Here is a 239,237-nt window from a genome sequence, read left to right on the forward strand (position 1 = left end):
GTGTCCGTTTATCAACTTGAATATCCCCTAAGACACATAACGAAAGCCAAGTAGAGGTTTCCATTGATCAACTTTAATGTCCCCTAAGACACGTAATGAAAGCCAACTAAGAACTGTAATAAAAGCCAAGCAGAGGTTTCCATTGATCAACTTTAATGTCCCCTAAGACACATAATGAAAGCCAACTAAGAACTGTAATAAAAGCCAAGCAGAGGTTTCCATTGATCAACTTGAATGTCCCCTAAGACACAAAACGAAAGCCAAGTAGAGATGTCCGTTTATCGACCTGAATGTCCCCTAAGACACCTTATGAAAGCCAACTAAGAACTGTAATAAAAGCCAAGCAGAGGTTTCCATTGATCAACTTTAATGTCCCCTAAGACACGTAATGAAAGCCAACTAAGAACTGTAATAAAAGCCAAGCAGAGGTTTCCATTGATCAACTTTAATGTCCCCTAAGACACATAATGAAAGCCAACTAAGAACTGTAATAAAAGCCAAGCAGAGGTTTCCATTGATCAACTTTAATGTCCCCTAAGAAGGAAAAGGTAAGAAGGGGAAGAACCCTCCTTTGGGCAAGAAGTACAGTTCCTGACTCCCTTCTCCCCTCATTGGTCCCTTCAGATGCGGTGTTTGTTTGGTAGTAGTGTAGTCCTCTCGTCTGAGATTCTGGGTCCACCTCTCACAGGATTAGGATTTGGCTTGGCAGACGAATCTCTTGCATGGCAAGGGTTCAATCTGCCTCGGCCAGATTTTCCTGAAGAGGGTAGTTTATCCACTTTCATCCCAGGGTTGAGGTAAATCACGGAAGACGCTTGGGTTCCAGGGGATCCAGGAAAGGCTTTGGCTCTCCAGGAGGAAGAAAGGACCATGCTTTCCAAGGGCGGTCGAGGAGGTTCCCTTGGTGGACTGCACCCCCTGCTTCTATTCCAGAATGTTTCTTGTACGGAAGAATTCCAGAGCGTGGCGTCCATAGTGGTGTGTTCTGTGACAATTTGACAGGGATGTAAATATAGACATTACGGTACCCTATAGTGGTGTGGTCTGTGACAATTTGACAGGGATGTAAATATAGACGCTACTGTACCCTATAGTGGTGTGTTCTGTGACAATTTGACAGGGATGTAAATATAGATGTTACGGTACCCTATAGTGGTGTGTTCTGTGACAATTTGACAGGGATGTAAATATAGACGTTACGGTACCCTAGAGTGGTGTGGTCTGTGACAATTTGACAGGGATGTAAATATAGATGTTACGGTACCCTATAGTGGTGTGGTCTGTGACAATTTGACAGGGATGTAAATATAGACGTCAAGGTACCCTATGGTGGTGTGGTCTGTGACAATTTGACAGGGATGTAAATATAGATGTTACTGTACCTTATAGTGGTGTGGTCCGTGACAATTTGACAGGGATGTAAATATAGACGTTACGGTACCCTAGAGTGGTGTGGTCTGTGACAATTTGACAGGGATGTAAATATAGACGTTAGGGTACCCTATAGGTGTGGTCTGTGACAATTTTACAGTGATGTAAATAAAGATGTTAGGGTACCCTATAGTGGTGTGTTATGTGTACAGACATTAAAAGAAGAACACAAGAAAAATCTGACTGTAAACACATTTGTTTACTTCACAAATTATGACAAGAATTTTTACATTATAATTAAACAAGAGACATAGCATTGTATATAAAACGTAGCACTACTTCCAACGAAGGCTTATAATATATACTTCAAACATGAATTTGCAGGAACATCTTAAAACAAAGTGGTAAAAAATGCAAATTTGTTGTTTTGAATTGGTTGTGACCTTTTCGCTTAGTGATAATGTCTTTAGTTATGTATATATATATAATTTCGTCATGACTTTGAGGTGTAAATGCTACAATAATGATTTCTAACTTTATGCTTAAGAAAACTGGGTGAGTGAAGTCAGCAGATTTTGAAATGGACCTGATGAGTATTCCAATATAAAAAGGCAATAAATAACTGACTTTGTCTTTAAATAGCTGGATCTTATATCAATGTCTATGAGTATGGAAGATTGAAAATTTTCTGACTTAACAACCAAACACAATGGAATTGTAATAAATTTTGCAGTATGGAATGAAATTAATATCTAAATTTGATTTAAATGATTCAGAATAAAATGATGAATGATCAATACATGTTCAGGATTTATGGATCTTCAAAATGCTGACTTTCTTTTTTTTACTGGCAGATGCTAACAAGAGCGTTGACGATTTGTGTTTTATTATAGAGGTAAGTAAAATGTATATGTGTTGTCAAAACTTCACTCTGGTGAAGAACTTCAAAAATTTTAGCAAAAGATTTTGCGTATGGCAAATTGTTGAATAGTTAAATACATTTCTGATGCTTATTGATTTTTCAAGTAACATGTTATAATGTAAATGTTGTCGATTGGAAATCAGAACATTTTGGCTGGTATTTTTCCCCCTTGAAATTTAACAAGAAGAATGTGATTTTGATACATGAATTGTCCATATAAATCATCATAATTAATACTTTCATGTCACTCACTATCTTTGTGATCAATGCAATTACAACAATCTTTACAAAATAAAAAAAAAATAAAATAAAAAAAAAATAAAAACACTATTCTCAATACACTTAATATACAAAAAGCAATTTTCTTCAAAATCAAACCAACTTCAGTTTCTGAGGGAAAAACCCATTACATTACCAAGTGAACCAAAAGATGTTTGGCCAGATTACAACATGGACAATGTAAAGCAAACTATTAGAAAAAAATTGCTAATTGATTTCATCGGGCACATGACAATTAACAGACAAAAAGCTAAGGGAAAGTTTGGCTGGTAATTATACACTCAAGGTCTGTAATAAGACATTGTCATATTTCACTGTCAGGCACACGTGTAAATTTCAAAACACTGAAGTGAAAAAGAAAGAATTATTTAAATATTGCTACTTTTATTTGAATTAAGTGGGAAAATACACTTTTAACTAATTACATGTAATAAAATATTATTGTGACACAGACTTGACTGTTATAAAAGTCAAATACTACATCACAAAACAATCTGGTCCAAATTTAAATGCTATCTGAAAGTTTAAAATTGCAACATAACCTGACGTCACATCCGTGTGGGTGAATATATTATAGATACATATTATTGTGTTTCAAGAGGAATATTCAAAGTCCCCAGCGCCATTTTCTGAATCTGAAGCATTGGTTGTTTTTTTTAAAAATTGATTAAAGTTCTGCATCTAAATTAAAGACATTTTGCAAGCTTGGTAAAATTTTCATTAGACAATAAGATTCAATTTCTGAATTGGAAACATTTTATTAAAGTCTGAGGCAAAGTCTGACCCAAGGTAAAGATTTTGCATTCCGTGGTTGATATCAATAAAATATTAGGAATTTATTGTACATGAACGTATGAAAATTCCATTTCATTATCTACTTTCAAAGTGTTCCAAAAGACTTTAAAAATCAATTTAACAATGTAGAAAGATTCTATGTACATGTATTTTGAATAAAACATCATGTACATGACAATAATTAAAAAAAAAAAAGATCTAAAGAAAAAACTTTTGAATTGATACTTCTACCAGAAACTGTTAATACTAAGTTATAAAAAGTCAAACTGAAAAAAAATCAAAAATACCTACTGAAATTGTTCCCAACACAGATGCAACACTTTATGAACAATCAAAAATGTATTGTCTTTCAAAAAATTGTCCAAGTGCTATCAAATACATTCTCTGATACAACTGCCAACCTTCCCTATCATGGAGGGAGACTCACAAATTTGGACCCTATATATTTTTTTTAATATTCCAATTAATCAAACAAAAACAGTGATTTATAATATATTGTTTTAAGGTATTGTCAAGATATTGTCAAGAAGAGGTAAATGGATGTCCTTTTATGGGGTTTGAATTTTTGAACACACACATTCCAAGAGGTTGGCAAGTATATTGTTATTATAAAATACTCTACGTATTTAATACTTTATCTGGCTGTTCACTGATTTGGCCTATTTTAGCCTTTTTCATCTTTTGATTTTCTTCCTTTCAAATATATAAATGTTTAATTTTTAACATTTCAAAATATCAGCTGAATTTCATGTTGTAAATGATTTCAATTTACTCCAAACATGGTAAACTTTTTACCCTGGTAATCAACATGTTATTAATTAGTTAATGAGATCATTTTATATATTTTGACTGAATATTTTTTGTTTTTATTTTTGTTACTTGGCGAATCAATATGTATCTTTAGTTGAATTCAAAGCTTCGATCATATTGTTAGTTAATGCATTGCTTTTATCATGAATATCTTGTAATGGTAAAAACATTTTGGCTCAAAATCAGTTAAAACTTATTTTATACACTGAATTGATTTAAGGAGGATAAATATTTCCTCTGACTGAAGTTTAAAAGAGAACACATTGATTGAGCTGTTTTAGCTCCAAATTGATGGCTTCACAAAAAAAAAATCTTGGTTGTAATGAAAAATATGCTGGAAAATAATTGAATAATTCTTGATCTACTCAAAAGATTCAAATTATATGAAAAATATTACTTTTTACATCAAATACAAAATTTCAAAATTTAACCTTTAATAGCAATGTAAAGAATTAAATTTTGCCAAAATTTCTTAGCATTTTTCAATAAAAATTAAATTTCAAAATCTTCAACCCTCAATAACAAAGTGGGCTGTTGAAAAACTTGATAACCCTAACAGATCATTTTAGGTTAGGCCTTTGGGCCTATACTATAATGACATTAGGGTGTGTCTGTTGAAATCATTTGACCATTGGTCAACAATGAACATAATACCACTCAATCAAAATGTTGTCACCAGTTACTATGGTAACCCAAACAATTCTACAAAATACAATGTTTAACAATCAATAGACAAATTACTATATTTCAATTTGCAAATATATATATATTTATATATGTATAATATTTATATGTAAAATGTTTTGTTTTCATAATTAAAAATGTCAAAAAATTCTTAAAGATTGTTTTCATTGTAAGATCAAAATATGACTTGATGAGTCCAAAGCTTAAAACACCACAATTAGAATGAAAAAGGCATCGGTGAATTTGTGACTTGTGAAAAATCCAGACAAACAATATTTAGCCTATATGGGTATCTTACCCATAGACAAAGTCTTCTCATTCAATATATACAGAAATGATTCAAAAAGAATAATCATAATTTTGATGATCTATTACCACAACATCAAAACAATTTTTTTCAAATATTTCTTTAACCATAACTATAGTCTGAATCTATTTAAAAAATGAAATGTCAAAATCGAGTCCAAGAAAAAAAAATTCTTTTAAAATTTGAAATCTAACAACACTATAGAATAAATTCAAATATTAATTATATATCACTATTTCAATACTGTACAAGACATTATCAAGAAATTCAACATACAGCTTTGAAAACAAATGTCACTGGACAACACTCAATGTAAAGATGAATATTTTATACCGTAAAGACACCAACAGGGATATATGACTGTAACAGTCCTGTTCAGATCTCTTGTACAATATGTAACCAACACAACAATCAAATCTTTTTATATATATCCATTGCAAAAGTCTCAAAACTTGTTACAACGGATATGAACATATCTGCCTTCATGCTCCAGATCTCCTAAATCTAATGATACTAGAACATCTACTAATAAAAAGACAAGATTCAGTCACATGGCATTGTGAAAGAATCAAGCAAAATAAATTCTCTCATCATTGTGACCGAGTATATCAGTGAGTCAAAAAATAACAATGTCATTTTGACACCGTAATCATATCAACCAATCAAAATAAACATTCTAAATGTCAGGTGACAGTGATTAACCAATCAAATACAATGTAACATGAAGGGATGTGTAACTACTTAATAACATGCTATCACAGACACAAATTGCACCAGAACTCTCCTGAGTACAGGCGTGTCTCCTCCTGCTGGTCGACCAACAGCCAATTCTCAGGAGGCTTCACTGTACAGGTTAGTCGGCCACTGTTCTTCTGTACAAATACACCGGTCATTTTTTAACAAGTTACACCTTTAACAGAGTAATATTACAATACAAGTAATGCACTGTCATGTAACACACAGTTGTACAACGAACAAAAATCCTTTGTGTGCTTTCTAATGTCATACAACATACACCTAAACAGGTTGTGTAGTTTATCTCTCTTAAACAAAGCATGGGAGAGGAGAGACAACTCTACACAAAAAACCATCACGTCAGGGGAGATAACTCCACGGGGGTTGCCACAACTTTGCTATGAAATCCACCATGTGGATTCTAAGGCTACAACATTGACAAAAATTGCCTCTTGACTTGTCGAGTGTAACAAAGCACCACCAGGGGGCGTAACCACCACTGTCACAAAGCACTACCATCATGCTACAAAACGCCGACCTGCAGCTCATTGTAGCAAGTGACTGTCCACTTCATGACAGGTCGTCAAGAAGGTCGTCAAGGCAACACAACAACCAATGGTATTGGACCAGTATCAGGATCACATGATAAATCGTTAGGATTGCTCCTCCTCCATTGGTTCCGACTCCTGTTCCACAGAATCACTGACAAAAAAAGAACAATCATGAATAACTCAATTACAATCACAATTAAAGAAACTTTCTGGCAAATTTTAATCTTGTTCAAAACTATAATGAACAAAGGAAAAAGAATTGTTTACTTATATAGTTCATCATTATTTTTTACTTATTATTGCCCTCTAAATCCATACAATTACGAAGATGACATCATAAAAATTCACAAAAATAAAATTCTCATTTCTTTAAAACAAATACATTATTTAAGCTCTATGCCGATCTTTATGGTAAGAATTTTCATAAAATTATTCTTCAGCGGTTTCGAAATTAGCAGGAATTCTATTAAAAGCGAGAATTACCTCCTCTTTCCTGCAACCATTGACAATGACGCCAGCGCTGTGACTGTGTCTGCCTCTTCTACATCCTGCTTCTGTGCTTCGACCAGCGAACATCTCACTGTGGCCAGGTGTCGCTCTACACACATCCAATGTTTAGCTGCAAAGGATTGTAGAATGATACAAACGAATGAAGGAGAGGTTGATCTTCTAGAGATAATTAATACCAATACTTATAGCTTTCGGGAAGAAAACAACCAGAATAATATAATAGAAATTGTTCTTCACTCAGGAATTTTAATTGAAGTTACTGTATTTGCTAATGCTTAAGATTTTTATAAATGTGTTATATACATGTACTAAGGCTGAAATGGTCCTAGGAGAAACTCAGGATGATTCTTTTTGTGGTCTGAAATTTTAACCAAACATAAAGCAATATTAATGTGCATTTAACTCATTGATGTTTTTACTCCTGCTGTGTTAAAATGTAAATTGTTGACCTTCCGATCAAGTATCACTTATGACTATTTACTGCTGTTTAATTGTTGATCTGTTGATCAAGCTTCACTTATGCCTATTTACTACTGTATGAATTGTTGACCTTCCGATCAAGTATCACTTATGACTATTTATTGGTTTGAATTGTTGACCTTCCGATCAAGTATCACTTATGACTATTTACTGCTGTTTGAATTGTTGACCTTCCGATCAAGCTTCACTTAGGACTATTTACTGCTGTTTGAATTGTTGACCTGTCGATCAAGTATCATTTAGGACTATTTACTGCTGTTTGAATTGTTGACCTGTCGATCAAGTATCATTTAGGACTATTTACTACTGTTTGAATTGTTGACCTTCCGATCAAGCTTCACTTAGGACTATTTACTGCTGTTTGAATTGTTGACCTTCCGATCAAGCTTCACTTAGGACTATTTACTGCTGTTTGAATTGTTGACCTGTCGATCAAGTATCATTTAGGACTATTTACTGCTGTTTGAATTGTTGACCTGTCGATCAAGTATCATTTAGGACTATTTACTGCTGTTTGAATTGTTGACCTTCCGATCAAATATCACTTAGGACTATTTACTACTGTGTGAATTGTTGACCTGTCGATCAAGCTTCACTTAGGACTGTTTACTACTGTGTTATTTCGTTGACCTGTCGATCAAATATCACTTAGGACTGTCTACCATTGTGTGAATTGTTGACCTGTTGATCAAGTATCACTAAGGATTATTTACTTCTGTGTGAATTTTATACCCCGTGAACATATCCATGAAATCTTTTGATATGTCAAATCATAAAACAATTGATTTACACCAGGTGACAGAAATGTCTATATCTAGTCAGTACCTACCTTGTATCTTGATAACTTCCTCTATTGTTTCAAGAGCCGACTGGCATGGTGACCTGCATAGCTCTTCCTCTTTCAACGGAGGCAGCTGTCAATCAGATATAAATTATACATTAACCCCTACATCAACTCAAACTCTCTTCTATCTAGGGGTATTCAGATTTTCATGTTCCTGAATTTTTGTGCAATTTTTGAATTATTGTCACAAGAAGCAGCGATGGATTGGGCTTTCCACAAAGTACAATAATAATTAAATCGTGGAAAAACACTAGCAAGAGAAATATATATTTTTTAAAGTTCAGTAATATATCAACTCAGTTTCCTATTCAAAATATAACCTACAGGAACAAGGAATTTTACCCACCTCGTCTCCCAAAAGGGCCTTCACACACATCTCTGTACAATCACAAATGGCGGTTAGTTCATATCCTCCCTCTAGGGCCAGGATAATCTTGCCATCCGCCAACCCCATCAACTCTCGAGTCATGTGACCAAAACCTGAAACAGAAGGTTTTGAGATCAACAATAATTCCTTTCTGAATGAAGTACATTTGTATAACTGAATTCATCTAATTCTGATTTTTTAGAATTGGTTGATGAAGTAATGATGTTAAGGATCTATATTACACTAAATCTTGAATTATTTGTGTTAAAGTTGTCTCCCTTATAATTATTTCTTTGCTCTGATTTTATTTTTAAGAATGTTACCTGGCAATCCTCACAGTAGATGCTTTAAAATATTGAATAAACTTGGTCTATTTCATCATTCATTTACATCCTACAGGCTAACAATTATAGAACTCTTTTGAAAAATGAGATGATTTCATAGAAAAGTAGCTTACACCCTTAATATCCTCGGATAAAGAAGAGAATAATTGTATACATACATGCAGCCGAGACTTCATATCCCCCAAGAGGAGCCGCGTGACCCACAGCTGCATCAAATCCCGAAGACACCAACACCATTTCAGGGCGGAATTCCTTGGCTATTGGCATCACTAACGTTCTAAAGGAGAAAGTTACATCTATCATTCAAACATGCAGAAATATATACAAAATTATAATAACAATGGAATCTATATATACATATACTCTATGACAACACACTGTCACCGTACGTCACAGCTAGCAATATCAGTTTTCCTATAAATGATTTCATCTAAACAAAAAGTGTCTCATAAATGATTTAATTTAACATGACTCCTTTTCAAGACATTTTAAATCTAGATTTCAAATAATTTAAAGTAATAACAGTTACTTTCTTTCCTTGAAAAACTGAAAAATATCAAATTAGATTTTCAGAAATCAGTTTCTGTGTAACTTATTTCCTTGTTTAGTAAAAGGCGGCAGTGGTTTACCTAAATGCTGCCAGATATTCCGCATCCTTTAATGGTGGGTTCAGACCACCTCCAAAGGCAATATTGACATTGAATCCAAGTCCCTTTCCCTCCCCGCATTCTCCCGGAGAGCCAGTGCCTGGGAAAAAGTTGCCATTGTCGTGACGATGCATTGAAATATACAACACGTTGGGGTCGCTATAAAACATCTGCTGTGTGGAGTTTCCATGGTGAACATCCTGTAAGATAAAGAGAAATGCCAATCAAAAGTTCTTGTTTCCTGGTGGTGAGCCTCGTCACATATTTAGTGTCAGAAATTCAATCTTCACTCAGAAGTTATCTAAAAAAAATCCTAATGAAATCACAAAAAGGTGACCTGACCCTCATTATCAGTAAATGGTGTAATACAAGCTTATAGTTCTAGCGATAAAGAGTGACCTTTGATCTTTGAACTTTGACCGCCAATGACCACATAGATGTTATTTTTCTGAATTAATTACTGTAAACAACTAAACCAGAGACTTAATAAAATGTATTAGATGAACTAATTTAGTTGTAGTTACGACAGTGTTAGAAAAGTGACATCCCTTGTATCGACATTTCTCTCCATGATGACATAAGAGTTACTTCCCTTTAATTGATATATTCACAAACTTACTTTGTATTTATCCTATATGATCTACAATATTTCATCATAAAAACGTTGTCAGTTTTAATTGATATAACTGGATAATGTGTATTGAAAACAAGAGATCCCAGAGGGATCTTGGCACCCACCACTGAATGATCTCTATTGGTTCTATGTCAAACTGATCATCTCTCTACTTTTTCCTCTAAATAGCCTGATAACAGGAATAAGTGGAAGCTACATGTGAAGTTTGAGAAACATTCCTCCAGTCTTTTTCAAGAAATAGCGATAACAACCTTCAATTCTCAAAATCTGAGATGACCACCTGTCGTCCATTAAAAATCTAAATTCAATCGCCACAACCATGGACCAAGGGGAACCTACACATGAAGTTAAAGGAATATCCCTCCAGTACTTTTTTAAGAAATAGCAATAACAAGGATGACAGATTATGATGGAGGCAGGGCGATTTGTGAACCTTAATTTCTTTTATGGAAAATCAGTAATTTATATCAGTATGATGATCAATATCACATTCTAATCTACTCCAACAATGTTAGAGGTTCAACACGGCGAGAAACTTTTGACAGGCGTCGCAGATTCGCCAATGCAATCAGGCGGACTAAGACCTCTTATACGTATAGGAGTACAAATGTAATTCTAATCAAGACCATGAGAGCAAAAAAATGCCTGGTATTTTTTGAATTTATTTATTCAACCTGAGACTTGTTTCCAAGAAAACTGGACTTTTCATGTTAATATTGTAGACTTTAATTTCTTCGTTTTTTTTTGTTTTTTTTTACAGCTCACATACGGTAAACGGACGCTAACAGCCATACAAGCGTGATCAACTTACCCAGTCGACAATTAGAACTCTTTCTTGTTTACATTTTTCCCTCAACTGTTTGGCAGCTATAGCTATCGAGTTGAAGTAGCAGAAGCCCCTGGAACAAAAAAAACATCAATGTAATAGAAGATGCAGATTGTTTACAATTAAATGTGGCATTTCTTAGTGAGTGTAAAAAAATGGCTACTGATAAACTGTTGTATCCTTGACTGATTTACAAAGTAAATGAGAGTTTGAAAGCAAATAACTCATAACATGTTTCAAAAACAGACTTCTTGAAGAGAGGTTTTAAAATGCTCAAAGAATTGTATAGAGGGGCTAAAAAGGAACAATTTAAGACAAAGTTAAGAAAAAAACAACAACATATAACATTTGTAAGCATCAGGGATTTTATGGATAAAGTTAAACATTAAAACGTTTAAATAATTAGGTTCTGATGCTAGACTTCTTTCAGAGTTATCAGAAATTATTCAGAAACATATATATATATTGTATATCTATGAAATTTTAGCACAAAAGATTCTAGATTTTGTTACTTACATAGCTTGGTGAGATTCTGCATGGTGTCCAGGTGGCCGTACAATGGCAAAACCATTCTGAGTGAAACAATAGTGTTATCATTACGAAGTTGAATTAAAACACAAATAAAATTCACCCAAATATAAAGAATATATGTTTTCTTCTGTTTTGAATTTGCTGAAGTGAATTTTGGACGAAGAAAATGTACAAACAACTGTATGTGATGATTGAGTAATGAAATATGCCAAATATATAATGTTATTTGTCATGATAATGCAAGAAAAGATTGTGTAAGGTAGCATTGCCTTAAAATGTATCACGTATACATCATGTACTTTAGAAATAAACAATGTACATTGTTATAACTTGCCATGAACTCTACAGCAGCAACTCTGACATGATGTACTTTAGAAATACAATGTATATAATGTAGATTGCTATTTAACTTACCTTCAACTCTCCGGCGGCAACTCTGGTAGCTAATTCTGTTACACAGCCCGCAGCCTGGAAATCAAAGGAAATATTTTATGCCAGTACATGTAGATAAATAAGTACAAAAGCAACAAAAAGTGAATATTAAACATTGTCTCCTAATGTAGCCTAAATATTCATGGACCTTCTCAATATATACCTCATCTACATCCTGGGAGGCCAGAGAATGCTTTCTATACCTATTTAAAAAAAGTTTTTGTAAGATTTTAACATTCCTTTGGAATTGTCTGTATCACATAAGCGTAATTAGGATGAAAACCTGTGTTAGGATCACTCTTTCTATACGTGAATCATATTGTTGTTTTAGTGCATGTCAGTAATCTATCATATGGTTCCATTTTGTAGTATGGCTGTGTCACTGTAAGACATGTGTGATGTCAAATGATTTATGACATCAAAACAATGTAAGATAGGATGTCATAAGTCTGTCCCTGTAGAGGAAAACATTATACTGTCCAAATCACCTGTCTTATAGAAATAATTTGAAAGTCTTTACACATATTCTCATAATTATGAGTTATGTGATAAAGAGAATCTTACACTGATGACTGTGTCACGTTGATTTTGAAACTCATTCAATAATAAGATATAATTCTCCTTAAAACTACAGGATTGTGGAATATAAAATGATAAGAACTCCTGTTGGATAAATTCCATATGTTATAGCCATGCAATCATGTAAGATCCTCTATTTTCATTATTAATGCTATTTTTAAAGGAATCTAATGCTATTATTGCAAAAAAAAAAAATGTTCTTGTGAATATATTTTTAGATTTGAGTTGCTGTGTTAGACTTAACCTATATATAATATGTGTTCAATATGACCGGGTCTGGTGTGTTTCTGGAACAGCTCTTAATGATTTTGGTTGTTTTGGAACAATCAATGAAATCCATGATATATATCAGAGAACTGGACAACAGATGCTAATCTATCACCCAGAAAAAAAAACCCATCAAATTGTAAAAAGGACTCCTGGACATTCAATAACTGTCCATTACCAAATCTATGGGGCCCTACACCCAACCCTAGTATAGGATTTTCAAAACTAATTTTTTTCTTTTTCAAAAACAATAGGGCATTGTTAAAAATGTTACAGTTTTATGGCTAAGCAAACTTTAACAATAGCCATTTGTCAATATTAATTCACTTTTTCTCAGAACTAATTAGTATCGGAAGCAATCAATATTAATACTCATGGTCACGCACGGTTAGAAAACAATAGACAGATTTCACTGCCAGGGACATGTGATGTTGTGTAAATCAGGTTCATATAGATAGATAATCTACCCGAATATATAAAAATTGGATGAATGGTGTGTCGAAGTCCGATGTGTGTGGGTACCCAATATAAAACCTGACCAGTTAAACATATGTATTAATCCACCAAGATGTGTAAATTCTCATTATCACCAACGAATATATAGTTTATATCTGGTAGGGACAGATATATACACAGTGACCTATGGTAATTAAATGAGAATCAATACCGTACCCTTTAGTGATAATGAGATTTCTCACTCAAGTAAAATTGTATTGGATAAGCTAGGATCTGTTGAAGATATGTTTCCATCAGAATGTCCTCACAGTAGGATGTGGGGGAGGATGGTTGTAATACTAATCAATACAAACAGGACTGCTATTTCCTCACACAAAATGTTTATATGAAGACGAGTGTGTGTGTTGAGAGAAATCAAATACCCACGCACCTTATCCAATAACCATCTCTGACGAAGGTGAATCTAACAGAGTGTTTGGACAAAAAAAGCATCCTGACATGGCTTCCCTTTATGAGTGACTGATACGTCCAGGAAAATTAACATTTTTAACAGAAAATTGTTTATGATTTGAAACATAACTGCTAATTAAACAACCACACACAAAATCCCACACAGTCACTGGATGGGTCATACAATGCTGATAATATACTTCAATGTAAAAAAAACTTAAAGAAGACTTAAATTTAAAAACAAATTACATATGACATTAATACTTTTATAAACAGGTCACTTCATTTTCAGAAGAATAGCATATTTATTGTGGTAGAAACCGGTCACTTCATTCTCTGAGGAATATAACATATCTATTGTGGTAGAAACCGGTCACTTCATTCTCTGAGGAATAACATATTTATTGTGGTAGAAACCGGTCACCTCATTCTCTGAGGAATAACATATTTATTGTGGTAGAAACCGGTCACTTCATTTTCTGAGGAATAGCATATTTATTGTGGTAGAAACCGGTCACCTCATTCTCTGAGGAATAACATATTTATTGTGGTAGAAACTGGTCACTTCATTTTCTGAGGAATAACATATTTATTGTGGTAGAAACCGGTCACTTCATTCTCTGAGGAATAACATATTTATTGATAACAAGTAAACCAATTTTACTAATCAAAATCAAGATTGTAAAGATAACACCCTAACACCCTTTGAAACATAACCCAATCGTAATATTTGTTGAAATTTAAAGTCATCCAATCTAATGTCTAGTGAGACAAAGATGTACCGTCACATGACCTGCACAGCTATAAATAGTAACAGAAATCTACACGGGAGATGACCATGTCTCACAAATCAATAACAATCCGAGGTGGTTACACCTGAACAACAGCTTTATAGGCTCTTTTGCCAGGCGAGAATCAATAAAATAAAAGAAGATAAAAACCTCTGACAGCTCAAGAGTACAAACATTTAACAATAAAGCCATATTATATCCAAATTTTCTATCTTTCCTAAAACTCCAATGTTTTAATGAAACTGAATTTAAGCCCAACCCACATATTTGTTGTGGAGCACTAAAGAACAGATTGTTGATAACTTAATCATTTCCTGTTGCAGTCTGCTAGGAAATGGTATTAATTATCTTTTTGCAGCAATAATCCTGCAGTCTTCTATAATGCGGTATTAATTATATTTTATGCAGCAATGATCCTGTATGCTTTTGTTCTACAAGTTTCCATGCACACATTTTGCACTCATTTGCTTGGAAAAATTACTGAAAATCTATTTGCACTAGAATTGGTATAATTCAAATCATGAATTTTCTACTTCTGAGATTTCTATAATTTGAGGTATGTGACATACACATACTTTTTACATTTAAATGATACCTATACATGTATGTAATCTACTTATTACTTCTGGAACTGTATACCTTACATTATGTACTTTAAAAACAAAATTTATCTAGAAAAGTCGCATGCACTTTCACGACTATTTCTGACATATATCAGATAGTTTTGATAATATCTTTTTAAAGAGAAATGAGGAAGGATGGAGGAGTAATTGAATATAAACTACACCCAAGTTACAGAAGATCATTACCAACATTCGGCATAATGTGTCTAAATACAACGATAATAACTCCCTTTACCAAGATAAGCATTCCCTGACGGACATAATTCCTCTTCGTTAATCACTATAAATAATACTTTTTTATCCCTGTAACCTCATCATTCACATTTATCACCTAATATACATGCAAGACTACAAGATATTTCACCAAAGTTAATAATTACAAAATTTACGAACTCTTCTGACAATCACCAGCTTTCTCTAGGATATCTTAATTTGTTCTTGTTAAAAAACAAACATACCATTGCATATAGAAAATAAAATAATTATTTCTTTTAACAAAATTTTCGTTTTAAATTTATTTTCAAATATTGGTTTTCTATTTGGTAGTTCTATGGTAGTGACAGAGCAGACACATGGAGTTTACAGAGTTGCCTGCTCCTGTTTTACAACAACATGGCAATCGTGACAAAGCTATAACGCATGAAAACTTCGGGTAAAAACAAGCATGATTTATGTGTTTACTACAGTAATTAGAATTATCAGATTTTACTATGCTACAAATCATAAATAATTTACATTGTTGTTTATATACAAGCATTGTCACACCAGTAAACCATAATGTACGATTCACGGTCTGGCCCAGTACAGAGGCTAGTGACCCTCTCGGAGCGTATAATTACTGCTGACCTTAAAACATATTGGTATGAGACAACCATCCCTTACTCTGACATAAAATCAATAAAACAATGGTGAAAAATTGTAATAAAAGGCATCACCATGTAACTAGATATTGACTTTTATCGCTTTGGTCCACTATTTAAACCTGACCGACGTAGTAAATAGCTCTTATTTTATGGTGCCACTTTTTTTTGTAAATGTTTTTGATCGATATATCATTCTAGTACCTTAAGCACACAAAAATCACTTTAATGTTTAAAAGTGAGATTATAATACCAAATTGCTAATTCGATTACAAATTAATTATATTAGAAAACTGCACCCGTGAAGATTTTGAATTTATTTTTCCAAATATTTCAGATAAGATCAGATTTCTAGAATGAAGAAACATAATTTTCAATGAAAAAAAAATGGACTTAAAAAAGTCTATTGTTTAACAATTATCAAAATGAAAAGGTGATTTTCCCATATTTTGTCTCTACTCAGGTAAAAGGTGAAGAGATCTGTGTATTCACATGGTCTCATAAACAAAGGTGCAAAAAACAGTTATGCATAGCAGTTTGTTATGCTTTGAGCGACATCAGCTTCTCTGCTGAAGTAAATTAGGCTATAACGATCTGATCAATATAGCAGTCGACTACTTCCCAGCCTTATACCGATCTGTAATCAAACATTGCAGCTGAGAGGATTTAGCGTGTTTCCACACAGACAAAATGGGTGAAAACACTTTAACATTTGTGGGAAATTTTAATTTGACTAAATTGAGTTCAATTGGTCCATATGGATGGAGTCTTGGTTAATGACATTCAACTGAATCGAGATAGAGATTATACTCACTGTTCGAGCGGCAATGTATGTATTTAGTTCATTCCATACAGTGTCTGAGTCTACTCCTACACCTCCGCATGGTAACAAACAAAAACGTGAATTTTCTACAACAGAAAGAAATATCTTAATTCATTAAAAATCCCTATGGTAGAGTATTATTATCACACACATGACTGATCTGCATGGCAGATTCTAAAATTGTACCAAGCTTACAAATCTATCACGATAATGATAATACTATCTCATACCCTCTCTTGTGACTCATTTTTTGCATGCAGTGTATAATTTTAGCAACACAAAAAAAAAATCTATAAATAACTCAAGATTGAATTCAAAAGTCACAAAAAATTTCACACAAATTAAGTTTCTGTACAGAGCATGATAATCATTTTCTAATATTTTTGTTTGTAAATAATCATCAATATGTTAATTTTTTCTTCCAATAAGGTATACATACCAAACAAGCGAGGATCAAGCCTTTGTCTGTTTAGGGGATTTGTACCATATAGTAATGTGTGGGCCTCTGTATGACAACTTTTTAATTCCTCCATCGTAGCTTTTCGACTTTTAATTCTCTGTGGATCAAAAACAAAATCAGGATAATTTCATTTTTTATATTTAGGTCACTATAAAACATTCAAAATTTTTATTGTTTTTTTATCCCAACAACTTTTTCTTTAAGAAATGAAAACAATGAAATTACACCTCGGTACTATCTTAATTTGATCTGAAAATCTAGTGTATGTACCTCACAGCGAGTGTTGAGACCACGTTCCTGGAGACGAGACCAGATGCTCTGTAAACGACCAGCATGCTCTGGGTGATTGGCATTGTTACCACACGTACACTCATGCTTCTGCATGATCGAGTCATAAGCTAACCCTGTCAGAAAAACATAAAATACATTATTAATATTTCATTCTGATCTGCTACGTTTTCTTTTCGAAGACAATTCATGAAAATAAAGTATTTTTGTCTATGTTGTTTCCACCACCAGTCCAACCTAGAAACAGGGGAGATAAATAATAAGGGAGGTAACTTGATATGCACAATTGTAGATGTAGATGCTACAAGTGAGGTAATTGTAAGGGAGATAACTTGATGTGTGGGATACAATAAGGGAGGTAACTTGATGTGTGGGATACAATAAGGGAGGTAACTTGATGTGTGGGATACAATAAGGGAGGTAACTTGATGTGTAGGATACAATAAGGGAGGTAACTTGATGTGTAGGATACAATAAGGGAGGTAACTTGATGTGTGGGATACAATAAGGGAGGTAACTTGATGTGTGGGATACAATAAGGGAGGTAACTTGATGTGTGGGATACAATAAGGGAGGTAACTTGATGTGTAAGATACAATAAGGGAGGTAACTTGATGTGTAGGATACAATAAGGGAGGTAACTTGATGTGTGGGATACAATAAGGGAGGTAACTTGATGTGTAGGAACTTGATGTGACACTGTGTAGGATACAATAAGGGGGGTACAATAAGAAGGATACAATAAGGAATTTTATCAGGACATATACATAACTGTCTATAAATATAACAAGGGACATAACTCTGGGGAGTGAAAACTGAACATGGTACATGTAGATACACTAAAGAGGAAATAATAGGAGAGATAACTAATATCAATACACATGGATACAACAAGAGGGTAGCCTGGAAATAACACAAACTATGGTTTTGTGCTTGTATAGATAGACAATGACAATGACCACAGAGACTTTACCATACATACCTGTTGTAAAAGTGTATCTAACTGGGCTGGACTCCGAGGGCTGCTGAGGGGGCATTGAAAAAGTGACGAGTGGGCTAGACTGTGTGCGTGCGAGTGGGCGGTGGTGGGAAGGTCCTTTGTGTCGCGGTCGGACAGCCTCACGATGGTGGGCAGGGAATGTTTCTCGATCTGGTGTCTTCTCCATACTTGACGAGTCATCCATTTTGTTATCTTTGATGACAATACATTCATTTTGTTCCCTTGTTTCTCGCATTTCCTTAAAACCATAAGAAAATAAATATTGTAATTAAATTACACCACAATATCACTGCGTGTCCAAACTTATCAAAACTATTTAGATATCATATTGAAAAAGAAACAGGAAGAATCTTTTGAATGTACGGTTGTCATATACGTAATAAATTAATGATGATTTAAACCTACCTGCTGTAGTTTGGCCTCCGTTTCCTCATCCACATTTTCCATGTGTGTCTTGCTGTTGGCCCGCTGTAATACTGCCTGGCGTATGTGTTGCTTTACGAACATCTTCTCCTTCATTTTCTTCTCCTGCTGTTGTTGTTGTTGCTGCTGCTGTTGTTGTTGTTGTTGTTGCTGTTGCTGCTGTTGTTGTTGCAGGATGTGCTGCTGTAGGTATGGGTGGCCTAGGGGTAACGGTGCTGACTGTGTTCGCCCTAATTTTTTGTGCCTAAAACATGAGGGAAGAGAAATGTGAGAACTTGCTATGAGATCTTGCTATAACAAGGGTATCAGCTAAGCTAAGAAAACTTTCCTCCCTATTGTTAATTTGTTATTTGTGGCCTTGACATGGTATGCATTAATTATCTACCAAAGTATTGATGATAGTCCTGATTATGTCTACAGATCTGAAATGTAATGGTACCGTTACTGTATGTATTGGATGTAACTAGGAATATCAATGGAGGCCCTGATTATGTATGTATTGGATGTAACTAGGAATATCAATGGAGGCCCTGATTATGTATGTATTGGCTGTAACTAGGAATATCAATGGAGGCCCTGATTATGTATGTATTGGCTGTAACTAGGAACATCAATGGTGGCCCTGATTATGTATGTATTGGTTGTAACTAGGAACATCAATGGTGGCCCTGATTATGTATGTATCGGTTGTTGGTGGAAATATCAATGGTGGCCCTGATTATGTATGTATTGGCTGTAACTAGGAACATCAATGGTGGCCCTGATTATGTAGGTTATGGTTGTTGGTGGAAATATCAATGGTGGCCCTGATTATGTATGTATTGGTTGTTGGTGGGAGTATCAATGGTGGCCCTGATTATGTTTTGTATGGGTTGTTAGTGGGAGTATCAATGGTGGCCCTGATGATGTATATATTGGTTGTTAGTGGAATTATCAATCATGGCCCTGATTATGTATGTATTGGTTGTTAGTGGGAGTAACAATCAGGTGGCCCTGATTATGTATGTATTGGTTGTTAGTGGGAGTATCAATGGTGGCCCTGATTATGTATATACGTACCTATGAATTTGTGCCTGGTGAGCCTCAGAAGCGGCACTACCAGGTGGGACAGCTGCCCCAGGAATGGCAGTGTAGGGGCTGGCCCCCATTGGCATCTGTTGCAGTTTACCCTGACTTTGGCTGCGTGCTTCCTCTAATGCTTTTACATGTGCAGATATGTATGTTGGATTTGTTTGAGGATTAAATTCTCCGTCTATAGCTATAATGAAAATAAAAATTACAATCTTTTAAAATTTCCTTCATTAAATTTTTGATACATTTCTAAACTGGAGTGATAGACTATTTATAACACAGGAAAAAATGTTTGAAATTTTTAGTAGTGAGATACAGTGTGCATTTGAAACTTTTAAATTCAATTTTCCACGAAACATGAGATTTATACTAATATTTTAACTCATCAGATGGCAACTTTTCAAGAAACCTAAAGCTTGAACCAATCAGAATGCTCTTACCTGGTAAAGATGGGTAAAATGGAAGTGCTCCATGCATGTGGTGGCCAGAGAGAGGAATCGCATGTCGGGCTGCTTCCATGGCCCTTAGATCTGACTCTGATGGCCCTGATGAACTGTTACTATTTGATCCCTGCTGCAATAATACAAAACCATGATGATATGCTTCTTCTCCTCAATAAATCAACAGTAACTGTTACCTCCACTTAATGTCACAATAGTAACTGTTACCTCCCCTTAATGTCACAATAGTAACTGTTATTTCTCTTAATGTCACAACAGTAACTGTTACCTCCCCTTTATGTCACAACAGTAACTGTTACTTCCCCTTAATGTCACACTTCCCCTTAATGTCACAATAGTAAGTGTTACCTCCCCTTAATGTCACAATAGTAACTGTTACCTCCCCTTAATGTCACAACAGTAACTGTTACCTCTTAATGTCACAATAGTAACTGTTACTTCCCCTTAATGTCACACTTCCCCTTAATGTCACAACAGTAACTGTTACCTCCCCTTAATGTCACAACAGTAACTGTTACCTCTTAATGTCACAATAGTAACTGTTACCCCCCTTAATGTCACAACAGTAACTGTTACCTCTTAATGACACAATAGTAACTGTTACTTCCCCTTAATGTCACACTTCCCCTTAATGTCACAACAGTAACTGTTACCTCCCCGTTATGTCACAATAGTAACTGTTACTTCCCCTTAATGTCACACTTCCCCTTAATGTCACAACAGTAACTGTTACCTCCCCTTAATGTCACAATAGTAACTGTTACTTCCCCTTAATGTCACAATAGTGTTACCTCCCCTTAATGTCACAACAGTAACTGTTACCTCTTAATGTCACAATAGTAACTGTTACTTCCCCTTAATGTCACACTTCCCCTTAATGTCACAACAGTAACTGTTACCTCCCCTTAATGTCACAATAGTAACTGTTACTTCCCCTTAATGTCACAATAGTGTTACCTCCCCTTAATGTCACAACAGTAACTGTTACCTCTTAATGTCACAATAGTAACTGTTACTTCCCCTTAATGTAACACTTCCCCTTAATGTCACAACAGTAACTGTTACCTCCCCTTTATGTCACAACAGTAACTGTTACTTCCCCTTAATGTCACACTTCCCCTTAATGTCACAACAGTAACTGTTACCTCCCCTTAATGTCACAACAGTAACTGTTACCTCCCCTTAATGTCACAATAGTAACTGTTACTTCCTCTTAATGGTACTATCTGTTTATATCATGTTTTTGATAATAGCATGTTGCAGGTATTTCATATATTTCATGGTTTCAAAATTCAACCTATGTAATAGCTAGTCTAAGAGAAAAAAAATTCATACATGTGATCTCTATATTTAGGTATGATATGTTAGAATATTTACTGATGAGGAGGGTGGGGGGACTAACAACAAACCTACAATTATACTTACTGATGAGGAGGGTGGGGGACTGACTACAAACCTACAAGTATACTTACTGATGATGAGGGTGGGGACTGACTACAAACTTACTGATGATGAGGGTGGGGGACTGACTACACCCCTACAAGTATACTTACTGATGATGAGGGTGGGGGACTGACTACACCCCTACAAGTATACTTACTGATGATGAGGGTGGGGGGACTAACAACAAACCTACAATTATACTTACTGATGAGGAGGGTGGGGGGACTAACAACAAACCTACAATTATACTTACTGATGATGAGGGTGGGGGACTGACTACAAACCTACAAGTATACTTACTGATGATGAGGGTGGGGGACTGACTACAAACCTACAAGTATACTTACTGATGATGAGGGTGGGGACTGACTACAAACTTACTGATGATGAGGGTGGGGGACTGACTACAAACTTACTGATGATGAGGGTGGGGGACTGACTACACCCCTACAAGTATACTTACTGATGATGAGGGTGGGCGACCTAATGATATGTTAGGCATGGATGGTGATGGGTAGAGATCGTTTGTACCATGGTATCCCATGGATCTGTAGACTGACAAGAATGGGTAAGCTCCGTTCTCCTGGAAAGACAGAAACACAAGAAAACTATTACTTTATCTATCATGATAAAGATTTTATATATAGCCCAATTAAATACATGTAATTTGCAATGAGAGTAGAAAACGAGATTTTAACAATAATATTATGTTTCATTTCAATGCCCCCTAATTAAAAACATCAAATGCAGAGGCGGAAATTTGTTTATGTGTGACGTTTACATAATTTCCCCGTCACTTGCCTGGTAATGCATTAATAATTGATAAATAGATATTTTATAGAGTTAAATAAACAACATCATCCATTCATGCTGTTCATCAAAGCGAAACATGACTAATTAAAACAATTTTTACTCAGATATTTTATTTGACTTTGTGCATACACAATTAACTAAATCCTCTAAAGCCCTGTCAGTTTACAATCAAAACTATGTCCCTTTAGCCCTGTCAGTATACAATCAAAACTAACTCCCTATAGCCACGTCAGTATACAATCAAAACTAACTCCCTATAGCCACGTCAGTATACAATCAAAACTAACTCCCTATAGCCATGTCAGTATACAATCAAAACTAACTCTATAGCCATGTCAGTATACAATCAAAACTAACTCCCTATAGCCCTGTCAGTATACAATCAAAACTAACTCCCTATAGCCCTGTCAGTATACAATCAAAACTAACTCCCTATAGCCATGTCAGTATACAATCAAAACTAACTCCCTATAGCCCTGTCAGTATACAATCAAAACTAACTCCCTATAGCCACGTCAGTATACAATCAAAACTAACTCCCTATAGCCATGTCAGTATACAATCAAAACTAACTCCCTATAGCCATGTCAGTATACAATCAAAACTAACTCCTTATAGCCACGTCAGTATACAATCAAAACTAACTCCCTATAGCCACGTCAGTATACAATCAAAACTAACTCCCTATAGCCACGTCAGTATACAATCAAAACTAACTCCCTATAGCCACGTCAGTATACAATCAAAACTAACTCCCTATAGCCATGTCAGTATACAATCAAAACTAACTCTATAGCCACGTCAGTATACAATCAAAACTAACTCCCTATAGCCACGTCAGTATATATATACCATCAAAAACTTAAAGCACAAACAAAATAATTCGAAGAGCTATTCAGCTGGAATAATTTAAAGTTTTTTAAAGATTTTTATCAAATATTTTGCCATTCTAATTAAACTCTGAAGCCAATACATTTTGCAGCTGATACATTTTTCATATGAAATACAACACCAAGTGCAGTTCCCAACACATGTCCAGATCGTTTCAAATATCACCACTCTTATAAATGATAATAACTTCATCAATAGATTTTGACATGCATGTATTTGGTGTTTCAAATTTGATGTAAAAAAAGATTTTAACAAATAGTTTTACCAGTACAATGTGTATTTCACAGATCCCCTAGAGGTGTCTAGAGGACAAACATTACCGCTGACGGTTAGAGGGTATGGCTGAAATTTATATCAAAATCTCTTTATCAGCTCCATACAAATTTCACACTGCATCGACTTTTGATGAATATTATTATAGAATTGAAATGATAATTCTAACATTCCACTTTGACATATCGTGTGTCATTGAGAATACATATATAGGTTTACTGAGGACATCTAGGTTAACCGTATTCTTCATGAAACTGATCTGTGTTGTATTGCATAAAACGCATTAAAATGGCGATACTAAATATGGACTTTAAATCACAGATCAATCAAGTATTTCTGAACGCTAGGTCAATATCTTGTTCCCAATAATTTTGTATTTATTTCTCAATAATATCTGAATGAGAAATTTTGGTTTCTAATATCTTGGTTTGTCGGAGGGTGTATGAAGACCTTTGATGATGTGGCCAGCCCACACAAGGGACAATTTATAGTGCTATCACAATGAAATGCCATATCAAGACACCCTACCCAGTCACATTAAATTGACAACTTGTAAGAGTTTCATAGGGACATCTGCTAAAAGAATATGAGCACAATTACACAATTCATCCACAATGATTTTAATTTAAACTGAACAGTAAATAATGTACACACTTGTACCTCTTATTTACCTTCTTTTACAAAAGAGTTCCATTGCCAGGAATCGGTGAAATATTTTGTATGAATGGTACAAATGGTTGATAAGTTAAAGGTCCTACTGACATTTGTAACCTAAACCTGATATCACTATACTGTTAAGGGAAATAACCTGATATCACTATACTGTTAAGGGAGATAACCTGATATCACTATACTGTTAAGGGAGATAACCTGATATCACTATACTGTTAAGGGAGATAACCTGATATCACTATACTGTTAAGGGAGATAGCCCGATATCACTATACTGTTAAGGGAGATAACCTGATATCACTATACTGTTAAGGGAGATAACCTGATATCACTATACTGTTAAGGAAGATAACCCGATATCACTATACTGTTAAGGGAGATAACCCGATATCACTATACTGTTAAGGGAGATAACCTGATATCACTATACTGTTAAGGGAGATAACCTGATATCACTATACTGTTAAGGGAGATAACCTGATATCACTATACTGTTAAGGGAGATAACCTGATATCACTTCTGTTAAGGGAGATAACCTGATATCACTATACTGTTTAGGGAGATAACCTGATATCACTACTGTTAAGGGAGATAACCTGATATCACTATACTGTTAAGGGAGATAACTTGATATCACTATACTGTTAAGGGAGATAACCTGATATCACTATACTGTTAAGGGAGATAACCTGATATCACTTTACTGTTAAGGGAGATAACCAGATATCACTTTACTGTTAAGGGAAATAACCTGATATCACTTTACTGTTAAGGGAGATAACCTGATATCACTATTCTTTTAGGGGAGATAACCTGAACACAAAAGTCAGGTATAAGATATTGTTAAGGGCATCAAACAAATATCAAATATCAGCGGAAAATTTAAAAAAAAAATTTCTGACTATTTACATCAAAGTTAATGCGAGATATTTTTCAATACTTCCAAATTCTGAAGCCTGGAGCTAATTATCCTAGCATTAGGGAACTGTAAAAGTTCTCTAATTCTTAGTATTACACTTGAAAGATATCAGGATTTAGTAGGATTTACTTCCCTGCAGGACTGGTACCTATTTGTTCAGCTTTGTAAGCTGGATTACTATAGTAATCAAAATGGAATTCCAAATTAGTCTGTTGTACAGTAATCAGAGATGGGGGCATATGGTATATGGTTTGGGTCTTTGTCACGTCTATGTCTGGGGTAATAGTCTAAATATAGGCAGGGATTCAATACGACAACAATTTCTTCATCTGCCAGACTTGTTTGGTAACCCAAGTTATAGATATATACAACAACTACCACTTATGCCATAAATGGAAACAGTACCTAGGAATTGATTACACTACAGAAGATTTTGTCTGGGAAGAGCTTTTTGCTCGACCTGGTATGTTTGGAAAATCTATAAATGTCGCACGGTAAATAAAGGCTTAAACTAAATATAGTAACGGTGATCGGAATTGATTGAAAACAGGGCCGATCTTGTCTGGATGCTGTTTACTTCAACACTGACTGTTTATCGTACTGTTACAGTTCCTTTTGAAATAAATAAAGCTTTCTGTTGTAAATGGCTCAGTGATTTGGCTTCTATCGAAATGAGTTAACAAGATTTTTACATCAGTCAAATGATTTTGTTTCTGTTTTTACTGTTTTTATGACTACCCCGACCTACAGCGACTCATGACTCTTAATCATGAGTCCCTAGTCAGTAACACACTATAGTCAATGACTACCCCGACCTACAGCGACTCACGACCCGTAGTCATGAGACCCTATAACACACTAAAGTCAATGACTACCCCGACCTACAGCGACTCACGACCCGTAGTCATGAGACCCTATAACACACTATAGTCAATGACTACCCCGACCTACAGCGACTCACGACCCGTAGTCATGAGTCCCTAGTCAGTAACACACTATAGTCAATGACTACCCCGACCTACAGCGACTCACGACCCGTAGTCATGAGACCCTATAACACACTGTAGTCAATGACTACCCCGACCTACAGCGACTCACGACCCTTAGTCATGAGACCCTAATCTATAACACATTGTAGTCAATGACTACCCCGACCTACAGCGACTCACGACCCTTAGTCATGAGACCCTAGTCTATAACACACTATAGTCAATGACTACCCCGACCTACAGCGACTCACGACCCGTAGTCATGAGACCCTAGTCTATAACACACTATAGTCAATGACTACCCCAACCTACAGCGACTCACGACCCTTAGTCATGAGACCCTAGTCTATAACACATTGTAGTCAATGACTACCCCGACCTACAGCGACTCACGACCCGTAGTCATGAGACCCTATAACACACTATAGTCAATGACTACCCCGACCTACAGCGACTTACGACCCGTAGTCATGAGAACTTAGTCAGTAACACACTATAGTCAATGACTAGCCCGACCTACAGTGACTTATGACCCGTAGTCATGAGACCCTATAACACACTATAGTCAATGACTACCCCGACCTACAGCGACTTACGACCCGTAGTCATGAGAACTTAGTCAGTAACACACTATAGTCAATGACTAGCCCGACCTACAGTGACTTATGACCCGTAGTCATGAGACCCTATAACACACTATAGTCAATGACTACCCCGACCTACAGCGACTTACGACCCGTAGACATGAGAACTTAGTCAGTAACACACTATAGTCAATGACTAGCCCGACCTACAGTGACTTATGACCCGTAGTCATGAGTCCCTAGTCTATAACACACTATAGTCAATGACTACCCCGACCTACAGCGACTCACGACCCGTAGTCATGAGACCCTATAACACATTATAGTCAATGACTACCCCGACCTATAGCGACTCACGAACCGTAGTCATGAGACCCTAGTCTATAACCCACTGTAGTCAATGACTACCCCGACCTACAGCGACTCACGACCCGTAGTCATGAGACCCCAGTCAGTAACACACTATAGTCAATGACTACCCCGACCTACAGTGACTTACGACCCGTAGTCATGAGACCCTAGTATAACACACTATAGTCAATGACTACCCCGACCTATAGCGACTTACGACCCGTAGTCATGAGACCCTAGTCTATAACACACTATAGTCAATGACTACCCCGACCTATAGCGACTTACGACCCGTAGTCATGAGACCCTAGTCTATAACACACTGTAGTCAATGACTACCCCGACCTACAGCGACTCACGACCCGTAGTCATGAGACCCTAGTCTATAACACACTATAGTCAATGACTACCCCGACCTACAGCGACTCACGACCCGTAGTCATGAGACCCTATAACACACTGTAGTCAATGACTACCCCGACCTACAGCGACTCACGACCCGTAGTCATGAGACCCTATAACACACTGTAGTCAATGACTACCCCGACCTACAGCGACTCACGACCCGTAGTCATGAGACCCTAGTCAGTAACATACTGTAGTCAATGACTACCCCGACCTACAGCGACTCACGACCCGTAGTCATGAGACCCTAGTCAGTAACATACTGTAGTCAATGACTACCCCGACCTACAGCGACTTATGACCCGTAGTCATGAGACCCTATAACACACTTTAGTCAATGACTACCCCGACCTACAGCGACTCACGACCCGTAGTCATGAGACCCTAGTCTATAACACACTGTAGTCAATGACTACCCCGACCTATAGCGACTTATGTCCCTTAGTTTTGATCATAAAAACTAATCATTGAAACGTTTGTATCAAATAAAACTATTATGAAGCTTCAAACTGACCTAGGTAATAACAACACAAGTACATGACACATGTTTTGTGAAGGTAAGATCTATTTTTGTCATACATTCACCTACATCTTCAATAAACAAGTGTCCTCACTTCAAAACCATCAAAAATACTAATTTCTCTTAAAAATATAATATAGTGAAAGGAAACCTGAAATTTGACAAGGATACTGAATATATACATGGATGAAATTTTCCCTGTCTTTCGATCAAACCATTATTACATTCTATAACGTCTTTCAATTTCCTGTTTCTTTTTCTTTAAATTATAGTTTTCATAAAATCATTTGTAACCTATAAAGAAGTTTCTTTACAAGGAACTTCTACTGACTATCATCCACCAAAACTTGTTTTGTTTCTCTGAGTTTCCAGTCAGAAAACCAGTTCTCCTCCACATATAAATGAAACTTCAATAAAAAGGATTCCTTTGTTTACAGCATCCGGTATTTTTAGAGTTGGTTAATAACGTGCCAAATATATTTGTAAATCTTTTAGACCTGTTTGTCTGAGATGAGAAAAGCTAAATGACCTCTGTGGTAAAAGAGAAAACAGGTTTTGGCATAGGCTCACATTTTTCTATTTCAGTACTCCTAAGTATCTCTCTGTGGTGCAGTTAAGTATTATAAGCTTTGAATCATTCCAAGAACATTCTGTAAACAAATATTTTCCTGAATAATATTTCTTCATGTTTGAATATTTGATAAAACTCATTTCCAGCTAAAACATTACATATTTTCTTGATACAGAATGCTCTAACATTAAGAAAAAAATTGACATATCTTATACACTAAATCTACATTCACGTAGTGTTAAATGGTTTACAAGGCTTTGAACTCGGTGGGCAAAGATAAACAAATACTTATCAAACTCCATGGATTCCTTACAAATACCGCAAATTCCTGGACGAGGTGAGTGTTTATGCAGTTACTCTAGTTTATTTTGGTGCACACAGGTAATAACAGCAGGAAGGAATCTCGTTAAGACATCCTTCAGGTGTAAACCCACTTATCAGCGGATTAACATAATGTGTTAATCTTGATAGGAGAAATGAGTTATAATCTTTGCAACATAAATGTAAAACTTTCAGAATTTGAATTCAAAATTAAATATTTTAGTCGTACAGTTCTTCACACTTTTGACAAGACTGAAACCAAGTGGCCGGTATTCTGGCATAGAGCAGTGTTCAACACTGACTATCAGGAATTACCACAACTGAAGTCAAAAGTTTTACTAATTAAAAAAAAAGAAAATTTGAGTTTGCTTAGATATTATGAAATTCTTATCTAAAACAAGATTATTCAAAATTAAGTGTAAACATTTTCTTATCTAGTGGAGTATTTATACAATGAGTCACCAGTATTATATATATCCCAGAACAGTTTTTGATAAAATACACACTTCTGTACACAGAACGACAAAATGCTTGATATCATTCTTGATAAACTTCTGAAATACTCACTTGTTATACAAATTTGATCAGTAATATCGAAGAAATAAATAAATAGAGTCATATTACCATGTCATGACAAAACTTATTATTGAAATGATTTTACTACTGGCATGTGTGAAAACAACTCTAAAAGCAGGGTAATTGAAAATTGAAGTGAAATGAAAATGTCATGACTGTTGGTGTGGGGGAGTGAAAAAGATGAATAAGGCAGAGCTGGTGAGAGATTCATTGAGAATTGGTGTTTTCCTTGATTTGCTGGTGATAGACCACATCGCGTAGACCACATCGTGTAGACCACAGCATGTTCGGTATATTATCTAGTTACAACAGTCTTCCTCACATCTCCCTTCTCTGCTACAACTTGCGTCATTCAAGACATTAGAGCTACCCTGACCTTTGATAAAACGGTGACCTTTGACCTTTCCTAGATTAGGATGGAAAAGCGATGGTTTTACCAATATACCTAGTCATTACTTGTAGTCCTGTGTTGATCCTAGTAACTGACATTTCCTTGTTGCTCTTAACATAAACATAAACCTTAAAAGAAATTCAATATCAGTTTTGTTTCATAGTGAAAGCTCAAAATAGTTTGCTATTAAGAACAGTGTATCACTTAATATTTTCATTTTTTCACTGACATTTTTAAAAGCTTTTAAAAAATGAATGACGCAAGTTTCGTAATCTTCTGATAACCGGGCTGAGACCAAACTCTGGCAATGTTTCATAAATCATTCCTCTTCAAGAATCAAGAAACATCTGTAAGTTCTTCCAAAACATTAAGTCCATTTGGTTTTCTGTTTTCACCTGATTCAATGTATTACTATTCATAATATTATATATACCGTACATGTATATTATACATAAAAATAATTACAACATCTATGATAAGAAACTGAAGGACAAAAGATTCTAAAGGTAGGAGATTAAAAACAAGGCCTTCTCAACAGTTGAAAGATTTTCTTGTCATGTTTTTTTTTTATTTGCAAATTTAGCAAAAAAATTATTTTTACAAATATATTGTCAGTGTAATTAATATTTGTGACAGTGAAAGCCCAGATAAGTTCTGTCGCATTACTTTTGTAGTAATCCCCTATATATCTCTCGATGTCTATACGAGCACACCGATTCCTGATCAATAACAAGAAAAAGATACAAAACATCAAAAGCAAAGCCGTCTCCACCATTGCCCACCTACACACACCGAAATAGACGATTAGAAACAAACATCATTTTTCTCTATGCTAACACAACCAATTCTTCTTCAGCCAGATCCGATTACTTTCGTGTGACTCATAAATTATTCAGATGGGGTTTTTTTTTCACTTTTGTTCCTGGGAAAATGGAAACATTTCATTGCAAAAAAGAATGAATAAATGTGCGATTTCATGCAATATAATCTAATTATTTTCCACAGAAATTTTGTTCTTATTTAATTATTCATTGAACATCTTTTCAAATTCTCGACTGCCAAATATATATACACACATATTAGATGAGAACTGTATCCTTTAGAGTTGGCACAGAATATGACGAACTCATCAAAATACAGTTGCTGTGGCGTTTCAAAATGCAATAAACTGCCAGCACACTTCATACAGAAATAACATCCAGTTCCGATGTCATTTACACTAATCAATTTCATTCTCATAGAAAAATAAGCTGTTCATTTCATATTTGCATACACAAACTTAACATCACGTTTAATAGAACTAAATCGACAGGCTGCATTATTCAGCTAGATTGTCCGACATAAATATCTCACAAGTAATTTAGGTAGAATTTTCATTCTTTTGTAAAAATTTCTCTCTGATCGAGCCTTGTACAAACATGTATGTTACTTTAACTTTAAAACTTGGAATACAGTTAGCTGTCAATAAGTAAAGGGCTGAAATTTCAAGAACATCCTGTTGAAGACCAGGCAGAGATTATGATATAAATAACCAATCTCATGCACAATGTCTTTAACTGCACAAATCAGCACATGTCTGGGTCAGGATGATGTTTGTTGTCTGGGTCAGGATGATGTTTGTTGTTTGACTTAGGATGCTATTTGTAGTCTTGGTCTGGAAGGTGTTTGTTGTCTGGGTCAGGATAATGTTTGTTGTGGTCAGCAGGATGCTATCTATTGTCTGGGTCAGGATGATGTTTGTTGTTTGACTTAGGATGCTATTTGTAGTCTTGGTCTGGAAGGTGTTTGTTGTTTGGGTCAGGGTGATGTTTGTTGTGGTCAGCAGGATGCTATCTATTGTCTGGGTCAGGGTGATGTTTGTTATCTGGGTTAGGATGCTATTTGTAGTCTTGGTCTGAAAGGTGTTTCTTGTCCGAGTCAGGATGACGTTTGTTGTTTAGGTCAGGATGTATCTATTGTCTGGGTCAAGATGCCGCTTGTTGTATGAGTCAGGATGATGTTTGTTGCTTGGGTCAGAGTGATATTTATTTGTCCGAGTGACAGTGATGTTTGTTTTGTCATGTTTTGTTGTCTCTGAAGTGACACCATTAGACTGGCCCCTGAAGTGACACCATTAGACTTGCCCATGAAGTGACACCATTAGACTGGCCCCTATCTCTGAAGTGATACCATTAGACTGGCCCCTATCACTGAAGTGATACCATTAGACTGGCCCATATCCCTGTAGTGACACCATTAGACTGGCCCCTATCACTGAAGTGATACCATTAGACTGGCCCATATCCCTGAAGTGACACCATTAGACTGGCCCCTATCCCTGAAGTGACACCATTAGACTGGCCCATATCCCTGTAGTGACACCATTAGACTGGCCCCTATCACTGAAGTGACACCATTAGACTGGCCCATATCCCTGTAGTGACACCATTAGACTGGCCCCTATCCCTGAAGTGACACCATTAGACTAGCCCCTATCCCTGAAGTGATACCATTAGACTAGCCCCTATCACTGAAGTGATACCATTAGACTGGCCCCTGTCTCTGAAGTGACACTATTAGACTGGCCCCTATCTCTGAAATGACACCATTAGACTCGCCCCTATCTCTGAAGTGACACCATTAGACTGGCCCATATCCCTGTAGTGACACCATTAGACTGGCCCCTATCCCTGAAGTGACACTATTAGACTGGCCCCTATCTCTGAAGTGATACCATTAGACTGGCCCCTATCTCTGTAGTGACACCATTAGACTGGCCCCTATCTCTGAAGTGATACCATTAGACTGGCCCCTATCTCTGTAGTGACACCATTAGACTGGCCCCTGAAGTGACACCATTAGACTGGCCCCTATCTCTGAAGTGTCACCATTAGACTGGCCCCTGTCTCTGAAGTGACACCATTAGACTGGCCCATATCCCTGTAGTGACACCATTAGACTGGCCCCTATCTCTGTAGTGACACCATTAGACTGGCCCCTATCTCTGAAGTGATACCATTAGACTGGCCCCTATCTCTGTAGTGACACCATTAGACTGGCCCCTGAAGTGACACCATTAGACTGGCCCCTATCTCTGAAGTGTCACCATTAGACTGGCCCCTGTCTCTGAAGTGACACCATTAGACTGGCCCCTATCCCTGAAGTGACACCATTAGACTGGCCCATGAAGTGACACCATTAGACTGGCCCCTATCCCTGTAGTGACACCATTAGACTGGCCCCTATCTCTGTAGTGACACCATTAGATTGGCCCCTATCTCTGTAGTGACACCATTAGACTGGCTCCTATCTCTGAAGTGACACCATTAGACTGGCCCCTATCTCTGAAGTGATACCATTAGACTGGCTCCTATCTCTGAAGTGACACCATTAGACTGGCCCCTATCCCTGAAGTGACACCATTAGACTGGCCCATGAAGTGACACCATTAGACTGGCCCCTATCCCTGAAGTGACACCATTAGACTGGCCCATGAAGTGACACCATTAGACTGGCCCCTGTCCCTGAAGTGACACCATTAGACTGGCTCCTATCTCTGAAGTGACACCATTAGACTGGCCCCTATCTCTGAAGTGACACCATTAGACTGGCTCCTATCCCTGTAGTGACACCATTAGACTGGCCCCTATCTCTGAAGTGACACTATTAGACTGGCCCCTGTCCCTGAAGTGACACCATTAGACTGGCCCCTATCTCTGAAGTGACACCATTAGACTGGCCCCTATCTCTGAAGTGACACCATTAGACTGGCCCCTATCCCTGAAGTGACACCATTAGACTGGCCCCTATCCCTGAAGTGACACCATTAGACTGGCCCCTATCCCTGAAGTGACACCATTAGACTGGCCCCTATCTCTGAAGTGACACCATTAGACTGGCCCCTGTCTCTGAAGTGACACCATTAGACTGGCCCCTGTCCCTGAAGTGACACCATTAGACTGGCCCCTAGCTGTCCCTGAAGTGACACCATTAGACTGGCCCCTAGCTGTCCCTGAAGTGACACCATTAGACTGGCCCCTAGCTGTCCCTGAAGTGACACCATTAGACTGGCCCCTAGCTGTCCCTGAAGTGACACCATTAGACTGGCCCCTGTCCCTGAGGTGACACCATTAGACTGGCCCCTGTCTCTGAAGTGACACCATTAGACTGGCCCCTGTCCCTGAAGTGACACCATTAGACTGGCCCCTGTAGTGACACCATTAGACTGGCCCCTATCACTGAAGTGACACCATTAGACTGGCCCCTATCTCTGAAGTGACACCATTAGACTGGCTCCTATCTCTGTAGTGACACCATTAGACTAGCCCCTATCTCTGAAGTGACACCATTAGACTGGCCCACGAAGTGACACCATTAGACTGGCCCCTATCCCTGAAGTGACACCATTAGACTGGCCCCTATCTCTGAAGTGACACCATTAGACTGGCCCATATCCCTGTAGTGACACCATTAGACTGGCCCCTGTCCCTGAAGTGACACCATTAGACTGGCCCCTGTTTCTAGGATATGCCTGATTCTGGGCTTCAAACTAGGGGGAGATAATCTAGTATTAATTAATCAGCTTAGCAATTACAATCAGCAGATTTTAAAATCCAAATACTTTTCAAAGAGCTTGATAATTTTCTATTTTTGATCAAATAATCTGTTTCTTTACATTAATAATTTAACATAAAACATGATAATTCTATTAATCAATATCGAATGTTTGACATCAGGAAGAACAAGAGACATTGTAACAGAATCACACATGTAATTAACATCTGACTGGTCGACTATTTTCCTGCCTTAGAACACCAAATCCTACAAGCTGGAAACATTTTGATTTAATTAATTAGTTCTGATGAAACCAAAAAAAACTTCAATTTTGTTTCCATTCATACCACCACAGGAGCTATATATACATACATCTGAGAAGAGAGGCTGTGACCTCATAAAATATAACATTCCAAGTATGTAGTCTTTTAACCAGATTATATATCAGTTCCACATCCATGCCAGAGTAGATTAAGATAATCAAAATTTTTAGAATATCCAATTTATAAAAAAAAAAAATAAACATCAATAATTCATATTCATGAAAACTGTATCTTTATAGCATTTATCCATCATGCTGTACAAGATTATCATATACCTTACAAACTCGGTAAATAGACATATTTTTTATATAATTTGTTATGTTGGGTTATAAACCTATAACCAATATGCCGACCATGTCTGCAGTTACCTCATACAACAACAGCTGGAAATAGGAGTGGTGGACCGACTTGGAACTCAACCAAATTACGGTACAGCTAACTACTGTTTTAGGCAGGTTTGGGAAGGGAAGAACAGCGGAGGGGGGTATTGGATGGATAGAGTGAGAAAAGAGGAAGAAACCATGAATGTTAGAGGAGAGAGTAGGGAATTGAGAGACAACAGGGAGGTTGACAGATGAAAGGTGAACAGAGGAGGGGGGTATTGAATAGATAGAGTGAGAAAAGAGGAAGAAACCATGAATGTTAGAGGAGAGAATAGGGAAATGAGAGACAATAGGGAGGTTGACAGAGGAAAGGCAGGGAAATACAGGGTATCCAAAATGGTGGCAAAAGATAGGATGACAGAAGAGGAGAGAGTGGTGGTAGTGATGGCAGGATGGCAGGATGGCAGGAGGGAGGAGGAAGGGGACAATAAATGAGTGATAAGGAACGAAAAAGACCAGTCATGATGATGAGGTTGGGGGGTAGGAGGAAGGGCCGATATTTGTTCTTACTGATGTGGGTTGGGCTGGGTTGAGTTGGCCTGGGATGGGAGGGATGGGAGGGATGGGCAATATTTGCTAAGATTGTGCAAAATATATCTTTAACTATATAAAATATATTTCTGTTGAAATCTATGTGTGAGTGAGAACAAGAAAAGATAATTAAGGGAGCACTTACAAAACGATACTCAGGATCAGACATCAAAGAGAATGATGGGAAAGTCAGAGAAGTAAAGAGGGGGATAGGCAAACCAAATAGACAGAGTATATCTACAAGAATAGTCTAGGTGTATAAATATAGTTCTTTGATGCAGGTACAATGGGTTTATACTTAAGACTCTAAAAATAGACCACTTCCAGTGAGATAAGTAATCCTGACAGCGATGGATAGAACAAAGCTGAATACCTTATATACCTGACTGAGCTCGTTAAAGGTGATATGATTAAAGTCGCATAACAGTATGGTGCTCAAAAAAGCTAAAATAAGATCTGAAAGCCTTACTACAAATCTTGCAAGTTATTTTTATTCCTGATTTTAATTTTATTTTCTGATAAGACAGTTACACAATAATCAAACTCTCATTATGAAGTTTTACAAATTATATACTATACAAGTGTTCTTTTTAGCTATACAACTGGCCATTTTAAGTTAACAAAACTTGGGTCATGGAGACCTCCAAGATGGTTTTATCATTGTCAGATTTAAGACACAGCACAAACAAAAGCTCGCAGACAATCGTAATGTAGAAGTGGTGTAACTACGTATGTTTGGGCATGTAACTACAAAATTACACAACTAATGCTATCACCGATTTTCTTTCCATGTTATAGAACTCTTCACACTGAACATAAAGTCAGCTACAAAGTACCTCTTTATCTGCATTTAATAAAGATATTTTTATTTAAATCATCATTCCACTTTATTTATGTGGAAAATCACAAATATAAGTGCAAGCCTCATAACTCGATCAGTGTGTCCTGCCACACAAAAATAGATACAGTTAGTCTGTAGAAATTTATGTATAAAATGTCTTCAATTACTGAAGTCAGGAAAAATTATTAAGTAGCAGACCTGAAATTGAATTACTTCTGTACTTTTACAACAACACCCCAGTATAACTGTGGTCTGAGGCCAATGGTCTATTTCACAGTGACCAATTATTATCATTTAAGTCCCAAACCCGGAGATACATGTGTCTATAGTAATCACTCTGTCACTGAGGTCAAATATCAAGATCAAAGGTCAAGGTTATTGGTTTCAAAGTTCTCAGTCAAATTTTGTATCTTTTCATTATGCATATTTTGTTATGACATAGAGAAAGTTGGTCAGAATAAAACAAAAAGTCAACTGGTCAAAGATCAAGGTCACTGGGTTAAAGGTCAAAGTTATCTGGGTCCAAAGGTTAAGGAAAAAAAGAATCAGTCTGCATGACTAAAAGGGTTGAAACAAGAGGTCCAGTGGGTCTGTATGGTTCACATGGCTATTTCAGTAATAATGGCAAAATACTCTATTTAATTAAGCTGTGTCTAATTAAAGATGTTGTTTCCCTCTAAACTACATTCCATCCCTTAAGGGGTCACCCCACTAGTACTGATTTTCTGTATACCGTATTTATCCTATCATAAGCCATAAGGTTATAGGGCCAACACATAAACTATATGTCTCAAAGTCATGGGTTGGCTTATTGTAGAACAATCGTGTTTACTTAACTCTGATATACTATAATTTTTTCATACCTCTTCATTTCCCCCTTTGTTCTCTATTTGATAATGGCATGACATCAGCAGAAATAGTTGCCAAGGAAACTACTGATAAACTTGGCGCAATACAATTATCAATGCGACCATTATCATTAAGTCTATTCCAAAATATCCTATATGTTTTTATCAATTCTGATCATTTTTAAATATAGACATTCCCTTTGTTATTTCCAAATAACTGCATACACATTATATCTTGTATAATAGCATCATGTTACCATGGTGATGATGGAGGTATTCATCGTGAGGTGTAAAAGTTACTCCAGTGTTATAATTGTTACAGGTTATGAGGTTCCAGTTACAGATCAATCATACATATTAATACATGTAAGGAAATAATCACTATAGTTACCATGGAAACCATTCTATACATGGTGAGTGTTATCATGCACATATGAGTCGTCATCAGATTGTGCCAAATTTACTGGGGGTTTTACAACACTCACATAAACAACGATAATTATTAACTCAGAGATATCCAAATGTACATGGGTTTTAGTTTTATTTATTTTTACCCCAAATAACAACAATATTAAGAAATACTGCCAGAATAAGGAAAACATTCTCAAAATTAAAAAAAAATCAAATCCTATTAAGGGTTTCAACAGATTTTTATTCAATTATCTTAAAATTGATTTTAAGTCATGTTTTTATATCCTTAAGAATCAAGCGTTAAAAGATAACAAGAAATACTGATAAAGAGATCTTCCAAGCTCAGATTAACCTGGAACTTAATTTTTTTATGAATTTTGTGTCAAGGATTTTTTGTTTATCTTTGTACTAACCATGTGCAGTGACATCAGAATTTTCCTAATTTTACTTATATCAGTTTATATCCCATGTTAAAGATGCACTGTTAACAGTACTGTGAAGGAGGAAGTGGTATCTCACATCATCGGCCTTTGTCTACTTTAAGAACCAGCTGTATGATATCTATTAAACATTTTCAAACTTTTAACGACTCATTAAGTAATTTTATAACACTGTCACCTGAGCTGGATACTAATGTACAGGTGAAATGCTGAGACATAAGATTTTGTTTCCATTCTTAATTGTCATGTTTACAGATGGTTCTAGTATATCCATCACTGACATATCATGCCAATCACACAGGTAGGGGATACCTTAGTGGGCGGTCTTTATAGACAGGTTTGACTGTAGATATGACCATCTACCAGCTTCATCTTAAACTTCCTCTGACCTTCAAACTCACAACCTTGACAGAAATCTCAGTAAATGAGCAGGTCAGTCACAGGATACCATCTGAATAATTCAGTAAAGTGGATTTAAAACACCCAACAAAATTTGGCTTAACTACAAGATACCACAACAAGGATGTTAGTAAAGAGGAATACTGATTGAAAAATACAGGCAATAATGGATGTCGACGCATTCATCAGAAATCGTAAATACATCAAAAAGACAGAACTGTTAAAAACAAGAGTAAGACATCTTAATAAACTACACCTGTGCCCTATAGTACAGCACAAAAATCCCCACAATATATTCTAAAACTAAAGGAAAGGCCAGTCACTCAGAAAAGGTGGACAATTCACTCAGAAAAGGTGGACAATGTCAAAATTGTTTCTGATGCAGTTATACAGCATCCGATCCAAAAAGCCATTCAGTTAAAATATTACATTGTTTGTTGAACCTGAAAAGTCATCTTGTTCTATGATATCTTTGTGTATTTCAGAACTGTAACATGGTTTAGTTGACTATTTGTTTGAATAAAAGAATATACCTGAATCAAAATCTGGACCAATTTACTAATTGCTAAATTAGCTTAATTAAGACAGTGAAATTTAAAGCTAGAAACAAATATGTATGATGATTTGCAGTTAACATCGAAAGAAAAAATGCAATTATTTACTTAAACTTTCATCTATTTCTCAAAAATATATTTTAGAGAAATTTTCTTTAACAAACATATAGATTCTTCCTGTAGCCTTGACTTAAATGATTTAAAGTACATCTGCTACATGAAAATGTACAGAAGTGAAGAAAAGCTGTGATATTTATTGTATCAATTGAGGATCATATATATATGCACAAAAAAGCTGTGAAATTACCGGTATGTAAAATTCAGGAAAAATCAAATCTATGACGTAAAGATGCAAGACATAAAATATTACGCCACAAATTCTTGCATAATGCATAGTAAATCCATGTGGCTCAGTGTCAATTTTACATAAAATTTGATGATGTACAAAGTGCAAGGAAATTGGAAGATGCTAGACTTGAAAAACTTCAAAGGTAAAGCAAAGAATTAATGAATGCTTTTATCTCTGATTGATGCCGACTTTATATGACACAATAGTTAACAAATGACAAATTACCCCCTATCCTCTCTCATATTCTAATTGAATGAATTGTTAAATGAAATTAAGATACATAACCCCTTCTACCTACATGTATATGCCATGGGAGAAGCAGGTGATGGATTACCAAATTTTTAATTTTATAAATTGGTGCTACATTTCATGGACGATGATTTCTCATATCCTCCGTCGCTACTTATCTAGATAACTTTATGGTCCAGAGCCGATGTGAAACCCTACAAAACACATTGATAACTCTCTCCTCTTTTAACAGAAATATGAGAACATGATTCCTGATATGGCGTCACTACCCATCTAAATAACTTCTAATATATGACTAAAGCAGAAATGAAAAACAAGTTAAACGACAATCATATGTGTGGCATGGGAAATCCTTACAGTTACATATTTGTACTGCATTGTAACTTTTTCCGTAAAATGTACTTGTCTTATCGAAGCAAAATGGTAAAAAAATAACCCTAAAGATATTGATAATTATAACTGTGAATTCCTATAATACGAACTGAACTTTAACACACGTCAGCGTAGATTAACATAACGTCAAAACGTTCAGTAACAGCCTCCCTTATTTCATGTGTTTCCATTTCCTGAAAACGTAAGTTGGTATATACAACTTATGTTTTGGAACCAGGTCTACATTTGGCAATAAGCCCTCTCCCTTCAAAATCGGCTTATTGTGGTCAAGTACAGTACATTGTCTGCAGCTTTCAATAAAACTAAAATTAGAAGCATATGGAATATTCACAACACAAATATAAAGTAAAAACACTTTTTTTCCGTACGACTCTTACCTCCTTGGAGTGAAGAGGTGCAAGACTTCCATTTGGCATGTTCCCGTGGGGACCGCTGGAGGGGGAGTTAGGGCCCGAATCAGAATTACTGCTACAGTCGACTGGAAGAATAAACAAAATATAGGTCATTATCATTGTAGTCTCAACACACAACAACCTTAATTGATCCGTTAATTCTTAATTACTAGCAAATCTTAATTACAGGTAAAAAAACAACAGAATTCCTTCCTTTCTTAAAACTAGCAAATATTTCAAGCTATTGACAAGAAATCATTTACTTAATTAAATCAAAAAAATGAATCTATATTATTTATAATTATCTGATTTAAAAATACTTTAAAGAAAACAGAAACGATGCTTCTCAAACGAATATCAAATATGGTACCTATTGGCTAGCTTTTAATGTTGTTATGGTTATCAGAAGGATGTATATCATTTTATCTTCAGATGTTTTTTTATGAATTTGTGATGTCTACAGATATATGGTCACAAAGTTTGAACACGTATAATGTACATGCTTCAGAGAAATGTAAAGGAATTATTTAACACGTAGGAAGGTAGCATACTTGATGTATCTTATAACATAGTGGAATCTGATTAGAAATGTTCCAATCTGAGGCGGTACAAAAATCTCCATACTACCATAATTGTCCCGGCCAATAATTCTATATATCAAACTATACACTGTAGACTCAGTTAGAACAATACAATCTGTATTTTTGTTTCTGCAAGTGAAACAAGAAGCAATTAAAAACAACGCTGGCTCAATCCTTTGTACAGGATATTGTAATTTCTAATACATATTCTATGACATCTATCTCTACAAGAAAAGACTCTGTAAAATTGGATTTGGTGACACAATTAGGCTATTTTGTCAGTTTTCTCCTGCAGTGTAAACATGTTTGTGCCCTTGCCATTCCTAGTTCAATTTTAAGTGATCTAAATATAGAACTTTAATGTCAGTAATATTTGGACATTTCCTTTTTCATCTCGTGCCTTTGTCACATCACTCTATGTTGCCGTGGAAACATCAAACCAAATGTAGGCAGCATTAAGGATTGAAAAGCTTCTATAAAAATTGTGTCTATATTTAGCGCAAGTGGTCACGACATGAAACAACAATATTGATTGGCTGATGACAGTAGGCCTAGCTCAGCAGCCAGGAGACGGCCACATTCAAGAGTTACATCCAATCATCTTGGTGATACTGTATTTGGAAAATCATTTCACCGAAACTATTCCGAAGCAATATTTCAGTAAACAACCTCAGGATGTCAAACTGGTGCATTCTACCTAGGTAGCCTAAAGCAGTTTAAACATGTGTAGTTAATTTTTTCAATTTTTCAATTTTTCAAATTGTTTTTTTTTTTTTAAATCATTCTTAATTAATGGAAAAACAATTCTAGTACTCAAAGTTTAACAATCTTTTCAGAATACGATCCAAAATTTATTTACTGGAGGTAATGATAATCATGTTTGAAATATCTAGGTGGATTTTATTAAGGTGTACATGTATTTTTTTATCTTTGACATATACAATAAATGAAGCATTGTGTAAAAGACATCTTTTACTGATACTGAAGAAACTTAAATTTTGTCTCAATAAAAAAAAAAGATTTCTTAATTAATATGCCAATGAATGCTGTGAATTAAATTGAAGTGTTTTTTTTTTCTTTCAAAGAGAAGTATTTTTATTCAGTTAAAGCTGTTGAGAAATTTATCAAGGCTGACGAAACAGACTTTAAAAAATTAAAATTAACTTTAATCTAATTATAGATTCATAATTAGTGAATTGTAACTGGCTGTCAAATGATACATCAAAAGGCGACATTCTTTTCTCACAGCTTGATCCTTGAAGTCTTGCTTGTAATACATGTAAACACCACTTTTATACACATATTGATAACAAATTTCGGTTTGACATGCAATATCAAAAGTCATGCGAGATCGGCTAGAATAGGCAGATACCATCCATCATAAATTGCTTTGATGCCTCCAATGTATATATACATATATGTCTATAATATGTAAGTGATATCAGTGAAATGTGTTAAAAATTAAAGATGTATTCACATCCACATGAACACATCAAACACTGTCAGACAGGCAACATGAGCTGTTATGAATCACAGTTGTAATGAATTGGTTATCACAGGAGCACGTTAGTTTAAATAACATACTGTTAATAGGCTTTTCTTGTTAGTATTAACTCGGAGCTCTTCAAAACTGGTAAAACTTTTGCATATTTTCTTTCCAAATAAGTTTTATTTAATTTCTTTAATAATAGTTAAAGAACAATTTTTTTTAGAATTGTTCTAAAATAGTCCATCAATACATTTGGTCCCAGTATTGAAAAGCTCCATTAAAATCAAACACAAATCCCACAATGCAATTCTAGACAGCCACTGAGCATTAAAATAGCTATGCAAGACCATACAGTTCTATAATGAATATATCAGTTTTAATGAATTTGTTTGGTTTTTAAGAGGACCCTTTCCCTCTATAGACAGATAAAAATTCCCCAAAACACAACCATAACAGCAATGGAAGGAAACGGCGAGGGCAGTCTCAAGTTTATAGAAAAGCATCTCCCTAAGAAACCATTTTTTCGCAGTTTTTTCCAAAAAACACTCCAATTTAAATCAAACTTAATATGGAAACAACGAAGAATTAACTTGTTAACACTAACTAAGAGGACCATTACTTAAATATCAAATTCCAAAACAAATAAACATTCAATAGATAAATCATAACATTTCTATACCTAGGGACAATTATTATTTGATATCAATATGCAATAAAATTTGTGAACTCTCGATTTTAACTTTTCCAGACAATTGATGTCCCACTTTTGAAAATGATTGATGAATTTTTCATATAGAAATACAGAAAAAGTTAAATACCTATCTTATTTATGTAACCAATGAAGATTAAGTGGATGTCATCATCAAAATACTGACTCCAAGCTATAAATGGTTATGACTCATATTTCTTTGTCTCAAATATTTCATATATATCTGTGACATGCAAGGGTACTGTTCTCATAGCAATTCTATACAAAACTGCATCAAAAAATGCTCCTAAGAGGCCTGTTGGGGTCTTTGCTGATTAGTTCACATTTCAACTGTATAAAGATATATTTCCATATATATCATCAGGCAACCAGTAATAAATTGAAAAGTGGAAATGTAACATTAACATAAAGGTTAAAAGGTTCAGGGTTTCGTTTCCGATATATATACCATAAAATGCTTTGCTTCTTCTATATTTGAGGTTGTTTGTTGTGTTTGTATCTGAAAGATGTAACGATGGATTTGATTGGTGATTGGATGAAGGCAGGAATTAAGGAAGTGGGGAGACGGGCATACATACTTGATAACGGAGTTTTACGTTTGAGATAAGCTTGTCCCAGCTTTTCCTTCCTTCGGAGAATCGGGCTGTGAGTAATTCTCCGTTGGCTTTCCAATTTCTGCTTCAGAGCAGAGCGCACTTTAAGATTGGGTTCTGAGGCTGAAAACAAGAATACATTAGGGTAAAACCTGTTTATTGTGTAACCTGTTTATCCCGACATCTCTCTGATCCAAAACTAGTTTATGATGTAAACTGGTTTGAACGGAGTCCTGATGGCCCTGTATAAAGTACATCTCCAGTATCTAAGTATTGAGGTAGATTGTTTTAGTGGTTTAATGTTTTTCTATTAAAATAAGGTTTTAATTTCATTGTTTGGAAAGCTAAACTTACGTTTTTATTCTAGGAAACACATACCCATGCTTTTGGGTTTTTTAATATTGCTTGTTACTATATAATTATCAACATTCCATAATAAGAATTAAGCTGAAGCCTTTAAATTAAAGCCTACCAGGTATCCCACTTTTTCCGATTTTCTTTCTACATCTGTGTGAAAAGTTTTATTACTTAATCTCATGAGAGCTGCGCCCTGAATCTCCTAATATACTACTCGAATAATTCTGAAATGATCGAGTTTTGCTAATTTTACATTTCACAAAATGATTTTAAATAAAAATTCAGGCCATAACAAGAGTAAACAGGTTTTACGTCAATATCATGAACAGATCTTGAGTTGGCTCATACATAGCACCTATAAAATTGCCTATTCTGGCCAATTGTTTATAAAAAGATCTGAAATGAAATTCATGGCTCACAGCACCATATCTGCTATTCCGCTCTGATAAATCATTCTCTAATAATTGGTTCTGTTATTTATACCATGTTAAAACTGAAAAATTTCGAGGAAAGGAAGTTTTTTTTTTATCTCATTCACACAGACATACAGTCATGGGAATAATGACGGGTCAATCATTTTCAAAATGTAGTATGTTTCAACATATCATGGTTCACTTTCAGATAATCTCAAATAAAATCATTCAGTGTTCAATTGACATAAAAAATTATGCTGTAAATTATACCTGATAATAAAAGTTTATTTTAAGGGCGTGGCTTAAAATCCTCTACTTTTGACCAATGGTTACTCTCTGTTTCCAACTTTATCTAAATTTCTTTCCAATTATCCAGCCGAAGTCATTAAGAAATGAAATCACCCAAAGCATTTCTGGAGCTATATCAGCTGTGGTCATTTACAAAGTGACCAGCTCTCTTGACCCATATACATTCTCCTTAATGGTGAAGAGATTAGGCTGGTCACTGAAAGATTTGTAGACAACACTACAAATATAGCTCAGGATAATTGGGCTTCCCACCTCTACAACTCACTAAAACCAATCTGGACATCCTAAGATTTAATGAAATGGACCAAAAATATCCCAGCTTAGCTGGAAAATTCTCCTTTTATATTATGTACATCCTCTAAAATAAATGTTGCGAGAATTATATTATCGTTCAAATTTCAAACACAATATTTTCATCATTTTTTGCTCTTTCATTCATTCAAAAAAATAAATAAGGCCATTTTACTTTTATGATTTGAGAAAACATACAAGTATCTTCTGTGACATCATTCAAGCACTCTGCCTACTTTCACATCACAGAACTGAACAAATGAATTCAAAAATTATTTTAATGAGAGAAAATTGAAATGTAACCATTCACCCCTTATCCATCAAAACATCATTTAATTCTATCTGATTATCAATCAATTTTTAAATGATTAATAAATTCTAATAATAGCTATGAGGTATAAACTATTGTTCTATGGAGCATTCTTAATGCATCTAATGACAGGTTTCTGAAAAGAAAGCTAAATGTTTTTATATATATCTGTTTCCTAGTGTAAATGCAGAAAATTAAAGAAAATGTTTAAAACGGAGAAAAAAAATATATAAATGAAAGAAATGAAATTTAGGCCAAGAAAACATTCCTACATGGGGAGTTGCTTGCTGCATGTATAATGTGTGCAACAAAAAAAATTCAGATGCAGATGACGGCTTGGTTTGGAAAAACCAAAACACAACACAAAAACAACAACAACAGTATAACGTTTTACAAGGACAAGGATTCGACTCCTACGCTTTCGTGCTGATAATGCCGGCCTAATATCATGCGAGGTCTGTCTAATACAGCATTACAGTGTGTCCCTGTGCCTCAGCATCATTCCAGTACTGATGAATGCTGTCGAAGACGATGGAATGCTACACTCTCTTATATTCTATTCTATTTTTAGAAAACTGATCCTATATTAAGAACATCCATTACAATCATTGTGTGTTGATACAGTAGTTTTGACAGGAATTTCGGCATTATATCATAGGTGTTTTTTTCTGTTTTCATTCTACACTGATAACATCCCTATACAATTTCAGAAAATCAAATGACTTTGGAAAATGAAGAAAGGAAAAAATATATATAGGAAATGCCACAAGATTTAAAAAAAAAAAAAAAAAAACCCAACAAAACAATCAAATTATATTTTTAGGCGTAGGAAATGAAATATCTGGGAAAGAACTGCATCCCTAGAGATCGAAAGCAGCTTCTGCCTGTTTTTAATTGAAGATTATATTCCCATCGTGTTAGATAAACGAATTATGAACATAAACTTAAGGGAATATGCCACACAGTTTAATTAGAAAGGGAAGATAATTATGATTGCAGCCTACCTGAATATTAAGAACCTACATATTTTTACCTATATTTATATAGTGTTATCAAAATGTCAAACATCCAAGATTTATTTTTGGAGCCGTTTCTATAATGTTCAACAATAAAACCCACATTAGCATTTTATTCTACCAAGATAGTTTCTAGAAAGCCATTGAGAATGCTATTTTTAACATTATTAATGAATCATTTACGTCATTAAATATGAAGAAAGCAACACATAAACAAGAGAACAGACATTGGTACAAAACCCCTTTATCCCTCATACTTGTTAGTGTAAAATTGATCAAATTAACATCTTATCAATTATGAAGAATACTGTTTTTCAAAAATACTAATACTCTATATACATATACAAACCCTCGTAATCTGACTACCTCGCATAAAATGACTCTGCGTTACCTATAAGCCTAGTGATGCCCCACTCCTTATAATGAGATTCAGTTCTAAGTAAGTGTTATGTAGGTATAATCAATTTCAACATATGTCTAGTTCTTCTATGCCAAGTAAAGTTTACCGGTTCCTCAGCCATAACACAGAGTAATTGGTGGAATTGTTTCTTATCAATTAATTTCTTGTTAATTACCAGAATAACGAGTTTTATTGTTTTGTGCTATAGATAGAGGGTTCATTGTTTTAGGCCAGTAATATCATATAGCACACTGTATAGACGTAAATAAAGCAAAAAATGGACAAAATCAGAATAGCACTGGCAGATTTAAAAAGGTCTTGCCACAAAGGTGTTGGAATTTCTCCGCTGGTTATTGAATTAATTTTAATAAAGAAAAGACTCAAATCTAGATCTAGAGTTGACAGAAGCAAACACAATCAGTCATTTCGAAAACAAAAGAAAAGGTTTTATAAGTAAAAACTTTCTCACAAACTCAAGCAACGCTAACACGATGCTTAAACACAAGAAAATAACAGCAAGCAAATGTACATACCTGTTTTCCGTAACGGAAAGTCATCTTCATATTTTCCTAATAAATGTGGCCCGTAAGGGGGAGACAACCCTGTCTGTGGTGGTGAACTTTGATCAGCCCTGCAAAGAAAATAATCCAAGAAAAACATATAAATATTTAAGCTTTTAAATTTGTTGGGATTTATTTGCAATTTGAACACATCATTGAACTGATCCATGCCTTTCTCTCTCTCCCCCCCCCCCCCCCCCCCCCCCTCTCCCCTACTTAGTCATTGTCCAGAAACCAATGACTTTTTTATAGCGAGCTGATGACCTTGAACTTTAACATTTGGACTCAAGAAATGCTTAGGAATCAATTTTGATGAGAGGCAATGTGTGAAGTTTGAGTATGATTGGTCAAAAACATTGATGAATGATTATCTGCTTGTGATTATTGGAAACATGATCTGAAAGTGACGTTAAAAAAACGGAGAGCAGGTGATGAATGATTGATTGAAATAGACCAGAAAAATTGACACCTTCAGTCATTCTATGAAAGAGATATGAAATTACAATACAGTTCATTCACACGTTATCGGAAAGCACTAATCAATGGCATGTGTGCTATTTTTAGCTAACACCTGTTTATTTAGTAATACCAAACAAACATGAAATTAAATATCAGTTTCTCTAAGTCTCTTCTGATAAGACCAAACAAATAGTATGTGTTAGTTTCTTATGTTTTATAAACTGATACAACTAAAAAATATACATCAAATTTCTTCCAGTTTTTTATGCCAAGCTTACATACATATATTTTTGTTTAGTTCTTTAGTTAAAATAAAGCATTATCATACATTTGCCTTTGTCAAATCTTTTAACATGAAATTAAACATGAAAAGTCACTCAAACTTTCGCGGACATTTTTTATTGTAATGTCTTGGCCTTGACCTTAATCACTCTGATTTAGATCTATACATACCAATGCCGATATTGTGGTGGAGAGTTCCGTGCTGCAGCTTCTCTTTGTTTCTTCGTCAAAACAAATTCTTGGAGTCTTTGTTTTACCTCTGAAGATGCTATGGCACCTAAAACAGCAACCAGTCAGTGTTAACTTAGAAATCGGTGTGCTCCTAATATCACTTTGATGGAACTCAGAGACTTCACCCAAAATTGAATAAAAGTTTTAAACATATTACAAGAGACTCATGTCACCTTCTAATAATGCACCGATAGATAATTTTTGCTTTTAAGTTAAGATTTTATACATTTGACCCCTGTGACCTTGAGAGTAGACAAAGGTAATTCATTTTAATAAATGTGTAGTCCTTCATCCCAGCATGCTACTGGCCCAGTATCATTACCCGAGACCTAAACTACAAAGGGACGTAACTATTACGATCAGATTGGTCCAAATCAGGGAATTATTCAAGATCCGATTTGATATCTAGCTGCAGGCTCACAGCATACCAAAGGATTTCATCAAAATCCAATTCACATCTAATCTAATTAGCATGTTAACAAGGCCCAATGGTTATAAAACTACAAGGGCCCATAACTCTATAAGTTCCACCTGAATCGGCCCAAATGACAAACTCGTCTGTTGTATAAGTTGGCATACCAAGTTTCATGAAGTTGTGTTCACTTGGTCCAGTGGAAGTAGAACTACAAGGGGCCACAACCCTGTAAGTTACAATTGAATTGACCCGATTGTAGAACTTGTTTGGGATCTTACTGGTATATGGCAGTATAATAAGTTTCATGGAAAACTTTCTACTGAAGTTATTGTATTCACAAGGAAAAGTTAACACTGACGGATGGCACATGATGACGGACAAAAGGCCATTGCAAGAGGTCACCAAGAGTCTTTGGGTCAGGTGACCTAAAAAAGCATTTTTTTATATATTGATGCAGATTTAAAGCTCAATAATGGAGTGAATGGTGAACCCTGCCTCAAGTCTTCATGTAAGAGATAATGAAATCACAAATCACTTGCCCAAATGACATTCTTCAAGATTTCTTTTATCACAAGTGTCACCGACATCAATGAAATAAATATCCCAAACGGGTTAACTTACTCTCTTCATTCTTATTTTTATTCTTTATCTGTTCTAGTCTTTCCTTTTCCAATAGTTCCTTTTCAAGTCTATGTTGCTCTTCTAACTTCTTCTGTTGTTCAATAAACTCCTGCTGTTTTTGGAGTAGAACCAGATGCTGAAAAGTGAGAAACAAAAAATCTACATTCAGATAAAATGAAATGTCAATCACTCTTACTTATGTATAGTTACTTTCATTATTCAAAAGCTGACATTTTTTGATAATTTCATTTCTAAATCAGCTAAAGTGATTTCACAATATTATTCGACTTCCATACTTTCATTACTTCATTTATCCCACAATAAACTCAGACTGCCTTCCTATAATCTATAATGTTCTCTACATTATGCCAAAATACATAAAGCCTTTCTGGACAAGTAGTCTTTTTAACGAAAAGTTGATATAATTGGCATCAATGGCCCTAAATCCGGTAGAAATTGACGGAACTTAATGGCTTCCAGGGAGATACAAGAATATGTCATGAATAAATGTGTAAAGTTTCGTTGAAATTCATGAATAATTCTGTAAGGAGTATGTGGTATATAAATGTGTCTACAAATGGAGGATGGACATTAAGACACCCTGATTCCATAAACCACCCCCCTAACTTTTCTGTGGGGGCTAAAACAACAAAATGATAATTATATTTTCACAAATATCCATGACAGACAGTCACAAGCTTCATTCCTCAAGATTCAAACAACTTTGCTTAGATCATTTAAGGAAAAGGTTTTTATATTTATGGATATGAATTTGCTGTCATTAATTTGGATTATCTTTCCATAGGCAGTAGTGGTCAAAAACGTTTCAACCTTAAGTCTGAAATAGCAAAATATCTTAACCCTGTGCCATAGATATCAAGAGAAAGAAATTGTACAACAGTAATGGAATAACTATTTAACCCATAAGGCATTAAGTATATTCTATTTTCCTGTTTTCCACAACTTAGCTTCTACATTTTTGCAGTTAATTATTACAAAATTGGATTCATTATATTATACTAAGAAGATTCCAGTGTTGTTCTGAACTTGATATAATGATATAGGAGAATAAAAGGTAATAATTCCCTTTTATAAGAAAAATATATTTGAAAATGTTCATGACCATGCCACATACCAGTATAACAAGTACCTTAATAAATTAGGAAATCAAACATATAGAGATCTCAAATGGCTTTTTTTTTTTTTTTATATCACAAGTAGCATTATTTTTTTTTATCACAAATGGCATTGTTATTTTTATCACAAATGGCATTTTTTTTTTATCACAAATGGCATTATTTTTTTACTCATCTCAAATGGCATTGTTTTTATCACAAATTTATTTATCAAGATTTTGAAGTTGTCTAATTAAAAAGACAATTTTTTTTCAATTCATCAGTATTTATTTATAAATGTCAAATTGAATATCAGAACATACAAAATCAATTATATCTGCAGTCAGTTATAAATATCCTAGTGTTTGATCCCCCTTAACGATACCAGTACAAGACAACTTAGCCAAAAATATCTTCTGGTCATAAAGCACTCATGATCTAGCAGCCACATTCAATTACATCAACAACAGTGGCCTTGCATCTATCAAAGCTAATGAGAGATTCAGCTAAACATCTTCTAAAAATCAATTTTATCTTGTATTTACATCAAATCCTGATATTCTAAATGTGGCTGTGTATTGCTAAAAATGGATTCCGCACTCGGCTTCGTACTCTTGTAAATAATAAGCCAAGAGCTGATCAACCAATGAGAATCATGATAATTTAAGCCCACACAATTTATATTTAGCAGCTAAGTAAAGATATTGAAATCCCTGAAAAACACTGTCATTCAAACAGTCTTTACAGAGCCTGATTTCAGTGTTGTTTTGATCTTTGACTTGTGATACTCCAGGAGAGAAAATTATAACAGCTTTTGTTATAGGACATTACAACATATCTTATTTACTCACTTAGAACAAACTTGCTTTAGACATGATAATTTCATCTGTCATTAGATATCTTCTTTCCTATACATTTAACAAAGGTCAAGCGGTCTTTCAGCAAATGTGACTTGTTACAAAAGTCAAAGGCCAAGCGGTCTCCCAGCAAACTTTGTGACTATAAAGGTCAAAGGCCAAGTGGTGTTTCAGCAAAGGTGACTACAAAGGTCAAAGGCCAAGTGGTCTCTCAGCAAAGGTGAATACAAAGGTCAAATGCCAAGTGTTCTCTCAGCAAAGTTGAGATATCAAAGGCAAAGATCAAGTGGTCTCTCAACAAAGGTGACTACAAAGGTCAAAGGCCAAGTGTTCTCTCAACAAAGGTGATTGCAAATGAAAAAGGTCTCAACACAAGGGATTGTAAAAGCTAAAGGTCATGTTGGTCCCTCTTAACTTTGGTGACTATGAAGATCAAAGGTCAATTGTTTTATCAAAACACCTGTGATTACAAAGGTCAAGTATTCTCTGACCTCATCTCTTTACTCTTTTACCCTACCTGTGGATGATAAAGTACTTCACACCCTTGACGAATGTTGATTGTATTGAATGTACCAACACAAACAGTAATTCGCATGCCACTTGTGTTACGGTGGTGGTGATTGGTTGTAATTAAGGACAATGTAGGCGGAGATTGTATTAAAATGTTGACAACACCAGAAAATGAAACATAAATTTGGCACATAATTTTGTATTCATACATATTCTCATTGATCAAAATAATGACAGATATAGGGATTAGGAATATCCAGTGGGATAATAATATCAAAAGTGTATCCTGTTTGTCGTTTAGCTGATCATTAAGTTCAGATTGCAGGTAGAATGGTCGGTACCCCCAACGTGTTTGTGTACCGCCATGACCAGGCCCTCTATTAGAACTGATGCAAATAAATCTACGATCTTCAATAAATCTACGATCTTCATGGCGTCGGTTGCAGTTAATCTCACAGATAGGGCTGATATGTGTTTATGTAATTTCAATTAATAATCATATCCATAGGGCAAAAATTGACAACAATTGCCCTTGTAATGCAATAACACTGTTTCAGGTTGAATATACATTAAAATAGAAGTATGATATTATGCTGGCTTCTTTGGAAAGTAATCAAAATGTGCTAACACGCATTGTTCAGTTGTCTACAATCCAGTGAGAATTGTAGGACAATAGCTTTGAAAGAAGATAGTTTTATGATTAAATATATTTCACGATCTGAATTTACTCCTAATGAGAAAATCATCCTGATGTGTTGGGATAATCGGTCCACATGTTTATCAATAACCTGTGTTTATACAACCAAGTGACATTCTACCTTAACGGTGGAATCTGAAGATTTTCTCTACGCCCACAGTTATACCTGGTAACATCAACCTAGACTATTTATAACAATGAAGTGTGACTTACTCGAGAAGCACAAACTCTATTGTTCTGGGACAGGTGAACATTTCAGGAAATGAAGTGTTTGTTTTCACGTTACCTGCTGTTGTTTACTACATTTCAATAGTAAGTAAAAGGTTGCCCAGTACACTCCAGTACACCCAAGTACACCCCAGTACACTCCAGTTCACTCCAGTTCACTCCAGTATTACACTCTAGTACACTCCACAATAACAGGTTTACACGTAGTACACTCCACAGTTACATGTGTACACCTAGTACACTCCACAGTTACAGGTGTACACCAATTACACTCCAACAGTTACAGATGTACACCTAATACACTCCAACAGTTACAGATGTACACCTAATACACTCCAACAGTTACAGATGTACACCTAATACACTCCAACAGTTACAGATGTACACCTAATACACTCCAGTTACAGGTGTACACCTAATACACTCCACAATTATAGGTGTACACCATCAGTACACTCCACAGTTAAAGGTGTACACCTATTACACTCCACAGTTACAGGTGTACACCTAGTACACTCCACAGTTACAGGTGTAAACAATCAGTACACTCCAACAGTTACAGGTGTACACCTAATACACTCCAACAGTTACAGATGTACACCTAATACACTCCAACAGTTACAGATGTATACCTAGTACACTCTACAGTTACAGATGTACACCTAGTACACTCTACAGTTACAGATGTACACCTAATACACTCCAACAGTTACAGATGTACACCTAATACACTCCACATTTACATGTGTACACCAAGTACACTCCACAGTTACAGGTGTACACCATCAGATCAACCACACTGATCTTGACCTTGAGTTACAAATTGTACATATCGTGTTGACCTTGTCCTCTAACACTGACCTTGAGGAAAACATTGTACATTCCATGTTAATACTGACCTCAAGATATATACATTGTACACATCATATTAACCTTGACCCTTTACATTTCCCTTGAAATATACATTGTTCATACAATATTGACACTGATCCTTTACATTGACCTTGAGAAACACATTGAATATATCATGTTGACCTTGACCCTATACATTGACCTTGGGATAAACATTGTTAAAAACCATGTTGACCTTGACCCTATACATTGACCTTGAAATATACATTGTACATACCATGTTGACCTTGACCCTATACATTGACCTTGACCTGATACATTGTACATACCATGTTGACCTTGACCTTATACATTGACCTTGAAATATACATTGCACCTACCATGTTGACCTTGACCCTATACATTGACCTTGAAATATACATTGTACATACCATGTTGACCTTGATGTGTTCCTGAAGCTGCTGTTCATGTTCCTGTGCTAACTGTTGCTGCTGTTGCTGGAACTGTTGTAGTAAAAGTTGTTGCTGCAAATCCTGCTGTTGTTTCAATGATGCAATCTGTTGCTGTAGCTGATGGTCTGGGAAGTAATTACTCTGTGGTGGGCGGCGACTTAACACCGGGGAGGCGAGTGGAGATGGAGTAATTTCTGAAATTATTTATATAAGCATATCAAATATCTTTTTTCCTTTCAGCAACATTAAAGTTATATACAAGTACCAATGTATATCCTATAGTTAAAATTAAAACGGTATAAAAGTACATCTTTTATTTCAGAGTGGAAAGGAATATTGGATTTGACACTATCACAATGGTGAGGAATATTGGTATTGACACTATCACAATGGTGAGGAATATTGGTATTGACACTATCACAATGGTGAGGAATATTGGTATTGACACTTCATGACAATGGTGAGGAATATTGGTATTGACACTATCACAATGGTGAGGAATATTGGTATTGACACTTCATCACAATGGTGAGGAATATTGGTATTGACACTATCACAATGGTGAGGAATATTGGTATTGACACTATCACAATGGTGAGGAATATTGGTATTGACACTATCACAATGGTGAGGAATATTGGTATTGACACTATCACAATGGTGAGGAATATTGGTATTGACACTATCACAATGGTGAGGAATATTGGTATTGACACTATCACAATGGTGAGGAATATTGGTATTGACACTATCTCAATGGTGAGGAATATTGGTATTGACACTATCACAATGGTGAGGAATATTGGTATTGACATTATATCTCACAATGGTGAGGAATATTGGTATTGACACTATCACAATGGTGAGGAATATTGGTATTGACACTATCACAATGGTGAGGAATATTGGTATTGACACCATCTCACAATGGTGAGGAATATTGGTATTGATACAATATATTGTTTTCTGTTGACAGTATATAGCTGAGAAAATAAACACTGATATTGTACTGTACTTTTTCGTTGGCAGTAGAGCTGAGAAAATGAACATTGGCATTGTAAGATACCAGTCATAATTTGTAAACTGAACTATTCCAGACATAAGATACAGTACCACTTCCATGTGTTATAAATTAGACTAAATAAAGTGAGGTAATCACACTTCATCACCTCAAATCATTAGTCATTCATTGTACATGGCATTACTTGTATATTGCACAAAAAATGGAGACACCCAATGAAGAATTTTGGCACTAAAAGTTTCTTTTTTGTTCCTGCACATCACCAAGACTTATCAATATACCAGTATATACATTAATTCACATAGATTTAGTCTCCCCTCCTTTAAATAAACAAACCAAACTTACATACGGACAAAAACCACAGAGTAACCATATCCTGGTAGTACAAGGCACAACAGTAGGTTTAAATAATCAAAGTACTGAAGTACTGAATTAGGCATTAATCAGAAAGCAATGACACAGCTGTAATATAGATGTCGACATGATTGTTGATTTACATTAAACAATGAGTGCTTATTTTCAAATTTATGACTAAAGCCATTAGTGTTTCCCGCACTTATCAAACACTGGAACTTGAGATTGTTTTTACCTAGAACTGTCTCCAAGATGTGCCAAATAAAAACCCCAGAAATTGGTCTGGTTCCCATTCTACTCCAACCACTAGTTAATGTATATAATCAAAGTACTAGCTGAGCTGATATTCATAGGAAATAACAAGTTGATTCTAATTTACAAATAATGGCTGGTTTATTGGTGTACAGTGGAACCTCTATAAACTGAACATACATGGGCACATGGATATTTGTTCGGTTTACAGAAGGTTCGGTTTTGGAGAAGTTGATTGAAAGAACCTGTCGAATTCCGGATATTATTATTTTTTTTTTATTCAAATTTTTTCCACATAATCACATACATCTATACATCGCATATGTAATTGGAAATTCTGGATATTATTGGTCGGACAATGTTTTGTTAGATTGTACCCGATTACAAACCGGGACTAGGCTTACAATTTGGTTTGTCTGAAAAATGCATATATTGCAGATTATATAAGAAATGCAAATGACTATAACTGTAGTTTTATACAGTATTTGTACATGTACAACTGCTCTTTATGATCGACCTACATTCTGTTACATCCGGTGAAGCTTTGCCATGTGGATGGGGCCGATACGGAATATTTTACACATCGTATGAAAGGGTATGAAGATGTGTTGTTTCAACATTGATTACAATTGACCAGTTTATACTGGTCGTATACCTGACATCGGTATTGTCTTCACACAAAAAACATCGGACACTGGCTTTGTTTCAGATTGTATATTTTTACGACCCTGTAAAAAAACAAGCCCCTTTGGGCCTCATTTAAATTAGATGCGAAACTCACGCTTTCTAGCTCTATTTGTATTGAGAAGATAAACAAACCGACGCGCTTCAATGAAGTGTGTCATTGATTCATAATTATCTTATTGATTAAACACTACCGTTATAATGTCTCTCAGGGTATATACCGGATACCTGTACAAATCATCTACATGTATACGTAGGTCCCGAGACACAATTAGGCTTCACACAATACCCGTCACAGGTATTGTTTCACGGTTGACTGGCCTGACCTCGTGTCATGATCACTCAGGTAAGGCCGGTTTTCAGAAGCAATTTTGGGTATATTTTAACAGGAACCGGACACAAAATTGGTCTGGTGATCGGAATTCAGAGGGATCAGTATTTGGAAGTTTTTTAATACAATAATAAAAGAGGACCAATTCCGTAAATTGACAATTCCTTCGGGTCTTCAGGGGCCGATTCGTTTAACTTAAAAATTGAACATACCAACAGCCAAATATCATGACCAATGTATTTGAAGATTTGAAGTTTTGAAGAAATATGAAGAAGTATGAAAAAATATGAAGAAGTAAGAAGAAGTATGAAGAAATATGAAGAAGTGAATGTTAGGTTGAGAACAATGTGTGTAAACTGACAGGTATAGAGGTTTATATAATCCTGTTTATTGTTATTCATTCCTATTGTGTTAAAAAACAATTGTTTTTAACAGTGCACACTAGTACTATTTACAGACTATCATTATCATTATCAGAATCGAAAGTCAGAAGGCAAAGTATAACTCTGACAATCAAATCCAAGTTTATGTCAAAGGTCTTATTGTCAGGGCCAATCAAAATCATTCTATTTTTATTCCCTAATATAATGTAGTTATCTCCCCTTACAACGATAACTAGTTTATTGTGATGAATATATAGGTTGTTCAGAGCCTGATATTTCCAATCTTCAAAGATAATCCCTATTCTTTTTGTTATTGAAAATGAAATCACAATATTATCAGGATGAAGTTTTATTTCTTACATTTGCTATATGCTACATGTTCTACAAAAGTTGTCCCAGAGGTTACCACTAGGATTACAAATTTGGTACTTCCAAAGGACAGAAAATGATTTTTTTTTTTTTGTATATTATCCTGGTTATTTTTAAAGCCTTAATATTTTTGCATGAATACAAATAGTTCAACTAGCATAAATAGATACATAGTTCAACTAGCATAAATACATACACAGTTCAACTACATCATCAGTGAATCCACAGAAAGTGCAATATGAACTTGGAAAGAAAATAAATTGGAAATGAAAGTGACAGGTTGTGACATCACATCCGATACGCAATTCCAACATGACAGGCATAAACGTCTCCATAAAAACTCGTTCATATGTTGTACACATGTCCATTTCGTCATTTCAGTGTCAGTAACAAATAAAACTAATTTTAATTCAAGATACAATATGTACCAATGCTTAGGTGTGTGTTTCTTGTTCTACACAGAAAATCAGGGGGGTTGTATAGTTTTTATTGCCTACATATAGTCTCTGAAATCTTGAGCTGATAAACCAATCGACACAATGACTTAAAGAAGTAGAACTTTAACTGTAGAACAATGCATTTCTTCAGCAACTTATTTACTGAACTACAGAACTGGGTGGGCTTATTGCCAGACATGGGACTAAGCTGATGTCAGATGAATACGTTATGTCAATATATGGTTTACAATCATCTTAATTCCACCATACGGTGCATGAAACTTGTCCAATCTGATAGGATACAATATATTGGTCAGTTAAGATTGGATAAATGTCATTTTATGACTTTTATAAGTGATAACATACTTTAGTCAGCAGAAACTTTTAAGATGATTTTACCTTAAAGTATCAGTAATAATTTTGTTGTACATTGTAGAAAGTTTGTTGATTAAACAGAACTTATTCAGTAAACTTCTGTAAATTTTGTTTAAGAATCGGATATCATTGGCAATCAAAATTTCAACAATTTTCATTTTTTCCTTGCGATATTTCCAGATCAAATTCAACCTTCGTACTGTATAAATGTGATGACGGAGAATTTTACAGATACGTAGTAGTTTTGCTGATTCCGTTTGATCAGGATCATACTTACTTTTGCTATGAAAGCCATGCATTGGGCATCCGGGGAACCTAGATTTTCTCCTGTGGTACATCTTACCACTACGAAATCGAATCACGTCCATCTCAACAGGACACTGTGGTTATATATCACCGAAACCTTATCCACTTTTCACAAATACTACAATCGTAATATAATTCGTAAACTATTTTTCAATTATATATATTTTTTGCATTAAAAGATACTACATTATAAGATGCACAACAAATGATGTAAATCCAGAATAATTGTCGTCACTCCTGAACAAGAGAAAAACATATCATTGCTCATCAAATTACACTGCCACCAATGCACAACACTTCACCATCCATCATGCATGAAATTCGACCGACATTCTGATACTTTTGTCATGAACCTTGCCGGAGAAATCCAACCAGTAATATATTTCTGTATTGACGATCGAATATTTCCTGAATCAGTCTGCCCTTACATATACTATATATGTAACTGACAATCCCTGCGTACGTATGTCAGCTGAATGGTGTTGGGATTATTCACAAAAGTAGGTGGCAAACGTGACGTTCATGCCTAGCTGACTTATATATAATATCCTGGGGCTAGAGGATTTACCTATCACATGTAATACACACTAGCTTTTCTACACTACCTGTACAGGTGCATTTAGGACTGGAAATATCCTCATATTCTTTCACCGAATCTTTAACGATGAAATGAATTAAGTGACAGCTACAATTTAAACTTACCTTCAGAGACATGCATGAATATAATGAAGAATTGTGATGCAAATCTTCACTAATTAGCGGGATTTTTCACGGTCTGTTATTTCAATGTATATGAAATGTCTATGCATGTTACTGAATAATTCCATTTAATTTCAGAAGTAATATAATTCTGATTTCTCCAGACTAGCCCAGCTGTATAATTAGGAACTTATATGCATGGAAGTATTCCCTTGAAGGACTGGTGTCCTGTTCATTACTGGTTATTTCATCATCAGAACAGCTATGGTACTGATAATTAACAACCCATTGTCTAACAATTATATGAAGTTAATTGTCATCTCACTGGAATTTTACAAAAGCACTGTATTAATTAAATGCCTCATACCACAAATGAAAAATTAATAGTCTGGATATTTCTGTTTCCAATAAAAAATTTGAAAAACACTCCACATCACAGAGTAACGTCATATGGAATACCAAATTGTATTCATACGAGTGTAAAAACATAAGGCCGGTAAAAATACCTATTGTATCCCTTAATCTAACCATACATTTTAATGTCAATTGCGTCTAGAGAGTTGATACGTGATCACATATCTTATATCTGTAGGAAAGGCCTATACCCAGACATACGCTCTGGACGGTAAAAATTGCTATACACATCCATTCAGTATGTCAATGAAACTCAGAAGTGCTCGAGTACCATCCACTTCGGGAGTATTTTTGGCCGTGATCGTTGAATCTCTGCCAATTTTTCATGGTTGTTTTCATGATATGTATTTGTCATGTATTTATGCTTTGGAAATAGTTTTGAATAACCTGTTTTGATCAGAAATAAGTGACGTCTTTAAATTTACATGTTAATAGGAGTTATCAAAACAAAGAATATTGTCTTACTAAGCTGCAAGGACATAACTATCCCTTCAATGCTCAAAATTTTGGCATGTTTTTTTTTTTAAATAGTTAATCAAAATAATAGCTAATCACAGGAAGCAGATATGTGCGAAATTCACAAATTTTGTTTTGTGTTGTAAAATTATACCTAGGCTCTGGTGTCTAACAATTTCTAAATAAAACAAGATAAAAAAACATTTAATGATTCGTCACCTGAACATTTCTATTCTCAGTCAGAACAGAGAATGCATCAGTATTTTAAAGCGTAACCTTTTAGAACTTCTACACTACCATAGGGAGGCCTTTATTGTTGGTACTGAATTTGTCTTTTTAAATGTCCACCTAATGCTAAATGAGTTTCTGTGAGATCAATCTGTTCCCCGCCCCTTACGTCTGACTACCACATAAAAACAACACAATTATATGTTACTGAAGCATCTAAAATTTAAATTTGTGTAGAAGCCATTTGATTACTTAAATGTCTAGTGGTCCTAAATGTTTATTTTACAATTGTCAGACAAAATACAATCAGCACAAATTGATTCAAACTGTGTAACTGAAACTTTAATGTTAAACTTGTGGACTATAACTGCATAAAGAATAATCGAGAGTAAAATAAGTTTATATAGTTATCTAAACTAACTCTGTTGTAAGTAATAATAAATATATATAGATACCTACAACTAACTTGGTTGTAAGGAATAATAATAATATATAGATACCTGCAACTAACTTGGTTGTAAGTAATAATAATAATATATAGATACCTACAACTAACTTGGTTGTAAGTAATAATAAGTATATATAGATACCTACAACTAACTCTGTTGTAAGTAATAATAAGTATATATAGATACCTACAACTAACTCTGTTGTAAGCAATAATAATAATATATAGATATCTACAATGATATACTGGGTAAAACTGAAAAAAAGAAAACAACTTTTAGAAGTGAAGAAAATTTGAACAAAATGTCACATCAACATAATTCAAAATGTAAGCTTACCAGGATTAAATCTCCCTTGTGACATGAAAGCAAACATCTTGAGATATTTTTCTTTACTCCAAACACTGAGACAGTGCACTTCTGTGCATGTCTTAAAGATAACAGACTGGCTGAAAAACGTGTGCAAACACTGCTAGTCCTCTGGTGTGTCAGAACTGCACTAAGCGTAAAACAGCTTTTTATGTCAGATAAACAAGCGAAACTCTACGCTGACGAATAGGATATCACTACTTGAAAAAGCTTGTCAGAATCACCAATCTGTGACGTAAATGGCTTTATTTACTAGAGCCATACAAAGCCTGAAGCTGCATGTTATAAACACCACAGGTCTCTTGGTCATGTGATGTGAAAATGTATTTGGCAGAACAAGCAACTGCTTATAAATGCAGAGTAATATATATATATACATATATAACAATACACAAAGTGTGTATATATATATATGTTGTGTGTGGATATACATTGGACCTTTAAATACCTTCAGCTGTTGGGCTACGCATATTATATACCTCATTTACTGGTGCTTTTGTTTCCCTTAAAAATGCATTATAGAGGCTAGAAAATAAATGCCATTTTTTCTCCATTCACTACATAGGTGATTGTTATAGTTCTTGTCAATAACGTACCTGGGTGTTGTTTAATATTGGTGTGGATCAATGATGATATCTAATTATACTACGTCATTCAACCATGCCGAGTACCTATTATCGGAGTACCAATTATCGGAGTACCTATTATCGTATGGTGTGTGTCAATGACTCTCTCTCTCATTCATAGCAGTAAATATTTGATAGCTGACCACATTACACGGCTGTGTACGAGTTGAAAACAGGTATATAATGTACTTGATTATCATCGAGATAAATAAAACAAATCTACATTGAACTAAGATAGGTATAGGTCATGTGTAACATCATTTACATGAATATAACGTACATCTTACTAAAGCTGTTGTCTAACTTGATAGAAGATTTTCTTCAATGAATTATTACCTAGTAAGAATTATTTCACTTAATCCTCAGTTAATATGAAACTTACTTTAATCATACGTGTATTTGAAAAGGAGATGTGTTTTTAACTAACTGAAGATACAAACCCAGTAAACTGATGTCGTTCGCTGACTATGTGTTAAAGAGTTTTCTCGTTAAGTCACACTGGGGTAGTAGGTTCAGTCTGAACTTAATATTTAATGTCAAATTAAAAACACTTGGTAAAAATCCCTTTACGTAACTTCATTGAAATGTAATAATTTTGACTTTTTGCATACCTGTTATATCATCTACCTTGATTAACGACCCAAAAGTAAAGGGATGACAGGGCCCTGCAGTTGTTCCAAAGGCACTTCGGCTAATCACAATTTGAAAATCCTGATAAAATGATTTCTAGAGAAACTCTATAGAACTCTTTAGTTTTTCCCTACCTGACTTTTCTAAGGATATACATATATAGGTTTTCATGTAAAGGGAAAATAAAATTTATAGTAATCAATTAATTAAGCTAATCACCTTTTGAACAACTGGGGGGGGGGGGGGGGGGCAGGTTGCAGGGAGAAGATTCTTAAGTTGCCTATCACCAGACTGGCTGAGTGTTTGGCAGCTAAAGTATCTTTCCTTGAGGGTTGAGAATTTGAGGTCCCTGTGTCAATCCCAAGGGGGTGAATAATCATTTGTCTCTTACACTCTTTACTTTCTATGTATCTATAATATTGACATTCTCTTGATGTCATTAAATTGTCCTAATGATGTCATCGTACTGTATTGTTGCCATAATGTCATACAGTTATTGAGAACATGTAAAGGTCATATGTAGCTTGTCTCCAGAGTGAGAATCTCACACCAGTAAAATTGTGGCTATTCCTGCCCAAGGTGAGAGATGAATAAAATCTTATAGAAGTCTGTTCTGTTGACAGGAATATCTCAAACCCAATTTCTTACACACTACCGTTGAGATATAGAACAAACCCACGTTTATTATTTTTCTCATCGCATACTTACAAATAAACAAATTCCAGTCAGACAAAACATCAATCCAATCTGTTGGTCAAAAAGCCCTGAAGTTGAGGCAATTAGGGATTTTTTATTTACAACAATTATATGACCTTATGGAAACAATAAAATGACATCACATGGAACGGAGAGGAAGATCGGCCTTCAGTTCAAAGTGCCTTTTGTTCTGAAACTGTCATGATCAATAAACAATAGGATATATACATGTGATAACTTTACCTCACACCATATGATAACTTTACCTCACACCATGATAACTTTACCACACACCATATGATAACTTTACCTCACACCATATGATAACTTTACCACACACCATATGATAACTTTACCTCACACCATATGATAACTTTACCACACACCATATGATAACTTTACCTCACACCATATGATAACTTTACCACACACCATATGATAACTTTACCTCACACCATATGATAACTTTACCTCACACCATATAACTTTACCACACACCATATGATAACTTTACCACACACCATATAACTTTACCACACACCATATAACTTTACCTCACACCATATAACTTTACCACACACCATATGATAACTTTACCTCACACCATATAACTTTACCACACACCATATGATAACTTTACCACACACCATATGATAACTTTACCACACACCATATGATAACTTTACCTCACACTATATGATAACTTTACCTCACACCATATGATAACTTTACCTCACACCATATGATAACTTTACCACACACCATATGATAACTTTACCACACACCATATGATAACTTTACACACACCATATGATAACTTTACCACACACCATATGATAACTTTACCACACACCATATGATAACTTTACCACACACCATATGATAACTTTACACACACCATATGATAACTTTACCACACACCATATGATAACTTTACCTCACACCATATGATAACTTTACCTCACACCATATGATAACTTTACCACACACCATATGCTAACTTTACCTCACACTATATGATAACTTTACCTCACACTATATGATAACTTTACCTCACACTATATGATAACTTTACCACACACCATATGATAACTTTACCACACACTATATGATAACTTTACCTCACACCATGTGATAACTTTACTACACACTATATGATAACTTTACCTCACACCATGATAACTTTACCACACACCATATGATAACTTTACACACACCATATGATAACTTTACCTCACACCATATGATAACTTTACCACACACCATATGATAACTTTACCACACACCATATGATAACTTTACCACACACCATATGATAACTTTACCACACACCATATGATAACTTTACCACACCATATGATAACTTTACCTCACACCATGATAACTTTACCTCACACCATATGATAACTTTACCTCACACCATATGATAACTTTACCACACACCATATGATAACTTTACCTCACACCATATGATAACTTTACCACACACCATATGATAACTTTACCTCACACCATATGATAACTTTACCTCACACCATGATAACTTTACCACACACCATATGATAACTTTACCTCACACCATGATAACTTTACCTCACACCATATGATAACTTTACCTCACACCATGATAACTTTACCTCACACCATATGATAACTTTACCACACACCATATGATAACTTTACCTCACACCATATGATAACTTTACCTCACACCATATGATAACTTTACCTCACACCATGATAACTTTACCACACCATATGATAACTTTACCTCACACCATGATAACTTTACCTCACACCATATGATAACTTTACCGCACACCATATGACGTACTACTATGTGTATAGGATTGTTTATCTATAGGTTCTATTATTTCACTTCTAACAAATTATTCTTAAAAATATATACACTGTACATTCAACTTCTGAAGAAATATGACAGTTTTTGTATTGTTATCAATGCTGTTAACATGTTTATTTGATAGACACATTCAGGCTGGAGTATCTAATTTCATTAAAAACCATATAAAGAACAAAAAGAGACTATAAAGTTTTCAAAACAGATCTTTTTTTAAACAACTATCTATGAACATAGACAATTAATCCCCATAACTGTATATCATCCTTTCTAGTGTTTTAATGGCGGTAAATAATCTTGTTTGATACAAAATACAACTCATGCGTAGAGATAATAGCCTCAATTATACCCTCATTGCTTATCTTAAAAAACCACTTCCAATTGATAATTGTCACAAAGTGTCTGTTTTCTGTTAAATCACTTTCTCTTTGTTACACCAACAGTATAAAGTTATCAATTTTTATTACACATAATTTTTTGCTTGCACATTATAATTGTAGAATACTGTTCACATTATTTTCAAATGAAAAACCAATTTACATTTTCTCTGCTTAGATTCTGACCTTTTATCTTACAAAAAAATATTTACATACAATACTTTATTGAATTTCTCAGTTATAACTTTTTTTGAGATATTGCATACATTGCATAACTGCTGTCTAACATAGACAGTTTCTATAGCACACTTACACATCAAGACTATTAATAGACCAATTATGCATGAATTGATACACAATTTGTGTCGATAACATCAAATTATACATACTTTTTGAAACCCAACAGGATAATTTCATCAACACAATAATGCCAATTATTTTTTATCTTTCAACTAAAAAGAAGAATATACCAAACAGTTTTCAAGATAATAGTGTATTTGCATGCAAAACGGTATCCAATATCTCCTCAATTTTTAATACAATTGGAAATTTCACCTTACATGTTGCAAGAAATATGATCAGTTTTCACAATAAATCAGTTTATCTATTCACTAGATACATCTCACTTAATAAATATGACCACAATCTGCATCCTCATTTATTTCATTTTATGTATATTAAAGTAAAGATAGGAGAAATTTGCTGAATTAAATACCAATTTCCTAACAAAGTATTATACATGTATATATATATTCAGCAATGCAACATTAACTGGCCACTATATATGGTAAACTCTCAATCTGATGCAGACCGTGCATACATATAAAATAAGTTCAGAAGTTCATATGTTTTATCTTCCTAAGGATACATGCTACGTGTACTTTCCAGTCATGTCTACCTGTGATTCTTTCATGGAGTTATCTCCCTTAGACAAGTTTGGTTTCTTACATTAAAACATATTTTGCATTACCTTGTTTCCTTAACTATCAACTTGAAGGCATTGTGTTATGTCTGTGTAACTGTATAGTTACCACACAACACATTATACTTGCAGTAATTATGAAAGAGTTAAGGGTATATGCTACCAAGTTACACATTGTACAAGTACTTTTTGATTGAGTTAAACTTTTGGTTTGGTTTGTTTTTGTTTAACATCCTATTAACAGCCAGGGTCATTTAAGGACGTGCCAGGTTTTGGAGGTGGAGGAAAGCCGGAGTACCCGGAGAAAAACCACCGGCCTACGGTCAGTACCTGGCAACTGCCCCACGTAGGTTTCGAACTCGCAACCCAGAGGTGGAGGGCTAGTGTTAAAGTGTCGGGACACCTTAACCACTCGGCAACCACGCCCTGATATATTAGACTATCCTGATATATTAGACTATCCTGGTATATTAGACTATCCTGGTATATTAGACTATCCTGGTATATTAGACTATCCTGGTATATAAGACTATCCTAATTTATGGGTTTGATCATTTTACAAATTATCTATTTTGAGAATGTGCTATAATAAAATTTGCCAAAGTGTATGTAACAAAACCTGGTCAGGGCCATTTGTCTTCAATACAGTTCAGGGGGAAAACAAAACAACTATTAATTTGACACAAATTGGTTACTATTTTTACATCTATGAGGAAAACAAAAATATAATGAGATAGTATACAATGCTTGGTTATACACAAGAATGGCTAATGACTCTCTATAACTTCTTTGATGAAAATCAGATACCAAATACGCTACCTTGTCAGATTGTCAATTATACCTGTTTGTTGTAATGAGTTTGATATATAGAGGATACAAGTCAGTCTAAGTGTGGTCCTTAGTAGTCAGAACATATTGATTTAATGCTGTATCTTTTATTACTGGTCCATCTATCATAAAAGTTCAAACTAAGTCTTAATATATTAAATGTTCTAGAATTTCTAGCAATTCCTTTCAAATTTACATCAAGTGTATTATATTTTATCAATTAAAAATACTTTGCCCATCTGTTTTCTGCTGATACACATTTAATGTCCAGAAATGGATGTCCTTTTTAATAAACCAGAAACACCTTCATCTCAAATGTATAAAACACGAAAATTAAATGGACTGTCTGTTTAACAAAATGTCCATTCTAACCAATTTTAAAAGGGCTCAATTGATTTTAATGGAAAAGCTGACTTTTGTAAACATAAGATAAAAGTTCTGCTATCTGTGTCACAATGACGTTACATCACGTTAATCAAGACTCACTCCAATGATCCTAGTTACCAGCTTTTGAATAATTGCACAACTTCAAATTGTATCAGAATCTGTAAATAAGGCCTTGACCACAAATAAAAGCCACACCACAAATATAAAACACACTCCCAACAAATAAAACCCATACAAAAATGAGCCCCTGCCCACAAAAGAATTATACCAAAAATAAGCCCCTGCAACCCACAAATAAGTCCCTGTCCATATAAATAAAACCCTGGGCCCTGCCAACAAAAAAGCTTGGGCCAACAAATAAGCCCCGGCCTGCCCACAAAAAAAATCATACTAAAAATAAGCATCTACCCACAAATAAAACTCCTGCCCACAAATAAGCCCAAACAATAGAAAAACCCACAAATAAAACTGACACCATAAATAAACCCCTGTCCGCAAATAAAACCATTTCCCGAAATAAGCTCCTGCTCACAAATAAGCCCTTGTCCACATATAAGCCCCTGTCAACACATAAACTCTGTCCACAAATAAGCCCCTGTCCAAAAATAAGCCACTTTAAAAAACAAAGCCCACACCACAAATAACCCCCTGCCAACAATGCATTTAAGGCCACTTCTTTATTTTTCCAGAATCATCGAAACACTGCCCCCCCCCCTCCCCACAAACTTTAATACTGCACTGTTAACTAGGAGGATGTGGCTTATCTGAGTATAAATACTGTATACATAGATAATTGGTAATATTGGCAAGGGAAACTTATCATAACCAAATTTATTCACCTTTAATGAAAGACTGTATATGGTAAAGCACTATATCCATTCTATATGAAGCTGCCATCAAAATGTTTTTACACACAATATATACCCAGACTTTACCAATGAAGAGTAATAAGCCAAAGGTTCAAACGGCTAAACAATAGCCACCGATAGACTATCGACAGAATTGTTACAGAGGACCAGAGCTATATACAATAACAAAGGTCGGCCATTTACGCTGCAATCTTCTCTTCAAATGGAACAGGAAGACAATTACCGTGAGAAGTACCATACCCCCTGCTGTGAGGAAGGTTATTATACCTATCTCTTGTATAATACATCCAGGTACAATGGATATATATAGTACAACAGATCGTTAACAGGTGTCATCCAGCTTTCAAATTTGTTTTCCTACCTTACATATAAATGCACAGCCAATTATAGCAAAGAATCTACTTCAACTTTAACTGTAAACCAATTGAGGACGTTAGATATCAACATACACACCTGTATTGTATAGGTAATTTCAGTAAATATCAACATACACACCTGTATTGTATAGGTAATTTCAGTAAATATCAACATACACACCTGTATTGTATAGGTAATTTCAGCAGTCTGTTTAGTGAATTCCATTTCTTTATTACATAGAATGATATGATATAAGAATTATTATGTCAGTTTTTTCATGAGTTTAATTTCATCTGTATAAATGAAATTAAAGACAAGAGGCTAAGAGGACCTGTATTGCCGACCTGGATACCTGGATATTGCAAAACACTCCCATTTAAGTAACAAATACTTTCCCAGAAGGACTAGAGAAGAAGATTTTTAAAGACAACCCCATTTTAAGCTATTTGGACATGTCCCATAAATTTCAAATCCAGATCCCTGTGTTCTAGTGATGTTCCATGTCAAGTTTAGTCAAAATTGGCCCAGTACTTTTGAAGGAGAAGATTTAAAATATATAAATACATAATTACATAACAAGTATACATATGCAATACTGAACCTATCATACCACTTTGACTCCTTGATCTCAGGTCCATAAATTTCATAAAAAAAGAGAAGAGAAGATGACCCCATGTTTTACCTATTTGGCCCCACCCATCATTCCCCTCAAGGCACAGTCCCTATATATAAATTCCATGTGGACTTTAAAACACAGATTAAAGATCCATGCAGCACTTTAGTAGAAATAGCGGTAAGAAGAATTGTTATGGATGACGGATGATGGTTCATCTGATGAGGTTGGGCTAAAAACCGGACAGATGAATTCAAGTTCATCTGATGATGCTGGGCTAAAAGGTCGACAGATGAGGTTCATCTGATGATTTTGGGTTAAAAGCCGGACAGATAAAGTTAATCTGATGATTTTGGGTTAAAGCTACCGGCTCCACACAACTTGAACGTTCTAACATCGAGTAACAAATGCTTTCATAGGAAAATCAGCAAATTACAGTGCAACAGATATCCTGATAGATGGATGTTTTATTACAATAGTTGTCTGTGATCAGTTTGAAAGTGAAACGAGAATTATATTGAGGCCTATAATATCATGGTAAATATGAAGATAAAATATGACATATCATTAATGTAGGTAATAAATTGTTGCCATACATTTTTCATTTCAACCGTTACACAAAATATTTGTGCATTAAATTTGGTATTTGTTTTTTTTCCATCCTCCAGGGTATTTGTACACTAAGTCAAACCATTGGTCTAGGGTTTTAAGTTCCAGTTTATAAAGGGCATATATATATATATATTGCTATTTTTGTTCATATCATAATGCTTTTATAAAACATTTTTCTCTGGAAAACAGAATACCATAACTATCTAGATCCATTTTATCTAGGTATTAATGAGATTTTATTAGACATCCAACATCCAAAACACTCCTGTTGAAATTGATTCCAAATGCAACTATAACAATTTTACATTATGGACTTAGAAGTCTTTCAAAAACTTAATTACCCTAAAAGTTAAAAAGTTTTGGGGCATAACACCAATGGCGACACTGGCCAGCAGGATGCCAGGGGACAACATTAGTTCTTATTTACTATTACTCTGTTGAGCTAAAAAAAACACAGCTGTGGATTATAAGCAAAGAAAATATTCAAAACCGGTTTTGAAGTATCTTACCTGTCTTCCGACTGACCGGAGAAAAGTGATTGTTTATTTCCATGGTAGAATCATGTGGACCAATAGGATCTGGAAAATACAAGACATGACATTAGAATCTATCGTCAATTTTAATGACAAAATCCCAGAGCATTAACATATTCTGCATCAAATTGAAAACTATACACATCAAAAGGAAAAAGATATGATATTATGGAGATGTCAGCCAATCAGATTTATTTAATTCCATCTAGACCATGACCTTAAACAGATGACGACAAGCTAAGAGATCCCAGAGAAATCTATGATGGTTAGGTAAGTATAAAATCCTATATCACCAAATTACAAGAAACCATTTACTGTGAATGACATCATGATTATAATGTACCAAATGACCATTTTTCTGAAAGTAGATAGTTTGCAGGTCACCTTTGGACATTACAAGACATATTGGAGGAAAATCATCAGATTTAGTAATAGCTTAGTAGCTTTGCTGTATATAGTGTCAGTATTACAGCTTTGCTGTACAGTGTCAGTATTACAGCTTTGCTGTACAGTGTCAGTATTACAGCTTTGCTGTACAGTGTCAGTATTACAGCTTTGCTGTACAGTGTCAGTATTACAGCTTTGCTGTATAGTGTCATTATTACAGCTTTGCTGTACAGTGTCAGTATTACAGCTTTGCTGTACAGTGTCAGTATTACAGCTTTGCTGTATAGTGTCAGTATTACAGCTTTGCTGTTTAGTGTCGGTATTACAGCTTTCCTGTACAGTGTCAGTATTACAGCTTTGCTGTTTAGTGTCAGTATTACAGCTTTGCTGTACAGTGTCAGTATTACAGCTTTGCTGTTTAGTGTCCGTATTACAGCTTTGCTGTATAGTGTCGGCATTACAGCTTTGCTGTATAGTGTTAGTATTACAGCTTTGCTGTACAGTGTCAGTATTACAGCTTTGCCGTATAGGGTCAGTATTACAGCTTTGCCGTATAGTGTCATTATTACAGCTTTGCTGTACAGTGTCGGTATTACAGCTTTGCTGTATAGTGTCAGTATTACATCTTTGCTGTATAGTGTCAGTATTACAGCTTTGCTGTACAGTGTCAGTATTACAGCTTTGCTGTATAGTGTCAGTATTACAGCTTTGCTGTATAGTGTCAGTATTACAGCTTTACCGTATAGTGTCAGTATTACAGCTTTGCTGTATAGTGTCAGTATTACAGCTTTGCTGTATAGTGTCAGTATTACAGCTTTGCCGTATAGTGTCAGTATTACAGCTTTGCTGTACAGTGTCAGTATTACAGCTTTGCTGTACAGTGTCAGTATTACAGCTTTTCTGTACAGTGTCAGTATTACAGCTTTGCTGTACAGTGTCGGTATTACAGCTTTGCCGTATAGTGTCAGTATTACAGCTTTGCTGTACAGTGTCAGTATTACAGCTTTGCTGTACAGTGTCAGTATTACAGCTTTGCTGTACAGTGTCAGTATTACAGCTTTGCCGTATAGTGTCAGTATTACAGCTTTGCTGTACAGTGTCATTATTACAGCTTTGCTGTACAGTGTCGGTATTACAGCTTTGCCGTATAGTGTCGGTATTACAGCTTTGCTGTACAGTGTCGGTATTACAGCTTTGCCGTATAGTGTCAGTATTACAGCTTTGCTGTACAGTGTCAGTATTACAGCTTTTCTGTACAGTGTCAGTATTACAGCTTTGCTGTACAGTGTCAGTATTACAGCTTTGCTGTATAGTGTCGGTATTACAGCTTTGCTGTACAGTGTCAGTATTACAGCTTTTCTGTACAGTGTCAGTATTACAGCTTTGCTGTACAGTGTCAGTATTACAGCTTTGCCGTATAGTGTCGGTATTACAGCTTTGCTGTACAGTGTCAGTATTACAGCTTTGCTGTACAGTGTCAGTATTACAGCTTTTCTGTACAGTGTCAGTATTACAGCTTTGCTGTACAGTGTCAGTATTACAGCTTTGCTGTACAGTGTCGGTATTACAGCTTTGCTGTACAGTGTCGGTATTAGTGCCGGTATTACAGCTTTGCTGTACAGTGTCGGTATTACAGCTTTGCTGTACAGTGTCAGTATTACAGCTTTGCTGTACAGTGTCAGTATTACAGCTTTGCTGTACAGTGTCGGTATTACAGCTTTGCTGTACAGTGTCAGTATTACAGCTTTGCTGTACAGTGTCAGTATTACAGCTTTGCCGTATAGTGTCGGTATTACAGCTTTGCTGTACAGTGTCAGTAGTACAGCTTTGCCGTACAGTGTCAGTATTACAGCTTTGCCGTACAGTGTCAGTATTACAGCTTTGCTGTACAGTGTCGGTATTACAGCTTTGCCGTATAGTGTCAGTATTACAGCTTTGCTGTACAGTGTCATTATTACAGCTTTGTTGTATAGTGTCAGTATTACAGCTTTGCTGTACAGTGTCAGTATTACAGCTTTGCTGTACAGTGTCAGTATTACAGCTTTGCTGTACAGTGTCGGTATTAGTGCCGGTATTACAGCTTTGCTGTACAGTGTCGGTATTACAGCTTTGCTGTACAGTGTCAGTATTACAGCTTTGCTGTACAGTGTCAGTATTACAGCTTTGCTGTACAGTGTCGGTATTACAGCTTTGCTGTACAGTGTCAGTATTACAGCTTTGCCGTATAGTGTCGGTATTACAGCTTTGCTGTACAGTGTCAGTATTACAGCTTTGCCGTATAGTGTCGGTATTACAGCTTTGCTGTACAGTGTCAGTATTACAGCTTTGCCGTATAGTGTCGGTATTACAGCTTTGCTGTATAGTGTCGGTATTACAGCTTTAATTTTGCTGTATAGTGTCATTATTACAGCTTTGCTGTATAGTGTCATTATTACAGCTTTGCTGGACAGTGTCAGTATTACAGCTTTGCTGTACAGTGTCAGTATTACAGCTTTTCTGTACGGTGTCAGTATTACAGCTTTGCTGTATAGTGTCGGTATTACAGCTTTGCTGTACAGTGTCAGTATTACAGCTTTGCCGTATAGTGTCGGTATTACAGCTTTGCTGTATAGTGTCGGTATTACAGCTTTAATTTTGCTGTATAGTGTCATTATTACAGCTTTGCTGTATAGTGTCAGTAGTACAGCTTTGCCGTATAGTGTCAGTATTACAGCTTTGCCGTATAGTGTCATTATTACAGCTTTGCCGTATAGTGTTGGTATTACAGCTTTGCTGTATAGTGTCAGTATTACAGCTTTGCCGTATAGTGTCGGTATTACAGCTTTGCTGTACAGTGTCAGTATTACAGCTTTGCTGTACAGTGTCGGTATTACAGCTTTGCTGTACAGTGTTGGTATTACAGCTTTGCTGTATAGTGTCAGTATTACAGCTTTTCTGTACAGTGTCGGTATTACAGCTTTGCTGTACAGTGCCAGTATTACAGCTTTGCTGTATAGTGTCAGTATTACAGCTTTTCTGTACAGTGTCAGTATTACAGCTTTGCCGTATAGTGTCATTATTACAGCTTTGCTGTATAGTGTCAGTATTACAGCTTTGCTGTATATTGTCATTATTACAGCTTTGCTGTATAGTGTCAGTATTACAGCTTTGCTGTATAGTGTCAGTATTACAGTTTTGCTGTACAGTGTCAGTATTACAGCTTTGAACTATAGTTTCAGTATTACAGCTTTGCTGTATATAGTTTCAGTATTACAGCTTTGCTGTATAGTGTCAGTATTACAGCTTTGCTGTACAGTGTCGGTATTACAGCTTTGCTGTATAGTTTCAGTATTACAGCTTTGCTGTATATAGTTTCAGTATTACAGCAATTTTGGTAGAGATTTGCCACAGTATGTTATCAATATTGTAAATAATGTTACTTCCATTTCATATTTTTTTAATTTAAAATCCCACTAAATCTATCACCCATATATCTTTAGCAGGTGATCTGTTCAAATTGAATTTTAGAGTATTAAAAATCTATTAAAGTGAAATAATACATCATCATTATTGATGTCAATTTACCACTTTAGAATTTAAATTCAATTCCTGTGTTTTAATTTCGGCACTTTAAAATCAAATACATATTCAATGTAATGATTTCTGTCAAAAATGTCATACTTACCAACCCCTTAATCACTCATAAACCACAAACAAGTACTTTTAATTATCAATCAATCAAACATGAAAATGATTCTTAATCTAATTTGAATTAATTCAATTGATCTTTAGATTAAACATTCACAACTTTCCATCTCATTTTTTTGTTTTTTAATTTACCAGAAAGAAACTGTGAAACTGCATATTCAGGTAGAGAAACTGATGACTTTTAGGTAATATTGATGATACAGGCAGCTACTTGGATTTCTCACATCAGTCGGATGTTAACAGTATTAATGCTGAACGATGAATATAAAATCACATTGACCAGCTGATTTGTTCGACTAGAATGTCAGTGATGCTTATATGGACAAAAAACATGGAAACTTGCCTAAACAATTAAATATATAGAAGGGTAGAATCATAATTAGATCATTGTACATGGAAACCTTGTATTGTTTCTGATCAGGTATACAGCCTTGAAACTTAACTATGCCAAGATAATGATGAGTTACTCCATTATATTGTGTGTTGATACCACAGAAGTATTTTGTCATCTACTGATATGTTAATTTAATTACACCCCCCCCCCCCCCCCCCCATCTACCTATACTACCCATCACTTGTAACCCTCCCCCCCCCCATCTACCTATACTACACATCACTTGTAACCCTCCCCCCCCCCCCCCCCCCCCCATCTACCTATACTACCCATCACTTGGAAGCCCCCACCCCCACCTCTACTTTAGTATACAATTAATCCATTTTCCTTACTTTATCATTATTTTTATGTCTTAAATCAGTGAATATTCATTACTTCATCTATCATAAGCTTGACATCAACATAAATGTCAAGCATTCACATGAATTTGGAATTTAACCCGTCATTCAAGTCCAATTAAGACACAAATACATAGACATGTAGCCTTTGACCTGTGACCTTTGCCTTGTACTTTCCATCTGAGTTTGTACTACTACACATCATTTACCTTTGTTTTAGAAACCCATTATAATGATCTTATATGTATTTCTATAAGAGATGATAAACTCAGCCATCAGTCAACAAATCTCATATCTCAGTGATACACACCTATCTCAAACACATTTCTGAACATGAAGCACTTTTATAAGAAATGCTCAGTACCTCCACAACAAAGATTATCCGAAGGCAAATTTTTGTCTAAAAATGGTATTTTCGATTCAATACAATCTCCTTAACAGGAAATACCTTAAGAAAATTAAGCATCACAATCACATTGATGAAAGCAATACAAGCATCTTAATGACAAAGTTCAAACCAACCAAAGCACATCCATAATAGAGATTAACTTCAACTATAAGCACCTACATGATACTGATCATCGCAAAACAAAGCTTTTCACAGATACAGATTAAAGTATTATACATGTACATCGATCATTCATTTGGCAATAACCCTGTCCCTTGTATCTATATACGTAATATTAATGCCACCAATTGCTATTCAATGATTCTGCAGTAGAGTCAAAGATTATGTATGTGTTGGTCCCTGGTCTCATTACAGGAAAAATTATGTAACTAATTATACATAATCTCATGTACCTCACATCAAAACGACACATTAACACAGATCTAGTGATTCAGACCGATTTAAATTATAATGACATTAGATAGTTCAAGCGTCTCAACAAAACTGTGAACATCAATCCAAGCATCTTAATCACCTTGATTACAATGTCAAGCATTACATATACTCTGTCATATATTTTTATATAAGAATTTGTTGTTGTTTTCCCTATTGTGTTGATCATACAAAATTACTTAGAATAAATAAAATATTTCATATGAATGATTTTTGTTTTTTTAGTAACATTCAGTGTTTTTTAAAATCTTTTCCGTAATGGAATTATATACGAAGACCTCGATAAACTTGACTAAAATACAAACCTTCGGAACTGAACTTAATTTGCTCACAATTAAAGCTACAGAATAAACCGCACAGGATTTGATCGACAGAGAAATATCTAAATATAGCACACAATTATTACACAGCTCATAATTACCTTTAGAGATAAGATGTCTTATTACATGGTATATATGATCTTGTGTATACATAAACATACAGGTATATATACACATACCTAGCTTGAATTGGCCCGGCGAGTCATCAACAATGACATGGTAGGTTACATTCTCATACAAGTTTGCTATACATATATACCCTTTGACCCACAAATATAGGTCACAACCAGCACTAGTTGCTATCTGTGCTTCTTAAGGGGCAACCTTCATTTAAATTTTTATGGCAGGTATGTTAATTAAATGTGTAATTAATGCAGAAAATTAAAAAGTTAGTTTTTTCTGTCAGCGAAATCGTTACAATGACGTCATCAACATCACCAAAATATATATACCCCTCCGTAGAATGCTATTGGCATTCATGGCTGTGTGAAGAGAGTTGGCATGTATGTAGTTAGTTTGACAATTTAAATTATAAAAGTATGTAAACTAAGCAGCACTTGGTAACAGAGGAGGGAAGAAGGAATTAACGTCCCTTTCTCAAAACCGTCATATAAAATCTGATTATACAGTTAAATATATCTATATTTTTTGTGTTTTGTTGTTGTTGTTTTTTAAATCAATTTCATACCTTTTAGAGAAAACAGATCATGTCTATGATTATCAAGGCTTATATATATAGTCATGCAAATACACATTATTCAGGGGATTTCTGTTTTTTGAACATAAAACTTCAATCTCAGTAATTAACTCTCTAAAAAGGAGATAATAATAAGCAGCATATCTAATTTCAACTGATAGACAACCTTGTGTTGATTTAAATGGACCCATTTATAATTAACTACTAGATTATATTTAAATGTTGCCATTGTTTAAATGTTTTCTAGGTAAAACCTATTAACTAAAATATACTCACATGCAGAAATTGTTCAGAAATTGTTCAACAGTTAGTTTTTAACTACAGAATTAAAATCATATCAAAGCTTTAAATGGAAGCTGTCAAAATAATTTGTAAATATGTCGACTCAATCTTAGTGACTTAATTTATGTTACAGTAGTATCTATAATTTTTTTCTATTACTTCATAGGTAATTAACACATCATTTTTTCTAGTGCATGTTTTGCTAGTGATTTCTAAAGCATTGCATATATATATATAGAACTACATTAGTAGGTCACCACTATCTATAAATAGTGAAAACTAGATCAGTAGGTCACCAATATCTATAAATAGTGAAAACTGGATCAGTACTAGGTTACCAATATCTATAAATAGTGAAAACTAGATCAGTAGGTTACCAACATTAACTGTTAAGCCTTCCCTAAATTTATCACCAGAAATTGGGTATACAATCATGACACAACCTAAGTAATATCAGCATGTTGTCCGATAATTACTCTTCTATATTATATATATAATTAATTTCCATATATTGACCAGGTTTTGACCTGTCCAGACTGCAACAGCTAGCTGACCAAAGACTATTTATGGAAATATTTACATGTTTGTGTGAAATACACAAAGCTGTATGTTTCAGTCAAATTAAAAAGTAGATTTCCTGATCATGACCACACTTGGCCTCAACAAGTGTTAACTATATATAAATTGGAAGCATGGAGTGTAAATTAACAGAACTGTGTTATCAGTATCACCACCAACATGACTGTCACTGCTGTGTCCATACTTTGTTTGACACAATATTATATATTTACTCCCTGAAAGTGCTTTTTCATCCATCAATCATTAAATTAGTCAACATTGGCAGCATATTGAATGCAGTATGGACCTAAAGTTTATTTAAGGACCATCTGTGTGAACCATACACATATATCCTTCTGTCTCCAAGCTCTTAAATTTGTATTCAGGAGCTAGTGAGTAGCAATATTAACAAATTTTGAATAATAACGGCCATTTAAAAAATAAATGAGACTGCAGACAACATTTTGACTGAACGTCACTCAGGACCATCGCTGGACCATACATATAACATGACATTTTGTCTGAACGTCACTCAGGACCATCGCTGGATCATACAGAATCAATGACATTTTGTCTGTATGTCACTCAGGACCATCGCTGGATCATACAGAATCAATGACATTTTGTCTGTATGTCACTCAGGACCATCGCTGGATCATACAGAATTAATGACATTTTGTCTGTATGTCACTCAGGACCATCGCTGGATCATACAGAATCAATGACATTTTGTCTGAACGTCACACATGACCATCGCTGGATCGTACAGAATCAATGACATTTTGTCTGAACGTCACTCAGGACCATCGCTGGATCATACAGAATCAATGACATTTTGTCTGTATGTCACTCTGGACCATCGCTGGATCATACAGAATCAATGACATTTTGTCTGTATGTCACTCTGGACCATCGCTGGATCATACAGAATCAATGACATTTTGTCTGTATGTCACTCAGGACCATCGCTGGACCATACAGATGACATGACATTTTGTCTGAACGTCACTCAGGACCATCGCTGGATCATACAGAATCAATAACATTTTGTCTGAACGTCACTCAGGACTATCGCTGGATCATACAGAATCAATGACATTTTGTCTGAACCGTCAGAACGTCACTCAGGACCATCGCTGGACCATACAGAATCAATGACATTTTGTCTGAACGTCACTCAGGACCATCGCTGGACCATACAGATGACATGACATTTTGTCTGAACGTCACTCAGGACCATCGCTGGACCATACAGAATCAATAACATTTTGTCTGAACGTCACTCAGGACTATCGCTGGATCATACAGAATCAATAACATTTTGTCTGTATGTCACTCAGGACCATCGCTGGATCATACAGAATACATGACATTTTGTCTGAACGTCACTCAGGACCATCGCTGGATCATACAGAATCAATGACATTTTGTCTGAACGTCACTCAGGACCATCGCTGGACCATACAGAATCAATAACATTTTGTCTGTATGTCACTCAGGACCATCGCTGGATCATACAGAATCAATGACATTTTGTCTGAATGTCACTCAGGACCATCGCTGGATCATACAGAATACATGACATTTTGTCTGAACGTCACTCAGGACCATCACTGGATCATACAGAATACATGACATTTTGTCTGAACATCACACATGACCATCGCTGGACCATACAGATGACATGACATTTTGTCTGAACGTCACTCAGGACCATCCCTGGACCATACAGATGACATGACATTTTGTCTGAACGTCACTCAGGACCATCGCTGGACCATACAGAATCAATAACATTTTGTCTGAACGTCACTCAGGACTATCGCTGGATCATACAGAATCAATAACATTTTGTCTGACTATCGCTGGATCATACAGAATCAATAACATTTTGTCTGTATGTCACTCAGGACTATCGCTGGATCATACAGAATCAATAACATTTTGTCTGACTATCGCTGGATCATACAGAATCAATAACATTTTGTCTGACTATCGCTGGATCATACAGAATCAATAACATTTTGTCTGTATGTCACTCAGGACCATCGCTGGATCATACAGAATACACATTTAGCTGTTCTGTTCTCCATTCTTCGACAATTAGGGCTAAATATCCCTACCTCATTACGCTGTGTTATCTCAATAACATATCCTTCCACTTTAACAACCAAATCAATGTGCCAAGGCCACTTAGAGGAGCTCTGTCATATATATGTGCAGAAAGGGTTGAAATAATGGAGTAAAGTAAGTAGTATATAAATACAAAATAGCAGGGAAAAGGACAAAATTTTTATTTTTTTAAGATTGATGGTTACTGATGACAACCATGTTAGTGACTTTGTTATATTTATGAACATTGTTCGTTTCTTGTGTTAAATTCTGAGACTGGCTGTGTTTTAAATGTCAGCCACGTTTCTTATCAACCACATCAAAATAATTTCCCAGAAACATTCTTGTCATCTCAATGATTTTCCCATATATTTTAGTTTCTACACTTTTAAGTTGTTCAATCCCAGCCCATACCGCCAATCTACAACACAGCTCCAATATTCTTTTTCCACTCCTAACCCCAACCATCTATCTACACCCACCTCCAATATTCTTTTTCCACTCTCAACCCCTACCATCTATCTATGTATACACCCACCTCCAATATTCTTTCCCCACTCTCAACCCCAACCATCTATCTACACTCACCTCCAATCTTCTTTCCCCACTCTCAACCCCTACCATCTATCTACACTCACCTCCAATCTTCTTACCCCACTCTCAACCCCAACCATCTATCTACACTCACCTCCAATCTTCTTACCCCACTCTCAACCCCTACCATCTATCTACACTCACCTCCAATCTTCTTTCCTCACTCTCAACCCCTACCATCTATCTACACTCACCTCCAATATTCTTACCCCACTCTCAACCCTACCATCTATCTACACCCACCTCCAATATTCTTTTCCACTCTCAACCCCTACCAATCTATCTTACACCACCTCCAATATTCTTTCCTCACTCTCAACCCCTAACCATCTATCTCCACCCACCTCCAATATTCTTTTCTCACTCTCAACCCCTACCATCTATCACACTCACCCACCTCCAATCTTCTTTCCTCACGCTCAACCCCTACCATCTATCTACACTCCACCTCCATCTTCTTTCCCACTCCTAACCCCTACCATCTATCTACACCCACCTCCAATCTTCTTTCCCCACTCTCAACCCCGACCATCTATCTACACTCACCTCCAATCTTCTTTCTCACTCTCAACCCCCTACCATCTATCTACACCCACCTCCAATCTTCTTTCCCCACTCTCAACCCCTACCATCTATCTACACCCACCTCCAATCTTCTTTCCCCACTCTCAACCCCTACCATCTATCTACACCCACCTCCAATCTTCTTTCCTCACTCTCAACCCCTACCATCTATCTACACCCACCTCCAATATTCTTTCCTCACTCTCAACCCCTACCATCTATCTACACCCACCTCCAATCTTCTTTCCCCACTCTCAACCCCAACCATCTATCTACACTCACCTCCAATATTCTTTCCTCACTCTCAACCCCTACCATCTATCTTCACCTCACCTCCAATATTCTTTTCCACTCTCAACCCTACCCTACATCTATCTACACTCACCTCCAATATTCTTTCCTCACTCTCAACCCCTACCATCTATCTACACCCACCTCCAATATTCTTTTTCCACTCTCAACCCCTACCATCTATCTATGTATACACCCACCTCCAATATTCTTTCCTCACTCTCAACCCCAACCATCTATCTACACTCACCTCCAATATTCTTACCCTCACTCTCAACCCCAACCATCTATCTACACTCACCTCCAATCTTCTTTCCTCACTCTCAACCCCAACCATCTATCTACACCCACCTCCAATATTCTTTCCCCACTCTCAACCCCAACCATCTATCTACACCCACCTCCAATCTTCTTTCCCCACTCTCAACCCCTACCATCTATCTATGTATACACCCACCTCCAATCTTCTTTCCCCACTCTCAACGGGTACCCCTACCATCTATCTACACTCACCTACAATCTTCTTTTCCCACTCCTAACCCCTACCATCTATCTACACTCACCTCCAATATTCTTTCCTCACTCTCAACCCCTACCATCTATCTACACCCATCTCCAATCTTCTTTTCCCACTCTCAACCCCGACCATCTATCTACACTCACCTCCAATCTTCTTTCCTCACTCTCAACCCCTACCATCTATCTTCACCCACCTCCAATATTCTTTCCTCACTCCTAACCCCTACCATCTATCTACACTCACCTCCAATATTCTTTCCTCACTCTCAACCCCTACCATCTATCTACACTCACCTCCAATATTCTTTCCTCACTCTCAACCCCTACCATCTATCTACACCCACCTCCAATCTTCTTTCCTCACTCTCAACCCCGAACATCTATCTACACTCACCTCCAATATTCTTTCCTCACTCTCAACCCCGACCATCTATCTTCACCCACCTCCAATATTCTTTCCCCACTCTCAACCCCACATCTACTACCACCACCTCAAGCGTCTACGCACCACCTACCAATCAGCGAACACTCACTCCAAAGCTTCCCACGCAAACCCCACCACGAGCAACCACCTCCAATATCTTTCCCACTAACCCCTACCATCTATCACCTCACCTCCAATCTTCTTTCCCCACTCTCAACCCCGACCATCTATCTACACTCACCTCCAATATTCTTTCCTCACTCTCAACCCCGACCATCTATCTTCACCCACCTCCAATCTTCTTTCCCCACTCTCAACCCCTACCATCTATCTACACCCACCTCCAATCTTCTTTTCCCACTCTCAACCCCTACCATCTATCTACACCCACCTCCAATCTTCTTTCCCCACTCTCAACCCCGACCATCTATCTACACTCACCTCCAATCTCATCCTCACCAACGACCCAACACAAGCTAACGCAAACAAAAACCACACCAATCTCCCATCTAAACGAAAACCGGGCAAACCCATCTACACCCCACACCTCAAACCCCTGAGCCAGCCATCTACACCCACGCTCCAAGCTTCTTTTCTCACTCTCAACCCCTACCATCTTACTACAAACCATCTCCAATAGTCTTTTTCCACTCACTCTCAACCCCCTACCATCTATCTAAATGTATACTACCCATCCTCCAATATTCTTATCCTCACTCTCAACCCCCTACCATCTATCTACACCCACCTCCAATCTTCTTTCCTCACTCTCAACCCCGACCATCTATCTACACTCAACCTCCAATCTTCTTTCCTCACTCTCAACCCCTACCATCTATCTACACCCATCTCCAATCTTCTTTCCTCACTCTCAACCCCGACCATCTATCGATCTACACCCCTGCTCTCATCATTGTCCCCCTACTCCCTGCCCCTACCATCCAATCCCAGCCCTACACATCAGCTTAATTGAATTAACTGTTTTGATTTAAACATTTTATTTTCAAATACATATGCGATCAGACACAAGCTCAAAATCAGTGTACATCCTTGTTGAAGATCTTTTTTAATGAGTTTCTCACATTTTAAAGACTTCTGTTGACCAAGATGTTTGATTGCAACAATTCATTGTCTCATAAAACTAAATATAAGTTAAACTGTTGCTGGTTTCTGAATGGAATCCACTGAATTATTAATATTTTTTAAAAGTCTTTTTGTTAACAGGAAATTAAAAACTATTTTCCAGCTTCCTTCTCTTTGTACAGTAGGTTACCGTTATCATGTAATAACATGTGACAGGGAGTAATTTATAAAACCATACAATACAAGCTTGATCCATTTACATTGGAATATCTTCCTTGGGTGGTTGGTAAGAAATGTTGGTCTTAAAGATTAACCTACCACTAACAAAAAATTTATATTCAATTTAACTCTCTGTGTTTATACAGTCATACAGAGTTAAATTCAGTATCAAATTTTAATAAGATTGATCGAGTTTTAAGTCAGCTAGGACATAACTATCTGTATATATAGGCAGTAAGTAACATATATACTTATCTCGTAATAATGAAGTCCTTGCCTGGTAATAGGCCCATTTGTTTGTTTGTTTTTGTTTAACGTCCTATTAACAGCCAGGGTCATTTAAGGACGTGCCAGGTTTTGGAGGTGGAGGAAAGCTGGAGTACCCGGAGAAAAACCACCGGCCTACGGTCAGTACCTGGCAACTGCCCCACGTAGGTTTCGAACTCGCAACCCAGAGGTGGAGGGCTAGTGATAAAGTGTCGGGACACCTTAACCACTCGGCCACCGCAGCCCCTATAGGCCCACCCATGCAGTTCAGTAAAATACTCTGTAGTAAGTCCAACCCCTGTTTTAATTTGACCCCCTGGCCTGGGCACATTGCAAGCTTGATACACATATATACATACATACATACATACATACATACAACGTTACATATAATACACACATACACACGAACACACATACATACATACATACATACATACATACATACATACATACATACAACTACACAAACATACATATGATACACACATAGACACGAACACACATATATACATATATACACACATAGACACGAACACACATATATACATATATACACACAGAGACACGAACACACATATATACATATATACATATATACACACATAGACACATACACACATATATACATATATACACACATAGACACGAACACACATATATACATATATACACACATAGACACGAACACACATATATACACACATAGACACGAACACACATATATACACACATAGACACGAACACACATATATACATATATACACACATAGACACGAACACACATATGCATATATACATATATACACACATAGACACGAACACACATATATACATATATACACACATAGACACGAACACACATATATACACACACAGACACGAACACACATATATACATATATACACACAAACATACAAATACACATACCTACATATATACATGTACATACACACATACACACATAAACTTGACCCTGTAATATTCAGATTTATGTCTACACACTGAAGGAATCCGATAAAACTGTATATATACATGTATATATATCAAATAAATTCCATGATTGTAAACTCTCCACAAACAGTAATATAGTCACAAACATCCATTAAATATACATACTAACACAGACATACACATGTAGTGTAGACATCTCATTGACACATGTTTGAGGGGAAACAGACACACACATATAACCATGAATACACACACTTACAGCATGTCTTACATGACCACAAGTTCTGAGCTAAAAGGCAGTACTTACTTACTCAAGTAATGAAATCCAATTTAAATTCTCTCCTCTACAATTAGCACAGTGCTAGCTTTCAATTAAAGTTTTTTCCTTGGAATTGTGAAAGGTTAAACTGCCACAAATACACGAAAGGCTTGACGGTGTTCTCCACCGCAGCACTAGTCTGAACTCCTAAAGGATTTAGGTATATACTGGCCGGCCAGCACACTGCCACAATACACAAGCCATTCCCATTTGTTTACATTTTTTTTCCACAGAATCCTGGCCAACAAACTATGTAAGTTCCACGTTCAGTCTTGTCCAATTTCAGAAATGATTTCACCGACAAATATTTTAGACAATTGTGCTGTTCCTGGTTTAAATGATCTGATCAAGAATCTGTAGAAAATGGCAGATTTGCACACTGGCATGCTAGCTAACTCCCTGGGCTGGCTGGACTGTAATATCTACAGCTCAACCTATTAATGGCTGGCACTAGCTATAAATAGTAACGCTGACCCTTGAAGGTCGCTAAGCTATCTCTCAGTAGGGCCAGGCAAATCAATAAGTTCTATAGTGCTAGCTGTTGTAATGTACTAGACTATATATACATATACCCTTAGTCAACAAGTTACACACCAACAAGACTATCAGCAACATTCTCCTCCCTCCCATGTGGGTATAGCTGTCCATGTTGTAAAGTTGTGCGTATACACAAACACTATACTCTATAAATACATTTTCAACTGATATTAAGTCAGCCAGGATTTTACATAATCCTTCTCAAGTGTGGTTTCCAGCTAACCAATTTCAGTCCACCATGGGAAGGAGGAAAACTATGAGTGGTCTAAAGAATGTGTGTATGTATATATGGGGTTATGGGAGGGAGGGTGGGGTGGGTGGTGTGGGATGGGGTGGTGGGGGTGGGGGTGGGGTGGGGTGGTGTGGTGGGGGTGGGGTGGGGTGGGTTGAGATGGGTTGAGGTGCAGACAGACAACTGGAGAGATCTGATTGAGGCTTTAGATTTGTAAGGGCAACAGGGAGATGGGGCAACTGGATATATGGTTTGAAATGGTGAGGTCATAAACAGAGTTTGTGGTTGGGGACTGAGACTGTGTGAGAAATGGATGAGACTCAGAAAATGACAGGAAAACAGGTAAGAGAGCAGTAGGGTGGGGCTGAGATATCTAAATGTGAGGAGGGGGTGGGGCAGAATTGTAGAGTAACAGTGAGAGAGCAGAATGAAGTGTCCAGCTGAGAGCTATGGGGAGGGGTGGGTGGGGCTGAGAAAGTAGTGAGGGGCACAAGGCGAGACATCAGGAGGGTGTGGGCCAGAGAAGCTGAGGGGTACAAGGGGAGATAACAGGAGGGTGTGGGCCGAGAAGGTGAGGGGTACATGGTGAGATAGCAGGAGGGTGTGGGCCGAGAAGGTGAGGGGTACAAAGGGAGATAGCAGGAGGGTGTGGGCCGAGATCATGAGGGGTACAAGGGGAGATAGCAGGAGGGTGTGGGCCGAGATCATGAGGGGTACAAGGGGAGATAGGAGGAGGGTGTGGGCCGAGATCATGAGGGGTACAAGGGGAGATAGCAGGAGGGTGTGGGCCAGAGAAGGTGAGGGGTACAAGGGGAGATAGCAGGAGGGTGTGGACCAGAGAAGGTGAGGGGTACAAGGGGAGATAGCAGGAGGGTGTGGGCCAGAGAAGGCGAGGGGTACAAGGGGAGATAGCAGGAGGGTGTGGGCCGAGAAGGTGAGGGGTACAAGGGGAGATAGCAGGAGGGTGAGATAGCAGGAGGGTGTGGGCCAGAGAAGGCGAGGGGTACAAGGGGAGATAACAGAGGGTGTGGGCCAGAGAAGGCGAGGGGTACAAGGGGAGATAACAGGAGGGTGTGGGCCAGGGGGGGGGGGGGGGGGGTACAAGGGGAGATAACAGGAGGGTGTGGGCCAGGGGGGGGGGGGGGTACAAGGGGAGATAACAGGAGGGTGTGGGCCAGGGGGGGGGGGAGGGAGGAGGACCTATTAAACTTGTTTAAACATAAAACAGGGCTGTTATCAGGGAAACTCTTGTATTGTCATTTTAATTAAATTCATAATTTTAAAAATTAACAAAAATATCACAGAAATACTTATCAGGATAGAGGAAATCCTCTTATCACAATTTGCTGATGGTTAAAAAACACATAAACCTCTAGATGAACTTCTAAACTTCTCAATCCAAATATTTGTGCCCATAATCAAAATATCAAACTATCAACACAACTGCATTGTAATTAGGGTTTGTTAACAGAAAATGGCCATAGTCACCATCAAAATTTTAAACAGTAATCTTGCCCGATCTTGAATACATAGAGACAATGCTATTCTATAGGAATAGACAAATCATTTATTCCAAAGGTGAAAAAATCCCACAATACAGTACAATACATCTGAGCCGATCCGTAAGAATTTGGTGGTTTGTGATGGACTAGTGACACATATATCTACATCGTAATATATCATAGTTAGATAGGTAATGTTAGGTAATCGCCGTAATATATCATAGTTAGACAGGTAATGTTAGGTAATCGCCGTAATATATCATAGTTAGACAGGTAACGTTAGGTAATCGCCGTATTGTATCATAGTTAGACAGGTAATGTTAGGTAATCGCCGTATTGTATCATAGTTAGATAGGTAATGTTAGGTAATCGCCGTAATATATCATAGTTAGATAGGTAATGTTAGGTAATCCCCGTAATATATCATAGTTAGATAGGTAATGTTAGGTAATCACCGTAATATATCATAGTTAGACAGGTAATGTTAGGTAATTGCCGTAATATATCATAGTTAGATAGGTAATGTTAGGTAATCACCGTAATATATCATAGTTAGATAGGTAATGTTAGGTAATCGCCATAATATATCATAGTTAGACAGGTAATGTTAGGTAATCGCCGTAATATATCATAGTTAGATAGGTAATGTTAGGTAATCGCCGTAATATATCATAGTTAGATAGGTAATGTTAGGTAATCGCCGTAATATATCATAGTTATATAGATAGGTAATGTTAGGTAATCGCCGTAATATATCATAGTTATATAGATAGGTAATGTTAGGTAATCGCCGTAATATATCATATTTAGATAGGTAATGTTAGGTAATCGCCGTAATATATCATATTTAGATAGGTAATGTTAGGTAATCGCCGTAATGTATCATAGTTAGATAGGTATAATGTTAGGTAATCGCACATAGATTAAATAACATGAACACATATGTGTGTGGCATTCATGAACGTACACAACCTAGTGCGTCACTGTCGTCACTGTCGGGACCATGAGAATATATAACCAGTGTTTTTACCTAACTAGTATATAACTTCAATTTGTTCACATTTGCATACATTTTTATAACTTCAGAATTTTGATCAAGACATATATTACAGGGGCTTAAATCCATAAAGTGTAGTACTTAGGAAAATTAAAATGGGCCTTAAATCAAAATATATATGAATTTATGACTTAATCAGGTAGGTAAATTTTGGATATATATATATTTCAATAATACGTACTATAATGTATATCATATGAGTGCCATTCTGAATGACAATCAAGAATTAAGACATGGTAGACAGGTTTAGTGGCCAATCTCAAAAGTGTAGTAAGGTCAATAATGAACATCCACATGTTGGCTTGGTACTGCTTTTTATGTCCTGTTATCACCATAAGGTCATTTGACGACAGAACCCAGAGCTAATGTACCAAATACTACAAACATCTGTCAATACTCTACACTGTGTGGACCTGCTAAGAGTATTATTATAGTACAACTACAGGGTATTATGGTTAGGTAATCGCCGTAATATATCATAGTTAGATAGGTAATGTTAGGTAATCGCTGTAATATATCATAGTTAGATAGGTAATGTTAGGTAATCACCGTAATATATCATAGTTAGATAGGTAATGTTAGGTAATCACCGTAATATATCATAGTTAGATAGGTAATGTTAGGTAATCACCGTAATATATCATAGTTAGATAGGTAATGTTAGGTAATCACCGTAATATATCATAGTTAGATAGGTAATGTTAGGTAATCGCCGTAATATATCATAGTTAGATAGGTAATGTTAGGTAATCACCGTAATATATCATAGTTAGATAGCTAGGTAATGTTAGGTAATCGCCGTAATATATCATAGTTAGACAGGTAATGTTAGGTAATCGCCGTAATATATCATAGTTAGACAGGTAATGTTAGGTAATCGCCGTAATATATCCTAGTTAGATAGGTAATGTTAGGTAATCGCCGTAATATATCATAGTTAGACAGGTAATGTTAGGTAATCGCCGTAATATATCATAGTTAGATAGGTAATGTTAGGTAATCACCGTAATATATCATAGTTAGATAGGTAATGTTAGGTAATCACCGTAATATATCATAGTTAGATAGGTAATGTTAGGTAATCGCCGTAATATATCATAGTTAGATAGGTAATGTTAGGTAATCGCCGTAATATATCATAGTTAGACAGGTAATGTTAGGTAATCGCCGTAACATATCATAGTTAGATAGGTAATGTTAGGTAATCGCCGTAATATATCATAGTTAGATAGGTATAATGTTAGGTAATCGCACATAGATTAAATAACACGAACACATATGTGTGTGGCATTCATGAACGTACACAACCTAGTGCGTCACTGTCGTCACTGTCGGGACCATGAGAATATATAACCAGTGTTTTTACCTAACTAGTATATAACTTCAATTTGTTCACATTTGCATACATTTTCATAACTTCAGAATTTTGATCAAGACATATATTACAGGGGCTTAAATCCATAAAGTGTAGTACTTAGGAAAATTAAAATGGGCCTTAAATCAAAATATATATGAATTTATGACTTAATCAGGTAGGTAAATTTTGGATATACAATGTATATATATATATATATTTCAATAATACGTACTATAATGTATATCGTATGAGTGCCATTCTGAATGACAATCAAGAATTAAGACATGGTAGACAGGTTTAGTGGCCAATCTCAAAAGTGTAGTAAGGTCAATAATGAACATCCACATGTTGGTTTGTTACTGCTTTTTATGTCCTGTTAACACCATAAGGTCATTTGACGACAGAACACGACAGAACACAGAGCTAATGTACCAAAATACTACAAACATCTGTCAATACTCTACACTGTGTGGACCTGCTAAGAGTATTATTATAGTACAACTACAGGGTATTATGGTTTTAGACATTGTTGATATCACAATTACCATATGTGTCGAACTTCTGACCTACAACAGAATTAGCAACAATGCAGTCGCCTTGTCTCACGTAAAGTCTTAATCTTTTTCCCTTTTTTTGTCATTTCTTATCAAACTGTTGGATAATCCCTGTTTGTTTACAAAATTCTCCATACAGGAGATTTGTATAGACCTGTAATCCTGGCCATGGTCAACCATTTAACTTGAATGAACCCTGTGTATGACCTTAAGTACCTAGACTGCTATAAATATCTACTTATACTTATGTATATTGATGTCAAGGCTGTTTCATAAGACCATACATATTTCATTATGCGAAATTTAATTTGGGATTTGTTCAGTTCCATTATGGCTAAAAATAATCCACCTGTAGTAAAATTCATGAACTCCCGACTTCATGAGACCATATCAGTATACATAGTTCAAGGAATATGAGGTATTCGAGAAATCAGAGTACAGCTATAGATCTTAGGACATGATCATAGGAATATTTACAAGAAACAAATAATTTTAATGTAAAATATTATACCGGCGGTAAACATTGCTGATAGTTGTGATTCGATCTTAATGATTTCAAATGTATAGCATATTGAATAGGAAGACAAACAAAACTTGAAACACTGAATTATTTTAATAATATATAGACTACACAGTCATCAGTGAGAGTTCACAAAATGACAAACCTGTCCTACAACTTCAAAAGCCTTCCTAAATATCTGTCATACAATACATTCGTTCATGGCTAATTAAAAATTACGGAATTGCAAAAAGTGTATAAATGTTTTATTCCGATATACTGCAAAATAGAAATTGAAGTGTCCATGGTTATACAATATCACAATAATGTATAAGCTCTTTAATCAGTTACAATTTTCTGTTATCTTGACCAGACACCAGTGTAAACACACAGCGACTTGAAGAAGAAGGGAATATTTCCCCCAAAATTCACTAAAAGTTTAGTTATTGTTTTCAAAAACAACCAAAAATTCCCAACGTAATAGTATGGAAGCACCCTGTATATATTATTGCATGTGTATATAAATATTGATGCATTGCAAAAGGAATATCAAATTTTGCAAAATCACCAATTTTCAAAATTTTCAAAATATGTCATTTTTAGCCAAAAAAATACTCTTTCTGAAAAGTGAGAGGAAAATAATCAGATATATGGATAGAATATACTCCAGTTTGGCTATAAATTGATTTGTAAACTAATTAGAGAAATGACAAAGATTTTATATCAATTTCTCAAAATCTTAAGTTTTCACCCCAAAAATGTAAACTAATTAGAGAAATGACAAAGATTTTATATCAATTTCTCAAAATCTTAAGATTTCACCCCAAAAATATTGCAAACAAAATTAAAATTCCTTAATCTGTGTAGGAGGTGTTGAAATGGTCATATTACACAATAAGTATAGTTCAGGTTTAATAAACTGAGCTAAACACATCATTCAGATGTTGGGCTAAAAAAGACACCAATAGCAAATTACAAATTGAGAGAAAAGAGACTTTCATGCTGCAATTAGGACAATCATTCTGGTAAACGTGGTGCTTGTCAATTGATGAGGTGAAGTGGAAATGAAGTTAAAGTATTTATGGCTGGGTTTAATTATTACCATTAACTTATTGTCTGATAATTAAGACAGTCGTCCCATACAGTCAGATTGTGGTATATATACTGTCAGCGATTCTCTTTTTCTACAAGGTAGGTATGTTTGGTAAGTGTTTGCCAGTTTAAATAAAGTACAAAGATATTTCTAACTTCAGGTGCTAAACATATAGACATACAGCTATCTCAATATAACTGTACTCCATAAACCAATTTCAAATGTGTGTTCAGATATTAAAACTAGTGTATACATATAAATTCATCAAAAACAACAACAAACTGAGATTTATTTCAATCAAAAAAATAAACCCATGCACAAATTTGAAAACTCCGGCCTATTTTTTAAAAGTCAACTGCTTCAAGACATACTCTCAACTATACATCTAAACACCTGTTTTAATAGCTGTATGTACAACTCATTAAATGACTAATATACTATGTACTGGAAAGTAAATAAAACGATGACCTGATCTTGTTGTTGGACAGTCAAAAATAAGTAATACACGTCAGCACAGGAATGACATTAACACCAGGTGACAGATCTGTGACAGGTAGGACTATCTGTTATCAGTGTAGGGAAATTACCAGTCTGCTACAGAATTCAAACTAATTATTATAATTTGCTTTCAACGTTCATGAATGAAGATCTATTTCTCATGCCAACACCATTGATCCAGCTCTTGGGAGTTATAAGACATACCTTCTTTGAATTAATATATATGCCATTTTTGCACAAAAACTTTGTTATATATTTTCTAGAGTTTTAAAGAACAAAATCACTATTGTAACGTACCATAACATCATGCAAATATACATGGTTAGAAACCTTTGTCATCAAATATTAGAGGATATTTGTGGATTTTTCTTTTTTTTTCATATACAAACATCTTTTTAATTAAGATATTAAGATAAAAAGCATTTTAGTTGAAAAGTCAGACTTGTATGCAGAAAGCAGTATCAGCCACAGGTTTAAAACAGAGAGAACAAAATTCAAGGGAGATAATCCAACACTACTTCGTTGATACCAGCAAGATTAAAAAGATGTTGTTATCCATTATTACCTTAGAAAGAATGTACTGAAGATTGCTTGTATATCAAATGTACTTTTAATTAATTTGTTATCTAGAAATTTGTCTGTTGTGTACATTGGCAGTCGCCTAGGAAAACAAGCCCAGAAAGCAAGGTGGAATTACCATCCAAGTAGCCAGCAAGGTTTATCTTATATACCCTCTCTCATTGATTGATGCTCAGACCTATATCTATAAAAACCTGGCACAAAACACATAACTAGCATATTTTCACTCTCAATATAGAACCATCAGTATATATACCTGGAGTCTGATACAAACCACCTGTAGTGTTTTTCTGCGGCATTTTGTACCACATATCATCTTAAAACTTCCGACCCCGATCCTATCCCCAGTTCCCCCCCCCCCCCCCCCCCCCCTGATTCTTCCTCCTACCCTAAAATCCTACATCCTACCCTACATCAAAATATTACATACAAATCTCAATCTGTACTTTATATTGAAAAATATAACCAAATCATGATTTGTAAATCCTAACACATTTTGTGTTAGTGACACAGCAGTACAGTTCTATTTCCTGGCGATAATGCTGGAACTTGAGGACATTTAACATCATTTACATAACAATTATTTGTAATTTACACTCTGTGTGGAGTGCTTGGCCATGGAAATGCATTGATTATCCTAACATTGCATCTCCTTTGCATGCACTATTGGCTATAGGCATATTTCTCATCCAAAACAGCAAAAAGTGTGACATTATGACAGAGGACTTAGTTTATCTGTCATGTTTTGTTGACACTATATATAGTAATTATAAAGTGTGACATTATGACGACACTATATACAGTAATTATAAAAGTGTGACATTATGATGACACTATATATAGTTATTATAAAGTGTGACATTATGATGACACTATATATAGTAATTATAAAGTGTGACATTATGATGACACTATATATAGTTATTATAAAGTGTGACATTATGATGACACTATATACAGTAATTATAAAAGTGTGACATTATGATGACACTATATACAGTAACTATAAAAGTGTGACATTATGATGACACTATATACAGTAATTATAAAAGTGTGACATTATGACATGACGATGACACTATATACAGTAATTATAAAAGTGTGACATTATGACATTATGATGACACTATATATAGTAATTATAAAAGTGTGACATTATGATGACACTATATACAGTAATTATAAAAGTGTGACATTATGACATGACGATGACACTATATACAGTAATTATAAAAGTGTGACATTATGACATGACGATGACACTATATACAGTAACTATAAAAGTGTGACATTATGATGACACTATATACAGTAATTATAAAAGTGTGACATTATGACATGACGATGACACTATATACAGTAATTATAAAAGTGTGACATTATGACATGATGATGACACTATATATAGTAATTATAAAAGTGTGACATTATGATGACATATATATAGTAATTATAAAGTGTGACATTATGACATGACGATGACACTATATACAGTAATTATAAAAGTGTGACATTATGACATGACGATGACACTATATATAGTAATTATAAAAGTGTGACATTATGACATTATGATGACACTATATACAGTAATTATAAAAGTGTGACATTATGATGACACTATATACAGTAATTATAAAAGTGTGACATTATGACATGATGATGACACTATATATAGTAATTATAAAAGTGTGACATTATGAGAGAGGATTAGTGTCTCTAATTTCTAGTTCAAGTAAGGTTTATTTCTCTTAGAAATATTCCTATCAGTGAAATGATCTAAATTAGAGTCATACAGAGCTATATATATACAGTATTATTTTTTAATAGACTTGAATTCCCAAGAGTTATTTCACCAGCCCTTCTCAGGTATGATACTTATTTTAATGTAAGAGTTGTACTGAATATCAATTCTAAAGTCCAAAAAGGTTTTAATATGGCCTCTGGGAATGGCTTCTCACTTTAAATGGAACATTAATTCTCCCTTATAAATAAACAAAATTGTTATCTGAAGTCATCAATACTAAAATGGTTAAATAATTATAACTTGCACAAAAGTCAACCAACTCATTACCATTTTATAGTAACATTAAATTAACACAGAAGGAAAGAATTTCTTTTAGAAGAATTAAAATTTATGACTATGCAATGTAGAAAATTCTGGGGTAATATTGGTCCATCAAAGTGTTTACACCATTTGAAGCTGTGTTTCTAACTTAAACTTCATTCTGAATACTATTTATAAAGCACTCCAGATTTGTGGAATAGTTCCCTTATATTAATAGTCAGGTGGAGAATATTCTGTTACAAGAGCTCCGCAAGCGGGAGCACGATACGCCCGTCACTGGAAAAGCTACCACAGGAAGATATCAGTATTGACAGGTGTATAAAACCCCCTAATATATGTTGAACATAATAGCTTATTGTTGTAGTGGACAAAATCTTAGAGGAATAAGAAATAGAAAACATTTCCCACACAATGCCCATATTTGGCAATAAAAGGGGCATAACTCTGGTAAAAATAATCATAAAATTCCAAAACACAAACTTGGTTGAGCTGTTGTGGTATAGAATATTTGTAGCAAGTTTCATATAAATATGTTGACAAACAAAGGTTAGAGAGGGCAAACAAAGAATTGTTAATCAATGAGCTTTACCTGAACAATGCCAATATTTGAAACATGAGCCAAAGTCCTGTAATATATATTAACATAATTGCTTCTAGTTGCTGCATTGTGCAGAATCTTAGAGAAATTGAATAAAAAATAGAAAACTTCTTGTATTTTCTACACAATGCTCACATTTGGCAATAAAAGGGGCATAATCTTGCTAGAAATAATCGCAAAATTCTGTAACATGAACTCGCTTGAGTTATTGTGCCATAGAATATTTGTAGCAAGTTTCATAAAAATCTGAACCTCGACAAACTTTTTCTCTGATGTTGGTCCAAGTTAAAAATGTAAACTTTATTAATTTTACAATTGCGAAACAAGTTTTATCAACTATATATATTAATCCTGTTTGTTGGCCCAGATTGAAGCGTGCCAGGGGTCTTTCATTGGGAGGAAACCAGAGTACCCGCGGAGAAACCCCACCTGGTTGGGCAGGTGACCGCATACCTTTTCATGTCCGATTGGGGACTAATAACTTTGATGAAAAGATGACATTGTTTGCCAGTATCTTCAATGTTTCTGAAAATTTGAACATTTCACAATACACTTTCCTATATGTTGTACTAGCCCTTGAATAAAGCTAAGTCATGTGATCAGACAATGTAACCAATCAATATCTAGAATACACCTGTTCTCTAGATATATAGTCATAATATGTTTGAAAACAACGGTAATATTGAAATGAGCTGACGTCATTTGAATAAACCAGAATAAAGACCAGCAGTCAATTTCTTTGTTAGGAATTTGTGGAGTTGTGTTACTTTCTTGTGGTAAATTGATTTTGTATCAACGGTATTGACACTAGGACCGATGTTTACAGTGGTCAATACAATACATACTACTGAACCCAGGAATGTCAACACTGAGAGAAAAACAGGACAAAACTTAAATAATCTTTCATTCAAATCAACTTGAACATACTGAGTACAAAACTTGTTCTCTGAAATATATTACAGTGAATAACCTATGTTATCTTGTTTTCTGCTTAAAAGAAATAATGTTTAGATTATGTTTTAAAATTATGTCAGATATATATTTATATATTTTTACATTACAGCTGCTGCACCGATACTCCAATTCAGTCACCTCCCGTCGTCGTCGACTTTTTCTCGACAGTCCCCCAACAGTCTGTAGTGTACCCCATAGTGACATTTCGGTACTCGTAAATTTTTGTTTGTACAGCCCTGATAATTGTTTTCATTGACATTGTTTATGTTCACACTGTTAGAATTACTTCTTTGCCCCCTATATATATATATATATATACATGTATACAGTATTTTAGAGAAGAGATGGTCGGATAACTGTTACACAGTTTCACCAATAAAGCTACGGGGGAGTTAAACTTTGACTGTAAGATTCTAATTCATTCAAAATCCAAAGCAAGTACATATGTATTACATATGTATAGATACTAGTTAAAATTGGTTTATTGACACCCACATTCAAGCTCTCATCCCCCCCCCCCCTCGCAGTTTATTGACACCCTCACCCAAGCTCTCCCCCCCCCTCCCTCACAGTTTATTCACACCCACACCCAAGCTCTCCCCCCCCCCCCCCCCTCGCAGTTTATTGACACCCACACCGAAGCTCTCCCCTCCCCCCCTCGCAGTTTATTGACACCCACACCGAAGCTCCCCCCCCCCTCCCTCACAGTTTATTGACACCCACACCGAAGCTCTCCCCTCCCCCCCCTCGCAGTTTATTGACACCCACACCCAAGCTCTCCCCCTCCCTCGAAGTTTATTGACACCCACACCCAAGCTCTCCCCCTCCCTCACAGTTTATTGACACCCACATCCAAGCTCTGCCTCCTCCCTCACAGTTTATTGACATCCACACCCAAGCTCTCCCCCTCCCTCGAAGTTTATTGACACCCTCACCCAAGCTCTCCCCCTCCCTCGTGGTTTATTGACACCCACACCCAAGCTCTCCCCCTCCCTCGTGGTTTATTGACACCCACACCCAAGCTCTCCCCCTCCCTCACAGTTTATTGACACCCACACCCAAGCTCTCCCCCTCCCTCACAGTTTATTGACACCCTCACCCAAGCTCTCCCCCTCCCTCACAGTTTATTGACACCCTCACCCAAGCTCTCCCCCTCCCTCACAGTTTATTGACACCCTCACCCAAGCTCTCCCCCTCCCTCACAGTTTATTGACACCCTCACACAAGCTCTGCCCCTCCCTCACAGTTTATTGACACCCTCACCCAAGCTCTCCCCCTCCCTCACAGTTTATTGACACCCACACCCAAGCTCTCCCCCTCCCTCGAAGTTTATTGACACCCTCACCCAAGCTCTCCCCCTCCCTCACAGTTTATTGACACCCACACCCAAGCTCTCCTCCTCCCTCACAGTTTATTGACACCCTCACCCAAGCTCTCCCCCTCCCTCGAAGTTTATTGACATCCACATCCAAGCTCTCCCCCTCCCTTGAAGTTTATTGACACCAACATCCAAGCTCTGCCCCTCCAAATGTCCTTGTATTATACATGTACTTTCTTCAAGCATCCTGATAGTAATATGATAACTGAACACAATGGTCTTGATATTAGAGTAAATTACACAGCATAAGAAAATGGCCGCCTACATACAATTGCTATACATTGGCTTGGTGTGTGGTATTAGCTCCATCAGCTATAAAAACAACAGGCCCTATTGTAACCAAATGCATACCATGGCATGTACATGTTCTTCCCCTCAACATATGGTAAATGTCTACAAATTTAGCACACTAAATTTTACTTTCAATCTTTTTTAAAAATTAAAAACACTTTTTATCACAAATATGTTTTTCAATTCCAAATATACTGTCACACCACATCAATGACTGTTTTTGTCAGAATTAAAACTTCAAAAATATTGATTTTAAAGTTAATTTTGATTTATACCGTTTATACTAAAATTGATCATATTTGATTTTTTTTTTTAAATAATCTTTTTGAAATCACTACAGCTATTTGATAAAATGTTGGCTCTTAAAAAAGGTTGTTGAAATTTGCAGGAAAAAAAATTTGAAATAAAAAATATGGTTATCGAAACTCTGTGAACATTAGCAGTAAAATTAACATCTTGATATGAATGCTTGAGTGAGCATTTACTACAGCCAGTATCCCTATACTACAGTCTACTCAGAAAATCTACCATTCAAGTAATGATTTAAGAGGTTTTTTTTTCTAAATGTTTTGCCTGCATGCTAATCACCACAGAACATCTACAATGTACTACACATACCCAATGGAGTATTGTTGTATAAATCATATGGAACACGACTCTCTATTGTATATACCCGACACAATACAGTAAAAATAGATTTACGACAAAATTCTTAGGAGATTATTTGCATACATGTGTTTTCTATTTTTTTCTTTTTTTTTTATCCTACATTTTTCTTTCCTGTGACCTACTTTTCCTTTGATTCAGATGCTGTAATGTAAAAAGATTGTCAATGTTGATCTCTAGATCTTGTCAAGTAGACAGCCTTAGACATACATTATGTACAGCATTTATATATATTTTACAAAACAATTTTATTTTTTCTTAAATCTATATACAATTGGTTACAAATAGGAACATGTCAACCATTCCATCACACATATAGCTAATCACCTTACAGCATTCATAGATAATTATAAATATACAATACTCTGGTCAGTTCGTTCTGCTGACCATTACCACTAAATCTAGCAAATATCGCTGTCATCTGACACTGCTGTATGGCTTCAAACTACTCGGTATGCATATGACAACAATTACAGTGACGAAAATGACGACGGTCATTTCAGTGCACTTCCGCAAAACAAGATTTTTGTTTGTTTGTTTTTGCTTAACGTCCTATTAACAGCCAGGGTCATTTAAGGACGTGACAGGTTTTGGAGGTGGAGGAAGGCCGGAGTACCTGGAGAAAAACCACCGGCCTAAGGTCAGTACCTGGCAACTGCCCCACGTAGGTTTCGAACCCGTAACCCAGAGGTGGAGGGCTAGTGATAATGTGTCGGGACACCTTATTTTACAGCTCTGCCACTGCGGCCCCACATTAGGGGCCTCGGTGGCTGCGGTGGCCAAGTGGTTAAGGTGTCTTGACACTTTATCACAAGCCCTCCATATCAGGGTCACAAGTTCAAAACCCACGTGGGGCAGTGCTTGGTACTGACCTAGGCCGGTCGTTTTTTTTCGGGTACTCTGGCTGTTAATAGGACATTAAACAAAATAAACCAAACCAAAGGACGGAATCATGACGATATGAAATATTTACACGTTTCCTAGCCATTACTGTTACCAATAAGGATACTCGTGGCATTAAACACAAAATACAAAGCTGTCATCTCTTATAGTACAAAAATGTGTCACATTGCTTATTTTAGAGTGTTATAATGTCAACGAAATATAAAACATTGATGAACTTTATCAATTACATGTACAGTACTAAAAACACACTAGCAGAAAATTTGGCATCCTAAACAAAACCCAAAAAATCATTTATCAGACATTTTGATTAATAATTGAAAATCAATTTGCAATAAGGAGTACACCATTATGAAGATAACAATATCTTTTTATTCTTGGAGATTGAAATATTTATCAAAAGTGCACACTGGGGATATATTTGAGCTCCATTTACAGGCTTTTACAGCAGGACTACCTGTAAATCAGCTGTAGCACTTAATTAGATCCTATATAGATATAAGCTGCTGACTAGTTTCTCAACCTATAACGGCTTATTTAAAGGTACCTACAGTACCAAATCTTTACACAAGGATAGTGAGCTTATTTGAGGATACCTATAGTACCAAACCTTTACACTAGGATAGTGAGCTTATTTGAGGATAGTTACAGCACCAAACCTTTACACAAGGATAGTGAGCTTATTTGAGGATACCTATAGTACCAAACCTTAACACAAGGATAGTGAGCTTATTCAACACCAAACCTGTATACTAGGATAGTGAGCTTATTTGAGGATAGTTACAGCACCAAACCTTTACACAAGGATAGTGAGCTTATTTGAGGATACCTATAGTACCAAACCTTAACACCAGGATAGTGAGCTTATTCAACACCAAACCTTTACACTAGGATAGTGAGCTTGGTTGAGGATACCTATAGTACCAAACCTTAACACAAGGATAGTGAGCTTATTTAACACCAAACCTTTACACTAGGATAGTGAGCTTATTTGAGGATAGTTACAGCACCAAACCTTTACACTAGGATAATGAGCTTATTTGAGGATAGTTACAGCACCAAACCTTTACACAAGGATAGTGAGCTTATTTGAGGATACCTACAGCACCAAACCTTTACACTATGATAGTGAGCTTATTTGAGGATAGTTACAGCACCAAACCTTTACACAAGGATAGTGAGCTTATTTGAGGATACCTACAGCACCAAACCTTTACACTAGGATAGTGAGCTTATTTGAGGATAACTACAGCACCAAACCTTTACACAAGGATAGTGAGCTTATTTGAGGATGACTACAGTACCAATCTTTACACAAGAATAGTGAGCAAAAATTTGTTATATAAAATTTGTTGTACAAGTGGTAATATTTAATATTATATAGTGCTGCAGTCAGTGACTGGTTTTTATTTCATTATGCGTGAAAACTCGTCCAAACCAAGGTAGTTGTATTCAAGTTTTAATGTGCTTTGTACTATCACACTATATTGCTATTACAACATGGGCGATGCTTTGTTTTAAACATGGATGGCCACCATTTTGATCAATCATTAGCCATTGTTGACAAAAAAGATAAAAAAAGTTTCCATTTTAGATCTTGAACACATCATTAATTATAAGCCAATAAAAAACTGTAAAAATGTTTACACTAATATGCCAACCTTTCTTTTACATAAAACATGACGGACAAGAACTTACATATACAAAAACAACACATCATTAACATAACCAGCCTTGAAGTTTAGTGTAGTTTTTATGTTCTTTCATAAAAATAAATTGCTGCTATCAAAGTTTAAGTAGTAAGGCACTCTCGGCCAGATATATATAATGACCAATGTGTGACAGGCCGTAGAGGATAGTCACCCTCGGTCCCCGATATAAACAAAGGCTTTATTCTTATTGTGGTATTTATATCTCGAGCCTGAAATAACTGTTATCATACCTGAATGACCTCACATAATGACCCCACATAATGACCCTACATAATGAAAATTAATTTTATTATATTATGAATATCATTTAATTCACTACCTGGTTACATGGTATATCCACTTCTAACTTCTCTTAACATCAACACAACGCTTGTGCATCTTTGTGCTTTTGTTTCTTAATATTCTTTATGTGTTAAAACCTCTACTTTAATGACAACCTGTCTATAAAGACCAAATACCCATCACGATTACCAGTGTCTAAAGTAACCACCTGTATACAATGGACACCTGTCTATATTAGTCCACCTGTATACAATGGACACCTGTCTATTTTTGTCTACCTGTATACAATGGACACCTGTATATTTTTGTCCACCTGTATACAATGGACACCTGTCTATATTAGTCCACCTGTATACAATGGACACCTGTCTATTTTTGTCCACCTGTATACAATGGACACCTGTCTATATTAGTCCACCTGTATACAATGGACACCTGTCTATTTTTATATTTTCAATCTCTGTACCTTTTCCCGTCTATATATCCTGCACTAGGTAAAGGAGAAAGTGTATTCAAATACTGTTCTTTCACAACCTAATTATATTGTCCCTAAAAAATTTCATCATTAACACCATTCAAAATGAACAAATAACTGGACATAGGTCAAGCAATGTTAGTTAGGAAAGGCTCAGCAAAAGTACTGTAGGGGAAATACAATCAGCTAAATGCTGGCTTCATTCTGGATCAAAATCGTCGCCTGAAGCGAACGTGGGTCTTATCGGCTCAAATTACTACAGAAACATTGTACGTCTCCCAATATCTAGGGAAGGACATATCTACAGTTTTCCGACCAAAATGACTCGGGGTTTACATGAATATTGTCTAATTTGCAGGCAATATCCACCACCGTTACCAAAAATACATCCGAAACAACGTTCCTTTACGGCTGTTTAATCATTGAAAGAGAAGGCTTAAGTGCAATTTTTACTATCTTTAATAGATGTTTTGAAATTCAGCCAATATTACATTGACTCCATTGGTATTGAACTACACCACTGAAAAAGGTGCTGTCATGAAACTGAGCACATTGTTGTCTTTTGCCTGAATCCTCATAGAAGGGACGCATTCATCATGAACTGAGAATGAAGCCACATCAATTCTAGAAATGCTTATCTATCCCCATTGCAGATTAAAGGCTCTATACTTTAAGTGTTCCGCCCTCATAAACTTTGGATTATTATTATTTCTCAAATTCTCTAACCCTTATTTTTCAAATCCTCTGACCTCTATTTCTCCAATCCTCTAATCTCTATTTCTCAAATCCTCTGACCCCTATTTCCAAAAATCCTTTGACCCCTATTTTTCAAAACCTTTGACCCCCTGTTAATTACTCAAAACCTTTGACCCATATTTCTTAAAGCATCTGATCCCTGCGATTTCCCACAATTCTCTGATCCCTATTGATCAAATTAATTTGATTCTTATAATTACCCCAAATCTCTTGACCCACATTATCCAATGTCTTTGGTCCCTTTATCACAAACCCTTTCCGAAACATACCTTAAAAAACATTTTGACCTCTGACCTACATTAACTTAATACATGTACAGTACTGTATACTAATATCTCAACTATCATTAGTCACCCACCAATGTTTCTGATCTTTATCAAACTTAATATTTGACCTCTAATTCCCTAAAACACTAAACCTTTAACAATAAAAAACATGCTACTTCAAATTGCTAAACAACCATATGTTTTCTTTCATTTCAAAGTCACGTGCCAGCACTGTCATTGATTGACCATAAATATTTAATTAGCCTTTAAGGTTAATTAACCACCACAGGTCCTACGGGAACAAGCATAAAATTACTTGTTAGTCTTTCCTTTATGTGGCAATTGTTTTAATTAGCATCATTATGAAAAATGATAAAGGGTTGAGGTGTGGCACATATTTCGATTGACATCAAAATGGCAGGACTGGATTAGCTTACCTTAACCAAAGGTTAATGAGGCTAGCGTAGTGAAATGAACAATCACAATCAACATTAACCTTTTTTGCCACACTACAAACAGAAATGAATGTGGTACCGTCTTGTCAATATGAAAAAGTTAAGGAAACAGCAAAGAAACACGTAATTCAATACATAACGTCACTGATCTGTAAACTTATAGGAAAAAACTAAGTACTCAACATTGAAAAGTGATGATTCCATGATTTGTGAAGCAGAAGTAGTGTATGCATGTACATAACAAGTATGACTTGGTCAAGGTCAGCAGGTCAAAGGTTATACATTGTTATGTACAGTATATGGGGCACTTAGAGTGTTAATATATGACATGATAGGTACAATTCCAAGCAGCAGACCAATGTACGGGGACACATGAGACAATTTTGATAACCAAAGGTTGTACAATTTCATGTTAAAGGTACAATGAAGTTATCTGAAATCCTTAACTCATTTCACACTTCATTAACATATCGTTATAGATATTGATGACTCAAATATTCAAAAAGACTCTCCCATCAAATTCAAATATCAAACCTGTTTGCTGAATTGGTCATCCAATGGCCTAAGTACAATTTAAGTGCAGAGAGTTCTCATCAGAATGAATATGGTGATGACAATTTGCACATTCCAAAACAGATAATTTTGTCAAAATTTAGATACTGTCAATATATTTTTAAATCTACAACACCATGTCTTGTCCCCTTCCATCATCGGTTTCTGCCATGTGGTTATGATAATAACAAACAACAACAAAACACTGTAACCAGTATTACCACTCACGATGTAACGTCATACTTAAAACTCAAAAACTCACACAAACCAATTTACGCTAACTGCTAACTGTTGCATGTTGATTGGGAGTTGCCATGGTAACTATGACATCATTACTAGTTGAGATAAACATTAGGTTATGTACCTCTATGAAATTTACACTGTATTCAGTAGAATTACTTAATCTAATGCTGTAGCAGTGAATGTCTGGAATTATAAGTTCACTATAAATCAATGGTGAAAATACCAGATTTTAAAAGAAAATCTTCGGGCTATAACTGTAGTTTCCATATTTGTCTTATCATGCGTCTTTACTGTAATAGTCCAATATAAAACTAGACACATGTTTCCCAGTAGATTTTATGCTATCAGCGTATGTTATCATACATTTGATATTTTTGTTTATCCTCTACACTGATCCGGTTTGTACTAAGTCTTATGATAAAAATGTACATCCTTTTAACCACATGTACTAACACAGGGAGTGAATTGTCTACCTAGGTTTAACACCTGATCAGACTTGTTCATACTTAAATCCATGTCTGGTAATACCATATTACTTATCTCTTGCTTATCTAAATACATATTCTGCAGGATAAAATATCACATCTTAAAACAATACTTTTTAAAAAACTGAATCTTAAGGCTCATTTAGGACATATACGGAAAGTTATTTTTCTCATAACAAACTAATTTTAGATATAATGATGTTAAAGATAGATGCCTGCAGAATTCTGGCAACATTTCATTATTTGAAGATATCAAGCATTCTATTTTTTTTTCAATATCAAGGAAGTTTTGAAATTCTTACAATCTGCCAAGTGAAGGCAAATTCTTAGATCTATTCTTGAAGAAGATTAATTTTTTTACAGATTTACCGTAAACACAGATAATAAGTTTCAAACTAAATTTCACTTTTTTATATTTGAAAAATTCAATTTGGTTCTGGAGAAAGAGTGGGTCAAGGTTAAGCTGACAACCCTTTGATTTGATAGTATACATACATTTCCTATCCATCACGATGAAACCAGGTAGTAAACTTACAGCTTATTAAAATGAAATTCAATAAAACGAGATCAACAATTACCCACAGAAATATTTTAATTATCTTCAATTTATGTACAACTTTAGAATATTGAGTTTGACATACAGGAATGGATTATGAATCCCTGTACAATGTTAATGAACTCATTTCTAGCCAGTCAACAATGAGTTACATTACATTCAACCTTTTGACCTTGACCTTGCCAACAGAGCTGGAGGAGAACGCAGACTGTCTGAAGGAACGTGACAGGTACTGCATTTTAATGCTTCCTCAATGCATGTGCATCCACTGCAGGAGAACGTGCATCCTCGTCAGGAGGGCTGCACAGTGTCGAGAGTGGGGGGGATGGGGGGAATGTGAATGTGAGTGTGTGTGTGTGTGTGTGTGTTTGGGGGGGGGGGGGGGGGGGGGGGATGGGGAGATGCATTAAAGGACATTAAGAAAAAATACTTCAGACAAAACTTTATTAAACCTCAACTCAGTTGTTATGATGGAGAATGGATAAGTTAAATATTGCCGCAGAATATAATAATTACATCCAAAGTAGTAAACAAGCAAAGTAGGGTTTACAAAATGAACACCACGTTGTGTAAAGTAAGAGAGGATGTAAAACCTCTGTTTTTATATATACCCTATATGACATGCATAAATTGGAAGATAACAGTTGTGATACCACGATTGGGAGAGGTTTAAATGTAAACAAATGGCGGGCAGTGGGAGGAGGAAGGTTGGGGGGGGGGGGGGAGGGGGGACGATAAATGGATAAGATATTAGTGTATGCATCAAATGTGCACATACTGGTATTCCAATCACTGCTGTAACATTGCAGCTAGAACTACTACTGTCTGAGTAATGGAGAGGACGAGCTGTGGTGGGAGGGGGGTGGGGGAGGAAGCTACAGCCAAACTAAGAAAGGGGAGACGCCAAGGGGAGTGGAGAACAACAATATATTACACACACTTCCTAAATAATGACCTTTCAATTATCAAATATCATTAGCTCAGCTTTGGAGTTGATAGAGGAGGGGAGTTTGGAGAGAGAGTATGGTGGCAAGAATGGTAGAGGGGAGGGTAGAGGGAGATGAGAGGAAGGTTTGTTAATACACAGGGAGATGAGAGGAAGGTGTGTTAATACACAGGGAGATGAGAGGAAGGTGTACGTGTTACTACACAGGGAGATGAGAGGAAGGTGTTAATACACAGGGAGATGAGAGGAAGGTGTACGTGTTAATACACAGGGAGATGAGAGGAAGGTGTGTTAATACACAGGGAGATGAGAGGAAGGTGTGTTAATACACAGGGAGATGAGAGGAAGGTGTGTTAATACACAGGGAGATGAGAGGGAAGGTGTGTTAATACACAGGGAGATGAGAGGAAGGTTTGTTAATACACAGGGAGATGAGAGGAAGGTGTGTTACTACACAGGGAGATGAGAGGAAGGTGTGTTACTACACAGGGAGATGAGAGGAAGGTGTGTTACTACACAGGGAGATGAGAGGAAGGTGTGTTAATACACAGGGAGATGAGAGGAAGGTGTGTTAATACACAGGGAGATGAGAGGAAGGTGTGTAAATACACAGGGAGATGAGAGGGAGGTGTGTAAATACACAGGGAGATGAGAGGAAGGTGTGTAAATACACAGGGAGATGAGAGGAAGGTGTGTTAATACACAGGGAGATGAGAGGAAGGTGTGTAATACACAGGGAGATGAGAGGAAGGTGTGTTACTACACAGGGAGATGAGAGGAAGGTGTGTAAATACACAGGGAGATGAGAGGAAGGTGTGTAAATACACAGGGAGATGAGAGGAAGGTGTGTAAATACACAGGGAGATGAGAGGAAGGTGTGTAAATAACAGGGAGATGAGAGGAAGGTGTTAATACACAGGGAGATGAGAGGAAGGTGTTAATACACAGGGAGATGAGAGGAAGGTGTGTTACTACACAGGGAGATGAGAGGGAGGTGTGTTAATACACAGGGAGATGAGAGGGAGGTGTGTTACTACACAGGGAGATGAGAGGGAGGTGTGTTAATACACAGGGAGATGAGAGGAAGGTGTGTAAATACACAGGGAGATGAGAGGAAGGTGTGTAAATACACAGGGAGATGAGAGGAAGGTGTGTTAATACACAGGGAGATGAGAGGAAGGTGTGTAAATACACAGGGAGATGAGAGGAAGGTGTGTAAATACACAGGGAGATGAGAGGAAGGTATGTAAATACACAGGGGGATGAGAGGAAGGTGTGTAAATAACAGGGAGATGAGAGGAAGGTGTTAATACACAGGGAGATGAGAGGAAGGTGTGTTACTACACAGGGAGATGAGAGGGAGGTGTGTTAATACACAGGGAGATGAGAGGGAGGTGTGTTACTACACAGGGAGATGAGAGGAAGGTGTGTTAATACACAGGGAGATGAGAGGAAGGTGTGTTACTACACAGGGAGATGAGAGGGAGGTGTGTTAATACACAGGGAGATGAGAGGGAGGTGTGTTACTACACAGGGAGATGAGAGGAAGGTGTGTTAATACACAGGGAGATGAGAGGGAGGTGTGTTACTACACAGGGAGATGAGAGGAAGATGTGTTACTACACAGGGAGATGATGTAATTGTTTGCTTCAACATTTAGCATTTTTGACCCCAGGGACCTTGAATTAACGTCAATGTCAATCATTTGAACAATCTTTATAGCCATTTACCCCAGAATGTTACAAACCAAATATCAGGTCTCTGGGCGATCAATCTTTGGCATAATTAATTGCTGTGACCTTGAATGAGGGTCAAGGTCATCAGTTCAACAATTTTTGTAGCCATTTCATCCCAACATGCTACAGACCTAATATTGGGTCTCTGGGGTTTTGGGTGATCAAGAAGAAGTCGTTTAAAGGTTTTAGCATGTTTAACCCCTGTGACCTAAAATGAAGGTCAAGGTCATATATTTGAACAAACTTGGTAGTCCTTCATCCCAGCATGCTACAGACCCAATCTCTGGGCCTGTTGGTAATTGAGAAGAAGTTGAAAATGTAAATTGTTTACGCACACTACGGATGACGCCGGACAAAAGGCAATCGCAATAGGTCAACTGAGACTTTGTCTCAGGTGACCTAAAAACTGGCTATTTTAACCTGTCTGTCAATGGCTAACCAGCACTTGGGCTGGTTGTCGCTATAGATAGATTCTGAGCTGTGACGTCACAAGTAAAGAGTAGCCTGAAGCGATGCAGTATGGTCAGAATAGGCCTAACCCCACTTATAAACACAGTTTTTTGCTGTTTTAGCATGAATATATTGGCAGTTGACTAAAACCTGATGAATTCTGAATATTTTCAATAATTTCATGCAAATAGTTTATATATTTTGGCAGCACGACATCAGTATGTTGGCAGATGTAGACCTATAGGTATTAGGTACGTCTTAATAGCTAATCTGATGTAGCTATTTTTGGGCAGTCAATCTATATTATAATATCTGAACCTCTCTTTCACAAAGCAACATAAATAAACATTTTCTAGGCAGATGTTGTAGTGATTTTACAGGTATCGGAGTAGACCTCAATCATGGATACATCTACATGTATACGGGAAGGGGCGACGTGCACGAATATCCAAGACTGTAATTTGAGTCGTTGCATTTTTATAAAAATCATGTCAGATATCATACATATATGAAATGGTTTTTTCTTTCCCATTTGAAATATTGTAATAGATATTTTACAATAACAATTATTTGAAAGGTTTTAGGCTACACTGTTTACTGGTACTTTGACGTGATTTGTTCACTGCTGTTCTGACTTATTTGTCCAGATTTTTATTACACTTTGTTTGTCGGAGAGTTATTGGATATAGAAAAATCTCAGTATACCCTATGATAACAGGAACACAGGAATTGGTCGAATTGTGAAATGAGAATCAAAAATGAAAAGAGAGTTCAACTTTGAGCACTCATCCTGTTCAAGGACCGGTCGTCTCGTTCAAGGACTGGTCGTCCCGTTCAAGGACTGGTCGTCCCGTTCAAGGACTGGTCGTCTCGTTCAAGGACTGGTCGTCTCGTTCAAGGACTGGTCGTCCCATTCAAGGACTGGTCGTCCCATTCAAGGACTGGTCGTCTCGTTCAAGGACTGGTCGTCCCATTCAAGGACTGGTCGTCCCATTCAAGGACTGGTCGTCCCATTCAAGGACTGGTCGTCCCATTCAAGGACTGGTCGTCCCATTCAAGGACTGGTCGTCCCATTTGAGGACTAATTGTCCCATTCAAGGACTGGTCGTCCCATTCAAGGACTGGTCGTCCCATTTGAGGACTAATTGTCCCATTCAAGGACTGGTCGTCCCATTCAAGGACTGGTCGTCCCATTCAAGGACTGGTCGTCCCATTCAAGGACTGGTCGTCCCATTTGAGGACTGATTGTCCCATTTGAGGACTGATTGTCCCATTCAAGGACTGGTTGTCCCATTCAAGGACTGGTCGTCCCATTCAAGGACTGGTCGTCCCATTCAAGAACTGGTCGTCCCATTCAAGGACTGGTCGTCCCATTTGAGGACTGATTGTCCCATTTGAGGACTGATTGTCCCATTCGAGGACTGGTTGTCCCATTCAAGGACTGGTCGTCCCATTCAAGGACTGGTCATCCTGTTCAAGGACTGGTCTTCTCGTTCAAGGAGCGATCGTCCCGTTCAATGACTGGTCAGGTTACCTAGTTTAGATATAGGTAACACCCACATTTCTTGAGAAGGTCTAGATGACACTTGTGATGTGCAACACGTCCAGATCACCGGAACATGTAGTCATATATGAAAACATTTGTAAGAAGTGTATAAATAACTGTTATCTTTTTTTGTTTATACAAAATTCTACGCAATGCAGTCTTGCTCGAAATGCCATCGCGGTATGACCTGTCATACTCACAATTGTCCAGTAATATCCTTGTCTATCATTTTGTACAAAAACATTATTGATCCAAAAACCAAGCTCTTCATTATAACATATAGCTGAATGCCAAATATTAAAATATAGTGTTATCACACCGTATTGAAGTGATCTCATACCCTCGTCTGTCTCATTTGTTTATATACAACATGACGAATATTACACACTAGTGACATCACAGCTAGATAGGTCACTATCTAGGACATTCTACGAAATTTCGCATATTTAAATTTTTTTAGCAGTAAACCGGCCATTTTCCAATTGCGTTTCTTTTTCCTTTCCTGTTATGTTGCAGGTCAACCTCATCTTACTGACCATACTCAAAAATTAACGAACAATTCATTACATTGATTACGTTTGATCAGAAATGAAATAAAATTGAAATAAATTTTGGTCTCATCAAATTGCATACTGGATTAAAGTTCATCCTGCATTTTTATTCAGTAACCGTTATCATTCCACTTCTGTTATTGATGACTAGATATCGGATCATTTTAACGTTGACAATGTATGCTTTGTTTTGAGTAGTGTGTTTACAGCAGGCAAATTATTAGCAATAGATTTAAATGTACATGTACCTGTTATTGAATGTTATTTTCAATGAGAAAAGCAAATATTTATATTTTGAACTTCCTTCAATATCATAGATATTGTTCTTGTATAAACAATGTCAGATGAGAAAGTTCAGCGATATACTGTACATGTGTGTGTTTTAATTCAAATATTATACAGTTAACTAGAATTATTGACATACACTTCCAAACCAATGAAATGTTCCCACATATAAATAGTTACATACACCAATTCACAGTTATCGTTAAAAGTTCAATCAATATCGTACAGCCATTTATTCCCTTTGTTTGAGGCATTGTTCCAAAGACAAACATACTGTGTTGGCCTGAGTATGTATTGACAATGTTAAATTAAAGGTGTGACCCCAGTGAGTTAATGTTAGGTTTTTGTTCCGAATGTACATGTGCACACATAAGAATTTTGTTATAGTTAATATACCAATACATAACATATTTCACCTTGTATATGTCCGGGGGCAAGTGCACTGAAAATGGGCAAAAGTGGAGAGTGGGCTCAATATCCCCAGATTAGACCTTATGCAAAAGGGAACAGTTCCAGCCACCATTTAGGATTGTAATATGTAAGAGGAACGCCTGATCTACATCAATGATCTATAACTGGAACATTTCAAAAGAATAATTCAATACATCGTTTGTTTCATTTAGATCTTGACAAAGAATTGCAGATGACAGGTAAAATCGAAAGTTATAAGGTTTGGAAAAGTTCAGTCATTGCACAATTTGTGAAGACAAATAGAAATATATGACCCATTTTCTCATCGTTTGATGGATATCGAGCAACAAACACTTAGCATGACTGGCATGTTTACATACACAATGCCGTATGGACAACAGATTTGTTTCTGTAAATCGAAAAAGAAAGGACTATTAATGCTGTACATCTACTTTTTGCAAACAAATACTTTCTGAATTAAATCTTGTATAAATTATTTCGGAGTGTTTGCTTATATATCAGCTGGATCAAGATTAAATCGCTTGGAAAATCTAATAGGAAATACTGTGTCAATTGATTCCTTTCACTATCATTTAGCGTTCTGGTTCCAAACTTTTGACGTTTGGATTTCAATTAGAACAATAGCAATAAGCAAAAGATACATTATACATGTTCTATGATGTGATTCTTGTTTCCTCCCACTCCATATAAGGTCATGGAAACGTAAACACCTGTATACTACTCACATGTAAGCTTTGATTGATTTATCTAAACCTGAACTAGAGAATGTTTTTGTGGAAACACATGTACAATTTGGAATCCCCACCACCCAGGGATGCTACCAATCAAATATGAGTGATATCCATTGTTTAGTCCGGGGAAGAAGTTTTACATAAAAATAGAGTCAAACTGCCCCCTTTTGCCCTGCCCCTAAACCCCCCACTGGGGTCAGCCTCTCCATTTGTACAATTTTGTACCCCCGCTACCTAGGGATGCTAGAACAAGTCAAATATGAGTAATATCCATTGCTTAGTTCCAGAGAAGAAGCTGTTTAAAGCAATATAGCTAAACTGCCCCCTTTTGACCCTGCCCATCAGCCCCCTGGAGTCAGTCACACCATTTGTATAATCATGAATGCCTAACACCTGGGGATACTTCCTTGAAATTAAGTTAAAATTCAAATAATTTGTTAAGAAAAAGAAACTGTTGACATATAGGACAGATGACAGAAGACAGACGACTGATGACAGATGATATAAACGACAGTCGGCGGCCGCTTTAGTCGTTCAGAGGACGTCTTTGTCAATCGGATATAAAAAAAACATAACTTAATTTCAAACAACACTGGGACTAAAAATAGATACAGCTAAACTTGCAATATGATAGTTTATAATGTTTAAATTCCTAGATTCACAAATTTCACAGGAAAATACCATACCAAGGCCTAGTAAATATAACTTTGAGGCAATTTTTCTTCTTTTAGTACACCTGTACTAACTGCACTAAAAAACTGAAGTATGTCGATTGGTATAAGATTATCTAAGAATGTTGCCAAATTCAATTTGTTCCAAACGGATACAAAATAAAAACATAGGTCTCAAGATTATGAACAGGATGTATCTCCCGCGTATTCATCAGATTTGGACAGGTAAAAATGAACGACTGAACTCACAGGTAAGTGATAACCATCAAACAGGATACTCACCTGATCTCCTATATATATATATATATACTAGGGATACACATGTATCCAAATTTATACAGGTGTATCAACATGTTTGTGAGTTTTTAAGTATGGTATATACCAATGATATTTGATAGCACAAAAAACAACCTCCATAAAATATTGTTATTTTCTCAGAACAAAAAACTAATTCATGTTTTGCAGTCATGCACGGGATGAGTTCTAAAATATTTTCCTGCTTGATCATGCGTTACATAAATGATTAATAGCATTAAAATTACTGTTAGAACGACACCTGAGAGTGCCAACAGCTTTCTAAACATCTCATCAAGGGTCAAATGTACTTCAACAGGGAAATAAATCTTACATCTTTAATAATGGCAGATCTCTGTCTACCGTCCCTTACTATATAAGACAAACTTCTTACTTAGTGTTTGGTAAAATATTCCAACATGTCTTTCGAACATCTACCATAGCTGTGATGAACAAGACTGAACAGGCAGTAGAGAATAGACCCCCTGAGGGTTTCGGAGCCTGATCTGATCAGATCTAATTCTCAATTCATGTCCTGTATATATGTTAATAGCACTATCTACCTGAGATGAACAGGACAAATAAGCTATTTATACAGAGTATATAGGCGCAACAGGTAAAAATAGAAATATTTACATACAGACCGAGATCAAAACAAGGTCAAACATGTACTCAAACATTGAAGTAGAAATAACACTTCAAAATAAATCACTACTATCATAAATTAAAGGTATTTTAAGAAAGATTGGAAATAAAATCTCTATTTTCAGTCCATGAGTTTACAAAGTAAATATTGAATTTCCAGTAATTTAAACAGAGACGGGTTTCATTTTGTTGTACATCAGAAAACAATATATTGTATCTAGATAAAACAATATATTGTATCTAGATAAAACAATATATTGTATCTAGATCATAACAAAATATTGTATCTAGATCATTACAAAATATTGTATCTAGATAAAACAATATATTGTATCTAGATAAAACAATATATTGTATCTAGATCAGTACAAAATATTGTATCTAGATCAGTACAAAATATTGTATCTAGATAAAACAATATATTGTATCTAGATAAAACAATATATTGTATCTAGATAAAACAATATATTGTATCTAGATCAGTACAAAATATTGTATCTAGATAAAACAATATATTGTATCTAGATCAGTACAAAATATTTTTATCAAAATGGTTAAATGTTGTGGCATCTAAACTCATAAAATATTCTTTAATGTTTACCTGGCCTTTTAAAGAAAGCATCTATGGTATTCATGGTATCATGAATGTTTAATCAAGGACAAAGGAAATGGTGACATAAGAAAGGTCATAGGTTACTCCTAGTATACACAGCAGGATGTAGAGTTAGGGAGATCAAGGCAAAGACAGTTGATGAAAAAAGTAGGCTAAGTGTTGATAATGAACTGAAATCTATACCGTAACTGACCTAAGGAGAATCCGAATCTTACCTGAGGCGAATTAAGTACACGTCCAATGTAAACTTATAACTAGCATATATCATAAGTTTAATATGAAATGGCTAAGAATCACAGTTTCTATTTATCATATAACTTTGATGTTTTTTGTACACATTGTGTAGAGGCATTTTATCAGACTATTCTCAATGATCTTTGTTAGGTGTTATTTAAACCAGGTACCCGTGTTTTAACACAATATGTGTAAACCTGATTTATGACACAGATTACAGAACAACCCCATTAGGGTTGTCAGGAGGCAGAGTGGTAAAACGCCTTTCACCTAGGTGGCCAGGGTTTGATTCCTGAGGCACAGCGGTAAAACGCCTTTCACCTAGGTGGCCGGGGTTTGATTCCCATATCCAACATGAAAAGGTACGTATGGGGTCACCTGCTCGACCACGTGGGTTTTCCCCTAGGTACTCTGGTTTCCTCCAACAGCATGATGTCTCGAATGATTCTATCCGGGGCCCTGACAAGTGTGATTAATATAAAATGATATAACTTGTTTCACAATTAATAAATAAAGTTTACATTTCAGCCCCATTACACCTTTTCAAAATCATCATTATTTTATCACACGAAATCCATCTAAAATGAAATAAACCCAAAGAAGGTGCTACATTTTATCCAGGATGTTATCTATAAAATCATATCCAGAATAGTGTTAGCCTTGTAAACCAGCGATGAAGTACCACCTGTTGTTGATCCACATCAGGAATCTAGCATACACTGGGATCATGGCCTTATCTAAAACAGGAAGAAACACACCAGAGATGCTTCAATAAAAGGCTTGCACTTCTTCCAAACTGTTTACTTTTACTCCCAATGAGCCTCACTATTTCCTGGTATCCTTCTATTCCCTTTTGTAAGGATTTGACTGATCCAATCAAACTGCTGGAAAAGTTCATTTTCAAATTAATGGGGCTCTTAATTTCAAAACGTTTCTTAGTTTCATAGGAATCATTACTTGTAGAATTTCTTTTTATTGATCTATGACATCAGAATAACATGGATTAAGCAAACTAAGAATGTGAGTATTCAAAGACTTTTATTTTGATTCAATGTTTAGAAACACTAAAATTCCACCCCTTTGTAGAAATTAAACTGATCCAAACACACAATATGAAGAATTCATATCAAAGATGAAGGGATTTTTTAACATTAACCAGATTCTGTATTAAACACCAGTTACTATGGTAACCTGACACTGACACTCAGTATTTTTTTCCTAGTTGAAACATCTGGCAGCTTCTCTACAGAATCTTGAGCCTAAAGGTTTTACAGTAAGTCCCCTCTACATCTTAAGTTGTACTTTAATATGTGTGTCAGTGACCTAATTTGATAAATTTTACAACTTCCTATAGAACCTACAATAAATTCTACAAAGTTAAAGTGACCCATATCAAATAAATTTTAAGAAATAAACAGTATTCTAGAATTCTACTTTTACCTTACCTACTTTAAATGCAAGCTTTGTAAGTTGCATTCTTCTTCAGTAAATGATACCTGTTGACGATGTATAATACATTTTGTATATATCATTACTCTCTTGGTAAAAGCAGTGACATGAACTGAATATACTTCCATGAGATTATGTCATAAAGGGGCCACAACTCTGCAAGACAATGTCATAGTCCAGCTCCTTAAGTGCACAATGTCATAGTCCAGCTCCTTACTTGTACAATGTCATAGTCAAGTTCCTTAAGTGTACAATGTCATAGTCCAGCTCCTTACTTGTACAATGTCATAGTCAAGTTCCTTAAGTGTACAATGTCATAGTCCAGCTCCTTACTTGTACAATGTCATAGTCAAGTTCCTTAAGTGTACAATGTCATAGTCAAGTTCCTTAAGTGTACAATGTCATAGTCAAGTTCCTTAAGTGTACAATGTCATAGTCAAGTTCCTTAAGTGTACAATGTCATAGTCCAGCTCCTTAAGTGTACAATGTCATAGTCAAGTTCCTTAAGTGTACAATGTCATAGTCAAGTTCCTTAATTGTGGTACAATGTCATAGTCAAGTTCCTTTATTGTGGTACAATGTCATAGTCAAGTTCCTTTATTGTGGTACAATGTCATATAGTCAAGTTCCTTTATTGTGGTACAATGTCATAGTCAAGTTCCTTTATTGTGGTACAATGTCATAGTCAAGTTCCTTTATTGTGGTACAATGTCATAGTCAATTTCCTTACTTGTACAATGTCATAGTCAAGTTCTTTACTTGTACAATGTCATAGTCAAGTTCCTTTATTGTGGTACAATGTCATAGTCAATTTCCTTACTTGTACAATGTCATAGTCAAGTTCTTTACTTGTACAATGTCATAGTCAAGTTCATTTATTGTGGTACAATGTCATAGTCAAGTTCCTTAATTGTGGTACAATGTCATAGTCAAGTTCCTTAATTGTGGTACAATGTCAAAGGCAAGTTCCTTTATTGTGGTACAATGTCATAGTCAAGTTCCTTTATTGTGGTACAATGTCATAGTCAAGTTCCTTATTTGTGGTACAATGTCATAGTCAAGTTCCTTTATTGTGGTACAATGTCATAGTCAAGTTCATTTATTGTGGTACAATGTCATAGTCAAGTTCCTTAATTGTACAATGTCATAGTCACGTTCCTTTATTGTGGTACAATGTCATAGTCAAGTTCCTTAATTGTGGTACAATGTCATAGTCAAGTTCCTTTATTGTGGTACAATGTCATATAGTCAAGTTCCTTTATTGTGGTACAATGTCATAGTCAAGTTCCTTTATTGTGGTACAATGTCATAGTCAAGTTCCTTTATTGTGGTACAATGTCATAGTCAAGTTCCTTTATTGTGGTACAATTTAAAAGTCAAGTTCCTTAATTGTGGTACAATGTCATAGTCAAGTTCCTTACTTGTACAATGTCATAGTCAAGTTCCTTTATTGTGGTACAATGTCATAGTCAAGTTCCTTTATTGTGGTACAATGTCATAGTCAAGTTCCTTTATTGTACACTGTTTAAAGTGTACATCATAGTACTACTGCTAAACTATTAAAAGTCACACATGTATCTTTTTACAAATGGTATACAATCATTGTTGTTTGTTCACACCCTATGGCTTTCATTGAATTACTGCATGATGCCACCATTCTATAATCTAACACATATAGACAGCGGATCAGTTTAGTGACGATTTTCTAACGAGTGTCTTGTTTTATGTAACACTTATAAGAGGATTTCTTGTAAAAATCCGTGATTCATGTCACACCTTCCTAACTCGTGTAAGGGCAGGTAAAAAAAACATGTATAGCCACTACATACATACTTAAACGAGGTCAAATTCAAACCCAATTTCCACACTACAATATAATGTTGATGTGGTATTCTCTCATCCGTGAACACTTCCACAATGGAAATAACAAAATACAGTGGCCGATTGTCTATCTGATCACACTAAAAATCTCATTAATACATTTCTGGGATAACAATCAATTTATTGTACACAATATCTCTACTTTTTATCAATTTATCAATTATAAAATATCTAACACATAACACAGTAGAGACTGTTATTTACATATTAGACCTACCATCTAAATTGATTTTTTTTTCCCCAAACAGATTAATATTGTTTTTAATGAGGTTCACATTTTGCGACTTTATGTTACAAAAGAATTCCTTCTGAAATTGAAACACATATAAATGTGCAAATGCTTAATGTTGATTATTACTAATTTTGAAATGAAACAAATTCGTCATACTTACATTTGAAGTTTAGAAAACTTCCATTCGAAGACATCTTGAAGCAGTTAAAAATTCTTATATCAATTCACAAAACTGATGAAAGGGAAATATCAGTGTACAAAGTGAAACTCAGATGTTGGTCACAGCATCCAAATCGCGTTGGTCACAGTATCCAAATTCACAATCACAGCTTCACTAATTCGGACATTGTCTTCTGACCTTGATTTCTTGATTGAGACATGTCCATAAGGAAATGTCATCTTTTCTCACATTTACAGATGTTGTCACCAACTGTCATTGCCCCTGAATCATGTATAGAATGTTTCCAGATATTAAAATCATGGTCATTCCTATCCTAAGGTACGAAAAGAATTATTGATTTATCTTCCCAACCTGTTTATCTGTCATGCACAGACAGACTTGTACAAAACTGCTAGGTAAATTTAACTCTGTTTTGGATCAGCAGCATTCTCAACACTACCAAACACTGGACAATAACAAAAAAAATATTGACTTGTGGTGATTGTGGTGTTTTTCCAGTCGAAGCCAGCTCAATAATAATAGCCGGTTCTATTAAGCATTTACATAACCCTTGCTACTGATGCTGCGTGAAATGGCCTGACCATGTTAATATCTGATCTACCTTGCCTTAATTATGTAGAATTATTGAACGCCTATGTGCTTTCAATCCAAATCTAATATCATTGGAAAAACTGTTAGGGGTGCCTTATCTGTGACCTGGAGCAAAGATTTCACCCCACATATGGCAGTTATGTGGCTATAGACTGTGACAAATCTGTGACACAAGGGAGACTGAAATGATATCACAATTGTTGGTGAAATAGTTACAAAAATTACTTCACAAATTTTCATCAAAATATGATATACTTTCAACAACAATAACTTCAAAAATGAATCTGTTTAAACTCTGTATGTTCAGAGAGATACAATTCAAAATTTAGAATTTCAAATTATGACTTAATTTTATAATTCTATTCAAAAATGAATTAAGTGACTTCAATTCATGTTATAATTCATATTAAAAATGAATGTAGTGACTTCAATTCAAGTTAATTTCTCTGACTTTCCACAAATTCAAAGTTTAAGTTTTTGACTTTAAAGCTCAAGCAGTCAGAGAAGTATACACAAGACTTCAAGCTGACACAGTTCTAAATAACTTGTACCAGAAATAGACTTAAAAGCTGACAAACCCATGCCCTTATCAATGAGTAAGCCAGACAAGATATATATCAATCTCACTGGATTGTTGTTTCCTTTAAAATCTAATTCTCCTTTGTAAACAAAGTGTCGATATATCAGAAAAGGTTGAGTAAACATTTAAGTCACAATATTGTAGGATGTGTATGATAAACTTGTCTTCTAACCTGATAGCTATTTTAAATCTCCACAATTTTCTGTTCCCTTCTGAGTCAAGTGTAGCTAAACTCTTGGTCAACCTTGCTAAGTGTATATATTTAGATCACGTCACACATGTCCCTTCCACCTTCTTCAAAACACATAGGTGTATATATAATATGTAGCTTATCAGTATGTGAAAATAATCCAGCCGGCAACATCAGCTCTAGAGAATATGACACATAGTATACACTTTAAATTGTCCATTTGCACACATATTATGTTTTGAATACACAAGTAGAGAAGTAATAGGGTCGGCAAGAAAAGCTTCCCTAAATGTTGAGGAAATACTCCCAGTCAGAGAGGCATACCACTGACAAGTGTAAACAGGACGACTGACCTAAGTATACCTCTTAGTCTTCCCAGCCATGAACAACAAGTGTATGTAGTTATCAAAAAGTTATTTTCATCCAGCCAATCAGAGCAATGGGCCTCTCAGAGTAAGTAAGTGTGTATATATAGGAAAACACACCAAACTTTCTCAGGTCACAATTTATAAACCTTTTCAGGTCAGAATTCATACAGGGGACCTTCTCAGGTCACAATTTATACAGGGGACCCTCTCAGGTCACAATTTACACAGGGAACCTTCTCAGGTCACAATTTATATAGGGGACCCTCTCAGGTCACAATTTATATAGGGGACCCTCTCAGGTCACAATTTATATAGGGGACCCTCTCAGGTCACAATTTATACAGGGGACCTTCTCAGGTCACAATTTATACAGGGGACCCTCTCAGGTCACAATTTATACAGGGGACCCTCTCAGGTCACAATTTATACAGGGGACCTTCTCAGGTCACAATTTATACAGGGGACCTCCTCAGGTCACAATTTATACAGGGGACCTCCTTAGGTCACAATTTATACAGGGGACATTATCAGGTCACAATTTATACAGGGGACCCTCTCAGGTCACAATTTATACAGGGGACCCTCTCAGGTCACAATTTATACAGGGGATCCTCTCAGGTCACAATTTATACAGGGGACCTTCTCAGGTCACAATTTATACAGGGGACCCTCTCAGGTCACAATTTATACAGGGGACCCTCTCAGGTCACAATTTATACAGGGGACCTTCTCATGTCACAATTTATACAGGGGACCTTCTCAGGTCACAATTTATACAGGGAACCTCCTCAGGTTAGAATTCATACAGGGGACCTCCTCAAGTCACAATTTATACAGGGAACCTCCTCAGGTTAGAATTCATACAGGGGACCTTCTCAGGTCACAATTTATACAGGGGACCTTCTCAGGTCACAATTTATATAGGGAACCTTCTCAGGTCACAATTTATACAGGGGACCTCCTCAGGTCACAATTTATACAGGGGACCCTCTCAGGTCACAATTTATACAAAGAACCTTCTCAGGTCACAATTTATACAGGGGACCTTCTCAGGTCACAATTTATACAGGGAACCTCCTCAGGTCACAATTTATACAGGGGACCTCCTCAGGTCACAATTTATACAGGGGACCTTCTCAGGTCACAATTTATACAGGGAACCTTCTCAGGTCACAATTTATAAAGGGGACCTCCTCAGGTCACAATTTATACAGGGGACCTCCTCAGGTCACAATTTATACAGGGGACCTCCTCAGGTCACAATTTATACAGGGGACCTTCTCAGGTCACAATTTATACAGGGGACCTTCTCAGGTCACAATTTATATAGGGAACCATCTCAGGTCACAATTTATACTGGGGACCTCCTCAGGTCACAATTTATACAGGGGACCTTCTCAGGTCACAATTTATACAAAGAACCTTCTCAGGTCACAATTTATACTGGGGACCTTCTCAGGTCACAATTTATACAGGGAACCTCCTCAGGTCACAATTGATACAGGGGACCTTCTCAGGTCACAATTTATACAAGGGACCTTCTCAGGTCACAATTCATACAGGGGACCTTCTCAGGTCACAATTTATACAGGGGACCTTCTCAGGTCACAATTCATACAGGGGACCTTCTCAGGTCACAATTTATACAGGGGACCTTCTCAGGTCACAATTCATACAGGGAACCTTCTCAGGTCACAATTTATACAGGGGACCTTCTCAGGTCACAATTTATACAAGGGACCTTCTCAGGTCACAATTTATACAGGGGACCTTCTCAGGTCACAATTTATACAGGGGACCTTCTCAGGTCACAATTTATACAAGGGACCTTCTCAGGTCACAATTTATACAGGTGACCTTCTCAGGTCACAATTTATACAGGGGACCCTCTCAGGTCACAATTTATATAGGGAACCTTCTCAGGTCACAATTTATACAGGGAACCTCTCAGGTCACAATTTATACAGGGGACCCTCTCAGGTCACAATTTATACAGGGGACCTTCTCTGGTCACAATTTATATAGGGAACCTTCTCAGGTCACAATTTATACAGGGAACCTCCTCAGGTCACAATTTTTATAGGGGACCTCCTCAGGTCACAATTTATACTGGGGACCTCCTCAGGTCACAATTTATACAGGGGACCTTCTCAGGTCAGAATTCATACAGGGGACTTTCTCAGGTCACAATTTATACTGGGGACCTCCTCAGGTCACAATTTATATAGGGAACCTTCTCAGGTCACAATTCATACAGGGGACCTTCTCAGGTCACAATTCATACAGGGGACCTTCTCAGGTCACAATTTATACAGGGGACCTCCTCAGGTCACAATTTATACAGGGGACCTCCTCAGGTCACAATTTATACAGGGGAACCCTCTCAGGTCACAATTTATACAGGGGACCTTCTCAGGTCAGAATTTATACAGGGGACCCTCTCAGGTCACAATTTATACAGGGGACCTTCTCAGGTCACAATTTATACAGGGGACCTCCTCAGGTCACCATTTATACAGGGGACCCTCTCAGGTCACAATTTATACAGGGGAACCCTCTCAGGTCACAATTTATACAGGGGACCTTCTCAGGTCACAATTTATACAGGGGACCTCCTCAGGTCACAATTTATACAGGGGACCTTCTCAGGTCACAATTTATACAGGGGACCTCCTCAGGTCACAATTTATACAGGGGACCTCCTCAGGTCACAATTTATACAGGGGACCTCCTCAGGTCACAATTTATACAGGGGACCTTCTCAGGTCACAATTTATACAGGGGACCTTCTCAGGTCACAATTTATACAGGGGACCTCCTCAGGTCACAATTTATACAGGGGACCTTCTCAGGTCACAATTTATACAGGGGACCTCCTCAGGTCACAATTTATACAGGGAACCTCCTCAGGTCACAATTTATACAGGGGACCTCCTCAGGTCACAATTTATACAGGGGACCTCCTCAGGTCACAATTTATACAGGGGACCTTCTCAGGTCACAATTTATACTGGGGACCTTCTCAGGTCACAATTTATACAGAGGACCCTCTCAGGTCACAATTTATACAGGGGACCTCCTCAGGTCACAATTTATACTGGGGAACCTTTTTTAGTGATATTTTGGTTATTGAGAAGAAGTTGTTTTAAAATGTTAACCTATCTGACCTCTGTGAACTTGAACCTTGGTCAAGATCATTCATTTTAAATTTGGTAGCCCTTCACCCCAGCATACTGCTGGCCAAGAAGTTGTTTAAATGGAAAAATTGACGACTGGAGCATAAGTTCACTTCCCTTCTGGCATGTGTGCTAAAAACTGATGTTTTATATGAAACCCCTCACCTTAGGGTGATATTGAATTGAAGTCAAATGTTATAATTGATATAAAATAAATAAAAAAACAGAGTAGTCCCCCTTACCGTAACCTTATAGCTATAGAGGATGGTAGAGTTATTTACCTGCCTCCTCAACTCCCTGTATATCTACGTGTATTTATTTAGGTTTCCCTCTGATATTTAGAAGTGTAATAAACGCCCAAATCTCCTAAAATACCTGGAGTAGTAAATGCCTCCTACTCTATAACAGGACCAACACATGAAATATTCATCTCTTTATTGTGGTCATTGATGCAATCTTCTGGCACTCAGACCCCCCAATCCACATTTACCAGTACCCCTCAACAGACTTGGGTACTGAAACAGTAGTTAATGTCTCATTACTGGGTCGTAAGACCTTTCGGTGAGGTCGCACTAAAACAGCCATTTCTGTCCAGTATCCTTAGTTTGATGAGTACTCTTCACTCCATAGTATACACCTGCAGACTGAATGTTGTGTACAAACAGACTTTTCTATAAATATATCTATAATGTATACTTTCTTTTTTTGTAACAATTACAAAACAAGTCATATCAACTTCTATTAATCATGCAGTCTTTTAGGTCCTGATAGAAGCGTGCCAGGGGTCTGCCGAGTTACAGCTGTGACACCAGTGACCACCTATGACTTTAGTATATCCTGACCTTTCTATGAATAGTTTTTTCTCTTTTAATCTCTCCTCAGATTAATTGAAAAAAAATAATGATTTACTCTCCCAAACTATTGTCCGATTGGTTAAAGAAAAGACAAATTATCAGGCACTAGTTCATTTCAGTAAAATGTTGTTAATTTCTAAAGTAAATTTCAAATTTTTGATCAAAGGACTGTAAACAAACATTATAGTTTAATGCAAAAACAGTAACCTTTTTAAAGTTGATCAATCGGTTGGTGTAAATGAAAATAATATTGATACAGACAGAGCGATTTTGATAATATGATTGTATACATAGTCTCACGTAAGATTCTAAATGAGACTGGAAGTTAGCTAATCTTTCCTGGGTGTTATTTAAGGATGAATATGAACCTCTTTTTCAATAAGATCTCATCAGTGGCTTGTTATATCAAACTGACTCTGCTCTGTGACCTTATTTTTGCCAACTTTCCAATATGTGCTAAATGTAGACTATTTCAATTGTTAGTTAAACATATTTTAACATATAATGCTGAAAATTAGTACATTGACATGTATCAAAAAATACTGAATGCAAAATCTAGAGCTGCTAATAATAGTAAAAGGTTGGAATATTTCTCCTTAAAATTGACAAAACATCTTTTGAACAAGAGGCCCAGAGGGTGTGTATCGCTGGAAATTTTTGGTGATAATGCCAAAATTCTCCCATTTAGGTTGTATTACAAATACTTATGTTATATAACAAATACTTCCCCAGTATCACATATTACAGTCAACATTGTTTAGGGACGGACAGATGACAGATGAGAGCTAGACAATGGAAGAAAGTGATTTGAATTATAAAGCCTAACATCATCTGTGTAGTTACCTCCCTTGCAGTCTGAGAGTTTTGTCAATTCTTAGTAAATACCTTTGTGTTTGTTATTTTTCTCATCTGATTTTAATTTTTATTTCAGAAATAGGCAATATAATGTACCACAAATTTGATGAAATATTGCAAATACAAATTATTTTATTAAGGTAGAACTTTTTCCCTTAGAAAATGCAGGAAGTCCTAATTTTTGTCTCATAGTAAAGATTGCGGAAGGTACTTCAGTGGAAACCTTAAGTAAGATATAGGTCAAGGTTCTTCAGACACCAAAAATAACTCTTAACGGGCTATGTTTAATCATAATTCTTGATCGCGCAATAACGTTTACCTCCAGTAGATTTTATAATCTCTTTATTTCATAACAACCAATTTATACTATCATCAACATAACTCCTAAGGGGAGCTTACTCCCTTATATTAATTAAATTTAAAGACAACTTGAATATGGTCTGAAAAATGAATGAAGCTTTGAAATTGCTATGCATCCATATGAAATAATGATTGAAAGATTTTTATGAGTTCTAAAAAGTAATGAAGATGTAATCAAACTACGATCATATCTTAATATCTAGGGCAAATACACAACATCACTTTCTAAATTATCTCAAACCAAATTATATTTACATTCTTAATAATAATCAAAGTTATTTTAGTCTCAAAATCCAAGATACCAGCACCAACAAACTTGTGAAATAATCTAATTTCCCTACAACAGTACAGAAGGCTTTATCAGGAGTTATGTAACACTAAATTCTTAATACCCATTCAGATCTCTGAAGACTCTTTAAAATTTCACTTAAACTATTGCAATTGTCCCCTTGAGTAGTTAATGCCTTGTCTTGTATTCATTTATTGACAACAAAATCCTGGTTTGGCATGCCCAGAAACATCAGATACAAACCCACAGTGGCAGAATGTCCGTAATGGAGTTCCGACTAACGTCAAATGGAACAATAAACAAGTCTGTGGAAAAGACAATCATGGAGTTCAAATACTCTCAGGGTAGTTTGTGACTTTCCTTAGTTCAAATACTCTCAGGGTAGTTTGTGACTTTCCTTAGTTCAAATACTCTCAGGGTAGTTTGTGACTTTCCTTAGTTCAAATACTCTCAGGGTAGTTTGTGACTTTCCTTAGTTCAAATACTCTCAGGGTAGTTTGTGACTTTCCCAACAGTCACTGCTTTATCCCCAAGTCTTTTATCAATTATTTTCTCTCAGGTATGACAGAATGCATACATATGCTGACTTGAACTGAAAATCCAGTGACATCACAATACAAAAGTGATGATGTCATAATACCAGAGTGACATCACAATGCAAAAGTGATGATGTCATAATACCAGAATGACATCACAATACAAAAGTGATGATGTCATAATACCAGAGGGACATCACAATACGAAAGTAATGATGTCATAATACCAGAGTGACATCAGAATATGAAAGTGATGTCAAAATACCAAATTGACTTACAATATCAAAGTGAGAGCCCAATGCCAGAGTGATGTCACAATACCACAGTGGTGATGTCACAATGTCACAATACCACAGTGGTGATGTCACAATACCACAGTGGTGATGTCACAATACCTCAGTGATGTCACAATACCACAGTGATGTCACAATACCACAGTGGTGATGTCACAATACCACAGTGATGTCACAATACCACAGTGGTGATGTCACAATGTCACAATACCACAGTGATGTCACAATACCACAGTGGTGATGTCACAATACCACAGTGATGTCACAATACTGGAGTGATGTCACACCATACCTGAGTGACATCACAACATCACAGTGATGTCACAATTGCAGAGTGATGTCATAATACGAGAGTGACATCACAATGTATATTGTCTGTATTATGTAGAGTTCTAGGCAGTATATGGTATCAGAATGTAGTGAACAGGACTAAACACTCAACATTGTAGAATTCTAATTTAAATAAAGCATCATTTTTTATCCATACATATGTACACTAATAAGTACTACCCACTAACATCAAACACACTTGGCCATTGTAGGATGATGCTGACCACTTGACACTATATCTCAGTCTGAATCAACAACACTTCAGCAGACCGCCACAATAACAAAGATATCATTTTACTTAGAAGTCACCATAAAGCTATTTGTTTCACAAAAACTTGCTCCTTCAGTTCAGGCATGTCCCATTGTTGTAATCTCCAGACTATAAACATCTATACCAAAGTGACCTGACCTAACACTTCTTTAAGCTCTGTAGTACTGCCCAAACCTCCCAAACTGACGTCTTCTGGAGAGTAACAATTAACCACCCAGCTGTAGCAATATACACCTACATGTTGTTACTATGATGGACTGGAGTCCTCTCCAAGTCATCCTTACTTTCAGTTCTGAAAGACTCAGAAAGCTTTGACTTGTTGGTTATACAGCATATTAGGTAAATGAAATGAGTTTAAAAACTGACCCAACACTAGAAAAATCACTTTTATAAATTTGCAATAACGAAAAAGTACTTTCAACAAATTTGATTTTTAAAAGTAGATAAGGTTTGCTCCCAAGGTGTTTCTGATCCAATCGGTTATTTTATATGATAAATATCATATTGCAACTATAATAGATAAAAACAAAAAGAAACCACATCCGGGTTTACATTAAATGGAACATGGGAGGTTAACAGATTATATACAGAAAACATCACTTTGAATCCTGGAATCATGTTGATATCCCTTTAGATTAAAATAAAATTCCCCAATTCCTGTTGTAACCTGGGATTTTATCTGCTATATTGACCATAAAACTGTAGTGGTAAAGCCACACAAACTGCAAAAAAAAAACATTAAGGAAATGAAACTAGAATTGTCCAGCTGAGGATAATTACTATATCTATATATATGTATCCTGTAAAAAGTCCCACCAGGGGGGGGGGGGGGGGGGGGGGGGCCAAAACAAAAATTTTGACTCAAAGTTAAGTGGGATGCAGGATTGGTTATTGAAAGTTAATTAGACATTTGCAATGAATACTGGGCACTTGTCATCTGATAACCCTCTATATAATAAACATTATACTACAGAACTGGTGGTCTGATAACCCTCTATATCATATACATTATACTACATAACTGGTGGTCTGATAACCCTCTATATAATATACATTATACTACATAACTGGTCGTCTGATAACCCTCTATATAATATACATTATACTACAGAACTGGTGGTCTGATAACCCTCTATATAATATACATTATACTACAATGCTGGTGGTCTGATAACCCTCTATATAATATACATTATACTACAGAGCTGGTGGTCTGATAACCCTCTATATAATATACATTATACTACAGAGCTGGTGGTCTGATAACCCTCTATATAATATACATTATACTACAGAGCTGGTGGTCTGATAACCCTCTATATAATATACATTATACTACAGAACTGGTCGTCTGATAACCCTCTATATAATATACATTATACTACAGAACTGGTGGTCTGATAACCCTCTATATAATATACATTATACTACAGAACTGGCATCAGATTATAGATACGGGATGCCCAGCACTTTGTATGTTCATACATAAAATTTTAGAAACAAAGCATTAATCATCAATATTTTGATAAAATCAAAAATTAAAATTCAGAATTAGATAATGTGTTATAAACAAATGCAGGTGACATATGAAAACAACCAATCCAAAACCAAATATTTTCAAAATATGTTCCTTAGCATTACAACTAAATCAATTTTAAACTAAAGGAAATGTCTGGTTAATTGATAAGGCAATCTATTAAAATGGCCCATTAAAATAAAGTGAAAAAAACTGTTAATAGTTGAAAACAAGCAGGATGAGATAATATTTCTGGCCGGTCTTGAACAGGAAACAGATCACATGGCTGAACGGCGTCAAATTACTACATGTACTTATAACTTCAAATTAACATATTTGATCAAATAAACATGCAGGTTGTTATACAATTCTGGCAAAACCTGTCTTAAGGCTATATCCTACCTTAATTAGAAATCGTACAAGATTTCTGTTAGAGCTGTCTCCCTTGACTAAAATATTTCTTTTTCCAATACAGAATATCTTAATTTTTCCAAAACATCTATGTGTCATCAGACATAATTATCATTCATTATATTTTTTTCTTTCATAGAGGAGCATGTCTTAGGCTAAATATCTGCCTTTTCTTAATAATCTTTAGCAGTATTACTTGTTTAAATCATAACATGTGTGTGTGGTAATTTGTTAATCATTACACACAACCATTAAACTCTACTGTATGACATCATCACTATAATTTAAACCTTTGTCCCATAAAATGACTAAAAACAGCATACCAATTCAGTGCAAACAGGTTGAATGGGACGTCATAGCAGAGATGTTTGGCAATGAAGTGGAAAATTCAAGGCGATTTGGCTTTTGTTCACATCAGCTCAATCAGTTATATTTAAACAATTCACAGTCAGTGTTGAGACTAGAAAAGAGCTTAGTTATTGTTTAATTTTGACAGTCATGTGAGAAATTTTGTTTAAATCAAGCTCACAGACTGCAAAAAGGACAAAAAATAAAATATATTGAGACTCCTTAATTATCTCCATGATAAACTATGTACGTCATAAGTTATTATACATTGGACTACAAAAATTAAAAAATATGTAAACAAATAAAAATTTCAAACATTTTGATAATTCATACACCATTTAGAAAGGAAGACAAATGTCAATGCTTTTAATAAAAAAGATCAATTATCATATAAATCTGAAACATAAACATACAAGGAAAATATATAAATCAAGTATATACATGCATTAAAACATACTTTAAAACATAAAATTTGTAAGTGCCTGTCTTATACTACACTTCTGCACAAAGAAACTTATATCAATAATGTGCTTGAGGTACACGTTTACAGCCTGTCTACTAAAGGTACATGTTTACAGCCTGTATGGGTATATATTTACAGCCTGTCTGGGTAGATGTTTACAGCCTGTCTGGGTACATGTTTACAGCCTGTCTGGGTACATGTTTACAGCCTGTCTGGGTACATGTTTACAGCCTGTCTGGGTACATGTTTACAGCCTTACCGCCTGTCTGGGTATATGTTTACAGCCTGTCTGGGTACACGTTTACAGCCTGTCTGGGTACATATTTACCGCCTGTCTGGGTACATGTTTACAGCCTGTCTGGGTACATGTTTACAGCCTGTCTGGGTACATGTTTACAGCCTGTCTGGGTATATGTTTACAGCCTGTCTGGGTACACGTTTACAGCCTGTCTGGGTACATATTTACAGCCTGTCTGGGAACATGTTTACAGCCTGTCTGGGTACATGTTTACAGCCTGTCTGGGTACATGTTTACAGCCTGTCTGGGTAAATATTTACAGCCTGTCTGGGTATATGTTTACAGCCAGTCTGGGTACATGTTTACAGCATGTCTGGGTATATATTTACAGCCTGTCTGGGTACATGTTTACAGCCTGTCTGGGTACATGTTTACAGCCTGTCTGGGTACATGTTTACAGTCTGTCTGGGTACATGTTTACAGCCTGTCTGGGTACATGTTTACAGCCTGTCTGGGTAAATGTTTACAGCCTGTCTGGGTACATGTTTACAGCCTGTCTGGGTACATATTTACAGCCTGTCTGGGTACATGTTTACAGCCTGTCTGGGTACATGTTTACAGCCTGTCTGGGTACATGTTTACAGCCTGTCTGGGTACATGTTTACAGCCTGTCTGGGTACATATTTACAGCCTGTCTGGATACATGTTTACAGTCTGTCTGGGTACATGTTTACAGCCTTACAGCCTGTCTGGGTACATGTTTACAGTCTATCTGGGTACATGTTTACAGCCTGTCTGGGTATATATTTACAGTCTGTCTGGGTATATGTTTACAGCCTGTCTGGGTATATGTTTACAGCCTGTCTTGGTACATGTTTACAGCCTGTCTGGGTACATGTTTACAGCCTGTCTGGGTATATATTTACAGCCTGTCTGGGTACATGTTTACAGCCTGTCTGGGTACACGTTTACAGCCTGTCTGGGTTTATATTTACAGTCTGTCTGGGTACATGTTTACAGCCTGTCTGGGTACACGTTTACAACCTGTCTGGGTACACGTTTACAGTCTATCTGGGTACACGTTTACAGTCTATCTGGGTACATGTTTACAGCCTGTCTGGGTACATATTTACAGCCTGTCTGGGTACATGTTTACAGCCTGTCTGGGTACATATTTACAGCCTGTCTGGGTACATGTATACAGCCTGTCTGGGAACATGTTGACAGCCTGTCTGGGTATATATTTACAGCCTGTCTAGGTACACGTTTACAGCCTGTCTGGGTACATGTTTACAGCCTGTCTGGGTACATGTTTACAGCCTGTCTGGGTACATGTTTACAGTCTATCTGGGTACATGTTTACAGCCTGTCTGGGTACATGTTTACAGCCTGTCTGGGTACATGTTTACAGCCTGTCTGGGTACATGTTTACAGCCTGTCTGGGTAAATGTTTACAGCCTGTCTGGGTACATGTTTACAGCCTGTCTGGGTACATGTTTACAGCCTGTCTGGGTACATGTTTACAGCCTGTCTGGGTACATGTTGACAGTCTGTCTGGGTACATGTTTACAGCCTGTCTGGGTACATGTTTACAGCCTGTCTGGGTACATGTTTACAGCCTGTCTGGGTACATGTTTACAGCCTGTCTGGGTACATGTTTACAGCCTGTCTAGGTACATGTTTACAGCCTGTCTGGGTACATATTTACAGCCTGTCTGGATACATGTTTACAGTCTGTCTGGGTACATGTTTACAGCCTTACAGCCTGTCTGGGTACATGTTTACAGCCTGTCTGGGTATATGTTTACAGCCTGTCTTGGTATATATTTACAGCCTGTCTGGGTACATGTTTACAGCCTGTCTGGGTATATATTTACAGTCTGTCTGGGTACATGTTTACAGCCTGTCTGGGTACACGTTTACAACCTGTCTGGGTACACGTTTACAGTCTATCTGGGTACACGTTTACAGTCTATCTGGGTACATGTTTACAGCCTGTCTGGGTACATGTTTACAGCCTGTCTAGGTACATGTTTACAGCCTGTCTGGGTACATGTTTACAGCCTGTCTAGGTACATGTTTACAGCCTGTCTGGGTACATGTTTACAGCCTGTCTCGGTACATATTTACAGCCTGTCTGGGTATATGTTTACAGCCTGTCTGGGTACATGTTTACAGCCTGTCTGGGTACATGTTTACAGCCTGTCTGGGTACATGTTTACAGCCTTTCTGGGTACACGTTTACAGCCTGTCTGGGTACATGTTTACAGTCTGTCTGGGTACATGTTGACAGTCTGTCTGGGTACATGTTTACAGCCTGTCTGGGTACATGTTTACAGCCTGTCTGGGTACATGTTTACAGCCTGTGTGGGTACATGTTTACAGCCTGTCTGGGTACACATTTACAGCCTGTCTGGGTACACATTTACAGCCTGTCTGGGTACATGTTTACAGCCTGTCTGGGTATATATTTACAGCCTGTCTGGATACATGTTTACAGCCTGTCTGGGTACATGTTTACAGCCTGTCTGGGTACATGTTTACAGCCTGTCTGGGTACATGTTGACAGTCTGTCTGGGTACACGTTTACAGCCTGTCTGGGTACATGTTTACAGCCTGTCTGGGTACATATTTACAGCCTGTCTGGATACATGTTTACAGTCTGTCTGGGTACATGTTTACAGCCTTACAGCCTGTCTGGGTACATGTTTAAAGCCTGTCTGGGTACATGTTTACAGCCTGTCTGGGTATATATTTACAGCGTGTTTGGGTACATGTTTACAGCCTGTCTGGATACACGTTTACAGCCTGTCTGGGTATATGTTTACAGCCTGTCTAGGTACATGTTTACAGCCTGTCTGGGTACATGTTTACAGCCTGTCTGGGTACATGTTTACAGCCTGTCTGGGTACATGTTTACAGCCTGTCTGGGTACACCCTTTAAAGGGTGACATTTAAAATAAAACAATTATAGATGCTGACATGGAGCTTCATGTACATTCTAGAATGTATGCTTATTTCTAAATTGAGAACTAAAACTATCAAGGTTAACTGCTTATCAACCACTGGGACTTCATTATTTATTTACCTAAAACTATCTCCAGGATGGGTTCGCAATTTACCCCCAAAATCTGTCTGGTTCCCACTCTGTTTCAACCACTTATTTTTATGTATATAATCATAGTTACCAGCTGAGATAATATTCCTAGAATAAGATACACCTAAATGATTCAAATTTACAAGTAAAGGCTGGTTTATTGGAGTATGTTATAAAATATATTTATATAAAAGCAATTAATAATATCTTGGCCAGTTGAAAATGTTTGACACATTTGGCCTCTGTGACCTAGAAAGTACATCAAGGTGATCATTTGATTGCCTTTGGTAGCCCTTCATCCCAGCTTGCTAATGGCCCAATATAATGCCACTGGTTTTCATGGTTATTAAGAAGAAGTCGTTTAAAGATTTAAATACATTTGACCCTGTCACCTTCATGAAACTATGACATGGTCATTTATTTGAACAAGCTTTGTAACCTTTCATTCCAGCATGCCACTGGTCCAATATCATGACTCAGGGCCTCTTTGTTATTGAAACATTTAACAAATTTGACAGATGTGACCTTGAAAGTAGGTCAAAGTCACTCATTTGAACAATCTTCCTAACCCTTCCTCCCAGCATGCTAAAATGTATATTGTTTAATTGGTGCAAGATGCATGACTCACAATGCCGGACAAAAGGCTATCACAATTGGTCACTTGATGCTTTGTTTCAGGTGACCTATCAAACCATTAATTGTATTGACATTGTGTAGGTTCTCAGCAGTGCATACAACTAACAGACTACAATTATCAGAATCCACGTCTGGAAGGGAAAGTAGAACTTTGACTGTCAACACCATGTTAAACAAGGCATCGCAAACGATACAAATCCCCTTGCGTGCTAACACATGAACTCTGACGCAAAATGGGGGGTGGGGTTATTGCAGGACTTTGAAATAACATCAGTTGTCATTTGCACTGAACTGCAATAGACATTGATGGGCTTATTATCAGGCATGGGCTCAATATATGAAGTTTGGTCAGGATCCATTCAAAAATGAAGTCGCAACAACGCTGACAAAGATTTTCTATAAATAGTAACGGTGACCTTGACCTTAACCTTGGCGCCCTGAAACACGAACTTGTTTGAGGTATTGCCATGCTGGACCCATATATGAAGTTTGGTCAGGATCCGTTCCGAAATGAAGTCACAAGAGTGCTGACAAAGATTTTCTATAAATAGTAACAGTGACTTTAACCTTGACCTTGGCACCCTGAAACACAAACTTGTTTGAGGTATTCCCATGCTGGACCCATATATGAAGTTTGATCAGGATCCGTTCAGCAATGAAGTTGCAAGAGTGCTGACAAAGATTTTCTATAAATAGTAACGGTGACCTTGACCTTAACCTTGGCACCCTGAAACATGAACTCGTTCGAGGTATTCCCATGCTGGACCTATATATGAAGTTTGGTCAGAATCCGTTCAAAAATGAAGTCGCAAGAGTGCTGACAAAAAGTGAACATACGTACATACGTACTTTAACGTATGAACAGAACGCTATATCCCCTCCCCGACTTTCATTGCGAGGGGATAATAAAAGTCTTGTCGTCAGAGCCAATCAAAATGATTCTACTTTTGTTTCCTTTACTGTACAATCAAACTTTGTTAACTCCAACTCAGATAACTTGAAGACCCTGTTTTACTTAAAGTATTACTCAAGTCCCGGCCAAAATCCTTATTTTTCTTGGTAACAAAATCTTGTTGGATGTTGGTACAGATATTATAAAACCTACATAAAATGTACTGGTTATCCTGAAGTTTAAAATGTTATTTTAAACAAACTGTATCAGCAAAATACTATGGTATGCTTCAGTATATTGTTTACAATTTAAGGCAAGGAAAATAACTTCAGTTTGTTATTAAATTACATTAAACATACTTGACTATTGTTACTGTAAAACCTGTTTATATTGAGATTCAACACTACTGATGTTGACAAACAGCACATACATAAGAGGATGCAGAACTTATTTGACGCAGCTGAAATCACCACCTTGCCCGGTACTTTCCAACACAGCGATTCTTGTAAAAGATTGGTGTGTACTTGTGCACTGTATAACTCAACTTGTCAACATGTGGCTTGAGCTGATATATTTATGTATGTATTACTTTCCGTAGATTTCCCGTATTGGTTTTTTTATTATGTGTTTTAATAACATCATTTATGTATCACGATAGAAAATATTTAAATGAATATTTAAGTGATGAAATTGTGTGCTAATCCTCTCTGTATTTCATTCATTTAGAAATGACATCAGAAATGACTCCAATCACAGATATACGCCTAATTGATTTCAAAAGAATACAAGAGTATTGCATAAGATACGACTTACATATCAAAATTATCGTTTCTAGTATAACTAATAAATACAATTTTGTTATGATTAATATTTGAAATCATATAGGAATGTTTTTGGCATCAGATTATTTTAAGACATACCAAAACATCCTTGGAACTCGGTTAACTCGAAGGCTTGGATAGGTTGACAGTTTTTCGAGTTCAAGTTATCTAGGTTTGACTGTATCTTGTAGTTATCTTCCTTGCAACAGTAACTTATTTATTGCAATGGCTGTTAGGTCGTTCAAGGTCAATGTTCAAATTCATTCTTCTTAATCAATATTGTTATTGAATATAGTGTTAAATGTTCACAAAATTATCACGATTTATGAACATATACTACTGTATATGAACGACGTGCTACAGAAGTTGTCTCCCTATTGAGTATCGGAGGTTACCCCTACTAACACAATTTCGTACTTCCGATGTACAGGAAATGACTTTTTTTTATGTAATATGAATCTTATTTGTAGCCTTGATATTTTTCATAAATGCATACATGTATATAGTTCAACTACATCAATCAGCAAATCAAAAGAAAGTGAAATATAAACTTTGAAAGGTAATCAAAAGGAAATTAATGTGACAGGTTGTGATGTACCGTCTGATAGGTGATCGCAATATGGCAGGCCTAAATGTCTCCATAAAAACACTGACCACAGACAGGCCATGACAAAAACACTGACCACACACAGGCCATGACAAAAACACTGACCAAAGACAGGCCATGACAAAACACTGACCACAGACAGGCCATGATAAAAACACTGACCACAGACTGGTCATCACAAAAACACTGACCACAGACAGGCCATGAAAAAAACACTGACCACAGACTGGTCATCACAAAAACACTGACCACAGACAGGCCATGATAAAAACACTAACCACAGACAGGCCGTGACAAAAACACTGACCACAGACTGGTCATCACAAAAACACTGACCACAGACAGGCCATGACAAAAACACTGACCACAGACAGGCCATGATAAAAACACTGACCACGGACAGGCCGTGACAAAAACACTGACCACAGACTGGTCATGATAAAAACACTGACCACAGACAGGACATGACAAAAACACTGACCACAGACAGGCCATCACAAAAACACTGACCACAGACTGGTCATCACAAAAACACTGACCACAGACAGGCCATCACAAAAACACTGACCACAGACAGGCCATGAAAAAAACACTGACCACAGACTGGTCATCACAAAAACACTGACCACAGACAGGTCATCACAAAAACACTGACCACAGACAGGCCATGATAAAAACACTAACCACAGACAGGCCGTGACAAAAACACTGACCACAGACTGGTCATCACAAAAACACTGACCACAGACAGGCCATGACAAAAACACTGACCACAGACAGGCCATGATAAAAACACTGACCACGGACAGGCCGTGACAAAAACACTGACCACAGACTGGTCATGATAAAAACACTGACCACAGACAGGACATGACAAAAACACTGACCACAGACAGGCCATGACAAAACACTGACCACAGACAGGTCATGACAAAACACTGACCACAGACTGGTCATGACAAAAACACTGACCACAGACAGGCCATGATAAAAACACTGACCACAGACAGGCCGTGACAAAAACACTGACCACAGACAGGCCGTGACAAAAACACTGACCGCAGGCAGGCCATGATAAAAACACTCACCACAGACAGGCCATGACAAAAACACTGACCACAGACAGGCCATGATAAAAACACTGACCACAGACTGGTCATGACAAAAACAGGTATCAAAACAATCCTTGTCATATCAAGTATTAGATTTATTTTTCAGGTTCATAATAATTAGTAATATTCACCTCTTAGGAAGTTAATAATTTGTAATATTCACCTCTTAGGAAGTTAATAATTTGTAATATTCACCTCTTAGGAAGTTAATAATTCATAATATTCACCTCTTAGGAAGTCAATAACTTTATGACTGTCACCTTACAGTCTCCTACACATTTTTGTAAAAACCTTTTTTTTTTTTACATCCAATAGCCCAGGATGACCAATTCCTTTGAAGAACATAAAATGCTTGTCTGGAGTAATCAAGTTTATACATTTGTACTGAACATGTACAAGCTTACCTAAATCGAAAGATTCAAATGGAGATTTGATCCTTCAATGTGACTTTGACTTCAATTCTATTGATTAGCTAATACATAAAAGGTATCTGTGCCATTTTTTATTTTTCAGGTCACCAAAAGCTTTTTTTTTTTGTAAACAGTTACATAAACTTTCTTCTCTTTGAAAAAGTTTTAAAATGTTTATAAACATGAACACATTTAAACAAATTAACACAAATCAATACTCTCTATAAATACACAAAGCATTGTTTTCAATTAGATAAAATGTCATCTGGAATATACATTTTTCTTTCCTTCAAATACAAAAGAGTTACCTTAACTGACATGTAGTTGGATCCTTCCCTGGCATTTCTCTACTTTATTTGGTACATTTATTTTAAACAGGACAGTAATGCTCCCCAACAGGGCGTGATTGGACACTCCGGTAAACTACCACTCAAAAAATACAACAATTAGGCACAGAATAATTGATTAAACCTTTGTTTATTAACAAATTGTTTCTGGCATGGACACCTATGCTGAATAGAAGAATTAAAAGGCTCTGACATTATTCACCTAAATATAAAACACAACAATTGTTTAAAAACAAAGACCGATCACATGATGTCACACTTGGGTAATACATCTCGGCTATTTTAGACACAAAGACAAGATACCATGAACTGATATGCTTTGAATTTAAGTTTTCAATTTGTTAGCTTTACCTGGCAGCATTTGTAAAACTTAATTTAATAATTAAGTACGAAGGAAATTTCAAAAATCCACAAGAACAAGAATATTTCTAGGTTGCAGTTTCACTTTGATATTTTAATGGGGAAGAAGAAAATTTGGAATTTTAAAATTGGCATGACAAAGGTAGTTAGATTTGTATATATGCTATCAGGACAAGCTATTAATCTTGAAATGTCCTTGCCATGCAGCTGTAGTTTTGACTAAATACTACTATCAGGCTGCTGGGTGGCACATTGGTAACACACTTTCCTTTCACCTCGGTGGCCAGGGTTCGATTCCCAGATCATCCAGGAAAATTACCGACCACCTGAGTTTTCTCAGGGTCATAAGTCAGGTTTCCTCCCATACTTACTTCAATCCAAGCAAACAAGTGTGATTAATATAAGCTGATAATTATTTCTGAACTGTTGTAAAATAAATAAAGATCACGATCATTCAGATGGTCAGTGAGTTACACTGGATAGTCACAATGCATCTAAACAAGAGGCCCATGGGGCCTGTATCGCTCACCTGGTTGGATTAGGCCAAATGTCAAAATAATGTTCATATTCAATTTGTTTTATTTGTTAATCTCTAACAATGGTTAAAGTGTGGGAATCCGAACTGCTTTAAAGATTAATGAAGTCCAGGCTCTTTAAGGTCTGAGAGACGTCAAGAATTGCTTTTAGAATATGCATTCATCACTTTATGACAAGTAGCGTTTTAAAGGAATTACCTCTATTTCCCCTATTGGGCCCCGTCCTTTTGGCCCCTCCAGGGTCAGAGTCACCATTTATGCACTTTCTGACCAAATTGGGTTCAAATCCATTCATAACTTTATAACTAGTAGCGATTTAAAGGAATTACCTCCATTTCCCCTATTTGGCCCCGCCCATTTGGCCCCTTTGGGATCAGTGTCACCATTTATGCAAAATCTGTTCCCCTTCCCCCAAGGATCTTTCTGACCAAATTGGGTTCAAATCCATTCATAACTTAATAACTAGAAGCGATTTAAAGAAATTACCTCTATTTAATTTCCTGTATTGGAGCCCGCCCCTTTGGCCCCTCGGGAATCACAGTCACCATTTATGCAAAATCTGTTCCCCTTCCCCCAAGGATCTTTCTGACCAAATTGGGTTCAAATCCATTCGTAACTTTATGACTAGTAGCGATTTAAATGAATTACCTCCATTTCCCCTATTGGGCCCCGCCCCTTTGGCCCCTTTGGGATCAGAGTCACCATTTATGCAAAATCTGTTCCCCTTCCCCCAAGGATCTTTCTGACCAAATTGGGTTCAAATCCATTAATAACTAGAAGCGATTTAAAGAAATTACCTCTATTTCCTGTATTGGGCCCGCCCCTTTGGCCCCTCGGGGGTCAGAGACGCCATTTATGCAAAATCTGTTCCACTTCCCCCAAGGATCTTTCTGACCAAATTCGGTTCAAATCCATTCATAACTTTATGACAAGTAGCGATTTAAAGGAATTACCTCTATTTCCCCTATTGGGCCCCGCACCTTTGGCCCCTTTAGGGTCAGAGTCACCATTTATGCAAAATCTGTTCCCCTTGCTCCAAGGATCTTTCTGGCTAAATTGGGTTCAAATCCATTCATAACTTTATGACTAGTAGCGATTTAAAGGAATTACCTCCATTTCCCCTATTGGGCCCCGCCCCTTTGGCCCCTTTGGGATCAGAGTCACCATTTATGCAAAATCTGTTTCCTTTTCCCCAAGGATCTTTCTGACCAAATTGGGTTCAAATCCATTCATAACTTAATAACTAGAAGCGATTTAAAGAAATTACCTCTATTTCCTGTATTGGGCCCCGCAACTTTGGCCCCTCGGGGGTCAGAGTGACCATTAATGCAAAATCTGTTCCCCTTCCCCCAAGGATGTTTCTTACCAAATTGGGTTCAAATCCATTCATAACTTTATGACAAGTAGCGATTCAAAGGAATTACCTCTATTTCCCCTATTGGGCCCCGCCCCTTTGGCCCCTCCGGAATCAGTGTCACCATTAATGCAAAATCTGTTCCCCTTCCCCCAAGGATGTTTCTTATCAAATTGGGTTCAAATCCATTCATAACTTTATGACTAGTAGCGATTCAAAGGAATTACCTCTATTTCCCCTAATGGGGCCCGCCCCTTTGGCCCCTCCGGGGTCAGAGTCACCATTTATGCAAAATTTGCAAAATTTCCCCCAAGGATCTCTCTGATTAAATTGGGTTCAAATCCATTCGGAACTTTTTGACAAGTAGCGATTTGAAGCAAATGTTGACGGACGATGGACGGACGGACGACGGACGCTGCGCCATGACATAAGAACATAAAAATTAAAGCGTGAGGTTGATCAAACAATACCAAGTTCCCTATTGAGTCTTTATTTACAATATTCTGTTTTTTTTTGTTTTTTTTTTATTATTTTTATTTTTGGCAAGTTAGGTTATTCCTTAAACCTGTTTTTTTTCCCATCATAGAAATCCTGTTTGAGAATTACTTTACCTGCACACTTAGACAGCTACGTTGTCATGTACAATATCCTTATTCCCAGTCTCTTAAGCATTTCAACAAAATCTACACTGAATGACTGTCTGAAGCTGCTTCTAAAACAAGAAAGCTATTTTAACTCTTTTCACATGGACTCAATACCAGGAAGTTCAGTGTTTGACTATTTATTATAGGTGAAGTTATAAATAAAGTCTGTATCATATGTCACAGGTAGCCCATGTTCTTAAGACTTAATTTAGATCTTTTATGCACCTCTAATAACGTAAGTTCATAAATGAGTCTATTCGGATCTATTTCAAAAGAAATGTTATTACCTTTTACATACATTCATATCATGTATACTTTTAATCAAACACCTTTTCCCAGATAGATGTATATATAAAACATTTAGAATTATATTTAAGACATTCAATATACACACAAACACAGTTTAATTTCTGATTAAAATCTGATAATTGGAGGGCTAACCTACTTTTGTATAGTATCGCCTATCAAAGCTAATTAAGGCTTACTTGTAGCAGGGCAAAGCTGATAATGGTGGGGTTTTCCCCCCAGATATGATTTACGTCTTTAACACCCTCTAACACCATGAACAGCCTATCTTATAACTTTGTTCTGTCAAAGCTACAAGGATCAAGTAAGAAAATCATACATGATAGCAGAGACTGTTTTAAACGTCAAAAGATGTTCAGGATCAAGTGTTGGTTTTGAAATAAAGAAAAAAATATAATTTTATAAGAATTAGGAGTGTTTGTATGTAATACAAAATGGTCTTGTGGAAAGTCATGCTCAAAAAGTGGAAAAACCCACTTCATGCTTAAAAATTATTAAAATAATTTATTATGAATTCTCACAACTCTATTGAATCAAATTAAATGAAATTTGTCACATCAATTAGATAACATTATTTGATTTAACAGGAACGGTCTCATTACCTTTCTACATAAAAATAAAATATGCCCTACTTACAAGATAAACTATAACTACTGTGATGTACTTCTCTGCTAAATTACAAGAGCCTAGCTATCACAGTTGTGATCAACAGTTTGATATGCTAATTAATAGATATCGGCTGATCAGAGCTTTCTAAATATATCTCTCACTGAAGTCAATATTACCAACCCACCTCCCCATATTGTGTGCTTGCCTGTCCTCAGTCATTACAACATAGTCTAACATGGCTGTCAGTCCCCACAGGGGTCAAGCCATAAAAAGCGATTATATCAGTTCAGACTCATGAAATATTACCAATCCCAGAGAAATGGTACTTAAACATAGATGAATGTCTGTTTTCCTCTGTAGCTTCTCCAGAGCTATCTTTTCTATATCTTTTGCCTTGTGTTTATTCACTGTTGATTACCAACCCCCAACTGTACTTCAGCAATAGACGTAGTACTATACATCTTTCTCTCTCATCTATTTTTAATAACAAAATTTTATCATCCTTTCTTTATACCGAAGTTGCACTTTTCTTGCAACAGACTTCATATATTTAGCAGTAGATTAGTCTTATTTTGTCATTTTGTGTCTGAAGTCTATTCCTGGGGATCATCAGATATGTCACTGTCAGTACTAAATTGAAGAGTTTATTTGATTTCCTTTGAATGTACTTTTGATTTCAGTCTTTCCAGTCCATTCTGCTGTAAGTGTATTTGTTACTTTGATTTCTTCAACTCTGTGACCATTACAATTTGACATTTTCAACTAACTGAAAATCTCACACTGCCAAAGCTTAGCTCTTGTTTACTTCAGCTTTCCCAATAACGGACAACGAAGACTATATGTCTATGAAATGATTTTGAATTTAAAATCATAATTTGATTTCAGAAATGTACTTTAAATTCATAATGTAAAACAGAAATGCATTAAAAGGAATTTTCATGTTTTTATTCAAAAGCCCTCATTGTCAACCATACAATGTGTTAAAATATCAAATTATTTTATAGGCAAGCATTGAAAAGTCACTTATTCTATAAATATTAACTTTCCTAATATTCAGTTTTACATATTTTAATTAACATTCAAAAATATCAATGAGTCAAAATTATCTATTTATATCTCTGTATAAGATGACAGTCAGCCATAAAGTGAAAAGACATTTCCCTATTAAATCTCCATCAATCAGAAATGATCTTAAAAATCAATTTTTTTTATTCTTAATTGAATCCTAAAAACTATGAATTCACCCTCATCTACTTCCTGAACATGTTTGATTCCTGTAGCATTAAGTTTTGATCAATAAGGATACTAGGCATCACAACAATACATGATGGGGATGATGATGATGATTTTTTAACAATTTCATAATGAAGATAATGTGTTGTTGCAATGAAGTATTGAATTCAGCCTCCCAAGATACTGCAAATACAGAAAATGTGAATATTTTTATCTTAATATATACAAAGTACAAAAGTGATTTCATATACCATGTGTTAAATCTGAATACGTAGCTAACTATTTGTGACATTATTCTACATGACTTCTCATGACAATCCATTTTCCAAGAGCACACGTGCGTATCCCTCAACTCTTTAAATGTCTTTTTTTTTTATTTCTGGAAAAGAAAATGCCCTTGAGGTTCTGATTCTTCCTTTTAAATTTCAATAAAAGACAAGAGGTCCATGGGCATTAAAGGAGTTTTGAAATGTTTCAGTGAATTTGACCCTTTTGACCCTGCCTATCAGCCCAGGGGGGTCAGTCAGGGCCAACATTTGCATACCATCAAGCTATCGTCCCCTTCTGATTATGGTAACCAAGTTAGAATGGATTCCAATAGAAATTCCAATAGAAATCAAACAAATAATTGTCAAAAATGTCTCAACAAACTATGGTAAAGTTTACCCCCTCCCTAGGGGTGACCTTGAGACTCCAGGGTCATTAAATTCACAATTTTGCTCAAGCACCTTTCCATCTATGAAGAGTATTTGTTTCTACCTCAATGAGATCTTGAGACGAAGATTTTTTACCTTTTGCCATGAAAAGGTTCTGCAAAATTTCATTGAAACTGGTTCAGAGTTTTCTCAGAAGAAGGTAAAAATGTAAACTGTTTATGGATAAACAACGCACGATGCATGGCCATGGACAAAAGGCAATTAGAATAAGTAATTTGAGGCTTTGTCTCAGGTGACCTAAAAAGGTCCAAAGGTTCAATAAAAGAATAGGTCCAAGGGGCCTTAATCCTTCCTTTTAAATTTCAATAAAAGAAAAAGGTCCACGGCCACTGACCCTTCCTTTTTAATGTCAATAAAAGAAAAGTTCCATTGTATTTGGGCCCTGATCTGATCTGTAATTCCATTAAAGGGGTATGCATGTGCCCTCACATATTAGCCTAATTAACACTCAATATAATTATACAGTAACCTAGTAAAGATCCTAATTATACACAAACTAAGAAAAGATCCAGTGACAAAGTCGGACAAATACCATCTTAATAAGGAAAGTTTTTATTGGGAAAATTATACCATGATACTGCATCGTTAATGTGAAAATTTCAGAAACATGTTTGTCTAATTAATATGCATAGCCAGTATACATCTGTCTTTTTTATAACCTAGCTTATCTCCAAAACATCAAAATCTTTTTTGATTTTTTACATCACTGTTTTAGATTTAACTTTTCATTAAAAGTTAGAGGAACCTTAAATTCCATAAAATTCATGCCAGTGCAATCAAACTAACCATGGCTCGGTGCTTTTCCAAGTTTTCTAGTGATTGGAAACCTGTGGACAATTATATCATTTTGTAGAATACAGAAAAGATACAAGTTTGGAAAACTTGATAGCCATTTGAAAGTAAACAAAAAATAGACTATCTGAAAACTTACATAACTGTTAAAAGCTATTCTAAACATCAATGTTCAACTTTAATTCTCGTTACATAATTTACATCAAGTTTTGGTTTTTACTATATCTGATAGAAGCTACTTTAGTCAGAACCATATGTCTCTTGCTGAGTATTAATTAAATTATCTTGCCACTCACAGTGTATATAAACTAGGTACACCTGTAGCACTGGCAATCCCCCTCCTCCCCGTCAAAATTCATCTCTGGTTCCCCTTCCTCCCTCTCTTCAAACAATTTCTGGTTCCTCCTCCTCCCTCTCACAGAACTATTTCTAATTCCTCATCCCATCTCTCACCCCCAAACCATTCTCTGATTACCCCTCCTCCCACCCACAAAACTATTTCTGGTTACCCTTCCTCCCTCTCACAAAACTATTTCTAGTTCCTTATCCCATCCCTCACCCCCAAACCCATCTCTTTTTCCCCTCCAATTCTCGCCCCCAAACCTATTTCTGGTTACCCATCCTTCCCCTCCCAAGACTATCTCTGGTTTCCCATCCCATTCCTCATCCCAAAACCCATCTCTAGTTCTCTCCCTTTCCATAAAGCGCACAGATGCTCCAATGATAATCAGGTTTGGCCTTTGTGCACTCTGCATCAGCTGCAGAAAACTCCAGTGTATACACTATAATAATGCATTACTATAGAGTAAAGTATAAGCCTAGGAACCACAGCTAAGTCCAACTATCAAGTATACAACAGAATCTCAAATATCCAGTTAAGATGTCATCATTTGTATCCAGTTTGATTTTGTTTTTAAATAGAGTGTCTCATCTTCTAGTCAGTCAGAGTCTCTCACTATCCAGTATGTCAGGGTGTCTCACTATCCAGTAAGTCAGGATGTCTCACCATCCAGTAAAACAGGGTGCCTCACTATCCAGTAAGTCAGAATGTCTCACTATCCAGTAATTCAGGATGTCTCACTATCCAGTATGTCAGGGTGTCTCACTATCTAGTTAGTCAGGATGTCTCACTATCCAGTAAGTCAGGTTGTCTCACTATCCAGTATGTCAGGGTGTCTCACTATCCAATTGGTCAGGGTGTTTCACTATCCAGTTAGTCAGGATGTCTCACTACCAAGTAAGTCAGGGTGTCTCACTATCCAATTAGTCACAATGTCTCACTATCCAGTAAGTCAGGTTGTCTCACTACCCAGAAAGTCAGGGTATCTCACTACCCAGTAAGTCAGAGTGTCTCACTATCCAGTATGTCAGGGTGTCTCACTATCCAGTAAGTCAGGGTGTCTCACTACCCAGTAAGTCAGGGTATCTCACTACCCAGTAAGTCAGAGTGTCTCACTATCCAGTAAGTCAGGGTGTCTCACTAATCCAGTATGTCAGGGTGTCTCACTATCCAGTAAGTCAGGGTGTCTCACTATCCAGTATGTCACGATGTCTCACTATCCATTAAGTCAGGGTGTCTCACTATCCAATTAGTCAGGGCATCTCACTATCAAATTAGTCAGGTTGTCACACTATCCAGTAAATCATGTCTCACTATCCAGTTAGTTAGGGTGTCTCACTATCCAGTAATTCAGGATGTCTCACTATCCAGTATGTCAGGGTGTCTCACTATCAAGTTAGTCAGGATGTCTCACTATCCAGTAATTCAGGATGTCTCACTATCCAGTAAGTCAGGATGTCTCACTATCCAGTAATTCAGGATGTCTCACTATCCAGTATGTTAGGATGTCTCACTATCCAGTTAGTCAGGGTGTCTCACTACCCAGTAAATCAGGGTATCTCACTATCCAGTAAGTCAGGATGTCTCACTATCCAGTAAGTCAGGATGTCTCACTATCCAGTAAGTCAGAGCGTCTCACTATCCAGTAATTCAGGTTGTCTCACTATCCAGTAAGTCAGGGTGTCTCACTTCCCAGTAAGTCAGGGTGTCTCACTATCCAGTAAGTCAGGGTGTCTCACTACCCAGTAAGTCAGGGTGTCTCACTACCCAGTAAGTCAGGATGTCTCACTATCCAGTAAGTCAGGGTGTTTCACTATCTAGTAAGTCAGGGTGTCTCACTACCCAGTAAGTCAGGGTATCTCACTATCCAGTAAGTCAGAGCGTCTCACTATCCAGTAATTCAGGTTGTCTCACTATCCAGTAAGTCAGGGTATCTCACTATCCAGTTAGTCAGAGTGTCTCACTATCCAGTATGTCAGGGTGTCTCACTATCCAATTAGTCAGGTTGTCTCCATATCCAGTAAGTCAGGGTGTCTCACTATCCAGTAAGTCATGGTGTCTCACTATCTAGTATGTCAGGATGTCTCACTATCCAATTAGTCAGTGTGTCTCACTATCCAGTAAGTCACGATGTGTCACAATCCAGCTAGTCAGGGTGTCTCACTATCCAATTAGTCAGTGTGTCTCACTATCCAGTAAGTCACGATGTGTCACAATCCAGCTAGTCAGGGTGTCTCACTATCCAATTAGTCAGGATGTCTCACTATCCAGTATGTCAGGATGTCTCACTATCCAGTAAGTCAGGATGTCTCACTATCCATCTAGTCAGGGTGTCTCACTATCCAGTAAGTCAGGATGTCTCACTATCCAGTAAGTCAGGATGTCTCACTATCCAGTAAGTCAGGATGTCTCACTATCCAATTAGTCAGGGTGTCTCACTATCCAGCTAGTCAGGGTGTCTCCATATCCAGTAAGTCAGGATGTCTCACTATCCAGTAAGTCAGGTTGTCTCACTATCCAGTAAGTCAGGGTGTCTCACTATCCAGTATGTCAGGTTGTCTCGCTTACCAATAAGTCAGGATGTCTCACTATCCAATTAGTCAGGGTGTCTCACTATCCAGTAAGTCAGGGTGTCTCACTATCCAATTAGTCAGGGGGTCTCCATATCCAGTCTAATGTACCAGACATAAGCTCACAAACCCCTTTTCAAAATCAGGTAAAATTGGTAAACTTGAGATTCTTTCCTTAATGCCGTATCCATTACATCTTTAATTCAATCATTTTCATTTCCGACCTGGAGTCCTATTGAATGCACAGAATTAGATACATATCCATCTTTTGTGGATCATGGGATCCCTGAGTCAAATCTACATTAGCATAAACAGGCAAAATGTGACCTTGAACATCAGGCTATGAACGTGATAAAATATTCAAAATTAAATTTGATCAATGCATTTCAGAAATTCAGTTTTTATTATCAACAATACTGCTTACAGCCTTTTATCAATTTCTAGTCAACAGAAACCCTTTCTATAACTCTGCTTTGTTATTAAGTGTCAGCTTGAGTCTTTAACACAACCAACACCTATTTGTGTACTCAATTATAGACCTGCATTGATATTTTTAAGGTAATGATCATATTCAAACATTGTAATGTCTGTAAAAGGGGGAGAGTTTTTGTATACATAATCTGGGCCAATATATTCAGTCAACATCCTTAAATAACTTTATTGGGAAATATTTATGAATCAACAAGTGTACAAACAGCCATCAACCAGGACACTATTTGGAATACAAGTCTACAACATCTGTGAACCAGGACACTGGAATGCTTTTAGATTGATGACACATTGGTGAGGGCCCTGTGTCTGTGTCTATACCTGAACTTAGCCCCATGTCTGTGTCTATACCTGAACTTAGCCCCATGTCTGTGTCTATACCTGAACTTAGACCTGTGTCTGTGTCTATACCTGAACTTAGCCCCATGTCTGTGTCTATACCTGAACTTAGACCTGTGTCTGTGTCTATACCTGAACTTAGACCTGTGTCTGTGTCTATACCTGAACTTAGACCTGTGTCTGTGTCTATACCTGAACTTAGACCTGTGTCTGTGTCTATACCTGAACTTAGCCCCATGTCTGTGTCTATACCTGAACTTAGACCTGTGTCTGTGTCTATACCTGAACTTAGACCTGTGTCTGTGTCTATACCTGAACTTAGACCTGTGTCTGTGTCTATACCTGAACTTAGCCCCATGTCTGTGTCTATACCTGAACTTAGCCCCATGTCTGTGTCTATACCTGAACTTAGCCCTGTGTCTGTGTCTATACCTGAACTTAGCCCTGTGTCTGTGTCTATACCTGAACTTAGCCCTGTGTCTGTGTCTATACCTGAACTTAGCCCCATGTCTGTGTCTATACCTGAACTTAGCCCTGTGTCTGTGTCTTACCTGAACTTTGACCTGTGTCTGTGTCTATACCTGAACTTAGACCTGTGTCTGTGTCTATACCTGAACTTAGCCCCATGTCTGTGTCTATACCTGAACTTAGACCTGTGTCTGTGTCTATACCTGAACTTAGCCCCATGTCTGTGTCTATACCTGAACTTAGACCTGTGTCTGTGTCTATACCTGAACTTAGCCCCATGTCTGTGTCTATACCTGAACTTAGACCTGTGTCTGTGTCTATACCTGAACTTAGACCTGTGTCTGTGTCTATACCTGAACTTAGCCCCATGTCTGTGTCTATACCTGAACTTAGACCTGTGTCTGTGTCTATACCTGAACTTAGACCTGTGTCTGTGTCTATACCTGAACTTAGCCCCATGTCTGTGTCTATACCTGAACTTAGCCCCATGTCTGTGTCTATACCTGAACTTAGCCCCGTGTCTGTGTCTATACCTGAACTTAGCCCTGTGTCTGTGTCTATACCTGAACTTAGCCCTGTGTCTGTGTCTATACCTGAACTTAGCCCCATGTCTGTGTCTATACCTGAACTTAGCCCTGTGTCTGTGTCTTACCTGAACTTTGACCTGTGTCTGTGTCTATACCTGAACTTAGACCTGTGTCTGTGTCTATACCTGAACTTAGCCCTATGTCTGTGTCTATACCTGAACTTAGCCCTGTGTCTGTGTCTATACCTGAACTTAGCCCCATGTCTGTGTCTATACCTGAACTTAGCCCCATGTCTGTGTCTATACCTGAACTTAGACCTGTGTCTGTGTCTATACCTGAACTTAGCCCCATGTCTGTGTCTATACCTGAACTTAGACCTGTGTCTGTGTCTATACCTGAACTTAGCCCTGTGTCTGTGTCTATACCTGAACTTAGACCTGTGTCTGTGTCTATACCTGAACTTAGCCCCATGTCTGTGTCTATACCTGAACTTAGCCCCATGTCTGTGTCTATACCTGAACTTAGCCCCATGTCTGTGTCTATACCTGAACTTAGCCCTGTGTCTGTGTCTATACCTGAACTTAGCCCCATGTCTGTGTCTATACCTGAACTTAGCCCTGTGTCTGTGTCTATACCTGAACTTAGACCTGTGTCTGTGTCTTACCTGAACTTAGCCCTATGTCTGTGCCTATACCTGAACTTAGTCCTGTCTGTGTCTATACCTGAACTTAGTCCTGTCTGTGTCTATACCTGAACTTAGCCCTGTGTCTGTGTCTATACCTGAACCAAGCCCTGTGTCTGTGTCTATACCCAAACTTAGCCCTGTGTCTGTGGTTATACCTGAACTTATCCAAAGTCATACGTAATACACTGACATAGAGTGACCGTTAACCTACAAAGCTGAAAAGCAATTGCAAGGCAAGCACTTTTTAAGAATGAAGCATTGTATAAAGTATCAGTTTGATTAGCAAACTGAAGTTATTGCATGGAAACCAATTTTTTAGATTTAGCAACAGTGACCTTGACATTTGACCTTTGACCATTGACACAAAAAAGTAATCTCAAGCAAACATTTTCAATAAGAAAGCAATTATGAAATTTGAGTTCAATCGACCCAAAGGAAAGGTTATTGCAAGGGAACTGAATTTCTATTTACAGTAACAGTGACCATACCACCTCACCATTCAGCCTAACCAAACCCTACCAACTCCCCACTCAGTCTAACTAAAGCCCTACCACCTCACCACTCAGCCTAACCAAACCCTACCATCACCCCTACTCAGTCTAACCAAAACCCTACCACCTCACCACTCAGCCTAACCAAAACCCTACCGCCTCACCACTCAGCCTAACCAAACCTTACGACCTCACCACTCAGCTTAACCAAAACCTACCACCTCACCACTCAGCCTAATTAAACCCTACCCCCTCACCACTCAGCCTAACCAAACCCCACCACTTCACCACTGAGCTTAATTATACCCTACCACCTCACCACTCAGTCTAACCAAAACCCTACCATCTCACCACTCAGCCTAACCAAAACCCTACCACCTCACCACTCAGCCTAACAAAATCCTAACGCCTCACCACTCAGCCTAACCAAACCTTACCACCTCACCACTCAGCTTAACCAAACCCTACCACCTTACCACTCAGCCTAACCAAACCCTACCGCCTCACCACTCAGCCTAATTAAACCCTACCACCTCACCACTCAGCCTAACCAAACCCTACCACCTCACCACTCAGCCTTACCAAACCCTACCACCTCACCACTCAGCCTAATTATACCCCTACCACCTCACCACTCAGCCTAACCAAACCCTACCACCTCACCAATCAGCCTAATTAAACCCTACCGCCTCACCACTCAGCCTAATTAAACCCTACCGCCTCACCACTCAGCCTAATCAAACCCTTCCGCCTCACCACTCAGCCTAACCAAACCCTACCATCTCACCACTGCCTGCCACCCCTCCCCTCCCACTCCACTAACCAAAGAGATGCCCATATCATCTTATCTCCATTCTGATTCACTTCTTTAAGCAGTAGCTGAATCACTGCTGCTTTCCTTTTTTTAATTTGGCGATGAACCATCATGTACTCTCTAACCTAGTAATGCTGAATTTCAAAAATATCTCAATTTCGGCAAAACCAGTAAAGTTTTACCAGCATTGGTGTCTACATCAGTGACAGATTGTCTGATAATGTATTTGGTATAATTTACTGCATTTCTTCTCCACACTTGATTTATTTCCTTTTAGACAGAAGAATTTCTCAAAATGCGATATATCGTCAAAACATTTTGGCATCTGACATCTCTTTATTGTCGTAATCTTAATTTTTTTTCGGAAGTACATAGTTTTTGGTACTTGGAACAGAATAACTCTTGAAATAGAAAAAAAAACTGCTCTAAATTGTCTAAAATGTTACAATTAAGCTTGTTGTATTTTTGTGTTTTAGTTATGAATATTTCAAGTGTATCAAACAGTCTGCCTACAGACACATTTGATATATTTGAGAACAAAATCTAAATATAGCAAATATACACATAAACCTGTTCCTCATAAATCAGTAAAGAAAGTTATGAGAAAACCAGACAATTCCTAAAATAAAGTTTGATTTTTACTGTTATAATTATGTATCACTTACATTTCGATATGTCTCTGGTTCAAAATAGGACTTCCTTTTTTGCACCATTTCATATTCAAGGAAATCTCTTCCAAAGCAGCATATATATATTTGGAGCTGCTCAGCAGATACAATATTATCAAAACAAAACACTTAATTATTTTTTTGTCATCAGATTATTCAGAAGTTGGACAGATGTAAGGAAAGACTGACATATGCATACATTCATAGAGAGGCTCGGCAGACAGACAGACACGAAAAAGGACAAACAGTCATTCAGGGGATGAACAGAAAAAAAAACAGACAGAAAGAAGAACAGAGAAGGCTATATAGTTTTAACATAATCATTGAACATTTGATTTCCATTTCCTAATTTATATTGATACCAGAGTCATTAAACTATTTAGTATTCATATCTAATCTTATCGTTATATATGTAAATTAATGTGCAATACAAAAATAAGCCTCATGTGAATATCATTAAAGCAAGGTTAATAAACCAATTTATTTCCAGTGATAAATTACAGCAATAAAATAATATGAAAGACTAGAGACATTTTATAAGGCTGATATTTAAATGCCAGGTAATGGACCAATCTATTTCATCCTAATAACGTCATATCCTTATTTGAATCAGTAAAAACTTTAACAAAAAAACTGGAAATTTTATCACCCATCCACCATCACATAGTGTTATACTGATATATCATTGTCAGTTTTAAGGACTATTTTTGGATAACACATGTCTAAAACCAATCCTACATTTACTTGCTTCCTTTTCCCTCAGTTTTCTACCTTCACATCAGTCAGTTAACCTCCATGTTCATCCCTTTTCTCCTCCATTTTTGCACTCTTTCACTTCTTTCATTATTCTTTCTCTATCCAAGTTCTTTTAACCCCTTCCTTTATCTATATATGAACTACATTCATCTACCTTCCTTTCATTTCTTCATCTATTGATTTCTTTTGTCATTTGGATTACCAACCTTCTCACCATTCCCTCCCTGACAATCAAACTAGCTACCCCTCCCTCCCACCATCCCCTCTCCTCAAATCTATCTCTAGCACTCACACTATCGATCCCTTCCCTTAAATTCTCCCCAAAATCTAAAAACTCTTCCCCCATTCCGTCCCTGAAAATCTAACCAGCTACCCCCTACTACCATCCCCTCCCCTAAGAAACCCCCTACTACCATCCCCTCCCCTAAGAAACCCCCCTACTACCATCCCCTCCCCTAAGAAACCCCCTACTACCATCCCCTCCCCTAAGAAACCCCCTACTACCATCCCCTCCCTTAAGAAACCCCCTACTACCATCCCCTCCCCTAAGAAACCCCCTACTACCATCCCCTCCCCTAAGAAACCCCCTACTACCATCCCCTCCCCTAAGAAACCCCCTACTACCATCCCCTCCCCTAAGATTTACCCCCAACATTTTTACAATTCCATCCAAACTCTTCATTTTTCTTCTTCTTCTAATTTCAACAATCGACTAACAAAACACAAGAATAGCAAATTCCACATCCAACATAATGTCTCTTGGTAAGACCATCCAAGTTTAGATCCAAAGGAACCAAACACATGTTTACTGTAAATACAAATATACTAGCAATTTTTGATTGGGATAAATGCTGTTTCTGTATATTGTACCAATTCATAATTTTTGTGCTGATTTGTTTAAAGGTCCAAGTTCTGTTTTCATGTTTCTTAATTTTTTTTTATATATGTACATATTTCTTACTTAAAACAAAATGTCTGAGTAGATCTACAATACCATGCAGAAATCAGTAAAACATGTCTTCCTAATGCTTTTGATGTTTGTACCATTAGATCATAGTAATACATATTGTGAATAATTTATATCTGCCATCATCACAAACAAGTCCTAAACCAACTATTTATCATCATAAACAAGCCCTAAACCAAATATTTATCATCACAAACAAGTCCTAAACCAACCATCTATCATCACAAACAAGTCCTAAACCAACTATTTATTATCACAAACAAGTCCTAAACCAACTATTTATTATCACAAACAAGTCCTAAACCAACTATTTATCATCACAAACAAGTCCTAAACCAACTATTTATCATCACAAACACGTCCTAAACCAACTATTTATCATCACAAACAAGTCCTAAACCAACTATTTATCATCACAAACAAGTCCTAAACCAACTATTTATCATCATAAACAAGTCCTAAACCAACTATTTATCATCACAAACAACTCCTAAACCAACTATTTATCATCACAAACAAGTCTTAAACCAACCATCTATCATAACAAACAAGTCATAAACCAACTATTTATCATCACAAATAAGTCCTAAACCAGCTATTTATTATCACAAACAAGTCCTAAACCAACTAGTTATCATCACAAACAAATCCTAAACCAACTATTTATCAATACAAACAAGTCCTAAACCAACTATTTATCATCACAAACAAGTCCTAAACCAACTATTTATTATCACAAACAAGTCCTAAACCAAATATTTATCATCACAAACAAGTCCTAAACCAACTATTTATTATCACAAGCAAGTCCTAAACCAAATATTTATCATCACAAACAAGTCCTAAACCAACTATTTATTATCACAAACAAGTCCTAAACCAAATATTTATCATCACAGACAAGTCCTAAACCAACTATTTATCATCACAAACAAGTCCTAAACCAACTATTTATTATCACAAACAAGTCCTAAACCAACTATTTATCATCATAAACAAGTCCTAAACCAACTATTTATCATCACAAACAAGTCCTAAACCAACTATTTATCATCACAAACAAGTCCTAAACCAACTATTTATCATCACAAACAAGTCCTAAACCAACTATTTATCATCACAAACAAGTCCTAAACCAACTATTTATCATCACAAACAAGTCCTAAACCAAATATTTATCATCACAAACAAGTCCTAAACCAACTATTTATCATCACAAACAAGTCCTAAACCAAATATTTATTATCACAAACAAGTCCTAAACCAACTATTTATCATCACAAACAAGTCCTAAACCAAATATTTATCATCACAAACAAGTCCTAAACCAAATATTTATTATCACAAACAAGTCCCAAACCAATTATTTATCATCACAAGCAAGTCCTAAACCAACTCTTCGTCATCATAAGAAAACTATGTGGCTGTCTTCACTGATTTCTAGGAAAACAATGAGTATAAAGTAACATCATTTCTGTATTCTCTGTCTGTTCACTCCAAATTGAGCTTTATCAAGACACCACAATTCATTTCCCTGTTCCTCTCAAGATGATAGAACAAGAAAAATCAATTATGCCAAAAGAAAAAAAAAAAGAAAAAAAAAAACCCTGAAAATCTCCTACTGTGCTTCAGATTAACAGCGCACAGTACCTATATTTGGAGCCATCAGAAGGGTAGGAGATCATATACAATTACCTAGCCCCTAATCATACTTAATACCGCTACCATTAAGCTATATGTCTATTTGTGTCCCCGAACCATCCATGATTAAGGCTGCAAAGCAATCCAATTATGGCAGCCACCTGCCATGTAATCTTTCACTAACAAAATGTCAAAACTACCATCTTCATCATATAATTCTCTACCAATCAAACATTTCCAGACTGCACACGTTCCGCTAGATTTTTTGTGCTTATTATTTCTGTTTGCTTACTGAATTCTATATAAGGCTTTCTACTTAAAGCTTTAGGAAGGTGCATTGAACTTACAAGCAGATATCCTCCAAGCTATTTCTAGTGAGTCTTTTTAAGTTATTTTATTGAATTGCACCAGATATAGACATTGATAGAGCCGAGGAATTTTGTTCAAATATCAAATCAAACAAGCGATATCATTTACAGTAATCTACTGTCACTATTTCTGGCCAAAATTTCAAATAAAAATGACAGTATAATGGATTGAGAGGCTCCATATGTGACATTATTATCTGTCATCATACAAAGTATGCTTTGTAATATTTGGAGATTTAGGGGAAAAAAACGCATATATATGAGATATGACCTTGACAGTGTTACTTATCATAAACAAGTGGCCAACTCATATGCTACTAAACCAGAAATTAGGTTAAGTAAATTCATGCAACATTAAAATTGATGCAGGGGTCATTCATGTGAATATGACTGTAGGTCAAGGTCATTCATTTGAACAAATCATGCGACCTTTCATCCCAGCATGTTACTGGGCAAATATCATGACCCTATTGGCCTTAGACCTCAGTATTGAGAAGTCATGTGGATATCTAAACACATTGAAACCCTGTGACCTTTCTCAAGGTCGTCCATTTGACCAAACATGTAGGCTCTTTATCCGAGCATGCTACTGGCAAGTATCATTGTAGCGCATGGTAAAGTAACTCTATATTGAGGAGAATGGCCATATTTTGAGAACCAGTAAATGACATTCAGCTACCCCAAGAGGTTAATTTGGCAGTAACATACTGAATGTGTTGATGAGATTGCACAAGCTGAAGCCCATCAACATCCCATAGTACCAGTGGGGAAATCATTATTTTCTTTTTTAACCCCCAGTACGAATGTTACACTTTCACTCTCAAAACACGTATTTGTGTACCAATATTTGAAATTAGAACATACTAATGATGGATGTGCTTTTAACTGTATCATTGACATACAATGGATTTAAACCTTGCAGAGTAACTTGAAATAAATCTATACATTTGAATGATCCACAGATATACAATATTGCAGTGTAATTTGAGTTCAAGGAAGTGAATTAATTTAGCCTGAGCAATTATTGTTACATTTAGTAATTCATGATTTTGTGGTTTCTTATTCTTTTCTGACAAGATAGATCCTATCTACATTAATTTAAAACAGATCTTACATTAATTAAATTTTTAAACAAACTGTTAAATTTCCTTCCTTGATATTCAAATGTCGAAACTAATTGAAAATATTAATTACAATAACAACTTCAAAAGTGACAATCAAAATTAACTAAAAAAACATATACCTTTTTAAGTATTGTTTGTTAAGCACATTGTCAAGAATCATTGTCTATCTTTCATATTGTTTATCTTTATTTGTTCTCCTTTAATCTCTCTCTGTCTCTGTATCATCAGAGATCTCTAATACACAACTCTCCCTGCTAACTTCCAACATCAATCTAACAAGGATTTTTTTTTGGTCAAATTCCTAGCCACAGTCAAACCACCACAGCATGCAGCGAATCAAAGATCAGTTACAACAGCAATTACTTACATAAGCTTCATTAAAAGATTTTTACACAAGATAATAAAATAAGATATTACTTTCTAACGGCAGTCTATGGACATAACTGCTACATTAATGTTTTCTCTTTCTGCATTCATCTCTCATTAGGAGCACATTGGTAAGATATTTTAATACTTCGGCGCTATAAAATCATTGAGATATATGTCACCCATGTCATCAGACCCAAGTTTCCAAATGTCACGATTCCTATAACAATGGTGATTTTCTGAAATAGAACCTTCATATCTTTATTGTTTCATCAAAATACCATTACCTTGATTTTATATCTATCAAAGTTCTAAAGCATACCAACAAGCTTCAGCGATGTTTTAAAATTTCTATTGAGGTTCTCTAAGCTTTTTTTCCAATTTCCCAAAAGAAACATTAAAAATACAGGTTCAAGGGAGACAACTTGTTTAGGTTTTAACTTAACATCATAGGAAAAAATACCATGTCTGATGCAACATAAAAAAATTAGCTGTCATACCAGTGTATAACTGGGAATGCAACATAAAAAAATATAACAACCATTCTTTACGATCAGAACTACCACATGTCTGTACCACCTGTCTGTACCATCTGTCTGTATCATCTGTCTGTACCACCTGTCTGTACCATCTGTCTATACCATATGTCTGTACCACCTGTCTGTACCATCTGTCTGTACCACCTGTCGGTACCAACTGTCTGTACCACCTGTCTGTACCACCTGTCTGTACCAACTGTCTGTATCATCTGTCTGTACCAACTGTCTGTACCACCTGTCTGTACCACCTGTCTGTACCATCTGTCTGTATCATCTGTCTGTACCACCTGTCTGTACCAACTGTCTGTATCATCTGTCTGTACCACCTGTCTGTACCAACTGTCTATAACTATCACCTGTCTGTACCATCTGTCTATACCATATGTCTGTACCACCTGTCTGTACCATCTGTCTATACCATATGTCTGTATCACCTGTCTGTACCATCTGTCTGTACCACATGTCTGTACCACCTGTCTGTACCACCTGTCTGTACCATCTGTCTATACCATCTGTCTGTACCAACTGTCTGTACCACCTGTCTGTACCACATGTCTGTACCATCTGTCTATACCATCTGTCTGTACCAACTGTCTGTATCATCTGTCTGTACCACATGTTTGTACCACATGTCTGTACCACCTGTCTGTACCACCTTTCTGTATCATCTGTCTGTACCACCTGTCTGTACCACCTGTCTGTACCATCTGTCTATACCATCTGTCTGTACCAACTGTCTGTATCACCTGTCTGTACCAACTGTCTGTACCACCTGTCTGTACCACCTGTCTGTACCATCTGTCTATACCATCTGTCTGTACCAACTGTCTGTATCACCTGTCTGTACCACCTGTCTGTACCACTTGTTTGTACCACATGTCTGTACCACCTGTCTGTACCACCTGTCTGTATCATCTGTCTGTACCACCTGTCTGTACCACCTGTCTGTACCACCTGTCTGTACCACCTGTCTGTACCACCTGTCTGTACCACCTGTCTGTATCATCTGTCTGTACCACCTGTCTGTACCATCTGTCTGTACCATCTGTCTATACCATCTGTCTGTACCACCTGTCTGTACCAACTGTCTGTATCATCTGTCTGTACCACTTGTTTGTACCACATGTCTGTACCACCTGTCTGTACCACCTGTCTATACCAACTGTCTGTACCATCTGTCTGTACCAACTGTCTGTACCACCTGTCTGTACCCTCTGTCTATACCATCTGTCTGTACCACCTGTCTGTACCACCTGTCTGTACCAACTGTCTGTATCATCTGTCTGTACCACCTGTCTGTACCATCTGTCTGTACCAACTGTCTGTATCATCTGTCTGTACCACCTGTCTGTACCACATGTCTGTACCACCTGTCTGTATCATCTGTCTGTACCACATGTCTGTACCACCTGTCTGTACCATCTGTCTGTACCATCTATCTATATCTACCATCTGTCTGTACCACCTGTCTGTACCACCTGTCTGTACCACCTGTTTGTACCACATGTCTGTACAACCTGTCTGTACCACCTGTCTATAACTACCACATGTCTGTACCATCTATCTATAACTACCACCTGTCTGTACCACCTGTCTGTACCATCTGTCTGTACCATCTATCTATAACTACCACCTGTCAGTACCATCTGTCTGTACCACATGTCTGTACCACCTGTCTGTACCACCTGTCTGTACCATCTGTCTGTACCACCTATCTGTACCATCTGTCTGTACCATCTGTCTGTACCACCTGTCTGTACCATCTGTCTATACCATCTGTCTGTACCACCTGTCTATACCAACTGTCTGTACCATCTGTCTGTACCAACTGTCTGTACCACCTGTCTGTACCATCTGTCTATACCAACTGTTTGTACCACATGTCTGTACCACCTGTCTGTACCATCTGTTTGTACCACCTGTCTGTACCAACTGTCTGTACCATCTGTTTGTACCACATGTCTGTACCACCTGTCTGTACCACCTGTCTGTACCACCTGTCTGTACCACCTGTCTGTACCATCTGTTTGTACCACATGTCTGTACCACCTGTCTGTACCACCTGTCTGTACCATCTGTCTGTACCACCTGTCTGTACCACCTGTCTGTACCACCTGTCTGTACCACATGTCTGTACCACCTGTTTGTACCACATGTCTGTACCACCTGTCTGTATCATCTGTCTGTACCACCTGTCTGTACCATATATCTATAACTACCACCTGTCTGTACCACCTGTCTGTACCACCTGTCTGTACCACCTGTCTGTACCACATGTCTGTACCACATGTCTGTACCACCTGTCTGTACCACCTTTCTGTACCACTTGTTTGTACCACATGTCTGTACCACCTGTCTGTACCACCTGTCTGTACCATCTGTCTGTAGCACCTGTCTGTACCATCTGTCTATACCATCTGTCTGTACCAACTGTCTGTATCACCTGTCTGTACCACCTGTCTGTACCACCTGTCTGTACCATCTGTTTGTACCACATGTCTGTACCACCTGTCTGTACCACCTGTCTGTACCACCTGTTTGTACCACATGTCTGTACCACCTGTCTGTACCACCTGTCTGTACCAACTGTCTGTATCACCTGTCTGTACCACCTGTCTGTACCACCTTTCTGTACCACTTGTTTGTACCACATGTCTGTACCACCTGTCTGTACCACCTGTCTGTACCATCTGTCTGTAGCACCTGTCTGTACCATCTGTCTATACCATCTGTCTGTACCAACTGTCTGTATCCCCTGTCTGTACCACCTGTCTGTACCACCTGTCTGTACCATCTGTTTGTACCACATGTCTGTACCACCTGTCTGTACCACCTGTCTGTACCACCTGTTTGTACCACATGTCTGTACCACCTGTCTGTACCACCTGTCTGTACCAACTGTCTGTATCACCTGTCTGTACCACCTGTCTGTACCATATATCTATAACTACCACCTGTCTGTACCGTCTGTCTATAACTACCACCTGTCTGTACCACCTTTAACTATCACATGCCCATATCTACCATCTATCCATATCTTCCAAGTGGTATGTATGGGCAGATTGTAATATGGACAGCCCATATTACAATCTGCCCATACCTACCATCTGTCCATACCTACCGCCTGTCCATATCTACCATATGTCTATACCTACCACCTATCCAACTACCATCTATGTATACATGACACCTGTTCATATCTACCACCATTCCATACTTGCGACCTGTTCATATCTACCACCTGTCCATGTATCTACCATCTGTCCATACCTACCGCCTGTCCATATCACCATCTGTCCATACCTACCATCTGTCCATACCTACCACCTGTCCATATCTACCATTTGTCCATATCTACCATCTGTCCATACCTATATAGCTACCACCTATCTAACTACCATCTGTCTATACCTACCACTTATCTAACTACCTTTTGTCTATACCTACCACCTATCTAACTACCATCTGTGTTTACATGACACCTGTCAATATCTTCCACCTATCCATATCTACCATCTGGTTATACATACCACCTGTCCATAATACACAAAATACATCTATACTTTCCTTATATTTTACCCCTCAAAACCAAACTTTCTGAAGCATTTTCTCACATGTTACATTACAATATCAAAACTACCTAGCTAAGCAGACAGTGTCCAAATAAATTTGTACTCTTATCATTTAACAAGTTTTAAGCATTTTACAACCTCCTGTAGTATATCAATACATACATTTTACAACCTCCTGTAGTATATCAATACATACATTCCTTCATCAAATCTTCATGCTGAGATCAATGCAAAGCACAGATACAACTTCATTAACTTCAAAGATTATATACCGTAATGTTGTAACAATACCCAAACATTTCAATAAAAAATGATTGAATTAACAGAAAATTGTTGATAACATAACCTAATATTTTGGTAAGGAGTGTAGTTAAATTGTGTCTTCAATACGGAGATGTGATATACAACCTAGTTAAATTGTGTCTTCAATACGGAGATGTGATATGTAACCTAGTTAAATTGTGTCTTCAATACGGAGATGTGATATACAACCTAGTTAAATTGTGTCTTCAATACGGAGATGTGATATGCAACCTAGTTAAATTGTGTCTTCAATACAGAGATGTGATATGCAACCTAGTTAAATTGTGTCTTCAATACGGAGATGTGATATGCAACCTAGTTAAATTGTGTCTTCAATACGGAGATGTGATATGCAACCTAGTTAAATTGTGTCTTCAATACGGAGATGTGATATGCAACCTAGTTAAATTGTGTCTTCAATACGGAGATGTGATATGCAACCTAGTTAAATTGTGTCTTCAATACGGAGATGTGATATGCAACCTAGCTAAATTGTGTCTTCAATACGGAGATGTGATATGCAACCTAGCTAAATTGTGTCTTCAATACGGAGATGTGATATGTAACCTAGTTAAATTGTGTCTTCAAAACGGAGATGTGATATGTAACCTAGTTAAATTGTGTCTTCAATACGGAGATGTGATATGTAACCTAGTTAAATTGTGTCTTCAATACGGAGATGTGATATGTAACCTAGTTAAATTGTGTCTTCAATACGGGGATGTGATATGTAACCTAGTTAAATTGTGTCTTCAATACGGAGATGTGATATACAACCTCAATGACATCAATGCCTCCAGACACAATCATTTTGAGTTTGTGTTTTTGGTTGACAAAAATATAAGCCCTTAATATTTCAGTCAAGGAAAACCAAACTGATATACAAGTCCTTTTATATCTAACTCAGTGTATTACCAGTACCTAAACTCACAGGTCCTGTCCTTTTATATCTAACTCAGTGTATTACCAGTACCTAAACTCACAGGTCCTGTCCTTTTATATCTAACTCAGTGTATTACCAGTACCTAAACTCACAGGTCCTGTCCTTTTATATCAGTGTATTACCAGTACCTAAACTCACAGGTCCTGTCCTTTTATATCAGTGTATTACCAGTACCTAAACTCACTGGTCCTGTCCTTTTATATCTAACTCAGTGTATTACCAGTACCTAAACTCACAGGTCCTGTCCTTTTATATCTAACTCAGTGTATTACCAGTACCTAAACTCACAGGTCCTGTCCTTTTATATCGGTGTATTACCAGTACCTAAACTGACTGGTCCTGTCCTTTTATATCTAACTCAGTGTATTACCAGAACCTAAACTCACACAGGTCCTGACCTTTTATATCGGTGTATTACCAGTACCTAAACTCACAGGTCTTGTCCTTTTATATCTAACTCAGTGTATTACCAGTACCTAAACTCACAGGTCCTGTCCTTTTATATCTAACTCAGTGTATTACCAGTACCTAAACTCACAGGTCCTGTCCTTTTATATCAGTGTATTACCAGTACCTAAACTCACAGGTCCTGTCCTTTTATATCAGTGTATTACCAGTACCTAAACTCACAGGTCCTACCCTTTTATATCTAACTCAGTGTATTACCAGTACCTACACTCACAGGTCCTGTCCTTTTATATCTAACTCAGTGTATTACCAGTACCTACACTCACAGGTCCTGTCCTTTTATATCTAACTCAGTGTATTACCAGTACCTACACTCACAGGTCCTACCCTTTTATATCGGTGTATTACCAGTACCTAAACTCACAGGTCCTGTCCTTTTACATCTAACTCAGTGTATTACCAGTACCTAAACTCACAGGTCCTGTCCTTTTATATCTAACTCAGTGTATTACCAGTACCTAAACTCACACAGGTCCTGTCCTTTTATATCTAACTCAGTGTATTACCAGTACCTAAACTCACACAGGTCCTGTCCTTTTATATCTAACTCAGTGTATTACCAGTACCTACACTCACAGGTCCTGTCCTTTTATATCTAACTCAGTGTATTACTAGTACCTACACTCACAGGTCCTGACCTTTTATATCAGTGTATTACCAGTACCTAAACTCACAGGTCCTGTCCTTTTATATCTAACTCAGTGTATTACCAGTACCTAAACTCACAGGTCCTGTCCTTTTATATCAGTGTATTACCAGTACCTAAACTCACAGGTCCTGTCCTTTTATATCTAACTCAGTGTATTACCAGTACCTACACTCACAGGTCCTGTCCTTTTATATCTAACTCAGTGTATTATCAGTACCTAAACTCACAGGTCCTGACCTTTTATATCTAACTCAGTGTATTATCAGTACCTAAACTCACAGGTCCTGACCTTTTATATCTAACTCAGTGTATTACCAGTACCTAAACTCACAGGTCCTGTCCTTTTATATCTAACTCAGTGTATTACCAGTACCTAAACTCACAGGTCCTACCCTTTTATATCGGTGTATTACCAGTACCTTAACTCACAGGTCCTGTCCTTTTATATCTAACTCAGTGTATTACCAGTACCTAAACTCACACAGGTCCTGTCCTTTTATATCTAACTCAGTGTATTACCAGTACCTAAACTCACAGGTCCTGTCCTTTTATATCTAACTCAGTGTATTACCAGTACCTACACTCACAGGTCCTACCCTTTTATATCTAACTCAGTGTATTACCAGTACCTAAACTCACACAGGTCCTGTCCTTTTATATCTAACTCAGTGTATTACCAGTACCTACACTCACAGGTCCCGTCCTTTTATATCTAACTCAGTGTATTACCAGTACCTACACTCACAGGTCCTGTCCTTTTATATCTAACTCAGTGTATTACCAGTACCTAAACTCACAGGTCCTGTCCTTTTATATCTAACTCAGTGTATTACCAGTACCTAAACTCACAGGTCCTGTCCTTTTATATCTAACTCAGTGTATTACCAGTACCTAAACTCACAGGTCCTGTCCTTTTATATCTAACTCAGTGTATTACCAGTACCTACACTCACAGGTCCTACCCTTTTATATCGATGTATTACCAGTACCTACACTCACAGGTCCTACCCTTTTATATCGGTGTATTACCAGTACCTAAACTCACAGGTCCTGTCCTTTTACATCTAACTCGGTGTATTACCAGTACCTAAACTCACAGGTCCTGTCCTTTTATATCTAACTCAGTGTATTACCAGTACCTAAACTCACAGGTCCTGTCCTTTTATATCTAACTCAGTGTATTACCAGTACCTAAACTCACAGGTCCTGTCCTTTTATATCTAACTCAGTGTATTACCAGTACCTAAACTCACAGGTCCTGTCCTTTTATATCAGTGTATTACCAGTACCTAAACTCACAGGTCCTGACCTTTTATATCAGTGTATTACCAGTACCTACACTCACAGGTCCTGTCCTTTTATATCTAACTCAGTGTATTACCAGTACCTAAACTCACAGGTCCTGTCCTTTTATATCTAACTCAGTGTATTACCAGTACCTAAACTCACAGGTCCTGTCCTTTTATATCTAACTCGGTGTATTACCAGTACCTAAACTCACAGGTCCTGTCCTTTTATATCTAACTCAGTGTATTACCAGTACCTAAACTCACAGGCCCTGTCCTTTTATATCTAACTCAGTGTATTACCAGTACCTAAACTCACAGGTCCTACCCTTTTATATCTAACTCAGTGTATTACCAGTACCTAACCTCACACAGGTCCTGTCCTTTTATATCTAACTCAGTGTATTACCAGTACCTACACTCACAGGTCCTACCCTTTTATATCTAACATGATATATTACCAGTACCTAAACTCACAGGTCCTACCCTTTTATATCTAACTCAGTGTATTACCAGTACCTAACCTCACACAGGTCCTACCCTTTTATATCTAACTCGGTGTATTACCAGTACCTAAACTCACAGGTCCTGTCCTTTTATATCTAACTCAGTGTATTACCAGTACCTACACTCACAGGTCCTGTCCTTTTATATCTAACTCAGTGTATTACTAGTACCTACACTCACAGGTCCTGACCTTTTATATCAGTGTATTACCAGTACCTACACTCACAGGTCCTGTCCTTTTATATCTAACTCAGTGTATTACCAGTACCTAAACTCACAGGTCCTGTCCTTTTATATCTAACTCAGTGTATTACCAGTACCTAAACTCACAGGTCCTACCCTTTTATATCTAACTCAGTGTATTACCAGTACCTAAACTCACAGGTCCTGTCCTTTTATATCTAACTCAGTGTATTACCAGTACCTAAACTCACAGGTCCTGTCCTTTTATATCTAACTCAGTGTATTACCAGTACCTAAACTCACAGGTCCTACCCTTTTATATCTAACTCAGTGTATTACCAGTACCTAAACTCACAGGTCCTGTCCTTTTATATCTAACTCAGTGTATTACCAGTACCTAAACTCACAGGTCCTGTCCTTTTATATCTAACTCGGTGTATTACCAGTACCTACACTCACAGGTCCTGTCCTTTTATATCTAACTCGGTGTATTACCAGTACCTTAACTTATTTCATACACAATATAATACCCAGCATGCTTGATTCCTAGAATATTATGCACGATGTGTCGTTATCTTTACAGTGATGGCTTCCTACATGTACTGTGCAGATACACTCAGTTTTTCCCTATCTAGGACGAGATTCTTGTCCAAGATCACAAACTCATTATCTTAATCTTTTCCCAGCGGTGGGAGGAGGAATGACAAATCCAACTGTTATCTAATTCCTTCTCGTTCAATTCACCTGATAAAACTCATATTTTTGCTGTTATGTCTAACACTCCACAGGGTATTTGACCTTGTTGAACTTGCTATAAAAAGTGTAGGAAGAGTGATGTAATTGGTTTGAATCAGGAAATCCTGCCAATTCTGAGTCTAATGTTTGGCTCCAAAAGATGAAAATTAAAATAAAAAGTCTCAAAACACTTTATGCTTCATATGGAAATTCCGGAATAAAGAAGGTTAACATCCTTTAGTGAATTATTATAAGAAAGACATTTTGACTAAAAGTATAGAGATATCTAACAGAGAAGGGGAGTGTTTCCTGCACCCCATGTGGTAACAGTGTTGTGATGTGTCCTGTCAAACCCAGAGAATAAATTGTTTCACCAATAGTATCATAAGTTGAGAAACTCTCACAAATACTGAAGCATCTTACAAGTTAACGAGGTCATCAATAATAACAGTAATTCTTGACAAGCAGTATTTGTGTTGGGGAAATATATTGTGACCGTCTTTTTATGTTTTGTTTTTTTGTTGATTATAAATTTTTGCTTTTTTTTTTATTTTTGCAGACTTTTGCTACTTGCAACTCTGCTGGAAATGAAGTGGCATCAAACAATTACATCATTCTCACTATGCTGCTCATTATCTTAACATACAAGAAACATAAAGCCATGTGTATCTAAAATCAGTATAGAATGTGGTATACAGCTGATCCGCACCACATTATAAAAAAAAAACTTATAAAAGTACAAAGGTCAAACATCCAGCTGTATTATCACAGCCTATATTATGATACCTTCATTGGTTCCTGTCAACCATCCCAGAATACCACAGGGATATATAGCTAGATAATCAGTTTCCCAAAATATCTTGTGTATATGCTACCTGAATTGTGGTTAATCGACATTATAACCATTTGCCAGGAATCAGGGTCTTCTGTGCGTTTTGAAATATTTTGCAGATGAAACATGTCAATTCTGCTCAGCTGCAATTAGTATGTACTGATAGGGATGCTGCTGGAGTTGTTAGGCTATTTATAATCTGATATAAATATGTCAAGTCGACAATATTTGACAGGAGAATATGCCTGCCAGTCGACTTTCTTGCAAGACCACATGCAGGTCTTGTGAGGGGGAATGTACTTTTATTTTGTATTTTTAATTATGTAATTTAACTTCTGAGGGCAATGTGACTTGTGTGTGAATATCATAACCAGATTGCTTAAAATAACAATAAGATTATGATTTTGTTTCCAAAAATAAAACCAACTTGGAAATACTGAAATCTAAAGAATAAATCAATCAATTAAACTGAAAACAAGAATCAATACAAATGACATAACTTCTGACACTGTGTAATCTTGTCTGTGACCTTAAAGGTCATCATAACCGGTAGAGTACTTCACCAAGCCAAATGCTGCTGCACAGCAGAAAGGTATTTATATCTTCAATGGAACATTTTAAATGATTTTAAGCTAATTAACAAAGAAATTTAACAAATCATTTCTATTTACATGTAGCTTTCAACTAACACTTAGTGGCCTTTATCAGCCCTAACTGTGGTCAGTCAGCTAATACCAAGTTATTAAGCACAGCCCTAACTGTGGTCAGTCAGCTAATACCAAGTTATTAAGCACAGCCCTAACTGTGGTCAGTCAGCTAATACCAAGTTATTCAAGCAAACTAAGTTAAATAGACCCTTGTACCTTAGGAGATAGTTCAAGGTCATAAATTGGACAAATATGGTAGCATTTCAAAACAGAATGCTATTGTAAGGTCTATCTCAATAACAATATCTGGTTTCTGAGTTGGTAATATAACAGCTGTAAGTTCGGTTCTCAACACATTCCATGGCTACTCTCCAGAAGAATCTTTCAAAATTGAACTTTATTGAGTACCAGGGTATGTTACGAAATGTAATCATGAAATTTGAATAAGTTCTCATTATTTTGTGACAAATAATTTATATAATTATATCATCAAACTTAAGAACCAAATTACGATCCAAGCACTAATCAACTTTTTAAAATTTAAAATTACATCAGTTATAGCAGGCTGAAATGATCCAATTTCATGGACTTCAATTTTTAGAACCAATCTTTTCAAACCACTTATTCAACACATAAAATTTACATTAATATTTCCTGTTTTAAATGATTTATTAAATTCTAAAGATAAATTGAAATTAATACAGGATTTTCTCACACTGAAAACCACTTAGCTGGCATAAGAATTATCATAAAACAAAATTTTTATTGTGCTTGTACCAAGATTATTTAATCTATTTTGCACCTGTGCGACTCAACAAAATCATATTTTGAAATTTATAATTAGAACTGGGATAATGTTGCCAGAATATTCTATGCTAATCTAGCGATTTTTCGTACCAGGACTCTGCGGATTTCCTTCGGACGTCTGCACCACATCTCCCATTACTACATCAATAAAGACGTATATAACATCAGAAGCGTATTTATTGGAAATCTTTTCTACAAAACCAGCAGGACCAACAATATAACAGTTTTCTCCTGATCTCATTAAAACCAACTAATGCATCAAATTTTTAAAAAGTTTCAACAAAAACAGTAGGACACAGAACTACTTCTTAGATCTTTCATTAAAAACACAAAAAAGTATTAAATGCTAAAAACTGGTGGGTTTTCACAAGAGAACAGCTGGGTTCAGTATATATCTGCTTCCTGTAGACTTGAGAAGAGAAACAACACTCCAGAAATAACAAGGTGGAGAAATTTTGGCGCAACTCATATCATGCAACCTGCACAACTGTGTATGGAATCTAAATCACTTAAAAACTCACTGCACCTCTTTGATGATGGCAAACATGACTGGCTGCCTTGATAGTAATGCAGGTAGCTGGAGTTGCTGTGGCATAGACTGGGCAGGGAGTCGGGCTGGCCAGGGGAGGGGGTTAGTAAATTCAGGAGAGAAAGGATTAGGTAGGAATGGAGGAACATATGATAAAGAAGATATAGACTGAAAGAAAAAAAATAGGATAAACATTGAGAAAAGAGAGGAAAGAATCAAGGAGCCTCTGTTCTTTATGCAATCCTCGTTAAAGAATATGCAATCCGCTTAAAACAATATGCGATCCTCGTTAAAGAATATGCGATCCTCATTAAAGAATAAGCGATCCTTGTTAATGAATATTCAATCCTCGTTAAAGAATATGCAATCTGCTTTAAAGAATATGTGATCCTCATTAAAGAATAAGCGATCCTCGTTAAAGAATATGCGATCCTTGTTGAAGAATATGCAATCCTTGTTAAAGAATATGTGATCCTCGTTAAAGAATATGCGATCCTTGTTAAAGAATATATGATCCTCGTTAAAGAATATGCGATCCTCGTTAAAGAATATGCGATCCTCGTTAAAGAATATGCGATCCTTGTTAAAGAATAAGCGATCCTTATTAAAGAATATACAATCCTCTTTACAAACTGTGATTCTTGTACCTAAATATAAGCAACATATGTCAAGAATTTGGAATCCTTGTCAAATTTTGAAGTCTACACTTAACAAACTGTATTTGTTATTTGTGTAAACAAAAAATTGATGACATCGTTAAACATTTATTAATAGACTGTCGTATATAATTTGAGGAAAGAGACAGACTTCGTACTTCAATTGTGAATGTACCTTCGGTTATTCAGAGTGTCAGTATTTTGAATGATGAAAAAATGTCCTTCTTGGAGGACATAATGGTACATTTGATATCAGTCCTGACCATTTGAAACTGTTGATAATTTCAGTGTTGACCATTAGAAACTGTCGATGATTTCAATCCTGACCATTGGAAGCTGTTGATGATTTCAATCCTGACCATTAGAAACTGTTGATGATTTCAATCCTGACCATTAGAAACTGTTGATGATTTCAGTCCTGACCATAAGAAACTGTTGATGATTTCAGTCCTGACCATAAGAAACTGTCGATGATAGAGTCAACAAAGACATTTTTTCTAATGAAACCAGCCCTTGTGTATTACTTGTCGTGTCTGTAGTGATTCATCACAAGATGGCCGAACTACGTTCAGTGATAATATGGTCACATGGCTGCAGTTAATTTCAGTTAATGTATTAAGCTAGATACTAATTCAATACATACATTAAATCAAAGTAATATCTATTTTATCGATGTGCTTACGTTCTCATTTCATGACTTCAATATTTGTTGAATTGATCTTGACATGTTGGAGGTAATAAAGATATTTAATACAATTCAATTCAACATAGTTGGTAAGATTTAGTCCAAGGTCCACAAGCATGCTTGTAATTTTGTGAAGGTACAGAACATATCAGCTTTCATAGTAAATTACCAAAATAATTAATACATGATAAGACAATTCATATACACAGTATTTCAGTCTTGTAAAAATTTTGATTAGCAGCTGGGATCGGTATATTTTGCAGTCTCGGTCACTTGGCCCAATTAGTGACCTTCGTTACTGTATTTTAAGCTGTGTAAATTTCCAACTTCATTGATGATACAGAACAAAATTTCACACAGGAATTTTATGATACATCTTATACATCTCTGTAACTACATACCAATATACTTTATATCTTAATCATCTCAAAACAAAAACTCTTTTTTAATGTTCTAACAGATGTGGATGTCTAGCTGCTGTGTTAATAGCCGATGTTTCATGTTGGAAATTATAGTTAAGATTGGGTAATTCTTATCCATAATTCATACAGCGTGACTCGCACTAATTTGTTTCACATTTGCTTAACAAGCTATGGTCACTTTAGGACTATAGTTACGTTAGTCATACCTCAACTCAATAGATCATTTAGATAGTAAGAAATAGATCATATAGTATTTAATAATGTAGAAGGGAGCTAATGATACATCATAAAATTGTCCGTTTTTCTCGCAGATATTATGGTCCTCTCCCTTGACTTACGAAAAATAACAGACTTTGCCAACAGAGGCTTGAATTCCAAACTTCCATTTTACGAAATGACTGTGTTAACCCTATTTAACTGACAAATATATTCTGCATTATTAGTAACATTACCATCATGCATATGTTACATGAACTAGCTAAACAAAACATGGATAATCACAAAGAGACTTTGTAACATGTCTGTAAGGTATGGGTGTCTTTAACGAGTGATTAACTGTGACATCACGTCCCGCAGCCACTAGAATGTGGCTGTTCTTATTACCTCCCCAAAAATAGACGATACATCAATCAAATTGTATTTACCCCTGATACAGCTGTCAGAAATCATTTACCCAACATTTTCAGCATGTTATCATACATAAATACACATCCAACAGGCACCCACAGCCATATCTTGTCTGATGTCCTAGATATTCCTGAACTAATTTTTATACAGCGATATATATTCACTCAAAATGTATCATACAGTTCATCCTAAGGAGGTATGATTCACTCACTGAAAGAAAAGATTTAACAATGCATTTGAGAACAAACAAGAAATTGATGATGCATTTGAAAAGTATACACATGATGATAATGTATGTGAACAGGGTCATACTTTTGAATAAACTTTGTAGCCCTTCACCTCAGTACATTGAAGGCCCAATATCAGGTCTCTTGGCCTAAATGGTTATAATGAAAAGAAATTGTTTAAAGATTTAAGCCTATTTGACCCCTGTGCTCTTGAATGTAGGTGAAGGTCATTTTTTTAAACAAACTTGGTAGCCCTTCACCCAAGCATGCTGCAGGTCCATTATATGGTCTCATGGTCTCTAATGCATGGTTATAAGCAATATAAGCTCACTTTCCCTTTGGGCAGGTAAGCTAAAAATATACATGTAGTGTACAGGAATTGATGACATGTATGATTGAAAGGATCACAAAAAAGGATGACAGGTTTGATTTGGAATGTACACAAAAACAAAGAAGAACTTTCAAATGATTGAAAAGGTTCATAGCAACTAAAGCAATTTGAATAATCTTTAAATTGAAATTCTTTTTTAATTTGTTATTTTTCATCAGTTAGGATTTGGAATAAAACCAGTTTGTCTTTTAAAAAACACATTTTCTTGCATCTGACTAATGAGAAATCTGACAGTTTTAAAAGAAATAGTGTTATTTTCTAAAAAAAAAAAAATGAACACTATATTAAGACATTTGATCTAAAAGTGGCAATTTGATGAGTTGCTTTTGATGAACAGTATAGATCATGTCATTGAAATGGCTCGCAGGGAGGTTGAAGACATCACAATTTAATTACGGTCCTACAACATACTGACATCTAATATCAATCATTCTCAGAAAAGGACAGCAACTCTAGTCACAGAGGGAATATTTCATTTCGATTTCCAGAAATAAATCTTATTTGGTTGTGCCAAAAATAGCAATTGTCAATATTAATTTAGCTCCTCGCTGCCAAGCATTGGTTTCTCAGCACACTCTGATCTACTAATGGCTTCTCCAGTTTGCTTCTGTCGCTATTTCTGTATGTTTGTGAATATCTATGGGGTGTATTCTTTGTCAAATCTTCAGCGTCATGGCCTAATTTGCACCCAAAAACGGAAATATCAATTTGTATCTCAAAATGTTGACAAATATCATCTTTGTCACTGATTAGGTTAACGTTATGTCTTTTATCTTATTTTAGAAATAGGTTTATATCCACCTTTTTAATCATTTCAGAAATGATTTGACAAGAACTATATTAAGAAATTATTAATGAAATCAATCCTTTTTAATTATTTCACAAATGATTTGACAAGAACTATATTAAGAAATTATTAATGAAATCAATCTGATCCAATTTGAATTGTGTCTTCCAATGACTTGTCAGCAGAAATATGTTTAATTACCTTATCATTGATAAAGTTACTTCCTTCAAATTATACAAATATAGGTTCTCCAGCAGGTGATGGATGTCTAGCATGTTTATCTAACTCGAGTTAGTTAATTTCTTTAGAAGAGATACAAGCTTAGCGAGTGTCTTTTCTAAATTTGAAAATTAACTAACTATCATTAGTTTATTTAAGCATGTGTCTTTTCTAAAGAAAATTAACTAAAGGCCGTCACTCATTGGGTAACATATGCTTATCCCACAACTTTTCCCCTACAAAAGTACCAAGTCCAAATTCTCCCAATGAAGCAATTTCATTCTATGAGCTGAATCACATGAGACAACTTATAGTTTGAAATGAAGAAAATTGTTTTACAGATGAACATCTAATGTCTAATGTAATATATTTGTATATTATAATGTTATGAAATTAAATTCTAGCAGGTCAATCATTGTATATGAGTTTGTGTGTTTTATTAGTAGAACACTTGTTTAAATGACATGATGCATACATTTCAAAGACGACACCAAAAAGTCAATCACCACAACCGAGTACCAGACTTATCACAGTCAGGTTCAATTATGGGGCCTTTCCTGGACTTGGTAGTTATGCTATCATGGTTTATTGTGCTGCTAAAAGTTAACCCTGAGATTTAGGTAGGGTACGAGTAAAAGTAGATGGGTGTATCCAGGTAGGGGTTGGCTGTAGTTGAATAAGGAAGAAAGCCAGATTTTTTATCTCATAACTCCAAATATGTATTAGTCTTGCCACACTGTCCTGGGACCAAATTCTCACAGGAGGTAGGGAAATTTTAAGACAGCTGACATATGCTATGGTGTTACTCACAATAGCATAACTTTATCATTTTCTCTAGTGTAACTTCGACATAAATTGATAACGTCATCAATTTTGATGCACATTTAGATGATAACACGATGGAGAAGATTCATAACACTTCACAATTTGTTACTTTTACGTAGAGTATGTGAGAAAAATGATCAAACATGGCCCTGTACTGTCAAAAGGGATATCTCAACCCAAGTGTAAGAGTTTGGCTGGCCAGCACAAGGTTTTTAGGATATCTCAACCCAAGTGTAAGAGTTTGGCTGGCCAGCACAAGGTTTTTAGGATATCTCAACCCAAGTGTAAGAGTTTGGCTGGCCAACACAAGGTTTTTAGGATATCTCAACCCAAGTGTAAGAGTTTGGCTGGCCAACACAAGATTTTTAGGATATCTCAACCCAAGCGTAAGAGTTTGGCTGGCCAGCAGAAGGTTTTTAGGATACCTCGACCCAAGCGTAAGAGTTTGGCTGGCCAACACAAGGTTTTTAGGATATCTCAACCCAAGCGTAAGAGTTTGGCTGGCCAGCACAAGGTTTTTAGGATACCTCAACCCAAGTGCAAGAGTTTGGCTGACCAACACAAGGTTTTTAGGATATCTCAACCCAAGTGTAAGAGTTTGGCTGGCCAGCACAAGGTTTTTAGGATATCTCAACCCAAGCATAAGAGTTTGGCTGGCCAGCACAAGGTTTTTAGGATACCTCAACCCAAGTGTAAGAGTTTATCCCTGTGCATGGAACGTTAACCGGTCCAAGTAAGATTCTATTAATATCTCCCCGTCCCCTCCAACATAACACAACACAGCAAAAATTGAAGAATTCAACATAAAATAAACAAGAGGCTCATGGGGCCTGTATCGCTCACCAGGTTGGATTAGACCAAATGTCAAAATAATGTCCATATTCAATTTTTTTTATTTGCAAATCTCTAACAATGCTATATATGGTTATAGTGTGGGAATCCGAACTGCTTTAAAGATTAATGAAGTCCAGACTCTCTAAGGTCTGCAAGACATCAAGAATTGTTTTTCGAACATGCATGCATTCATCACTTTATGACTAGTAGCGATTTAAAGGAATTACCTCTATTTCTCCTATTGCGCCCCACCCTATTGGCCCCTCGGGGGGTCAGTCACCATTTATGCAAAATCTGTTTGCCTTCTCCTAAGGATCTTTATGACCAAATTGGGTTCAAATCCATTCATAACTTTATGACTAGTAGCGATTCAAAGGAATAACCTCTATTTCCCCAATTGGGCCCCGCCCTTTTGGCCCCTCGGGGGTCAGAATCACCATTAATGCAAAATCAGTTCGCCTTCTCCTAAGGATCTTTATGACCAAATTGGGTTCAAATCCATTCTTAACTTTATGACTAGTAGCGATTTAAGGGAATTACCTCTATTTCCCCTATTGGGCCCCGCCCCTTTGGCCCCTCGGGGGTCAGAGTCACCATTACTGCAAAATCTGTTCCCCTTCTCCTAAGGATCTTTCTGACCAAATTGGGTTCAAATCCATTCATAACTTTATGACTAGTAGCGATTCAAAGGAATTGCCTCTATTTCCCCTATTGGGCCCCGCCCCTTTGGCCCCTCCGGGGTCAGAATCACCACTAATGCAAAATCTGTTCCCTTTCCCCCAAGGATCTTTCTGGCCAAATTGGGTTCAAATCCATTCTTAACTTTATGACTAGTAGCGATTCAAAGGAATTACCTCTATTTCCCCTATTGGGCCGCGCCCCTTTGGCCCCTCAGGGGTCAGAGTCACCATTTATGCAAAATCTGTTCCCCTTCACCCAAGGATCTTTCTGACCAAATTGGGTTCAAATCCATTCATAACTTTATGACTAGTAGCAATTCAAATGAATTACCTCTATTTCCCCTCTTTGGCCCCGCCCTTTTGGCCCCTCGGGGGTCAGAGCCACTATTTATGCAAATTCTGTTCCCCTTCCCCCAAGGATGTTTCTTACCAAATTGGGTTCAAATCCATTGGTAACTTTATGACAAGTAGCGATTTAAAGGAATTGCCTCTATTTCCCCTATTGGGCCCCGCCCTTTTGGCCCCTCGGGGGTCAGAGTCACCATTTATGCAAAATCTGTTCCCCTTCTGCCAAGGATGTTTCTGGCCAAATTTGGTCAAAATCCAATAAGAACTTTTGGACTAGTAGGGATTTGAAGCAAATGTTGACGGACGACGGATGGACGACAGACGACGGACGGACGGACGACAGACGACGGACGCTGCGCCATGACATAAGCTCACCGGACCTTCGGTCCAGGTGAGCTTAAAAGCTAGTTTCAAAGTGTCTTTCATATTTTAAATATAATTTTGCGAGTCAAGTCCAAAAAATTCATGCAAACAAAACTTCACTTACCAATAGGCTCCTGAAACCCTGAATCCACACTTCCCTTGTAGACAAGCTTCCGACCAACACCATCTGGACAAATAGTAAGATTGTAAACACATTCATTGTTGTTTAATTCGACTAACCAACTTACTCAACACTGAAGATTTCCAAGAACGGCAGCATTTTTAAGAAGACAATCAGACACTTATATGTGTCGTAAATCAGTAAAGTACTAGGCAAATGTCACAGGTTCTAATTGCTCTTTATATATCAGTTACAGATACTTCATCAGTGTGACATTAAACCTGATTCTACTGATATCAGGGAGACTGGATACTTTGGTCCCTAAAATAAACCATGACATCAGGGAGACTGAATACTTTGGTCCCTACAATAAACCCTGACATCAGGGAGACTGGATACTTTGGTCCCCACAATAAACTCTGACATCAGGGAGACTGGATACTTTGGTCCCTACAATAAACCCTGACATCAGAGAGACTGGATACTTTGGTCCCTACAATAAACCCTGACATCAGGGAGACTGGATACTTTGGTCCCCACAATAAACTCTGACATCAGGGAGACTGGATACTTTGGTCCCTACAATAAACCATGACATCAGGGAGACTGGATACTTTGGTCCCCACAATAAACCATGACATCAGGGAGACTGAATACTTTGGTCCCCACAATAAACCATGACATCAGGGAGACTGAATACTTTGGTCCCTACAATAAACCCTGACATCAGGGAGACTGGATACTTTGGTCCCCACAATAAACTCTGACATCAGGGAGACTGGATACTTTGGTCCCTACAATAAACCATGACATCAGGGAGACTGGATACTTTGGTCCCCACAATAAACCATGACATCAGGGAGACTGAATACTTTGGTCCCCACAATAAACCATGACATCAGGGAGACTGAATACTTTGGTCCCTACAATAAACCATGACATCAGGGAGACTGAATACTTTGGTCCCTACAATAAACCCCGACATCAGGGGGACTGGATACTTTGGTCCCTACAATAAACTCTGACATCAGGGAGACTGGATACTTTGGTCCCTACAATAAACCCTGACATCAGGGGGACTGGATACTTTGGTCCCCACAATAAACCCCGACATCAGGGAGACTGGATACTTTGTTCCCTTCAATAAACTCTGACATCAGGGAGACTGGATACTTTGGTTCCTACAATAAACCCTGACATCAGGGAGACTGGATACTTTGGTCCCTACAAATAACTCTGACATTAGGGAGACTCGATACTTTGGTTCCTTCTATAAACCATGACATCAGGGAGACTGGATACTTTGTTCCCTTCAATAAACTCTGACATCAGGGAGACTGGATACTTTGGTTCCTACTATAAACCCTGACAACAGGGAGACTGGATACTTTGGTTCCTACTATAAACCCCTGACATCAGGGAGACTGGATACTTTGGTCCCTATTTGTTATTCAAAAATTTGAAAATTATATACCTTGAAATAAAACCTAGAGATCATTTCAAGGTTCATTTCATAATGTCTACAAAAAATATAGAAAAAAATCTGCTTAAGCTTTCAGTAGAATTGCAAAATTTGACCCATTTAGACCCGTACAAACACAGTTTTCATAAAATGAACTTTTTATGAGGAGAAACAAATCAAAGCAGTTACCATATCTGTACACTGAACAAAGCCTAAAAAAGAAAAACCAAAATATCAACGTTGCTTCATAAAATCTCATATTTTCCTCAAATTTCCCCTGACACTTTCCTCGAGTTCTGAGTTCTAAAGTACAGTTTTGCCTTTAAAGGTTGCAGTTTGAAGAATTAATCTCTAAAGACACAACCACCTAGTGCAAGCCATAAAACCAAAGAGAAATAAAAGGTTCTGTTCTATTTCAAGTGTTATCACATTTCAGAAGTGTTATGTTTGGCGCTAAAACCCCCTGAGGATGGCTCAAGTTAATAACCGACTGTAAAAATGTTTCCTTTCTAAATGTCAGCTTTCAAGAAGAAGAGGACCCTGTGGACCTGTATCGTGCATTTAACTTTATTTGAAGAAAGAATTTTACCAATATGCCTACGCTGAACTTTAGAAATTTTTGAAATTAAATGAATCATCCAGTTTTTTTTCACATGTCTTTTCTTCGTAATCAAGTTTGCTTTAATTCTTTCTTCATTTTCAACTTGATCTTTTCCTCTGGGCAATGAAATATTCCTTTTCACATGCAACTCTAGTTGTAATCACTTTAAAACCTATGGAAGAATTGCTAAGATATGTATCCAGTAGTAGAATTACTAAGATATGTATCCAGTAGTAGAATTACTAAGATATGTATCCAGTAGTAGAATTACTAAGATATGTATCCAGTAGTAGAATTACTAAGATATGTATCCAGTAGTAGAATTACTAAGATATGTATCCAGTAGTAGAATTACTAAGATATGTATCCAGTAGTAGAATTACTAAGATATGTATCCAGTAGTAGAATTACTAAGATATGTATCCAGTAGTAGAATTACAAAGATATGTATCCAGTAGTAGAATTACTAAGATATGTATCCATTAGTAGAATTACTAAGATATGTATCCAGTAGTAGAATTACAAAGATATGTATCCAGTAGTAGAATTACTAAGATATGTATCCAATAGTATAATTACTAAGATATGTATCCAGTAGTAGAATTACTAAGATATGTATCCAGTAGTAGAACTAGAACTGTCACCAGGATGGCTGACTAATACCCCCGCAGTCTGCACGAGTCAATGGTGAATTGGAACTGTTAATTAGAGGCTAACTAAGATAACCCAGTAATATAGTGACCAGTTGCCATAGCAACCATAATTTGAAATTAAAAAGAAAGTGGCATGCACATCTACACATGGTCCTCTATATTTGTGTGAAGTTTCATTGAAATCAGCCCTTCGGTTTAGGAGTTGTCTGGACAAACTTAAAGTTATGGTTCTTATCAGAAAACCTGTTTATAGTGACCAGTTGTCATAGCAACCATAATTTAAAAAAAAAAAAAAAGTGGCATGCACATCTACACATGGTCCTCTATATTTGTGTGAAGTTTCATTGAAATTGGCCATTTAGTTTAGGAGGAGGTGTCTGGACAAACTTAAAGTTATGGTTCTTATCGGAAAACCTGTTTATAGTGACCAGTTGCCATAGCAACCATAATTTTGTGAAAAATAAAGTGGCATGAACATTTACACATGGTCCTTTATATTTGTGTGAAGTTTCATTGAAATCAGCCCTTCGGTTTAGGAGTTGTCCGGACAAACTTAAAGTTATGGTTCTTATCAGAAAACCTGTTTATAGTGACCAGTTGCCATAGCAACCATAATTTTTAAAAAAAAAAGAAAGTGGCATGCACATCTACACATGGTCCTCTATATTTGTGTGAAGTTTCATTGAAATCGGCCCTTCGGTTTAGGAGGAGTTGTCCGGACAAACTTAAAGTTATGGTTCTTATCAGAAAACCTGTTTATAGTGACCAGTTGCCATAGCAACCATAATTTTGAGAAAAATAAAGTGGCATGCATATCTACACATGATCATTAATATTTGTGTGAAGTTTCATCGGAATTGGCCAATCGGTTTAGGAGGAGTTGTCCAGACAAAATGCGTCTACAGACAGACGGACGGACGGACGGACGGACAGACGGACAGACAACCTGATTCCAATATCCCCCCCTAACTTTGTTGCGGGGGTATAATTACTCAGATATGTATCCAGTAGTAGAATTACTAAGGTATGTATTCAGTAATAGAATTACTAAGATATGTATTCAGTAGTAGAATTACTAAGATATGTATCCAGTAGTAGAATTACTAAGATATGTATCCAGTACTAGAATTACTAAGATATGTATCCAGAAGTAGAATTACTAAGATATGTATCCAGTAGTAGAATTACTAAGATATGTATCCAGAAGTAGAATTAATAAGATATGTATCCAGTAGTAGAATTACTAAGATATGTATCCAGTAGTAGAATTACTGAGATATGTATCCAGTAATAGAATTACTGAGATATGTATCCAGTAGTAGAATTACTGAGATATGTATCCAGTAGTAGAATTACTAAGAAGTAGTATAATTACTAAGATATGTATCCAGTAGTAGAATTACTAAGAAGTAGTAGAATTACTAAGATATGTATCCAGTAGTAGAATTACTAAGATATGTATCCAGAAGTAGAATTACTAAGATATGTATCCAGTAGTAGAATTACTAAGATATGTATCCAGTAGTAGAATTACTAAGATATGTATTCAGTAATAGAATTACTAAGATATGTATTCAGTAGTAGAATTACTAAGATATGTATTCAGTAGTAGAATTACTAAGATATGTGTCCAGTAATAGAATTACTGAGATATGTATCCAGTAGTAGAATTACTAAGATATGTATCCAGTAATAGAATTACTAAGATATGTATCCAGTAATAGAATTACTAAGATATGTATTCAGTAGTAGAATTACTAAGATATGTATCCAGCAATAGAATTACTAAGATATGTATCCAGTAATAGAATTACTAAGATATGTATTCAGTAGTAGAATTACTAAGATATGTTTCCAGTAATAGAATTACTAAGATATGTATTCAGTAGTAGAATTACTAAGATATGTTTCCAGTAATAGAATTACTAAGATATGTATCCAGCAATAGAATTACTAAGATATGTATCCAGTAATAGAATTACTAAGATATGTATTCAGTAGTAGAATTACTAATATATGTATCCAGCAATAGAATTACTAAGATATGTATTCAGTAATAGAATTACTAAGATATGTATCCAATAGTAGAATTACTAAGCTATGTATCCAGTAGTAGAATTACTAAGATATGTATCCAGTAATAGAATTACTAAGATATGTATTCAGTAGTAGAATTACTAAGATATGTATCCAATAGTAGAATTACTAAGATATGTATCCAATAGTAGAATTACTAAGCTATGTATCCAGTAGTAGAATTACTAAGATATGTATCCAGTAGTAGAATTACTAAGATATGTATCCAGTAGTAGAGTTACTAAGATATGTATCCAGTAGTAGAATTACTAAGATATGTATCCAGTAGTAGAATTACTAAGATATGTATCCAGTAGTAGAATTACTAAGATATGTATCCAGTAGTAGAATTACTAAGATATGTATCCAGTAGTAGAATTACTAAGATATGTATCCAGAAGTAGAATTACTAAGATATGTATCCAGTAGTAGAATTACTAAGATATGTATCCAGTAGTAGAATTACTAAGATATGTATCCAGTAGTAGAATTACTAAGATATGTATCCAGTAATAGAATTACTAAGATATGTATCCAGTAGTAGAATTACTAAGATATGTATCCAGTAGTAGAATTACTAAGATATGTATCCAGTAGTAGAATTACTAAGATATGTATCCAGTAGTAGAATTACTAAGATATGTATCCAGTAAGTAGAATTACTAAGATATGTATCCAGTAGTAGAATTACTAAGATATGTATCCAGTAGTAGAATTACTAAGATATGTATCCAGTAGTAGAATTACTAAGATATGTATGTAATAGTAGAATTACTAAGATATGTATCCAATAGTAGAATTAGTAAGCTATGTTTCCAGTAGTAGAATTACTAAGATATGTATCCAGTAGTAGAATTACTAAGATATGTATCCAGTACTAGAATTACTAAGATATGTATCCAGAAGTAGAATTACTAAGATATGTATCCAGTAGTAGAATTACTAAGATATGTATCCAGAAGTAGAATTAATAAGATATGTATCCAGTAGTAGAATTACTAAGATATGTATCCAGTAGTAGAATTACTGAGATATGTATCCAGTAATAGAATTACTGAGATATGTATCCAGTAGTAGAATTACTGAGATATGTATCCAGTAGTAGAATTACTAAGAAGTAGTATAATTACTAAGATATGTATCCAGTAGTAGAATTACTAAGATATGTATCCAGTAGTAGAATTACTAAGATATGTATCCAGAAGTAGAATTACTAAGATATGTATCCAGTAGTAGAATTACTAAGATATGTATCCAGTAGTAGAATTACTAAGATATGTATCCAGTAGTAGAATTACTAAGATGTGTATCCAGTAGTAGAATTACTAAGATATGTATCCAGTAGTAGAATCACTAAGATATGTATCCAGTAGCAGAATTACTGAGATATGTATCCAGTAATAGAATTACTGAGATATGTATCCAGTAATAGAATTACTGAGATATGTATCCAGTAGTAGAATTACTAAGATATGTATCCAGTAATAGAATTACTAAGATATGTATCCAATAGTAGAATTACTAAGCTATGTATCCAGTAGTAGAATTACTAAGATATGTATCCAGTAGTAGAATTACTAAGATATGTATCCAGTAGTAGAGTTACTAAGATATGTATCCAGTAATAGAATTACTAAGATATGTATCCAGTAGTAGAATTACTGAGATATGTGCTTAGTAATAGAATTACTAAGATATGTATCCAATAGTATAATTACTAAGATATGTATCCAGTAGTAGAATTACTAAGATATGTATCCAGTAGTAGAATTACTAAGATATGTGCTTAGTAATAGAATTACTAAGATATGTATCCAATAGTATAATTACTAAGTTATGTATCCAGTAGTAGAATTACTAAGATATGTATCCAGTAGTAGAATTACTAAGATATGTATCCCCTAGTAGAATTACTAAGCTATGTATCCAGTAGTAGAATTACTAAGATATGTATTCAGCAGTACAATTACTAATATATGTATTCAGTAGTAGAATTACTAAGCTATGTATCCAGTAGTAGAATTACTAAGATATGTATCCAGTAGCAGAATTACTAAGATATGTATTCAGTAATAGAATTACTAAGATATGTATCCAGAAGTAGAATTACTAAGATATGTATGAAGTAGTAGAATTACTAAGATATGTATGTAATAGTAGAATTACTAAGATATGTATCCAATAGTAGAATTAGTAAGCTATGTTTCCAGTAGTAGAATTACTAAGATATGTATCCAGTAGTAGAATTACTAAGATATGTATCCAGTACTAGAATTACTAAGATATGTATCCAGAAGTAGAATTACTAAGATATGTATCCAGTAGTAGAATTACTGAGATATGTATCCAGTAATAGAATTACTGAGATATGTATCCAGTAGTAGAATTACTGAGATATGTATCCAGTAGTAGAATTACTAAGAAGTAGTATAATTACTAAGATATGTATCCAGTAGTAGAATTACTAAGAAGTAGTAGAATTACTAAGATATGTATCCAGTAGTAGAATTACTAAGATATGTATCCAGAAGTAGAATTACTAAGATATGTATCCAGTAGTAGAATTACTAAGATATGTATCCAGTAGTAGAATTACTAAGATATGTATCCAGTAGTAGAATTACTAAGATGTGTATCCAGTAGTAGAATTACTAAGATATGTATCCAGTAGTAGAATCACTAAGATATGTATCCAGTAGCAGAATTACTGAGATATGTATCCAGTAATAGAATTACTGAGATATGTATCCAGTAATAGAATTACTGAGATATGTATCCAGTAGTAGAATTACTAAGATATGTATCCAGTAATAGAATTACTAAGATATGTATCCAGTAGTAGAATTACTAAGAAGTAGTAGAATTACTAAGATATGTATCCAGTAGTAGAATTACTAAGATATGTATCCAGTAGTAGAATTACTAAGATATGTATCCAGAAGTAGAATTACTAAGATATGTATCCAGTAGTAGAATTACTAAGATATGTATCCAGTAGTAGAATTACTAAGATATGTATCCAGTAGTAGAATTACTAATATATGTATCCAGTAGTAGAATTACTAAGATATGCATCCAATAGTAGAATTATTAAGACTTGCATCTAGTAGTAGTAAAGCAAAATTTAGAGTAACTCAATTTCAATTCAAATGTGCTTAGTTAATCTGAATAAGAGTCAGCTATTTGCACTTAAACATTCTTTTACACATATAGATCTGGAAATGTAAATGGATCTGTTAAAAAGTTGGTCAAGGTCATTCATTTGAACAAACTAATAAATATTCTGTAGAAGTCATTCATACATAGAAGCCATTCGATGGTTAGATTTTACCCTCTACAGTTTGCCAAGGTCATTTATTGTAATAAAGATGACAGTCATTTACCAAAGCAATATGAATCCTAAAATAATCAACGGAAGTCATATGGTTTTCATACAGTAGTTTAAATGAGACTGTAATGTGATTCTTTCTTTTATTTCAGTTTCATAGTGACATTTCGTAAGTCTACTTGTATGAAAGGTTAAAGTATACTTTACACTACTAGTATTTTCGTTATTTCATTCCAGCTCAATTGGTTTCCAGGAAAATCTATTTTAGAGGTTATAAAACAGGCTTTAAAGCAACGTGGCATCTAATTATTTTTCCTAAATGTTACTCATCTCAAGAACAAAGTCAACATTTAAAATGTTATGTTGTATTAGCCAATACCGTGTTGACACTTTGAGGGTAATACGATGAATCTGTACACTACACAAGCACTGGTTTTTCTATTTTTGAAAAGCACATTTAGAAACAATTACCCAAAAGTAACCACTCCAGAGTATTAAAACTGATAGACAAACTTATTAGGCGACTAGAAAAGACTGCTTTCTTAAATGTCAATGTAGATATTGGGAGCAAAGACAGAAGACTTTCAAATGTTAAATACACTATAAAAGTGTATAAATTATGGGTTTTAGCTGACTAAAGGAATATGATGAAAATTGAGACTTTTTGGAAATCTTTGCTACACCAAGAAAGTCCCAATGGACATAAAGGAGATCATTTCTATACTAAGAAGCCCAACATAAATCTGGTTGTCCCACTACCCAGTCATCATTAATCTGGTTGTCCTTTTATCCAGTCACCACTAATCTGGTAGTCCCACTATCCAGTCACCACTAGTCTGTTTGTCCCACTATCCAGTCACCACTAATCTGGTAGTCTCACTATCCAGTCACCACTAATCTGGTTGTCCCACTATCCAGTCACCACTAGTCTGTTTGTCCCACTATCCAGTCACCACTAGTCTGTTTGTCCCACTTTCCAGTCACCACTAATCTGTTTGTCCCACTATCCAGTCACCACTAATCTGTTTGTCCCACTATCCAGTCAACACTAATCTGTTTGTCCCACTATCCAGTCACCATTTAACTGTTTGTCCCACTATCCAGTCACCACTAGTCTGTTTCTCCCACTATCCAGTCACCACTAGTCTGTTTGTCCCACTTTCCAGTCACCACTAATCTGTTTGTCCCACTATCCAGTCACCACTAATCTGTTTGTCCCACTATCCAGTCATCACTAGTCTGTTTGTCCCACTATCCAGTCACCACTAATCTGTTTGTCACACTATCCAGTCACCACTAATCTGTTTGTCCCACTATCCAGTCACCACTAATCTGATTGTCCCACTATCCAGTCACCACTAATCTGGTTTTCCAACTTATCTGTCACCACTAATCTTATCTGATTCTCCAGTCACCACAAAAATTGTCCCAATTATCCAGTCACCCCTAATCTGGTTGCAACATTGTCTGGTCACCACTAATTTGGTTGTCCAATTCTCCAGTCATCCTTAATCTAGTTGTCCCACTACCCAGTCACCACTAATGTTGTTGTCTAACTACCCAGTCACCACTAAGCTGGTTGTCCTATTACCTAGTCACCATTAATCTGGTTGTCACACTACCCAGTCACCACTAATCTGGTTGTCACACTACTCTTTGTCACACTACCCAGTCACCACTAATCTGGTTGTCCTACTACCCAGTCACCACTAATCTGGTTGTCCTATTATCCAGTCACCACTAATCTGTTTTTCCTACTACCCAGTCACCACCCTACTACCCAGTCACCACTAATCTGGTTGTCCTATCATCCAGTCACCACTAATCTGTTTGTCCCTATATCAGACACCACTAATCTGTTTGTCCCACTATCCAGCCTCCACTAATCTATTTGTCCCACTATCAGCTACCACTAGTCTGTTTGTCCCACTACCCAGTCACCATTTATCTGTTTGTCCCACTATCCAGTCAACACTAATCTGTTTGTCCCACTATCCAGTCAACATTAATCTGTTTGTCCCTATATCAGTCACAACTAATCTGTTTGTCCCACTATCCAGTCACCACTAGTCAGTTTGTCCCACTATCCAGTCAACACTAATCTGTTTGTCCCACTATCCAGTCAACATTAATCTGTTTGTCCCTATATCAGTCACCACTAATCTGTTTGTCCCTATATCAGTCACCACTAATTGGTTTGTCCCACTATCAGTCACCACTAATCTGTTTGTCCCACTATCAGTCACCACTAATCTGTTTGTCCCTATATCAGTCACCACTAATCTGTTTGTCCCGCTTTCCAGTCACCACTAGTCTGTTTGTCCCACTATCCAGCCACTACAAATCTGTTTGTCCCACTATCAGCCACCACTAGTCTGTTTGTCCCTATATCAGTCACCACTAATCTGTTTGTCCCACTTTCCAGTCACCACTAGTCTGTTTGTCCCACTATCCAGTCACCACTAGTCTATTTGTCCCACTATCCAGTCAACATTAATCTGTTTGTCCCTATATCAGTCACCACTAATCTGTTTGTCCCTATATCAGTCACCACTAATTGGTTTGTCCCACTATCAGTCACCACTAATCTGTTTGTCCCACTATCAGTCACCACTAATCTGTTTGTCCCTATATCAGTCACCACTAATCTGTTTGTCCCGCTTTCCAGTCACCACTAGTCTGTTTGTCCCACTATCCAGTCAACACTAATCTGTTTGTCCCACTATCCAGCCACTACAAATCTGTTTGTCCCACTATCAGCCACCACTAGTCTGTTTGTCCCTATATCAGTCACCACTAATCTGTTTGTCCCACTTTCCAGTCACCACTAGTCTGTTTGTCCCACTATCCAGTCACCACTAGTCTATTTGTCCCACTATCAAGTCACCACTAATCTGTTTGTCCCGCTTTCCAGTCACCACTAATCTGTTTGTCCCACTATCCAGTCACCACTAATCTGTTTGTCCCACTATCCAGTCACCACTAATCTGATTGTCCCACTATCCAGCCACTACAAATCTGTTTGTCCAACTTATCTGTCACCACTAATCTTATCTGATTCTCCAGTCACCACAAAAATTGTCCCAATTATCCAGTCACCCCTAATCTGGTTGCAACATTGTCTGGTCACCACTAATTTGGTTGTCCAATTCTCCAGTCATCCTTAATCTAGTTGTCCCACTACCCAGTCACCACTAATGTTGTTGTCTAACTACCCAGTCACCACTAAGCTGGTTGTCCTATTACCTAGTCACCATTAATCTGGTTGTCACACTACCCAGTCACCACTAATCTGGTTGTCACACTACTCTTTGTCACACTACCCAGTCACCACTAATCTGGTTGTCCTACTACCCAGTCACCACTAATCTGGTTGTCCTATTATCCAGTCACCACTAATCTGTTTTTCCTACTACCCAGTCACCACCCTACTACCCAGTCACCACTAATCTGGTTGTCCTATCATCCAGTCACCACTAATCTGTTTGTCCCTATATCAGACACCACTAATCTGTTTGTCCCACTATCCAGCCTCCACTAATCTATTTGTCCCACTATCAGCTACCACTAGTCTGTTTGTCCCACTACCCAGTCACCATTTATCTGTTTGTCCCACTATCCAGTCAACACTAATCTGTTTGTCCCACTATCCAGTCAACATTAATCTGTTTGTCCCTATATCAGTCACAACTAATCTGTTTGTCCCACTATCCAGTCACCACTAGTCAGTTTGTCCCACTATCCAGTCAACACTAATCTGTTTGTCCCACTATCCAGTCAACATTAATCTGTTTGTCCCTATATCAGTCACCACTAATCTGTTTGTCCCTATATCAGTCACCACTAATTGGTTTGTCCCACTATCAGTCACCACTAATCTGTTTGTCCCACTATCAGCCACCACTAGTCTGTTTGTCCCTATATCAGTCACCACTAATCTGTTTGTCCCGCTTTCCAGTCACCACTAGTCTGTTTGTCCCACTATCCAGTCACCACTAGTCTGTTTGTCCCACTATCCAGTCACCACTAGTCTATTTGTCCCACTATCAAGTCACCACTAATCTGTTTGTCCCGCTTTCCAGTCACCACTAATCTGTTTGTCCCACTATCCAGCCACTACAAATCTGTTTGTCCCACTATCAGCCACCACTAGTCTGTTTGTCCCTATATCAGCCACCACTAATCTGTTTGTCCCACTTTCCAGTCACCACTTATCTGTTTGTCTCACTATCCATCCATCACTAACCTGTTTGTCCCACTATCCAGTCACCATTTAACTGTTTGTCCAACTATCCAGTCACCATTAGTCTGTTTGTGCCACTATCCAGTCACCACTAGTTTATTTGTACCACTATTCAGTCACCACTAATCTGTGTGTCCCACTATCCAGTCACCACTAATTGGTTTGTTCCACTATCCAGACACCACTAGTCTGTTTGTTCCACTATCCAGCCATCAGTAACCTGTTTGTTCCACTATCCAGTCATCATTTATCTGTTTGTCCCACTATCCAGTCACCACTAGTATATTTGTCCCACTATCCAGTCACCACTAATCTGTTTGTCCCACTATCCAGTCACCACTAGTATATTTGTCCCACTATCCAGTCACCACTAATCTGTTTGTCCCACTATCCAGTCACCACTAATCTGTTTGTCCCACTATCCAGTCACCACTAATCTGGTTGTCCCACTATCCAGTCACCACTAGTCTATTTGTCCCACTATCCAGTCACCACTAAACTGTTTGTCCCACTATCCAGTCACCACTAATCTGTTTGTCCCACTATCCAGTCACCACTAATCTGTTTGTCCCATTATCTGTCACCACTAATCTGTTGTCACACTATCCAGTCACCACTAGTCTATTTGTCCCACTATCCAGTCACCACTAAACTGTTTGTCCCACTATCCAGTCACCACTAATCTGTTTGTCCCACTATCCAGTCACCACTAATCTGGTTGTCCCACTATCCAGTCACCACTAGTCTATTTGTCCCACTATCCAGTCACCACTAAACTGTTTGTCCCACTATCCAGTCACCACTAATCTGTTTGTCCCACTATCCAGTCACCACTAATCTGTTTGTCCCATTATCTGTCACCACTAATCTGTTGTCACACTATCCAGTCACCACTAGTCTATTTGTCCCACTATCCAGTCACCACTAAACTGTTTGTCCCACTATCCAGTCACCACTAATCTGTTTGTCCCACTATCCAGTCACCACTAATCTGTTTGTCCCTATATCAGCCACCAATAATCTGTTTGTCCCACTTTCCTGTCACCACTAATCTGTTTGTCTCACTATCCATCCATCACTAACCTGTTTGTCCCACTATCCAGTCACCATTTAACTGTTTGTCCCACTATCCAGTCACCACTAATCTGTTTGTCTCACTATCCAGTCACCACTAATCTGTTTGTGCCACTATCCAGTCACCACTAGTCTATTTGTCCCACTATTCAGTCACCACTAATCTGTGTGTCCCACTATCCAGTCACCACTAATCTGTTTGTCCCACTATCCAGTCACCACTAGTCTATTTGTCCCACTATTCAGTCACCACTAATCTGTGTGTCCCACTATCCAGTCACCACTAATTGGTTTGTTCCACTATCCAGTCACCACTAATCTGTTTGTCCCACTATCAGCACCACTATAATCTGTTTTTCCCACTATCCAGACACCACTACTCTGTTTGTTCCACTTTCCAGTCAGCATTTATCTGTTTGTCCCACTATCCAGTCACCACTAGTCTGTTTGTCCCACTATCCAGTCACCACTAGTCTGTTTGTCCCACTATCCAGTCACCACTAGTCTGTTTGTCCCACTTTCCAGTCACCACTAATCTGTTTGTCCCACTATCCAGTCACCACTAATCTGTTTGTCCCACTATCCAGTCATCACTAGTCTGTTTGTCCTACTATACAGTCACCACTAATCTGTTTGTCCCAATATCCAGTCATCACTAGTCTGTTTGTCCCACTTTCCAGTCACCACTAATCTGTTTGTCCCACTATCCAGTCACCACTAATCTGATTGTCCCACTATCCAGTCACCACTAATCTGGTTTTCCAACTTATCTGTCACCACTAATCTTATCTGATTCACCAGTCACCACAAAAATTGTCCCAATTATCCAGTCACCCCTAATCTGGTTGCAACATTGTCTGGTCACCACTAATCTGGTTGTCCAATTCTCCAGTCATCCTTAATCTAGTTGTCCCACTACCCAGTAACCACTAATGTTGTTGTCTTACTACCCAGTCACCACTAAGCTGGTTGTCCTATTACCTAGTCACCATTAATCTGGTTGTCACACTACCCAGTCACCACTAATCTGGTTGTCACACTACTCTTTGTCACACTACCCAGTCACCACTAATCTGGTTGTCCTACTACCCAGTCACCACTAATCTGGTTGTCCTATTATCCAGTCACCACTAATCTGTTTGTCCTACTACCCAGTCACCACCCTACTACCCAGTCACCACTAATCTGGTTGTCCTATCATCCAGTCACCACTAATCTGTTTGTCCCACTATCCAGTCACCACTAATCTGTTTGTCCCACTATCAGCTACCACTAGTCTGTTTGTCCCACTACCCAGTCACCATTTATCTGTTTGTCCCACTATCCAGTCAACACTAATCTGTTTGTCCCACTATCCAGTCAACATTAATCTGTTTGTCCCTATATCAGTCACCACTAATCTGTTTGTCCCACTATCCAGCCTCCACTAATCTATTTGTCCCACTATCAGCTACCACTAGTCTGTTTGTCCCACTACCCAGTCACCATTTATCTGTTTGTCCCACTATCCAGTCAACACTAATCTGTTTGTCCCACTATCCAGTCAACATTAATCTGTTTGTCCCACTATCCAGTCAACATTAATCTGTTTGTCCCTATATCAGTCACAACTAGTCTGTTTGTTCCACTATCCAGTCACCACTAGTCTGTTTGTCCCACTATCAGCCACCACTAGTCTGTTTGTCCCTATATCAGCCATCACTAATCTGGTTGTCCCACTATCAGTCACCACTAATCTGTTTGTCCCACTATCAGCCACCACTAGTCTGTTTGTCCCTATATCAGCCACCACTAATCTGGTTGTCCCACTATCAGTCACCACTAATCTGTTTGTCCCACTATCAGCCACCACTAGTCTGTTTGTCCCTATATCAGTCACCACTAATCTGTTTGTCCCTATATCAGTCACCACTAATCTGTTTGTCCCTATATCAGTCACCACTAATTGGTTTGTCCCACTATCCAGTCACCACTAATCTGTTTGTCCCACTATCAGCCACCACTAGTCTGTTTGTCCCTATATCAGCCACCACTAATCTGGTTGTCCCACTATCAGTCACCACTAATCTGTTTGTCCCACTATCAGCCACCACTAGTCTGTTTGTCCCTATATCAGCCACCACTAATCTGGTTGTCCCACTATCCAGTCACCACTAATCTGTTTGTCCCGCTTTCCAGACACCACTAGTCTGTTTGTCCCACTATCCAGACACCACTACTCTGTTTGTTCCACTTTCCAGTCATCATTTATCTGTTTGTCCCACTATCCAGTCACCACTAGTCTGTTTGTCCCACTATCCAGTCACCACTAGTATATTTGTCCCACTATCCAGTCACCACTAATCTGTTTGTCCCACTATCCAGTCACCACTAATCTGTTTGTCCCACTATCCAGTCACCACTAATCTGGTTGTCCCACTATCCAGTCACCACTAGTCTATTTGTCCCACTATCCAGTCACCACTAAACTGTTTGTCCCACTATCCAGTCACCAATAATCTGTTTGTCCCACTATCCAGTCACCACTAATCTGTTTGTCCCATTATCTGCCACCACTAGTCTGTTTGTCCCACTATCCAGTCACCATTTAACTGTTTGTCCCACTATCCAGTCACCACTAATCTGTTTGTCTCACTATCCAGTCACCACTAATCTGTTTGTGCCACTATCCAGTCACCACTAGTCTATTTGTCCCACTATTCAGTCACCACTAAGCTGTGTGTCCCACTATCCAGTCACCACTAATTGGTTTGTTCTACTATCCAGACACCACTAGTCTGTTTGTCCCACTATCCAGTCACCACTAATTGGTTTGTCCCACTATCCAGTCACCACTAATCTGTTTGTCCTACTATCCAGTCACCACTAATCTGTTTGTCCCACTATCCAGTCACCACTAATCTGTTTGTCCCACTATCAGCACCACTATAATCTGTTTGTCCCACTATCCAGACACCACTACTCTGTTTGTTCCACTTTCCAGTCAGCATTTATCTGTTTGTCCCACTATCCAGTCACCACTAGTCTGTTTGTCCCACTATCCAGTCACCACTAGTCTGTTTGTCCCACTATCAGCACCACTATAATCTGTTTGTCCCACTATCCAGACACCACTACTCTGTTTGTTCCACTTTCCAGTCAGCATTTATCTGTTTGTCCCACTATCCAGTCACCACTAGTCTGTTTGTCCCACTATCCAGTCACCACTAGTCTGTTTGTCCCACTTTCCAGTCACCACTAGTCTGTTTGTCCCACTATCCAGTCACCACTAGTCTGTTTGTCCCACTATCAAGTCACCACTTATCTGCTTGTCCTATCATCCAGTCACCACTAATCTGTTTGTCCCTATATCAGTTAAATCTGTTTGTCCCACTATCCAGTCGACACAAATCTATTTGTCCCACTATCCAGTCACAACTAGTCTGTTTGTTCCACTACCCAGTCACCATTTATCTGTTTGTCCCACTATCCAGTCAACACTAATCTGTTTGTCCCACTATCCAGTCAACATTAATCTGGTTGTCCCACTACCCAGTCACCACTAATCTGGTTGTCCCACTACCCAGTCACCACTAATCTGGTTGTCCAACTACCCAGTCACCACTAATCTGGTTGTCCCACTATCAAGTCACCACTAATCTGGTTGTCCCACTACCCAGTCACCACTAATCTGGTTGTCCCACTACCCAGTCACCACTAATCTGGTTGTCCCACTACCAAGTCACCACTAATCTGGTTGTCCAACTACCCAGTCACCATTTATCTGGTTGTCACACTACCCAGTCACCATTAATCTGGTTGTCTGATTCTCTAGTCACCACTAATCTGGTTGCCCCACTACCCAGTCACCATTACTCTGGTTGTCCCACTACCCAGTCACCACTAATCTGGTTGTACCACTATCCAGTCACCACTAATCCGGTTGTCTCACTATCAAGTCACCACTAATCTGGTTGTTCAATTGTCCAGTCACAAGTAGTCTGGCTTAAAAATGTAACTTTCACCCAAAGTGCAAAAATTAATTGCTGGCAATGACTATCAATAATAGTTTGTGCAAACAGGTTGCTATATACCCTTCAGGTCAGATGACCTTAAAATGTCAAAGAAGTACAAACCATATCGGTTTTTTTTTATATCATGTGTAAGATATGGAGTCATGGTAAAAGATACTCAATCAAATCCCACCAGTGGCTGTAAAATAGAATTAACTGTGAATTCCGAAATGTCATAGAGAATGTTATATTTTTTTTTCTAATGAGTGGCAGCTGTAGCATTATATTCTTTCTTTCTGACTTCAAGGAAGGATTATAGAACCTTAATTGATGTTTCTAAATAAAACCGTGAGGACAGACAAAACGTAAACAACATTGTGAACAAGATTCCAGCTTCCAATTTAGCAGATCAATTCTAAACCTCTACTTCGACCTCCAAACTCAGTCATCTTAATGTACAACTGAAAGAAATCACATCCCTTACTTTAAAAACCTTTAATGAACATTTTGTTTATCTATAGTCAATTTGAATAGAAAAGCAATGAATTTAAAACAAAACTTTGCAGCAAATACTCAATATATTGAATTTTTCTTCCATCAAGATGATAATTTTACTAGGTGGTATCTAGCTAACAAAACCATGGAAACTGACACACAAACAGTGTAGTTAATGCTCTGGGATACACTGGCACAGAAGCTTCTAACGGGAGGCTGAATGACAGCCCTGCAACCATTTCAAATAAAAATAGGCATCTGCAGCTAAATATAGCAACTGAGATACATAAATAGGAGAGATGGCGGGACAGCTTATACTCACATCCAGGATACGAGGAATTGGACGACATTTCAGGGGCTAGCAGGCAGATTCCCGTCTACTGATAATGTTGAGATCAGGAAACCAGCGCCTGGAGATCCTAGGCACCTGCTGATTCAAAGCGGCTGATGGTGCAAGGAAAGGTCACCGAGTCTTGAACTGACCCCCGCAGTAGAAATAACTGGTGAGAAAAAAAATCCCCAACACTTTGAAAACAGAAATCCTGCCGTCTGCGGACAACCACTAATGAACTGTCATCGTGCCATTGACGGACATCGTCTGAAAGGAAAATAAATGAAAACTATCTATAAATAGATTCCAGCTAGAAGAGCCACTAAGCAACAAAACAGGGAAAATTAATGGAATATTTTGTTATCGTTATTGATTGTCTCTATCTTTAGACATCGTCGTAATAGTACAGCATTGAGCTCGGTGGCAGAAAAACAGGCTGGTGACACAGTCCATAATAATCCATACGTATCCCTCTGTAGCTAATCCACCATGTCTCTATCAGCCTGGAAAAACCGGAATCTGTGTACTTGCCATCTCACGCAGATCTCTGATCGACATCAATTTGTAATTAAGAAAATCTATAGAGACAAAAAACCTATAGCCTAAACATCAATTAAAACCAGAAGGGAATAACAAAAACCAGGTCTGAAATAGTTCATAAATCTCCGAAAATGGTATTTAAAGCTCCGAAAATGGTATTTAAAGCTCCGAAAATGGTATTTTAAGATTGTCTCAGAATGAGTTGAAATATTGAGTACTAAAAGGTATTCATTTTCAAATTTCATTAAAAGCTGTAGTCTTGACATGGAAAAATAATTTACATGTATATTGATATGAATTATATATAAAATAATAAGTAAAATTACCTTCCTACAATCACAAACCAGTAATGATTTCAATAAAATAAACAACAAACAACAAATCCATTGCCCTTCAGCAATTCAACTAAACCAGAGTAATCTGCAGGAAGAGGCCAAACGGGCCAGTTCCACTCACCTGGAGTTTTTTCCAATCATTGCCACACATTCTCAATAAAAGTAATATTGGAAATGTTGAAATATTTCCCCCGATTCAAGTTCTATACCTCACTAAGTTGGAAGCCAATACCTACAATAACTACATAAAAAAATGATTCTCATTCTTTTCCATAGCAAAGTCATTTAAATTATGATGAACTGAATAAGAGAAGTAGATTTTTAAAGATTTTGAAACCAAAGTTACATCTTTTCATCCAAATCACCAATAGTTTTTTTTCCTTTATGCAGCTCATTTCAGCTGGGCAAATAAATATTTTTCTCCCATAGTACAGAGAAATAAAGCTGTAAATTGGGAAATTTTTGTAGTATTTTGCTATGAATGCTAAATATCTAGGTATGTGACACAAGACCTATATACATGGTCATTTTTATATGATCACAAATATTGAGATCACTTTTACAAAGAATATCTACATTACTTGACCACCATAACAAGAAAATTCTATGTTGACTGTCCTTCAGAAATTGTCATATGTTGAGAAAAAAACGGTAAGTGCATAGTGGTAAGGATTTCACAAGGACTTTTGACTAGAAAATTGATTAGCTAAAGGCTGTCTTACCCATCCCCACATAAAAGTTAAGAGTTTCAAGAAAACTTAATAGTCTTGGCCTACTAGGAAACAGGACCGAGGAAGAAGTTAGCACCCCGATTCCAGAATAGTAACATGATCATAGGAGCTTTCTTAGTTACTTCAGATGGCAGCAAAACATATTTTAAAAGAATTTTGGAATACAAGTAGAATTGCAGTTTTCTCTGTAAATGTGTACTTAACAAATTATATGGGGCTATATTCCACTTGCAATAACTTGGTGAGAAAATTAGGTGCATGCTTATTAACTATTGAAGAGAACATCGAAAATTTTGTGCATCTTTCATCTTCAAGAAGGGGTAACCAATTAGTTTCTAGATGTAATACTATTTTTGTGTGGATAATAACAGTTTTCTGGCTTTCTCACAGAATGGCATTGAAAATAGGTGATGGACATTGATTGAACAAGCTTGGTCGCCTTTCATACAAGTACGATACTGGTTAATTATCACTGCCCTTGGCCTCATTGAGAAGCATTTTAACACATTTAACTGCATGACCTTGAAAGTAAGTTAAGGTCATAAGTTGAAACAAGCATTTCAGTCCTTCAAATGAGCAAACAAAAGTTGTCATGACCTGGGTCTTTTGATTATTGAAAAGAAGATGTTTAAAAATAAAAGTGAATGCTAGATAGACACCAAACAATGTCATAAGCTCCCTTAAGAAAGATGAAACAAAAATAGCAACTGGCTAACCCTTGATGTAGTTGTCATTGGTCAAGGTTAACAAAAACAGTAACTGGCTAACCCTTGATGTAGTTGTCATTGGTCAAGGTAAACAAAAACAGTAACTGGCTAACATTGGATGTAGTTGTCATTGGTCAAGGTAAACAAAAACAGTAACGGGCTAAACCTTGATGTAGTTGTCATTGGTCAAGGTAAACAAAAACAGTAACTGGCTAACATTGGATGTAGTTGTCATTGGTCAAGGTAAACAAAAACAGTAACGGGCTAAACCTTGATGTAGTTGTCATTGGTCAAGGTAAACAAAAACAGTAACTGGCTAACATTGGATGTAGTTGTCATTGGTCAAGGTAAACAAAAACAGTAACGGGCTAAACCTTGATGTAGTTGTCATTGATCAAGGTAAACAAAAAAGTGGCTAACCTTAGATGTAGTTGTCATTGGTCAAGGTAAACAAAAACAGTAACTGGCTAACATTGGATGTAGTTGTCATTGGTCAAGGTAAACAAAAACAGTAACGGGCTAAACCTTGATGTAGTTGTCATTGGTCAAGGTAAACAAAAACAGTAACTGGCTAAACCTTGATGTAGTTGTCATTGGTCAAGGTAAACAAAAACAGTAACTGGCTAACCTTAGATGTAGTTGTCATTGGTCAAGGTAAACAAAAACAGTAACTGGCTAACATTGGATGTAGTTGTCATTGGTCAAGGTAAACAAAAACAGTAACCAGCTAACCCTTGATGTAGTTGTCATTGGTCAAGGTTAACAAAACAAGAGGCCCAGAGGGCCTGTATCGCTCACCTGGATTTCATGATATATGAAACAAGAATGATGATTAAGTATATTTGTCACTGGTATTGCTATGTCAATATATCATAGGCATTTTATATGGATATGTGAGGTATGCCAAAAAATGCATTAATTCATGAAATGAAATTGACTTTTGGCGCAACCCCTTAGGGATGATACCACACAAATGTGAGTGATATCCCTTGCTTAGTTTCAGAAAAGAAGTTGTTTAAACCAATTGACCCCTTTTGACCCCGCCCTCTGCACCCGGGAGGTCAGTTCCTTCCTTTATAAAATTTTGAATCCTTACCCAAAAGAATGCTACCAGTCAAATATGAGCTGTTTCAGAGAAGAAGTTTTTCATATCAATTTAGCCAAATTGACCCCTTTTGGCCCCACCCCTCAGTCCCTTGCTGGGGTCAACCCTAAAATTTGTACAATTTTGAATCCCAACCCCATGACCATGCTACCATACAAATGTGAGTGATATTCATTGATTAGTTTCAGAGAAGTTGTTTATATCAATTTAACTAAATTAACCCCTTTTGGCCCCGCCCCTCAGCCCCAAGGGAGTGGGCCCCATCGTTTGTTCAATTTTGAATCTTTAACCCAAGGGAATGCTACCAGTCAAATATTAGAGATATCCATTGCTTAGTTTCAGAGAAAAAGTTGTTTATGTCAAATCTGCCAAAATGACCCCTTTTGGCCCCGCCTCTCAGCCCCAAGGGAGGTCGGCCCCACTATTTGTACAATTTTGAATCCCGACTCCAAAGGGATGCTCACAGTCAAATATGAGCAATATCAATTGCTTGGTTTCAGAAGAGAAGTTGTTCATATCAATTTAGCCAAATTGACCCCTCTTGGCCCAACCCCTCTGGCCCCCTTTGGGTCAGCCTCACCATTTGTACAATTTTGAATCCCCACCCCATAGTGATGCTCACAGTCAAATATGAGCAATATCAATTGCTTGGTTTCAGAAGAGAAGTTGTTCATATCAATTTAGCCAAATTGACCCCTCTTGGCCCCAACCCTTAAGGCCCCCTTGGGGTCAGCCTCACCATTTGTACAATTTTGAATCCCCACCCTATAGTGATGCTACCAGGCAAATATGAGCAATATCCATTGCTCGGTTTCAGAGAAGAAGTCGTTTATATCAATAGAGCCCAATTGACCACATTTGGCCCCGCCCCTCAGGCCCCTGGGGGGTCAGCCCCATCATTTGTACAATTTTGAATTCCCACCACATAGTGATGCTACCAGGCAAATATCAGCGATATGCAATGCTTGGTTTCAGAGAAGAAGTCGTTTATATCAATATAGCCCGATTGACCTCATTTGGCCCCGCCCCAGAGGCCCCCAGGGGGTCAGCCCCATCATTTGTACAATTTTGAATCCCCACCCCATAGTGATGCTACCAAGCAAATATGAGCGATATCCATTGCTCGGTTTCAGAGAAGAAGTCGTTTATATCAAAATAGCTAAATAGACACTTTTGGCTCCGCCCCAGAGGCCCCCATGGGGTCAGCCCCATCATTTGTACAATTTTGAGTCCCCTACCCATAAGGATGCTTCTGACCAAATTTGGTGAAATTCCGATCAGCGGTTATGAAGAAGAAGTCAAATAAGTCAATTGTTGACGGACGGACGGACGGATGACGGACGCCACGGTATGGCATAAGCTCACCTTGGTCCATCGGACCAGGTGAGCTAAAATGTAACCGGCTAACCTTGGATGTAGTTGTCATTAGTCAAGGTAAACAAAAAAAGTTACCGGCTAACCCTTGATGTAGTTGTCATTGGTCAAGGTAAACAAAAACAGTAACCGGCTAAACTAGGATTTAGTTGTCATTGGTCAAGGTAAGCAAAAACAGTAATAGGCTTACCTTGGATGTAGTAGTCATTGGTCAAGGTAAATAGAAACAGTAACTGGCTATCATTGGATGTAGTTGTCATTGGTCAAGGTAAACAAGAACAGCAACTGGTTAACATTGGATGTAGTTGTCATTGGTCAAGGTAAACAAAAACAGTGACTGGCTAACCCTTGATGTAGTTGTCATTGGTCAAGGTAAACAAAAACAGTAACAGGCTAAACCTTGATGTAGTTGTCATTGGTCAAGGTAAACAAAACAGTAACTGGCTAACATTGGATGTACAGCGTAGTAGTCATTGGTCAAGGTAAACAAAAAAAGTTACCAGCTAACCTTGGATGTAGTTGTCATTAGTCAAGGTAAACAAAAACAGTAACAGGCTAACCCTTGATGTAGTTGTCATTGGTCAAGGTTAACAAAAAAAGTAACCGGCTAACCTTAGATGTAGTTGTCATTGGTCAAGGTAAACAAAAACAGTAACCAGCTAACCTTTGATGTAGTTGTCATTGGTCAAGGTTAACAAAAAAAGTAACCGGCTAACCTTAGATGTAGTTGTCATTGGTCAAGGTAAACAAAAACAGTAACTGGCTAACCCTCGATGTAATTGTCATTGGTCAAAGTAAACAAAAACAGTAACCGGCTAAATTAGGATTTAGTTGTCATTGGTCAAGGTAAACAGAAACAGTAACTGGCTATCATTGGATGTAGTTATCATTGGTCAAGGTAAACAAAAATAGCAACTGGCTAACCCTTGATGTAGTTGTCATTGGTCAAGGTAAACAAAAACAGTGACTGGCTAACCCTTGATATAGTTATCATTGGTCAAGGTAAACAAAAACAGTAACGGGCTAAACCTTGATGTAGTTGTCATTGGTCAAGGTAAACAAAAACAGTAACTGGCTAACCCTTGATGTAGTTGTCATTGGTCAAGGTAAACAAAAACAGTAACGGGCTAAACCTTGATGTAGTTGTCATTGGTCAAGGTAAACAAAAACAGTAACAGGCTAAACCTTGATGTAGTTGTCACTGGTCAGGGTAAACAAAAACAGTAACTGGCTAACATTGGATGTAGTTGTCATTAGTCAAGGTAAACAAAACAGTAACTGGCTAACATTGGATGTACAGCGTAGTAGTCATTGGTCAAGGTAAACAAAAAAAGTAACCAGCTAACCTTGGATGTAGTTGTCATTAGTCAAGGTAAACAAAAACAGTAACAGGCTAACCGTGGATGTAGTTGTCATTGATCAAGGTAAACAAAAACAGTGACTGGCTAACCCTTGATGTAGTTGTCACTGGTCAGGGTAAACAAAAACAGTAACAGGCTAACCGTGGATGTAGTTGTCATTGGTCAAGGTAAACAAAACAGTAACTGGCTAACATTGGATGTACAGCGTAGTAGTCATTGGTCAAGGTAAACAAAAAAAGTAACCAGCTAACCTTGGATGTAGTTGTCATTAGTCAAGGTAAACAAAAACAGTAACAGGCTAACCGTGGATGTAGTTGTCATTGATCAAGGTAAACAAAAAAGTGGCTAACCTTAGATGTAGTTGTCATTGGTCAAGGTAAACAAAAACAGTAACCAGCTAACCTTTGATGTAGTTGTCATTGGTCAAGGTTAACAAAAAAAGTAACCGGCTAACCTTAGATGTAGTTGTCATTGGTCAAGGTAAACAAAAACAGTAACTGGCTAACCCTCGATGTAATTGTCATTGGTCAAGGTAAACAAAAACAGTAACCGGCTAAACTAGGATTTAGTTGTCATTGGTCAAGGTAAACAGAAACAGTAACTGGCTATTATTGGATGTAGTTATCATTGGTCAAGGTAAACAAAAATAGCAACTGGCTAACCCTTGATGTAGTTGTCATTGGTCAAGGTAAACAAAAACAGTGACTGGCTAACCCTTGATATAGTTATCATTGGTCAAGGTAAACAAAAACAGTGACTGGCTAACCCTTGATATAGTTATCATTGGTCAAGGTAAACAAAAACAGTAACGGGCTAAACCTTGATGTAGTTGTCATTGGTCAAGGTAAACAAAAACAGTAACTGGCTAACCCTTGATGTAGTTGTCATTGGTCAAGGTAAACAAAAGCAGTAACTGGCTAACATTGGATGTAGTTGTCATTGGTCAAGGTAAACAAAAACAGTGACTGGCTAACCCTTGATGTAGTTGTCATTGGTCAAGGTAAACAAAAACAGTAACGGGCTAAACCTTGATGTAGTTGTCATTGGTCAAGGTAAACAAAAACAGTAACTGGCTAACATTGAATGTACAGTGTAGTAGTCATTGGATAAGGTAAACAAAAACAGTAACTGGCTAACCTTAGATGAAGTTGTCATTGGTCAAGGTAAACAAAAACAGTAACGGGCTAAACCTTGGATGTACAGTGTAGTAGTCATTGGATAAGGTAAACAAAAACAGTAACTGGCTAACCTTAGATGAAGTTGTCATTGGTCAAGGTAAACAAAAACAGTAACGGGCTAAACCTTGGATGTACAGTGTAGTAGTCATTGGATAAGGTAAACAAAAACAGTAACCAGCTAACCTTAGATGAAGTTGTCATTGGTCAAGGTAAACAAAAACAGTAACCAGCTAACCCTTGATGTAGTTGTCATTGGTCACGGTAAACAAAAACAGTAACTGGCTAACCCTTGATGTAGTTGTCATTGGTCAAGGTAAACAAAAACAGTGACTGGCTTACCTTGGATGTAGTTGTCATTGGTCAAGGTAAACAAAAACAGTAACTTGCTGACCTTGGATGTAGTTGTCATTGGTCAAGGTAAACAAAAACAGTGACTGGCTAACTTGGATGTTGTATCATTGGTCAAGGTAAACAAAAACAGTAACAGGCCGCTAACCCTATATGTAGTAGTCATTGATCAAGGTAATTTATTTGCACAAATTTAACTCATGTTGCGTTAAAACAAGGTTCAAATTTAATTTATCAACATATCTGCCAATCACGTTTAATATGACAGAGGAACTTGTTCTGAAAACTATGCCCCTCCATCCCCCCTCCTCCAAGTCTGTGACATTTATTGCATTTCCTAAATTCTCTTTAAAGAGTCTTTCACAGCACATACATGTACATAAATGCTTAGGCAGTCAACTTGTCATGTTCCTACATCTTCTGTGTCAAACCTATACTGACATAGGGGAGGCAACTCAAACAAAGTAATTACAGACATGATATTAAACAGAGCCAGTTATTGGTGGTGATCATGTCAAGCTTTGTAGAACTGTAAAGCAGTGAACACTTGTGTATTGCAGTTATAACAGATCATTAACATGAGGCCACAACATTTACCTTTTATATGTCACGTAGTGGTGTTAAGATATTTACCCTCACGGCTTGGACGAGACTCACAGTTAATATAGCTGTGAATGACTGACGACATGTTTACCCTTTGACGGACTCCCTCACGGTGTCAATGTATATATAGTTGTGTATGATTGAGGACAAAACATTTACCCTTGGACATGACTCCCTCGCGGTGTCAATGTATATGTAGCCCTGGTAAATACTAGCCGCAATATACCGCTCGGCTAGAGAGATCTTCTCTTTAGCTCGATCGGTTGAGCGTAAGACTAGTAAGCCAGAGGTCCCGGGTTAGATCCCTAACGGAGGCAGTGATTTAAATTTAATTAATCCTGTGCTCTGTTACATTGGCGCCCATGTAGGGACTCGGGAATGATACTCATCGCTGCTTGTGAAAGCATCGCTGTTACCCCTGGAAACTCGAGGACGAGTTCTTTCCTGGAGGGGGGAGTATGTAGCCCTGGTAAATACTAGCCGCAATATACCGCTCGGCTAGAGAGATCTTCTCTTTAGCTCGATCGGTTGAGCGTAAGACTAGTAAGCCAGAGGTCCCGGGTTCGATCCCTAACGGAGGCAGTGATTTAAATTTAATTAATCCTGTGCTCTGTTACATATATATAGTTGCGTATAATTTAAAGACACAACATGTACATTTACCCTTAGACGTGACTCCCTCACAGTGTCAATGTATATATAGTTGCGTATAATTTGAAGACACAACATTTACCCTTGGACGTGACTCCCTCGCAGTGTCAATGTATATATTTTTATTTGTTTTCCATTTTGTGAACATATTTTTGATAAACAATGATGCCAATCAAACAAATATGTAGGGAATTGAAGCTATAGACATTTAAAATATCACATAAAATAGATGATGTTTTTTGTGGGACTAGAATTGTTCCTCAAAAAATGTATCATAACTTGACCTCAAAAATACTATTAGTATTAGTATTTATAAGGGCAAGATAGGATACATTTTTTTTAAATTAAGCACACGATCATAAAACAATAATTTACTTGTCTTTAATGTAACATTTTAATTTAAAAAACATCATAATCATGTCCACAAATAACTGAATAAAAAATATAGATCTGCAAATAGTAATGTAGATCTAGATGAAAAACACTGAATTGATTACCCTGTTCAAAAGTGCCTCTGGCGATTTCATACGTTCAACGACATCTATTTAACCAAACATCTCTTATCAAACCTATTAAATTTATTGTGGAAATAGCATTATGATCAGTTAAAATAAGCTGTTGATCATATTTGTACGATTGATATATAGATATGAACTAAAGAGAAAATTATTTCAAAAACTTCCATAGCTTGTCCTGAATATAAAATAATGATATTTACCGATACAGGCTAAATCTGGCTAGGTTAATATAAAAATAGATTTTTTGCAATAGTTTACAAAATCGCGATCATGTTGGCGCTTTAATCCAATGGAGAAAAAAAAACAGCGTAATTTAGAACATGCCGATTTTACTGAATTCTTACACAATTGAATGCAAAACTACGATATTAATATGTTCTGACATATTCAGATTTATTCAAATTCGACTATACGATTTGTTGTTAGAACCCATTAGCTGTATACATACAGACCAAAAACGTAAACAAGTGCTCTCTCGAAAATCCATCGGAGAACATGTCAACGCGAGCAGGCTTCATTATATTGAGCGAAGGTCAGTTTAAAATGCGACAGTCTTAACATTCAACATCAATTCAGGAATCCACTTACCTGGTCCTAGCGAAATTGTAATGACCGTAAAGATGTAAAACGCTCTAAAATCTGTAGTCACCGACAATCCTGTTTTTACAGTTCGCCATTAAAAAACGAGGTCATGTGACCAAAGTTTTTTTTTCTCTGGCCGAGTTTCTGTGGAAACGACCTATGAGGAAGCTGACATGTATCATACACTTAACTGGAGTAGTAATGTGTTCTACAGGCATCAGATATTAGTATCATTACACTGATGAACGATGGTATCATGATTTAAAAATAGATGACCTATAATAGTATATGTCTAAAAATAGCTCGGAAGTTCAATTATAGATCGGTTATTGAAATCGAAAACAAACTAAATATCAATTGTGCACGTTGATAGAAATCCGGATTTTCACGAGGTTTTTTTCCAAACACAAATTGATATACCTAACACTATAAACTATTCGGTATAATTAGCATACTAAATAAATATATGAATAATTTATTTGTTTTTTGTTAGATATTTGTTAAAATTAGCCGGCGGCAGCAATCACACGAAGCATGTCATTTTGAAATTGTACGTCACATAATGCAGCTCCTAGACCTCTAATGGATGTATAAACCAAATAAGAAGGATATGGACTTACACTTTCCAAAACTTACCGGTACCCCAAAATCTTTAAAGTGGGTTTTGGTGCCAAAAAAATAAGTCCATTAAATGGTAAAATGCCAAAAAAAAAATCTTTTTTTTTCTGTATGATTTTGCCATAACATATCACTCCTGGACCTCTAATAATAATAATAATAATTAAATAATAACTAATAGTTGGTACAGACATATTAAAATTATAATATGTAACTGTCTTTTGATTTCATCCATTTTTTATTACATTTTTCAAAAATTTTATTTATTTTTATTTTATTTTTTTTTCGTAAAAAGTTTGTCTTTGTTAGCCTAGTTTTGAAGTTTTCTTTTAACTCATTTCTGGCCTGGTTGTACTTTGCCCTACATTTTAATTTGCATACGGATTATGATGCCTTTCTGAAAATAGTTTCTTGTTTTAATAGCCCCTAATTAGGTCTCCAGGAATTATCTATGTTAATTGTTTCTACTTAATGTGATTATTTTTGCAGATACATGTTGATCTTCTATTATGCCTCAACTATTGAAAATAAAAGGTTGAAACACATGAGATGTGTGTAAGCGTATCAATCCTCATGACAATTGACCATGTATGTACATGTATATGTGTGCAAGGGGATGGGATCAAAATTCTTTAGTTTTAATTCTTCAAAAGGTTGAAACATACAAATCTTGTATTTGAAACATCAATGAAGGAAAAAAAGCTTGTAAATGATGATACCGGCATTGCACTATCTGGGGATTATATGTAGTACATATTGCTGCACATTCCAAACATACAATGACTATTTTGATAAGTGTAAGACTGGAGTTTTAATCAGATTGAATATTGTACTGCCACTAGTCTAATTATTCAATTTTTCTTCATTTTTTTTGTTTCTTAAATTTGTTTTATTATCAGAATTTTTTTTTAAAAGTCACATTTAGGTCGAATCAGGCTGTAAAATGCCATACCTTTTTAATGTTTCTCCAAAATGAAACTGTGAATCAATTATTCAAGTCAAACAGTCAGTCTAAACAGAAAAATGTTGATGTCGGTCCCACGCTCTTCCAAGACATGTTCCCCTTCCATAAGTGACAACTCAATACCACATATTATTGGTCTCCATAGTTTTATTTTTATGCAGATGGATTCATAAAACGCAATTTAATTTTCACTTAAAATTATTTACCACAATGTGACAAACTTGATAAATTCTCAAGATATTCTAAATTCCCTGCTGTTCAAAAAATATAACATGCTTATTTTTACTTTTCATTAATCTTAAAGCTAGGTTATTTAGCAGTTTACTTAATCATGATAAAATTCACATCCATAGTGATGCGATAAGTATGTTTTAAAAAAAGTTAGAGAGAGAATATCATATGCACACATATATCTCTCGTAATTTTGTGCCCCTGAAAAAATAAGTAAAATTGCACGAGTTTTAATTGTGTCTGAATATATAGTTGACAGTATAAAATCAACATAAATCTGGCATTTAAAAAATACAAAACTGACATGTCTTAAAAAATATATGGCCATCGATCACTAAAAAACTTATTTTTTTCAAAAGGCAACTTCACACTGTTTACACCAGTCAAAATTTGACAAACAAAAATCTAACATTAGCATACTGTTTACAAAATGACCTACCACATACAATTTATATAGTCACTGAAATCTAACTAATAATAAATACATGTGATAATTAAATATAAAAAAAAATACCAGTTAAAATGCTTTTGGTTTTTTCACAAAATATACAAAAACCAGTATAGGGGTGGATAGATTCTAGAACCATAATTATAATATACAGGTTAATGAATATTATATTACAAATACAAAAGGATCTACTGACGGAATATGATATGTGTTGACATTTTCTATCTGTTTGATACATGGCTCACAGGGTTTCCAACTTTCAAAATGTCCATATTTACATTGTCCTACTATTGATGAACTATACAATTTAGACTAGATGCTGATACAAATTAAATGTTCATTATATATCACTGACTAATATTTATTTACATATTTACAACAAATATTACATGGTTGACTCGGAATGATCCAGGAAAAGGATAAAGATTTGTTATAAGAATTGATCCAGGAAAGGATAAAGATTTGTTAGAAGAATTGATCGAGGAAAGGATAAAGATCTGTAAGAAGAATTGATCGAGGAAAAGGACACAGATTTGTAAGAAGAATTGAAGTGCTGGTATGTGAACTCAAACATTAACCAAACCTAAGTGTCTAGGCATAAGGCCACTTGACCCTGCTTTATACAAGTACAGGAGAGAAAACACACACACAAAAAAGGTAGTTGAGGACAAAGAGAGGAAAAGTGTTTTTGAAAGATAGTATCTTGTTTAAATATAAGTATTTTTTAACAACATAAAATATTTTGGAAGGTTTAGAAAGTTTGGTACATATCTAGCCTAGGTTTGTGTCATCAGACATCAGCAGTATCAGTGTGCATATACATAGATCTGGTCAAACCAAATTCAAGGCCCTTACAAGGCTTTCGTGTGGCCCCGACAATTGCAAAGAATTTTGTATACCTAACAAAAGATATTTTACATAACAGTTTGTTGCAATGACTAATTTCTTAATATTGGTCCTCATGTTTGATCACAGGTCCTTAATGTTTGATCACAGGTCCTTTATGTTTGCCCATTGTCTTAAAGTCTATCAGTTTGTAATGCCTTTGAACAATCAACTTACAGACCAAGATTTACCCGAAGAATCTTTTATTTGTTACCGAAAGTATATTCCCCTCACATTCATGTCTGTAATTATAATTAAAACATCAAACATTCAAAGACATTTTCAAAGCTATGAGCCAGCATTACAACATCAAACATTCAAAGATGTTTTCAAAACTATGAGCCAGCGTTCGAGGCTTTTCAATGCAAACAGTAGATTCAAGACTTTTCTAATTACATGTAATGATTCAAACAACTTAAGTCTCTCCCAGATCATGACCTGTGTAATAGATTACTTAGTTAATGTCTTGATATCTATTATATTTTCAATGAGTGCAGAGTTTTCTTAAAACTGACCACATCATCGACACAACTAGTTTCTATGAAAAACAAAACATTGCATTAGATATTTTGGTCAAGACAAACATTTTGAAAAAAAATAATTGACACAAGTTCTCTATTAATGAAATATAACTAGAGAAATCTTCTGTGACCCCTAATATATTTTTTTAGGATAATTACTTTTGTGTAATTACATTTTAAAGACCATATACAGTGGTCCTCCAAATTAAAGGACAACTGAATTCTACTAGCATATATATCTAATTAAAAGGTGACCAGCAGAAAAGCACAGGTCTTTATATAAACTATAAAACCTATGTATTCTCGTTATAATCACTGGTCTCTCTAAAGTTTTCAAATCAAATACTAATCATAGTTCAAAGTAAGGCCAACCTTATAAACACATCTTTGTTTAATTCCTTCACAATCCTTTATACCTGGTAGTTAACAATTCATGTCATGATTTGATTTCAAAGCTGTGAATCTGTTGTCTATATAGAATTATTTTACAATCCTTTTTGACACAAAACATCTAAAATTGAAAAACCTTTTTTACACGGGCATTATCTTCAACCTTAAGACAACTTTGTCCAGTCAAAACAAAATTCATTTGAATTCTTCATATTCTTCTATACCATAAAGCAGTGCTCCAGATAACATGTGTGAATGGGTATTGACACACATGATTTTATATTTAATGTGACAATAAAACTGAACAGGTGTAGTTCACGTGAACAAAATCTGGATGACTGCGCCAGCTTCAACTCCAGTTTTTAGCTGACTAGAATACAGGTAACAATAGTCAGAGATATTTGTCTAACTACTCTGCCAGTGACAAACTTTGTAATGATCATGAGTATGAAATATGGCACTATCGAAACAACAATCGTTAGTACTGTATGCAGCAGGTTAAGGAGGCATGTTTAAAAGTTATCTGGAGCACTGATGACGGCGATCAAGAGTTGTGGTTACATTTCCATAATCAAATATTTGGGGAAATCTTATATTTACATTCAATTTACATGATATTTACATTTGAAACACTTAAGATAATCACCTCAATTTTTTTTTAGCTTCTACTGATCATCCTGATAACAAATTATATGGAATGTTCATATACCAGGTATATAGATTTACTGGCACTGAAAATATGTTGATTGCTACTTCAGTAGAACACACCCTGCCACACTTCCAGGAGATGTCAGTAGCTGGTCTACTACAGTAGAATACACCCTGCCACACCTCCAGGAAATGTCAGTAGCTGGTCTACTTCAGTAGAATACACCCTGGAACACCTCCAGGAAATGTCAGTAGCTGTCTACTTCAGTAGAATACACCCTGGAACACCTCAAGGAAATGTCAGTAGCTGGTCTACTTCAGTAGAATACACCCTGCCACACCTCCAGGAAATGTCAGTAGCTGGTCTGCTACAGTAGAATACACCCTGGAACACCTCAAGGAAATGTCAGTAGCTGGTCTACTTCAGTAGAATACACCCTGGAACACCTCAAGGAAATGTCAGTAGCTGGTCTACTTCAGTAGAATACACCCTGCCACACCTCCAGGAAATGTCTGTAGCTGGTCTACTTCAGTAGAATACATCCTGCCACACCTCCAGGAAATGTCAGTAGCTGGTCTACTTCAGTAGAATACACCCTGCCACACCTCCAGGAAATGTCAGTAGCTGGTCTGCTACAGTAGAATACACCCTGCCACACCTCCAGGAAATGTCAGTAGCTGGTTTGCTACAGTAGAATACACCCTGCCACACCTCCAGGAAATGTCAGTAGCTGGTCTGCTACAGTAGATATGTTGACAGCCATTAACTGTATATGATACATCAGTTTAACATCGGGGATGAAAAGAAATGACTGGGTTTCTTGTTGATGGTTCGGCTCTTGTTTGAAAATCTGGAAAATGACATGACAGTCATGAATGGTTTATGAAGACATTAAAACATTGATGTATTAGATAATATCAATTCTTCTTGATAATGATATAAAGTCTAGCTGTACATGTTTCAATGATAATTACATGAACATCAACAATTCACAGTATCCTAATTGTAACTCTACTATTTTCATAACAGACTTTTTAATACCTATAAAACAATGAATTTTATGCATTCCTAATTTGTAGTCACCCTAAAATCTCAAAATGGCAATAATAAAGAAATTCTGCATAATATGACAAGGTCTATGCTTCAAGTTGACCTGAAAGCCTACCAAAACACTCTTTCATAATTGTTTGCTATAATACAAGTGCTCATAAAATTTTTAATGGATGAGGGACTAAAAGTAATTTAAAAAATGTTGAAATGTGGTTTAGTTCAATAAAACAGTTACATTAAGACAATAAGAGAGTAAATACATCTGTATGGATTTTCTCATAATTTCATCAATACAAAAGTTTGTGAAAAAGGGTTAGATTTGTTAGAAGGCTGACCCACACTTCTAATCTACCCTCCACTATCTATATATGATGGAGAATATTTCAACAAACAAAACTGTTTTTACCATAATTTGAACACAGTAGCATCAATATCAAATAGATAATAGAAATCGACATACAGTTAAGTCAAACTTTCTATTAAATCAAATTCCTTATGTGTCTGAACTGACTGTATATTATTCTTAAAGTCCTACATGAGCGACAATTTAATTAGTGCCACATTACTGGTAGGAAAGTAAAGATAACAGTAGTGGCACGGCAGTAATGGTACGGTTATATGGTGGTTACCGTGCCTACCTCCACCTCTCACAGACAGGTCTCACTCATAGACCTGCGAGGCATCACCAGGGGTGGCATGAGTTTGGGTTTCATCTTGGCGATTCTACAACAAATACATGGCATCACAAAACTGTACAGACATCACCTAACACTAATAAGGCTAGTGAACTCATAAAAATATCCAATATAATCCATCTCATTGTATTCTTCCCCAAATAAGGCAATTTTTGGGATTTGATCTTTTGACTTTGTATTAGTTAATCTGGAATTTAAGGATTCAAACCAAAAAAATCTCAAAATTTCAAAAAAATGAAAAAAATGAGAATTCATCTGTAATTCTGATTTTTCTGTTTAATCAGTTGTTCAGGACATTGACCGATTTCAATAAAATACCTTTTGATCAAATTTTAAAATTTCCTCACGTAATGAAATCCAATAAATTTATGATGCAAGATCACATGCTATACAATTGAAAAAGCATACTTGATACTCCAGGGGTTACGACCACAGTACTCTGCTAACCTGAACCCCAGGGGTTACGACCACAATAGTCTGCTAACCTGTAACCCCAGGGGTTACGATCGCAACACTCTGCTAACCTGTAACCCCAGGGGTTACGACCACAGTACTCTACTGCCAGGTACCATACTCTGCTAACCTGTAACCCCAGGGGTTACGAACACAGTACTCTGCTAACCTGTAACCCCAGGGGTTACGATCGCAACTCTGCTAACCGGTAAGCCCTAGGGTTACAATCACAACTCTGTGCCAGCCTGTAACCCCTTGGGTTACGATCACAAATCTTGTAACCCTGATGTATCAAGGATCAGATTTATTTGAGTGTCAAGCAATGAACAAAACACTATTTGTAGAATCTTTCCTTATTTCGACTGTGATATCATAAAGAAATCACAACACAAAAGGGCAAGATTCTGAATTGTCAAACCCAAGGCTCATCTGTACATATGATTTGGTCTCCCACTATGGATTCTATGTAGAGCTAAATATCTGGATTTATTTTTATGTTCTAACATTACAGACTTCATGTTTATATTCTATATCTAAGTTCTACAAAAAGAGTTCAAACTTGCCTTCAGACTTTTTTTGTCACAAAGAAAATACAATGTATATATAAAACATCAATTTTACAATCAATCCATATTACATATCACCATCTTTTCAAACATCTAATCTTATTCACTTCAAGTGTCTATATCAAATACACGTTTTTACATTTATATATACAAGTTTAAACATTCAGAACCATACTTCTTAAATAACTCACATGCCACCAAAGCAGGACTTTTCTTGCTCAAACTAATTTTCTTTTGAGTCAATAAAATCATGTGAATTTGTGAAATATTATTGCGTATTGACAATAAATAACAGAATTCTGCTCTGAGCAAATATTCAAAGTTCATCCAAATCATTGCAAAAATAAAGTATATTTTGTAGCCAGAAGTGAGAACAAGAAACTGGGTTTGAGCAAAAAAATCACTTAATATTTAGCTCCGAGTATTGGATCTACATGAAAACAGAACTATTAACCAGAAGGCAAACTTCAGCAATAGGAACATGTAATGCAAAAGTACTCTTCATTTCAGTTGGATAATAACAGTCATGAAAGAATTTAATTGGATAGCCTATATGTTGCAAAAGGATCATTTTTGCACGTTTCCTTCAGCATGATTTTTTATTTGTCAGCTAGAAAAATTCGTCAAATATTTTTTTCTGAAATTCCAGAGTAAGACATATTTTGATGATTCCATGCTGAAGCAAACAAGTGTCATGGTCAAACAATATATGGAGTGGAATCTTGATTATAAATGTCACTGGACCAATCTCAGCATATACTGAAATACACTGCATGCATAATGACTTAGCAATAATGATAGGTTAAGTCTGATCACCACCACAACCATGTAAAATACAATTAGATATCATAGGACATACACCATAATGGTTATCAGATATGATGTTCCTGACCAGGTTAACTGGTCAGACAAGAGAATGTGTTAATTAATGAGCCTTTACAACACTAACAGTACATTTATCACATACTGATGCATGCAGGACACACTTCCTTACATATCTTTGTGAATGGAATTTAAGTTCAAATAATTATCTCAATATCACTTTGTTATTACTGGAAATATTTCATTAAATAAGGAAAATGAAAAGATAATGGTATGTAAAAAAAAATTGCCTGGTTATGATATGGAATGTTTTAGGTTCAGATATAATGTTAAGAAAATAAGCATTATTATTAGTATTATTGGTAAGTATTATGGCAGAGAAGATATAGAATTGGGAGAATTTATAGTGTTATTGTAAGACTTAGGTATCAAGTTAATTACATATATAACTATATTAGATAAGTAACATATTGACATTCCCAAAGACCTCCTAGTAAAACATATTTAAGATATTTCTGTATTTTATTCCTGATTTTATATGGAATTTACATGCAGAACACTGCTATTGTCAGGGCATTTTCTCGCTGGTTACTGACGGGCCGTTTTGTCTCCTTTTTGGGCTTAAACATGAAAGTAATTATTTTCAATTTAGAATGGGGCCCATTAACCGCCCTTAAATCCCCTCAGAAAAAGCCCTGATTTTGGATAGACATTTTCTCCTGGTAAAGCCATAATAAATTAATTACTAGATTCCATTCCATCTTTATTTTTTTAAATCAAGGCAGAGGGGTAGGGCAAGGGATTACGAAGCTTGATTTATTTTAGTTTTATAAACAATGAAAAAGAGGTTTTAGCAGATGAACTTCAATTCTTAATCAAGATTCTTATATGAAATTAAAGAAATTGAATTAGCTACAAAGATAGCTACTTTGATGCTATAATGGTTAGCATCTCCTTCCAAGTAATGTATGTTCTAGATTTGTCCCACTTTACTCATGTTCAAAAACTTGTTACTAAAAATAAAATAACTCTAAATTTGACATTATTCTTTTGAAAACTTTGGAAGTTTTACGTCTGGTGACATGTCAATATATTGCAAATACAGAAAATCTTTGATATACATTAAGATACGGAGACAAGTAAAGATAATTTGAATTAATATTTTCTCCCAGAAATCTAGGAATTCATATAAATATAATGATCTATAGGTCAAACATGTGTCCTTGCTTATGAATAAACTTTTGTGGTTTCATTCCAAAACATACAGGATGTCCCCTTTTCCAATACTACAAAAACACATTCATTCACAAAACTTGACAGTGATGTAAGATGTAGGTACATTTCAATTCTGAAGTAGAACTTGTTCATTTATAAATTGGCATGTTGTGATATCTATTTTCATAGATATTATTCATCATATTTTGAAGCCATTTTGATTAAACTTTTGCTGATATGCTATTTAAATATAAAATCTAATAATCAAAAATATTCCAGAATTTTGAAATTCCAGCAAAATTATCAACAACCACTTCTTGCTTGAGTGGGAAAATCTACAAAGTAATGGACAAGTTCTAATTCTAATGATCATCAGTTAGTTTAATATACACTTTAAAAAAAAAACTATTCTAATTTACTCAAAAATAAAATGACAGGAACATTTCTGTTCAATGAAAAACATTTCACATGTGGCTCAATGAAATAAAAGATGACAATGACATCACATTCAACAAACATGTATTCAATGAAGCAACTTAAAATTTGTGATAAATCTTCCTGGATTTTCCCTGTATGACACAGTATTTAAGAAATTGACTGAAGTCTTGATATTGATAGATCATTGGGTACTCTCTTACTCTGTGTTGGAGTCATATTATACCAATTGAACAGATGCAAGACAATTACAAAATTGAATTGTTTTGAAGAATTATCCAGAACAGATCTCATAAAAAGGGACAATTTTGTATGAATGTGATCTCATTAGAGTGACTATATGATGTACAAATGATATTACATGATTACATGAATATGAAATACAATTTTACATGGTGAATACACTTAAGATCTCCGTATATATATGACGTGTAAATGCAGCAGATCCACCAAACCCATGCCATCGCTGATTACTGCCGGTCTACAGTTCAAGCTGTACAGACATCAAAATTGATACAGTAAATTCAGTTATGCAACAAAAGATCCCAGAGGAATCTTGGCATCCACCATTGAATGACCTTTATTCGATCTCTGTAAGACTGAACTTTTCTCTATTTTTTCTCTCTTCTTCCTCTTAATCAATAAATCTGAGAAAGATCCATCAAGTACTCTCTGTGAAATAGGGTTAACAAACTACAATTAACAGAAAAGTACTCTAAATAAAATTCAAGAAATATCCATGAAGAACTCAAAATAGAACTTCAATTGTCAAAATTTAAAATGGCCGTCTGTTGGCCAATATGTTTTCAGATCATTCTCAAAATGGATCATGCAAAACTAGGGACCAAGGGTAACCTACGAGTGAAATTTGAGATATGCACATATAGTATAGGGCTAACAGACGAAAGGCGACTTGAATAACCCACCATCTGATGGTGGTGGCGGGCTGAAAATCGCAATTTTCCCATAACAAGAGATTACCATGCTAAAAATTCCTCATATTGGCACAAGTTCAGTATTTAGTTAGTACACTGTATACCGAGAAATATTCAATGCTGTTTTCACCATCCGCAATGTTGGTTGAGAGGAGTGCAAAACAGACCATTAATATCAAGTTAACATGTAGGGCTAACATGAATTTTCATAGGTGGTAAAAGAGGAATGTTTCTCGGTACAGAGTTTACAAATCCAATGGTAAGTATATATATGTGAGCTGTAGCAGCAGAAGCAGCACCTCTTCCCTGTTATTAAATGGTAGTAAGATACACAGGCTACTTGTAGCTGATATAGCGCTACAATATAAATGCTGTTATATATCATATTTCTAAAATAAAGTAAAATACTCATAAAATGCACCTTGATTTGTACCATAGCCCTAACAACTTACCTTATAGAACAGCTTCACCTACTACATGCTATTCTTACTAACACAAGGAAGGAACTGTTTTCATTTACAATGTCTGGTGTGTTCCAAACTTTTCTTATAAATATGGGAGGAGGATCATTTTATTGAAGTAAGGACTATTTGAAACTTCTTGTGAATACTTAAATGATGTTTTTTAGATTCCTTATTGGTATCTCGAAACTGTTTTCCTTCCCATCATAAGATTGAGGCTTTTGAAAACAAACAATAATTTGACCCTTTTTGCCTGAAATGAATTGTCATTAAATAAAAGGAAATATTTTGTATACTAAAAAAATATTCTCTATATCAAAGATTCAAAGCAGTGAATCTTATTGAAGGCACTGGACATCAGCAACAGACAACATGTATTTTGAGCCCCAAGCCATCCCCTAAACCACACTAGCAACAAACTAATCATAGGTACCTAAGTGATCCAGTCACATAGGGGGCCGCTTTTCTGTAAAGTAGTTTGGTTTTTATTATTGTGCCACTATTGTTCAATAACTCTTGTACCTTAAAACACAACTTCATTTTGAGTGATAGATTCCATCTTCCTTTCAGTTAACATTAGTCTATAATCAAACTTGTGCAAAAAAATACCATAATGGATGCTGTTTATATGTGTTACATTATGTTCTAAATGGTATACAATTCATAACCATAAAGATACAGGTTGCTTTTAAATGTTGATATGACATGTATGACCATGCTATAAATTACCTGTCCTTCTGTCTGCATTAAGGAAAGAAAAATATATTGTCATCCAGTCTAAATACTAACAGAACATTCTCCCTTCTTAATGTTTCCAAAAAAATTAAGTTCTATCTATCAAATAAAAGCATGCTGCTCCCAAGATATTTGCAAAGCTTATCAATCCCAATTATACAATAAGATTGATATAAATATATATATTGTACTATATCAAATCATAGTAGTGTGTCAACACAATGCCTGCTGTAACATCAGACACATACTTTTTCATAACTTTTGTACAATAAAAACAAGTCGCTGTGCAGTGTTGAATTGGTAGGGTCAGGATAGTTTTGCCTTAGAATTACATCTTTTCAGTCATATCTTAAATTTGCAGACTTGATATGAACACTTTAAAAAATAGAACTGTGATCCTGAGGATAAAAATGATTTAAAAAAATACCCACAGTAGGTGCTAACTTAAAATCTTAACTAACTGAAGGCCTCCGATTAGGGTTGCCATGATACAGTTTTAACTTATTGTGTTACAGAAGGCTTGTATTGTGATTCGTATTGCAATATTTTCCCTTGTGTCGTCACGTAAATCATAACTGTTAAATGAAATAATATCTTATAAAAGATTGATATGTCACCAATTAAATGAATTATATCGTTCATGTGTATTTATTTAATCATTGTTGTGAAATTTGAAATTGAAATTAATTTATATGATTCATTTGTGTGTAGGTTTTTTGTTTTGTTTTTGTGGTCACTGAAATTATGATGCTTGGGAAGATGTTTCGTAAAGTTAACATATTTTTTTTAATTTAAAATAATTTTGTTGAGAAATTATTCAAAATGGTATTCTTAATAATACTATCCAATGCAGTTTCATAAGCTAGATTATGCTTTCACACAAAACCTGAACAAAAAAGAGTTTAATAAATTATCTCTTTTTTAATTATTTCTATTCTGTCAGATTTCTGTTTTGAATTTTTGATTTGTTTCAGAAATGCACATGAAAATATTTTCCAATCATTTCCAAAACATGAATTATAGGGTGAATCGGTGAAATGAGAAGCAAGTCAAAATATTATAATAGGCTTTGTGACAATACTGACCTTGGTGTGAAGGAATTTTTGCCCCAAGTTTTGCTCTTGTGCTCGTAGGACCCTGGCGTGTGGATAGGGCCTAGCATACTGCCTGGAACTGCAACCATACAGAGAAAAATACTGTCATAATTACCTACTAAAAATGTGATAAAACAGATAATATTGAATTTCTGTCATTTTGCTGAGAAAAGTACTTAATTTCAACAACCTTCCTCTGGTTATAAATTACAATGGGGCCATTGTATCTCCAGTTCATGTTTTTAAGAATAGATTGCTCTTTCCTTTTCTTTTAACTTTTTAACCATCCAATACTTCAGTTTGCAACCCATCCAGCTTCCAAGGACTAAACATATATTTCACTGGAAGACTCGAGACATAAAGAAACTAATGCAGGAGAAAATGTGTCTTAGGCAAGATTTTAGTATTCTGTTATAAGTAAAATTAACTTATATCTTGTTAACTAAGCACAATGTGTTATTGGTCAATACAAAATTAAATTTTAACTTTTATTACAGTGTCTTCTGCCCAAATGAGCGCCATTCTCTGTGCAATCTTCTGCTATTAACACAATGTAAATAAATCTTAAACATTTTAAAGCTTGCCTTTATTTGCCTTCATTTCAAAGTTTTCGTGATTTGAGTGACTAACACTTTAAAGATTACGATGAAATCGGCAATGCAGCACTCTTAAATGATATGTATGCAAGCCTGAGAACCAAGTAATTTTTTGGCCTTGTCATAGGATACTATTTTAAGTGAAATCACTTCTTTCTGTGGTTCTTGTTTGATAAACCTGGAGTCCTCCCCTTGGGTAGATATTATTCTTGAACAGCTCCTAAAGACTATTTCTTAATACAATCAGATTTACCCGTCCGACTCAAACATCTTCAGGATGTGATTTACCTGTCCGACTCAAACATCTTTAGGATGTGACTTACCTGCCAGACTCTCAAACATCTTTAGGATATGACTTACCTGCCCGACTTTCCGGCGTCTGTGGGGTGTTGAACTGGTTAGGGTAGAGGTTCTCCTCATCAATGTTTAGGAAGGATTCCCAGTAATCTACGGGGATGTCAAACAGTCTCTCCATCACCTGTGGATAAAACATTGGTCATTTATAAATAAGTTGATCCAATACTGGGTAGATTTCTCATCACATAGGTGATAAAAGCAGTTTCATGAAAGCTCAGCAACTCAAGAAACACTAGCATAATTTCTGTCAGTTTGCAAGTGCATTATTTTCTCACACAAAATGTATGCAAATTAAGGATGTATCAATCAATGTCCTAAGCACAATTCTCCAACATTTAATCATTGCATGAATCTGTGATTTTATTCCAAGCAAGACATAGTAAAAAAAAACAATTAGAAATCACAAGTGGAGTGCAATTATAGATAGTATAAAAAAAACGATAATAGTAAAACCATAACAGCAATGGTTGGTTAAACAAGACTTATGTCATAGATCATTCAATACGTACCATGCTCTGGTATTTAGTTTCGTTGATCATCATAAGGGGCTCTGGTTCGGGTACTGAGAAGCCAATGATGGTGGGGCCAAATACCTTGGCTAGGTTACTGGTCGGCATCTTACATTCATGACACTCACCAACCCTGAAAAACCACAATTTATATCATCTGTTGCTAATGTGTGTTTGTTACACTGTCAGTATTAAATATATGGACTCTCTCTGGCCTCAAAGTGGCACCTATTTTGGTGGCCATTGTGCCTTAAATTCACCACTGCCAACCAGATATAAACATGTATTAAAGGGGCCGGCATGGTAACTAGAAAAATTCTTTTGAAAAATATTGGGCTAGAACTAAAAATGTGATGAGGGAGGACTTTTTTATTTTTTTCTCTCAGTCACATAATGATACATATACATGAATCATGTGATTTGAAATTGTGTCAATTGTTAAATGCATAAAATGAATAAAGAAATCTAATCTTAATTTTAAACTATTGTCTTTATTTCCTGGTATTAAACTTGCAATTTAAATTGAAAAACAATTGAAATACAATTTTATGTTCAATGTTCACCAGATGTACACAAGCGATCAGGAACTCCCTATGTTTTAAGATTTGGTTCTTACATAATGTCCAAACAGTTTTGTTGCTTCGTTTACCTTCAAAGACATCGATCATTACTTTATCAAAAACATCAGCTTTCCGTTTGCCGATCGCGGCCGACACATCATGATCCGTGAATTTTGGCGGAAACGACCAGTCGTCGGGACCAAGCGATCCATCGCGCAGACCCTTGTAAAGTTCGCCAAACGAACAAGTGTCGCTATAATTCAATATGATTGTCCAGGGTAAAATAACACTGCCAGAAAAAGATATTTGAATGGAAATCATTGCTACCATGTGCAATCGAAAAATCAAGCTTCTAAAAGATAAACAAACGTTTCAATGATCTGATTTGGGAGATTCTAAAACACGGATCGGGCAAGTTCCGGATATTGCGGCAACCAACGTCGGATTTTTTTCCGGAATTTATTTTTCGGCGCGGACGTTTTTATTTTTTTGATTTCAATAAAAAGTGAGTGGTGCGGGGGGTTCATATTGGATGCGGGCGGGCCTGAGAAACAAGAAATTAATTTTATTTGGCCTAAGTATAATACCTAACCGGTTTTGTTACTAAGACGCAACTCATCAGAGGTAAAGTGAGTCGAGTCCTTTATGTAGAGTTGCATAGGGGACGGAGGGGTGGCAGTGCAAAGGCGGCGTAGGGAGGCTCAATGTTGCTCTGGGTGGTATTGTTATTGTATGACTCTCCTGAAATAGGATAGACCTCCAGGAAAATGAGACACAGCCACCTCCGCCATATTGCGCCACCCTTTGCAACTCTATATAAAGGGCTTCAAACTCCACTCACTTTACCTCTGATGAGTTATGTCTTAGTAACGAAACCGGTTACATATTATACTAAGTGGACGATATGGTTCCCTACACAACACAGGCAGCACATTAGTGTCTTTTTCTCAGTCAGGTTTTATTTATGATCCAATATTTCCAATTGGCGCCTAGATTTTATAGCCTGGTAGCCCAATAAGCAACCTGGTAAAAATATCCAATTTGAGTTTGAGCCCTGTCTGTAGGTCAAAGAACATCATTGACATCAACCAGAAAGCTTTGACAAATTGTCATTATCAGCTGATGACAGTACTCCAGAAGGCAGGGTCTCTTGTAGTAGTTGGTGACTACCTCACTGAACTACAGAGGCCCGTCATATGACATTCAGAGCAATTAGGTAAAGTGTCTTGCTCAAGAACACAACCAAAACAGCACAGACCGACTGTTTCTCAGCTTTCCTAGAAACACAAACTGACACTGGTAGGGAGAGCTGAACCACAAACCTTCACCTGAGGTTACGTGGCCAGCACTCTAACCAACTCTATCGCAGCCCCTCTTTGTTCCATTGTAGAATCCTCAAACACTAATATCAACCTTGTTGACATTCACCTATATGAGACCCCGGTCTAGGACATCGTTGTCTATCAGTTGATAGGCCCTGTTAGAAGTGCTGTAATATTTCAACAATACCAACATTAATGCGAATCCTCTGCTCTCTACCTTCAGTTTGATTTTTTTTTAGAGCAGGCCAATTCACCCTTGGCAACCAGTAATTGACCTATAATGCGCCTGCATGGCCACTAAAAAATTGTGTAAATTTGTGATTTGGTTAATCTTTCAAAGGCTTTAGTCAATGCTAAAATGATGTTCACAATAGAAGAAACTAGAACTGTCGTCCAGAGGGCCAACTCATACCCCCCGCTCCTGCAACCCCCATCGTTACTTGTGTTCATTTATACAATAAACGAGATATACAGTTAAATCTCACTTAGTCGTATTCAGTTTTCTTGGTTACCCTAATTCGTTTTTCATCTATATTATGAATAAATTGTTGTACATGCCATTGTGAAATGATTTCACATGAGAAAATCTTTTCAATTGATCAATTTATAACAAAGAAAAAATTAAAAAGGTTATGAGAAAGGTAAAGTGTGAATGGGATTTATTCAAAAAATTACGACTCGATATAGATTACGCACATCTACAATGTATAAGGATTATTGTCATGAAGTTTCGTTGAAATCAGATAAGTAGTTTAGGAGAATTAGCCGGTACATCGTTGTGTCAATCTCGCCCAAAAAACCAAGTTTTGTGCCCTGGTTACCATGGTAACCAAAAAATTACGACGTGATATAGATTACACACACCTACAATGTATAAGGATTATTGTCATGAAAAAACTAAGTTCTGTGCCCTGGTTACCATGGTAACCATAAGAGGAGTAGACCAAAAATCTTAGTTTTGTGCCCTGGTTACCATGGTAACCAAAAAATTATGATGTTATATAGATTATGCACACCTACAATGTATAAGGATTATTTAATCATTGCATGAATCTGTGATTTTATTCCAAGCAAGACATAGTAAAAAAAAACAATTAGAAATCACAAGTGGAGTGCAATTATAGATAGTATAAAAAAAACGATAATAGTAAAACCATAACAGCAATGGAATAGTCGGTTAAACAAGACTTATGTCACAGATCATTCAATACGTACCATGCTCTGGTATTTAGTTTCGTTGATCATCATAAGGGGCTCTGGTTCAGGTACTGAGAAGCCAATGATGGTGGGGCCAAATACCTTGGCTAGGTTACTGGTCGGCATCTTACATTCATGACACTCACCAACCCTGAAAAACCACAAAATTTATATTGTGTTTCTAAGGTGCATTTCTTACACTGTCAGTATTAATATATGGACTCTCTCTGGGCTCAAAGTGGCACCTATTTTGGTGGCCATGGTGCCTTAAGTTCACTATCAGCAACCAGTTATTAACATGTATTAAAGGGGCCTGCATGGCGACTAGAAAAATTCTTTTTAAAAAATATTGAGCATGAAGTAAAATCCAGAAAATGTGCCCTACTACCAACACATAAACACTTCTCTGAACACAATGTAAAACAAGCTTTGTAACATGGCTGCAGTTTGCACTACCAATTTTAAATATGTTGTGATTTCGTTAAACTGTGAGGGAAGAACCAAATTGCAAACTCATGAATGCATGTAAATTTGCAATTTGGTTATTATTCTTTCAAAGGTTGCTGTCAATAATAGAATGACATCTACAATCCAAAAAGTTGCAGACTTTGTACAGATGTTGTTGTATACTGATCTGAAAAGTTTATAGGAAATGATTTGAAGAAGTTACAGACAACTTGGCCAGACGACCAAACATTTTCAATTGGAGCCTAGATTTAATGGCCTAGCAGCCTAATAAGCAACCTGGTAAAAATAACCAGTCTTTGAGTTTGAGCCCTGTCTGTAGGTCAAAGAACATCATTGAGATCAACCAGAAAGCTTTGACAAATTGTCATTATCAGCTGATGACAGCACTCCAGAAGGCAGGGTCTCTTGTAGTAGTTGGTGACTACCTCACTGAACTACAGAGGCCCGTCATATGACATTCAGAGCAATTAAGGTAAAGTGTCTTGCTCAAGAACACAACCAAAACAGCACAGACCGACTGTTTCTCACCTTTCCGAGAAACACAAACTGACACAAGTAGGGAGCGTTGAACCATGCACCTCAAACCTTCACCTGAGGTTACGTGACCGGCACTCTAACCAACTCTATTGTGGCCCCTCTTAGTTCCGTTGTTCCTAACCTTGTTGACATTCACCTATATAAGACCCCGGTCTAGGACACCACTGTTTATCAGTTGATAGGCCCTGTTAGAAGTGCTGTAATATTTCAACAATACCAACATTAATGAGAATCCTCTGCTCTCTACCTTCAGTCAGATTTTTCCTAGAGGTCTTCAATATCCCACACTAGAGATGCTGGATGATGATTTACATTGTCTATAAATAGGTTATGGTGCTCTTACTGTACCTGATGAGATGAAGGATAAGGAAGGCCAGAGTGTCCCTGTTGGGTTGTGGCAGTTGACTGATAGCTTGGTACAGTTCAGATTCACCCATAGCACGGTCACGATTCTCTGGAAAAAGACAAAGTTTATGTTATTTCAAATGCTACATATGCAAGAATAAAATGCTGTTAATAGTGGTTGTTTGCAGGTAAAATTTTCAGATTTCTTAAAAATATATAAACCGCTATTTTTACACTTCAACAGACATGTATATATATGAGGAATTATTTTTTCCGAAAGTACTGATTTCACTTACTTTTCCAAAAATACTGAATTCACAATTAACACTGAAAACTTTCACTAAAGGTTCTGTTTACTAATACTTTGGAATTGGAGTCAGGAGTCAAACCTAAATTCATCAGCTAAATGGACACCTTTGTTGGCATATTTGCGTCTATTGTATAGACAAGATTATGCATTAAATAAGACTATCATGGACCAACCTGCAGCATTCTTGAAGTCCTTCCACAAGGCGTAGGTGATGATGGGTTCCTTCAGGCCTCTGAGGAAATCTTTCACACAGCCACACACCACATTGATATCATCAATATGAGACTGAATTATCAACATTTATACACATTTAGGTTCAGTTTGCAGCAGAAAAATATTATTAATATTTAGGTATAGCTCACAGCTTCGGTAGGTTACAAATATAATTTATTAAAACTCATAACCTATATTCATTGTAATTTTTTGGGGGGACAACTACATCTGATACAATAAATATATATATATATATATATATATATAAAAGAGCATGTTCTATCAGCCACATTACACAATGAGATAATATGAAATCGTTATGAACACATTCATTCTATACGATTGCACGATTTAATGTATTGGGACGAAACTGCATCTGAGGTATACTTCATGTATTGATAAGCGAATTTTTATTAAGCGTATGAAAAAGTGTAATTGTTGCAATTAAATATACACCAATATTATGTATTGCTACATGTATGCATATGTATGGAAGAACCATAACCTATATTCATTGTCATTTTTTGGGGGGACAACTACATCTGATAAATTAATGTGAAAACTATTATTGTACCAAAGTACTCCAACATTCTTGAAAACAAATATCTATCAAAAAGACAATGTTTTTTTTTGCACTGAAGACTGGATTGACTTACCTCTCAAAAATGTTAACATTCAGTATCTAAGTCTGATGATTTGAGTAACTTGCAACTCACCATATTTGGTACTCCTCTTCCTTTGAAGAATTCTTTTTTCAACTCTTTCACCTGTGACTCAGCTCTGATGAAAATAAGTTACATGAAGATATGCCTTATGTGTTTTTATGTATCAGAAGTGTACTACCAATCCAAAAGCCTGATGCACAGAGCATATAGCTTTGAAGTCAGGACTTATAGAAATTACAATATCAATGTAAATGAACAATGTAGATTTGGCAAGTTTTTATTTTATTTTTACATCAGTCAACAAATTAAATATTAGCACTTAAATTACACTACACACCTTTATACATGTAAGTATCCTTCAAAGTATTTTATGAAGATGGTAATGATCCATATTTTTGTACAAAAAGTATCAACTTCATTGAAAAAATATCAATTCTAAAATAAAAAAATTCAAGTTATATATATTTTATATAAGTCCTTTCAATTTTTTTTTCTTTTCAGCAAATTTCCTTCAAATGACTAGCACTAGGTCAGCCATTCAATATTAGAATGAGCTGGTATTGTTATACTTCTTATGTAAATATTCTGTTATAATACCTGAGCGAGTCTGTGACTTACCCTGGCACCCTGTAAATTCCCACCTCAGTCAGTCCTCGAGACTCCACCTCGTTTACACAGTGGACCTACAATACAGAAAAACAGCTAACTTCATTCATAGACTGTATTAGAAGTTTTTTTTTATGCATTTTTGGAATATCTTGGAAAATAATAACTTGACATTTTCACTAATAATTAAATAATTTTACGAAGGTATAAGGTATAGTCTGTTTCATAAAACTTCAGAATAACGAATCTTAATAAGGCTGCACCCACAGTTAATTACCTGCTCCCTGCACCCTTATTTAGTCATATACAGTATGTTATTATTATTTTTCCTGCCATAGGTACTACTCTTTGACTGAACATGAAATGTATTACTCCTTATTCTTGTTTCAGATATAACAAAACATAAATTCAGTGACTTCTGTCAATGAATTTACAGTTTACTCTATCAAAAAAGTTGCCATACACAAGTTTCATTACCCTAAACAGAAACTACAGAATTCTACTAAAAGTATGGCAAGCCACTCATTTGCAAATCTAAAACAGCATGCCTTTCCTAAACTCTATTCAAGATACAGCATAGGGACAGCCTCTTACCACAATAGCTGGTATCATCGGAGGATCAATAGGAGCATAGTCGATCAACAGGCCCTGTCAAGGAAACGGTAGATAGGCAATATAAGACTTTTGAAAAATTCTATGGACAAATATCTTAACCATACTTTCAAATAGTTATAAATATCCATTAATCACTAGCATATTTCCTTTGCTTCAGGAAGAAGTTATAGCCATACAAAACAAATTCTTTCAAACATACTGAATTGAATCTTTTGAATGAATGTCTTCTCTATATTCCGATAAGCATGATCTGCTTCCAATTACTTTTTAAGATCCGATATATATCAATTTAATCCTCAGTATTGATAAAAGGTGAGCAATAGATTGTGAAAGGTTTAATAGCTTAAAGTACAAGTTTTGTGCAATAATTATTTAGCTCTGTAAGTTTCTACCAATTAATATTTTCTTGTTCTCCTATATCACACTCTTACTATTCAGATCAATTAACACACTTCTTATATAAATATATTGCTGATTACTTTTAATCATAAAAAAAAATGAAAGCAAAGTAGTCCATAGAATGCAACTTACACCTGACATTTTTGTTGTCCCCGGAGTACTAGGACAGCAAGGTACACATGGTAAGGGGAGATTATCTTTACAGTCCGGATGACATGTCGCTTTACAGTCTGTAGATACAAGGCAAAGTGTCATGTTCAATACCATCAATCATTTCAAAAAAAAGGTTCAAAATAAATAGAAGTTTTATAATAAAGCAATTGTCTGCCTAACCAGTTTTCAATATAAACATATTTATTTCAATAAAAATGAAAAAAGTCAAGATAACTTACCTTTACATTTCATTGCCAGCTTTCCAAAACGGATTCTCTTTCCACACTGAAAACAGTATTTGTTATAGTGACTGTGGTAAATTATTGAACAATCATCAAAATAAACATCAGTTTTCAATTCTACCATAAGAAAATGCACTTAATTCCTAAACAATATAATCTAATTAAAACCTGAATGACTAACTTGATTTTACATACATAATTCATTCCTTCAATACATATTCCTGGTTTATCTATGTTCCGTGATATTTTGTTTTGTTGCTAGATGGTGAATTTATTTACATAAGTCTTACATTTGCCAATTGATACATGTATGGTGTATATCATCAAGAAATTTATGTAATATCCCGATCATTTGCTAAAATAAAATATAACTAATAGGCAATGTGAATAACTACTTATGCCAGAACTTCCTGATGTACTGCATTTCTTTGATTGTTTGTCTTCTGCACGTACATTTTGCTTGGCATTACATAAATTTGCATTTATAACCCATATCATTCAACAAATCATTTTCTGATAAATTTGTGGTACAGCCTGACTAAGTACAATACTTACTGGAGCACATGTTTCTGGTTTGATGACAGTCTTAGAGATGAAGAAATGGATCCTGTTCAAACCACGACCAGCAGAACTTGCTTTTCTCAGACGCGGTGTTCTAGTCAACCAAGCAATAAAATCAGTTACGCCAATCACTTTATAAGTATTGCATGTTCCGGGGTTAAAATACCTGTCACAAGTGTTTTTAATTATTATTGACTAGTACTTTCACTATGTCAGTACAATAACAGCTTTATGTAAAACTATTTATTAGCATGAAAGTAAATACAAATTCAGTGAAAGTGTGATTGTGTGTCACATAAACAACACAGTGCAGAAGTTGATTTCCCCGAGACCAAATTGAGTGGAATCCAGCTGAAACTTCAATATAGATAGTGAAATGTAACAGATCGCTAATAGGATTTGACAAACACTCACTTGGGAGTAGTTCCCTTCAAGATTCCTCTAGATTTGCGGCGTGAGTTTTGATTTCTGTTGCCAGGTGTACCCATGTAAGAATCTTCAGATTCAGGTTCACTTTCTGAAAAAGGAAAGATATTTAAAAGAAAACTACAAATTGTAGGTCTACTTACATAGATTGTATAGCTCTATCACTTGTACTACTCAACATGATTTATTAAGCCACAAGTCATTTGATAAAATTTCAATAATGTAATACAATTGTTATATCTAAACTTGAGTCTGCCAGACAGAATATGTACATTGCTCTGTATAGATTATATACTGAGAGGGACACCAATCCTTACCAACATCTCGAGCAGGGCTACCTAAGTGTTTGTCAAGGGCTGGTTCACTAAAGCTTTTGTTGAGGGTCTTCGTCTGTGGAATGACCTCGGCTACTGCCCCAACAAGCTGGCCGTCCGCGTTAAGAGTAACAGTTGTTGTGGTCACTATGGAGTTGTTGTGTTCCTACATCAATCAAAAGTGTAAACAATGACTGGAAAGCACTTACATCAGCCATTGCAAACTGCAGGGATATTTTCACTGATTTAAGATGGGGTTTTGTTTTTGCCTCGTTTCGGTGATAAAAATGGTGAAATTTTATTAGTAAGGCAATCTTCAGGAGTATGAAAAATTATTATAATGACTTAAATACTTACATCTACCTACAACACATATATACATATGTCTTGGATCAATCAAATATCTATGTACTGTTAAAAATGCATTAAATTTAGTTCAAACTTCCAACAGTATTTTTTTCAAACATACATCTTCATCACTCCTCCGTCGCTTGACAGGTTCGTCTTCCATCGGTGGTGCCGAGGGTCGCTTAATTTTCCTTCCACTTCGGAGATATGATGTATCAAGATCATCTTCTGTTTTATCATAAACTGAATCACCAAGTATTGAGTGTGCAGATTCGTTGATTGTCCCAAGTCTGTTAAGAAGATTGGGATAAAATGTGCATCCTCATCAGATTATGGGTTATAAATTAGAGAGACACCTCACATTACAATTTCCTACAATTACATTATCCCATTATATTTATCTATTATTCTCACGTCACATTCATATATTACACTAGGAATTAATTTATCTTTCATTCTGTTATATACAATTTGTCATTCTCCTAGTACCTATATCTATTACCTGTACATTACATACATCTGCCATCTATTACTCGCAATATATTTATTTATCATTCTCACAGTATATATATCTACTATTCTCACAACACTCATACAGGCATTCATTTTGTTGAATTCTATTATTGCAAACTTTTGAAATTATAATCCAATGTCAGTGAATAACTATATCATACCTTCTGGAGGGAGAATTTCCCTCTAACTGTGATGTGTAGGTACTGTGACTGAGAAATGCCAATTTTTCCCTGTCCTGCTCATTCAGCATACTCCTCTTGTTCTTGTCAGTAAGTAATTCTCGAATAAGAGCAATTTGTCTTTCCTGTAACAAAACATCATGTAAGATTCATCTATACTCTGAAAGAACTAATAAAATCTTAACTGGTTAAAATTTAGAAACATTCTCAGGTAAGAGTTTGATAAATAAACATTTTAAGCGTTTTTCTCCAAATTCAAATTAAATGATCATTAAATGATTAACCTATTTGATTTCCTCCATAAATGTTGAATCTATGTACTATAAATAGATCTTATTTGTGCTAGATACTATGGTGTTTCTGCAATATGGAATTGGTACACTAGAGTAATTTGAAGCAATATATTGCATAGCTGGTCATTATCTTTTTTGGCAAAACTGTAAAGAAACAAAATTTATATCTTCTCATTAACAACTATCATATACAATATTTTCAGCTCACAGCACATACCAACTGGTCACGTTCAGATTCTAAAAAACGCCTATGTTCGGTTTCTTTAACAATCTGACTTCTGGCATGCTTCAAGGTGATCTGTAGCGAGTCGTTCTCTTTTTCAAGGGTAGAAATTCTTTCATTGAGCCCATCAAAATCTGTTTCTAACGAGCACCATCTCTTCAAACAATCTTGTTGATTTGCCACAAAGCGTTGAAATTCTAAAAAAAAAAAAAAAACAGGAAAAAATATTTAAATCATTTGAAATAACATGTACATGAAATGCATGAAAAAAGCAAAAACAATTTTTCGACAGCCAAATAGAAAATTATAAAGCATTAACAATTTAACAGCATTCAAGATTATCATAACTACCCTTCAGTAAAATTACATTCATATTTCACATTGATAAATTTTATTAGTGTTTTTTTATGTCTATATATTTCGACCCCATCCCAAATTACAAATTGCAATTCTAAAACAAAAGTTCTCAATTGATTGCCAGCATTTATAATAAGTAATCTATCAAGTACAACATGTATATCTATATCTACAGGATTTTCCGTTTCTATATAAAAAGTCAACAATTTAAGAAATTTGGTTGTAATTATCACGTTTGCTTTGTGCTTATATATAACATTCACGTTGTAACAATTTGTCATTAACGAAAATGTTGGTTACAGAAAGAGATTGACTTTTCATGCAGATTTATGATAAGAAATTATCACTAACCCATGAGCTAGTCAGCGCATTCGAGCAGCTAGCCCTGACTTGAAAACCACTATCCCCGGGCGTCGGGCTAGAATTGTACACCCCTGCATCTATCTGGATTTTTGACTGAGTCATGTTTAGGCTACACTAGTAAAGACAAGCTACAAACCAACATGGCAGTAATAACAGCCTGTCCGGTCTACTTTGGCCAGTTGGTTCATTGTGTAGCTGGCCCAAAGCTATTACCCTATATATTGAAGTCTACCCCTGCATAACGAAAGCATAAATATCAAGATGTTTTAGCTAGTGGACCATACTGATAAAACTAAATAGATAATTCTAGCAATCAAGATAATTCTAGCAATTAAGATTATTCTAGCAATCAAGATCATTCCAGCAATCAGGATATTCTGGACAGGCCATTAATTCCATCTTATTAAAAACAAATACTTTACCCCTTTCCCATCATCAATCAGTCAGAATAAAGACCCCTGTTAGATTAAACTGAAAAGTCAATAAAGTGCAACATATAAATCAAATTCTCAAACCTGGTTCTATTCCAACTTGTAACACTTTAGCATTTCTAGCCAGGTCGTCAAAGCTGGCTATCAGCGAAAGCTTAGTATCCATCTGTGGAAAATCATTTATACATGGTATTAAAAAAACTACATTTAGAAATCAACTACATATTTTTGTTTGAGATTACAAAAACTGGGTAAGAATAATAGAATCTTACATGGGTATGTACCGTGAACAGGGATATCTCAACCTTATTCCCTTACATGAGAATTGAGATATCCCTGTTCGCGGAACAGACCCATGTAAATTGTTTGATTATTTTTCTCACATATACTTGCAACCAAATGTAAGTTTTCCTGAAAGTATTTCATCATGCCATCTTCAATGCTCCTTGATATTGGCTTCAAAATTTATGACCGTAACATCATCAATTACAACTTCATTACTCAGCGTAAAATGATGACGCTACATTATTGTGAGCAGCATCATATAGCGTGTGTCGGCTGTCTTTACCCCCCTTTGTAAGATTGATTTATCTTTTCCCTAGCATCAAATGGATAACCCTGTGAAGTATGTGAGAAATGTATGTCTATGGATGGGATACATACATTTTTTTTTTATACAGGTAGTATCCCATCCACACGTAGGTATAGGATTTTATGAAATATTAATCACATAACCAGCAAGAATGTACGCTGTATTATAAAAATGGTAAACATGACAGTCATGAAACAATTATAAACTTTTAAATTTAGAATATTACATACTTGTTATTTTTTCCCAAATCAGTTAAATATTGAATTGTGCAAAATACCCAGGAAAAACACTGCATCGCCTTATCAATGTTTGTGCATCATCCAGAGTTGATCAATGGCATTATGGGTGAAATAGATAAAATCACTAATATCTGCTCTCCTCACAATCATGCCTCCTAAACTGGTATCGTAAAAGTGGACAGTATATATATATGTCACCTTATTAGCTTTGACTAGTGAGAATTTCCCTTTAGTCTATTGAAATAGTGGTAGGATGTTTGCCTTGACAGTGATCACGAGAGGCCGCGAGTTTGAGGCACGGCAAAGTCTGGGTATTTTTCATTACTTCTTAAAACAGAATAAGCCAATATTCACTAAAATCACTCAAAAAATGCATCCTTGTTGCCTCCTCGAAGTCGACTAGGCCTGCAATTGTATCATAGATATTCGAACCATGTTAAAAGATAACACAATAACCGCAAGAAACCTGCGACACTGACAGGGCATCATGCAACATAATTAATAAAGAGACTTTTTTGAGGAGAGCATTGTTTTAGTGATTTCATTTATTCTACTCATTCCTAACCAACTGTAATAACATTTATAAAGGCAATGTGATTAAATTTCATAAAATCCTGACCTAGATGACAATGTAATCAACCATATCAGTCGAGGAGGCAGGCTTTAGAGCACAATCCTAGGCATATATTGTGTACGTGAAAAATGTTTTTACGTAAAGGCAATCACAAGGATCTATTTGTAATAATTGTGGATCATAACATTTAAATATTGACTACATCATCTTTAACCTATTGTCAAACTGGTCTAGCATCCACATGATCGAAATGGCCCTAAACAACACCACCAAACGAACACGTAATATCTGGATATCTAGATCAATTTCAATGCGATTTTCATAACAATTGACATATGTCAAATAGCACATTTAGACATATTAATATTACGAGATATATACCTTTTAAATATCCTGAAAAATAACAAATTAACAATTAAATTATCCTGTTGTCGCCATAAACAGTCCTCCTACTCTTGCCGGGTGTTTTTGAACTTCTTGTAAATTATCCAATCAAAACCGGAGTTTCAAATGGTAGCGCCACCTGGTGGATTGGATGGCGATTTGTCAAGGATTACCTCCCTTCCATCGTAATACAGCCTCGAGGGACTTTGGCCGGAGCCTTACTACATAGAAAGGAAAAGAAAGGAACGAGCAGTATTTTTGACACCGGATTTATGGCTTAAAATTGCCGAAATATATGTTTTAATTAATAACATTGAAATGCTAAATCAAAAAACAAAATAAAGAGGAATAAACATGAAGCATTTTTTTCTACAGAAAGTAAATAATATATATCGAAAGGAACTATAAAATATATCTAATAATATATAATATAAAATTTCCCTAAACTTTGTTGGATTACAAATCAAACTTGACAACGTGCTTTTAATTTCCCAAATTTTCTTTACACATGTATTTATACGCCAACAAAAAGTGCTGCATTTTGAAATTGTCGACCCATATAAGATTCTAAAGGATAATTGTCCGATATGACAGATACTTATCATATAACAGACTTCCTGTATTTAGTTATAGGGTCCCATTGTTTGGGCCATGACTTATGGCCGGAGGTTATTGATAGAATCTGGCAGGGATAGGTGCTATAATTATTTGAACCACGGACTTATATTGACATACCTCTTTTTTTTCGGTAACAGAAGGGACTACCCGCGGTTTTTTTGACAAGCCAATGTATACAATACAACACCAATTATATATAGCGGCAGCTGCTTACCCAAATATAGGTGTTTCTTTGTTGTTTTCATTTCTAGATTCGATGCCAATTAGTATAACAATGCTCACACTCCTAGTAATCTCGAGGACGATATGTAAATTATGCTACACCACTTAAATTCCTACCGATTCCAAGGTTCGATCCTTAGCAGGGACACTGAAGGAAACAATGTGACATTTCATCAGCATCAGAAACATGTCAAATCATACACCTGATGTAAATAAGCTCCCTGATGGTTTTCAGAATTTCAAAATGCTTACGCTAACATTTTTGAACATTCAGGAAATAAAAGATCATGCATTTTATATTGGGAAGTTAAAACAAATTCCAAATAACACACACAAATTAGCTTTGCTATCCAACGGTTTTAAATGAGCTTTGATGCAAAAACGTTCAGTCCTAAACATAGGAAAAATTGAAAGAAAAAATATGATCATTCAATTATTTTGTTGTAAGTTTACTCTACTAAATGATTTTTCACACTTGGTTTCTGTCTAGCGCCCTCTACCTGCAGACATACCAATGTGAATATTCCTCCTACCATTCCATTTTTCAATACAGATTTTTTTTATACAATACAGATTATTTTTTTTATATATGTCTCAACAACACGTGCTTGCTTTGTTTCAGTTAGGCGTACATCTCAGGTAAAAGCATATTTAGAGTCAATTGATTGCATGAGGAAAAGGGATATCTGAAAAGCTCTATACACTTGTCAGACAATCTAACTAATACATATTCATATCCGTACTGAATTTAAACTATATAGCATTGTTAGACCTGCTATCCCTTAAAAAATGTATTATCTTATATGGGATATATTATCATAATAATATGTCGAAACACAATACAACATAGAATAAGAAATTAACTCATTCCATGGTAAAAATGATTATGACAACGAAAACTGTTTTATGTGTCTGCGTATTTCACGAGGCACAAATTGCGTGAAAAAATAATCTGATACTGTCTCAATTAAAATAAGCGTCTTTTTAGCATCTACTTTTAGACGTACATGTAGTGAATGAGCGAATATTGAAAATTAGAGATAATATCTCATTTACATATGTAAATTGATCATTTAAATATGTTGTAAATTATGGGCAGAGTAACATTTGAATTTTTTCTGGGGTCTTATCAAGCCCACCATCCCCGCTTTGGTGCCATTCCTATAAAGGACTACTTACAACAGAACACCTGAGTGAAGTCTGATTTACACAGTCTGATTTACAGATTTCTTATTATCTTAAAAGAAATTGTAAAATGTTAACCAAAAGAACTGGTCCGGAGTTATATATGCGCATAGAGTACAAAACTCACTATTGGAATTTTCCTCACTACCAGACAGTTGGTAAGAAATGGATTTATATTTTTAATGTAATTGTTTGCTTTCTAACGTGAAGTGAACGTTACTATACGTATGCTAAGGAATGTTATTGAATATAATGAAACACAGCTTTCTGAACGCAGATAGACACAGCAATCTAATTCCCAAATGAACAAATTTCGATATTACACATGCACCAACTGTCTGATCTTCGATGGAATTAGTAAATTTGTACCACCAACGATTCATCAAAAAAAATGTACGTTTTGTGATGGTATTGAAACCATTCCACACCTGTTTTATGAATGTTCTTTCATTCAGCCTTTAATATCTTCAGTTAACTCTTGAATACATATCATATATCGGGTAAAAAGGTCCCTATACTGATTCGGAACTTTGGCGTTTCCATGCTCCTGTTAGTCTTACTCTTAAAGTAAAGTCTCTTGTCCAGTATTTGTTGGCAAAATCCCTATCGTCCATTTGGCATACCCGTTGCTCCAGGAAATTATACAAAAAGTCTCTTACTTCTGAATCCTTTGTCTGCCACTTTCTCAATAATTTAACTATGCGTATGCAGTCTGATTTTACCCGTTTCCCCAGAACATTTTTTTCCGAGTTTTGGTGTACTACAAGTGTTTTATGCTCTATCCAGGAGAATAAACTTGTAAATAAACTTCCTTTGTAATGTCATGTGTAATCTTGTAATATTGTACTTTCTTGTAATACGTTTTTACTTATGCATTTACTATTTTCTGTTAGTATTTTTATATTACTTGTAAATAAAAACTTTATCAAACTTAAAAATGCATGGGTTGTCACATGAGCAAAGCTCCCTACTATTTAAGCTCCTGAACTCTGACCCCTATATGAGTATAATGATAAACGTTATTATTCCAACTTTTTAAGAGAACGTGCCTAATGATTTAAGTTTGCTTAGTATATGTTAAGGTTCAAGTACCTACATGGTTTATCTTGAATAAGGCAAGTACCCGTCAATACGAAAAAGCTAGATTGATGAAATATTGCATTAAATTGAGAAACTCCTAAAATTGTATCTTACAGTCTTGCTAAAACGACATGATAGAAAACAATGATATATGGATGTTGCATATATAAAGGACGATTTAAAAAAGACCGCTGTCGAAGAAACCTGGAATGGACAAGGATAAAATAAAGACTACCGTCGAGTGAGAAATCGTCCTTTCCTTTCCCAAAGTGTAAGTTCAGTTTATCGGAGCGAGCACAGTTGTTAGTTCCCTTACAGTTTCCAGTGTGATACATCGGAAACTGTGACGTTCGGCGATGATCAATATCCCTGATCGGAAATGTCTGGTGGTACGTACACTGTTATTCTTATACGTGAAATTTACCAAAAAGGACAACTTGAACCTGCAATTTTTACGCTAATATGACTACATAAACATTGGTAGACGAAGGTTTTAATGGTACGTTAGAATGTAATAAACGTAATTATTTACAAAAACGGAATATCTGTAAAGATACATTTTTCGCAATATGTGTCAACAATCTATTACAAATACCGGTAACAAATGACACGACAAGTTCAATTGATAAAAGTGTTGGTAAAATAGATGTTTCGTGACCATCGCATTCTGTCAAAACTGTACCGTTTGTTGTATCAAAACTGTACCGTTAGTTGTATCAAAACTGTACCGTTAGTTGTATCAAAACTGTACCGTTAGTTGTATCAAAACTGTACCGTTAGTTGTATCAAAACTGTACCGTTAGTTCAAGTAAAAACTGGATGAAACTGTACCGCCAGTTGTGTATTTTTGTCTTCTGTATAATGCGGGTATAAAGATGGCATTGCTTAAGTTCTATCATTGTTGCTACTTCGAAAACACCACGCGTGCCCTTAAAAGATATGATAGAACATTGTATTGATATTCATTCTATTTTGGAACTGAAATGCAAAATAACAAAGGACAGATCGACCAAACTTAAAAAACTTCCACATTACTAAAAAAAAAAACAAAAAACTCCGCAGTTCCAAACCGAAAGATGATTACAATGATGATGGACATGATGATATATGTAATATTTCCAGCAGTTTTCAAAACATGTCTGTTGAGCAAACCCATTTAAGTGAAACACAAAAACAAAAATGTCAAACAACCCCGTCAATAACAACTTGAATGCGGAGCTGCTGATCGAAATCATGGAGATACTACCAGATGTTATCGAAACAGCCACGAAGATGCTTGTCTAAAATTCAACAAGTTGCTTTGCATAAATCTCTTTAAAACGAAATATAGAATACTTGGCTGCTTTTTTAGACGTGATAGAATGGTTCTCCATATCCGACAGACACCAAATGAGGTACTCAAAAGAAGTAAAACAAATATTTAACACTTGACATAAAATGTATTATAATAACATGTAATGCATCGGAGAAATTTAACAAGATAGTGCGCAAATAAATAGTGTATAAATGCATATGTATTGATACTAGGGATAGGGTAGGGAATATCACTGACATATATATATAACTGTGATATCATTGACACGTATATAACTGGGATATCATTGACATATATAAATGGGATATCATTGACATATATAACTGGGATATCATTGACATATATATATAACTGTGATATCATTAACACGTATATAACTGTGATATCATTGACATATATAAATGGGATATCATTGACATACATAACTGTGATATCATTGACACGTATATAACTGGGATATCATTGACATATATAAATGGGATATCATTGACATATATAACTGTGATATCATTGACACGTATATAACTGGGATATCATTGACATATATAACTGTGATATCATTGACATATATAACTGGGACATCATTGACATATATAACTGGGACATCATTGACATATATAACTGGGATATCATTGACATATATAACTGGGATATCATTGACATATATAACTGGGATATCATTGACATATATAACAGGGATATCATTGACATATATAACTGTGATATCATTGACATATATAACTGTGATATCATTGACATATATAACTGGGACATCATTGACATATATAACTGGGATATCATTGACATATATAACTGGGATATCATTGACACATATATAACTGGGATATCATTGACATATATAATTGGGATATCATTGACATATATAATTGGGATATCATTGACATATATAACTGGGATATCATTGACATATATAACTGGGATATCATTGACATATATAACTGGGATATCATTGACACGTATATAACTGGGACATCATTGACATATATAACTGGGATATCATTGACATATATAACTGGGACATCATTGACATATATAACTGGGATATCATTGACACGTATATAACTGGGAT

At 36.3% G+C, this 239,237-nt stretch overlaps 2 protein-coding genes across 12 annotated transcripts; both read right to left on the minus strand.

Moving 5' to 3' along the window:
• Nucleotides 1-1,609: 1,609 nt before the first annotated feature.
• LOC117343096 (histone deacetylase 4-like) lies at nt 1,610-206,107 on the minus strand. Of its 6 annotated transcripts, XM_033905396.1 has the most exons (27): nt 205,676-206,107; nt 195,628-195,903; nt 177,385-177,447; nt 71,143-71,211; nt 54,714-54,928; nt 50,024-50,159; nt 48,928-49,033; nt 47,989-48,086; nt 44,345-44,482; nt 40,973-41,073; nt 22,528-22,647; nt 20,601-20,733; nt 20,149-20,347; nt 19,072-19,333; nt 18,649-18,904; nt 17,649-17,782; nt 17,358-17,475; nt 16,910-17,004; nt 12,052-12,105; nt 11,623-11,678; nt 11,092-11,179; nt 9,629-9,846; nt 9,158-9,276; nt 8,635-8,768; nt 8,274-8,358; nt 6,938-7,073; nt 1,610-6,605 (listed from the first exon to the last, which is right to left on the minus strand). In XM_033905396.1, exons 2-27 carry the CDS (start codon nt 195,653-195,655, stop codon nt 6,557-6,559), a joined length of 3,210 nt encoding a protein of 1,069 aa, XP_033761287.1. In that variant the 5' UTR covers nt 195,656-195,903; nt 205,676-206,107; the 3' UTR covers nt 1,610-6,556. The 6 variants fall into 6 exon arrangements, with proteins under 6 accessions (XP_033761287.1, XP_033761289.1, XP_033761288.1 ...); XM_033905398.1 differs by lacking the exons at nt 177,385-177,447; nt 195,628-195,903; nt 205,676-206,107 and adding exons at nt 119,422-119,703; nt 120,786-121,133; XM_033905397.1 differs by lacking the exons at nt 177,385-177,447; nt 195,628-195,903; nt 205,676-206,107 and adding an exon at nt 119,422-120,241.
• A 1,273-nt stretch (nt 206,108-207,380) lies between these two features.
• Nucleotides 207,381-233,840, minus strand: LOC117343097 (rac GTPase-activating protein 1-like). Of its 6 annotated transcripts, none has more exons than XM_033905402.1 (21): nt 233,725-233,840; nt 232,023-232,104; nt 230,782-230,984; nt 230,254-230,396; nt 229,701-229,869; nt 229,235-229,397; nt 228,906-229,008; nt 228,486-228,585; nt 227,928-227,973; nt 227,668-227,765; nt 227,116-227,169; nt 226,534-226,598; nt 225,967-226,030; nt 225,211-225,322; nt 224,731-224,836; nt 223,396-223,528; nt 219,793-219,910; nt 218,828-218,915; nt 217,441-217,473; nt 212,064-212,148; nt 211,114-211,225 (listed from the first exon to the last, which is right to left on the minus strand). In XM_033905402.1, the coding sequence occupies exons 2-20, from the start codon at nt 232,102-232,104 to the stop codon at nt 212,073-212,075; spliced, it is 1,956 nt and encodes a 651-aa protein (XP_033761293.1). In that variant the 5' UTR covers nt 233,725-233,840; the 3' UTR covers nt 211,114-211,225; nt 212,064-212,072. The 6 variants fall into 6 exon arrangements, with proteins under 6 accessions (XP_033761294.1, XP_033761296.1, XP_033761298.1 ...); XM_033905404.1 differs by lacking the exon at nt 217,441-217,473 and adding an exon at nt 217,737-217,748; XM_033905403.1 differs by lacking the exon at nt 212,064-212,148 and having other exon boundaries at nt 207,381-211,225.
• Between the last annotated feature and the right edge of the window lie 5,397 nt (nt 233,841-239,237).

The sequence above is a fragment of the Pecten maximus genome, chromosome 15 (assembly GCF_902652985.1).
Source record: "Pecten maximus chromosome 15, xPecMax1.1, whole genome shotgun sequence".
Classification (NCBI taxonomy): Eukaryota; Metazoa; Mollusca; class Bivalvia; order Pectinida; family Pectinidae; genus Pecten; species Pecten maximus.

Coding starts and splice junctions, on each gene's coding strand:
- LOC117343096 (XM_033905396.1), bottom strand. CDS start 195,655: ATGTCGTCCAATTCCTCGTATCCTGGAT. Junction 8,359..8,634: donor AGGCCCTTTTGGGAGACGAG/GTGGGTAAAATT, acceptor TCTGATTGACAG/CTGCCTCCGTTGAAAGAGGA. Junction 6,606..6,937: donor ATGGTTGCAGGAAAGAGGAG/GTAATTCTCGCT, acceptor TTTTTTTGTCAG/TGATTCTGTGGAACAGGAGT.
- LOC117343097 (XM_033905402.1), bottom strand. CDS start 232,104: ATGGATACTAAGCTTTCGCTGATAGCCAGCTTTGACGACCTGGCTAGA. Junction 230,985..232,022: donor ACAAGTTGGAATAGAACCAG/GTTTGAGAATTT, acceptor TTTTTTTTTTAG/AATTTCAACGCTTTGTGGCA. Junction 217,474..218,827: donor AAAAATTCCTTCACACCAAG/GTCAGTATTGTC, acceptor ACTACTTTACAG/AAAAGCGGCCCCCTATGTGA.